The sequence below is a fragment of the Scyliorhinus torazame genome, chromosome 1 (assembly GCF_047496885.1).
Source record: "Scyliorhinus torazame isolate Kashiwa2021f chromosome 1, sScyTor2.1, whole genome shotgun sequence".
Taxonomy (NCBI): Eukaryota; Metazoa; Chordata; class Chondrichthyes; order Carcharhiniformes; family Scyliorhinidae; genus Scyliorhinus; species Scyliorhinus torazame.
The window spans coordinates 275,441,496-275,729,853 of NC_092707.1; the positions used below are offsets into that span (position 1 = coordinate 275,441,496).

A 288,358-nucleotide genomic window follows, 5' to 3' on the forward strand; every position below is an offset into this window, starting at 1 on the left:
GCCTCCCATCCATTGACTCCATCTACACCTCCCGCTGCCTGTGGAAAGTGGGCAGCATAATCAAAGACTCCTTCCACCCGGCTTACTCACTCGTCGAACTTCTTCCATCGGGCAGGAGATACAGAAGTCTGAGAACACGCATGAACAGACTCAAAAACAGCTTCTTCCCCACTGTTGCCAGAGTCCTAAACAACCCTCTTATGAACTGACCGCATTAACACTACACCCCTGTCTGCTTCATCCAATGCCGGTGCTTATGTAGTTACATTGTGTACCTTGTGTTGCCCTATTATGTATTTTCTTTTCTGTATTTTCTTTTATTTCCTTTTCTTTTCATGTACTTAATGACCTGTTGAGCTGCTCGCAGAAAAATACTTTTCACTGTACCTTGGTACACGTGACAATAAACAAATCCAATCCAATCCAAAATGTCACACACATACAATGAATTGTCAGGACCTGGAAATGATCCCTCTTTTGGTGGCCTGAGCCAAAAACAAAAATTGTACCCATGATGCATAGATTTGCTTCTGCAATTTCTGCCCCTGAATGTGCAACTGTGCATTCCCAAAAAGCAATCAAATGGAAGTTGGAATGGGACTCTTCCTGGGGCTGCTTTCGTGTACCTCCTAATGGTTGCACATGGGATACCACTGACAAGCTTCTAAGACGCGGTGAGCCTGCCTATTTTCTTTTTTATAAATGTTTTTCTATTGGGTTTTTGAACAAAGTATATTTACAGTTATGTGCACAGAATAAAATATATATATATATATATATATATATATAAGAGAAGAAAACTAAACTAATAAAAAAAACTGATAGGATATTGTGCACTAGTTCAACAACAGCAACTCTGTACAGTTAGTAATATTTTTTACACATATGTAGGCACCTGTTTGTGGGGCGGGGGGGGGGGGGTTACTGGGGAGGTGCATATACATTTGAGTGCCGGAGAAATAATTACAATAGTTATGTCCAATACAGAGAGGGCAATACGAGCATGGATTTGGTGTTATTTGCTTCTCCCGGACGGTTTTCACTGCCGTTGTCGCCTCGCGTTCACCTCCGCTTTGGCCATTCGTCCCGTGTTTCCCTTGCTCTCTGTTCTTGTGTTTGCCAAGTTTGTTATCTTGTGCTCTCCTTCCGGCTATGATTCCTTTGCCTCCCCCTTTTCCTCACCTTTCTTCTCTCTTAGTTTTAGCTGCCCTCCCCGGTCCATTCCTCCCTCTCACACTTTGGCTACTTTCACCTGATTATTGGGCCTGCCTATTTTCTTGGTGAGGGATTGCAGATGGTGCAGAGCAGGGATTTTCAAACTCGGGGCCGCGACTCACCCACGGGTCCCAGGTGGCTGTCGGGAGGGTCGCGACATTCCCGATCGCGAGAGAAGCGTCCAACGGCCACAATGGGCTTTTAAGAATGCTGGCCGCGACTGGCCTTTAAATACAAACAATGGAGTCTTTTTGCCAGAAGCGATTGCAGAGAGCAAGTCACTAGCGTGGCACGTACACTGACGCCATGTGCCCTGTACGTCTGAGATTTGGCCGTAATATTATGAAAGAGAGATGCCTCCATTTGTAGCTGCCTGCAAGCAAACAACAGGACTGTGTGAAGAACTGAAGATGGGTCATTATGTAATAATTAAGAGAGGGCCAGAGTCACAAACAGGCCAGAAACTCACAACTGAATCTGCTGGAGAGAGGTTCACAGGAGAGTCCAGGGAAGGACAAAGCTGCGCTGGTGTAAGCTTTATGCAGAGCTCGAGGGCTTTGGATGAACACCCAACAAAAGAAAAAACTGACGTCGGGTACAAAGTAGTCAAAAAATAATTTATTGAGGTGTGGCTTTCTTAATTCATAGATTATCATAGAATTTACAGTGCAGAAGGAGGCCATTCGGCCCATCGAGTCTGCACCGGCTCTTGGAAAGAGCACCCTAGCCAAGTTCAGCACCTCCACCCTATCCCCATAACCCAGTAACCCCACCCAACACTAAGGGCAATTTTGGACACGAAGGGCAATTTATCATGACCAATCCACCTAACCCGCACATCTTTGGACTGTGGGAGGAAACCGGAGCACCCGGAGGAAACCCACGCACACACGGGGAGGATGTGTAGACTCCGCACAGACAGTGACCCAAGCCGGAATCGAACCTGGGACCCTGGAGCTGTGAAGCAATTGTGCTATCCACAATGCTACCGTGCTGCCCCACGTGCTGCCCCAATTGTGGCAATGATAATCAGGATGCAAAGCCCATGTGTGTCATATGCAGGGAGGTACTGGTAAATTAAAGTTTAAACCCCTCAAAATGTCAAAGGCATGACGAGTTTGAGGACAAACCTCTTGACTTTTTCAAAGGATGCAGCAAGAACTTAAATTGTCAGCTGAAGTCCTTCGCAGAAATGTAGCATTGAATGACAAAGCAAGTGCGATTGTGAGGATCAAGCAGGTTCACCTGTTGCATTAAAGGTAAGAAACAATGGTGGTCCACGCAGATCAGCCCGTGTGGGTCGCGAAGAGCAGCTTTCCTGGGTTGCGAAGGACAACCGGCATTGGCCGTGAAAGTCGGCCAGCTTGGGTCCCGAAGGTTAGCCAATTGGTAAAAGTGGGTCCTGGGGGGAAAAAAAGTTTGAAAAACACTGGTGCAGAGAGATTACAAAGGGTAAAGCTAGATTTTGTTTAATGAGAGGTCATTATATTTTAATGAAGAATTTATCCTAAGGAATGTTTTATGTAGTGAATACCAGGATCAGAAACAATGTAAGAGTAGTTTTAAAATAAAAATGTATGAAATGAGCATTTGATGCAATTGCCAACTGGAATGGTTAAATTGAAGGACTACGGGTTTGATCTGCTTTCTTAGATTCAGTTTGATCAAAATCCTTTGACAACACCTCCAGTATGTTTTTAGTCCAAATTGCAATTTCTATAATTGACAGGTTGTAGATATTGGGTATAAAATGCAATTTTCAACAAGCTGAGGCTTGATCAACCTGTTTGTCGGCACATTATAATAGAAGTCGCAATGTTCATTGAACCAGGACATACCATATGAACAGTAGTTTAACGTATGAAAAGTGTTTGATCATTTCAATCATTTTTGAAGGGGTAACCAAAAATATAGGTGAGGGCAGTGCAGTCTACATGGACGTTAGCAAGGCCTTTGTCAAGGTACCGCATGGTAGGTTGTTGCAAAAAGTTAAATCTCACGGAATCCAGGGTGAGGTAGCCAATTGGATACAAAATTGGCTTGGCGACCGAGGTTGTGGAGGGTTGTTTTTAAATTGGATGCCTGTGACCAGCGGTGCGCCTCAGGGATCGGTGCTGCGTCCACTGTTATTTGTTATATATGTTAATGATTTGGATGAGAATGTAGGAGGCATGGTTAGTAAGTTTGCAGATGACACCAAGATTGGTGGCATAGTGGATTGTGAAGAAGGTTATGTAAGATTGCAACAGGATCTTGACCAATTGGACTCGTGGGCCGATGAATGGCAGATGGAGTTTAATTTGGATAAATGTGAGGTGATGCATTTTGGTAGATCAAATCAGGGCAGGACCTATTCAGTTAATGGTGGAGAGTTGGGGAGAGTTACAGAACAAAGAGATCTAGGGGTACAGGTTCATAGCTCTTTGAAGGTGGAGTCGCAGGTGGACAGGGTGGTGAAGAAGGCATTCAGCATGTTAGGTTTTTATTAGTCAGAATATTGAATACAGGAATTGGGACGTCTTGTTGAAGTTGTACAAGATATTGGCAAGACCACAAATGGAATACTTTGTTAATTTCTGGTCACCCTATTATAGAAAGGATATTGTTAAACTAGGAAGAGTGCAGAAGAGATTTACAAGGATGCTACCAGGACTTGATGGTCTGAGTTATAAGGAGAGGTTAGATAGGCTGGGACTTTTTTCCCTGGAGGGTAGGAGGCTTAGGGGTGATCTTCTAGAGGTCTAGAAAATAATGAGGAGCATAGATAAGGTAGATAGTCAACATCTTTTCCCAAGGTAGAGGAATCTAGAACTAGAGGGCATAGGTTTAAGGTGAGAGGGGAGAGATACAAAAGAGACCAGGGGGGAATTGTTTCACACATAGGATGGTGAGCATCTGGAACGAGCTGCCAGAGGCAGTGTTAGAGGCGGGTACAATTTTTTTTCTTTAAAAAACAGTTACATGGGCAGGGAGGGTATAGAGGGATATGGGCCGCCAAATTCGGGCAAGTGGGACTAGCTTAGTGATAGAAACTGGGCGGCATGGACAGGTTTGGCCGAAGGGCCTGTTTCCATGCTGTAAACATCTATGACTCTATGTTCTGAATTTCTCAAGATTCTAAGGCCTGGATTTTCACGAGTCATGGAGACACTGGGAACTTTTCAAAAATGGCGGGCGGAAGATGGATCTCGAAGTCCTGCCCCCATATCCAACAGATTCTAATTTTGCCAGTGGGAGGAGGGTGTGGGATTTGACTCCCAAATGTGGGATTCCTGAACTCAGCAGGGCAACTTGATCTCAGTGAATTATCATTCCTTAAATTTGTTGAACTCCTTTTCTGTGTGAACTAAGCTCAACCAAAGTGGGCGTAGGGATACTACAGTTGATTTCACTGTTTTTATATGAGGGAGAGGAAAAGGTATCTAGTAATCTCCATTGGAAATGCGCATGATTGGATGTATGTGAGCGTTGATTTAGATTCTGTTGTGATGATCCTTGAAGTTGAACAACCCATTGACACTCCCTGTTGAGGCTCATGCATTATGGAATCTGAAAGAGTTAAGGGAGACCACTCACCATAATTGATATTCCAGCTAGAATTCAATGCTTTCAGAAAGGGGCTGAGCATAAAGAAATAGGTAACTATAATAATGCGTGGCAAAATTTCCAAATTGAAGCATTATCCTAATTTCTTAACGTGTCTTATATAGTCTTTTTGATGTCGGAAAAGATTAAATTAATTTTATACTGGTGATGAAATTAAATCTCCTATTTAGAGCCTTAGAGGTGACCAGGATGTGTCTGTGATCAAGCTGGCTCCAAAATGGCATGTCTTGTCATGGTCGTTTGGAACAAAGTCAATCATCCATGAGGCAGATTCAGTAACTTGATATCTGAGCCCATCAGGCCTTCAGTACTAAAGGATTTGTTGATGAATGACCAGCCAGCTTGGATAATTGATAAGACTTGAAGGAGCAAACCTAGGAAGGACTGGGATTCTCATCATTTGGCTCTAGATGACTGTAAACCAATGCCATAATTAGTAAGTTTGTCTAGCTAGACAAGTGCTCTGTGCTGGTGCATACCACACATACCAGTACAACGCAAAAGAAAAGCATTGATTAATCAAATGTGTTCTATTTAAAAAACAATCTTGTAGTCTAAACTGTTTATTTAATCTGAGCAGCACAGTTTTAGCTGGTTAAACTCTAGCTTTTGCACACAGGGAGCACCTAATAACTACCGTGATCCAGATGCACATGGCAAGGGTTGCAAATGTAAAAGTTCAATATGGAGTTCAAGCTAAGTGATTCCTACCTAAAAATAAACTGGTTAGAGTGTTCTCTACGTGGTGCAGCAGAAGTATGATCTCTGTCTGAAATATAGTAACTTGACAAAAGTTAACTTGATAAAGGAAGTAGACGTGTACTGGTAATGGCATTATTTACAAATTAGTAACAATTAGTCTGCTTAGAGTGCCTAATTGTTACCAGTGATGCAGTAGAGCCATTCTAAATTGTGATGAATGCCAGAAATGTTTGAATTCTTATTAACATATTCTGAAAAGTTTTAAAGAGGAAAGAACTTATTCATATAGTGCCCATCACATCTTTAGGGCATCCAAAGTGAGTTGGTTTTGAAGGGTCCTAACATTTATTATGTGAACAGCTCAATACCACAATTAATAAAATAGGCAAAGCTTTGATCGTGTTGGGTGATTGATAAAGGTTGGCCCAGGACACACAGCTCTCGACTCTTTTAATAATTCCACGGTAGCACAATGGTCAGCAGAATTGCTTCACAGCGGCAGTGACCCGGGTTTGATTCCCAGCTTGGGTCACTGAGTGTGCGGAGTCTGCACGTTCTCCCCGTGTCTGCGTGGGTTTCCTCCCACAAGTCCTGAAAGACTTGCTTGTTAGGTGAATTGGATATTCTGAACTCTTCTTCAGTGTACCCTACCAGGCGTCTGAGTGTGGCGACTAGGGGATTTTCACAATAACCTCATTTCAGTATTAATGTAAGCCGACTTGTGACACTAATAAAGATTATTATTATTACGTGATCTTTCAAGTTCATATGAACCATCAAGGTGTGGCCTTGGTTTAACATTTCAACAGAAAGACTGCAAAATCAGAGTGCTCCCTCTGCGGCACTGAACTATCAACCCAAAATCTGATCTGATGTTGTGAAGAAGGACTGAAACCCAAAATCCTTTGACTCGTACATGAAAGTGCTACCAGTGAGCCAAATTGGAACTTGGTGTTTAATATAGTTTAATTAAGATTTGGTTTGCAGTTTCTTTTTACAAGCTGTTTTCTATTTTCACTTAGGTTGGCTGTCCTGGTGCGTGAATGAGATCATAGTAATTTACTTAACTATCGTTGAAGATTAAGCAAGATATATTTCTATTGCAGTGATGCCCTCAAAGAAATTTGTCCTTAAGGTAAAGCTAATTAAATATTCCTTAAATTATATTTTTCATGTATAATTTTGAATTGTGAATGACTGTTCTCTAAAATCACTGCTGTGAGTCGAGACTGCTTAGTTTGTAAGAAGCAGGGAAGAGGGAATTGTTGACTGTCGTGTTGGGTGTTCCGATACACAAACGAACCAACACAGTTGTAGATGGTACAACTCTGTTTTATTATTCTATACAATAACAACTGTTCACTTCTGGCTGTGGTTCGTACTTCACCAGTTAACCTGTGGACCCAGCCCTAGCACTATCTTAGAGAGGCACTCAGCACATGGTGTATGTCTGAGTGGCACGCTGTGAGCTCTGTGCTCTGAGCTATCCCCTGGTAGAATGAGCGGGAACTGTGGTGTTCCCTGTTTTATGGTGTGTGTGCTCTCACTGGTAAATGGCTGTGATGTTGTGTGTGTGTTGATTGGTCCGTCTACCTGTCCATCAGTGTGTGTGTGTGATTGCACCATGATATGTTAATATGGATATCATGACATCCCCCCTTTTCACAAGGATATGTGCCTACATGGTAATAAATATTGGTGTGTACTGAGTGGCTGAGTATGTGTGTGCAATATTTACAACATGTACATGAGGCTAAACTATATACAGAGGAAGGTGTCAGGTGCAACAGAGCAACGAGGTTGTACCACAAACAAAACAAGTGCAATCATCAACTATCGAAAGAGAACTCCTGGAACAACAAAAAAAAAGAAACACGTTAACATTATTGCACAACAATTCAGTGAGTCCAATGTGCAAACAGGCTCATAAGTCCAGTCTAGTAGGTGGGCGACGAATCCGGATTAACGCTGTGCACTGGCATCGGCTGGTGGGTCCTACTTGGGGACATCCAATTTCTGTCTATTACCGCAACGCGGAAGGGTTCCCGGTCGTCGGTATCACTGGTCTGTACGTCGTCAGGGTATGACTCGATGTATGGAGGCTGAATGGCCCGCACGTCCCTGCGAGGCTGCCGGAATTGCGGAGCATTGGCAATTTGAGCTGGTCGACAGCAGGCAGCGTAATGGCCCATCCTGCCACAGTGGAGGCATTGTCGAGTTTTGGCTGGACATTGCCGCTTTAAGTGTGCGGATCCACAGTTGCCGCACGTCGTGATGTCATGGCGTTCGTTGCGCCACCGCGCATGCGCGGTGCGGTCCTGCGTAGAGCGCGCCTGCGCATCCCGTCCCTCTGCGTCGACGTCCCCTGTTTTGGCGCGTACAAGCGAGGGAGGCCTCGGAAAGCGTGCGATGTGGCCGCCCTCGTCCGGGCCACGGGCCGGGAGGAACCTGATCGACTGGACCCGCTCGGCCTCGTAGAACCCCTGTGATGCTGGAGACTTCTGGAGGAGACCGAAACGGATCATCCCCTCGGCACTTCTGGCTGAAGTGTAGCCACTTAAAATGGCCAACTCCTGATTCAAAATGGCGAACGGCAAAGGCTGATGGCAAAGTCAGCCAACAAGACAAAAACCAGCAGCTGCAGGTTGGCTGTGTATTTACCTCTGGAAAGGCCAGACAAGATCGACACCAGCAACCATCAGCATAACAAAACAACAGCCGTCTGCATACTAATAAGCAGTCCCCGGGAACAATAAGCAACATTTAGACACACAAAGCAAAACCAGACTCTTCGGCGCCAGCAGCAGCCTACACAAAAGGAGGTGAACGAGCACCTCAAGACCGCCCATCGATCAGGGAACCGCTTCAGCATTGGAGAAAATCGGACCAAGCGATTGGGACAAAGTCCAATCACTTGGGACCAGGTACAGGGTCTGCCCCGAAAGGCGGGAAGCCCCTGGGGACTATAAGAATTGAGCCCCAAGTTCAAATCGCTCTCTTCACTCTTCGGCAGCTCCTCTTCAGCTCTTTTTCCTGCCCGGGTCACCCAGCAACAACGAACCAACATTGACCGTGACCGGAGCAGTGAAGATCGAACCCGTAAGACTTAATTCAACGCTCGCTACGAGATAGGCGCTCCTAGCTACCAATCTGTACCAACTTCGAATCCCGCAGGCTCAGAACCCGAACGAAAGGCCATTTGTTCCCCTGACCTGGTGGGCCAGTTCCAAGTTAAGTATAGGCCTGATAGTTGTAGAAGTAGCTTAGACGTAGAATTTGTGCATGAGTAGCGATTACTGTGTATGATAAATGTGCTTTGATTTAAATCTTACCAATCGGTGTATTGGATTATTGATCATTACTCGGACTTGAACCACGTGGCGGTATCATAAAGATACCTGGCGACTCAAGAGCAAAGGTAATAAAACAGAGCAATTGAACTAAGGCAAAATTAGCAACATTATTTGGCGACATCCTGGCGGGACCCGATCTAGAAGTGGAAAACCACTCCGGGAGAACCCAGAATTTGAATTAGAGATCCAATTGGAAACAGAAAACCACAAGTGTTCAAGCAGTTCTGATCAATACTCATAATTTGGAAGTGTGTGTATGCAGGCAGGGCGATAAGGTAAAACTGATAGATTTTTTGTTGCGACAAAACTGTCGGAAGTTTGTATTTCGGAATGTAGTGAAAGCCACACCCGCATTTACAGCACCGCCTTAATATCCCTGTCCCAAATTTGAAGAGCAGCATTCGGATTAATACCCCTGTCCCAAATTTGAAGAGCAGCATTCGGATGAATGAGGGAAAGAACAGCCCCCCACCCAAGTCACAGGAGTGTTACAACTGCGGACAATTGGGACACTTCGCAAGAGAGTGCAATGCCCCTAAAAAAACCACAGAGAGCCCAGCAGACGGGCACTCTGAGTAAGAAAAAAGACAGAGCCCATTCATAGCGTTAGCGCCCGTTCAGATCAGACGGACTTGACTGGAACGGACTGACGGTGTACAGGCTCCCCCAGTTGGGTCTGCGACACCCTTTGGGATAGGTCCGGACGACCGGAAGTTGCAGCGAAAATTCGGGGACAGCCCATCGAATTTCTCTGGGACACAGGAGGGTCCCGCACCACAATAAATTCCTCCACCATGTTCCAAAAAGACACGCGGCCCACTACAGCCACCATCACCCTCAGCGGCTTTACAGGCCACTCACAGCAGGGACACATCACAGCCCCTGTACTCATTCAAATCAGCACCATCACCACCAAGCGCCCTGTGGATTTAGCTGACCTGCCCCACACAGCAGAATACATTCTGGGAATCGATTTTATGAATTCCCATAAGCTTTCATTCGATCCAGTCAACCAGTGTGTCTGGAAGATGGCAAAATCCGCAAGAGCCCCCGCAACGCTCAACATAGGAGAGTACGCGAACACAATTAGCGCAGTAGGCGAATTTTGGTTCAACCCGACCACGCTTAGTACGGACAAGCAGGTTAGGGCAGTTCTGCAAAAGAACAGGGCAGCATTCGCGACCCACAAGCACGACTGTGGATGGATGACTGGCTCCGTATAAATAACAGGACCTGACCCTAGACCCCAAAAACAGTATGGATTTCCCCAAGAGGCAGAGGGAGAAATCTCCACGGTAATAGAAAGCTTATTAGAGCAGGGCGTACTTAGATCAGTAGCCTCCACTTATAATGCCCCCATTTGGCCAGTGAGAAAGCCCGATGGATCATGGCGACTGACCATTGATTACCGGGAACTCAACAAAATCACCCCCGCAGCAGCCCCCACAGTAGCAACAAGTCCTGAGACCATGCTCAAGCAGGGACTCAATTCCCGATTCTTTACGGTTTTGGACGTCAGTAATGGATTCTGGTCCATTCCATTGGCAAAGGCGTGCCAGTACAAATTTGCCTTCACCTTTAAAGCACAGCAGTACACGTGGACATGCCTGCCACAAGGCTTCTACAACTCCCCCTCCATTTTCAACCGACAGCTGGCAAATGGTTTAGCCAAATTCTCTCGCCCCGAATGTCTGGTACAGTATGTAGACGACCTACTACTGCAGACAGACAACAAGGAAGAGCACATTGAGCTTCTGTCTGAACTCTTGGAACTCTTACACTCAATCGGTTGTAAAGTCAACCCCAAAAAGACCCAGATTTTGGAAGAAAAGGTGATATATTTGGGAACAATTATCACGCATGGTAAACACGAGATCGAGCATAAAAGGATTGACTCGATTGCTAAATTGCCCCTTCCCCAGAACGTTTCAGCCCTCCGGTCGTTTTTAGGACTGGTTGGCTAGTGCCGAAACCACATTGACGGTTTCGCCAGCGAGGCAGCACCCCTCTCAGACCTCCTAAAGAAAGGAGCCCCCTGGGAATGGCTTCCGCAGCATGCGGATGCTGTGGATTCTTTAAAACAGGCACTCATAGCAGCCCCCGCACTACAAGTTCCAGACCCGCTTTTCCCTTACGCCATAGAGGTAGCGACCACAGACCGCACCCTTTCGGCCATGCTCCTCCAGGAACGGCACGACCAGTTAAGGCCCGTAGCTTACGCCTCCAGAATTTTAGATGCTCTGGAGCAGGGATTTTCTGCCTGTGAGAGGCAACTGCTCGCAGTATTTTGGGCAGTGCAGTATTTTTCATATATTACCGGACTGAACCCCATCACAATTCTCACCGAACACACCCCCACCCAACTTTTACTGGACGGACGACTCAAGGACGGTACAGTAAGGCAGATTAGAGCAGCGAGATGGACCCTTCTCTTGCAGGGACGGGACATCACTGTGAAAAGGACAACAACGCACAACTTTTTAGCCGACAACTTACAGTACCCCGGAACCCCCCATGAATGTGAAATTATCTCTCCACACCACAACACAGGCCCCTTTATCGCTAAACCCCCCCCCAGAAAGATAGGTAGTTCAAACCAGAGCCACCAGCACACAGACACGTGTTAGCCCATAAAGATCTATGTGGATGGATCTTCCACAGTCTTGGATGGGAAGCGCATAACAGGTTGCGGTATATATGTTGAGGACGTGCAGGGACGCGCCCTTGAGGAAATATCGTTAAAACTTCCAGGCCACTTAGGCGCACAGGCAGCAGATCTCGCGGCCATCGCATATATAGTGGAACACCCAGATTCCTTCACCAGCCCAGCAGACATATACTCGGACAACCTCTATGTCTGCAACAGCCTCACGGAATTTCTGCCCCTGTGGAAAGCAAGAGGATTTGTTTCTGCAGACGGAAAACCCCTCCCCTCAGCCCCATTGCTCCGTCACATTTTAGAGCGAGCCCAGAACAGGACTTTTGGGATAATCAAGGTTCGTAGTCACCATCGTTCTTCCCTCTCTGGAAATGTGAAAGCCGACGCACTGGCCAAAGCAGGTTCCAGGCATGGATATTTTTGGACACCCCCCGAAAGCGCACCAGTGAGTGCAGTTCAGGTCTCACAGACAAAGATCAAGATCTAGTGGGAGCCCAGAAGCAGGACAGCAATCTCAGGGAGATTGTAAAAGGAAAATATCCAGCACCCTATGAGAAGTTCAAAAATGCACTGACCACACATGACGGTGCGGTGTTAAAAGACACCCTTTATGTGGTTCCTGAACAGGACAGGAATCAATTGATTTGTTTGTTCCATGACGGTCATGGATATCAGGGAATCGATCCCACTACAGCCCATCTCAAGCAGCTTTGTTGGTGGCCGAATTTAAAGGAAGATGTGAACCATTACATCGAGAATTGTCTTATCTGTGCCCAGAATAATCCGGACAGATATGCCAAAAAGGCTCAACTGAGCCACACCCGACCCGTTAATGGACCCTGGACTAACCTCCAGATCGATTTTATAGGACCATTACCCCCTTGCAGGAATGGCTATAAATATGTACTTGTGGTAATTGACACATTTACGAAATGGGTGGAAGCATTCCCAGCCCGCACAAACACTGCAAAAACCACAGCCAAGATTTTGACCCACCACATCTTTACGAGATGGGGACTCCCCCGCAGCATTGAATCATAACAAGGTTCCCATTTTACGGGACGTGTCATGCAGAATGTCCTCACGATATTTGGCATCACCCTAAAATCCACCCTGAGAAAAATGGTCCAGCAAAACAACACCACTTGGGACTCAGTCCTCTCTTTTGCGCTGATGTTTTTGCGTAATACAATTTCTACTTCCACAGGTTACACCCCACACACTCAAGACCGGACGCCCCATGAAAGGCACAGAATATTTGTTAGGTTTAGACTTGACCAGCCCTGAAGTGACGGCCCACACACACGAGAAAGCAGTAGGGCAATTAGTTGAAAATGTTAAAATGGCTCAGCTAGCAGCCGCAGTAAAATTGGGCACCAGAAAGAAACCGAGCAAGGCTTGTTTCGACAAGACAGTGCATGCGACTGAGTACAGTATAGGACAGCAAGTTATGCTCTCTGTATATAATCCCAGCACATTCCTGTCACCAAAATACTCTGATCCGTACTCCATTGCGGACAAAGTAAGCCCTTCCGTATATAAAATAAAGTACCCCAACGGTAAGACTGCGTGGTTCCATATAAACCAGCTGAAGGCATATGAGACACAGTCGAACCACACACACCACGTCATGCTTGACGCAGCACACCACACCCCGCCCACAGCCAACGTAACCCTACCATCCCCCAACACGTCCAGCCCAGCAACGGACTCGACCTCGACTCCACCCCCTAAATATACACTCTGCCCCGGAACGCCCACAGACTGCAGCAGCAGAGACAGCGACTGTGACTCGGATGATAGCCACAGCACGTCTCCCTACTACCCCCATGCAACAGGACCCACACCCAGCGATTCCGACTACGATCCAAGTGATCCCTTCATGATCACTTTCCTAAATAAACCCCACCACCAACCACCGAACTACACTGACGACCCCGATTCTGTCCCCACACAACGAGACACCAACTATTGGCACCGAAATAACTCGTTCCGACTCGTCCGCAACGACGAGAGCGACCCCACCTCACACCATGCAGCCCTTTCAGCCCTGATACACTCAAGAGTTTGGCACCCGGGAGAAGATCACGACCTTGGGTCTGACTCCCAAACCGAGAACCCCTTTGCGACCCTGTTCGCAACCGAGAACTGATGTGTCCAGATGATGTTTTAAAAGGAACTGCTTGGGAGAAGTGGTGTCCTTTCTGATGGAACCTGCCGCATGTTTTATGTTGTTTGTAAGTTTGTTAAATGTTTTATGTCAGACAGGGAAAAAAAATTTCACCGCCCCACGCCTTATCGGCCGAAACCTCTGAGGACTTGCCCACAGAAACTCACTATTGCCAGACACTAGTTCAGCGGAACTAGCTTGTCTGCAGAGACTTGTTCAGGTACCAGACGCCCGTTCATAACTGCCCTTCTGGTTCGAAGGAAAGGACCACTACGGCAGCCCCACCACGATGACTACATTTCTTGCCCGTTCTTGTCGGTTGCTCAGGCAGTGGAGAAACGGCTTGGGACCCGCCCTGCCTGGGAACCCCCACTCTGGTCATCTAAGCTTGAGTAGGGGAGACACGGCGTTGGTAGCCGTCCTACCCGGGGACCCCATCCAACTTTTACCCGTCGCAGCCCATACGCACCTCATTTTGGAAATTTTCATTCAAAAAGTTTTGTTTTGTTTCAGTTAACCCTTAGGTTGCCAACAACATGCTATTTACATCCTGAAACATTTGGGTGGTAAATTGCGCAGTCTGCGAGACGGTTTGCACTGGGTTCATTATTTAGAAGTGTGTCTTGTCCTAAAATTCGGTTTTTGAAAAAAAAAATGAGGGAGTCACACATAGTGACCAATTATAAAGGGAGTAATTGGCACTAAAGGACAGACAGACTATCGTACGAGATGTTAAACAAAGATAGTTACAGACACTATGCTTGTTTCCACAGAACTCCAGAAGCTCCAGGACCGGAGAAGAAAAGGAAAGAGAAGAGCCATGAGGACTTCCTCCACATGGATCATCCTCATAATAATGGACATTTGGTTGCGAGTGAACGTGAACCCCATGACTTCAAGCCCCCCAGCCATTAATGTTTCACTTCCCCACAGTACCCAGAGCCCAGTCACCAGCGACACCACATCATCTTGGTGTGCCAGGTTTATAACCTGGTACTCTCTCTCATATGTAATAGAAACCTGACTAGTATTAGCGATACTCTGCTGCATCGTGCAGACTATGCTTCTAAGAAAATGGAGAAGGAGAGCCTACCGCGCTCGAACCCCGGTATGTAGGATCAGATCCCCTATTTTCGGATACGACCAGACCCCCCGACCCCCACGATCTATAAGAAAGAGCATTCACTTGCGTTTTATTGTAAATAAAGAAATGTAAAGAACTGTTCATGAGCAAATTGTACGATCCTGAGCTTGACTGCCAAGCCAGGAAAAATGTTTATAAACTGCTATGATTTTGTTTATATGGTTGAGGAAGTTAGGATAATGAAATGTTTAAGTGAGTGTAGTGTATCAAGAACAGTTAGAGGTTCCCAGTTTATTGTTTTGTTATGCATGTCCCTGTTTGACATAGCGCCCTTAGAATTGTCAGTTAAAATTTTTTTGCATAGCTATGGTCAGTGCAGAGGCCATGAAGGAAGTGCCCCCCCCCCCCCCCCCCCCCCCAGGCCAGGGAATGGAAAGCAACATAGTTATGTGATCCTTCACGCTTTGCGTTAGGATCACAAGGAGGGTATGTAGCCACTTAAAATGGCCAACTCCTGATTCAAAATGGTGAACGGCAAAGGCTGATGGGAAAGTCAGCCAACAAGACAAAAAACCAGCAGCTGCAGGTTTACTGTGTATTTACCTCTGGAAAAGCCAGACACTATCAATACCAGCAACCATCAGCATAACAAAACAACAGCCATCTGCATACTAATGAGTAGTCCCCGGGAACAATAAGCAACATTTAGACACACAAAGCAAAACCAGACTCTTCAATGCCAGCAGGAGCCTACACAAAGGGGGGTGAACGAGCACCTCAAAGACCGCCCATCGATCAGGGAACCGCTCCAGCATTGGAGAAAATCGATCCAAGCGATTGGGACAAAGTCCAATCACTTGGGACCAGGTACAGGGTCTGCCCCGAAAGGCGGGAAGCCCCTGGGGACTACAAGAATTGAGCCCCAAGTTCAAATCGCTCTCTTCACTCTTCAGCAGCTCCTCTTCAGCTCTTTTTCCTGCCCGGGTCACCCAGCAACAATTAACCAACATTGACCGTGACCGAAGCAGTGAAGATCAAACCCATAAGTCTTAATTCAACGCTCGCTACGAGATAGGTGCTCCTAGCTACCAATCTGTACCAACTTTGAATCCCGCAGGCTCAGAACCCGAACGAAAGGCCATTTGTTTCCCTGACCTGGTGGGCCAGTTCCAAGTTAAGTATAGGCCTGTTAGTTGTAGAAGTAGCTTAGATGTAGAATTTGTGCATGAGTAGCGATTACTGTGTATAATAAATGTGCTTTGATTTAAATCTTACTAACCGGTGTATTGGATTAATGATCATTACTTGGACTTGAACCTCGTGGCGGTATCATAAAGATACCTGGTGACTCGAGCAAAGGTAATAAAACAAAGCAATTGAACTAAGGCAAAGTTAGCAACAGAAGGTTGTTGAAAATTCTCAGCCTTGCTTTGACCCTGGTTGTCTGACGCTGGTTAGTTAAGTGCCTGGCAGTTTGCGCGGTGCATCTTGGAGATAGTACACATTGCTGCTGCTGTGTGTCAGTGCTGGAGAGAGTGAATGTTTAAGGTGGTGAATGGGGTGCCAATCAAATGGGCTCCTTTTGTATTGCATGGTATGAACTTTCTTGAGTAATGTTGGAGCTGCACTCATCCAGGCAAGTATTCTATAATACTCCTGCCTCACTTAGCCCAGATGAATGAACCCCTCAAACATGTTTTATGACAGGATCAGGTGTGGTGCTGGACTAAGCATCAGTAGCAGTCATTCAAACAAATCAAAACAATGTTAACATCCTCAGAGCTACTAGCTCACTCTGACCCTGAATTTCCCATGCTTGTGGTTGCTGATGCATCTGTAACAGGACTGGGAGCAGTGTTATTCCAGGTCCAAAGTGATTGCAAACTAATTCCTGTTTACTATGCTTCCAGGTCATTCACTGAGATTGAGCAGCATTGTGCTGTTATTTAAAAAGAAGCCCTTACTGTCACTAGGGCATGTGAGAAGTTCTCTGATTATGTGCTGAGTCTGCAAAATTAAAATTAAATAAAAGTTTAAAATTACGACCAATCATAAATCATTTGTACTCTTGTTGAACACAAAAGAAATTGGAAAGATGCCACCCAGGATTCAGCGATACTGACTTGGTCCCTTGTAATGCAACGCTACTATGGAGTATGTTTAGGGTAAATATCAGACTATGGCTGATGCACTGTCCAGGATATCAACCACATACCCAGCACAGGAAGATAAAGCCTTCATAGCAGGAGTTGAAGCCTTCACAGCCTTGACTACCAAATACTTGCCGGCAGCAAACCAGAAGTGCGTGAATTTCATAAGGTAGAAAGGCAAGAAAAAGAGTGCATCCAGATTTGTACGTACACCCTGGATGAATGGCCACAGTACATTCCAAGTTTTGAGGCAATATTTTAAATGGCGTCACCACTTCAGTGTCAGAGATGTCCTTTTGGTATGTGATGTGAGAGAGATGGTACCATAATCTGCCAGGAAGTTCTCCACAACATCTACCTTGCTTTAACCAAGTGTCAAGCCACAGCACAGCAGTCAGTATGGTGGCTTGGAATTTCACCTACACCATTCACAAGCAGGAACACAAAGAGCAACTACTGCCCTCCACCTTCCCATCAAGGCCTTGGGAACACCTTGGCATGGAGTTGTTTGACTATAATGGGAAAATGTTTCTTAGAGATGATTATTCCTGCTGGATAGAGGTGCAATAGCTTACATGGCCTCACCTCTGAAGCTGTTATTGAGTTCTTGAAGAAAATGTTCTCTGCAAATGGCATTCCAGACATTTTTATCTCTGATAATGGAGCACAATTTGGCAACAAGTGTTTCTAATCCTTTGCAGAATCATATGGAATTGTGCATGCCACAAGCTCCACAAAATACCCTCAGTCTAACAGAGAAGTTGAATGAGGAGTATTACCATAGAACTTACAGTGCAGAAGGAGGCCATTCAGCCCATCGAGTCTGCCCCATCGCCTCCACCCTAGCCCCCTTTATCTCCGTAACCCGACCTAACCTTTTCGCGTAAGGGCAATTTAGAATGACCAATCCATCTAACCTGCACATCTTTGGACTGTGAGAGGAAACCGGAGGCACATGGAGGAAATCCACGCAGACAAGGGGAGAATGTGCAGACTCCGCACAGACAGTGACCCAAGCCGGTAATCGAACCTGGGACCCGGAGCTGTGAAGCAACTGTGCTAACCACTATGCTACCGTTGTGCCGTACAAAAATAACCACTATGCTACCGTGCTGCCCTATAAATGCGCTATAGAAATAAAAATAGAAAATACTGGCAATCGAAGCAGGTCTGACGACATCTGTGGAGAGAGAAGAGAGCAAAAGTCTGGATGACTGTCAAAGCTGGAGAGAACTGGTAATAGGGTCATTCACTGAGATTGAGCAGCACTGTGCAATTGGGGGGGGGAACGTTGTGCGTTGGGGCTGGATAGGGGCCAGCGATAGGTGGAGATTGACAAAGAATTTGAGACAGAAGATAAAAGGAATGTAAATGAGGGTGATTTAAGGCTAAGAAGGGTGCTGATAGTGGCACATAAGAGATTAGAATGTGTGAATGGAAGACAAAGGCGAGCAGTGTGTCAAAGGACACCTAGGAACAGGGAACGGATGACCCAAGTGATGTCACTCTCCGAGTGTGAAGCATCTCAAGAGAGTAGTTCCAGATGTGTCTTGGTTTTATTTAACCTTTTTAAATAGCCTGTAAATAAATGCTATTGAACGAAACATCATTGCCTCCAGCAAGATCTCTTCTAAACGAAGGAGCCAACAAATCCTGAGATAAACCCACACTAACAGAATTATTGTGATGAAAATTCTCGTATTAATGATGACGGTTCACACAAAATGTAATACTTGTCAAGCATGCAAGAAATTAATCGTTCCCAGTGTTGCCAGTTATCCAACTGCAGCCATCTACAAAAGTCTCCGATGGAAAGTGGTGAATCAGGTATATATCCACAAAAATAGTTAATCAAAATTCTACATTGTGCAACAAGTAACTGAAACAGTACCTAATTTATGCAGAGCCACAGTCGGACTACACTAAAACAAACCTTGACATGAGCATAAACAAACATTATATTAGTCTTTGTTGTTGAGTTTGACAATTTTGCCAGAGTAGATAAATGAAGAAACAGAAAAATTATAAAGTGTAGATTACTTCAAGTTATTTGTGTTTTATTCACTTTCAATTGTTTCTATCTTAGTAACCAGTCCAGAGAGATCTTTAGTTTCATGTAATGACTGTGTGAAGATTTGCATTTGTGTGATTGTCTTTCTGAACTTAGCCATCGAAAGGACAACTAGTGTGTGCCTTCCATACTTCATTGCCTGGAGTCCTGGACCTGAGTGTCACTGATTTGCTAATAAACCATAACTTTAGGGCACCCGCCTCACCCCACTTCGGGGAAGTTATGACTCAACATATTCATCACTCACAATTGCCCAATTGATTTTCTTCAGTTCAATTTCTTGTCATTTTCTTTCTGAAATTCCCTGTGTATCACAGTCCTCTTTATTATACGTCTTATCAGGCAACAAGTGCATACGTCATGCTGGATTTGCTCTACAGTACATTGTCTTTCAATTAGTCTCGATTTAAATTCCACTGCTGTAACTGTGTTGGTCTTTGAAGGTACTCCTTAAGTGGGTGTTTCGTAGGGCTGGTGTTCTTTGGAAATTACCTGGTGTTGCCATTGAGATTGCTAAAAACAGGGGTTTCTGTATTTAGGATTTTTTAGTTAAGAACTTGTACGGTACTTAATATCAGATCAATATTTAATTCAGTAATTTACATGGGGAGGCGGTGGTGTAGTGATATTGTCACTTGACTAGTTCACCAGAAACCCAGGGTAATGTTCTGGGGACTCTGGTTAGAATCCCACCACTGCAGATGGTGAAATGAATAAAAATCTTAAAAGTCTAATGATGACCATGAAACCATTGTCGATTGTTGTAAACACTCATCTGGTTCCTACAGGCCGATATCCCAGTTGAATGTAGATGCCAAATTGCTGGCCAAAATTTTGTCCTCCAGGATTGAGGATTGTGTTCCGGACGTTATTGGGGAGGACCAGACGGGGTTTGTTAAGGCTAGGCAGTTGGTGGCCAATGTAAGAAGGTTGTTAAACGTGAACATGATGCCCCCAGAAGGTAGGGAGGTGGAGGTAGTGATCGCAATGGATGCAGAAAAGGCTTTTGATCGGGTAGAATGGGATTATCTGTGGGAGGTACGGGGTCGGTTCGGATGTGGGCGGGGCTTTATTGGCTAGGTCAGGTTGCTGTATCAGGCTCCTGTGGCAAGTGTACGGACAAATAGGACAACATCGGACTATTTTAGACTGTACCGGGGGACGAGACAGGGATGCTCCCTCTCCCCACTGTTAATCGCGCTAGCTATAGAGCCGTTGGCAATTGCTCTGTGAGCCTCAAGGGGCTGGTCCGGGGTGGGGGGGGGGGAGCACAGAGTCTCGCTCTATGCAGACGACCTGCTTCTATATGTATTGGACCCAATAGAGGGGATGGAAGAAATCATGAGGATTCTAGGGGAATTTGGCCGGTTTTCGGGGTATAAGCTAAATATGGGGAAAAGTGAGATGTTTGTGGTCCGGGTTAAGGGACAGGAGAGGCGATTGGGGGTGCTGCCGTTTAGGTTAGTAGGGGGAAGCTTTAGGTACCTATGCATTCAAATGGCGCAGGAATGGGACCGGCTGCATAAATTAAATCTGGCCCGACTAGTAGACCAAATGATGGACGATTTTCGGAGATGGGACGCGCTTCCGTTGTCACTGGCTGGGAGGGTGCAGACGGTGAAAATGACGGTCCTCCCAAGATTCCTGTTTGTATTTCAGTGTCTCCCCATCTTTATTCCACAATTCTTTTTTAAACGGGTCAACAAAGTGATCACTGGACTTCCGGTGGCGGCTATGAAGGAGTAAGTTGCACATTTGGTGGCTCCCGCTCTGGTCGGACTTTTGGACTTTTCCCCCCGACTTTTTTCCGGTTTTAAGCTGTAAAGTCGAAGGCTGAGGCAATTGGGCACCGTTTCCATGTATTGGTGTAAGGAGAAAAGAACCAGAAGTGCACGTAAAGGCAGAAATAGACAGATAGGCAAGAGCTGTGCTGAAGCTGCAGCAGGCGACAGCATAGCCGAGGACCGGACCTCTGGTGTGTCAGCCCAGTGATCAACGGAGCAGTTGATGCAGGTCATCCAGGACGGCTTTGCCAAGCAGAAATGGTACTGCCTCGACCCGATTAAAGAGTCGATTGATTGGCTGGAGCACAGATTGGACGCCCAGGATCGGGCGATCCAGAAGGTTGAGAAGGCACTGGCTGAGCAGGAGGAGCATCAAACTGCTGTGGAGCTGGAGGTGGGGATGCTGCGGGACCAGCAGAAAAGGCTTCTCGAGAAGTTGGAGGACCTAGACAATAGGTCCTGCCGGCAGAACTTAAGAATTGTCGGGCTCCCGGAGGGGCCTGAGGGAGCTGATGCTGGGGCATACATAGCAGGGTTTGTTTGAAAAGCTGCTGGATGAGGGGACATTCTCCCGACCCTTGGAGGTGGACAGGGCGTACAGAGCGCTTGTGAGGAAGCCGCGAACGGGGGACCTTCTGAGGGCAATAGTGGTGAGATTCCACAGGTTCCTAGACAAGGAATGTATTCTTCAATGGGCTAAGCAAACGCGGAGCTGTAAATGGGACAACAGTATCCTGCGGATATACCAGGACCTGACTGTGGAGGTGGCTAGGAAAAGGGCAGGCTTCAACCAAGTTAAGTCAATTTTCTTCAAGAAACAGGTGAGTTTGGACTGCTGTATCCGGCTCGTCTCTCGGTCACATATGAGGACCAGCATCATTATTTTGAGTCACCCGAAGATGCGCTGGACTTCGCAAAAAGAAAAGGACTGGTGGTGGGCTGAGAACTCTCGAACTTTGATGCAACTTGTTGGCTCATATTGTTTTTTGTTTTTTTTCTCTTCTGTTTTTGAGTTCTGTTTAAGAAGGGGGGTAAAAAATATTTTGGTTTTCGGGCTTTCTTTTCGGTGAATGTTGGCAATGCCTTTTTCTTTGATGTGCACTTTTGTGGGACGGAGACATGCTTGTTTGCGTTTCGGTGTTTTTTCTTTTCAGCTGGGTGATTGTGTGGCGATCATTAGATGAGGGAATTTGTTTGAGGGGGGGTGGGGAGGGGAGTGAGGGAACAATAGGTGAGAGACTTTTGGGGGCGGGGCGATATATTATGGTTAGTGAGAAGCTGGAGGGGATGAAGGTAGTGCTGGTGAATGTGTATGCGCATAATTGGGATGAAGGAGTTCTTCTACTCCCACGTGCATAAGGCATACTCTCGGATCGATTTCTTTGTTTTGGGTAGGGGCTTGCTGGCAGGGGTGGTGGACACGGGGTACTCGGCGATCACAATCTCGGACCATGCTCCACACTGGGTTGACCTGCAGGTTAGTAAAGATAGCAATCAGCGCCCGCAATGGAGGTTAGATGTAGGGCTATTGGCGGATGAAGCGGTGTGCGAGAGGTTGAGGAAATGCATACAAAATTACCTGCAGGTAAATGATACGTGGGAGGTCTCAGCAGCGGTGGTCTGGGAAGTGCTGAAGGCAGTGGTGCGAAGAGAGCTGGTCTCGACCCGGGCTCACAGGGATAGGACGGACAGGGCAGAGACGGACCGACTGGTAAAAGAGATTCTACAAGTCGACAGTAGGTATGCGGAGACTCCAGAGATAGGGCTTTTAAGGGAACGGCGGACGCTACAGACGGAGTTCAGCTTGTTAACCAAAGGGAGGGCAGTGGAACAGCTCAGAAAGGCGAGGGGGGCGATCTACGAGCATGGTGAGAAGGCTAGCAGGATGCTTGCACAGCAGCTCAGAAAGAGGGAGGCGGCTAGAGAAATAGGGAAAGTTATTGACGGGGATGGGAACTTAGTTGGGGATTTGGCAGGGGTGAGTAAGGCGTTCGGGGATTTCTACGGCAGGCTGTACAGGTCGGGGCCGGAGGGGATGAGGCACTTCCTGGAGGGGCTGACTTTCCCGAAGGTGGACGGGGAGCTGGTAGAAGTTCTCCGGGACCGGTGCTGATGGAGGTGTTTAATGAGGCAAGGGAAAGAGTGGTTCTGCCCCAGACGATGTCACAGGCCACAATTTCGCTTATCTTGAAATGGGACAAGAACCCGGAGCTATGTGGGTCTTACAGGCTGATTTCCCTGTTGAACGTAGACGCCAAACTGTTGGCCAAAATTGTGGCCTCCAGGATTGAGGATTGTGTAATGAACATCACTGTGGAAGATCAGACGGTGTTCGTTAAGGGCAGGCAGCTGGTGGCCAATGTAAGAAGGCTGTTAAACGTGATCATGATGCCCCCGGAATGTAGGGAGGGGGGGGGTAGTGGTCGCGAGGGATGCGGAAAAAGCTTTTGACCGGGTTGAGTGGGATTATTTATGGGAGGTTCTGTGGCGGTTCGGATTTGGGAAGGGCTTTATTGACTGGGTCAGGTTGCTGTACCAGGCTCCTGTGGCAAGTGTACGGACGAACAGGACGCCTTCGGACTATTTTAGACTGCACCAGGGGACGAGACAGGGATGCCCTCTCTCCCCACTGCTGTTTGCGCTGGCTATAGAGCTGCTGGCAATTGCTCTGAGGGCCTCAAGGGGCTGGTCCAGGGGGGGAGCACAGAGTCTCGCTTATGCGGATGACCTGCTTCTGTATGTTTCAGATCCAGTTGAGGGGATGGAAGAAATCATGGGAATTTTAGGGGAATTCGGCCGGTTTTCAGCGTACAAGCTTAATATGGGGAAGAGCGAGATGTTTGCGGTCCAGGCGAGGGGTCAGGAGAGGCGATTGGGGGAACTGCCGTTTAGATTGGTAGGGAACAGTTTCAGGTACCTAGGTATTCAGGTTGCGTGGGATTGGGACCGGCTACATAAATTGAACTTGGCCCGGTTGGTGGATCAGATGAAAGATGATTTCCGGAGATGGGATGCACTCCTGGTGTCTCTAGCTGGGAGAGTCCAAACGGTGAAAATGGCGGTCGTCCCGAGATTCCTGTTTATATTCCAATGTCTCCCCATCTTCATTCCGCGGTCCTTTTTTAAGCGGGTTAATAAAGTTATTGCGGGCTTTGTATGGGTACCTGGGGGGGGGGGGGGGGGGGGGAGTCGGCATGGGTGCGTATGGAGGCGGCTTCTTGCAAGGGTACAAGTTTGGGTGCGCTGGTAACTGCGCCTCTTCCGTTCCCGCCGGCGCAGTACTCCACCAGCCCTGTGGTGGTGGTGGCCTTGAGAATCTGGGGGCAATGGAGGAGATATGTGGGAGCAGTGGGAGCATCGGTCTGGTCCCCAATGTGCGATAATCACTGGTTTGCCCCAGGGAGGATGGACGGGGGCTTCCGAATATGGCGGAGAGCGGGTATTGAGAGGATGGGTGACTTGTTTATAGAGGGGAGCTTTCCGAGTATGAGGGCGCTGGAGGAGAAGTTTGCATTGGTGGGGGGGGAATGAATTTCGTTATCTGCAGGTGCGGGACTTTCTGCGTAGACCGGTATCAACCTTCCTTCTCCTGCCGCTAAGGGGGATTCAAGACAGGTAGTTTACAGAGGATGGATAGGTGAGGGGAGCGTTTCTGACATTTACAAGGAACTTATGGGATCAGAGGAGACACAGACCGAGGAGCTGAAGCGAAAGTGGGAGGAAGAGCTGGGGGAGAGATAGAGGAGGGCCTTTGGGCAGATGCGTTGAGTAGAGTCAACGCGACCGTATCTTGTGCCAGACTCAGCCTGATTCAATTCAAGGTCGTTCACCGGGCCCACATGACAGTGGCCCGGATGAGCAGATACTTTGGGGTGGAAGACAGGTGCGCAAAGTGTGCGGGAGGACCAGCGTACCATGTCCACATGTTCTGGGCATGTCCAAAGCTGAGGGGATTTTGGCAGGGGTTTGCTGACGTCATGTCCAAGGTATTAAAAACAAGGGTGTCATTGAGTCCAGAGGTGGCGAATTTTGGAGTGTCGCAGGATCCGAGAATCCAGGAGGAGAAAGAGGCAGACGTTCTGGCCTTTGCTTCCCTGGTAGCCCGGAGGCGGATATTACTAGCATGGAGGGACTCGAGGCCCCTGAAGTCGGAGACCTGGCTATCGGACATGGCTAGCTTTCTCTGTTTGGAGAAAATTACGTTTGCCTTGAGAGGGGTCACTGTTAGGGCTCGCCCAGAGGTAGCAACCATTCACCGACTTCTTCGCAGAGAATTAATCGTCAGCAGAGGCGGCTGTGGGGGGGGGGGGGGGGGGGGGGGGGGGGGGTAGGTTAGCAACGATTAGGGGTTTAATTAATGGTGAGATCTGTTGGGGAGGGAGGTGGTATTTGCACTATGTTTATATTTTCATGTACATTGTTTATATTGCTGCTGTTACAATGCCAAAGAAATACCTCAATAAAATGTTTATTAAAAAAAACCAAAGTGATCACTGGCTTCATTTGGGCGGGCAAGACCCCCGCGAGTAAGGAAGGTAATGCTTGAGCGCAGTTGTGGAGAGGACGGGCTGGTGCTGCCAAATTTTAGTAACTATTACTGGGCGTGAATATCGCCATGATCAGGAAGTGGGTGGTGGGGGAGGGGTCGGCATGGGAGCGTATGGATGCGGCTTCATGCAAGGGCACCAGTCTGGGGCCGTTGGTAACTGCTCCTCTGCCGTTCCCGCCGGCACGATACTCCACCAGCCCCGAGTTGGTGGCGGCCCTGAGAGTCTGGGGGCAATGGAGGAGAGGGAGCATCGGTCTGGTCCCCAATCTGTAATAATCACCAGTTTGCCCCGGGAAGTATGGATGGGGGGCTCCAGATATGGCGGAGAGCAGGGATTGAGAGGATGGTGGATATGGTGGATATATTTATAGAGGGGAGCTTTCCGAGTATGAGGGCGCTGGAGGAGAAGTTTGGGTTGGCGAGGAGAAACAAATTCAGGTATTTGCAGGTGCGGGACTTCTACGTAAACAGGTGTCAACCTTCCCGCTCCTACCGCTAAGGGGGATTCAGGACAGGGTATTTTCCAGAGGGTGGGTAGGAGAAGGGAGATCTCACCATTAATTAAACCCCTAATCGTTGCTAACCCTACCCCCCCCCCCCCCCCCCCCCCCAGCCGCCTCTGCTGACGATTAATTCTCTGCGAAGAAGTCGGTTCCATTTACAAGGAACTTATGGGGTCGGAGGAGACGCAGACCGAGGCGCTGAAGCGCAAGTGTGAGGAGGAGCTGGGAGGAGAGATAGAGGATGGTCTATTGGCGGACGCATTGAGTAGAGTCAACGTGTCGGCAACATGTGCCAGGCTCAGCCTGATACAATTCAAGGTCGTTCATCGGGCTCACATGACAGTGGCCCAGATGAGCAGATTCTTTGGGGTGGAAGACAGGTGTGCAAAATGTGCGAGAGGACCAGCAAACCATGTCCACATGTTCTGGGCATGTCCGAAGCTTAGGGGATTTTGGCAGGGGTTTGCAGATGTTATGTCCACTGTGTTAAAAACAAGGATGGCATTGAGTCCAGAGGTGGTGATATTCGCGGTATCGGAAACCCGGGAATCCAGGAGGAGATAGAGGCAGACATTCTAGCCTTTGCTTCCCTGGTAGCCCGGAGACGGATACTATTAGCTTGGAGGGACTCAAAGCCCGTGAAGTCGGAGACCTGGCTATCGGACATGGCTAGCTTTCTCTGTTTGGAGAAAATCCAGTTCGCTTTGAGAGGGTCACTGTTAGGGTTCGCCCGGAGGTGGCAACCGTTCGTCGACTTCTTCGCAGAAAATAACTCATCAGCAGAAGGGGGGCGGGGGTTAGTTTAGCTTGGAGTAGGGGTTTAATAAAGGTGCGACCTGTAAGGAAGGGAGACAGCTTTTGCACTATGTTTATAGTTTCATGTATATTGTTTATTTTGTTGTTGTTACAATACCAAAAATACCTCTAGAAAATGTTTATTTTTAAAAAAAATTTTAACCTCATCCGGTTCACTAATGTCCTTTAGGGAAGGAAATCTGCCATTCATACCTGGTCTGCCCAACATGTGACTCCAGACCAACAGCAATCTGGTTGACTCTTAATTGCCACCTGAAGGACAATTAGGGATGGGCAATAAATGTTGGCCGAGCCAGCGATGCCCATGAAAGAAAAAAATAATAATAATAAACTAAAGACTATGGGCACGATTTAATGGAAAGGTTTTGAAGTGTGTTAGCGAACGGGAACTGCCGCGAGTTTCCTGACGCTCGGCCCAGCGAGGCCATCACTGGTATCAAACTTTAATTGGCCAACTTAACGAGGCCCCACGGGCTTCACATCGGAAATGATGGTCCCGCCTGTTAATTCACCGGGACCCTGCCCACCAGCTCCCCGCTAACCAGGTGGAGCAGTACTTAAACCAATCCTGCAGTCCAACCCCACACAGCTCGCAGCCATGCCACCGAGGAGACCAGCCCCAGGATTCGGGGATGCCGACCTCGGCAGACTGTTGGACATGGTCAAAATCAGACGGGAGGCCCTGTGCCCCCGAGGGTCTTGGTTAGTCAGCAATATGGCAGCCAATGCCGCCTTGGAAGCAGTGGCAGCAGCCGTCAGCCCTTGGAGCATCACCAGGAAGACTGGAACCCAGATAAGAGGATCAATGGTCTCCACCGGGCTGCATGGATGGGTTGGCACCAGCACCGTCCCCGCACAGCACCATCCCATGTCCCAGCCCACCCATATCCAGCAGTGCCGCCCACGCCCCCTCTCAATACTCCCAACCACCCTCTCATACTCCCCACCTCCCCAACCATACTAATTGATTGATTTATTGTTACATGTACCGAAGTACAGGGAAACGTATTTTTCTGCGGCCAAGGGAACAGTCGTACACAGTAGACAAAAAGAACAATCGACAAAGTACATCGACAAATAATTAATTGGTTACAGTCCGGAACAAGGGCCAAACGAAGAAAAGACAACATAAGCAAGAGCAGCTTAGGGCATCGTGAATAGTGTCGTATTGGGAACAGATCAATCTGAGGGAGAGTCATTGAGGAGTCTAGTAACTGTAGCAAAGAAGCTGTTCCTGTGTCTGGATGTGCGTGTGGGTCTTCAGACGTCTTATCTGCTGCCTGATGGAAGGGTCTGAAAGAGAGCAAAGCCTGGGTGCGAGTGTCTCTGACAATGCTGTCTGCTTTCCTGAGGCAGCGGGAGGTGTAGACAGAATCAATGGGAGGGTGGCAAGCTTGTTGGATTGGATTGCATTTGTTTATTGTCATGTGTACTGAGGTACAGTGAAAAGTATTTTTCTTCATGCAGCTCAAACCGATCATTTAGTACATGAAAAGAACATACGTAATGGACAACACAAGGTACATAATGTAAATACATAGACACAGGCATCGGGTGAAGCATACAGCAGTGTAGTATTAATCAGACCAGTCCATAAGAGGGTCATTTAGGAGTCTGGTAACAGCGGGGAAGAAACTGTTTTTGAATATGTTCGTGCGTGTTCTCAGACTTCTGTACCTTCTGCCCGATGGAAGAAGTTGGAAGAGTGAGTGAGCCGGGTGGGAGGAATCTTTGATTATGCTGCCCGATTTCCCAAAGGCAATGGGAGGTGTAGATAGAGTCAGTGGTTGGGAGGCAGGTTTGTGTGATGGACTGGGATGTGTTCACGACTCTATAGTTTCTTACATCTTGGGCCGAGCAGTTGCCATACCAGGCTGTGATGCAGCCAGATAGGATGCTTTCTATAGTGCACCTGTAAAAGTTGGTAAGAGTCAATGTGGGCATGCCGAATTTCCTTAGTTTCCTGAGGAAGTAAAGGCGCTGTTCTGCTTTCTTGGTCTTGGCTTCGACGTGGGTGCACCAGGACAGATTTTTGGTGATGTGCACACCTAGGAATTTGAAGCTGTCAACCATCTCCACCTCACCCCGTTGATGCAGTCAGGGGTGTGCACAACACTTTGCTTCCTGAAGTCAATGACCCGCTCTTTAGTTTTGCTGGCATTGAGGGAGAGATTGTTGTTGTTACACCACTTCACTAGGTTCTCCATCTCCCTCCTGTATTTTGACTCGTCGTTCGAGATCCGACCCACTACGGTTGGGTCGTCAGCAAATTTGTAGATGGAGTTGGAGCCAAATTTTGCCACGCAGTCGTGTGTGTATAGGGAGTATAGTAGGGGGTTAAGTACACAGCCTTGCGGGGCCCCGGTATTGAGGACTATTGTGGACTATGTTGGGCTAAGTTCACCACACTCTGCAGTTTTTTACGACCTTGGGTCGGATGAAGCCAGATAGGATGCTCTCTATGGTACAACTAGAAGTTTGAGAGAGTCAATGCAGACATGCCGAATTTCTTTAGCTTCCATAGGCAGTAGAGACATTGATAGGCTTTCTTGACGACTATACTTTTAGGGATCATTGCTACAGTTTTTGACTTGAGAAATGTGTTCTAAAATGGTCGATAGGCTTTCTTGACTGTTGCATCAACGTGAGTGGACCAGGACAGACTGTTGGTGATGGTGACCCCCAGGAACTTAAAACTATCGACCCTCGCCACTTCGGAGCCATTGATGTAGTGGGGGGCGCGTGGCTACTACTCTTCCTGAAGTCGATGATCCATTGCTTGGTTTTGCTGACATTTAGAAAGAGGTTGTTTTCAGTACATCATGCAGCCAAGTGATCTATCTTCTGTAGTCTGACTCGTCGTTGTTTGAGATACAACCCACCACAGTCATCCCACCACAGTCATATCATCCGTAAACTTACAGATCGAATTGGAGTTAAATTTTGCCACACAGTCGTTTGTGTATAGGGAGTACAGTAGAGGACTGAGCACACATCCTTACGGGGCCCCGGTGTTGAGAACTATTGTGGAGGAGGTGCTGTTACCTATCCTGACAGATTGTGGTCTGTTGGTGAGGAAGTCAAGAATCCAGCTACAGAGGGAAGGGTCCAAGATTGCAGAATTTGGTTATTAGTCTTATCGGGATAATGGTGTTGAAGGCGGCGCTGTAGTCCATGAACAACACTCTGACGTAGGTGTCCTTGTTGTCGAGGTGTTGAGTGTTGATTGTAGAGCCAGGGAGAAAGCATCTGCTGTGAACCGGTTGCGGTGATAGGCAAACTACAATGGATCGAGACCGTCTGGGAGATTGGCGTTGATCCATCTCACGACTAGCCGCTCGAAGAATTTCATGGTAACAGATGTCAGGGCCACCGATCGGTAGTCATTGAGGCACGCTACCTTGTTCTTCTTTGGTACTGGTATTATGGTGGTCTTCTTGAAGGAACCGCGGAGCAGAGAATTGAGGTGTTGAACATGTCTGCTAGTGCACTCGCCAGCTGGCCTGCCCAGGATCTGAGTGCTCGCCCAGGGACTCCGTCGGGACCCGTTGCTTTCCACGGGTTCACTTTCAGGGTGGCAGCTCTTACCTCTGAGGCTGTAATAGTGGGTATGGGTGTGTCCAGGGCTGTTAGGGCGAGTGGCACTGATGTATTGCCCTATCTTCCCCCGCAATGAATGATGCATGCAGCTCACAATGCCCCCTCTGTGTCCCCGAAGGAGAAGTTGGCTTATATCAGATGGGAGAGGGCCCAGATGAGTGGCATGGTGTTGGCTATCAGAGTCCTCACCCCCTACAAGTAACGAGTTCTGGAGGTTGCGGGGGTGGCCGAGGACAGATCTGTCACCGACGCAGAGGTTGACATACAGCGCAGAGGTGAGGTTCCACCGGTCTCCACCCAGATGACCTGTCACATTTTGTTAATGCCATACAGAATGAAGCATCCCTCCCACTGACCACAAGTCCATTCTCCTGCAGGATCCTCATCTGACGGTGGGGAGCTCAGAAGAGACCACCATATTCGTGGCAGTCACCCCCACCCTCCACACCAGTGCAGAGACTCACACCTCGGTGGACAGGCATCTGAGGCACATCCTGGTGAGCACCACACAGTTGCCGATGCAATCAGGTGGAGGTAGGAATGCCCAGCAAGACACCAATCGGCTGGGATCCAGTCAGATGCTGGACCTTTGAACTTGGTTTACCTGGAGCTGATCCAGACGCTCGTTTACTGCGGTGATATTCAGAGGCGGATGTCAGCGACTCTCCAGCACGTCCATAGCCGATTGGAGGAGTCCCAGAGGCTACGGGTGGAGGAGATGGCGGCGGCAATGCGTGCCACCGAGGCCAAAACTCCTAGGCTGGTGACCGCAGTGGAGAACCTGGTGCACGACTTTGGCAGCATGAGTGGAGGTTTGACTCAGTCAGTGACGGTCATGGCTGTGCGCCTCGACAGCATGTCCCAGTCGCTGAGGGAACGTGTCACAGATGGGCATTACCGGGGCGCTCAGGCGCATTTCCCAGTCCCTAAGGGGTATTGCCGAGTGCATCAAAACTGTGCTGCAGATATTGGGCAGTTACCAGGGTTGGCAGAGCCAGATGACGCAGGGGCAGCCGGGATTTGATCCAGCTGTCCCATAGTCCCGAGGTGAACCCCAGGGCACAATGACACCGATCGGGAGGATGAGGCGCTGGGTGCCAACCTGGAGCAACCCTACGGAGCGCCGACGGTGGCCACCATCTCTCCTGAGATCCACTCCCCTAACAATAACACATCTCGGAGTCCGCACCCGGAACAGGGTGGCATCGCAGGGCATGTGCCGCCGACAAGTGGGCTGGGGCCTTCTGGCCCCAAGTCCCCAGAGGACACCTGCCAGGGGCATCAAAGGCCAGGGTTGACCGCAGGGGCCACGATGTATTGGGTCCTCGCTTTGGTCACCGGCCTCCGTACTGGCGTCATTAGCCAGGTCCTCAGCAGCTATTCCATCTCCCTCAGGAGCCAACTGGCCACCCTGGGCTGGTCCTTGAACAGGTAGGGATGTCCGTCTGCCTCGGAACGTAGCTGTTGTGCACATTTCCTGGGGAGCGTGCACACACATTCATTATCTTCATGTGGTTGTCACACATGAGCTGGTGTTTAGGGAATGGAACCCCTTCCTGTTGATGTAGGGCACTCTCTGACACCCCGGTTCAAGCAAGGTGACGTGTGTCAACAACTACCCCATGGACCTGGAGCATCCTGGCGATGGCAGAGAATCCTGCTGCCCGGGCATCCTGTTGGGTTGGTCCATGTCAAAAGTTTATATAGTTCGCTGCCCGAGCAAACTGCATCCGTGACCTCACGGATGCTCTTGTGGGCTGTAGCTTATGAGATGCCACATAAGTCCACGCATGAGCCCTGGAATGATCCGAAGGCGTAGAGGTTCAGGGCTGGGGTGACCTTGACAGCCACCAGGAACGGGTGGCGTCCTGCTGCACGTGGTGCCAAGTTCGCAAGGACATGGCATAAGTGCCATACCATCCTCTTGTTGAGGCGGAGCATCCTGCGGTATGTTCTGTCTGTCATTTTGTTCGAAAGACCAGTGATGCCTGTAAACCTTGTGCCATTGCCAGCCTTCCCCTCTGGTCCCCCCTGGCCTGATGGACAGCCGGGTTCTCAGGGTGGGGGCGGGGTGCCGCACATGGGCCGCTGCCTCCAGCCTCTGTTGACGCTGCTGCTTCGCCTTCTCTGGCATCTGACCGCCTGGCCTGCCAGCAGCACCATGTGTAAATCTGTAAGGAATTGGAGAGGGTGTGAGACTGACAACCAGCGGTGTCTTCCACTCCGGGACCCTCCATTCCCCCATTAATGCCCCCCTCCCCTCCACATCTCCGACCATCAGACATGACCATGCACCCCCGACGGTTCTTGGTCGCCAGACCACAGACTCTGTACCCCAGACACCTGCACGTAATGTTACCTGGACCGGCGCTGGTCCCCTCTCCGATGCACACACCCACCCCCTGGTCCCGGAAATGTTCTCGGTTCTGGGGCCCAGCCCCTGTGTGTCCGGATGTTGGCCGATGTGTCCAGGGTGTTGCCTCCCGCAGTGTTCAGGCACAGTATCCTGTCATCATGGTCTGATTGGGATGCTAGGCAATAATTCCCACATGCTACATGGCACCCCTACCTACGGGAATTCACTTGGGAGCCGTGAAGTGCTCACTTAACTACAGTTGACCGTTCCCAATTAGCAATAGCCTTCAGCCACATGGCCAGAGGTCTCTGCGGTCAGTGGGACTTTATGGGTGGTCGGTGGGGCAGACATGCAGGGGCTGGGGTTGGCCCCAGAACGGGGGCATATGATCCAGGGGTGGCAGGGTCGACTCCCCGGCTGAGACACTCATCCCTTCCCTCTCAGGCCGTGGTGGGCATCCTCCCAACCCCACCTCCGAGCACCATGGCAGCAACCCAAGTGTCCCTGGGCTCATTGCTTGGGAGCGAAGATGGCTACTCCCCTCCTCTGATCCCAACAGCAGCCCTTTCGCCAGCTTCACGTTTTTAAAAATATATATCGCCTGCGTGACCACTTGCTAAGATCACGGGAGGCCGTTAGATAGGGGGTTACTCTCGTTAATTGGATGGAGATTGGCTTTAAGTGGTGATTATTGGTTTCTCACCACGCCACAGGGATGTTGCCAACGGGAAAGGGCCGGTTAGATTGCAAACCGATCAGCACCAGTGGGGTTCTCATTTTTGGCCTCTCCCACATTCTAATGGCCTCGCGTACTCTCGCTTTAGCACAACGCGGCCATTAAATTGCCACCTATATGTATATTTTCAAGGGGTAGCAATTGCCACTTATTCTGTTTGCCCATTGAATATTGTTGACAAATCAGTCTGTTGTACCTTGCTCTGAATCTCGAGTGAAGGTCCATTATATGCAGTTATTTTCATTTGATGCAGATATATCTTCTGATGTTTGATAAATCTTTTCCTCGCATCAATCTCGGCGGGTGTGTTTGTCATGAAAACAAAGCCTGATTGTCTACGCTTAAAGCAGGCACTACAACCCATACGTCTACCTGAAATGAATGAAAAATGAAAATCGCTTATTGTCACAAGTAGGCTTCAAATGAAGTTACTGTGAAAAGCCCCTAGTCGCCACATTCCGGCGCCTGTTCGGGGAGGCTGGTACGGGAATTGAACCATGCTGCTGGCCTGCCTTGGCCTGCTTTCAACGCCAGCGATTTAGCCCTGTGCTAAACCAGCCCCAGTTTAAACCTTCAACAGTTTAAAACATTAACATACCAGGATTACTGCCTCTGTTTACTGTCAAGTGATCCTCTTGCTAGAAAGTGTGCACGGATGTTCATAGGGAAAGAATTAGACTCAGTTATGACATCCCACAACTTACTAACTCATTCATCTGTCTTGGCTCGCAAATCAAAATTGGTCATTCGGCCAAGATTCTGGAAGACAGCCATCATCCATGGAACCCTAAACATCTGTCACCTACTTTCTGAAAAGGGAAAGGGTTTTGGGGAGAAACACTTCCTACATCTACCCTTTCCTTTTAAAATTGGTGTTTTGCCTAGCTAGTTTTTGAATGTACTTTTATTCTTTACTGAGATCAAATCATGATTTCCTTGTCCTTGTTTGGGATTCTATGAAATAATGAATATAATGTGGTTGAGATTGTAAATACTGTAAACCAGAAGAGGGAGCACTTGAGCTATATTTATTTATGTTCTGTAGGCAAAATTCCTTCTGCAAAAATATGTAATGGAATTTTCATTTTAGAAGAATTTGACATTTGTATAGCACCTCTTACTGTCAATATATTTTGTTTTTATTTCTTGAAAAGTAAACACATGCAAGATTCCGTTCAACTGCAATCACTGATAAACGTTCACCCAACGTATTTAAATTTGAACAGATAAAACTGTGTGGTGCGTGTAAACCCGCAGTCCAAGAATAATGTACATTACTGCAGTTCTCTGCAACAGACATTCCTAATTATGTTCAATCACTGTCCACTTAGATCAGTCATCAGCCGTACCAAGGTCTGGGGTAACTAGGAGTATTATATCAAAATTATATTCCATTTTATTTTAAACTTGTACACAAAATCCATAGCAAAACTAATCTCATCTTTTTTTTTTGAACGTTGCATGGAAATAAACAAATTTCATTATATTTGATCATTCTGTTGTTTATTAAATATTCCTGATCAAAGCAGTGGTGATCGAAGTGTCACTTGGGCTTATTCAATGTAGTTTGTTAACATAATCAACTTTTGCCCCACTCTTAGAGTGGTTTTGCACTTCCGTTTGTCCAGTCATTGCTGTCAGTTAGTGTTCACTTCTGTTCATCAGCAGAAGTAAGTGATGATTGACAGCAATGATTGAGCAGCCAGAAGCAGAATACCTCTGTGGGTGGGACAAAAAATGATTAATAGACTTGTGTTCACACTACCTTTCACTTCAAAAGTATTTTGCAATCAGTTCCAAGCTCTGAAGTTGGCCAAAGTCCACTATTTGAAGATCACTGAAGTACCTGACACTCTGCTCACAGTAATGTTAGCTTGGTTCACTTGGCAGCAGTCACACCTCTGATTCAGATTGTTGTGGTTTAAAGTTCCACACCTGGACTTGAGTGGACATTCTAGGCTGAAATTCAGCGCACTACTAAAGGAGTGCTGTACTCCTGATGAGAAATTACACCAATGTATATTTTTACCTGTTCCGGTAGATGTTATAGATTCCACGATACTGGTTGAAGAAGCGCTGGGAATTCACTCAACCAGCATACCAAAAAAACAACTGTTTATTCATCTCACTGCTGGTGTAACATGACTGTAGTATCTACATATTTAATAAGTTGTTAAACTTCAAGAAGTAATTAATTGTGTTAAGTACTTTGAGACATTTCAATGCTGTGCTATGTAAATATAAGTGTTCAATTGCAACTCCCTTCTGATGGAATGATTGAGAGATTAGTGCCATATACCATTACTGTTGTAACAGTTTACTTTATTTTGCATTGAAAGTCACCATAGGCTGCTCTCCCCTTTTTGAGAGTGAGCTGACTGGTGGATTTAACCTGAGGACCACCACACCTCTGGCAAGGGGCAAGGTTGAGAAGGCTTCATGGATAACCTCAGTTGGTATGGGAATTGAACCGTCGCTCTGCATCATGAACCAGCTGTCCAGCTAACCAATCCCCAATTCATTTTGCATCAGTGGAAAAATGAATTCACCATCTATACATATAGGTTTTCTGATTACCATTATCATACTGCAATGGAAGTAATACAATTATAAAGATTTTTGATATGAGGTTGGGAGGCCACTACTGGCTACTCCTTTCTCCCCCTTCACATGTAAACAATTATGGGGGGCACGGTTCAGGTTCCCCATCACCCCATTTTCTAATTTCCAGGCTTTTAATGTTTTTTTCCAATTAAGAGGCAATTTTAGCGTGGCCAATCCACCTACCCTGCACATCGTTGGGTTGTGGGGGTGAATCCACGCAGACATGGGAGAATGTGTAAACTCCACACGGATAGTGACCCGGGGCCAGGATCAAATCTGGGTCCTCGGCGCTGTGAGACAGTGAAGGCCATCTATGTTGAGAATGTCCTGGAAAGTGGCAATAAAAGTTTTCAAGTCCTCTGTCACCATGAAGAGCGAGGGGACTTTCCTAGCAGTCTTTTCCGATTAGCCTGAAAACATTTATCTGCTTATGGCTTTGATCAAGGTTGAATAATCAGTGGGAAGCTTTATCTAATAGGTGATTCTGTCTCTTTAAATTCTTTCATTGCCTGTTCTTGGGCTGCAGCATGGTTTAGATGTTTTACCCTTGCGCAGCTCCCCTTCTTAATGGCAGAAAACCTGCCTGGTATATGCAAAAGGATGATCCTCAAACCAGAAAAATAGTTTTAAGCCTAGTGAATCCAGTCAGAAACCCCACCCCACTGCAACTCTCTCCCAAAGGGAGGAATCCTAGGATTGATGTGATCTTGTGTGTAGTGGAAATGATATAATATTTGCATTGTTCGGAAAATCACTTTTTTCACATAGTTTCATAGAATTTACAGTGCAGAAGGAGGCCATTCGGCCCATCGTATCTGCACCGGCTCTTGGAAAGAGCATCCTACCCAAGATCAACACCTCATCCCATCCTCATAACCCTGTAACCCCATCCAATACTAAGGGCAATTTATCATGGCCAATCCACCTAACCTGCACATCTTTGGACTGTGGGAGGAAACCGGAGCACCCGGAGGAAACCCACGCACACACGGGGAGGATGTGCAGACTCCGCACAGACAGTGACCCAAGCCGGGAATCGAACCTGGGACCCTGGAGCTATGAAGCAATTGTGCTATCCACAATGCTACCGTGCTGCCCCATACATGCCACATACGTTGCTGCCTCAAAGCATCTTGCCCTTTAGGCAGAAGGATGGGATGGTCTCTGAACAACCCATTGGTAAGATGTAATATTGTGTGTTAAAAGAATGTTCCTACCAGTTTTGTTACTCCCCCCATACTCTGATGAGAAGCACTTCCCCAGTTAACAACCTGGATTAGAATTGAGGAACCTCTCCAGTGAGGTTAAATGAGCTCATGTAGTAATTAAGCCTGGATTTAAATTTTTTAGCTCCATAGATTGATGATCTAAAGAGTTAGCATGTCACATCAGTTAAGAATTTAACACTTAGTTGGATCTATTAAAACCAAAATTCCGAGTATCTTTCTAGAAAGGAAAATGTTATTTTAGTTCCTTAACCTAAAATATTCTATTTTGAATCACAACATTTTACAGCAATGAAGGAGGCTACATGGTTTTGTTAAATTAATCACAATATTGTCATAATGTCACATATTATGTACTCATGGTAGTTTTCTAACTGATTAATTTCAATGCAATAGCATTGTGGTACTCTGCTGACATTTTCTGCAGGTGAGTTGATGAGACCACAACTGCAGGTTCTGACCATTTCTCACACGGTGGAGTAATCAAAGCCACAAGGCAATATATTTTCCAAATGCAACATTTGTAACTAAAACTCAAAAATATCAGCAAACTGGAATATTTTATTTAAACATAGATCTGATTTTAAATTTGTGCTCATGGAAACCCTTGGGTTTCAGAATTTGAATCATTGTATATTGGTTGTTTATTGGGCTGTCTCCTGTTTCTCATCTAGAATCTATCTCTCAACAACATTGACTCCCAGTTTTGAAACCCTCCACTTAAAAATCCTTAGACTACTTCTCTTCCTATGAGCCTTCCTATCTCTTTTTTACATTTTTCCTTGGGATGTGGACACTGCTGTCAAATCCAACATTTATGATCCATTCCTATTTGCCCTTGAGAAGGTGGTGGTGAGCCACCTTCTTGAACCACTGCAGTTCATTTAGTGTAGGTGCGCCCACCGTACTATTAGGAAGGGAGTTCCAGGATTTTGAACTAGTGATAGTGAAGGGGCTGTTATATAGTTCCAAGCCAAAATGGCATATGGTTTGGAAGGAAACCTGTTGGTGATGGCGTTCCCATGCACTTACTATCCTTGTCCCACTAGAACTAGGTGGTGGACTTCATGGGTTTAGAAGGTGCTGTTGAAGGAGCCTTGGTGAGTTGCAGTGCATCTTTTAGATGGTACAGAGTGCTGCTATTGTGTGACAGCTGTGGAAGGAGTGGATATTTTCGATGATAGATGGGGTGCCAATCAAGCGGAATGCTTTGTCCTGGATGGTGTTGAGCTTCTTGAGTATTCTTAAAGCTGTACTGATCCAGGCAAGTGGACAATCCAGCACCACAATCCTGATTTGTGCTTTGCATATAGTTTTGGGGAGTCAGGGGGTGAGTTACCCACAGAATTCCCAGCCTCTGACCTGCTCTTCCAGCCACAGTATTTATCTGGTCAACAGTAACCCCCAGATGTTGAAAGTGGGGGTGTCAGTGATGGCAGTGCAATTGAATATCAAGGGGAGATGGTTGTTGCCTGGCACTTAACAAGCTTTTGATCATCCCAACTAGTATATTTTCCGTTCAGCATCTATTTCTGTGTGGGCTTTAGATATTATGCAAATGTTTGTGTCCTTCTATGTAAACAGTGCCATATAGGTTTTTCTAACTGATGTCAATTGTGTACCCTTCAATAAATGGATCTTTTCAATAATTTCACTGGCTTCTAAAATTAAAGGTTGTTAGTCTGAGCATTCACATACGGTAACCATTTTGCTTGTGACATACATTAATTCATATTGGTTTATGGGCTTGAAACCTACACTTTTTTTGCAGCACATGTTACTTGCAAAAGGAATTAGTTAACCGGTGTGGGATAACCAAAATGCAATTAACATCAACGGGCGGACAATGCAACAGTTAGAATTGGAATATTATTTCTCACTTTTGGATTTGAGACCAGAACCTTTTTTTAATAACTGAGTGTACGATATATCTGAAGCTGAAGAATATTAACACAGCACAAGTGCTGTAATACAACTAGTGATGCCATTGAGTAGTTTGATTTTGAGAACTTCTGAAGGTAGATATGTTTTACATTTTGAAGTGGATTTAACAGGAACCATTCAAGAAATTGAAATTTCTAACGTCACAACATATTTAGTCTGGATAGAGCTACGATATTCAAAGTGTTACACACAGACTTAATGGAAAAGTCTATATACAGTAAGGCCTGATAAGAACAAAAATGTGCTGAAATGTGTTTTAACTAAGGTTATATGAAGTGCAGAATGTTGAATTATGTAATTACATTTGTATATTACATGTTCACAAATCCAGACTGCACACCTCCAGGTCTGACGGTGGTCATCGAGAGATGATCTCCTTTTCATTTCCCATGAAAAACTGGGGTGGTTGTAAATTAAAGGGTTATTGTGACTTATGTAATCTGTATGTTTAGAATTTAGCTTACAATGTGCATTAATTAATTCAGAGATGCAGACACTTCATCCAATGAGGCAATATATCTGAAACCTGCATTAAACGTTATGATTCACAGCTGTGCTGTGTTTGCATATTTTTGTACAGTAAAGAAAGATTTGCATTTATATTTTTAAATTCATTTATGGGATTTGGGCATCGCTGGCTGGACCAGCATTTATTGCCCATCCCTAAGGGCATCTTTGAGTCAGCCACATTGCTATGGATCTAGAGACACATATAAGGATGACAGATTTCCTTCCCTAAAGAACATTAGTGAACCAGGTGGGATTTTAGAACAATCGACAGTGGGTTTTACAGTGGTAATTTTTAATTCCAGATTTTAATTGAATTCAAATTTCACCTTCTATCATGGTAGGACTTGGACAAAGCATTACCCTGAATTAGTAGTCCAGTGTCAATAACATTACGCCACTTTCTCCCCTATATTGCATTCTTCATGGTCTCATAGCATCCCAAAGTCCTCTACAGCCAGTGAAGTACTTAGAACAAGTTGTTTGGTATTATTGCTGAAAAAGAGACATGTTGTTGAAACTTTTCATCTTGAACCCAGCTGAAGGTAAGTGCTGTTAGATACGATCTGCCAGTCGTTGGGACATGTGGCCGACAAACATCCTTGTTGGTTTCCACAAGAAACATGTCTTCAATGGAATGACACCTAACCTCCTGCCACTTGCATATTTCTGAAGCATAGATTAAATGTTTGCTTTTTCAATCCATAGCTGCAAGCAGGAATTTCCTTACACACCTAATGGGCTCCATCAAATTTATCTTTGAACTGGAGCAGTCAAATGACCTCCCTTTTCTCAATATTGATAATTCTGCCAATCGGTCCTCTACTACTGTAACTGCAAGTCTACCTTCGCTGGTCGATTATATGCATTGGGATTCCTACAATTCCATGCACTACAGGATTGGTCTTATTGGCAAACTCTTGAATAGGGCCTGAGCCATTTGCTCACCATGTAACTTGGAGCGTCACGGTAGCACAGTGGTTAGCATTGTTGTTTCACAGCGCCAGGGACCCGGGTTCAATTCCCAGCTTGGATCACTGTCTGTGCAGAGTCTGCACATTCTCCCCTTGTCTGCGTCGGTTTCCTCCAGGTGCTCGATTTCCTTCGGCAAGTCCAGAAAGATGTGCTTGTGAGGTGAATTGGACATTTTGAATTCTCCCTCAGCGCACCCGAACAGGTGCCGTTGTGTGGCGACGAGGGGATTTTCACAGTAACTTCATTGTAGTGTTAATGTAAGCCTACTTGCGACACTAATAAAGATTATTGTTCACTTAATGCTGAAATAGGGCATATCAAAGCCATCCTATGGGATAATGGCTACCCTCATCAAATCATCACTCACTGTGTGTTGCACAAACTCATAAATGAGCCTAAGGGCAGCATTTTTAGTCCTGAAAAGTGCCCAGTCTATCTCTGATTAGGGTGCCTCAAAGGTTAGACTGTTATGTAGAGCCTGTAATGGTCGGATTATTTTATGAGGAAAGGCTGGACTGGCTAGTCTTGTATCCACTCTAATTTAGAAAAGTAAGAGGCGACTTGATTGAAACATACAAGATCCGGAAGGGACTTGTCAGCACAGATGTGGAAATGCTTCTACTTGTGGGACAATCTAATAGTACCCATTTAAGACGGCGATGAGGATTTTCTTTCTCTGAGGGTTATGAGACTTTGGAATTCTCTTCCTCAAAAGGTGGTTGAGGCAGAGTCTTTGAGTCTCTTTAACACAGGAGTAGATAGATTATTGATAGGTAAGGGGATGAAAGCTTATTGGGGGTAGGCAGGAGTATGAAGTTGAGGTTAAAATTAGATCAGCATGATCTTATTGAATGGCGGAGCAGGCTCAAGAGGCCGAATGACCTACTCTTGCGTCTAATTCATAGGATCATAACATAGTCATTTCATGTTGCTAGTATGCAGTGTCAACATGTGTGGTATTCTCCAACAGCAGGATGCTGCCATCAAGCCAAAAATACATTCTGCCTATCACACAGACAAGTAATATGGTGTATGAATTTCGGTGCCACTGTGATGCCAGGTATGCAGGCCACATGTCCCAATGCCAAACGGCACATCCGTCCGGCAGTTTGCAATCAGCCTGTGCCTGCAAAACGCAAAACATAGTGTCCAACATTATATCCGATTTTGTGAGCATACAGCATTTTCTAAACAATCCCGATCATGCTAAGAATTACATTGACAACCAATTTAAGATTATCAGTTGGGCTTGCATTTTGGCTCATTTACACATGCTAGAAGCTGTATAAACATGGCTCTGTCCTTTGCAGACAGAAGGAACATGTCCTTGCATTACTCCTTTTTCAACTAAACAAAAACTTGGTAGACAGCCATTCTCTAGTTCATACCCCAAGGCAATGCCGTGACAAGTCATAGTCAACCTGCCTGGATTGAATTTGAATAAAAGCTTGGCAATAACTGTTAATTGGTGCATTCTTCATGGCAACACCTCGACCAAACAAAGTCCACTTGCCAACCAATCAGTACTCCCTTCTCATGCAGTGTAACTTGTTTTTCTCTTTACAATTGGTATTCTTGCAAACTGTCCTGATGAGTGCAAGACAAAATACTTGGACAACATGGCTCTTTCTTCAATACTTTTGAACTGTAGTAATTGTTATAATGTAGGAAATGCACCAGCCAATTTTCCAGCAAGCTCAAACAAATAACAATATTCTGGGGGTCACCGTTGACCAGAAATTTAACTGGACCAGCCGTATAAATACTGTGACTACGAGGGCAGGTCAGAGTTTGTGGATTCTGTGGCGAGTAACTCACCACCTCATTCCTCAAAGCCTGACCACCATCTACAAGGCAGAACTCAGGATGTGATGGAACATTCTCCACTTTCTGGATGCAAAAAGTTCCAACAACATTCAAGAAGATCAACATTATCCAGTATAAAGCAACCTGCTTGATTGTCACCCTATCCAACTCCTTAAGCATTTAATCCCTTCCCCAGCAGATAATCTTAGCAGTCAGTACCATCTGTGGAGCACAATGCAGCAACTGCCAAATCTCCTTCGACAACACCTTCCAAATCCATGACGTTTAACATTTAGAACAGTGCTTCCCAAACATTTCCCATTGTGACGCCATTTTAATGCTTGAAAATTGGTATGATCCCAGATTGACAGAGTGTAGGATGGACATTTGTTGGGGAGTGATAGGGAGTTGTTGAGCAGGGGCAAATTGTGTTGTCCATGATAGTTTTGAAGACTCAGGCCCCGGAGCAAAGAATCATGCATGTGTGTAATGGAGCATCAACTTGGCCAAACAGAGTGATGAACAAAATAGCCAATTAGGGCACTGTAAGAATGACCAATCAAGGCAGCAAAAATCTGTCTCATTGACAAATTATTTGGAGGAAAAGGATTCACATCTTGATCAAATTCTACACTCAACAGTCGCCATTGCTGCCTCAGATCTCATGACCCCAAGTGATCGGTCACGACTCACTGCTTGGGAACGCCTGACCTAGAAGGACATGTGCAGCAGCCTGTCACCTACAAGTTAACTCCAAATCACATACCTTCCTGACTTGGAACTATATCGTTGTTCCTTCACTTGCTGGATCAAAATCCTGGGACCCCCTTCCCTAACATTATTTGGGTGTACCTATTTCTTTTGGTCTGCTAAGGTTCAAGAAAGTGGCACACCACCACCTTTTCAAGGGCAATTAGGAACGGGCAACCAGTTAACAGCCTTACCCGCAACACTCTTATTCCATGAAAGTATAAAAGGACACATTATAGAGGATGAGCTATCTATTAGATTCGAAAAAAACATTTAAGGGCCGGCACTGTGGCGCGATGGTTAGCGCTGCAGTCTCACAGCGCCGTGATCCTGGGTTCGATCCCCGCTCCGGTTCACCGTCCGTGTGGAGTTTGCACATTCTCCCCTGTCTGTGTGGGTTTCACCCCCACAAACCCAAAGATGTGCTGGTTAGGTGGATTGACCACGCTAAATTGCCCCTTAATTGTAAAACAATAATTGGGTACTCTAAATTTATTTTAAAAACTAAGAAAAAAACATTTAATGAGTGATTATAGATTTTCATCATCGCAGTTGCAGTTGTAAAAGTGAGTAAATTGCTATGAAATATGTGTTGTAATTTGTAAACTGGGACTATACCTCTGTAGTTCTGTTTATATGGATCTGGTTTTGGTTAATGCTGTTTCATTCAATATGTACATTATACAAAATGGTTATGGTTTCTGTAAGACCTCTGACAATGTGGCAGCTAAAATCCTGTAAGTTGATAGTAGTGTCAAAGGGCACAGTGGTGCTGAGCAATGCATTCATTTCTACTGTGTTTCATTATACTACAAAAACATAGGGCAGTGGGAAACTAAGGAGGAGATAAGAGATGGTGGAAAGATGTCTGAGAGCCGTGAGTGATGTTGAACAGAGCTAGTGTGACAAAAAATGAAAAGAACTTTGTATTAATACAACAATATTAATTTGTTTTGATAGGTTCAAATATAAATATGGGAATAGTTTGAATTGGATTACTAAATTTAATTTTTTTTTTAAGAGTAGCCAATTATTTTTTCTTTTTCCAACTAAGGGGCAATTTAGCGAGGCCAATCCACCTAACCAGCACATCTTTGGGTTGTGGGGCTGAAACCCACGCAGACATGGGGAGAATGTGGAAACTCCACATGGACAGTGACCCAGGGCCGGGATTCGAACCCGGGTCCTCAGTGCCGCAGTCACAGTGCTAACCACTGTGCCGCATGCCACCTTTGGATTACTAAATATAAGATGCAGAATAAAATTCCATTTAATGACAGCATCTTTTTTAGGCTAGTTTTAATTATATAGCATAGCCAACGATCTTAAAGGACATTTGTAGTGTTTTCTGATTAGAATTGAAGTAATGCAAGTACTTAAAGAAACATTCATAATTCTCAACAAATGTACATTATCTCGAGGAATAAAAACTCTATAAAGTGGTCCAACTGTGGCTGACCAGAGAAGTTCAAGATAGCATTAGATTAAAAGAAACTGAAGATGTTGTCAAAAAGAATTGCAAGCCTGAAGATTGGTATGATTTTAGAAATTGCAAATATGACCAATGCATTGATAAAGAGATTGAAAACAAAGTAAGAGAAAACCAACGATACATGTAAAAACAGATTGTGAGAGCTTCTACAAGAATGTGAAAATGAAGAGAATAACAAAAGCAAATGTGAGTCCCTTAAAGGCAGAGGTAGAAATATAATCGGTAATAAGGAAATGGCAGAGATGTTAAACAAATATTTTATATTTGTCTTCGTAATAGAATACACAAACATATAGGTAATAAAGGATATAAATGGTTAATGAATTGGCAATAAAGTGTCAGATGGAGTATAATGTGGTGAAATGTGAAATGATCCACTTGGGTAAGAATGGGTGACAAGAGGATCTAGGGGCAGTAACTACCATCTTGAAGAACGAGAGAGGAGCATCGGGGCCACTCACAGCGAGAGGCCAATGCCACCCCCATGAGCAAATGAGGCCCACATTGCGTTTTATGAATCTCAGGGAGAGAGGTCCTTTGGGAAGGAAATTAGAGAACAGTAGGAGTATGTGTGCATGTATGTCTTAGGCCCGTACAGCAGAGCCTGGTTTCCAGTTGTAATAGCATGGTCCCTTTTAAAGGACGATCATTCACAGGTCACATGACCCGCCTATGGGGATGGAGCGCACAAACCTGAATCTATCGCGGACCCGGGTAATGGGCGATCGACAGAGGAAGTTTGGGAGTTGTGGGAACTACTGTCTGTGTTGATATGTGATATAAAGTTCTTCATTTGTTAAATAAAATCACTATTGTGATTTAACACTGTCGCATCGTATTGCCTCACTCTGCAACACCAGTCGTCTTGGACCACCTTGCCATTGGAACAAGGCCTTGCTTCATCGACCCTGTGTGGTAGCTGGTGTGCAACGGCCAGGTCACATTAAAATAATTCATGCACAGGCATCTCACCTCCTATCACATGAAATTTGGGACATGGAATGTCAGGGTCTTACATGGGCAACCCCATCAGTGACAGACCGGAGTGGGATACTGCTATCATTGCCAGGTATTTTAACGTTGCCATTAAAAACAAACTAGCTGGCCATTTCAGAGACTTGTGGGATAAATGAACGCATCATGATCCTTCTGCTCACCCCAGCCCAGGACCATTATGCTACAGTCCTCAGCGCATACGCCCCAACACTGGAAGCTACAGATGAGTCCAAAGAAGAATTTTACTCCAGCCTTGAACAATCCTCAGCTTGATTCCCAGTTCCAGGGCTGGAAAGAACAGAGATCTCTGGAGAGGGCATATGGAAATCCAACACCAATGGTGCCCTCCTGACAAAATGTGCCCTTGTCATAACCAACACCATGTTCTGTCAGAAAGGCAAGTACAAGGCCTCAGGGCAACGCCCTCATTCCAAGCACTGGCACCCCGACATTATCCGAGTGAGGGACGACAAGGACATATGTATCACACGCGCCATGACAGGAACCTATGACTGCTGGATGGACCATTGTCTAATCCACTCTGTGATCAACATCAATGTAGCCCCAAAGCAGTGGGGGCAACAGAAGCAATGCTACAGGAAAATCAACACAGGCATTTAAATGACACTGATAATATAGCCCTATTCATTCAGCACCTGACTGCCAACGTGATGATGCCTGGTGACCCAGAGACACATTTCTGGTCCACTTCCATAATCAGCACTTGTGAACAGGCGATTGGTCACGCAACCAGGAAACACAACATGTGATTTGCTGAGAATGACCAGGAGATCCAGAGCTGATAAGCTGCAAGCGCACGGCTTTTCTGAACCTGAAGCAGCATCACAATTTGAGCAAGAAAGCAGCTGTCAGGATAGCTGAAGGCTAGGGTATAGAAAAAAACCTGCGACCTAAAGAAGAGATGGTGGGTGGAGAAAACGCAGGAGATCCAGCAGTTAGCTGATCACCATGACATGCAAGCCTTCTTTAGTACAGTCAAGACCACTTATGGCCCAAGCACCCAGGGCCCCAGCCCACTGCTGGCCAAGAATGGAGACATGCTTATCAAGAACAGTGAGACAGTCAGTGCTCGCTGAACAGGGCACCTCGAAGACCTCCTTAACAGAGGCTCTGTCCAACGCGAGTGTCCTTGACTCCATCACGCAGCATGCTACCCACCACCATCTCAGCAAAACCCAACCTGACACTAAGTAGAAAAGGCCATCCGACAGCTAAAGAACAAGGCATCTGGAACAGATGGACTGCTGAAGTACTAAAACATGGTGGAGAAGCATTATTGATGCTTCCCTCATTTCCCTTATCTGGAAGGAGTAGAACATGCCAGGAGATCTCAATGTCTTAATCTTCAAAAATTAGCACAATGGGCTAAACTGCTGGCTTTCAATGCAGAACAAGGCAGCAGTGTGGGTTCAATTCCCGTACCGGCCTCCCCGAACAAACGCTGGAATGTGGCGACTAGGGGCTTTTCACAGTAACTTCATTGACACCTACTTGTGACAGTAAGCAATCATTATATTATTATTATAAAAAGGTGACAAGTCCAACTGCAGTAACTACAGAGGAATTTCTCTTCTCAGCTACAGTGAATATCATTGCAAGAGTCCTCCTTAATCACCTTCTCTCTGTGACTGAAGAGCTCCTCCCAATGTGATACCGCCCATTAAGGAACACAACAGACATGATTTTCACTGTGTGGTAAGTACAAGAGAAATGCAGGGAACAACACCAACCCTTGTACATGAACCTTTTTGACCTCACAAAGGCCTTCGACACTGTCCGTTTCGGCAGCCACAAAATCTATTTTTAAAAAATATTTTATTGGGGTTATTTTCAAATATATAGGGAACAGAAACAGGCAAACAACAGCAACAGTTAACCATGCACAAGGTGGCGCAGTGGTTAGCACTGCTGCCTCACGGCCACGAGGACCCGGGTTCGATCCCGGCCCCGGGTCACTATCCGTGTGGAGTTTGCACATTCCCCCTTATTCCCCTCTTATGGTGAACTTGATTTTTTTCTAGGTGGAGGAACTCTGTCAAGTCACTCACCCATGCCCGGCTTTCGGTGGCTCCGAGTCTCGCCGGCACAAAGATCCGCCTCCCGGCAATCAGGGAGGCAAAGGCTACCACATCAGCCTCTCTCCCCACCTGCACTCCCAGATTCTCCGATACCCCAAATATCGCAAACCATGGGCTCGGTGCCACCTCCACTCACAGGATCTTCGACATTACATTTGCATACTCTTTCCAGAACCTCTCCAACTTCGGATATGCCCAAAACATATGGACATGGTTCACTGGACTCCCTGCACACCGCCCACACCTATCCTCCACCCCTAGAAAAATCCGACTCATCCTAGACCCCATTGTATGAGCCCAAAGCACCACGTTAAACTGCACGAGACTCCGTCTTGCACACGACAAAGATGAACTTATCCTCTGCAATCAAAGAGAAAATGCTGGAAAATCTCAGAAGGCCTGGCAGCATCTGTAGGGAGAGAAAAGAGGTAACGTTTCGAGTCCAGATGACCCTTTGTCAAAGCTCTTGCGATGATATTCACTGTAGCTGAGAAGAGAAATTCCTCTGTAGTTACTGCAGTTGGACTTGTCACCTTTTTTTAAAATTAAGGCATTTCTGAGAATATCTGGCATGTTCTCCTTCCAGATAAGGGAAATGAATGAAGCATCAATAGTGCTTCTCCACCATGTCTAGCTTTGACAAAAGGTCATCTGGAAACGAAACATCAGCTCTTTTCTCTCCCTACAGATGCTGCCAGACCTGCTGAGATTTTCAGGCATTTTCTCTTTGGTTTCAGATTCCAGCATCTGCCTTATTTTGCTTTTATCCTCTGCAATGCCGCACTCCACGTCCCAGCTTGCATCACACCTCCCAACTCCTCTTCCCACTTGTGCTGGACCTCCTCCACCGGAGCGCCCTCCCTCTCCATCAGCTCCCCATATATATCTGACACTTTGCCCTCTCCTATCTCATCCTCGGACAAAAGCTTGTCCTGTAGCGCTAGAGGTGGCAGCTGCGGGAACAAACCCAACGTCTTCCTCAAGAAGTCCCTCAGCTGCAGGCACCTGAACATATTCCCCTTCGGCAGCAAATACACCTCCTCAAGCTCCTCCAATTCAGCAAACGTACCCCCACAAACAGGTCCCGAAAATACTCAATACCCAATCACCTCCACCCCTGAAACCTCGCATCCAGCGCCGCCGGAACATAAGAACATAATAAGAACATAAGAACTAGGAGCAGGAGTAGGCCATCTGGCCCCTAGAGCCTGCTCCACCATTCAATGAGATCATGGCTGATCTTTTGTGGACTCAGCTCCACTTTCCGGCCCGAACACCATAATCCTTAATCCCTTTATTCTTCAAAAAACTCTCTATCTTTATCTTAAAAACATTTAATGAATGAGCCTCTACTGCTTCACTGGGCAAGGAATTCCATAGATTCACAACCCTTTGGGTGAAGAAGTTCCTCCTAAACTCAGTCCTAAATCTACTTCCCCTTATTTTGAGGCTATGCCCCCTAGTTCTGCTTTCACCCGCCAGTGGAAACAACCTGCCCGCATCTATCCTATCTATTCCCTTCATAATCTTATATGTTTCTATAAGATCCCCCCTCATCCTTCTAAATTCCAACGAGTACAGTCCCAGTCTACTCAACCTCTCCTCGTAATCCAACCCCTTCAGCTCTGGGATTAACCTAGTGAATCTCCTCTGCACACCCTCCAGTGCCAGTACATCCTTTCTCAAGTAAGGAGACCAAAACTGAACACAATACTCCAGGTGTGGCCTCACTAACACCTTATACAATTGCAGCAGAACCTCCCTAGTCTTAAACTCCATCCCTCTAGCAATGAAGGACAAAATTCCATTTGCCTTCTTAATCACCTGTTGCACCTGAAAACCAACTTTTTGCGACTCATGCACTAGCACACCCAGGTCTCTCTGCACAGCAGCATGTTTTAATATTTTATCATTTAAATAATAATCCCTTTTGCTGTTATTCCTACCAAAATGGATAACCTCACATTTGTCAACATTGTATTCCATCTGCCAGACCCTAGCCCATTCACTTAGCTTATCCAAATCCCTCTGCAGACTTCCAGTATCCTCTGCATTTTTTGCTTTACCACTTATCTTAGTGTCGTCTGCAAACTTGGACACATTGCCCTTGGTCCCCAACTCCAAATCATCTATGTAAATTGTGAACAGTTGTGGGCCCAACACTGATCCCTGAGGGACACCACTAGCTACTGATTGCCAACCAGAGAAACACCCATTAATCCCCACTCTTTGCTTTCTATTAATTAACCAATCCTCTAACCATGCTACTACTTTCCCCTTAATGCCATGCATCTTTATCTTATGCAACAACCTTTTGTGGACAGGAACAAACCTGTGGCTGCACAAATAGGCGCCCCCAGGGACATGCCTTCCATCCTACAGTACTGCGACATTGATTCCACACCATCAACGCTGATACCACCACCAGGCTCATGGAGTACCTGACCGCTGGAAATGGGAGAGGTGCCAACAATAGCGCCCTCAGACTTGTCCCTTTACACAAAGCCTCCTCCATCTGTCTCCACGCGGACCTCTCCTCCACCGCTCACTTCTGCACCATAGCTATGTTTGCTGCCCAATAATAAGTCTGCAGATTCGGCAACCCCCCACCTGCCTATCCCTTTCCAGAAACACCCTCCTGGTCTGGGGAACCTTAGCCCCCCACACAAACCCCAGTATCATCTTATTCATCCTACTAAAAATTGACTTGGGCACGAAAATCGGGAGTTTCTGAAACACGAACAAAATCTTCGGGAGCACCGTCTGGACCCTTCCAACCAATGACAAAGGCAACATATCCCACCTCCTAAAGTCCTCCTTCATTCCCTCCACCAGTTTTGCCAGATTCAACTAGTGCAGCTGGGCCCAGCTCTGCACCACATGTATCCCAAGATACCGAAAGCCCGTCCCTACCAACCAAAACAGCAATGCTGTCCCTGGGCATTAATTGGGAGTACCTCACTTTTCCCCATATTGAGCTTATACCCTGAAAAAAGACTGAACTCCCCCACTGCCCCAAAATGTTGTCACCATCCTTCGCCTGCTCCTTGATGACATGCAAGCCGTGCTCCTGACCAATGGATCCACCACAGACCCAATTCACGTTTGGACTTGGATCAAGCAAAGCTGTGTCATAAAATTGTTACCCTTCTCGATCTTCCTTGCTGCAATGCTCCATCTCACCCTGTGCATGATCCCCACTGGAATGGTTCGAAATTACAGAACAAACGGGTATCTGTTTAACTTCCATTGCCGGCAGGCCGGATCCAAGGTTGTCTTGTCCTCTGTCATTGAACTACAGTACGCAGACTCGGAGGCCGAACTCCAAACCATCGTCAATATTTCACCAAGGCGTATGAGAGAATGGACACTACACATTAGTAATACAAAAGCCCTCGACCAACCTGCCCCCACCACACAGTACTGTCCCATCTGTCCGCTACCAATGAGGTCTTGGATAAGGTGGACCCCTTTCCATACCTTGGGAGCCTATTGTCAACAAGAACAGACATCGATGACGAGGTTCAACCTTGAGTGTGCCAGTGCAACCTTCAGTCACCTGAGGAAGAGTGTGTTTGAAGGCTAGGACCTCAGGCCTGGCACTAAGTTCATGGTCATAAAGCAGTAGTGACACCCACCCACTTCAATAGCTCAGAGACGTGGACCATGTACACCAGCCACCTCAAATTCCTGGAGAAGTACCACCAATGGTGCCTCCGCAAACTCCTGCAAATGTATTGGCAGGATAGGTGCACCAATATCAGTGTTTGCAGTCCTCCAATATCTACAGTAACCCCAGCATTGAAGTATTGACGGTGCTCTATCAGCCCCGCTGGATAGGACACATCGTTCGCTTGCCTGACAAGAAACTTTCGAAACAAGTGGGCCACTCAGGCTTCAACATAGCAAGTAAGCCCCAGTAGGGCAAAGAAAACCTTTAAGTATGCCCTCAAAGCCTCCCTGAAAAAGTGTAACGTCACCTGACACCTGGGACTCCCTGGCTGAACACCGCCCAAAATGGAGAAAAGGGAGCTGAAAACCTTGCGTTTCATCACCAAGAGCAAGCTGAAGCTAAGCATCAACAGCGAAGGGAAGGTGTGGCAACCTGGGCACCCCACCCACCTACCCCTCTGACCCACCTGTGACAGACTAGGTCCTGCATTGGACCATTCTGTTGCCTGAGAACACATTTTTAGTGTGGAAGCAAGTCACACTCTATTTTGAGGGACAGCCTAAAAATAAGAAGGTAAGTAGAATAGAAAGCAGAATACTTGACATTCCTTTTTTAAAAATAAATTTAGAGTGCCCAATTAATATTTTCCAATAAAGGGGCAATTTAGCGTGGCCATTTCACCTACCCTGCACATCTTTTGGGTTGTGGGGGTGAAACCCACGCAAACACGGGGAGAATGTGCAAACTCCACACAGACAGTGACCCAGACCCAGAGCCGAGATCGAACCTGGGACCTCGGTGCCGTGAGGCAGCAGTGCTAACCACTGCACCTCCGTGCTGCCCTATACTTGACATTCCTGACCTGTTTGCAAGCCGTTAGCATGTTTGACCACACCATCTGTCCCTTCTTTGTTCATGAGTCTCTCATTCTGCCCACTTAACTTTATTCCTATTAAATGCTGACCACCCAACTTACATTCCTGGCCCCCATCTTAGCTGATAAACAGTTCGCTGCTCTTCAAATCTTCAGTTATCACTCTTTTGCTAACAAAGCACTGCACCATCTCCTACTTCTCTTTCCTCTCTAAAGACCTTGAATATGCTATTATCTCCCAAATTCATGACTATTTTTCCTGATAGTCCATGTTTGAATCCCTCCAAATATGTTTCCACCCTGCCACAATACAACTCTTACAAAAGCCAGAAATGACACCCTCTACAACTCAACCAGGGGAAAATAACCCACTTTATCTTCTTGACCTGTCTGCAGCCTTTGACATGATTGACCACACCATCCTCCTCAGACACCTCTTCCCTGTCATCCAGTGGTGTGGGACTGCTCTTATCTGATTTCATTCTTATCTGGAGTTAATGGCTAGAACATCACATGCAGTGGCTACTCTTTCTGGTCCCACACTATTACCTCTGGAGTCAATCCTTGGCTACCTCCTATTTCTCTTTCACATGCTGCTCCTCAGTGGCTTCATTCAAAAACACAGCACCAGGTGCCACATTTATGCGGGCAACACCCAGCTCTATCCGACCACCACCTCTCTCGACCTTTCTATTTTTTCTAAGTTGTCAGACTGCTTGCCCAACGTCCAGCAGTGAGCGAGAATACAATTCCTCCCTCTTGATATTGGGAAGACTGAAGCCATTGTCTTTTATCCCTACCACAGACTGTTCCCTATCCATCAAATCCAATCCCCTCCCTACCAACAGGGTGAGGCTGAACTAGACTGTTTATAACTTTGTTGTTGTATTAGACCCGAAAGATGTGCTTCTGATCATATATCCATGCCATCACCAAGTCCGTCTAATTCTACCTCCATAACATACCCAGAGGTCATCCAAACGCTGTTGCCTTTTCCCTAACCCGCACCAAGAACCGTTCATTCATCACTCACATCTGAGTTTGCTACATTGGCACTGGTGATACCACATCTCATCCTCATTTTCAAATCCTTCCATGGCCTTGCCTCTCCCTTTCTCTGCAACCTCCTTCAGTCCTGCACCTCTTTGATATCTCTGCACTCCACAAAATCTGGTCTTTTGTGCATTTCTCCATTGGCAACTGCTTTCAGCTGCCGGTGTGCTAAATTCTGGAATTTCCTGTCTAAACCTCTCCACCTCTCTCGTCCTTTAAATTGTTCCTTAAAATGTACCTCTTTATCAAGCTTTTGGTCATGTGTATATGCATTGAACAGAGAATGATGGAAAAACTCAGCAGGTCTGGCAGCATCAGTAGTGGGAGAAAACAGAGTTAACGTTTTGAGTCTATCTGACTCTTTGTTCTGATGTAATTTTTGTTCTTTCTAATACTTCAAAATAATTACCATTGCAACCTTTTATGTCATGTGGAAGTGGTGAATGCTCTGTAGGGGAAGTGCCATCATTGGAAAAATTTAAAAACCGATTGTCTCTCACATTTCCTAGAACATGATCCAAGCCTTGTTTGGTTCATGCCGAATGTGGAAAATGCCTTCTATCCAAGAATGCTCTACAAGCTAGGTAATCTTTCCTTTTAACTACTGAACATTCCATAGCATGGATAATAAGTTCTGCTCATGTTTACCTACCCATGCAGATGGACTTGACAGCTGTCTGAGGGTTACTTTTTAACATTCACGTGGAGAATGTAAAATATAACTTGGAATATGAGCTACAACTGGCCTGGCTTGCTTGCTACAGTATAATAGCTACATTCTGTACAGGCTTAACTGAATCCAGTTTATTCTTGCTGCCCTTGAGGTAGCTCCCAAGTTAGATTTTCTGAAGATTTTATTTTAAACTGGCCTGTTGTAAGTTAAATATCAGGAAGTTAGGATTAAGGAGAGAAACTTGGACACTTCACTGTGGGTCCGGGGAATGCATGTGTCACACAAAAGGACTTCTGGCATAAACCATCATTGAATGGTTACAGCACAGAAGGAGATCATTTGACCCATCGTCTGTCTCCAATTTCTTTTTGAAATTGAAATACAAATGAATCTGCTTCCACCATGCTCGCAAGCATTGCATGCCAGATTATAAATGGCTATGTAAAAACAAATTTTTTTTTTTGCTCATGCCACCGTGGGCTTTTTTGCCATTGTTGCTAACTTTTGGTTGGTTCAATTGGCTCTGTTTTATAACCTTGCTCTAGAGTCGCCAGGTATCTTTATGATACCGCCACGAGGTTCAAGTTCGAGTAATGATCAATAACTCAATACACCGATTAGTAAGATTCAAATCAAAGCACATTTATTATACACAGTAAGTCGCTACTCATGCATAAACTCTACTTTCTAAGCTATTTCTAGCACTAACAGGCCAATACTTAGCTTCGGACTGGCCCACCAGGTCAGGGGAACAAATGGCCTTTTGTTCGGGTTCTGAGTCTGCGGGATTCAATAGCTGGTATGGACTGGTAGCTAGGAGCGCCTATCTCGTAGCGAGCGTTGACTGGAAACTTGCGTTCTTTGGAGGCAGCTGGACAGGTCACTGTCAAGGGTTGGTTCGCGTTGCTGAGTGACCCTGTCAAGAAGGACAATTTGAACTTGGGGGCTTTACTTTATAGTCCCCAGGGGCTTCCCGCCTTTCGGGGCGGACCCCGTACCTGGTTTCAAGTGATTGGACTTTGTTCCAATCGCTTGGTTCGATTTCTCCAATACTGGAGCGGTTCCCTGATCGATGCGTGGTCTTTAGGTGTCCGTTAACCTCTTTTGTGTTGGCTCCTGCTGGCGCCGAGGAGTCTGGCTTGGCCTTGTTGATCTCAAATGTTTCGATTGTTCCCGGGGATCGCTCATTAGTATGTAGATGGCCGCTACATTATTATGCAGATGGCTGCTTGTATCGATGCTGTCTGGGCTTTTGCAGAGTCTAATACACAGTAACTTGCACCTGCTAGTTTTTGCCTGTGTTGGCTGAATTTCCCTTCAGCCTTTGCTGTTCTCCATTTTACGTCAGGAATTGGCCAACCCAGGTGGCTACACCATTCATCCTTAAATCGGTGTCCTCTTGTTTTTGACCCTTCCACCATTGGGAACTGTTTCTCTCTATCGGCCAAATCCAGATCGCTCATGATTTTGAACACCTCCAACATACCTCCTCTCAATCTTCTCTTCTCTAAGGACAGCAGCTCCAGCTTCTCCAACGACCTATCTATGCAACTGGAAAGGAGGCTGCTTTGTCTTGGATGGTGTCAAGCTTCTTGAGTGTTGGTGGAGCTGCACTCATCCAGGCAAGAGGAGATAATTTCATCACATTTCTAATTTGTGCCTTGTAGATTGTGGACAGGCTTTTGGAACCAGGAGCTGTGTTACTCACCAAAGGATTCCCAACTGCTGACCTGTTCTTGTAGCCACAGTAATTGTGTCCAGTTCAGTTTCTGGTCAATGGTAACCTCCACAATGTTGATAATGGGGGATTCAGCGATGGTAATGCCATTAAATGTCAATGGGTGATGGTTAGATTCTGTCTTGTTAGAGATGGTCATTGCATGGCACTTCTGTGGCGCATATGTAGTGGGTGCCTGGAACTCGCTACCGGAGGAGGTGGTGGAAACAGGGACGATAGTGACATTTAAGGGGCATCTTGACAAATACATGAATAGGATGGGAATAGAGGGATACGGACCCAGGAAGTGTAGAAGATTGTAGTTTAGTCGGCAGCATGGTCGGCTCGGGCTTGGAGGGCCGAAGGGCCTGTTCCTGTGCTGTACTTTTCTTTGTTCTTTTGTTATCTGTAACATGCACTTGTCAGCTCAAACCTGGATATTGTCCAGGTCTTGCTGTCTTTGTACATGAGCTGCTTCAATATCTGTGGAGTCATGAATGGTGCTGAACATTGTGGAATCATCAGCAGACATCCCCATTTCTAGCCTAATGATGGAAGGAAGGTCATTGATGAAGCAGCTAAAGGTGATTGATTTTTGCTGCTCTCGTTTCTTTTTTCTCTTCTGCTCTGAGCTTTCTATATTCAGTATGGCATGGTTCCCACTTGTATTATCCACCTGACATCTGTTAAACGTACTCATTTTCTGCTTCTCCCAACTTCTATCCCTTTCAGCATCCAGAAAACTTGGTTTTATTTGTCCTACCTTATTTCATCTTCGGATTGTACCTCGATTGTACTTGAAGTATTTTCTCTTTAAATGCAGCCCATTATTGTATTCGTTTTGTCTGCCAATCTTTGGATTTACCTGGGCCAGAGCCGTTCTTTTTTCATTTACTTTGGCCTATCCCCAATTAATAATTTTGTCTGGATTGTTCTTCACTTTCTTTATTGGAACAAAAACACACAGGTGTAGAAAATTCTCAAAAACACATCCTCCCCTCTGCCCTTTGCAATATTTCTAATTAAAAAGACCCAGGAAGCCGAGTGGTAGGGTGAACACTGGTTTATTCACCGTCATGATAACCTACTCTAAGGCAGTAGATACACACACAGTTGGGACAACCAACATGCCGGTCCCTGTCCAGGCTGGCCTTTATATTACATTATCGAGTTTGATGCATTTCTGTAGAGAGAATGGATTGAAGAATTTGGTGAGGAGTGTTGGCGGACTTGGCAGTTGGACAAGATGATGGTTTTCTCCTCTGCTTAAAGAATCTTTCATTTTGAGTTGGTTGTTGACCATTTTTATTTCAAGGTATCTGAAGCGCAAACCTTTTTTTTTTTAAATCCACTCCGATCTGGATTTAATCGAAAGTTACTGACGCATATTTATTTTTACATTTAGTGGGATTGGTAATATTTTGCTCCGCAGCTAAAATTCAATCCGGCTACATTCAAAGAGATTCATTTACATCCTCTTGTCCTTAAATTATTGTAAAGAACAGTTAAAGAGTGCAGTTCTAAAAGATTATACAGAAATATTGCAGCACAAAGGGAAGTACCAACTTAGTAGTAAATAATGCCACTGTGATCATTATGGACAAAAAGGTTTAAAGCAGCTTTGAAATGTGAGATTCAACAATTTAAGATTGAATTTCAGTGGATGAAAGTAATTGAATACAGTGGCATTGTGTTATATTCTTGTCTTAGAGAACGGCAAGTCCTTTAGCTGCATTTGTGCCAGCCTAAACTTACACCAAATTGCATTACAAAATGAATAAATTAGAATCAGGCATCCACAGTGTTAACTGAATTTATATCCATACTTTGTATATTTTATATGAAAGAGAAAAATAAACACATTCAAAGGTTTGCTGAAGCTTTCTGATCGATGTAGCAAATACTCAAATGTTAAACTATTTGGAATTAAATTTGCCTTCAGTATACTCTTGTGAACTGGGGCCCCTTAAAACAAACATACGTCCTGATTTAATCTAGATATCTAGATGATGACCATCCTAGGCCTAATGTTGAAAGTATCATAGCAATGGCAAAAAAATCTGATACTAATTTCTTCTATCTGCAAGGCATGTGCCTTGCAACAATCAGTAACTTTTCCTTTTGTTTTGCAGTGTGGGAACTTTGCAGTTCTGGTGGATCTTCATATTTTGCCTCGAGGAACAAGTAAAGACACCAGCTGGTTTACTGAACAACACAAGGAGGTACAACAAATCTACTTTCTACTTCAAAAAAAAGCAGATAGCCGCAGGGAAAGAACAACTACAATGATGTATTTATATCTGGGGCATTGTTAGGAAGGTGGTATTATGAGTTACACCTGAATTTCCAACAATTCTTATGATATTTGAAGCCTGTGATATGTTTTATTTCATTGGATCCCTCAATACTTCCTTTTTTATTGATTATAATATTTTGGCAAACTATAAAATTAACTTGCAGGATCTAACACATCTGATTCAGCCAATAAGGTTGTTTAAATAATTGATCTACCTACACAAAATGAACTATATAATGAAAATCTTGGCCCAAACCTTGCTAGGGAGAGACATTAAGTGCTAGGACTGTTTAACTTATTTGTGCGCATTTAGGCTGGAACGTTTCCCCACACAGTTCCTGGAAATGCTAACTAATAAGGATGCAATAGGGCATCTCGGACCTTGGTGAACAATAGGGTAAACAAATTATCTCCTTAATCAATGGGCACGATCTACTGGACACTTGAGGGGACACTCCCATGGTGCGTTCAGAAGGGGGATGTCGGGGGTCACTTTCGGGCTCCAGAGATCGGGCCGCATTTTCGACCTCTCGTTACACTGGGGATTCTGGCATGTGGAGTTCCCAGTGTCCAAACATGGCTGTGTGCAGCCTCGACCATTTGTTCCCTGCTGAGGGCTTTTATACAATCCGAGTTGTGTTGTATAGCCATGTGTTTCTCGGTGTTGCGAATGTCTGGAAACATGTAACTAAACGCGCTCGCATTAGGACTTTGTTATCAATTAGTTGAATCACGCACCAAGTGTCGTTTGATGGCGGGGGGGCACTTGCCGGCAGAGCCGACGAGAAACTCCCTGCAAAACACGCCACAAATGAACTTGGAAATTTTTGTGTTACATTCCACCCAATGAGATTTCAGAATTGAGAAATAAAACCAAGGAAGGACTGAGAGGCGCTTGAACTAGATTGGGTGAATTCAGATGGCAAGAGAAATAAAGAGAAGGAAAGAATGATTGGATTAAAAGATGAAAGGAGACAAAGAAAAAGTAAGAAAAGATAACTAAAACTTAAAAATTGAGCATTAAAAAAAATCCCCCAGAACAAGTTATAAACTGAAGAAGAGTCACAGCACTTTTAATTGTTTGCTTTCCTGGCAACAGAGGTTGATTGGCAGTCATTAACAATTATTAGGTTATTGTTCCCTCTAAATTTTATTTTTTCTAAGCCATCTAGGGCAATAAATACTGGCCTAGCCAACGATGCCCACATCTCATGAATGAATAAAAAAAGCTTTGTGGGTGTGTGCCCGTACAGCAATCCAGAATATGCAACACGGAACAAACATGCTGCGCACAGCCATGTATCCTTTAATATGTGTGCATGGGTGGCCACGTGGCAATCTTAAAGGCACTGTTCAGTGCACCAAAAAGACTGCCCAGAGCAAAGAAATATTAGAGGGACCATTAATCCTTTGTTAATTGCAAGACTTGGCTTACTGAGAAATTAATGTGCAAATACAGTTAAGCCATAACATTCAGGTGGAGGTTACAACGGGTGCAAATTGACCAGCAACTTGTGGTTCCCAATTCACAAGGTACCTTTTTGTTGATCAATTGCTGGTCAATTTGTGAATGAATAATTGCATGCGCGTTTAGATGTCATTATTATTTTTCAGAAAAATCTGGCCCCCTTTTTAAGTTAACTTCTTTACCCAGAGACTTCTTTACCCAGAGAATGATGAGAATGGGGGAGTCACTATCACAGAGAGTGGTTGAGCTGAATAGTGTCGATGCTTTTGAGGGGAATTGGATTAATGGTAGCACAGTGGTTAGCACAGTTTGTCACAGCTCCAGGGTCCCAGGTTTGATTCCCGGCTTGGGTCACTGCGCAAAGTCTGCACGTTCTCCCCGTGTTTGCGTGGGTTTCCTCTAGGTGCTCTGGTTTCCTCCCACAGTCCAGAGATGTGCAAATTAGGTGGATTGACCATGCTAAATTGCCCATCGTGTCCAAAAACGTTAGGTAGGGTTACTGGATTACGGGAATAGGGTGGAGGTGTGGACTTTGGTAGGGTGCTCTTTCCAAGGGTTAGTGCAGACTCGATGGGCCGAATGGCCTCCTGCACTGTAAATTCTACGGTTCTATGAAGATCCTTCCAACATGCCGAAAGCAGGTGGTAAGAGTGGGAGAGACTTCTGGTCAGCCGTGCTTGATGGCGACAGGCTAACAACCTGTTCCAGGAAAAAAATTGCTATTGGGAACAGATGAAAGTCTGCCTTGTGCACCACTAGGTGCATGAAGTAAAACAGCAATCATGGTGTAATGATTATGTTACTGGACTAGTAACCCAGGGACTTGGAGACAATTTGAATTCAATTTTACAATTTATTTAAGTTGTAAGCTGGGATGACCGTGCAACTCTCTGATTCTTGTAAAAACCCGACTCGTGGATCCACTGTGTGAGTCCAGTCCCATACCGATGTGATTCACTCACTACCTTCTGAAGTGGCCCGCAAGCCACTTAGTTAAATCAGACTGTTACTAGACATTCAAGAACGTTCAGCATCACTTTCTCAATGCAACTAGGGATGGATAATGAATATTGGTTTTACCAGCACACCCACCACCCATGAATGAATAATAAAAATAAATCCTTTCAGTCTGGCCAGTCACTCTGCTGAAGTTTTGTTGTGTATTCATTCTTGTTTTAATATTGCAAATTCAAAATGACATTGGAATCGGTCATAGTGACTCTTATATGAACCCTGCTTAGTGGTGTGAAGTTGATAACTTGCACTAGGGTATTGTGGTTAATAGTTTAGAATTAAAGCAGTTATTTTAAGGCTTCAGCCTCAATATGAAGCATGCCACCTCTCAATTTCTGACCGTGTTTCTTGTACTTCTCCTCATACTGTAGAACCTGGTGTATAGCTGTATATCTCAATATTGTTTAGTCAGGCCATTAAGCCTTGAAATATGATTGATGAACCATTTCCATCTCAGTCTTGCTCCCTATAGACTTGAGAATCTCTGTATTTACAGTATGTGCCTATATATAAGCAATTCTGTCGCTGACTTACAATTGAGCAACTGGTGTCTATTTTCCTGTGGGTGGAGAGGTGACTGTTTTCCCGTGGGTGGCACTGAAATAGTTCCAAGATTATACATCTAACAGAAATAGGACATTGAAGTCTCAGGTGAAGATTTTTAATTGCCTTCATTCCGATACGGAACCTAACGAATCGTGTGCTTGCAGAGCCGATTGAAATTGAAGAAATAGGGCCCGGGATATCATGAAGTATTTAAACATTAGGATGAAAATTTGAATTTGATGCGTTTGGGAACTGGGGGCAAATGTAGGTCAGCTCTGACAGGTATGATAAATGATTGGGATTGGTGTTAGATAATATTCAATCAGCCAAATTTTGGATGAGTTGAGATTTATAGAATGTGGGGCATGTGGATATCAACCAAGTGAGCATTGAAATCGTCAAGTCTGGAAGGGACAAAGGCATAAATGGGGATCTGGTGTCAGCATATGGCTGAAGAAGTAGGGGCCAAGGATAGATCTTTGGGGTAGTGGTGCATGACGAGAAGTGAAGCCATTGAGAGATTTGCTCTGACTATGATCAGAGTAATGGTCAAACAAAGCAGGTGCAGTCCCACAATGCTGGAGAATGGAGTAGAGGCATTTGAGTTAGATGATATAGTTGACTATGTCAAAGATTGTAGACAGTAAGAAGTATTACAACACCAGGTTAAAGTCCAACAGGTTTGTTTAGAATCACCAAAGTCAAGTTATAGGGGGACCCCCACCCATGGCTTGAAATTCTCAGTGACAATAGAAACATAGAATTTACAGTGCAGAAGGAGGCCATTCGGCTCATCAAGTCTGCACCGGCTCTTGGAAAGAGCACCCTACCCAAGCCCACACCACCCTATCCCCATAACCCAGTAACCCCATTCAACCAACACTAAGGGCAATTTTGGACACGAACGGCAATTTAGCATGGCCAATCCACCTAACCTGCACATCTTTGGACTGTGGGAGGATACCGGAGCACCCAGAGGAAACCCACGCGCACACGGGGAGAACGTGCAGACTCCACACAGACAGTGACCCAGCCGGGAATCGAACCTGGGACCTTGGAGCTGTAAAGCAATTGTGCTAACCACTATGTTACCGTGCTGCCCCTATCTCTTATGGGAGCAGAAAAGAAGAGTATTTAAGCGCAGGCTTTTGATACATAGGGCTGAACTTTGTGGATGGAAAGCACTCCGCTCAACTCGGCTCTGATTGGCAGTGGGGAAGTCCCGCCTTGGAGAGCTATCAGGCATCTGTGCTGCAGTGCCCAGGAGAGGGACTGTAGTTCTCTCCCTGGAATAAGTCTCAGGACCGTTCCTAAGGTAGGCCCCAGAGACGAGAGGGTGGGAGCCCTGGGGGACTGGGGGGAGATAGGGGAAAGGGCAGGTTTCCCATCTCACTGAAATTATCAACGTCAGGACGGACGATACCCCAGGGGGAATACCGTCTAAACAATTTTACTACCCCCCCCCCCCACTTCCCCAGACTCAGAACCACCAATGGGAAACACACAATTCTGCCTGTAGAGTTATAAGGAAGCCAGAGAATTAAAAACAAATGTATTAGGCAACCATGCTCATGAGGGTACACAGTGAGGCAGAAGATGCATTTTTAGGCTGCAGGTAAAACAGGATATGAGATGGATTAAGACTGCAATCCTTGAGCACTGAGTGTAATGAACAAAGGAGTGCTACACAAATAACAATACTGCAAAGAAAGGTTAAAGATTAGATAATTTACCTTGGCTACTCTGGTTGCATGCTTAAACTTTCTTGCATTGCAAAGGAGCCCTGATGGTTAAGGCGGTGGTACCCATTTCTCCAGCCTGTTCCTCCTAATCTACATGTCCTTTACAAAGACATGCAGATCAGATTTGTTAAAATTCATTACTCTTCTGTTTAATTTGTCTGGCATACTCTTTGCCCAGGTTGCCTGCATACTGCGCAGCTGCCATTACCTCTGAAGAATAAGGAAGTTTTATTTATTTATTTATTTTATTTAGAGTACCCGATGCATTTTTTCCAATTAAGCGACAATTTAGCATGGCCAATTCACCTATCCTGCACATCTTTTTTGGGTTGTGTGGGTGAGACCCACGCTGACACTGGAAGAATGTGCAAACTCCACACGAACAGTGACCCGGGTCCTTGGCGCTGTGAAAGTGTTATATAGAAACATAGAATTTACAGTGCAGAAGGAGGCCATTCGACCCATCGAGTCTGCACCAGCCCTTGGAAAAAGCTTCCTACTTAAGTCCACATCTCCACCGTATCCCCTTAACCCAGTAAACACACCTAACCTTTTTGGACACTTAAGGTGTCACTTAGCATGGTTAATCCACCTAACCTGCACATCTTTGGAGGAAATGGGAGCACCCAGAGGAAACCCACGCAGACACGGGGAGAACGTGCAGACTCCGCACAGACAGTGACCCAAACTGGGAATCGAACCCAGGTCCCTGTGCTAACCACTGTGCTTCCGTGCCGCCCATCTTGAATGAAATCAGGCCTGTACAGCTCGATTGGGTCATTGCCATCTGTTGCATGTTCCATTGCTTGGTTGTACAAAGAGACCAAATCCAAGTGGACAAGGAATATCCAGAATCAATACTAATTATCTTCAGTATCCATTCTTTGCTGTGTTTCTATTTTATTATGTGCAATCAAAATGACAATCTTAGCGTGGGGTACAAATCAAATGCAAATAATTTACTACTTTAATTTGTGTCATATGTGTGCGAAATTCTCACTTCAAAGTAATTGTATTGTAACCTTGCAGCTGATACTTCAACAGCTGAGGCCATAGTGATTGGCTCGTTTGTTGGGACATTCATTGTGACTTGACTAAAGATGCTGAATTGGTGAGGCACAACATTACCCTGAGAGTCAGAAGCCACATCTGCACCTACTCTAGACACACTGCTACTGGGGCAGAATGCTAGGTGGTAATGAGGTCTGAATTCCTGCCTCGGGTTCCCCCCAAGTCAGTTATCCAGCATATCGAAGCTGGAAGATGTTTGATTTTTGATTTGAGTCCAAGGCCTCTTTTGCAGCAGTCGTAACATTTTACCACTGTGCTTTGAACCTGTACCACAAAGAGCTCTGTTACTAATGTTACCATCAGCTCCAGATAAGGTTCCCCAAAAGTTGTTGACCTGGGTGATATCCCTTGGTTTGTCACCATCTAGCTGGGATACTCCCCAGATTGTTACAAACCCAGTTGAGGAGGGATGATTGTCTCTGTGTCTTTATTCAACCCACCCTTTTTTGGTAGCAACAAAGTTTAATCTAACAAGGTTCCGTTTCCCTTAGATACCTTTTCCAGACCCAATAGTCATGTTTAAAAAGGGATGTTCATAAAGTACAGCTTGTTGCTATTGGTTTTTTTATCATCTTCATGTTGAACCTCCGCGTGCCTACTTGCTCAGCGTCAGCTGTGGCTGGACCAGGATTTCTTGAGTTAAGATAGAGTAAGTTTATTAACTGCTAAAAAGGTAAGAAGAAATGGTAAAACACACATATCTACATTAATATGAATTAGAAGTAAGAACTGAGTCCAGTAGTAACTAAATATAAATAAATGGTGATACAGAACAGTCCATGAGTTGCGAGGAATAGATGACGTGTGCAGCTGTTACAAATTGATTCTAGTATCGTTGACTTCTGCAGGCAAGTAGTTGATTCTTCAGGTCATGTGTTCTGTGGTTTAGTCGAGAGATTTTGATTGTTTTTTTCTAGCTGTGATGCCTTTTTGCTGGCTGGTTGACTTCTACATTCAGAGAGAGTTTTATATATTCTTGCAAATGGTGGTCATTTCCTTTCTCCAGGGACACTGCTTCTGGTGCTGACATGCCTTTGGTGTGGAAAACTTCCAGTTGCTTTACCTTGCAGCACACATATGCCGACAGGCAAACAATCCCTGGGCAACACTCAGCTAGCTTTTAACCTCCTTATTTGTATATTCCAACTGGACCCAGAATACACTGGTCGGTCTAGGCAAAACACCCAGTGTCTTCAAAGTGGGCTGGCAATTCACTGGAAATGATAATCAATCAGTCTTTGGATGCTTTTAGAAGAAGTACCTTGCCTAGAAAGACAGGGAGGGGTTCCATTGTCCCTGAGAGAAACACCCTGCTGCCATCCCTGTCGGTGGCTAACCATACATTCTCAGTCACCTTTGGGGTTTGTGTCCTTTTTGAAATATAAAACTCAGATCTTTTTGAATTTCAATATTTCTGTGTAAAATTCCATGATCTTTTTTCCGTCCATCATCATAACACTAACATATTATACACTGTTTATTTATGACTGCAGATCTGGCTATGGACTGTTCCATATGTCTGACCAGACCTTGCAGGATATTTTGAACAAGCATACGTACAATCTCCTTTTATAAGCAGCCTTATGTGAGTGCAATCTCCGGGTATTGCGGCAGAGGCAAAACCATGGTGGTTCTTTGGGATATCTGTATATTTCTGAAGCTTGGACACACTGACTGTTAGACACCCTAAGCTTTACTGGGTGGGATTCTCCGACCCCCCGCCGGGTCGGAGAATCGCCGGGGATTGGCGTGAATCCTGCCCCCGCCGTCCTCCAAATTCTCCGGACCCCCAAAAATCGGCCCGCCGTGAGTCGTGCCGGACTCCGCCATTCTCCAAGGTATGTCCCGGGGCTGCCCGAATTCTCCGGCCCACGATGGCCCGAAGTCCCGCCCGTCTTTTGCCGGTCCTGCCAGCGTAAATTGGAGTAGGTCCCTTACCGGCGGGACCTGGCGGCGCGGGCGGCCTCCGGGGTTCTTGGGGGGGGGGGTGCGGGGGGATCTGGCCCCAGGAGGTGCCCCCATGGTGGCCTGGCCCGCTATCGGGGCCCACCGATCCGCGGGCGGGCCTGTGCCGTGGGGGTACTCTATCCTTCCGCACCGGAGGCTGTACCGGTCCGCCATTCCTGTTGCGGAAGCGAAGCCCTCTGCGCATGCGCGGGGATGACGCCAGCACATGCTGGCACTCTCGCGCATGCGCCAACTCTCACCGGCTGGCGGAGGCCCTTCGGCGCCAGTTGGCGTGGCGCCAAGCCCCTTTCCCGCCGGCCTGGAGGTTCCCCTCCAAGTGACCCACCATCCTGACTTGGAAATATATTACCGTTCCTTCTCTGTCGCTGGGTCAAAATCCTGGAACTCCCTTCCTAACAGCACTGTGGGTGTACCGACATGTCAAGGACTGCAGGGGTTCAAGACTGCAGCTCACCATCACCTGAAGGGCAACAAGGGATGGCCAATAAATGCTGGCCTAACCAGTGATGCCCACATCCTGTAAATGAATTTTTTACAAAATTAAATCACAAAATCACCTTTTGACTATGAGGGTATATTTTGCTGCTTAGTGGTGTAGTGGTAATGTTACTACACTAGTAATGCAGAGGCCCAGGCTAAATCTGGTTTACTAATGTCCTTTAGAGAAGGAAATCTGCTGTCCTTATGTGGTCTGGCCCACATGTAACTAAAGACCCACAGCAATGTGATTGACTCTGGAATGGCCTAGCAATCCACTCAGCTGTCTCAAATCACTACAAAGTCTAAAAGAGATTAAACCAGACGGGCCACCCAGCATCGACCGAGGCACTTGAAACTCCAATGGCAAACCCTGCAAAGTTCTCCTTAATAACATCTGGGGACTTATGCCAAAATTGGGACTAGTCCTACAGGCTAGTCAAGCAATAGCCTAGCATGGTCAAACTCCTGGTATCATACATTACAATGTCCCAGACAACATCACATCTTTGGTATGCCATGGCCCATCAGCAGGGCGGACCCACTAGAGTTTGCAGCACAGGGGCATACAGTCAGGAGGAAATTCCCCTGGAGTCCTCAACATGGGCAAGGCAACCTCCTACTAATTATGACCTACCACTCACCCCCCCCCCCCCCCACACACCTCACCCTCCTTCAGCTGATGAATCAGTACTCCTCCATGCTCAATACCAATTGGAAAAAACACTGAGGGTGCAAGGTACAGAATGTACTCAATGGCCATTACCAGGAGTTGCTTGGTAGCACCACTACTGATCATGCTGAACAAGTCCCAAAGGACATAGCTGATAGAGAGGTTGCGAGAGAACCAACAAGAGGGGAAAATCTTGTTGACATAATCCTCAACAATGAACCTATCACAGATTCCACGGTGACAGTATTGGTCGGAGTGATCACCGCACTGTCCTTGTGGAGACAAAGTCCTGCCATCACCTTGAGGATACCCTCCATTGTGCATTGTGTTGTGTGGCACTACCACTGTGCTAGATGGGATACATTTCAAACAGATCTAGCAACTCAAAACCAGGTGATGTGGGGCAGCAGCAGAATTGTATTCAACCATAATCTGTAACCTCATGGTCTGGCTTACCTCTCACTCTATCATCACCATCATGGGGGCGGATGAACCCTGGTTCAATGAAGAGTGCAGGAGGACATGTCAGGAGCTGCATCAGACATACCTAAAAATGATGTTTCAACCTGGAGAAGCTGCAACACTTGACTACTTATATGCCAAACAGCAAAAGCAGCATGTGATAGATGAAGTTAAGTGATTTCCACAGCTAATGGATCAGATCTAAGCTCTGCAGTCCTGTCACATCCAGTTGTGAATGGTGATGGACAATTAAACAACTAATTCCACAAATATCCTCATCCTCAGTAATGGGGGGCACCTAGCACATTAGTGCAAAAGATAAGGCTGACGCATTTGCATCCATCTCGGCCTTTTCCTGAGGTCCCCATCATCACAAATACCAGATACTGAAGCCGTGTTCCAAAACTAGCCACTTCCCCTAGCCAAGCTGCTCTAGTAAAGCTATAACATTGGCATCTATCCGGCAATGTGGAAAATTGCCCGTGTATGTCCTGTCTCGAAAAAAATGGATAAATCCAACCCAACCATTCATTATTGCACCATGAATCTAAGCAAGAGAAGATGTTGTTGACACTGCTATGAAATGGCACTTACTCAGCAATAACCTGTTTAGTGACACACAATTTTGGTTCTGCCTGAGCCACTCAACTCCTGACCTCATTACAGCCTTGGTCCAAATATGGACAAAAGAGCTGAACTCCAGAGAGGTAAGAGTGACTGCTCTTGACATCAAGGCAAGAGTTGGCCGAGTGTAGCATCAAAGGGCTCTTGCAAAACTGAAGTTAAATGGGAAAAGTGGGGAACTACACTGGTTGGAGTCATACCTAGCACCAAGGAAAATGGTTGTGGTTGTTGAAGGTCAATCATCTGTCCGGGACATCACTACAGGAGTTCCTCAGACTAATGTCCTAGGCCCAACCACCTTCAGCTGCTTTATCAATGACCTTCTTTCCTTCATAAGATCAGAAATTGGGATGGTTGCTGATGATTGAATGATGTTAAGCACCATTTGTGACTCTTCAGATACTGAAGCAGTCCATGTCCATATGCAGCAAGACCTGTACAAATATTGAGGCTTGGGCGGAAAAGGAGCAAGTAACATTCATGCCACACTAGTGGCAGGTAATGACCATCTCAAACAAGAGAGAATCTAACCATCTGCTCTTGCCATTTAATGACATTACCCGAATCCCCCACCATCAACATCCTAGAGATTATCATTGACCAGAAACTGAAGTGGACCAGCAATATTAATACTGTGGCTACAAGAGCAGATCAGAGACTGGGAATTCTGGAGCGAATAACTCACCTGACTCCCCAAAGCCTGTCCACCATCTATAAGGCATGAGTAAGGAGTGTGATGGATTACTTCACACTTGCCTGCACAAGTGCTGTTCCAACAGCATTCAAGAAGTTGAACATTAACCAGAACAAAGCAGCCAGCTCCTTTGATTAGGACCCCACCCACCACCCTAAATATTCACTCCCTCCACCACCAACTCTCAGTGGCAGCAGTGACCACCATTTACAAGATGTTCTGCAGCAACTTGCTAAGGACCTTTGACAGCACCTTACAAATCTGCAACCTCTATCATCTAAAAGGACGAGGCCAACAGATGTATGGAAACACCACCACCTGCAAGTTCCCCTCCAAGCCATACACCGTTGTGACTTGGGACTTCACTGTTGCTGGGTCAAAATCCTGGAAAACCCTTTCTTTTTTTTAATAAATATTTTATTGAAAATTTTTGGTCAACCAACACAGTACATCGTGCATCCTTTACACAATACTATAACAACACAAATAACAATGACCTATTTTATAAACAGAAAATGAATAAATAATAAATAACAAAAATGAAAACTAACCCTAATTGGCAACTGCCTTATCACAAGTAACACTCTCCAAAAATATAATTTAACAGTCCAATATATAATTATCTGTAGCAACGATCGATACATATTATACAGTATATATTAACAACCCTGAGAGTCCTTCTGGTTCCTCCCCCCCCCCCCCCGATCCTGGGCTGCTGCTGCTGCCTTCTTTTTTCCATTCCATCTATCTGTCTGCGAGGTATTCGACGAACGGTTGCCACCGCCTGGTGAACCCTTGAGCCGAGCCCCTTAGGACAAACTTAATCCGCTCTAGCTTTATAAACCCTGCCATGTCATTTATCCAGGTCTCCACCCCCGGGGGCTTGGCTTCTTTCCACATTAGCAATATCCTACGCCGGGCTACTAGGGACGCAAAGGCCAAAACATCGGCCTCTCTCGCCTCCTGCACTCCCAGCTCTTGTGCAACCCCAAATATAGCCAACCCCCAGCTTGATTCGACCCGGACCCCCACTACCTTTGAAAGCACCTTTGTCACCCCCATCCAAAACCCCTGTAGTGCCGGGCATGACCAAAACATATGGGTATGATTCGCTGGGCTTCTCGAGCACCTCGCACACCTATCCTCCACCCCAAAAAATTTACTGAGCCGTGCTCCAGTCATATGCGCCCTGTGTAATACCTGAAACTGAATCAGGCTTAGCCTGGCACACGAGGACGACAAGTTTACCCTACTTAGGGCATCTGCCCACAGCCCCTCCTCGATCTCCTCCCCCAGCTCTTCTTCCCATTTCCCTTTTAGTTCATCTACCATAGTCTCCCCTTCGTCCCTCATTTCCCTATATATATCCGACACCTTACTATCCCCCACCCATGTCTTTGAGATCACTCTGTCCTGCACCTCTTGTGTCGAGAGCTGCGGGAATTCCCTCACCTGTTGCCTCGCAAAAGCCCTCAGTTGCATATACCTGAATGCATTCCCTTGGGGCAACCCATATTTCTCGGTCAGCGCTCCCAGACTCGCGAACTTCCCATCCACAAACAGATCTTTCAGTTGCGTTATTCCTGCTCTTTGCCACATTCCATATCCCCCATCCATTCCCCCCGGGGCAAACTTATGGTTGTTTCTTATCGGGGACCCCCCCCAAGGCTCCAGTCTTTCCCCTATGCCGTCTCCACTGTCCCCAAATCTTCAGTGTAGCCACCACCACCGGGCTTGTGTAGTTCCTCGGTGAGAACGGCAATGGGGCTGTCACCATAGCCTGTAGGCTAGTCCCCCTACAGGACGCCCTCTCTAATCTCTTCCACGCCGCTACCTCCTCCTCTCCCATCCACTTACTCACCATTGAAATATTAGCGGCCCAATAATACTCACTTAGGCTCGGTAGTGCCAGCCCCCCCTATCCCTGCTACGCTGTAAGAATCCCTTCCTCACTCTCGGGGTCTTCCCGGCCCACACAAAACCCATGATGCTCTTTTCGATCCTTTTTAAAAAAGCCTTCGTGATCACCAGCGGGAGGCACCGAAACACAAAGAGGAATCTCGGGAGGACCACCATCTTAACCGCCTGCACCCTCCCTGCCAGTGACAGGGATACCATATCCCATCTCTTGAAATCCTCCTCCATTTGTTCCACCAACCGCGTTAAATTTAACCTATGCAATGTGCCCCAATTCTTGGCTATCTGGATCCCCAGGTAACGAAAGTCCCTTGTTACCTTCCTCAACGGTAGGTCCTCTATTTCTCTACTCTGCTCCCCTGGATGCACCACAAACAACTCACTTTTCCCCATGTTCAATTTATACCCTGAAAAATCCCCAAACTCCCCAAGTATCCGCATTATTTCTGGCATCCCCTCCGCCGGGTCTGCCACATATAGTAACAAATCGTCCGCATACAAAGATACCCGGTGCTCTTCTCCTCCCCTAAGTACTCCCCTCCACTTCTTGGAACCCCTCAACGCTATCGCCAGGGGCTCAATCGCCAGTGCAAACAATAATGGGGACAGAGGGCATCCCTGCCTTGTCCCTCTATGGAGCCGAAAATATGCAGATCCCCGTCCATTCGTGACCACGCTCGCCATCGGGGCCCTATACAACAGCTGCACCCATCTAACATACCCCTCTCCAAAACCAAATCTCCTCAACACCTCCCACAAATAATCCCACTCCACTCTATCAAATGCTTTCTCGGCATCCATCGCCACTACTATCTCCGTTTCCCCCTCTGGTGGGGGCATCATCATTACCCCTAACAGCCTCCGTATATTCGTGTTCAGCTGTCTCCCCTTCACAAACCCAGTTTGGTCCTCGTGGACCACCCCCGGGACACATTCCTCTATTCTCATTGCCATTACCTTGGCCAGGATCTTGGCATCTACATTTAGGAGGGAAATGGGTCTATAGGACCTGCATTGTAGCGGGTCCTTTTACTTCTTTTTCAGGGTATAAATTGAACATGGGGAAAAGTGAGTTCTTTGTGGTGCATCCAGGGGAGCAGAGTAGAGAAATAGAGGACCTACCGTTGAGGAAGGTAACAAGGGACTTTCGTTACCTGGGGATCCAGATAGCCACATATAGTAACAAAGTAACAAACATAGCGATATCGTTGCTTCAGACATAGTCGGGGGCAGTTGTCCCCTTTCCTTTGCCTCATTAAACGTCCTCGTCAATACCGGGGCGAGCAAGTCCACATATTTTCTATAGAATTCGACTGGGAATCCATCTGGTCCCGGGGCCTTTCCCGCCTGCATGCTCCTAATTCCTTTCACCACTTCTTATACCTCGATCTGTGCTCCCAGACCCACCCTTTCTTGCTCTTCCACCTTGGGAAATTCCAGTCGATCCAAAAAGCCCATCATTCTCTCCCTCCCGTCCGGGGGTTGAGCTTCATATAATTTTTTATAAAATGCCTTGTACACTCCATTCACTCTCTCCGCTCCCCGCTCCATCTGTCCTTCCTCATCCCTCACTCCCCCTATTTCCCTCGCTGCTCCCCTTTTCCTCAATTGGTGTGCCAGCAACTTGCTCGCCTTCTCCCCATATTCGTACTGTACACCCTGTGCCTTCCTCCATTGTGCCTCTGCAGTGCCCGTAGTCAGCAAGTCAAATTCTACATGTAGCCGTTGCCTTTCCCTGTACAGTCCCTCCTCCGGTGCTTCCGCATATTGTCTGTCCACCCTCAAAAGTTCTTGCAGCAATCGCTCCCGTTCCTTACTCTCCTGCTTCGCTTTATGTGCCCTTATTGATATCAGCTCCCCTCTAACCACCGCCTTCAGCGCCTCCCAGACCACTCCCACCTGGACCTCCCCATTATCATTGAGTTCCAAGTACTTTTCAATGCACCCCCTCACCCTTAGACACCCCCCCTCATCTGCCATTAGTCCCATGTCCATTCTCCAGGGTGGGCGCCCTCCTGTTTCCTCCCCTATCTCCAAGTCTACCCAGTGTGGAGCGTGATCCGAAATGGCTATAGCCGTATACTCCGTTCCCCTCACCTTCGGGATCAACGCCCTTCCCAGCACAAAAAAGTCTATTCGCGAGTAGACTTTATGGACATAGGAGAAAAACGAGAACTCCTTACTCCTAGGTCTGCTAAATCTCCACGGGTCTACACCTCCCATCTGCTCCATAAAATCTTTAAGTACCTTGGCTGCTGCCGGCCTCCTTCCAGTCCTGGACTTCGACCTATCCAGCCCTGGTTCCAACACCGTATTAAAATCTCCCCCCATTATCAGCTTTCCCATCTCTAGGTCCGGAATGCGTCCTAGCATCCGCCTCATAAAATTGGCATCATCCCAGTTCGGGGCATATACGTTTACCAAAACCACCGTCTCCCACTGTAGTTTGCCACTCACCATCACGTATCTGCCCCCGTTATCCGCCACTATAGTCTTTGCCTCGAACATTACCCGCTTCCCCACTAATATAGCCACCCCCCTGTTTTTCGCATCTAGCCCCGAATGGAGCACCTGTCCCACCCATCCTTTGCGTAGCCTAACCTGGTCTATCAGTTTCAGGTGCATTTCCTGTAACATAACCACATCTGCCTTAAGTTTCTTAAGGTGCGCGAGTACCCGTGCCCTCTTTATCGGCCCGTTCAGCCCTCTCACGTTCCACGTGATCAGCCGGGTTGGGGGGCTTCCTACCTCCCCCCCTTGTCGATTAGCCATCCCCTTTTTCCAGCTCCTCACCCGGTTCCCACGCAGCTGTATCTCCCCCAGGCGGTGCCCCCCCGCCCATCCCCTCCCATACCAGCTCCCCCCTCTCCCCAGCAGCAGCAACCCAGTAATTCCCCCCTCCCACCCCCCCCCCCCCCCGCTAGATCCCCCGCTAGCGTAATTACTCCCCCCATGTTGCTCCCAGAAGTCAGCAAACTCTGGCCGACCTCGGCTTCCCCCCGTGACCTCGGCTCGCACCGTGCGACGCCCCCTCCTTCCTGCTTCTCTATTCCCGCCATGATTATCATAGCGCGGGAACCAAGCCCGCGCTTCTCCCTTGGCCCCGCCCCCAATGGCCAACGCCTCATCTCCTCCACCTCCCCTCCTCCCCCATCACCACCTGTGGAAGAGAGAAAAGTTACCACATCGCAGGATTAGTACATAAAACTCCTCTTTCCCCCCTTTTTAACCCCCCTCTTCGCCCCCCACATTCGCCCCACCACTTTGTTCAAACGTTCTTTTTAATAACCCGCTCATTCCAGTTTTGCTTCCACAATAAAAGTCCACGCTTCATCCGCCATCTCAAAGTAGTGGTGCCTTCCTCGATATGTGACCCACGGTCTTGCCGGTTGCAGCATTCCAAATTTTATCTTCTTTTTATGAAGCACCGCCTTGGCCCGATTAAAGCTCGCCCTCCTTCTCGCCACCTCTGCACTCCAGTCTTGATAAACGCGGATCACCGCGTTCTCCCATTTACTGCTCCGAGTTTTCTTTGCCCATCTAAGGACCATTTCTCTATCCTTAAAACGGAGGAATCTCACCACTATGGCTCTAGGAATTTCTCCTGCTCTCGGTCCTCGCGCCATCACTCGGTATGCTCCCTCCACCTCCAACGGACCCGCCGGGGCCTCCGCTCCCATTAACGTGTGCAGCATCGTGCTCACATATGCCCCGACGTCCGCTCCCTCCACACATTCAGGAAGACCAAGAATCCTCAGGTTGTTCCTCCTTGCATTGTTCTCCAGTGCCTCCAACTTTTCCACACATCGTTTCTGATGTGCCTCATGCATCTCCGTCTTCACCACCAGGCCCTGTATGTCGTCCTTATTCTCGGCTGCCTTTGCCTTCACGACCCGAAGCTCCCGCTCCTGGGTCTTTTGTTCCTCCTTTAGCCCTTCGATCGCCTGTAGTATCGGGGCCAACAGCTCTTTCTTCATTTCCTTTTTGAGCTCTTCCACACAGCATTTCAAGAACTCTTGTTGTTCAGGGCCCCATGTTAAACTGCCACCTTCCGACGCCATCTTGGTTTTTGCTTGCCTTCCTTGCCGCTGTTCTAAAGGATCCACTGCAATCCGGCCACTTTCTCCTCCTTTTTCCATCCGTATCCAGGGGGGATTCCCTTCTGGTTTACCGCACAGTGTTTTTAGCCGTCAAAATTGCCGTTGGGGCTCCTATCAAGAGCCCAAAAGTACGTTTCACCGGGAGCTGCCGAAACGTGCGACTCAGCTGGTCATCGCCGCACCCGGAAGTCTCTGGAAAACCCTTTCTAACAGAACCGTGGATGTTCCTATTCTACATTAATTTCACCAGATTCAAGAAGGCAGCTCATCATCTTTTTCTCAAGGGTAATTAGGGATGGCAATAGATGCTGGCATAGCCAGTCACGCTCACATCCCATTAACAAATAGATAAAAGTGAAGGTCTTTGGTACATTTAACTGCATTTTAGGTTTACATTAGCTGCTTTCTTTCATGTTTCTCATTCCCACTGGTTTCTGGAAACTGCATTTATCCTGTCTGCCATTTATTCCCATCCTGCTAGACCTACTGGGAGAGTTCCTTTAAAGCTTCTTACCATTCTGCCATACTATCCAATACTGCTGTTAGCAATGCTTCCACTGTCTCATTGTCAAAATAGCTTTGGTGAGTTCTAGATATTTGTCAATTTACAACACTTACGAGGTAAACTCCTTGCCTGGTCTCTCTGCAATTGCAAGTTTAAATGCCTTCTTAATATAGTTTCCAACTGTTTAGCCTTGCTATGGTTTCTGCAGCTTTAATGATGACTCTGCTGTGCTGAAAATAGCAGTATTGGGTTAATGGCCAGCAATAAATTCTCCCAGAAACTTTTAATGAGCCACAGTTAACTATGGGGTATCACACCAACATCAATCTTGTAATGATCATGCTAATCATATGACAGACATGATCACGATTCATTAACATATATTTATAGATTATATACCAGTAAAATGCCATATTTTGTTAAATTGAATAAAAATGGGAAAATTTCAACCGTGATAGTACTTAATTGAACGTGAACGTTTTAGAATTCTTGTGAGAAACATGATGAGCTTTATAAATGCAAGGGCAGAATTCTCCATCCTGGAGACTAAGTGTGGTGGCAGATGGGAAAGTCGGCATGATTCCCACTGGGTGGTGGGTTGGATTAGTCTGCGCAATTTTCTTTTCCGCTCATTAATTATGCGTCAACGAGGAGTTCAGTTAATCTCGTGATGGGGTGACCAAGGATTTGTCACCCCACCATTACGTCATGAGGTTGAAGATTCTGGCACCAGATTTAAATGACACCTGCACCGACATTAATTCACCTCAAGCCAGATGAATTGGTTCATTCTGCTTATCAGTGGTGCCCAAAAGAGCAAAACTCTCCGCTCTACGGTTTAGTGAGGCATATCTGGGGATCCTCCTCCAGGCCGTCCAGGAAAGGCAGGAGCTACTCTTTCCTTGGGATGGGAGCAGGAAGTCTCCCCACCTGGCCATGCCAGCCTGGGGGGATAGTGCTAGGGAAAGCAACACCAATGGCCAACAAAAATTGTCCGCCCTATAGTGCAGAAAAAGAAGTAATGCTCTGATGCGTTCTATCAGATTAATTGAAACTTCTATTGACTCCAAAATTTCCACTCAATAAGGCATCAGACAGTCTAACGGTTAGAGTTTCCAGGGATGTCATACACTACCAGCAGATTGGACAACAGCACTGAATTTCTGCCAGTCACTCTAAATTCACCATCTCTTTACGATCCTACGCAAACGATGTCTTAATCCCTAACTGGGGATCTTCTGAACTGAACTTAATAGTGCTCACAGTTAATCCGTCTGTTTATGTGAGACAAGATCTCCCACAGGAAGGGGAGAGAATGAAGACCGGAAGGAAGACCCAGAGCTGAGGACACTTCCCTTCTATGATGACAGGTGGCAGAGCTCACTGGAGAGGATATGGATCGCTCCTGCACAAAAGGTGAAATCGACCTCCCCCAACAAACTGATGAGGGTGCATCGAATATACATTGGCCACATACAGACAGTGACATTGAAAGATCTATAATATTGGAGCCTGCCTGCTCAATCACTAATCATCTTTTATATCTATTCCAGCTAACAGCAAGAAAAGGCTGAGGAAGAACTCCAGGAAGTGCCTCAGGCCCAGTCCCTAGATCACCTCAAATGAGGTTGCAGAGCAGATGAAGACCCGTCACTGCATTCACTGCACCCTCCACCAACATAGATATACACACCTCTGTGGGACCTCGCTCCAGAGTGGGCTCGGGCTCACAATCTGGTGATCACCCCACTGATACATGGCCACAGCAGGCCGAGGCACTGGCAGCCAAGGTCTCAGACACTCAAAGGACTGCTGGAGACCAGGTCTCTGCAACCTCTGATGACAAGCCTCTGGAATCGGCCCTGAGAGAAATGGTGGTGAGCCAGAATTGTCAGAGGCCATCAGCAGACTGGAATGAAGGATGGATGGGTCCATTCACATTCTGTGTGACGTTGTGTCTTCAGCTTGTAAGCTCAATGAGGTCTCCATGGGAAGGGTGGTGGCTGCCCTTGAGATCCATGCCCAGCAGTTTCTGCCAGTTTTACGCACATACCTGGACACCATCGCTCTAGCCATGGGTACATTCCAGCATTGGCTAGGCGAAAGAAGATCGGTCACCTTGAGGGAGGGGCCCTTGGGCACCCAAAGGGAGCGCCAGGACACTCCCAAGAGTATCCTGCTGCTTCAAATCCCCTTTGCCTATGACCCCGTAAACCCCAGCAAGTAAGCTGAGCAGGGTGGTCCTGCCATAGAGCAGGAGACCATGCAGGCTGGGGCCTTTCAGGCCTAGGGCCCCAGAAGACACCCACCAAAGTCATCATCAGACAACAAGACATAGCAGTCAGCAAGCTGTCATCATCTTTCCTGTGGATGCCAGGGCTGCACCTTGATCTAGCGGTAGAGTTAGCAAAATTCTGAGGTTTTGGTTGTATGAAGATGGCACAGTGGTTAGCACTGTTGTCCCACAGCGGGGTTCAATTCCGGCCTTGGGGGTTTGCACTTTCTCCCCGTGTCTGTGTGGGTTTCCTCCCACAGTCCAAAGATGTGCAGATTAGGTGGATTGACTGTGATAAATTGCCCGTTAGTGTCCAAGGATATGCAGGTTAGGTGGGGTTACGGGATAGGGCGGCTGAGTGGGCCTGGACAGGGTGCTCTTTCAGAAGGTTGGTGCAGACCTGATAGGCCATATGGTCTCCTTCTGCACTATAGGAATTCTATGATTCTATTCTACGCCACAGGTATTCATTCACTGTATATTATCTTCATTATTGCCAATATAGTTTGTATTTATCCCTCTCCAAGTCTCATGTATTCGATGGCTAATCAGTGTGATGTAAGGTCCCTCGTTCATTCAAGGTTCCAAACGAACACCCGCACAATTATCTGGATCCTCAGTTCCATTAAGTCTCACTCAATCTCATCACAGTGAATCGCCTTTAGTTCCACTTCTGCGACATGAGCAAAGGCACTTCAGATGTGAAAATGAAAGCTAGACAATACACATATGTGACCCTTTGATCTCAGGCAGACATTATCTGGCCTCATGAGACTTGCCCGTCAAAGTTAGTGATTATCCTGATTCTGCCACGCTAAAGTCTGTAATTTGTGGGTGTAACAAATATTTGTTCCAACCAATGTTAAAATCTTTTCGCTCAAATGTACTTTACAAAGGGGTTTATTTTATGACTGAGTTTTGGGGGAAAGTAGTATTCCTCATCATAACCTTTCATGCCTCCCTACGGCATGTTTTTATCTCCACATTTAAAGCTGAACGGTATTCTTTTCTAAGTTCCCACTTTTCCCCATACATAAGGCTGAACAATTGAGGTAGGTTGCACTAGGTAATATTAAAAGTGTTTGCTGGAGACATACGAGTGAGTGATGTCAAAAGTGTACGCTCATCCTGATGAAGCCATCTACTTACCTGTGAGGATCTTGTATTGCTCCTGAACGGCTGCCTAGCAGTGCTTCACGGAATCCTTCTGTAAAGGTACAATATGCAGTATTGGCCTTTGTGAGATGGACAATGTCAAGGACTGTAATGCTATGAAAGCAACGCCTCAGCTCATCTGAGTGCGCGGCAGAATCTATGAAGAGGAAAAGTTTCATTGGTTGCTGTGTCAATACTGACTGGGCCATATCTCTCCCAAATGCCAAGACAATGCAGGAGGTAGACTTGGCAGGCTTCCGGCAAACACAGGGGTGTGTGTGTTTGGAAATAATCAGACTATGGACTTGCTGAGCTACTCTCTTTGAGGACGATGCAAACATAAGCAGGCATTGTCAAAGTTGGGGGTGCGACCCCACGGAAGGGTCGGGGGCGGGTGTCAGGAGGGTCGCGGAGCCGTCTGCCGCGGCGCTCCCAATCGCGCGAATCCACGCGCAACAATCGCCTTTTAATAATGACGGCTGCAAGCGGCCTTCAAAATGGCCACGAACATATTAAAACAATGCGCCGCACTGCGCATGCGTGCGGGCATGTATGCGCAGTGCGGCCGCATTTTTTTATTATGATCGCAGCCTTTTTTTCACAAGTTTGGGGGAGTTATTTGATAAAATTTTACAGGAAAAAAATGCAGAAACTGAAAATGTTTTCATCCTCTAGAAGTTGGAGGTTCACCATATTTCACCTAAACATTACAAGGTGAGAGAAAATGGTGGGTCCCGAAGTCAGCCGGGTTGGGTCCCGAAGGTTGGCTGGTTGGTAAAAGTGGGTCCCCGGAAAAAAAGTTTGAAAAAACTGCTGTAGTGTAACAGGTCACTGTGTCCTGATATCTGAAGTCATATTGGAACTCAGTAACAAGGTGAGGCCTCTGCATTATTCATCTATGAGTGCAGGCATTTGAAGAGATGGTGCTGTCTGGCCGTAACTCCCTTTTCAGACACTCAGGTGCTAACCATTGATGAATGTTCTTCCTGTTCATGCTGCCTTGCCAAGTTGCTGTCATACTGACATGAGTGCATCGATGCATACATTGGCATTTCAGCAGCTTAAAGGATGCCATGGCCACTGACTTGTTGACGCCATGGTTGATGGGACTTCACTATGTGTAGTACTTAAGGAGGTGTGTTAATGGGGTGCTGATCACATTTCACAGCGGCCACATGTTTTCTAGGCTACTGCATCTGCCAAGGATGACTCCCATCGTTGGGGATGATGATGACTTATGTTACTTCAGTGACCATTATGAGATTGATGACGTTCCCTGATATGTTGACACTAATAATGAAGGTTTGTTAGGGCGGCACAGTGGTTAGCACTGCTGCCTTGTGGCGCTGAGTACTCTGGTTCGATCCCAGCCCTGGGTCATTTGCACATTCTCCACGTGTCTGCATGGGTCTCACCCCCACAACCCAAAGATGTGCAGGGTAGGTGGATTGGCCATGCTAAATTGCCCCTTAATTCAAAAAAGGATAATGATGGTTTGTTGTTCCTCTGCATCGAAGCCTGAAGAGAACTTTATGGAAACTTGTCTTCACCTTATTTCTCTTGAAACCTTGTAGCTATGAGGTAACTATAGGCACACCTGTGCTGTGCCTATGCAATTACATCCTCATGTTGCTCGTCTGAATCATTGCTCTTTACAGATTCATAACATTCCAAGTCCTCGTTCAATTTGATTTGATTTGATTTATTATTGTCACATGTATTAGTATACAGTGAAAAGTATTGTTTCTTGCATGCTGTACAAACAATGCAGACCGTACATATGGAAGGAAGGAGAGACTGCAGAATATAATGTTACAGTTATAGCAAGGTGTAGATAAAGATCAACTTAATACAAGGTAGGTCCATTGAAAAGTCTGATGGCAGTAGGGAAGAAGCTGTTCTTGAGTCGGTTGGCACGTGACCTCAAACTTTATATATTTTTCCAGATGGAAGAAGGTGGAAGAGAGTATGTCCGGGGTGCGTGGGGTCCTCAATTATGCTGGCTGCCTTTCTGAGGCAGCGGGAAGTATAGATAGAGTCAATGGATGGGAGGCTGATTTGCGTGATGGACTGGGCGACATTCACAACCTTTTGTAGTTTCCTGCGGTCTTGGGCAGAGCATGCTTCATACCAAGCTGTGATACAACCAGAAAGAATGCTTTCTATTGTGCATCTGTAGAAGTTGGTGAGGGTCGTAGCTGACATGCCAAATTTCCATAGTCTTCTGAGAAAGTAGAGTCGTTTGTGGGCTTTCTTAACTATAGTGTCGTTATGGGGGGACCAGGACAGGCTGTTGGTGATCTTTACGCCTAAAAACTTGAAGCTCTCGACCCGTTACAATCTCATTCCTGTACTCTGTCTCGTCATTGTTTGAAATCCGACCCAATACGGTGGTGTCATCAGCAAATTTGAAAATCGAGTTGAAGGGGAATTTGGCCACACAGTCATAGGTGTATAAGGAGTATAGTAGGGGGCCCAGGACACAGCCTTTTGGGGCATCAGTGTTGAGGATTATCGTGGAGGAGGTGTTATTGCCTATCTTTACTGATTGTGGCCTCTGGGTTAGAAAGTTCAGGATCCAGTCACAGAGGAAGGAGCCGAGGCCAAGGCCACGGAGTTTGGAGATGAGTTTTGTAGGAATGATGGTGTTAAAGGCTGAGCTGTAGTCGATAAATAGGAGTCTGACATAGGTGTCTTTGTTATCTAGGTGTTCCAGGGTAGAGTGCAGGGCCATGGAGATGGCGTCTGCTGTGGACCTGTTGCAGCGGTAGGCGAACTGTGGTGGATCAAGGCAATCCGGGAGGCTGGAGTTGATTCGTGCCATGACTAACCTTTCGAAGCACTTCATAATGATGGATGTCAGAGCCACTGGACGATAGTCATTAAGGCACGCTGCTTGACATTTTTTTGATACAGCGATGATGGTCGTCTTCTTGAAGCAGATAGGGACCTCGGATTGGTGTAAAGAGAGGTTGAAGATGTCTGCGAATACCCCCGCCAGCTGATCCGCACAAGACCTGAGTGCTCGTCCGGGTACCCCATCCAGGCCAGTGGCTTTCCATGGGTTGACCTTTGAGAAGGCTGCTCTGAGGTCTGCAGTGGTGATCTCAGATACAAGTTAATCCGCGGCTTCTGGGGTGGAGGGCCGCTCTCGCTGACCTCTTGCTCAAAGCGGGCATAGAATGCATTGAGCTCATCAGGGAGGGGTGCATTGGAGCCGACGATTTTACATGCCTTCATCTTGTAGCTCGTTATGTCTTGCAGACCTTGCCATAGACGGCGGGGATCCGTGTGGCTAGCCTGGGACTCGAGCTTGGTCCGGTACTGTCTTTTGGCATCTTTGATGGATTTCTTTAGATCATATCTGACTTTCTAGTATAGGTCAGGATCGCCTGACTTGAACGCCTCAGACCTAGACTTCAGAAAGCAGTGGATATCCCTGTTCATCCGGGTTTCCGGTTGGGAAAAACGTGGATTTGCTTCTTTGGCACACAGTCTTCTACATACTTACTAATGAAGTCAGTTACTGTCATGGCGTACTCGTCCAGGCTGGTCGCAGAGGTTTTAAATACTGACCAGTCCACTGACTCTCAGCAGTCCCGTAGGAGATCATCCGATTCCTCAGACCAACAATGAACGACTTTCTTTGACGCATTCTCCCGCTTCAGTTTTTGCTTATAAGCCGGGAGAAGGAGCACAGCCTTGTGGTCAGATTTGCCAAAGTGTGGGAGGGCGATAGAGCGGTAGGCATGTTTGATATTTGTGTAGCAGTGGTCCAGGATGTTTGGGCCTCTGGTGGAACAGGTGACGTGTTGGTGGTAACTTGGTAGTACGCTCTTGAGCTTGGCCTGATTGAAGTCCCCAGCTACAATGAACAATCCATGTCTCCCTCTGGCATCACTTCCGCACTTTCCAGAGCTAGGTTGTGCAGGGCACAGCAAACAACGATGTTGCAAGATACTGTCTGCGTTGAGAATTGGAGGGCCCTGCCTGACTGGTCAAAACATGTAAACGCATCTTTATGAGGCCAGTAGTCTGCTCTGTGAAAGACAGTTGTGGCTGATTGTGCAGCAATCTCCCTTCAAATGCACTCAGTGGCCGACGAATGGGCACCATTAGCAATGTCACAGAGGGGCCAACCCTCTTAAGTGGTGAATTCCTTCAAATATCTTTGTCACCTGGGAGTGACCCAAAATGTGCGAGTTGAGAGCTCCCTGGATACAGAGCACAAACATCCTGGATCTGTTTTCTGTGCGCACAGATGGATATACAGAGAGTGAAATCCTTTTCGATTAATGAATCTCACAGGCTGCTGCCAATGTGCCCTCAAGGCCATGCGTGCAGTCGATGGTGACCTGCACTTGCAAGAAGCCATAGATCACAGCTAATCCCACAGCTCTGGCAGCCTGGCTTGCTTCAACCACACATAGTGGAACATAATGATAAGCTTTACTGAAAAAGGAGGCATCGCCTCCTTTCTGCATTTGTGTGTCACTGATTGTGAGATTCTGCAAAGATCCCCAGTAAAGCCCTGGAAGGACAAGCTGGCAAAAATGTTCAGTGCGTCAGTAACCTTCAGAATAACCTTCAGAGCATCCTACATTGGATGCCCACTGAGTCCATGCAGCATATGTTCCTCATGGAAAATGTGGCAAATATGAGCTGTCACATCCCTAGACAAACAAAAGCATCTGCGGCACTGTCTTTCCCTCGTCTGCATGTATGAGCTGTGTCAATTCGGACCCTTTGTTGCACCAAAGGTCTGTGGATTTAGTCCCTCGTCGTCAGCATTTGGGTCTTCCTGGGGCCCCGCTGGCTCTTATTCCTCAGGATGACAGCCTTCCCTGATGGCCCTACTTCTCCTCATCCTAATCAATGCTACAAAGATGGCAGCGTTGCCTATAGTCTGCATTCTCCACGCCTGCTTGTATCTGTGATACAATTGAGCAATCACTGGTAGTTCCTGTTAAATATTCTCCCTCCATGCACGAGATAAGAATGCAGTCTCTAGCCTTTGACTTGCCCTATGTCTGTACATGGCATAGCAAGCTCACCCTTACAGGATAAGCTCATCCTGGAGAAAGACAGGTGGCTGAGTTAACATAGAACATAGAACAATACAGCGCAGTACAGGCCCTTCGGCCCACAATGTTGCACCGAAACAAAAGCCATCTAACCTACACTATGCCATTATTATCCATATGTTTATCCAATAAACTTTTAAATGCCCTCAATGTTGGCGAGTTCACTACTGTAGCAGGTAGGGCATTCCACGGCCTCACTACTCTTTGCGTAAAGAACCTACCTCTGACCTCTGTCCTATATCTATTACCCCTCAGTTTAAAGTTATGTCCCCTCGTGCCAGCCATATCCATCCGCGGGAGAAGGCTCTCACTGTCCACCCTATCCAACCCCCTGATCATTTTGTATGCCTCTATTAAGTCTCCTCTTAACCTTCTTCTCTCCAACGAAAACAACCTCAAGTCCATCAGCCTTTCCTCATAAGATTTTCCCTCCATACCAGGCAACATCCTGGTAAATCTCCTCTGCACCCGCTCCAAAGCCTCCACGTCCTTCCTATAATGCGGTGACCAGAACTGTACGCAATACTCCAAATGCGGCCGTACCAGAGTTCTGTACAGCTGCAACATGACCTCCCGACTCCGGAACTCAATCCCTCTACCAATAAAGGCCAACACTCCATAGGCCTTCTTCACAACCCTATCAACCTGGGTGGCAACTTTCAGGGATCTATGTACATGGACACCTAGATCCCTCTGCTCATCCACACTTTCAAGAACTTTACCATTAGCCAAATATTCCGCATTCCTGTTATTCCTTCCAAAGTGAATCACCTCACACTTCTCTACATTAAACTCCATTTGCCACCTCTCAGCCCAGCTCTGCAGCTTATCTATATCCCTCTGTAACCTGCTACATCCTTCCACACTGTCGACAACACCACCGACTTTAGTAGCGTCTGCAAATTTACTCACCCACCCTTCTGCGCCTTCCTCTAGGTCATTGATAAAAATGACAAACAGCAACGGCCCCAGAACAGATCCTTGTGGTACTCCACTTGTGACTGTACTCCATTCTGAACATTTCCCATCAACCACCACCCTCTGTCTTCTTTCAGCTAGCCAATTTCTGATCCACATCTCTAAATCACCCTCAATCCCCAGCCTCCGTATTTTTTGCAATAGCCTACCGTGGGGAACCTTATCAAACGCTTTGCTGAAATCCATATACACCACATCAACTGCTCTACCCTCGTCTACCTGTTCAGTCACCTTCTCAAAGAACTCAATAAGGTTTGTGAGGCATGACCTACCCTTCACAAAGCCATGCTGACTATCCCTGATCATATTATTCCTATCTAGATGATTATAAATCTTGTCTCTTATAATCCCCTCCAAGACTTTACCCACTACAGACGTGAGGCTCACCGGTCTATAGTTGCCGGGGTTGTCTCTGCTTCCCTTTTTGAACAAAGGGACCACATTTGCTGTCCTCCAGTCCTCTGGCACTATTCCTGTAGCCAATGATGACATAAAAATCAAAGCCAAAGGTCCAGCAATCTCTTCCCTGGCCTCCCAGAGAATCCTAGGATAAATCCCATCAGGTCCCGGGGACTTATCTATTTTCAGCCTGTCCAGAATTGCCAACACCTCTTCCCTACGTACCTCAATGCCATCTATTCTATTAGCCTGGGGCTCAGCATTCTCCTCCACAACATTATCTTTTTCCTGAGTGAATACTGACGAAAAATATTCATTTAGTATCTCGCCTATCTCTTCAGACTCCACACACAATTTCCCATCCCTGTCCTTGACTGGTCCTCTTTCCCTAGTCATTCGCTTATTCCTGACATACCTATAGAAAGCTTTTGGGTTTTCCTTGATCCTTCCTGCCAAATACTTCTCATGTCCCCTCCTTGCTCGTCTTAGCTCTCTCTTTAGATCCTTCCTCGCTACCTTGTAACTATCCATCGCCCCAACCGAAACTTCACACTTCATCTTCACATAGGCCTCCTTCTTCCTCTTAACAAGAGATTCCACTTCCTTGGTAAACCACGGTTCCCTCGCTCGACGCCTTCCTCCCTGTCTGACCGGTACATACTTATCAAGAACACGCAATAGCTGATCCTTGATCAAGCCCCACTTATCCAGTGTGCCCAACACTTGCAGCCTACTTCTCCGCCTTATCCCCCCCAAGTCACGTCTAATGGCATCATAATTGCCCTTCCCCCAGCTATAACTCTTGCCCTGTGGTGTATACTTATCCCTTTCCATCATTAACGTAAACAAAGCTCATCCTGGAGAAAGACAGGTGGCTGAGTTTTACCTGAAGACATGACTGCCCATTTACAATGAGGGTCTAATTAGGGTCCTGTGACCCTCCACCAGGCTTCTGGCATTTGTCCTCCAGAGACCATGACAATACTATTGATATCCAATCCTTGCATTTATGACAGAACATATGGTGCTTTAAAGCCTTGTCTGGGAACATGGAGGCTGTTAGGGTCCATGGTGCCTCTATGCAGCAGATATGGCCCTTGATTCTCATGCCTCTTCAAGGATCAGCTGCCATTTAAGACAATATGCACTGCAGCATCTAAACTTAATGGATTCTCATCTAATTGTGAAGCATTAGCAAAAGAGCCATGCTCGCTCATTGTGCATTAAGCCCTGGAGATCAGCACTCAGCTGAATCCTGCTCTTCATGATTTGAGCAGGACATTAATAGGATGCCCCTTCATTTGGCCAAAAGTCGGCATGGTGAACTCCTCCCACACACCCATACACCTCTTCCAAATCAATTTTTTTTGGTAGCTTCTTTTTCAAACTGCATGATTCTCAGCCGATATCAAAAATTGTGCTGCTGACTTTTGTCCATGAGATCAGGTTCCAGTCTTCCCTATAACCCACTAAATTCCTCTTATCCTCCTCCATACCCATTGACACCTAATTCCACTTGCTCCTGGCAATATCCAACTTTCCCTGTTACCTTTGACCACATCATTGTCCATGTGGACATTCCTGTTATCCCCTTGAGCTATTTAATGTTGGTGCCTCATGTTCTTTGTTGACCTGACCCCTCCTTCTTAAGGCCACATGCACTCTTACTTTTTGGGACCCCCCCTATGACTTCTTAATTACCAACTTTCAGGATCCTTCTGCCTCACAATACCATGACTCGAACCCCCAGGATCAAATTCATTGGGTGACTGACCATGCCTTGCGTATCACACTATGTACGACTGTCACTATACAAAGAGGCATCCCCCATTTAAGATCAGGACAATAACATGCATACCATCCAGAACCCTCTAACAGTGTTTTTCAAACATTTTTCCCCAGGACCTACTTTTACCCACTGGTTGACCTTGGGAATCCACGCAGTGTGGGGAACATTTAGTAGTTTTGGCTTTGTATTCGCACTTGCCAAACTTTCATTTACATTTGGAAGGCATCTATTTCTTCACAGTGCCGAAAGCAATCATTATCATTTCCTTGCAATTTGAGGTTTGGTTCATTTAGAATTGGAAAGATATCTGCAAGATAAGATATAATTAAAACTCGCATTTGCCAGCACTTCCCTGCGTATAACACACCTGGGCTTTGCGTCCTGATTTTGATTTGGCACAATTAACAAAGCCATACCTCAAGAAATCATCTTTATACTGCTTTATTCCCGATTTCAATATCTTCTTGGGCTGTTCACCAGAGGCCTGGAGCTCTCTACACAGCTCACACGAGCACTGCTTTGTCCTGCCATGGACTCATCTGAGAATCTCTCTCCAGCAGAATTAGTTGTGAAATCCTGGCCTGTTTGTGTCTCTGGTCCTCTCTTCCTTATGACAAAGTGATCCATCTTCAGTTCTTCACAGTCCTGTTGCTTGCTTGCTCATAGCACGAAAATGGAGGAATCTTTCCTCCGTAATTTCGCGCCAAAAGTACAGACATACAGGGCGCGTGACATCAGTGTACGTGCCGGGAGCATGACCTGCACTCTGCCGCCGCTTCTGGAGGGAAAACGGCATTGTTTGCATTTAAAACCCAGTAGCAGCCAGCATTCTCGACATAAAAGTCAGTTGCGGCTGTCATTCTGAAAAGCCGGTCATGGCCATTGGGCAGTTCCTCCGCCATCGGGAACGCCGTGACCATCCTAACAACTGCCTGTGACCCACCCGCGGGTCAGGACACACAGTTTGAAAAACGCCGCAGTAACATGGCCCATGCATCCCCAGGACAGTATCTTCAATTTACCCGGGTCAATGTGGCCTCAGTCCCAGGATGGTCTCTGCCTCCTCCTTGGACAGTCTTTCACTACCCCACTCTGTTCCTTGACCACCAATTAGCCTTCTCCTGAATCCCGTCTCCACTCTGTTTCTCCCCAACCCATGTCCTCCCTCTGTCTCCCCCAGATGTCGCTAACCTCCAATGTTCTTCCCCATCCTCTGCCACCAGCACCACCCAGTCCTGCCTCCATGTCACCCATGTCCAGCCTTGGTGAAGATTATACTCGAGGCACCCGTTATCTCATCGATGCTTTGAAAGGCAGATAAAAGCCGTGTCTACTGACTTCCAAGTCGTGAATTAAGTGAAGCTCACCTGGTGCGCGCTATTTATGTACTGTCATGAAACAGGTCCTTTTAATTATCTACTGGCAGAGGGGGAACATAATTCCAGCTACTTGACCTTTAATAAGCATTCATGAGATGCAAATGAAATATAGTTCCTTTATCCTACCGTAGCAAAATTATAAATTACTTTCCTGCTGGTGGGAAACTGACTTTTTCTAATATGTCAAATTTAATGCACCTGCCTGCCATGATTCCTGAACTGGCGGGAGTGGAAAGTTCTTTTCTGTTATTTTGCCTTTCATTATTTCACGTCTTTCTTCCTCTTCCCTTCCTAAAAGTGAAAATTCCACCCTAAGTTCTTTTCTGTTATTTTACCTCTTATTATTTCACAACTTTCTTCCTCTTCCCGTGCTGTGCAGTATTTTTAAACGATTAAATAAAAACTTGCAAGTCCTGCAAATGAACAAATTGAGAGAAAGATATGAACCAGTGCTGAATATTTAAACCTGCTTATCTTCATGTTAAATATCATGGTTCTGAAATTTGTCGATTGATGACACTTGTCCAACATTTACCACATGCTTTACTTAAATAACCATTAAGCTATCTTATAATTGGCAAGTAAATTACACCAGTGTTAACCTGGCAAATAGAGTCTAAACCCACAGATGCTGTTACTCCATGAAACATGTAGATAAGAAGTTTGAATAAAATGTTTTTAATTTCTGTGCTTAGTGACACTTCAAAGTTATTGCCATTGCAGAGTTACAGACACCCTCTTCCTTATTTCAAGGTTGTTTCCAGATTAAGAGATCTATGCAAAGGACCAAGGTCCATTGTACAGGACATTGCCAAAGACTAAAAGCCAAGAAAGGATGTAATCTGGAAAGTCAAATTGGAATTTGTCAAGCATGTGTTTTAAAGTCTGAAGATCGTACTAAGAAGGGAAGACAGGGGGAGGTAAAGAGTTCCACAGTTTTGACGTTCCGGGGAAAAATAAATGCAAATAGGAGATAGAAGTTACATTATGTCTCTATGACAATGCAAGAAGCAGAATGTGTTAGGCAGCATGTTCCCAGTTTAGGAAGAGTGATAATAAGGTTCAGAGTAGCACTGACCATAGTAGGGTCAAAACAGTAGAGGCTAAAAAGATTGCAAGACCAGAGCGATTTTGATAACTAATGTTCTACTATATTTGGTAGTGTTACCAAGCATATAAAAAAGCTGGCATGTGCTGTCCCAAAGTGCACAGCATGGTATGTTTTACCTTGCGGCTTGCTGAGCCCAATCACTGCAGAAACACCGTGTCCATGGAGATGCAACAAAGTTTTAATATTTCTCGATCTGCAGATTTTTGAAGTGGAAGGAAAATATTACGAATGGTAGTACAAATGCCCTAGCAAATCCAAAATCTGTAGCTTTTGGAAGAGAAAGCTCAAAAGTTTTGCAGAAGGTATATTGAAAATAACTGACTGACCTGCTGCTAGAGATGATGCATAATGCACTTTAGGTAACTAAACTGAAATTGTATGTTTTTTAATAATGGATTGGAAAAGGTTGAGGAAGAGAGAAAGAAAGCAAAGGAAGGAATGTAGCATCTTTCATGGCTTCAGAACATCCTAAAATATTTAACAGCCAATGAAATATTTTTGAAATTTGGTCACAATTATAGGGAATACAGCCAACTTGCACACAGCAAGCTGCCATAAAGAAGGTAAATGACTAGGAAATCAGATGTTGATTGAGGAAAAAATACCGAGGACGATTCCCCTGCTCTTTTGTAATCACCTGTAAAAGCAGACGAGCACCAACTTCTCATCTAGTACAGCGCTGCACTAGCACTATGCTGGAGCCGCATAGCCCATCGAACCTGCTATTCAGTACGATCATGGCTGATCTTGGGCTTCAAATCCACTTTCTAGCCCACTCCCTGCAATACTAAGTCCCTGAAAGATCAAAAATCTCCCCATTTCAGCCTTAAATATATTCAATGATAGAACATCTGCGATACTTTGAGGAAGAGAAATCCAAAGATTCACAATCCTTTGAGTGAAGACATTTCGCCTTGTCTCAGCCCTAAATGATCAGCTCCTTATCCCTAGTCTGTGTCCATGTGTTCCAGGTTTCCCAGCCAGCAGAAACAATAACTTAGGGTAGAATTCTCCATTTCGTAATCTTAAGTGTATTGATGGGTGGTCCTGGCAGCTCCATTCCCGCTGGCTGAAATGGTATGAATTTGTGCCTAATTTCATGCTTGCGGCCTAATTAATTATGCGTTGGCAATATCTCTCTGAATCACCTGGCAGGTTGGGAGGTTGTGTGTTTCAGTGAAACAAAAATGTTATTTTTAAAAAACTTTTTTTTGCTTCAAGAAATGTTTGTGGAAGTGTATCTTGAGGTATTTTGTGCTGAATGGTTTGTTTTCTTTTTCACTTTGCACAAAGGGCCTTCTTGATCAGGTTCTCTGTAAAATCTTTTTTTTTGATAAACATTTTATTGAGGTATTTTTGGCATTGTAACAACAACAAAATAAACAATGTACATGAAACTATAAACATAGTGCAAAAGCCGTCTCCCTTCCTTACAGGTCCCACCTTTATTAACCCCCTACTCTAAGCTAAACTAACCACACCCCTCCCCCTTCTGCTAACGATTAATTTTCCACGAAGAAGTCGACGAACGGTTGCCACCTCCGGGCGAACCCTAACAGTGACCCTCTCCAGACGAACTTGATTTTCTCCAAACAGAGAAAGCTAGCCATGTCCGATAGCCAGGTCTCCGACTTCGGGGGCTTTGGGTCCCTCCAAGCTAATAGTATCCGTCTCCGGGCTACCAGGGAAGCAAAGGCTAGAAAGGCATGAGATTTACCAGAATGTTGCCTGGTATGGAGGGCATTAGCTATGAGGAGCGGTTGAATAAACTCGGTTTGTTCTCACTGGAACGAAGGAGGTTGAGGGGGCGACCTGATAGAGGTCTACAAAGTTATGAGGGGCATAGACAGAGTGGATAGTCAAAGGCTTTTCCCCGGGGTAGAGGGGTCAATTACTAGGGGGCATAGGTTTAAGGTGAGAGGGGCAAGGTTTAGAGTAGATGTACGAGGCATGTTTTTTACGCAGAGGGTAGTGGGTGCCTGGAACTTGCTGCCGGAGGAGGTGGTGGAAGCAGGGAACCTCCTGGATTCCCGGGTCTTCCAACACCCCAAAAATTGCCACCTCTGGACTCAGTGCCACCCTTGCTTTTAACACCGTGGACATGACATCTGCAAACCCATGCCAAAATCCCCGAAGCTTCGGACATATCCAGAACATGTGGGCATGGCTCGCTGGTCCTCACGCACAGAATCTGCTCATCCGGGCCACTGTCATGTGAGCCCGATGAACGACCTTGAATTGTATCAGGCTAAGCCTGGCACATGTTGCGGACCCGTTGACTCTACTCAACGCGTCCGTCCATAGACCATCCTCTATCTCTCCTCCCAGCTCCTCCCACTTGCGCTTGGGCTCCTCGGTCTGCGTCTCCTCTGATCCCATAAGTTCCTTGTAAATGTCAAATGCTCCCTTCTCCTACCCACCCTCTGGAAACTACCCTGTCCTGAATCCCCCTTCGCGGTAGGAGCGGGAAGGTTGACACCTGTTTACGTAGGAAGTCCCGCACCTGCAGAGTTTCCCCTCGCCAACCCAAACTTCTCCTCCAGCGCCCTCATACTCTGAAAGCTCCCCTCTATAAACATGTCCCCCATCCTCTCAATCCCTGCTCTCCACCATATCCGGAACCCCCCATCCATACTTCTCGGGGCAAACCAGTGATTATTACAGATTGGGGACCAGTTCGATGCTCCCTCTATTCCCACATGTCTCCTCAATTGTCCCCAGACTCTCAGGGCCGCCACCACCACGGGGCTGGTGTAGTACCGTCCCGGTGGGAACGGCAGAGGCGCAGTTACCAACGCCCCCAGACTGGTGCCCTTGCATGAAGCCGCCTCCATATGCTCCCATGCCGACCCCTCCCCCACCACCCACTACCTGATCATGGCTATATTTGCCGCCCAGTAATAGTTACTAAAATTTGGCAGCGCCAGCCCGCCCGCTCCACGACTCCACTCAAGCATTACCTTCCTTACTCGCGGGGTCTTGCCCGCCCAAACGAAGCCAGTGATCACTTTGTTGACCCGTTTAAAAAAGGACCGCGGAATAAGGATGTGGAGACACTGAAATACAAACAGAAATCTCGGGAGGACCGGCATCTTTACCGTCTGCACCCTCCCAGCCAGTGACACCGGAAGTGCGTCCTATCTCCGAAAATCGTCCTTCGTTTGGTCTACTAGTCGGGCCAGATTTAATTTATGCAGTCGGTCCCATTCCCGTGCCACTTGAATGCCTAGGTCCCTAAAGCTTCCCCCTACTAATCTAAACGGCAGCTCCCCCAATCGCCTCTCCTGTCCCCTCGCCTGGACCGCAAACATCTCGCTTTTCCCCATATTTAGCTTATACCCCGAAAACCGGCCAAATTCCCCTAGAATCCTCATGATTTCTTCCATACCCTCTATTGGGTCCGATACATTCAGAAGCAGGACGTCTGCATATAGTGAGACTCTGCCCCCCCCCCCCCTCCGGCCAGCTCCTTGAGGCCCTCAGAGCGATTGCCAACGGCTCTATAGCTACCGTGAACAACAGTGGCGAGAGGGGCCATTCCTGTCTCGTCCCCTGGTGCAGCCTAAAATAGTCCGATGTTGTCCTATTCGTCCGTACACTTGCCACAGGAGCCTGATACAGCAACCTGACCCAGTCAATAAAGACCCGCCCAAATCTGAACCGTCCCAGTACCTCCCACAGATAAACCCATTCTACCCGATCAAAAACCTTTTGTGCATCCATTGCGATCACTACCTCCACCTCCCTACCTTCCGGGGGCATCATGATCACGTTTAACAACCTTCTTACATTGGCCACTAACTGCCTACACTTAACAAACCCTGTCTGGTCTTCCCCAATAATGTCCGGAACACAATCCTCAATCCTGGAGGACAAACCTTTGGCCAGCAATTTGGCATCCACATTCAACATTGATATCGGCCTGTAGGATCCACGCAGCTCCGGGTTCTTGTCCCGCTTCAGAATCAGCGAAATCGTGGCCTGTGACATCGTCGGGGGCAGCACCCCTCTTCCCCTTGCCTCATTGAACATCCTCATCAACACCAGCTCCAATATCCCAGAGAGCGTTTTATAAAACTCCACTGGGTACCCATCCGGCCCCGGGGCTTTACCTGACTGCATGGCCTCCAGACCCTCCACTATCTCTTCCAACCCGATTGGAGCCCCCAGCCCTTCTACCAGCTTCGCGTCCACCTTTGGGAAATTCAGCCCCTCCAAGAAGTGCCTCATCCCATCCGGCCCCGTAGGGGGTTCCGACCTGTACAGCCTACTGTAGAAATCCATAAACGCCTTATTCACCCCTGCTGAATCTCCAACCGGGTTCCCATCTCCGACATTTACTTTCCCTATCTCCCTGGCTGCCTCCCTCGTTCTAAGCTGCTGTGCAAGCATTCTGCTGGACTTCTCTCCATGCTCATAGATCGCCCCGCTCGCCTTTCTCAGCTGCTCCACCGCCCTCCCTGTGGTTAACAAGCCGAACTCCGCCTGTAACCTCCGCTGTTCCCTTAGAAGCCCTGCCTCTGGGGTCTCCGCATACCTCCTATCGATCTGTAGTATCTCCTTTACCAGTCGGTCCGTCTCTGCCCTGTCCACCTTCTCCCTATGGGCCCGTATCGAGATCAGCTCCCCTCTGACCACTGCCTTCAGTGTATTCCAGACCACCGCTGCTGAAATTTCCCCCGTGTCATTGACCTGCAGGTAGTTCTGAATGCATTTCCTCAGCCGCTCGCACACCCCTTTGTCAGCTAAAAGTCCCACATCTAACCTCCATTGCAGGCGTTGGTTACTGTCACTACTAACCTGCAGGTCAACCCAGTGCGGAGCATGGTCTGAGATTGTGATCGCCGAGTACCCCGTGTCCACAACCCCTGCCAGTAAGGCTCTGCTCAAAATAAAGAAATCAATCCGGGAGTACACTTTATGCACGTGTGAGTAGAAGGAGAACTCCTCACCCTCGGCTGCCCAAATCTTCATGGATCCCCCCCCCCCCCCCCATCTGCCCCATGAGCCCTTTTAGTTCCTTTGCCATTGCTGGCACCCTGCCCATTTTCGAGCTTGACCGGTCCAAGCCAGGGTCAATAACTGTGTTGAAGACCCTCCCATGACCAACCTGTGCGAGTCCAGGTCCGGTATCTTCCCCAGCATCCTCTTTATAAACTCCACATCATCCCAATTTGGCGCATAAACATTTACTAATACCACCTGCACCCCCCCACCCCCCCCCAGTTTCCCACTGACCATAATGTATCGACCACCCACATCCGAAAATATTCTACCCGCCTCAAACACTACTCGCTTATTGATCAGGATCGTGACCCCTCTAATCTTTGAGTCTAGTCCCGAGTGAAAGACCTGACTGACCCAGCCTTTCCTCAATCTAATCTGGTCAGTTACTCTAAAGTGCGTCTCCTGCAACATTACCACGTCCGCCTTCAGTCCCCTAAGATGCACGAACACACGTGCCCTCTTGACCGGCCCATTTAACCCTTGAACATTCCAGGTGATCAGCCATTCGCCGATCAGCCATCCCCTTTTTTGGGCCCACCTGCAGCCCATGCTCCGCGCCTGCACTGGTCCGCCCCCAGCAGCCTCCGCCCCCAACCTTCTCTCTGTCCCTTAGCCCAAGTCCCTCCCTCGTCAGCAGAACATTTACCCCCCCTCCACCCCCTAGTAACAACACTCTGTAACCCCTCTAATAAACCGAACATATGCACCCCCCCACCCCCCCACTGCGCTTCCGTGAGCTAGCCCGCCCAGCTAGCTAGGTGGCCCCCATCCCTGGCGCTGGATAGTCTCCCACCTATTGTTCCCTCCCCACCCTCCCCTCCGCTCATACAAACATACTCGAACATCAAACAATCCCCATGCAATTGCCCGACAAAAACACCAAGATCTAAACAAGCACACCTCCATCCCCCAACAGTGCAAATGAAACCCTTAACTCACTCAGCTCTACCGCTGGTCCCAAATCAATTCAAAAGGCATTACAAACAGCTTCCACATAACGAAAAACGAGAAGCTTATTTTTTTTAAAAAGAACAGAAATGAAACCAAGAACGTTGCAGCAAAGTTCAAAAGTTCTCAGTCCACCACCAGTCCTTTACTTTTTGCGAAGTCCAGCCCGTCCTCAGGCGACTCCAAATTAAAGTGCTGTTCCTTATGTGTGACCCAGAGACGGGCTGGATACAACAGTCTGAACCTCGCCTTTTTCTTAAAAAGGATCGACCTAATCTGGTTGAAGCCTGCTCTTCTCCTGGCCACCTCCACACTCAGGTCTTGGTAAACCTGCAGGATACTGTTGGCCCACTTACAGCTCCATGTCTGCTTGGCCCACTGTAGAAATGCGCTCCTTATCCAAGTACCTGTAGAATCTCACCAACATTGCCCTCGGGGCGGGGGGGGGGGGGGTCTCCCATGGGAAATGTCCCCTTCCCCAGCAGCTTCTAAAACATACCCAGCGTTCGCTCTTTCGGACTCCTCCAGGAGCCCAATGATTCTCAAGTTCTGCCAGCGGGACCTATTCTCTAGATCTCCACCTTCTCCAGGAGCTTCTTCTGCTGGTCTCTCAGCATCCCCACCTCCAACTCCACCGCAGCTTGATGTTCCTCCTGCTCAGCCAGCGCCTTCTCTACTTTCTGCATCGCCCGATCTTGGACGTCCAATCTAAGCTCCAGCCGCTCAATTGACTCTTTTATCGGGTCCAAACAGTCCTGTTTCTGCTTAGCAAAGCCTTCCAGAATAACTTGCATCAGCTGCTCCGTTGACCGCTGGGTCGACAAACCAGAGGTCCGGTCCTCCGCCATGCTGTCTCCTGCTGCAGCTTCAGCCCAAGCCTTCTCTGTCTTTCTGTTTCTGCCTTTACGAGCACGTCTAGTCCTTCTCTCCATGCACCGATGTGGGAATTCAGTAAACAATTTCCTCTGTCATCAGTTTTACAATTCAAGTCCGGTAGAAAATCGGGGGAAAAGGTCCAAAAGTCCGACCAGAGCGGGAGCCACCAAATGTGTGACTTACTCCTTCATAGCCGCCATCGGAAGTCTCTGGGATCATATTTAAACACCAGTCCAACTCACTCATCACTTTCTCCAACCAACCTTTTGCCAGGAGATTGTTCAAGATGGCATCCAGCCAGAAGCAAAAGGCCAACTCCCTAAAGAAGGCAGCACCCCACTTCAGACACCAGGCCCTTGATGCCATGATTAGAGGAGTCCGGTCACAGGGGCACATCCTGTACCTGGAGGATGGCTCCAGGAAGCACCAGGACATCACCTCACTGGGCTGGGAGGTTGTCGCCCCGGAGGGCAGTGCCACTGGTAACTGCATCCGAAATGCAATGCAGAGCAGGAAGCGGATAAATGGTCTCATCTGCTCCGCCAAGGTAAGTCATCCTTCAACTCCCTCCCAATATCAAGCTCTCATCATGGCATCATGTACTCAACCGTCTACTCCCTACAGGGACCTCGCACATCCATTAGTGAGGGCACATATTAACACTCTTTCCCTCATGGACACTTGACATCACCACCATCCAAAAACTGTCATGTTATTCTTATTCCATCCTCTGGCCCTTCTCGAATCACCTTTATACAGGCTGAACTGGCATGAAACAAGCGCAAGCGATCCCAAACCAGGGGAAGAACGGCAGAAAACCTCGCCCTGACTGAATTCGAAGAGGCTGCAGCTGACCTTGGACAGGGATTGGTCCTGTGGGGAAGGGAAATTGGCCTTCTCCAACAACCTAGTATGGACCTCAGTTCTATCACTTCATCAAATCCTGAGAATCAAAGTGAATCAAATGTACACTGAAAAATCTAGGGTATTTTTACAGTAACTTCATTGCAGTGTTAATGTAAGCCTACTTGTGACACAAATAAAGATTATTATTATTACTGAAACTCTCTTTTCATTTTGGTAGGCACGAGCAGATCGCGACCATTCAGGCAGCTGAGCAGCAGCCTGAGCCCGTACAAGGAAGAGGGGGCTCATGAAGATCTGTCCCAGTACCTTCCACCAGCACGGAGACACATATCTTGTGGGGCATAGCTCTAGATTAGACTTAGGGTCACTTCTGGAGAACACCTCTCTGAAATGTCCTTGCAGTAATCGGAGGCAGGGACAGTCCAGGTCTCTGGCAATTGGAAGGCTGCTGGAGACTACTCACACGCTCAGTCGTAGTCAGACACTGAGACTGTAGAAGCAAATCTATAGTTAAATATTGCAGATGTAATGGCAGGCAGCAGAACATCAAGCTGAGTTTCAAGAGTCACTCAGCAGACTATGGTCCGTCCACATTCTGTCAGATGTCATGTTTTTGACATGCTAGCGCCTCAAATCCACCATGGGAAGGTTGGCGACCATCGTGGAGGCCTTGGTTCGGCAGATCTTGCAGATTTATGCTCAGCCCTGCATTCCATGGCCACGCACTCTGTTGGCGACATGGGGATGAGGCACCATGATCTCCCTCCAGGTGCCCCATCTACAGAAGTCAGGTCAGGGCCCTCTGGCACCCACAGGGAGAAGAAGCGTCAGCTGGATACCTCAGGTCTCTGCACTCAGGACACTCCAAGGGTGCATAGCCACTCCGAGTACTCCATACCTGTGCCCGCATCCCCTCCAGCGCAGGCCGCCGTGGGCACCTCTGGCCCTGAGTGGGAGACCTTTATCAGGCTGGGGCCCTCCAGTGCTCGGGCCACCTGAGGACTTCCGTCAAGGTCTTTATAGGCAATAGGGGTATCCGTCAGCAGGCTGCCTCCACCTCTGCTGCAGATGTTGGGGCCGAGCCAAGGTGTAGTGGTAGACTTAGGAATGTTTAATAAAAAATTGATGCCCCTGCTAGTTCACAGGTGTGCTATCAGTGTAATTAAATTGCACTTATTGAAATTCATTGGCTGGATATGTGAATGTTCTGCTCAACTGAAGGTGTTGTGATTTTGTACTTTAGAATCCTTTTATCTTGAGGTTTCGTCATTCTCTGACTGATGTGGCAGTGTCCCATTATAAGATGAACGTCCATGTGATAGCTTCAGTGCAACTAGTCTCCTGATTCTTGTGTGTTGTCAGAGAGATGTGTTTAAATCTTTGTTAGGTGTGTATAATGGAAAAGCTTTGAACCCTTATTCCTCAAGGGACAGCAATGGTTGAGAGAAGCTCATCAGCAATGATACTGTAGCGGCATAGAATTCCTACAGTGCAGAAGGAGGCCATACAGCCCATCGAGTCTGCACTGACCCTCTGAAAGTACACCCTACCTAGGCCCCCTCCCTCAACCTCATGAGGTCAGAACACGCATGTGTGAATGCAGGATTTGTTCTCTCCGCAATAGTTCAGATATCTCCTGAGATGAGAAGGGATGGCTTGGAGCGCTAGGGGAGATGTGTTCAAATGACCTCACGTACCTTAACTCCTCCTGGAACCTGTCAGTCAGCTGTTAAAGTATCACGCATGTCTCTCACATCTTCCTTCCTCCATGGCATCAGCGTGCTTTTAATGTCCTTCAGCAGCCCCATGGGCTTCCTGGACTTGCATCTTCATCTTCTGATGAGCTCTCATTCTCCTGCAGTTCACCCTCTGGCAAGGGCTCACTTCTTTGCATTGCCATATTGTGAAGGGCACAGCATGCTGTGATCATGCGGGAAATTCTCTCTGGTGTGTATTGCAGAGAGCCACCTGAGCAGTCCATGCATCTGGAGCACATCTTCAGAAATCTTATGGTCGGCTCCATAAGGGAGCGGGTGGAGCTTTGAACAGCATTGTACCCCTCTTCAGCATGGGTTTGAAGACGCACAGGAATCATCAGCCACTGTTTAAGTATCCCCCAACAATGATTCCTGCGGACGTTCTGGCCGTTTGAAAATCCCAGACACCTTGGAGTGACTGAGGATGCAAGAGTCACGACATCTCCCAGGGGTAATGTGCACACACATGTGGGATGTGCTTGTGATGATCACACACTAGTTTCACATTGATGGAATGGTGTCCCTTCAGTTTATAAACATTAGGAACTGCCAGAGAGCCCATACAGCCACATGGATTGCAGTCTATTGTACCCTGTACTCTTGGGAAACTTGAGATGGCTGCAAAGCTGGTGAATCTTTGAGCAAGTCTATCCTTGTCCAAGGCAAACCCAACATAATAATGGGTCTTCCTGTAATGACCACTGCTGACCTCCTTGCAGTGCGATGTTGCGGACTGAGATGCTGCTGCACAGGTCCCCTGTTCCCGGGAAAGACTCAGAGCAAAGAAATTAAGTACTGCCGTCACCTTCAAAGCCACTGGTAGGGGTAAGTGTCCAACCCCACCTGGCTTTAAGTCTTCATGAAGAATGTGGCATATGTGATGTACAAGGTCTCCGGACAATCGCAGGCATGTCTGGCACTGTCTCACTCATTTGTAAGTAGGAGACTCTTCGACAATAAAGCCTCGGACAGGCGAATCTACCACCGCTGCCTGGATCTCTCCTCCTCACCCGCCTGTCCATGCTCAGACTCCCCTTTGCAATGTTTCTGCTGGAGCTGCGCATGGCAACACCTGTCCCTCTTTTGCCTCCTCCATTGAATGGGGACTCTGAGAAATACAGCATTGAGCTCTGGATCCATTAATCCTTCTCTCTGAAAGTAAACATTGAAGGCTACAATTGTTAAAGATTGAAGAAAGAAGCTTGATTGAGACCTACGGGAAATGTGGGGATCCACAGCTTTGAGTGCCATGATTGCATGATGCAGCCTTAACCCCTGAGACTCTAGGACACACATACAATTGAGCAACATTACATTCCAGAGATAATGGGCGGGATTCTCCATTAGCTGATGCCACAATCGGGAAATACGATTGGGCGGAGAATAGCTCCCGACACCAAAATCGCAGCAGGCGCCAATTTGATGGCAAATCGCGATTCTCCATCACCTCAAACTGTCAATACGTATCACTCCGCACATACAGTAGGCACCGTTTGCATATCACTTGTGGGCCTGACCTTGTACTCTCCAGGGCCTCTGCGATTCTCCGCCTCCGATGGGCCGAGTTCCCGATGGCGCGGTTCACTTGTGATTTTAAAAATCGTGAAACAGGCGTGGCTGCTGAGGGAGAGAGGGGGTACGGAAGGACTCCAACATCGCCATACTTTGCTCACAGTTGTGCCACTGGCCGTGGGGCTTCTGCCAGGGCCATGGGGTGTAGCAGGAAGTGGCCAGGAGGTAGGCTGTGGGGTCGCGGTGGGCGTGCATGGAGCACCATTGCTACAGCCAGCAAGGCAGCCATGCAGCTGCGCATACCGCTAACAGCCCACTTTGAACCTGGTACCATGGGTCTTATAGGTGTCCCCCCAGGGCACCCCCCTATGTGCCCTCTGGCCCCAGATGACCCATGAGCTGTATGGGCGTGCTCCAGCACAAACAGTGCCATCCTTTTGGCTGGGATAAGTGTGTGTAGGGAGTGTAATGTGTATGTGCGGCTGCAGCTTGTCAGCCTCCCGAGTGTCGATCATGGACCCAGCGGATCCCGCACCGTTTTTCATTGGAATCAATTATGTTCCACGCGGCACCGGTGCTAGCCCATCAACGGTAGCGGAATCGGTTCAGGTGCGGCGCCGGTTTTTCTGTCAAAAAAGTCCACGGATTCTGCATTGGCGTCAGCACTTGGTCGCAGAATCAGAGAATCCCGCCCATGATATCTGGAGGGTGATAATGTGTGAATGATGTGATTAAACCTAAAGTAGCGTTGCACGCCATTCTTTGAGGTGACATATCAATGACCTTTTCAGTTGCTTATGGTCAATGAGTGGAATCAGTTTGGCCAGTGATGAATGGCTTTCATTGTTAGCCTTTACAGCGTGGCCACCATGGGGCAGCATGGTAGCAGAATGGGTAGCACTGTTGCTTCACAGCTCCAGGGTCCCAGGTTCGATTCCCGGCTTGGATCACTCTGTGGAGTCTGCACGTTCTCCCCGTGCCAACGTGGGTTTCCTCCGGGCGCTCCGGTTTCCTCCCACAAGTCCCGAAAGAATGTGCTGTTAGGTAATTTGTACATTCTGAATTCTCCTTCTGTGTACCCGAACTGGCACCGGTGGCGACTAGGGGCTTTTCATAGTAACTTCATTGTAGTGTTAAATGTAAGCCTACTTTTGACAATAAAGATTACTTTACTTTACTTTACCACTGGATTCGTTGAGTACTTTGCCGGCGCCAACAGAAGTGACACTGTTACCAATTCCCCCAAACTTGTCTCCCTAAATAAATCTGACTCCATCTGAACATGGCGAGCCTCCAAGTCCCTGCACCACCCCAGTACCTTCTCCGTGTTCGCTGCCCAATAATAATACAGTAAATCTGCCAATGCTAAGCCCCCTGCCTGTCTCTCCCTCTGAAGCACTCCCCTCCAAATCCCCAGGACCTTACCCACCCAAATAAAACCGGAAATAAGCAGTTTGACAAACCGGAATAACAACTTGCACAGGAACACTGGGAGACACTGAACTAAAAATAGAAATCTTGGCAAGATGTACATCTTAACCGATTGGACACAGCCCGCCAACGATAACGGGAGACTATCCCACCTCTGCAAGTCCGCCTTTGCTCTACCCATCAAGCTTGTATCAACCTCTGAATCTCTCCCAATCCGCTGCCACCTGGAGCCCTAGGTATCGAAAACTAGTCCAACCAAAACGACAATTCCCACCCCAAATCCGGCTCCCCACCCTGATGCACCAACCACAAAATATTCACTCTTCCCTATGTTCAACTTGTAACCGGAGAAGGCCCCAAAGCGATGCAAAATATCCAAAATATTCCCAGTGGACGACCCCGGGTCCCTAACGTACAGCAACAAATCGTCAGCATATAACACCACCCTATGTTCCACCTCGCCTCTAATGATCCCACTCCACGCATTTGAGGCCCTCAACCCAATGGCCAACAGCTCAATTGCCAACGCAAACAACAAGGGAGACATTGGACAACCCTGCCTCTTACTCCAATACAACTGAAAAGACCCGGAGCTCATGGTGTTAGTAAAAACACTAACGAAAGGAGCCGCATACAGAAACTGCACATATGACACAAACCAAGAAGCAAATCCAAACGTGTCCCAATATCACGAAAAGATACCCCCACTCCACCTGGTCAAATGCCTCCTCCGAGTCCAATGATCTCTGAACTAGCCTGGCCACAGGGTTAAAGCACCACATTCAGCAATCACCACACATTCGATGACAACCTACTCCCGCCGGCATTACAAACCCCGGCTGATCCTCCCCTACTACCTCCAGGAGGCAAGGCCAATAACTTGAATGCCAATACCTTGACCTATAACTTGGCATTCAAGTTTAACAGGGAGATCAACTGATATGACCCACACTCTGTGGAGTCCTTGTCCTTCTTCCGTGGCAGCAATATGGTTGCCTGTCCCTGGAAGGGTGCCCCATGCAAAGGGGTCCCTGAACATGCCCAGCAACAATGGACCCAACTGATCCGAAAACTTCTTATAAAATTCCACTGGGAACCCATCCAGCCCCGTTGCTTTCCCTCCCTTAATATGCTTCAATGCTGCCTGAATCTTCTCCAGACACGATGGCATCTCCAGATTCTGCAACTCCTCCCCACCTTCTGGAAACTCCAGACTCCCAGAAACTCTGCAATCCCTTCTTCTTCCTTTGCCGGCTCCGACCTATACCACAATGGCATCTCCAGATTCTCCTACAACTCCTCCCCACCTTCGGGAAACTCCAGACTCCCAGAATCTCTGCCATCCCTTCTTTGTCCTTCGGCGGCTCCGACCTATACAACCTCTTATATAAGGCCCGAAACACTCCATTCACCTTCTCTTTGGCAGAGACCATCCTACCCTCCAAATCTCTAAGCTAAACAGTCTCCCTGTCCGCCTCCTGCCGCCTAAACTGATGTGCCAGGAGACGACTGGCCTTCTCCCCATACTCATACACTGCCCTTTCACCCGCCTCAATTGCCGCACGCGCTATCTGTGGACAGAAATGCAGTTTTTTCCGGCACACAAAAGCTCTGGGGTCGGGTCCCTCACATACCTCCAATCCATCCTTAGAATCTCATCCACCAGGGCGGCACGGTGCCGCAATGGTTAGCACTGCTGCCTCACAGCGCTGAGGTCCCACATTCGATCCCGGCCCCGGGTCACTGTTCGTGTGAAGTTTGCACATTATCCCCTTGTCTGCGTGGGTCTCACTCCCACAACCCAAAGATGCCCAAGGTAGGTGAATTGGCCACGGTAAATTGCCCCTTAATTGGGCACTCTAAATTTATATTTAAAAAAAACAAAAGAAAACAAATCTCATCCACCAGCTTCTGTCGCACCTCCTCACCTCCGCGTCCACTTGTGCCTTAAATGCCATGATCTCCCTGATCACCACCTTCAACGCCTCTCACAAAATTGAGGGTGAAACCTCCCCTTTATCATTATTTTCCACATATTCACGTATGGCCCTTGAATATATTCTCTTTAATATAAGTCCAGGCTTGGGAGACAGGATGCTCTCTTGTCTAGGTTTGGGATTCTGCAAGGATGAGGGTTGAGCTTCGTCCTGTTATTACTGTTGGAAGTTTCAAGAACTCGGCGAACTAGCAAATTGTGTGACCTCTGGCAGCCATTTTTTTTGGCCCACCAAAGTCAATTTTATTTAAATAAGCAGAAAGTAAGGTTTGATTAAACAACTTTATGATCTCTTTCATATCCTAGGGACTTGACATATGCTTTATTTCCTTTCAAAGAGTATAAAGTCACAAGAGCTTTTAGGTGTGAAAGAGTTTTAAAACAACACTAAGATTGGTACACTAATATGGCTAAAGAGTTCCCAGTCATAGTTATGTTGCTATGGGAGGCGTTGAATGAAGCGCAGAATGGGAAGTGAAAAATGGCTGATGTTATCCTTTGTTTGTGTGAGTGGGTTCAGAGCATTCTTCCACACATCCAACTGCAGATTATACATGGTTTTGGAAGACCAAAGGAAAATAAAAATAGAATAAAGAAGCACTAGATTACTCAGATGGTAGCAAAGATTTCACATGTTTGCATATACCTAGAAGGAATAATGTGATGCGACCATCAATTCACACGAGATGATTAGTAGAAGTGAACAGTGGTTTTAATAAGCTAGATCTGTGCCTGCCTGCAACTGCTCTGTACTGAGTGCCGCCTACAGGCTGCAGGTTTATATACTGCCCCTGGCGGGGCGGAGCCCACAGGGGCATCAACATAGTACAGTACAATACAGTGGTGAATTGCAGTAGCAATACGTTCACCACATTCACCCCCTGTTAAAAATTGAAGTCCGGCGGGGGTGAAATGGGCTCACATATCGAGTCTGTCCGGAACCTTAATCGTTCTCTGTGATCGCATCAGCTCCGGCTTCGCTGCGGGCACGGGTGTTGGACTCGTTGACCCCGGGAGTGTGTCGTCTGGAGCTTCATCACGGTGTGTTGGCGATGGTGGAAGGTGGGGTGTAGGGGTGGGGGCTGTGTTCAGAATCTCCAGGGGGGAAGCTGGTAGCCCACCTTGAGGGATTTGGTCGGTGGTGATAGGCGGTGTGGGGGGGGGGGGGGGGGGGGGGGGTGGCGTGTTGGTGATGGTCACTGGGGAACCGGCGGGTGCCAGATCCTGGAGGGAGACTGTATCCTGTCGTCCGTCGCGGAGCGCCACGTAGGCATACTGAGGTTTGGCATGTAGGAGCTGGACCCTCTCGACCAGGGGGTCGGACTTATGGCTCCTCACGTGCTTCCGGAGGAGGACAGGCCCCGGTGTTGTCAGCCAGGACGGAAGCGAGACCCCGGAGATGGACTTCCTGGGGAAGACAAATAAATAGACGATCGTGAGGGGTCTCGTTTGTGGCTGTGCAGAGGAGCGCCCGAATGGAGTGAGCATGTTGGGGAGGACCTCCTGCTAGCGGAAAACCGTGAGACATCTAGACCGTAGGGCCAGAAGGACGGCCTTCCATACCTTCGCGTTCTCCCTCTCCACCTGTCCGTTTCCCCGGGGGGTTGTAGTTGGTAGTCCTGCTCGAGGCAATGCCCTTACCGAGCAGGTACTGACGCAGCTCATCGCTCATAAAAGAGGAGCCCCAGTCACTGTGGACGTAAGTGTGGAAACGGAACAGGGTGAAGATGCTATGCAGGGCCTTAATGACAGTGGCTGCGGTCATGTTGGGACATGGGACGGTGAAGGGGAAACGGGAGTACTCGTCAACGATGTTGAGAAAGTACACGTTGCGGTCAGTGGAGGGAAGGAACCCTTTGAAATCGACGCTGAGGTGCTCAAAGGGGTGGAATGCCTTCACCAGGTGGGCCTTATCTAACCGATAGAAGTGCGACTTGCACTCCGCGCAGACTTGGCAGTCCCTGGTCATGATGCTGACCTCCTCGGTGGAGTAGGGCAGGTTGCGGGCCTTGATGAAGTGGAGAAGCCAGGTGACTCCCCGGGTGACAGAGGTCATTGTGGATGGCCTGAAGTCGGTCATCTTGCGCGCTGGTGCATGTGCCGCGGGACAGGGCATCTGGGGGCTCATTGAGCTTCCCAGGACGATACACGATATTGTAATTATAGTTGGAGAATTTGATTCTCCACCTCAAGATCTTATCATTCTTGATCTTGCCCCGCTGTGTGTTAAATATAAAGGCTACCGACCGTTGGTCGGTGACGAGGGTGAACCTCCTACCGGCCAGGTAGGGCCTCCAATGTTGCACAGCTTCCACAATGGCTTGAGCTTCCTTTTCGACAGAGGAGTGTCGAATCCCGGAGGCGTTGAGGGTACGGGAAAAGAAGGCCACGGGCCTGTCTTCCTGGTTAAGGGTAGCGGCCAGGGTGACGTCTGACGCATCGCTCTCCACCTGGAAGGGGATGGACTTGTCCATCGCGTGCATCACGGCCTTGGTAATGTCTGCCTTGATGCGGCTGAAGGCCAGGCGGGCCTCAGTCGTCAGGGGAAAGATGGTGGCTTTGATAAGTGGGTGGGCTTTTTCCGCATAGTTGGGGACCCACTGGGCATAATATGAGAAGAACTCCGGGCATCTCTTCAGGGCCTTGGGGCAGTGGGGAAGGGGGAGTTGCAGGAGGGGGTGCATGTGGTCGGGGTCGGGCCCTAGGACTCCGTTTTCCACGACATAGCCGAGATTGGCTAGTCGGGTTGTGCGGAAAACGCATTTCTCCTTGTAGGTGAGATCGAGAGCTTGGGCAGTTTGGAGGAACTTCTGAAGGTTAGCATCGTGGTCCTGCTTATCATGGCCGCAGATGGTGACATTATCCAAGTACGGGTACGTGGCCCGCAGCCTGTGCTGGTCAACCATTCGGTCCATCGTTCTTTGGAAGACCGAGACCCCATTGGTGACGCCGAAGGGGACCCTGAGGTAGTGGAAGAGGCGGCCGTCTGCCTCAAAGGCAGTGTAATGGCGGTCTTCCGGGCGGATCGGAAGCTGGTAGTATGCGGACTTCAGATCTACCGTGGAGAAAACCCGTGCAATCTGATTAACCATATCCGCAATGCGGGGAAGAGGGTACGCATCGAGTTGCGTGTAACGATTTATGGTCTGACTGTAGTCTACAACCATCCGGTTCTTTTCCCCGGTCCTGACGACCACCACTTGGGCTCTCCAGGGGCTAATACTGGCCTCGATGAACCCCTCCCTCAAGAGCCGCTAGACCTCCGACTTGATAAAAGTCCTGTCCTGGGCACTGTGCTGCCTGCTCCTGGTGGCGACGGGTTTACAGTCGGAGGTGAGGTTTGCGAAGAGCGAGGGAGAGGCGACCTTAAGGGTCGCGAGGCTACATATGGTGAGAGAGGGTAGGGGTCCGCCGAACTTCAGGGTCAGGCTTCTGAGGTTGCACTGGAAATCCAGTCCTAACAAGAGAGGAGCGCAGAGATGGGGAAGGACATAGAGTTTAAAATTGGCGTACTCGGCGCCCTGTATCGCGAGGTTCGCGACACAGTACCCCCGGATTTGCACTGAATGTGATCCGGAAGCAAGGGAGATTGTTTGAAACGCGGGGGAAATCTGGAGGGAGCAGCGCCTTACCGTGTCCGGATGGATGAAGCTCTCCGTGCTCCTGGAGTCGAACAGACAGGACGTTTCTTGCCCATCGACCCGGACGGTCATCGTGGAGTTCTTGAGGTGCTTGGGCCGTGACTGGTTGAGAGTGACCGCGCCGAGCTGCGGGTAGCCGGCGTGGTCGGTGGTAGCGAGGAGGTCCCAAGATGGCGGCCCCCGTCGGTCGCACGTGTCGGGCAGCGTTGAAGATGGCGGCCCCCATGAGTCGCACATGGCGGGCAGGGTTCAAGATGGCGGCCCCCATGAGTCGCACATGTCAGGTGGAATTAAAGATGGCGGCCCCCACGGATAGCATGAGGCGGATGTCGTGTCAGAAGGGGGTATTACCGGCAGGCACGCAGCCATGCTGCGGGCCTGAGAGCCTGTGAGTCGGGCCTGCGATTTTGGAACTTTGTGTCAGGCCAAGCAGACTTTGGCAAAATGTCCTTTCTTGCTGCAGGTCGCGTTCCAAGCTGGGCAACACTGCCTGGGGTGCTGGTTCTGACCGCAGAAATAGCAAGACAGCCCCCCGGGTTGGGCGGGCAGCCACGCAGCACAGGGCTGGGACACCCTCGGGTCGGGTGATGGCCGCGCCCCCGGCGCCCACGAGGAAATCGCGTGTTCAGACGGGAAAGCATGTAGGCTCTGGAAGGCTACCTCTAACGAGGTGGATAGTTAGAACATAGAACATTACAGCGCAGTACAGGCTCTTCGGCCCTCGATGATGCGCCGACCTGTGAAACCACTCTAAAGCCCATCTACACTATTCCCTTATCGTCCATATGTCTATCCAATGACCATTTGAATGCCCTTAGTGTTGGCGAGTCCACTACTGTTGCAGCCAGGGCATTCCACGCCCTTACTACTAAGAGTTTTACTGTCTCTTCTAGGTCGAGGGCGCCCTTTTCGAGCAGGCGCTGTCTGACATAGCTGGACCGGACTCCAGCCACATAGGTGTCCCGGATGGCGAGGTCCATGTGCTGCGAGGCCGTGACGTCCTTGTAGTTACAGTTCCGAGCGAGTACCCTCAGGTCGCGTAGATATTCCTCCAGCAATTGCCCTGGGCATGTGGTGAGGAGATGCCGCGCGAACACTTCGTTCACCGGCCTCACGTAATGTCTTTTCAGGATCGCGACTGCTTCTGTGTATGTTGTCGCGTCCTCGATTAGTAAAACGATTCTGTGGCTCACCCGGGCGTTGAGGAAACTCAGCTTGTGTGCCTCGGCGACGGCGGGCGAGGAGGAGGAGGTGAGGTAGGCCTCAAAGCAGCGGAGCCAATGTGAGAAGATTCCTTTGGCTTCAGCTGCCTGTGGGTCGGGTTCCAGCCGATCAGGTTTGAGGGCGGCTTCCATTCCGACATCTTAGCTTATTAAATTGATGCGACCATCAATTCACACGAGACGATTAATAGAAGTGAACAGTGGTTTTAATAAGCTAGATCTGTGCCTGTCTGCGACTGCTCGGTACTGAGTGCCGCCTACAGGCTGCAGGTTTATATACCGCCCCCGACAGGGTGGAGCCATAGGCGGAGCCCACAGGGGCATCAACATGGTACAGTACAATACAGGGGTGAATTGCAGTAGCAATACATTCACCACATAATGCATATCTGGTATTTGGGCATCAATATCAGCAGACTTAACAGGATTTCTGGTCTCCTTGCCTGAATTCTGTACACTTAGTTCCTCGCCAGGGGCATAAGGTCAGAAAATCGACCATGTTGTTTCTGTTTGGCTGAAAGACTTTTTAAAAAGGAATCTGTGACTCAGTGTAATTTTAAATGCTTTTTTGTATGGAAAAATTAATATAAATTGAGAACAAAAGTGTTTGGATAATTTCAAAATGAAGTCATATTCTTTTTATTATCTGCAGGAAATTAGTGCACTTGTAAAGGAAGATGTTGATTTCAGGGTCAAACAGTTTGTTGAAGCGAAAAAACAGCGTGGTCACACGCAACCTAAATCAAGCAAAGAACTGACACCCAGTAACCCGCTGTGTATCAAAGGTGAGAAACTCTTTATTTATGTGTATACTGACGAGAATAAAATCACTATGGAAATGAGGGCTGAACCTTAAACTATTTTGTCAAGTTATGAATCATCACCACAAAATTACTGTAAACCCATTAAAATGCACATAACATAAAAAGTAAAACAAATTATGTAGTAACCTAAATTTGGATGAAACAATATTATTCAGTGGCCAATCAAGGGATCTAGTTATGAGTTGGGCATGATTAGGAGGTAAATAATCCCGGTTACAACAAAAACTACTTGTATTTTTATAGCGCCTTTAATATAATAAAACTAAGGTCCTTAACAGGAGCATTGTCAAACCAGTTTTGACACCAATTGGGGACAGTTGAACAAAGCTTGGTCAGAGAGGTAGGTTCTAAGAAATAGCTTTTTAAAAAAATATTTTTAAAATTCTCCTTTTTCACATTTTCTCCCAGCTTTATACCCAACAATAAACAATAATCAGTAACGAATGTAATGTCAATCCCCATATCAATAACAACGATCCCATCCTCCCACCAAACCCCCAAACATTAGCCTGCATGTTAATATAAACAAATGACAAAGAGGAATCAGGAATCACCCATAGTCACTATTAACACATGCAGTCCCCCTCCCCCCAACCCTCCCAGCCCCCAACCCCCCTAATGTTTGTTGTGATCCAATTCTCAAAAGTTCATAATGAATAACGCCCATGAATTGTAGAATCCCTCCATCCTTCCCCTCAGTTCAAATTTGACCTTCTCAAGCGTCAGGAATTCCAGCAGGTTCCCCCCGCCATGCCAGGGCACAGGGTCTCCACCCTAACTGGATCCACCTTTGGGCGATCAACGAGGCAAAGACTACAACACGCACCCGCACCCGTTTCCAACCCCGGCTGGTCCGACACCCCGAATATGGCCTCCTGAGGACTCGGGTCCAGTTTCACATGCACCACTTTAGAGATTACCTTAATCACCTCCTTCCAGTAATCCTCCAGCTTTGCACAGGACCAAAACATATGAACGGGGTTTGCTGCCCCCCCCCCCCCCCCCCCCCCCCGCAACATTCGCATACATCTTCTACCCCCTCAAAGAGCCGGCTCATCCTCGCCCTTGTAAGGTGCACTCTATACACCACCTTCAAGCTGTATCAGCCCCACCCTCACACACGAGGTGAATGCATTCACCCTCCGGAGCACCTCACACCAGAACCCCTCCTCCATACCCTCTCCCAACTCTTCCTCCCACTTTGCCTTGATCCCTTCTAGCCGCGCCTTCTCCTCCAAAATAGCCCCTAAACACCGATACGACCCACTTCTCCAGTCCCCCTGTCGTCAGCGCCTCCTCCAGCAATGTGGAAGCCGGCTCTACTGGGAAGCTCTGTATTTCCTTTCTGGCAAAGTCTCGATCCTGCATGTATCTAAATATTTCCCCCTGCCCCAGCCTATACTTCGCTCCCAGCTCCTTCAATCCCGCAAAACGACCCCCAAGAAACAAATCTTTTAGTGTCCTAATTTCTTTCTCCCCATATGAAAGAGGTAATTTCTCTGAAAAATGCCTTTGGCAGGAAAATTGGCAAGCATTGAAAAATAAACAGGAGCCGCAGCAGCATGTTCATTTTAACCGCCTGTACCCGACTTGCCAGTGACAGAGGGACCCGCCAGTGACTAGAAATGTTGTACCTACGGAGCCCCCTCCCCAATCTCAAGCAACCTGCACCCCCAGGCATCTAAAGTGAGTCCCTGCCTTACGGAATGGCAACCCTCCCATCCCTGCCCCACCCCTGGCCGAGACACCACAAAATATTCACTCTTGTCTAGAATTAATTTGTACCCTGAGAAAGACCCAAACACCCGAAGCAACGCCAGTATCCTACCTATTGTCATGTGAGAGTACCTTTAAGTCATGGGGGTTTATAAAATAGCTGTAATGAATGTACCTTGAAGAAATGGGTGTTTATCAGTGATGTCAGAGTGTGGGTGGAGGTGGGCTGTCGGTCTGCTTTTACTTTCACTTTGTGCTTGCAGCTACAGGGTTGGTTTAGTTATGTTTTAGATTTGGAGAAGCTGCAGTCACAGCAAGATGTGTATGAATCTCTGCAAGCTTATGAATGTTCATTTGGTGAATTCAAAGTGGTAGTGAAGTTAAACCTAATGTCTTTCTGTAAAAAGGGTTATTTTTGTCTTATGGATGTTGCAAGGAAAGATTAAGAGTTACTTGGAGAGTATTGTATTCTTTGGGGAATTTGTTGGTGTTGATAGTTGTTAAGATGTTTACTGTGGGTTTATAAAGTGTTAACTGGTTTCATGAATAAACATTGTTTTAATTTAAAAGTACTGTAGATTTCTGTTGCATCACATCTGCAGGGTGGACCCGTGTGCTCCCCATCACCACAATCTATTAAAAGTTGTGGGTCAGGTGAACTCCATGATACACTTCGGGGTTCTCTAAACCCTGGCTCATGACATTATTGACACACTTGGTTCCGACACGTATAATAACAAGTCATCGGCATATAAGGACACCCTATGCTCTATCCCCCCGCCCCCCGCACTAACCCTTTCCATACCCCCAAACTTCTTAATGCGATGGCCAGTGGCTCAATCGCGAGTGCAAACAGCAGGGGGGGGGACATAGGACATCCCTGCCCAGTCCCACGGTGGAGAGAAAAGTATTCTGAGCTAATGTTATTTGTGCCGACACTGGCCCTCTGCTCCTTATATAATAGCTTTACCCAGTCCACAAATCTGGGTCCAATTCCAAACCGCTCTAGAACTGCCATCAAGTACCCCCATTCTACCCGGTCAAATGCTTTCTCTCGTCCAATGCCACAACCACCTCTGTTTCCTTCCCCTCCGCCGGTACCATAACAACGTTCAAAAGCCTCTTAATGTTTGAAAAGGGCTGCCTCCCTCTCACAAACCCCGTCTGATCTTTACCTATCACCTTCGGGAGGCACTCCTCTAGCCTACCTGCCACTTACTACTTTGTCAATATCTTTGCGTCCACGTTTAAAAGTGATATGGGCCTTTACGACCCACACTCCGTCGGAGCCTTATCTTTCTTAAGTAACAGGGAAATCAATGCGTCTCCTGCTCCACTATCGCCCCCTCTAATGTAGCCCTGTTCCCCCTCCCTTAACCTCGGGTTCTCCAGCCCATCTAGAAATTCCTGCATCTCCCGGCTTCCCTCAGGTGGCTCTGACCTGTACAACCTCTCATAGAATTCCTTAAAGATCTGGAGCTACCACCAACTTCCCTGCCCTGTTCCGCACCTGGACAATTTCCCTTGCCGCAGCCTCCCTACGGAGCTGACCCGAAAGCATACGGCCCGCCTTCTCTCCATGCTCGTAAACTGCCCCCCTTGCTCGCCTCAATTGACGTACCGCCTTCCTGGTAGATAGTGGGTCAATGCTCGCCTGGAGTTCCTTCCTCTTTTCCAACTGCGCTGGGTCCCTATCTTCTGCATACCTCCTGTCTACCCCCAACATCTCATCTATTACCCTCTGACATTCCAACCTCTCCTCTTTGTCTAGCCTAGCCTTGAACGAGATCACCTCACCCCTCACCACCACCTTTAAAGCCTCCCAAACACCTTTGACACCTCACCCGTGCAGTTAAAACCTACATATTCCTCGATTACTTTTTCAATTTTGGCACAGAACCCTTGGTCCCCCAACAGTCCCATATCTAACTTCCACCCTGGTCTCTGTACCATCCCCTTCTCCAGTACCATATCCAGCCAATGCGGAGCATGATCTGATATTGCAATTTCCGAGTACTCGACCCTTTAACCCCAACCAGCAGCGCCTTCCCCCACCATGAAAAAGCCAATCCGTGAGTACACCTCATGGACTGCTGAGAAAAAAAGAGTGTTCCCGCTCCCTCGGATCCAGAAACCTCCATGGGTCCACCTCTCCCATTTCCACCATTAGCCCAGCCAGCGAGTGACTAGCGAGTGCAGCCGTGACCTGTCCAATTTGGGCTCCTGCACCAAGTTCCAGTCCCCCCCCCCCCCCCACTATCAGTTCGTGTGTGTCCAAGTCAGGGATGGCCCTACACACCTTCTTCGCGAATTCCACATCGTCCCAATTGGGACCATATACACTTACCAGCGCCACTAGCCTCCCCTCCAGCGCCCCTGTCACCATCACGGTTCTAAGAAATATCTTAAAGAAGGAGAGGAAGGGCTAGAAAGACAGATGTTTAGAAAGGGAATTTCAAAGCTTAGGGCTGAGGCTGTTGAAAGTACAGCTGCCAACTCCCGTTGTTGCCCTCTTGCTGTCTCGTCCCGGCTCGAAAAATTGTTCCATATAATGTTCGTAAGTATTTGGGGTAGGTTAATTATAATATATTCAAATATTAAGCACCCTACTGCAAAACACAATGTAATGAACACACTTTTTTTCTGCTGAAATGCACTCACCGTTCAACCAATCTGATATCTATTTGCCACAGATACATTGCTAAATGGGATGGTTTTGGTCTTGAGGAGCAGTGTTTATTCAGAATGATAACGGTCCTAGAAGATACAGTATTTATTTCAATATAAAATACAAGTTCATAGCTTCCACATTCTCCCCGTGTGTGCGTGGGTTTCCTCTGGCTGCCCGGTTTCCTCCCACAGTGCAAAGATGTGCAGGTTAGGTGAGTTGGTCATGCTAAATTGCACCCTTAGTGGCCAAAGGTGTACAGGTTAGGTGCAGTTACGGGGATTAGGCAGGGAGTGGGTAGGTGCTCTTTCAGAGGGTCGGTGCAGACTCGATGAGCCAAATGGCCTCCTTCTGTACTGTGGGGATTCTATTAAAAATAAGGATACAAGTTTAAAAAATGGGTGCACATATATATTGATGACGCTCAGTTCTACCACTCCTTCACCGTCTCTGGTTTGTCATCCTCTCCAGTTATGGATTTGCAGAAATTTTCTCTGTTTAACTATTGGGAACACTGAAGTCAGTGGCTTACTTCCCCACCACAAACTTTATTCCCTAGTCAACCATTCCATTGTCTTCCCTGGTCATTGTTTTGAGTGTGAACTAGGTTGTTGGCAATCTCAATGCCCTATTTGACCCGAAGACAAATCTCTCTACCCCATATCCTACACTTTACCATGACTACATGTTTTCATCTGTGTAATATTGTTAATCTCCGCTCTGCTGCAGCTCATCTGTTGCTGAAACCATATCCATTCCTTTGTTTATCCAGACTCCGCTCTTCCAACGTTTTCCTGGCCCACTCAGCTTCCACTACCATTGTAAACTTGAGCACGTTCAAATATCTGTCACATGTACCCAATCTTCCACCAGTTCAGTTCACTCACTATTTCTGTGCTCACTCACCAACATTATGTCTTGATCCAGCACACCTCAATTTTCAAATTTTCATCATTGTGTTCAAATCCTTGGCCTTTCCTCTTGCGGTCTCTGTAATCTCCTTCAGTCCTACACTTCTCTAAGAACTCTGCGCATGCACAACTCTGGCCCCTTGGCTATCCCTGACTTTCATTGCTTCACCATTGGCGGGCAGATATAGCGTCAGCTGGCTATAACCTAAGCTCTGGAATTCCTCCTGAACGCATCTGCCTCTCTCACCTTCTTTAAGGCCCTCCTTAAAATCTAACCGAGTCATAGTGTCATACAGTACAAAAGAGGCCCACAAAGTCTGCACTGGCAAAACTACACTAATCCCACTTTCCAGCACTTAGTCCATAGCTTGAATGTTATGACATTTCAAGTGCTCATCCACATACATTGTAAAGGTTGTGCCCCCCCCCCCTCCCCAAATCTCTGGGTGAAAAATCCTTTCCTCAAATTCCCTCTAACCGCCTGCCTCTACCCTTAAAGTTATGCCCCCTTATTATTGATCCTTCAACTAAGGGAACAGCTGCTTCCTATCCACCTACCTCATAATCTGCTAAAATCCACCTTCCTGTCCATATCCCTCATAATCTTATATACCTCAATCAGGACCCCCTCAGCCTTCTCTGCTCTGAAGAAAACAACCTGAGCCTATCCAGCCTCTCTTCATAGCTCAAATGCTCCATCCAAGGCAACATCCTGGTGAATCTCCTCTGCACCCTCTCCAGTCCAATCAGATCCTTCCTTTGGTGAGGTGACCAGATCTGCACATAGTACTCCAGCTGAAGCCTAACCACAGTCTTGTATAGCTCCAACATAAACTTCCTGCTTTTATAATCTATGCCATGACTGATAATGGCAAGGGTCCCATAAGTCTTCTTTACTACCCAGTTAACCTGTTCTACCACCTTCAGAGATCTGTGGACAAGGACTCCCAAGATTCCTTGGTTTCTCTGAGCATCCCAAATGACCTGGAAGCCCTTGTCTTGTTACCCCTTCCAAAGTGCATCACTCATACTTTAAGGGTTAAATTCTATCTGACCAACCTGTCTATATCTTCCTAAAATCCTTTTTTTTTAATTTAGAAGTACCCAATTTTTTTTTCCAATTAAGGGGCAATTTAGCGTGGCCAATCCACCTATCTTGCACATCTTGGGGTTATGGATAGGGGTGAAACCCACGCAGACACGGGGAGAATGTGCAAACTCCACATGGACAGTGACTCGGGGCCGGGATCGAACCCGGGCCCTTGGCGCCGTGAGGCAACAGTGCTAACCACTGCGCCGCGTGCAAAAAAGGACCTAGCACTAATGCCTGTGGTATGCCACTGGACACTGCCCTCCAGTCACACAGCCTTCTACCACCACCCTCTGTCTCCTTCCACTAAGTCAGTTTTGGATCCAACTTACCAAGTGAGCCTGGATCCCATGTGCTTTTACTTTCTTTATCATTCTCCCATGTGGGACCTTGCCAAAGACTCTGCTAAAATCCACATCAACCACATCAACTGCACTACCCTTATCTACACACCCAATCACCACCTCGAAAAATTCAATCAAAATTGTCAAGCATGACCTCCCTCTGGCAAAAACTTGCTGACTCCCTGATCAAACCTTGCCTCTCCAATTGGAGATTGATTTTCCCCTTCAGAACTTCCTCCAATAGTTTCTCTATCACTGATGTGAGATTCACTGGTCTGTAATTCCCTGGTTTATCTCTACCACTATTCTTGAAAAGTGGAACCATATTAGCTGTCCTCCAATCCTATGGCACTCCCTCCTGTGGCCAGAAAAGAATTAAAAATTTGGGTCAAAGCTCCTGGGCGGGATTGTCCAATCCCGCGGCAGAGTGTCCACGCCTTTGTAAACGCCGTTTTACGACGGCGTGAACGGACCATTCCCACGACTAATTCTGGCCCCTCCAGGCCAGCACGGCGCTGGAGCGGTTCGCGCCGCTCCAGATCCTGGCAGGAACTGTGCGCCGTGGGATCCGCGCATGCGTAGTCGCGCCGGCGCCAACGAGGACATGCACAGTGGCACCGGCGCCAACGCGCGCATGCGCAGTGGCCTCCTTTAACGCGCTGGCCCCGACGCAACATGGCGCAGGACTACAGGGGCCGGCGCGTAGGAAAGGAGGCCCCCAGCCACCGAGGCCGGCCCGCCAGTTGGTGGGCCCCGATCGCAGGCCAGGCCACATCGGCGGCCCCTCCAGGGTCGGACTCTCTCTTCCCCCCTCCCCCCAAAGGTCGCCACCTGATCCTTACACGCCAAGGTCCCGCCAGCCCAGAGCAGGTTAGAACAGCGCAGGCGGGACTCGGCTCTTTTCGTTCGGCCGCGCGGCCCATACGGGCCGGAGAATCGGTGGGCCGGCCACGACTGGCGCCGCGCCAACCACGCGTGTTGGCGTCGGGGCGGCGTGGCGCGATACGCGCGGCCCACCGGCGATTCTCCGACCTGGCGCAGGGTTGGAGAATCCCGTCCCCTGTAATTTCCTCCTTTGCCTCCCACAGCAACCTGGGTTATAACTCATCCGGACATGGGGATTTGAGCCCTCAAAAACCTCCAATACCTCCTCGCTCCCTGTGTCAAATTGTTCAAGAACCTCATTCCTTCTGAATTCTGTACCTATATCCTCCCCACCAAGTGAAGACAGATGTGAAGTACCAGTTTAACACCGTACCAATGTTGTCCATGCACAGATTGTCCCTAATGGGCCCTACCCTTTCCCTTTATCCACTTCCCCTTTATGTACTTGCAAAATATCTTGGGCTTCTCCCTAATCTTTCCCATTTGTGCTTTTTCATGCCCCTTCGTTGCTCTCCTAATTGTTTTTTTAAGTTCTCCCCTGCACTTTCTGTACTCCACTAAGGCCTGCGCTGATTTGCTCCCTTTGTACCTGCAAAAAACTTCACTTTTCTTTCTTATCCAGTCCTGGATATTCCTAAACATCCAGGGTTCTTTGGGCTTGTTGCTCCTGCATTTCACCCTAACATTTTGGGCCCTGTACTCTCCCCATTTCCTTTATGAGCGCCCCCCAGTGCTCTGCTGAAGATTTTCCCGCAAGAAGCTGTTCCCAGTCTGTTTTGCCAAATTCTGCCTTATTTTAATAGAATATGCCTTCCTTCAATCCAAAACCATTTTTTGCAAATTATCTTTTTCATTTTCCATAACAAACTTAAATCGTACTGTCTTGTGGTCGCTATCGCTAAAATACTCCCCATTGCCACCTCGAACACCTGGCTTTGTTCCCCAGAATCTGATCCCGCACTGCGCCGTCCCTTGTTGGACCTTCTGCACATTGACGTAAAACCCTCTCCTGAATACATTTCAAGAAATCCTCCCCCTCTAAACCCTCACGGCATCCCTTTCCTGATTTATCCAAATCCCTTAACATATTACCCTATTATTAGTTTTACACACCTCTATCTGCTCCTCTATTGCCTGCTAATTGTTTGGGGGCATATAATACATTCCCAGCAATGTGACTGCCCATGTTATTCCTTAACTCTACCCACAAAGGCTCATTTGAAGACCTTTCCAAGATATTGTCCCTCCTTACTGCAATAACTGATTCCTTAATTAATAATGTGACACCACCTCCTCTTTATACCCTTACCTATCGCGCCTGAAGATCCTATACCCCAGGATGTTGAGCTGCCAGTCGTACCCCTCCCTCAGCCACATCTCTGGGATGGAAACAATATCACAATTCCATGTGTCAATCCACGCCCTTAACTCATCAGTCTTACCTGTAATGCTCCTAGCATTAAAGTACAGGTCATCCAACTTTGTCTTACACCTTTGGAACTCAACATGGCTAAACTCCTTCTGTCTTGGTTCCTTTGCTATAGTATGCTGTGTCGCTATTGTACTAATGCTCTGTGTCCCCTACCCTTGCAAACTAGTTTAAACTCCTCATAACAGCACCAGCAAACCCACCCGCAAGGATGTTGGTCCCATTCTGGTTCAGTTGTGGTTCAGGTGTGCTCCAAAACCCAGACCTCAAATTTCTGCAGTTGGGAGCACTTCCTGCACATGTGGTCACCTAGGGTGCCGGTAGGGTCCATGACAAGTCACACATTCCACTCACCTGCCATGTCTTGAACTTAAATGTACTTTGTCTTACTTGTTAACTTTTCTAATTACCTTGTCTTAATAAATTCTTTCTTCAAATTGTTGCTCTCCTTTGTTGCTCAGGGTGAAAGATTGTCTGTTAACACTCCAGTAAAGTGTCTTGAAATACCCGCCAATTGTTCTTGCTATTATGAGAATAAGTGTCAATCTGGAGAGCAATCAAAGCATTTTTATTTTGCTGGATATTGGAAGATAATTGATCTGTACTTCTAAGTTATATGTTTTACAGTGTGGATATTGTTCCCTTTGGTGGTGTAACTTTAAAAAACAATTAACAAAATACGGTACAATTTTTTCTTGTTTAATAGAATTGTGGTATGTTCAATCCACCCACGCAAACTTACTCTAGATCAGGAATTGACATGGGTGGCCCACTTTTTTAACTGCTGTGTCTGTTCAGACATGACTAATTTGCAACAGGGCCAAGACGCAACAGGAGCTTACACAATGCAAAAGTGAAAATCATCAGCTTTGCACTGTTCAAGAAGCTCAGGCACCCCATGACATCAGAGTTGCTGTGCGTTCCTCACGGCATCCCTTTCCTGAGATTACTGACACTGATTAATCCATATGTGTTCTATTGCTTTACTGTCGTGACAATTATGACATTGCCAAAGTATCTGGTCTCAAATTAGCATTTGAAATTTTAATGTAGATATTTCAGTGGTGATAAAGGTCTGATGTGGTCATGTGAGTATAGTTTTCATAAATTACTTCTGAGCTTTGCAAAGGAAGATACCACTTGACTACTTTTTCCCTAATCTGACAGTCTCTACTATTCTTTGATGTGATTGATTGCCGCACAGGTTATGTTATTTTTCTTTTTGTAGTTTGTTCACACCCTAATTCCCAGAATTTACTGAAAAGGGTGCAGTCATGTAACACTGCCTGTCTAACTATGTCTGGTGACTTCATGTTAAATGGAAAATATTTTGTTCCCTAATGTATCTTGTCAGTAATGCACATTAGCCTCATTTAAATATATTTACAGGACTAGCCAGTGAAGCTATTATTTATTAGTTTCTGAATGAACAGCAAGAAGATTAAAGTTTTTTTAAAAGATGAAATTCCTCTATTGAGAATGAGGTACTAAAATACTGACTGAATTCTATTAAAATATTATCATTTGTATTGAAATCAAAAATTCAGAGATCCGGTTAATTTTTGATTGAGATCACAATTCCATTCAGATTTAGCTGAGGTTGGACAATCAGGAATTCCAAATAGCAATACTGTTTAATGTAGATGAATTTGCTATAAAAAATGTTTTTTTTACATAGATGTGATGTAGCTGTCCAAGATAGGAGAAATTTATGAAAGGAATGAAGAAAGCAATAAAGATAGAAGGACAAAAATATATTATTGCTTGTGTAAAACGTCTAGGCAACACTAAATGAGACCATTTGCAGGTTACCAAAAATGTCACCATCCGTATGTTTAAGGTTTATGGGACAACGTGTGAGTTTGGTTATGAACTGGCAGTCAGTCATATAATTAACTAGGAGGAAGATACTATAATCTGGATTAATCCAGATTATTGTTCATTTCCAGATTCAGTATAGATTAGGATTGATTTTGGTTTTAATTTTTTTCAATATCACAATTTGTAAGTAGTGAATCAAAAGGGGTATGCATGATAAACACATTCCTCCTTGCTGTGTACAAGACACATTTTTGATTTTCTTTTGTCACCTTTGATGAATGGAGCCAGCTATGCATATATAACTGAGAGTGATTAGAGTTTCAGTAAGGCAGTGAGTTTTCTCAAACAATTTTCAGGATAAAATGTATTCTACTGTACCTGTTCAGTGTCTATATGTGTGTCAAAATATCCCCATCTCCACAGGAGTAGTGATTACTTTTCATTGCTATTTATGTTTGTGTGAGAGAGTAACAGGAGTTAGTGGTTTCCTTGAGATTGACAATGGGGGAATGAGGGCAATACTGCATGCAAGAGAATGCGTCAGATGTGGTCGGACTAGTTATTGGAATCTGGAAGCAGACGAGTAAAGGTTTGCTGCAGCAGTTCTAATGAAAGGAAGAAAAATACTTTGATTAAGTAATTGATAGTGATGGGGTGTCCCTGCTGAATTACCTTGTGTTCTAAGTCTTTTTCATAGTATATGATAGCTGTGTCCACTGTTCATTGGACTGTTGGAGATGTGGTAAGACCTAACTGCCACGGGGCATTCAACCAGCACAGACTCAGCTTCAACTGCTACTTGATCTGCTTTTACTGATGCTCACTTTGCAAGTAAAAACAAAGAAATAGAAAGTTATCTAAGCCGTTAGTCATTCTTTTTCGACATAATTTGTTTTTTTAGTATAATCTTACATTGTTTTGTTCCTTTCCCTGGTGTGACCCAAGACGGGCTGGTGTTGCAGTTACCCTTACTTCTACCACTGAAAAGATTTAAGCCACTGAGGGACTAAAGAGGGACAAGAGCGAAGGAAGGTCAACAAGAGTTACAGCTAGCTACGTGATCTTTGGGTTTTAAAGGTTCTATCTGTAAATTATGTGGTTCACATTTGTACCCATATTGTCTTAGCAGAAATACTTGCTTTTGGGTGGACAGCAGAGAATAAAAGATCCATGCACTTCAAGACTTCTGATTTCTAATTCCCTTCCAGTGTGCGCTCCTTTTAGAATTCTCTCAAATTTTACCCATCTTGTCAGAAAGTCTGGGTTAATCTTTGGGATTGGAGAAACTTTTACAGGCCAAAGATTTCAGTGCCTCGCTTCCTTTGCCTGGGGAGGTTGTGGAAGCAGATACATTAACGGCGTTCAAAAGGCATCTCGACATGGATAGGCTGGGTATAGAAGGATACGGCACAAGGAAGTGCTGAGGGTTTTGGCCAAGGGTAGTATCATGACCCCTACAGGCTTGGAGGGCCGAAGGGCCAAGTTCCTGTGCTGTTTTATTCTTTGTAAAGTGTCATGCATGTAATTTGAAATATGCAAATTAATTTGTCCTTTCCCTTTCCATTTTAACCAATCAACCCATCTTTTCATTTTTTAGTAGATGGACCGAGGAGTTGAATATAACTGTAAAATAAACTTCCCAAAATATATTTTTTTTCTGGTTCCCAAACCTAACAAAAAAATTGTGGTGTTAATACAAAATGAGTGTGTCGATGTGAGTGGGTTGGAGAAAGCTGTAAACCTTGCTGAGAAATTTGTTTTTTAAAGAAGTCTTGCATTTATATTTTGCCTTGACAGTGCTTAGAATTATTACAAGTTTAACTCCATTTAAAACTTTTTAATGCAGTTGTAAACGTAACTCTTTTGCACACAAGTGAAGTCTATTTTCTACATGTCATTGTCAGTAAAATTCAGACCAATGAAATAATTACTTATTTGGTTTATACAATCTGGTTTGTAGCGAGGTAATGTTAGAAAATTTTAAAAGTGCAAGAGAGATTTTTCGAACTTCTTTGCATAGATCACATAGGATTTGTGTTTTCCAACTTATTCAGAAGGTTGTGAATTGAAACTTCAAGCCACAAATCATAGAATCATGGAATTTACAGTTCGGCCCATCGAGGCTGCATCAGCCCTTGGAAAGAGCGCCCTACTTAAGCCCTCACCTCCACCCTATCCCAGTAACCCCATCTAACCTTTTTGGACATTAAGGGCAATTTAGCATGGCCAATCCACCTAACTTGCACATATTTGGACTGTGGGAGGAAAACGGAGCAGCTGGAGGAAACACACGCAGTCACGGTGAGAACGTGCAGACTCCGCACAGGTAGTGACCCAAGCTGGGAATCGAACCTGGTATCCTGGAGCTGTGAAGCAACAGTGCTAACCACTGTGCTACCTTCCCAACGGTAATGCTGGCTAACAGTGTAGCACTGAGGGAGAATTGCATTATTGGAAATGCTGTTTAAGTGCATCTGCTTCTTAAGTACTATTATTGGAAGGCAGCTCTTGGTGTCTTGGTCAACATTCCTTCCTCAAGCAATACCACCAAATAGAATAACAAGATATAGAACATAGAATTTACAGTGCAGAAGGAGGCCATTCGGCCCATCGAGTCTGCACCGGCTCTTGGAAAGAGCACCCTACCCAAGCCCACACCACCCTATCCCCATAACCCAGTAACCCCACCCACCACTAAGGGCAATTTTGGACACTAAGGGCAATTTATCATGGCCAATCCACCTAACCTAACCTAAAAGATAACTGATCATTTTTTAAATGTGCTGCTTTTGGAATTTTTCTGGATGCTATTGGTTGCCATGTTTGCCAGTGCAGCAACAGTGATTGTACTTTACTGCATTGAGGGAATTTTGAAATGCTACATCAATACGATTTTCTTCTTTCTCATTTGTCTCCGTTTGTCTTTCTTCTGTCCTTCTTGCTTTGTTTTTACTCTTTTCTATCAAACAGCCAAAGAAACAGTTTCCCTGATCTCTAAGACGACAATATAGCAGCATTTCAGGATACCTAAGCTTACAGTCTGCATCAGTCAACTGTAATTCCTCATATTCCAAAGCTCTTAGCAAGAAAGTACACAACAAATGTACAGTACGCATAAGTGACTGGGCATCGAAAAAGCCCTCCTATTGTAAGGGAAGTATTTGCAGTCTGCTTCAATTTAATTAATTTCCAATCTTGAACCAGCAACAATTTGAAGAGAAGGCGACGCCAATTAGAATGTAGACTGAGGAAGAGTTGGAAAATGGCCTACCTGGGTTCAGCAGTGAGACTTAGGCCCCCATGTGTTAAGTTCCATTATTTGCCAGTCGTGGTTCAGTTTAGTTTATTCGGCCAGCATTAAGAGTCAACCATTTTGAGTGGGTCCGGAGTCGCATGTATGCCAGACTGGGTAAGGGCTGCAGATTTTCTTCCCTGAAGGACATTAGTGAACCAAGTGGGTTTTTATGTCAATCAACAATGGTCATCTTTAGACTTTTAATCCCAGATTTTTTACTTTTTGAATTCAAATTTCATCATCTGCCATGGCGGAATTTGAACCCGGGTCCCTAGAGAATGACTCTGGGTCTTTGGGATTACTAGTCCAGCGACAATATCACTATATTATTGCCTCCCCGTAGTTAGGTTCTTGTGTATGCAAGTCCCAAGCCAAGGCAGTGCTGATCGAGTGCTGCTCTGTTGGATGTGCCATCTTTTAGATGAGATGTTAAAATGAGGGCCCGTCTGCCCTCTCAGGTTAATGTAAAATAACCCATGGTGTTATTTTGAAGAAGAGCGAATCAATCAATGTTACAAAAACAGATAATTTTTTTTTCTTTTTTTAAAATCTGGATCATTATTGCATTGTTATTTATGGGAACCAACTGTGTGCTAATTTGCTGCCGTCTTTCCTACATAATAAAAGTGGCTACACTTCAAAAGTACTTCATTGGTGTAAAGCACTTTGGGACTTCTGGTTATGAAAGGCAAGATATTAATGCAACTCTTTTCTTCCATTTTTTTCTGTTTAAAGTACCAGGCTCTGGTGAGAAATTTGTTTAAAATATAATTTGGGGAGGCATAGCTGGGGCATTATTGGATAGTTTACTTTGTTTTAATTCATTCCTAGAGGTGGTTGCCACTATGATCATCTTCAATGTACCATTAGGCACCCTGGCATTGTAAGTAATTAGAGAAATTGTGAAATTTTGGGAAACATGCTAGATTGCTCAAGAAGAATTGGGGCCACGAGGATGGACATCTGGGAACAGAGTGGAATCAGAAAGCATTGAACAATGTAAAGATGTGATCATGGCAGTAGGGAAGGACTCCAAATGGCTTTAATTTAGGGGCTTATGTTGCTAACGTACCAATACGCCTGAGGCAAAAAAGGTTTTCTAGGGATTCAGTGCACTGGAGTGAAGTCTGGGGAACAATAAGGATTTTGTTTCCGATTTAATTCTTTTCTTGTGGGCTTGTTATGTTAAAGATTTTCTTTTCACCTTTTCATCTTGAGCTTGAGTCCACTTTCATACTATTTCACTTGTGAAGTCTTGCAGTTTTAAACAAACTGTAAGAGATTAGCACATGAGTCAATCATCTAGAAGAAATTTACTGAGAAGTTTGGTTATGGGTAAGTACAAAACAAAAAATATTGTGTGCAATATCATTCTGTTATTTACTATTCTCGTTTTACTCCGGCATTTTAGGGGGACAAGCCCATCATACCATGTAATGAGCAATATATCATACAGCTACTACAGTGAAACTATATTTTTAAAGCTACAAAATCTACATGTTATATAAGCGGAGGTGAACCTAGTTTCTCTGCAGGCTACAGAACAAAGCTGTAGAGGGCCTCACAGCGCCAAGGACCCTGGTTTGACCCCGGGTCACTGTCCGTGTGGAGTTTGCACATTCTCCCCGTGTCTGCCTGGGTCTCACCCCCACAACCCAAAAAGATGTGCTGATCGGTGAATTGGCCATGCTAAATTGTCCCTTAATTAGAAAAAGAAAATTGGGTACTTAAAATTTTTTTTAAAATTCTTTAAAAAGCCCCCCCTCTTGCTGATCAACCATCACTCTTCTTAGGCCAGCCTCCAGCTCACGTCCCACATATCCTCAGGCCCACCCTTGGGCGCCCAGCGTCCTCGACCTCCAATTTGTCTCCCAATGCCAGTCCCTGCCCTGTCAGCCGGCTAATCCCACCCCCACTAACAAAACAACAATCCCAACCCCCCATATCAAACTATTCACCTGCTCGCCCCCCGTTATTTTTCATTGTTGGGGAATATTTGAATCTTGCAAAGGAATTTTGTGTATTCCAAATGTTTACCATTCACGTTTTCTGCTTTTGTTTTTAAGTGTATGAAACTCCAAATGTGACACTCAAAGTGTTGATGGGTGCGATCTTCCCAAAATGGAACAAAGTTCCGAAGTGAGCGCGTTTAGCAGCGTGTTTCCCGAACCTCGCAGTTTCTTTTTTTTTATATCTTTCTTATTTATTTTGAAAAGGCCAAATGCATCTTTCCATCACATCTCAAAACAGTATCATATACAATATATTTACAAGTCCTCAATTCAGGTTCGGCAATAGCAGATCCAAAGTAATACAATTTTTTTTTTAAAGTTCAAAATTACAAAACACACAAATCTGTTTTATGTGCTTGAGAATATACATTAGTGAAGATCTTGAATGACACTGAAGTATTTCCAGAATTGATGCGAAATTAAAAAATTAAAACAATTTAAAAAACTTAAAAGGCACTGTTGAATATTTTTGGACTTTTGTTGCATTCTGGTTTCAGTGACTTTGTTACAATCAGAACAAGTGTACAGTGGAGATACTAACCCTCGCAGTTTCAAGAAACACGTGGCTATTCAACGTGCCTCGCTTTGAATAAGGGGCCTAAACTGGGAACGCGCGGCCGAGGCAGCACATAGTCCCGTACTTTACAACGGGGAGCTCTGCTCGCCGGAACTCCCCGTTATAGCAAGAGGTCAAATGGCATCCCGATCTCCAAGGCCCCCCCCAAAACAAAATGACCTCCGCCTAGTCCAAACACAACATGAGAGGGTCCCCCGCATTCCACAACACTCACAGGCAACCCCCCCTCCAGATCGTGCGTGTGCAAAAGAAATGCCAGCTTGGCATGCTAGCAGTGCCCTTGCCAGCTGTAAGTGCCAGGCTGGCACATAGGTGGCACTGCCAGGGTGCCAGACTGATCAGGTGGCCAAGCAGTGCCAGGGCACCACCCTGCCCAAATGGTATGCAGTTGGGGTCCTCCGATCCTCTTGGAGACCCCCATGAGTGCCGTTCCATCTGGTTTCCACTGGTGGGGACCAGTACCAAACGGCGCTAGCCTGAGGTCCCCGAGGCGAAGGGATTGAATTCCAAAGCCTCAGTTACCTTGGGAATCTGCACATTAAAGAAAGGCTTACTGCCTCGCTCTAATATGCAGATTTGCCAAAAACTGATCCCGTTCATTGTGGATGGGATTTCCCTTGCAACGTCTTGTGAGATTGCGTTGAGTCTCGCGAGACGTTGCGAGCAGGGTAGATCCCTGGAGCGGGATCTCCCGGCTTTCACCGGCCACGCTGTGTCGAGCTGCTTTTCTGCCGCAGCATAGCCTGAAAATCGCGCCCAATGACCCATGCTCTTATTTTATATTAAATATGTATTACATCACTTTTTCGAGGCAGTGATGTGTCTTTTGAGTACAGATTCATGTGTGACAATGACCAGTTTAATACAGGGTACCCTGGACAACATTGATCATGTTTTTAGTCAGAGGGTGGACTCTCAGTCCACATAAGGACAGTGAGTGGGCTCTTGATGGTGGGCCAATTAGAGGCCATCCAGATTCAAAGCAGGATATCATAGCAGTTTAGTGAGAAAGAGAGCATTTCAAAATGGAGGCACTCTATCCTGTCTGCCTGCCTGTCTGTCTCTCTCTCTCTCTTTCGAGTTGCTTTAAAAATTATAAACTAGGAAATGGCCTTTGTCGTTACTGTGAGAGCTGCCTATGGCTGTTGTTGACCCCAGACAGGCAAGATGGGTCTCTAATCAGGTATGTTACCAGGAGGCCACCTCCAGGAAATTGAACTGGCTCCACCACCTCTGGGAATCTGAAGTCTAACTGGAAAATTCCAGTTAGACCCTGTTAACAGGTCTTAATAGGCCTGAATTGGTTTAATTAACGATCTGCTGAACGTGGGTGGGCAGTCCTGCTGCTCCCCATTCTGCCTCCAGGAAAATGGACAGTGGAGAGGGGGGACTGGTGGATGGAGCCAGGGAACCAGTGCGTGAGCTGACAGCGCTGGGGCTAAAAATCAAGCCCCTGTTTTGGCTGAGATTGGTTCTCGCAACGCAGACCAAGAATCAAAATAGAGTGTACAAATTAGTCACTGTCCAATTTTGGGCAGAAAGGGGATGATGTACCGCAATGTATATTCAAACCAGGCATCCCAAGGCAAACCCAAAATAGGGCCTCAGGCCTCAATTAAATAATGTAGCCTAATTGAAGATGTCCATCACTGCATCTCATGTAGCTTGTCCTTCTGCATGAATGAATTATGCTCGCTTCTCTGGCAGCGGCCTCCATTAAGTGCCAGGGCAATGGGGAGAACCAAGGAAGAGAAGCTGATAGTCCTCAGTGTGCTGTGGAGCCAGGAGAGGAACTCCTCCCTCACCTTCTTCTCCTGCTCCTCTGCCTCTTCCTCCCAGTTCTATTTCAAAAATTAAAAACATTTTTACTTGCCTTTATATCTGTCGTAGCTTACTGCTGCATCGCCCTAAATAAATTGTGAGTGGAGCGGGCCCCTTGCAGCCCATTTCCGGGAGAGATCATTAAAATAGCATTAGATTATTTGCATATACTAAAGAAAGGCCTAACAACTGATTTAGGCATCTGCCCAGAAATATGAAATATGGCCTATCCATCTTTTGGGCGTCCTTGGGCCATGGGACGTTGACCTACAAGAATAGTCCTTGTTGCACCTGTTTTGCGCCTATAAAAAGAGCGCAACTATGGGTGCCACTGGCTCTAATTTCTATAGCCAAGTGTCAAACTGCATATTTCATTGAACCATCAGAAAGCAATCAATACCGTTATTAACCAAATATTGATCCAACTACTTTTAACGTATTTATTCAACATAAGATGATAAGAATCTATGTTTTGTTGGCAAAAATACTTCTAAACTAGAATGGTATGTGTCATGTTCATTTCAAAACAAACCCAAGTTTTACCAGAAGTCCCAATTGATGCTTGTTGTCTACAGAATATCGTTTGCACAAACTGAATATTTGTAATTTTATGTACATTAGTCTTTGAATGGAAGCCATTTTCCAATGGACACTGATGAAACCGTGGCTAAACTCTGGGGTCATTTAAGTGATTGAGATGACAAGTTATTATTTACAGATGTACAACATTACAGCTTAAATCTTTCTCATTGTCACACATGTTTCTAATACTGAAGAAAGATTAAAAACATGAGCAAAACCTGTAGTGTTGGCCAACTTCAACCATCTAGTTGTCGCTAGGCCAGTTTCGACCATTTAGTTGTCATTTAAAGGATACCTAGCCAATTGTATGCCAGCACATTCTGTATCCATGACAAAGAATCACAGACCTGAAACACTGGAAGTGATTACACTGGTAATCTCTCCAGATGTCCACAGGCTGTTTGAGGTGGTTTTATCAAAGCACATCTGCTTAATTTCTAGAATAACTTACTTATCCGACTATATAAACTCTGCCTTCATACATAATTTTAATTATCGTACATAAATTGATAAACTCAGCTTAAGATACCCTTCTTGTTTTGCACTGCCATTATACCTTATTCTTGCTTACATAAGAATTTAATTACCTTTGGAGTAAATATGGGTCGTCCTTTGTAACAAAAACCTATGGGTATGCTTAATATACAGCTAATAGGTTTTCAACTTGCAAGATAAGTTATGTAATTGTGATGGAAAGATTATTAAAAGTTTAAGAATAAAATGATTAAACTTCCCAAATAAAACAGCAAACATTCCTTAAATTTAAATTTCTTGAAGTTATGAACTGTTTATTGGAAGACAATGTGCCTTCTTTAGTCTGAGACGCAGTTCAGAGAAAATGCTGCTGGTGTTAGTGGTAGAGTTATGCAGGTGCCAGATTCCGCTGGGACAGGAACACCTGCCAGGCTGCTCCAGATAACTCAGCAGCTTTGAGGCATTTTCCCAGGCTCCCAAATGAATGGTCACTAATAGCCGTGGGAGAGGGCTTCCAGTGTCGCATAGTGTACCACATTCTCCACTTGGCAGTGTTATGTAGCTGAAGTCTGTTTGGCTGTGATTGCAATTTTTTTCAAGACTGAAGAAATATGCAGCTAAGGTTTTTCTTTTAAAATTTTCATCTTGAACAATTCTTAAGTTTAGTAAGCAATAACAATAACAACATGATCTAATTTTAAGATGGTAACTTTGAAATACAAGTAACTGCAGTATCTCCTAAAATGGTGTAACTTGATTACAGTCAGCGTATCAGATAATGCACTGCTGGAGAAAGGCTGAAGGTAGCTGCCAAAAATGACTAAAAGTAATTGCACATCATTCTGCAGTTGGTGAAGTTATTTTGAAAGTTTACATGACTTGAAATGCTCAGACATAGTTGACCACTTCCCAGATTCAAGCGGAGACATGTAGCTGTGCTATCTCCTGGGAAATAAAGATATTCACTGAAAACAGCATTTGCAAAACTCAGTGTGGTCAGCAATCTCATGTTATGTGGTTTAGAACTGATTTCACAAATATATTCAAAAGCCTTGTTTACTGATTGATTATTGTAATTAATAAGGTTATTAACTATGTATAGTTATTAATTCAATACTCATTTAAATAGATAGTTTATTTTCTATTGAATTGGATATAGCTTTTCCTCTTACTTTGTATTTTGTTGACAAAGCTTTATGGAGTAAGAAGATGTGCATTATTGACATATAATAAAAGTCAAGAATTCTTTGCCAAAGTTATATCTAGTGTGCTTTGTTCGCTGTGTGATGATCCTGATGTGCCTGCCATGATTTTAGTTTGGTCCCTCCTTTTTCTTAAATTATTGTCTTAAACTGTTTCATTGGCTCATTGCTGTTAGTCAGATGGATAACAGAGGAAAGAAATTAAGTTTGTAGATGGACTTGTGGGAGTTCAACTTTAAGTCTTCAGGCAAAAGGTATTGATTACCTATTGAGGAAAATATCTCATTGATTGATACAGGTTCAAACTGGGATGACTGATTGGTACAAGTTTTTTAAAAAATCTTGTTCTCTCAGAATCCATTTGAAGAGGATGAAGTTCTAACAATGCCTTGGGGCGCCAACTCCTTAAATCTCCAAGGTTCTCATATGAATGAACCGCTCGGGGGACAAGCTAATAGAATCTGGTCACTATAATAACTTCTCCCTTACAGCAGACTGGCTTGACAAGGTGGCTAGACTTAACTCCGATTTCTTCTCTCAATGGGATCAATCTTAATTGCCATTGTAAGTTTTAGATTAGAGAGGACATTAAAATCCCCATTCTCACATATATTACCTCATTAAATTGAAAGTGAGAGAGTGGATTTATGGCATAATAAGTCATGCATTTTAAAATATGCACCTCCTTTTCTCTTGACCAATTTTCTCTTCTTGTATTTCCACTGTTACCAAGCACCTAAATGTCCTCCAGGACACAACTGCAGTGGACTGCAGCACGGACTGCAAGAAGGCAGCATACCATCGCCTTCTGAAGGACAATTAGAGGTGGCCAATAAATGCTGGCCTAGCTACCGACTCCCACATCCCATGAATCAATAGAAAAAAATCCAACTCACCTTGATCAGTTGTATGTTTGTGGGGACTGTACTGTTTTCCATTAAGATTCTTTGAGAAGCCCATATAGATACAGGCAAAATTCCATAATATCAAAATATCAATGTCAATCTAAGCTGGGATTTGAACTTTTGTCCTACATTGGGTTGCTCAACACTCGTGCTCTGGCGACACGATGGCACAATGGGTGGCACGGTGGCACAGTAGTTAGCATTTCTGCCTCACAGCTCTAGGGAGCCGTGTTCAATTCCGAACCAGAGTGACTGCCTTTGTGGAATTTGCACCTTCTCCGAGAGTCTGCTTTGGTTTCCTCCTGGTGCTCCGGTTTCCTCCCACAGTCCAAAGATGTGCAGGTTAGGTGGATTGGCCATGCTCAATTGCCCCTTAGTGTCCAACGATTGGGTGGGGTCACGGGTTTGCTGCGGAGTGGTCCTAGGGAGGGTCGATGACTTAATAGGGCGAATGGCCTCCTTCTACACTCGGGATTCTATGATTCTATGAATTAAAACCATTTTTCAATGATTAATGTGTATTACTGTAAAAATGTGCAGTAAATATCAAATTTTGATTTTTCCAAATCTTATGCCTGCATGTTTCCTGTCTACAAAGTCTTTCTTCCCCTGTCGACTTTTCACAGAATTAATTATGTCCGCATTTGTAATGAACACTGCCCATGTCACACTGCAATGACACCTCCCACCATTAATGATGCTGCAGTACCTTAGTTTGAGTCTCCAAGTTCCTTACTTTACCTCATCTTCAATCTTAGCGACACGTGGGACAACCTATTTCTTCTACTGAATTTTCACTCTGGTCTGTGTCTGCAATTTTTATGCTGACTGTTCATTTGTCTCATCTACAACTCCCTACCAGGAGCACTGAATGGATGAATTAGAAAAATCACTTTCCACTAGATATGAGTACTCTGCTGGTTGTTAACCTTGTATCCGAGGTTTTATTCTGATCTCCTGCTCACTGTGGCTATGTTTTTAATAAATTTAAAGCACCCAATTCTTTTTTTTCCAATTAATGGGCAATTTAGCGTGGTCAATCCACCTATCCTGCACATCTTTGGGTTGTGGGGTTGAGACCCATGCAGAAACAGAGAGAATGTGCAAACTCCACACGGACAATGCCCCGAGGCCAAGATCAATCCCGGGTCCTCGGCGCCGTAAGGCAGCAGTGCTGCCCCTCACTGTGGCTATGTTGAAATGGATAATACCTCCCTCATTGGATACAAGTTTCCCACTGGATGTCTGATATTGAGACATTGGGTGTGATCTTACAGCCTTGTTACACTCGCGCTCAAGCGAAACAAGGCCTATGAATAACGGGAGAAGCCAAAAATGGAAACCGCGCCAGGCGCCAAACAGTTTGCGATGCAACCACCATGCTCCCCTAGGCAAAATCAGAATCTCGCTATAGCGAGGCGAGAAACTAATTATCACCACTTAAGCCCCATTTCCATACAATTAACAAGAGCCACCCCTTATCCAATGGTCTCCCGTCATTCAGACGCTTCCCCAGCAAGTGCCCATGCTGGTGCCGATTTGTACTCCTTTTTAAAAACGTGAACCTGGCAAATGGTCATCTGTGGGGAGCTGAGAAGGTGAGTAGCCATCTTTATTCACAGGGAAAGAGCCCGGGGATGCTGGGCTTGCTGCCCCTGTGCTCAGTGAGGGATGGGGGGACCCTCTGCAGGGCTGGTCCGCCATAGGATGGTGGTGTTGGGGGGGGGGGGGGGGGGGTGGAGGGGGCAACTGCTTGCTGCACCACCATGCCAACCCCTGGATCAAGTGTACCAGTTCCGGGGCAACCCTTGTCCCTGCCCGTCTGGCCCACCAACCACCCATGACTCCTACCGACTGCTGAGGCCTCTGGCTGCCCTGCTGAAGGCTATAGCCTCTAGGGAATTGGCAATCGTGGTTAAGTGAGCACTGCACACAACCCAAGTGTATTCCTGTGTGTGGGCAGGCCATGCAGCATATGGAAGTCATTGTTGAGCATCCCAATCAGACCACGATGCCTGGACATTGTGCCAGAATACTGCAGGAGGCAACACCACACACGCAACAGCCAACATCCGAACACCCAGGGGATGGTACACAGCCCCGGGAGACATTTCCACAGCTGGAGGGTGAGTGGGCGCCACGGGGAGTGGACCAACACCCGGTCCGGTTGATGTTGTGAGCAGGTGTAGGATGTACAGGGTTTGGAGCCCGGTGAAGGGGACCCGCTGCGGCCGGGTGTGCGTGGGCAGGGCGCTCTGGGTAGGAGCAAGACGGGGGGTGGGATGAGTGGGGAATGGAAGGTCCGATGTGGGAGCCACTCCTGATTGTCAGTCTAACACCCTCTCCCAATTCTTCACCGATATTGAATGCTATGGCAGGGTTGTTGGACGCAGAGGTAGCTTTAGCGGTGCTGGTGCTACGTGGTGCGGCCAGATGTCGGAGAAGGCGGCGGCAGCGTCTGCAGATGCTTGAGGCAGCGGCCCACATGCCGGACCCCACCCCTCAGGCTAGGGAGGGACCCACAAGGGGGAGTCCTGCGACGGCGCAGGGTGTACAGGCGTCGCTGGCCGTTTGTACAGACGACGGACAGGGTGTGTCACAAGAGGCTCCGTCTCAACAAGGAGACAGTGCGGCACCTGTGCCATATCCTCGCAGACTTGGTACCACGTGGAGGAGGAGTACACCCGCACCCGGTGGCCATCAAGGTCACTGCAACCCTGAACTTTAATGCCACGGGATCATTCCAGGGCTCGAGTGGAGACCTGTGCGGTATCTCACAGCCCACAAGTGCATCCGGAAGGTCATGAATGCCCTGTATGCCTGGTCGGAAGACTACATCGTTTTTGACATGGACCAAGTCCAACAGGATGCACGGGCAGCATGTTTCTCCGCCATCACCGGGATGCCCTAGGTCCAGGGAGTCGTGATTAATAAGGGGATCGGGGGTTATGGGGAGAAGGCAGGAGAATGGGGATGCGAAAATATCAGCCATGATTGAATGGCGGAGCAGACTTGATGGGCCAAGCGGCCTAATTCTGCTCCTATGTCTTATGTTGCCCTACGCTCACCGGGCCATCTGAGAGTGCCTTATGTTAACCGAAAGGGGTTCCACTCCCTCAACATACTGCTCGTCTGCAACCGCCAGAGGAAGATAATGCACGTGTGTGCATGCTTCCCAGGGAGTGTACACAACAGTTACACCTTGGGGCAGTCGGTCATCCCTGCCCTCTTCGAGCAGCCCCCCATGATAGCCAGTTGGCTCTTGGGGGATGAGGGATATCCGCTGAGAACCTGGCTAATGACGCCAGTACAGAGGCCGGAGGCCGGAAACCGAAGCGGAGACCCACTACAACGAGGCCCATGCAGCCACCAAGGGTGTCATTGAGCGGTGCATCGGACCCCTCAAGATGCGATTCCGGTGCCTCCACTGCTCCAGTGGTGGACTCCTGTACACTGCCCAGAGGGCCGCCCACTTTGCTGTGGTCTGCTGTGTCCTCCACAACCTCACACAACAGCGGGGCGACGGGCTGGAGGTTGGCAACGAGGAACATTGGCCACCTCCGAGGAGGGGGATGAGGCTGATGAGGACGCGCTGGACCAGCTGGGCCTGGAGGACGAGGCAGGGGAGGAGCTTGAAGCCCAGCCGCCCGCAGGGCCAGGGAGGCCCTCATACTCATCCGATTCACTTAGTATGCGGCCTGGCGCATTGTCGCAACTTTACCCACCCGCCAACCCCATTTCCCACCCTCCCAGGGTATGTGTCACATCACTCCAGGCTGCTGGGACTGTGTCGGCACTGTCCGCGGGTCACTGTTGAGGGCGGGGCGGGGGTTGGGGTGGGGGGTGGGGGGGGGGTGATGATAACCAGCAGAGAGCTGTGCACTGGTGCTCCTCAATCTATGCCATAGTCTGACCCCTGCCTGTCTGCTGAGTGCTCGCTCACACCCATCACCTGCACGTGGTGATGCATTGCAGAAGAAGGTGACAGAGGCATGCTGCTGGATGTGCACAAGGGTGTTTATTGTTCAATATAGGTCCACACTCTACCGATGGTGTAGACCCCCACCCTCTCACCTCCTACCTACCCTGTCCCTCCTCCTCCTCAATGTGCTTTGCCCTCCTACTGTACCACCACGTCCAGGTGTCTCCCCAGGATGCACATCCGTGGTGGAGGCAGCCAGCTGCTTACCTCGCCCCGTGGCCTTCGATGTCCCTGGAGGCTGTCCCCTGGCGGAGGCCCCAGCTCACCTGTTGACAGAACATGCAAAGGCGTGCTGCCCTGTCCTGTGTGCTGACTCCGAGACGTGGCCTCATCAGAGGGGTGGAACTCGGGAGAGCTGGTGCCCACCGTCGCCACTCCATGGGGCGGGCCTGGGTTGGCATTCAGCGCCCCCTCCTCCCGGTCGGTGCCCATAGGGCCCTGTGGTTCACCTTGGGACAGAGGGGCAGCTGGTTCGAGCCCGACTGCCCCTGCATCATCTAGCTCTGCAAGCCCTGGTGGTTCCCCATGGTCCGCATCATTGGGTCAACGCCCTCAGCAATGCTTCTCAGTTACTGGGGCATGTTCTGCAATGCCTCGGCAATGCCCACTTGCGACTGGGACAAGCTTCGCAGCGCCTCGGCCATGCCCATCTGATTGCGGGACATGTCCTGCAGAACCTCATAAAGGTCGACCTGGTACTGGGTGACATCCCTAGTGAAGCAAGACATACTGCCGAGACCTTCAGCCATGACCGTTACCAACTGCGCGATGCTACTAATGGTGCCGACGTTGTGCACCAGGATCTCCACTGCGCTCGCCACCTGAGCAATGTTGGCCTCGGTGTCACTCATTGCCGCCCATCTCCTGTACCCATGGCCTCTGGGACTATGGATCCGCTGGCATGACGCTGACATCTCCCTCTGAACGTCCCAGCTGCTCCCTATTGTCTCCATCAGCTGCCGGTAACCCTGTTCCAAAGGCTCAACATCAAGCTGGGACCCAGCTGGGTCCAGGGATCCAACAGACCTCCAACTGCTGTCTCGCCTGGAGGTTCCTGCCTCCACCAGATGTGCATCATCAGCAGTGCGGTGCTCACCAGATTGTGCACCAGAAGCCTGACTACAAACATTTCCCACCGAGCTGTGTGTATCTGCACTGCTGGAAGGTGGGGATGACAGCTGTGCCACAACTATAACAGTTGCATCCTCGGAGCTCTCCTCTGAGGTGTTCGCCTTGGAGTCAGGAGAGGGTGCCGCCCAGGATGGGCCGGCGGCGTCGGCTGGTGGACCTGCGGGAGAATGGACATGTGCTCAGTGGGAGGGATGGGTCAGTCAGTAAGGCAATCGCTAGTCACGTTTGACAAGTGCTCCGGGTGGAGCACAGTTCTTCCTCATCTCTGCGGCAACTGCCAGCCTCCGCGTTGGTGACTGATCTGTCCTCGGCCACACCAGTCACATCCAGGGCCCGCTCCTCGAAGGAGGTGAGGATTCTCAAGTCCGGCACCCCAATGCCAGTCTGGGCCCTTTACTGGCAATTATTCATAGAATTTCATAGAATTTACAGTGCAGAAGGAGGCCATTTGGCCCATCGAGTCTACACCAGCTCTTGGGAAGAGCACCCTACCCAACCGCACACCTCCACCCTATCCCCATAACCTAACAGTAAGGGCAATTTTCGACACGAAGGGGCAATTTAGCATGGCCAATCCACCTAACCTGCATATCTTTGGACTGCGGGAGGAAACCGGAGCACCCGGAGGAAACCCACACAGACACGGGGAGAATGTGCAGACTCCGCACAGGCAGTGATCCAAGTCAGGAATCGAACCTGGGACTCTGGAGCTGTGAAGCAATTGTGCTAACCACTATGCTACCGTGCTGCCCTTGGGAGAGCTATTCCTGAGAAGACACAGAGAGGGCATCGTTAGCCTCACACATGGTTCACCGTTATGCGGGCGGGGTGGGGGGGGGGGGGGAGCGTATGTCAACGAAGGATTGGGGTGGAGGGAGGGTTGAAGGGGTGGGTGGAGGGAGTGCTGTAGGGGGATGGAGGTATAGTTGGGGGTCGCCTGGGGGATTCTCCCTTGGGGGGGTTGGGAGGGGACATTGTTGTCTACTCACTCTGGGACACCGCTAAGTAGCACAGTGGTTAGCACTGTTGCTTCACAGCTCCAGGGTCCCATGCTCGATTCCTGACTTAGATCACTGTCTGTGCGGAGTCTGCACATTCTCCCCGTGTCTGCGTGAGTTTCCTCTGGGTTCTCCAGTTTTCCTCCCACAGTCCAAAGAGTGCAGCTTAAGTGGATTGGCCATGCTAAATTGCCCTTAGTGTCCAAAAAGGTCAGATGGGGTTACTGGGTTTCGGGGATAGGGTAGAGTTGTGGGCTTGGATAGGGTGCTCTTGCTAAGGTCCGCTGCAGACTCAATTGGTTGAATGGCCTCCTGCACTGTGGATTTTATGATTCACTCGTGCTGCCCGGTGTAGATTGTTGACCTTCTTCCGACACTGGAGGTCAGTCCTCCTGGACACACTGCCCAAGCTGACAGCTGCCGCCACCTCGTCCCAGGCAGCATTGGCTGCCATGTGGCACATCCTCCAGGATGCTCGGAGGAACAGGGCATCCCTCCTGGCCTCCACCGCGCCCAGGAGCCTCCCAGGTCAGCATCCCCGAATCTTGGGGCTGGTCTCCTCGACACCATTGTTGTGAGCTGGCTGGGGCTGCCCGAGCAAATGCAGCCTAAGTGCTGCTCGACCTTGTTAGCGGGGGGGGTGCTGGCGAGTGCGGTCCCGGCGAATCACCTGACGAGTGGCATTTGGGCCGAGAAGCCCGTGAGGCCTCATTAAGTGGACCGATTTGAATAGTGTTGCGTCCTCGCTGGGTCAGGAGCCGGGAAACTCTGACAATTCCCGCTTGCTAGCACACTTAGAAATTTTTTGGGAGAATTGCGCCCATTGTTTCTGCTTCCCAGAGCTCTTTGGCTTATACTGCATAGAGACTCCAGTGCTCTGACCAAAGCTCCTTCTCTACCTCCTCAGTTGCTGTAGATTTTGTAATTTGACCATAAAGAACATGTAAAATCAAAGTTAAGGCAAAATATCTGACGTTAAAATTGGAACTCAATTCCATTGATTCTCATCAAATTACCCCTACAACTCTTACCCCTGCCGCATCCCACTCACGCCCTCGAACTCGTTCCCTTGAAGATTATACTTTGTCTTTTGACACCCCATGTGCAATGCCATAGGTGGTTAACTGGTACAAAACAACTTGTATTTATATGATACTTTTAATATAGAAAAACATCCAATGAAAGTGTAATCAGACAATAAAATTACAACTTCCGGTGGTGGCCATGGTGTGAGTGGTCACACACAGGACAGCTCCTGCTTGAAGGCTCTTTTTACCCGACACTGGGTGGAATTTTGATGAATAGGAGTAGGTGAAGGTTGGAGGAGTAGTTTCCCCTGGGAGTGGTATGTTTGCTGGTTACCAAACCCGTCAAAAGACAGTGAGAAATCAGGCTAAAGAGTTGGAAGAGGCCTGTGGTGCAGCAGCAGCCAATGCAAGCATGTCTGCGGGGGAAGAGCTGATGCAAGCTGGAAGGCCCCAGCTGGAGCAGTTGATAGGTTTTATTAAGGAGGAATTCCGGCAGCAGAGGAAGGAAATGCAGGAGGATGGCTCGAAGGCCATCGAAGGAGCTGTGGCACCCCTAAAGAGTTCATTGGAACGGGTGAAGAAATGTTTGGAAGTGTAGGGGTCGCAGATTCGGGAGATCAAAGGAGTGATTTTGGACCACAGCAATCGTGTGGTTGCTCCGGAAGTGGAGGTGGGGCTCCTCGGGGATCTCTGTACAATGTTGAGGGCAAAGGTAGGGGAGCAGGAGAACACCCCGAGAAGACAGAACCTGTGAATAGTAGGCCTGCCTGAAAGAGTGGAAGGTATGAGTGCCACGAGGTACGTCTCGAAGATGCTAGTGGGTCTGGTGGCGGAAAGGGTACTGGATAAAGCCCCTGAATTGGACCAAGTGCATAGATCCCTGAAGCAGAAGCCTAGATCTGGGGAGCCGCTGGGGGCGGTAATCATGAGACTCCACAAGTTTGTGGAGAAAGAGAAGATTGGGCCAGGGAGAAGCGTACTTGCAACTGGGAGGGGAATAAGGTCCGAATTTATCAGGACATCGAGCCAAGTTGGCGAAGCGGCTGGCAGGCTTTAACAAGGCCAAGGCAGTGCTGTACCGCGGCAGATCAGGTTTGGGGTGCTGTACCCGGCGAAATTATAGGTGATGTTCGGAAGCCGCGAGTATTATTCTGAGACCCCAGAAGCGGCTGAAGACTTCATTAAGGAGCATAAACTGGGGGAGAACTGAGCGGATGATGCTTGGGAACCAGGGTGCTGGCACTTTGTAATGGTTGGGAGCGTGTTTGAAGTGGGGGTAGGGATTGGGGGATTTTTGTCTTTTTTTGGAGGGTGGAGGCTTGCTGTTTACTGTTGGGATTGTAAGGGTGAAAAGATAATGTGGGGATGGATATTCCCATCCCCTCTCCTGTTTTATCGGACTATTTGTGCTTAACATTTGTTTGTTTGCTTTTGGAGAAGGCTGCCTGGAGTTCAGGAGAAGTCCTTGTTTGGGTGGAGGAGGGTAAGGTCAGCAGGGAGCCTTCCTCCTTAAGCTGAGGGGTGGGGTGTTGGGGAGGTCAGAGGGAGGTGCCTTTGGGCAGGGGCTGCCGCCCTAGCAGGTAATGCTGGTGAACGGAGATGAGATGGTGGGGGAGAAGGCCGAGAGGGGTGGCCGGGGGTAGGAGGGGGCGTGGAGGTTGTTGTGACATGACAGGTGGTGAGAGATGACATGGTCAGGGGCAGAGAAGGGGCCATCTGGGATGGGCTAGGTATACGGTGGAATTAAGGGGGTGGGTGTTAAGTGGGGAAGGTGACGGACGGTAGAGGGGATTGGAGGCGCAAGCCTCCGGTAAGGCTGGTAACGTGGAACGTTTAGGGATTGAATGGGCCGGTTAAAAGGTCACGGGTGTTCGCGAACCTCAGGAGCTTGAAAGCGGGATGGTCTTTCTGCAGGAGATGCACCTCCATGTGAAGGACTAGGTTAGGTTAAGGAAGGGGTAGGTTGGGCAGGTTTTCCACTCGGGATTTGATTCAAAAACGAGGGGAGTGGCGGTTTTAACAAGCAGCAAAATGGGATTTGTGAGTGTGAATGAGGTGAGGGGTCCAGGTGGGAGATATGTGATTGTGAGTGGGGGTTTGGAAGGGGCATCGGTGGTGTTGGTAAATGTGTATGTCCCAAATTAGGATGATGTCGATTTTATGAGGGGGTTACTGGCAGCGACCCCAGATTTGGCCACGGACCAGTTGATCATGGGAGGCGATTTTAACATTGTCCTAGAGCCAAGGGTAGATAGGTTGAGCCCAGGTCGATGTGTAGGATACGAATGGCAAGGGAGCTGGGGGGGTTTATGGAGAGGATAGGTATGGTGGATCCATGGCACTTTCAGAACCCAGGGTGAAGGGAGTATTCCTTATTTTCATACGCCTATAAGGTGTATTTGAGGATTGATTACTTTGTAGTGAGTCGGGGGATTTTGGTTGGGGTGGAGGGGGCAGAGTATGCGGGGATAGTTATCTCGGACCATGCGCCCCACTGGCTGGAGATTCGGTTTAGATCGGGAAGAGAGCAGAGGCCGGGATGGAGGTTTGACTCGGGGTTGTTGGTGGATGGAGGTTTTTGTTATAAGGTGCGGGTGGCGATTAATGAGTATGTGGAGTCGAATCAGAATGTTGAGGTGTTGCCGGCCATTTTCTGGTAAGCACTGAACGCAGTGGTCCGGAGGGAAATTATTTTGTTTAAGGCACGTGCAAATAGGGAAAGGAGGGAGGAACATGACTGTCTAGTGAGCGAGATAGTGGAGGTGGACAGGGAATATTCGAGGATTCCCACCACGGAGAGATTGGCGAGGAGGAAAAAGTTGCAGGGGCAGTTTGACAGGTTGACAACGGGGGGGGGGGGGGGGGGGGGGTTGGATTGGATTGGATTGGATTTGTTTATTGTCACGTGTACCGAGGTACAGTGAAAAGTATTTTTCTGCGAGCACCTCAACAGATCATTAAGTACATGGGAAGGAAAGGGAATAAAAGAAAATACATGATAGGGCAACACAAGGTATACCATGTAACTACATAAGCACCGGCATCGGATGAAGCATACAGGGGTGTAGTGTTAATGAGTTCAGTCCATAAGAGGGTCATTTAGGAGTGGTAACAACGGGGAAGAAGCTGTTTTTGAGTCTGTTCATGCGTGTTCTCAGACTCCTGTATCTCCTGCCCGATGGAAGAAGTTGGAAGAGTGCATAAGCCGGGTGGGGAGGGGTCTTTGATTATGCTGCCCGCTTTCCACAGGCAGCGGGAGGTGTAAATGGAGTCAATGGATGGGAGGCAGGTTCGTGTGATGGACTGGGCGGTGTTCACGACTCTCGGAAGTTTCTTGCGGTCCTGGGCCAAGCAGTTGCCATACCAGGCTGTGATGCTGCCAGATAGGATGCTTTCTATGGTGCATCTGTAAAAGTTGGTACGGGTTAATGTGGACATGCCAAATTTCCTTAGTTTCCTGAGGAAGTAGAGGTGCTGTTATTTCTTGGCGGCAGCGTCAACGTGGGTGGACCAGGAGATGATTTTTGGAGATGTGCACCCCTAGGAATTTGAAACTGCTAACCATCTCCACCTCGGCCCCGTTGATGCTGACAGGGGTGTGTACAGTATTTTGCTTCCTGAAGTCAATGACCAGCTCTTTAGTTTTGCTGGCATTGAGGGAGAGATTGTTGTCGCTACACCACTCCACTAGGTTCTCTATCTCCCTCCTGTATTCTGAGTCGTCATTATTCGAGATCCGGCTCACTATAATCGTATCGTCAGCAAACTTGGAGATGGAGTTGGAACCAAATTTTGCCACGCAGTTGTGTGTGTACAGGGAGTAGAGTAGGGGGCTAAGTACGCAGCCTTGTGGGACCCCGGTATTGAGGACTATTGTGGAGGAGGAGTTGTTATTTATTCTTACTGATTGTGGTCTGTTGGTCAGCAAATCGAGGATCCAGTTGCAGAGTGAGGAGCCAAGTTCTAGGTTTTGGAGCTTTGATATGAGCTTGGCTGGGATTATGGAGTCGAAGGCGGAGCTGTAGTCAATAAATAGGAGCCTGATGTAGGAGTCCTTGTTGTCGAGATGCTCTAGGGATGGGTGTAGGGCCAGCGAAATGGCGTCAGCTGTGGACCGGTTGCGACGGTATGCAAATTGCAGTGGATCAAGGTGTTCTGGGAGTATGGAGGTGTTGCGCTTCACGATCAACCTCTTGAAGCACTTCATTACGACTGAAGTCAGGGCCACCGGACGGTAGTCATTGAGGCACGTTGCCTGGTTCTTCTTTGGCACCGGTATAATGGTGGTCTTCTTGAAGCAGGTGGGGACCTCGGAGTGGAGTAGGGACAAGTTAAAGATGTCCGCGAATACCTCTGCCAGCTAGTCCGTGCAGGCTCTGAGTGCACGACCAGGGATCCCGTCCAGGCCCGTCGCCTTGGGGCGGGGGGGGGGGGGGGGGGGGTGGCGGCGGGGGGGGGGGGCAACTGCGTAGGGCAAGAGTGGTGCGATATGAGTGTGGGGAGAAGGCGAGCCGCATGCTGGCGCACCAGCTGCAGAGGCAGGCCGCTTCCAGGGAAATATTGAAGAAATGGGCTGGGGATGTGGTGTCAGAGCCAGGAAAGATAAACGAGGTGTTGAGGGAGTACTGCCAGGGACTTTACGGGGCGGACCAGGGGGGACAGGAGGGGGACATGGGGTGGTTTCTGGACAAGCTTAAATTTCTCCAGGTGGGGGAAGCAAAGAGGCAGGCGTTGGAGGAGCCCCTGGGGCTGAGGGAGGTGCTAGATAGTATTAGGTGTAAGAAGTCAGGGAAGCCCCATGGGCCGGATGGATACCTGGCGGAATTTTGTATGGAATATATGATGGACCTGGCACCATATCTGTTGTGGGGCGTTTAACGAAGTACAAGAAAAGGGGAAGATACCAGGGATGATGATGCAGGCAGTAATCACACTAATCCCGAAAAAGGGGAAGGATCAGGTGGACTGTGGGTCCTAAAGGCCCATATCACTATTGAAAACGGATGCGAAAGCATTGGCTAAGTTGTTGGAGGGGAGGATGGAGGATTGTGTCCGGGAGTGGTTGCAGAAGATCAAACAGGCTTTGCGAAGGGCAGGGAGCTCGCAAGTAATATAAGACGGCTGTTGAATGTGGTGGTGAATCCGTTGGGGGCTCTGGTACCGGAGGTGGTGGTGTCCAAGGATGCAGAGAAAGTTTTTGAGCGGGTGGAGTGGCGGTACTTGTTCGAGGTTTTGGATTTGGGCCGAGATTTGTGGTAATGGTGCGGTTGCTGTATGTGGCATCAAGGGCGAGTGTGAGGAAGGGTACGCCAGTCTGGAGGAGCTAATGGAGAGGGTAGAGCTGCAATGGGGGAGTGAGTTCAGGTATCTGCAGGTTAGGGACTTTGTGCGTAAGGTCTGGAGGGGGTTCCCTAGGTTGCCGGGATACACCCTGCTGGAGCAACTGCTGCTTCCTGATGTGGAAGTTGAGGGAAGAATTGGGGATATATACAAGTGGCTGGGGGAGCAGGGAGGCAAGCGGGTGGTGAAGGTCAAGGAGAAATGGGAAGCGGAGTTGGGAGAGGAGATCAATTGGTGAGTATGGAGTGAGGCACTGCATAGTGTAAACGGGACCTCTTGTGCAAGGCTGAGCCTGATACAGTTTAAGATGGTGCACAGGGTGCAAATGAGTGGGTTCTTTCAGGGGTTGGCAGATGAGTGTGGGAGGTGTGGGTGGGGGCCAGTGAATCACATGCACATGTTTTGGGGTTGTGAAAAATTGGGAAGGTTCTGGGCTGGGGTGTTCGCGGTTGTAGCCAGGATAGTGGAGGAGGACGTAGACCCGGAACCTTTGGTGGTGATATTTGGCGTTTCAGAGAAGCTGGAGCTCATGGAGAGGAGGAAGGCCGATGTTGTGGCCTTCGCCTCTCTGATTGCACGATGGCGAATTTTACTGGAGAAGCGGTCGGCATCGCCACTGGGGGATAGCAGCTTGGTTGGGTGACCTGTACAACTTCCTGCGGTTGGGGAAGATAAAGTATGAGTTAAGGAGCTCTGCAGGGGGGTTTGAGAAAAGGTGGGAGATGTTTGTGACCTTGCTTGAGGAGCTGTTCGTCGCAGGGGGGGGGGGGGGGGCGGGGGAGGGGGGTGAAGAAGGGGTGAAAAGGGGAGAAGAATCTCCATAGTTGATTGCTGGGAAGTATGTTTCCTGCTTATTAGCTGTAACCTGTTTTGATACATGTTTGTGATAAAATATATATATTTTTTAAATGATAAAAGAGATGATGGGATGTGACTAAAAACTTTGTCTGAAAGGTTGGTTTTAAGGACAGTAATAATGTGGAGATGCCTGCATTGGACTGGGGTGAGCACAGTAAGAAGTCTTACAACACCAAGTTAAAGTCCAACAGGTTTGTTTCGAATCACTAGCGTAGTCTGTTTTGTTTTGGATAGAAGGTAGGTGCGCAGACAGTAGCGGAGGAGTCTCAAACTTTGCAACAGGTTTGAGGTGCTCACACCATGTTTGGACGAAAGTAAGGTCTGCAAGATGGATGAGCAGGCCATGGCACCATGGTATAGGAGGCCATTCAAGCGGGAAGAGCAAACCGGAAGGTAGTAGTAATAGGGGCCAGTTTAGTGAGGGCGATTGACACTATTGTTTGCAGCAAAAGGCGAGAGTCCAGACCGCTGTGTTGCCTGCCAGTGCCATGGTTCGGAATATTCGGCTGGAGTGGAACTTACAGTGGGAGGAGGAAGATCCATTTTTTTGTGGTACATGTAAGTACCAATGACATAGGCAGGACAAGGAAAGAAGCGCTAGGTACCACATTAAGAAATAGCACCTCGTGAGCTTCATGCAAATTGGCAAATACGGGAAATTAATGGGTGGCTCGAAGACTTGCGTGGGTAAAGTGGGTTACGGTTCGTAGGTCACTGGCATCAGTAATGAACAAAGTGGGGGCCATACTGTTGGGACTGTCTACATCTGGACTGTGGTGAGACCAATGTTAATGTTCTAGCAAACCCCATAACTAGAAAAGCAGAGAGGGCTTTAAACTAAACAAGGGGGGGGGGGGTAAGGGATCAACATGGGTAGATAAAACAAATCATGGGGTAGAATCAAGGTAGGGGAATAAAATAGTAACATTGGAAATGAGGGTGGGAGAATGTCAGGGACAGAAAGAAAAAACCTGAAAATACACTAACAGCCGAGGCTAGATTTACCAAGATAGGATTGCAAGGAATTGGGTCCTGAATATTATGGAGTATATGGTATTCAGGAAGAAGAGGAAGCAAGGTAAAAGTGGAAGAGTTGCACTGTTAATTAAGTGTGGCATTGGTGCAAAGTTAGAGATAACATTGTTTCAGGAGATAAGGATATAGAATTGGTTTAAGCAGTGATGAGGAATAATCGTGAGGAAAGGGTGTTAGTGAGAGTGGACTAAAGACCCCCTAGCTGTAACCACAATGTAGGACAAAGTATACAAAAATAAATATTGGGGGCTTGTGATAAAGGGGCGGCAATACTCATGGATGATTTTAATCTACATATAAAGTGAAGAAATCGGATTGTCAGTAGTAGCCTGAATGAGGGGTTCATAGAATGTTTTTGAGATAGTTTCTTACAGCAGCACATTCTGAAACCAACTAGGACGAGGTTATGTTAGAGTTGATAATGTGACAGGATTAAATAATGATCTCAGAATAAAGGCACCGTAGGTAGCAGTGATCACAATATGATTGAATTTTAGTTCCAGTTTGTAAGGGAGAAGAGTGCGTCTAAGACAACTTTGTGGACATGAAAGCTGAGCTAGCTGAAGTGAATTGACATATGAGGCTAGAGGATAGATCATAGAATTTTTACAGTTCAGAAGAAGGCCATTTGGCCCATCGAATCTGCACCAACCTTCCTAAAGATCACCCTACCCAGGCCCCCTTCCCTTCTCCCATAACTCCGTAACCTACCTAACCTGCACATCTTTGGACTGGGAGGAAACCAGAGCACCTGGAGGAAACCCACACAGACACGGGAGAAAGTGCAAACTCCACGCAGTCGCCCAAGGCTAGAATTGAACCCAGGTCCCTGGCATTGTGAGACAGCAGTGCTAACCACTATGCCACCTTCAGTATCAAACTTAAGGACAAAGTGTAGAAATTGTGCAAAGATGAGTGGCAGGTCTGATGATTGGTCAGAATATAAAGAACGGCAGGGAATGACTAAAAGGTTCATCAGGAGAAAGAAATTAGATCATGAGGTGAAGCTAACTAGAAATGTAAAACAGATATAAGAGTTTCTTCAGGTATTTAAAAATGAAGAGAGTAGGTAACTTGAGTGTTGGTCCTCTAGAGAGTGACAATGGGGAGTAAATAGTAGATAAAAAGGAAATTGTGCATGAAATGAACACATATTTTGGATACAGAAATCATTCCAATAATATCTGCAAATCTGGAGGTGGAAGGGAGAGAAGAACTTGATGAATTTGCAATCACTAGGGATGCCTTACTGAGCAAACTGATGGAGCTGTGGACTAAAAGTCTCCGGGTGCTGACGGAGTTCATCCTAGGGTCTTACAAGAGGTGGCTAATGAAGTAGTAGATGGGTTGGTGTTCGTTTTCCAAAATGCTCTAGATTCTGGAAAGGATCCAAATATGACATCTCCCTCCCTTTCAAGAAGGGAGGGATGCCGAAAACAGGAAACTAGTGAATTTGACATCTGTCGTGGGAAAGGTGTTCAGAATCAATCGTTAGGGAGGTTATAGTTGGCCACTTAGAAAAACTCATGGTAATCAGGAAGAATCAGCATGACTTTGTGAAAGGGAATCAATTTATTGGACTTCTTTGATGGAGTAACGTGCATTGTGGATAAAGGGAAATCTGTAGACATATATTGTACTTGGATTTCCGGAAGGCATTTGATCAGGTGCCATATCAAAGGTTATTGCGTAAAATAAATCTCATGGTGTAGTGGGTAACATATTAGCATGGATAGAAGATTGGCTGGACTGGCAGAAAACAGAGAGTATGCATAAATGGGTCTTTTTCTGATTGGCAGGATGTGAAGAGTGGAATCCCACAGGGGTCTGAGCTGGTGCCTCAACTTTTTACAATTCATATCAATTACTTAGCTGAGGGGAGTGAAGGCAGAGGTAAATTTTCAGATGACACAAAGATAGGTAGGAAAATATGTTGTGAAGATGACATAAGACAGGGGCAATTGGATATAGATAGGTTTAGTGAGTGTGCAAAAAAGTCTGGCAGATGGAGTATAATGTGGGAAAGTGTGCAGTTGGTTCACTTTGGCAGGAAGAATAAAAACGCAGAGTATTACTTAAACAGAACAATTGCAGATTTCCGAGATGCAAAGTGATCTAGGTGTTCTAGTCCATGAGTCACAAAATGTTAGTAGGCAGGTACTGCAAGTAATTGAGAAGGCTAATTGAATGCTATGCTTTATTAAAGATGTTATACTTCAGTTATACACAGCATTGGTGAGACCACATCTTGAATACTGAGAGCAGTTTTGGTCTCCTTATTTATGGAAGGATGTAAATGGATGGGAGATGGTTCAGAGGAGGTTTACTAGATTGATATCTGGAACAAGTGGGCTGTCTTATGAGGAAAGGCTGGGATTTGTTTCCACTGGAGATTACAAGAGTGAGGGGTGATTTGATTGACGTATATAAGATCCTGAATGATCTCGACAAAGTAGAAGTGGAAAGGATGTTTCCTCTTGTGGGTAAGTCCAGAACTAGCGGACACTATTTTAAAATTATGGGTCGCCCTTCTACGTCAGAGATTAGGAGAATTTTTTTCTCTGTGGTTTGTGCAACTTTGGAACTCTGCCCACGGCAGTGGAGGTGGGGGTCATTGAATAATTTTAAGATGCAAGTAGATGGATTCTTAGGCAATGGAATCAGAGTAAATGGGAATGTGGAATTCAAAACACAAACAGATATGCCATGATCTTATTGAATGGCGAAGCAAGCTTGGAGCTGAATGGCCTACTTCTCCTGTTTTGCATTGTGTTAGCACTGTTGCTTCACAGCGCCAAGGACCCGGGTTCGATTCCCGGCTGGGTCACTGTCTGTGCGGAGTCTGCACGTTTTCCCCGTGTCTGCGTGGGTTTCCTCCAGGCGCTCCGTTTTTCTCCCACAAATCCCGAAAGGCGTGTTTGTTAGGTGAATTGGACATTCTGAATTCTTCCTCAGTGTACCGGAACAGGCGACTAGGGGATTTTCACAGTATCTTCATTGCAGTGTTAATGTAAACCTACTTGTGACACTAATAAAGATTATTATTTGTATGCACCAATGATGTACAAATTTAAGGTATATGTAATCTAGTTAAAATATATGTAGAGTTTTAAAATGATGCACATTTTTTCAAATTGAGAAATTTTACATTTTTCCCAAGGAACTGCCTTTGAATAATGACTTCACCTCATCTTTTGTCACTCTGTGCACCTAATCATTTGCACACACACCAAAGGTGTTAAGGGTTCAGCACATTAAATGCAGCTATTCAAAATTCTATTCACAAAATGAGTTAGTGCAGTATTTTATGCAATAGGTTAGCATGACAACCTGTATTAGAATTTTGGCTTCTACACCCCTGGTTGTCTGTCACAGCTGAGACTAGTTACTCTTTGGATAGACTGCAGGATATGTACCCTTTTAAATAGACTATACTATTGCACTTTGTATGGGAGAAAAATAATATTTTCCACGTATGTCTTCAATTTGCACCAAGTGCAACAACAATGGCAATAATACTGGAGTATTCTACACCCTGTACAATTCCGTTGTCATTGCCAGAGAAGACTACCTCTGATTATGGACCCCACAATTCCTGGGCCTGGGAGGACGAGCTAGTGCTTGCAGGAATGAGGAGGCACTATCAGGAATTGAGTACAATTGAAATAAAGTGAGCTTGGGAAATAACATCCCCACCAGAAAACCCGCTATTTCCATTTGCAACCAGCTAAAACTTTCTCTGAATGTTGCAGGCATCATAGAAATGGGAATCTGATCCTGGTTTTCCGAAACAGCACAATGTCCATTCAAAAATAGCAAAGAGAGAAAACAGCATTCATTTAACTATCTACGATTTAACTAACCTTTCCATTGGAGCAACATAATGCCAATCTGATATTCCTTTTTTTTAATATAAATTTAGAGTACCCAATTCATTTTTTCCAATTAAGGGGCAATTTAGCGTGTTCAATCCACATCTTTGCACATCTGCACATCTTTGGGTTGTGGGGGCGAAACCCACGCAAACACGGGGAGAATGTGCAAACTCCACACGGACAGTGACCCAGAGCCGGGATTGAACCTGGGACCTCGGAGCCGTGAGGCTGCAGTGCTACCACTGCGCCACCATGCAGCCCCCAATCTGATATTCTTGATGGGTGAATATGCAGGGGCTGGCATGGGGACCTGCTCCCTTTTTTAATTCAACCCACCCCAGGATTTAACCATGGTGGTAGGGAAGCATCTAGAAATGATAACCCAGGACAAAATTAATGTTCACTTGGACAAATGTGGGTTAATTAAGGAAAGCTAGAACATATTTGTTAAGGGAAAATCCTGCTTAACCAACTTGCTTGAGTATTTTGATGAGGTAACAGAGAGGATTGATGAGGATAATGCTGTTGATGTGATGTTATGTACATGGACTTCTAAAGGAGATTTGATACAGTACAGCACAACAAACTTGTGAGCAAAGTTTGAGTCATGGAATAAAAGGGACAGTAGCAACAGCAAAACGAAATTGGCTGAGTGACAGGAAATTGAGACAGCTTCTCATGGACTTCCCCAGGGTTGGTGTTCGGAACCCTGCTCTTACTGATCTAGAATAATGACCTTGGTGTACAGGGCAGAATTTCAAAATTTGTGGATGTCACAAAACTTGGATGTGTTGTCTACTGTGTGAAGGATAGTGTTAGAACTTATAAAGACAGATCTATGAAATGGGTGAGCAAATGAAATTTAATGTAGAGATTCATTCTGATAGAAAAAACTTGGAGAGACAATATAAAAACAGGGTACAATTCAAAAGGGGGTGCAGGAGCATAGGGACCTGGGTGTGTACATGCATGAATCAAGGTAGCAGAACAAGTTGAGAGAGAGGTTAATAATACATACTAGGTTTTATCATTAGTGGCATAGAGTGTTAAACTCGTACAAAACACTGGTTTGGCCACAACTGGACTATTGCATCCAGTTCTGAGCACCACACTTCAGGAAAGATGCGAAGGCTTTAGAGACAGTGTGAAAAGATTCACTCAAATGATTCTAGAGATAGATTGGAGAAGTTGGGACTGTTTTCCTTGGCGAGCAGAAGGTTGAGAGGCGATCTGATAGAGGTATTCAAAATTGTGAGGGGTTTGGACAAACTAGATAGGGGGAAGCTGTTCCCATTGGTGGAAGGATTGAGAACCAGAGGACACAGATATATGGTAATTGGCAAAAGAAGCTATAGTGACATCAGAAAACAAAATTTGCGCAGCAAGTAAATCTGGAATGTTGTGCCTGAGAGTGTGGTCGAGGCAGGTTCAATATAGGCTTTCAAGAGGGAATTGGATTATTATTTGAAAAGGAAGAATGTGCAGGGCTACAGGGAGGTAGGGGAGCGGCAGTAGGTGAATTGTTCCTTCATAGTGAGCACCGACCTGACTGAATGATCTCCTTCTGTGCTGTAACCATTCTATTAGTCTTTTCTGTGATTTAAGGCAGGATTAATGCTGCGGCAGAGTGCAACCAGAAATGCTGCTGTACCACAATTCTGGCAGAACATGTGTCAAGGAATTTCAGGCCCGTAATATTTATACAGTACATTGGTGAAATTGAATAGCATAAATTGAGATTTTTCATTGTGTAATTTCCCTTTAGATTAATCCAGAGAAGAGGAACAATTTCAATAGCCGTATTTATGCTCATCATGCCAGGATACAGTCTCTGAAAGGCTGCACCTCATTCACAGGAGGCTCGGCAACCCCGACAGCCTTAGCCAATCAAAGACAACCGATGCCCAGTTCTCCAGTTTGTACTGCATTATAGCCAATTAGAAGAAGCAGAGCAACACCTTTATGTAGTAGAAAAGGACATATGATCCAGCCACATGATAATCTAGGAACATTGTAAACAAATGAAGTAGGTCTGAAGGGCATATCATGGCAGCAGTTGGTTATATGAGATGCGTTCAAATTTTGTTTTCTGCAGTGCATTAATTTTCACATTTATTTTGCAGGGCAAAATTTTCGTCTTGCCACTTATTTTATGAAGAGACATACAAACTTGAGATGTGTCACACAACAGCAGAATTGTGGTATGTACATATTTAGGAATGATAAAAAGTTAATCACATTTTAATAGGAAAATATTTATTACTTGAATTTTACATGCCCATAAGCTACTGAATAAATTGAAAATGCTAAGTATATTTAAAATGAATAAGGCAGGTATATGGAGTATGGAGTTAGGTCATAGATAAGCTATGACCTCATTGAATGGCGGGACAGGCTTGAGGGGCTGAATAGTGTTCTACTGAACATATTTACTCTATTCTTCATTCTTAAAGTGCATTTGGTTGGATTTTCTTTTCTGCACTGTGTTGTAGAAGGAAAAATAAGTAGTCCAAGAGTGGAGAATATGACAAGAGAGGATAACCAATGATGTGCCAACACTGTGGTCACATCACTGACAGACATCCTAAAGTGGTTCCATTGGAAACAGGAAATCACATTCAGACTGGGCTAGGAACTGCCTCAGAGTCACCCAACACCACAAATCCATATTATAAATTGGAAATCTGCCATTAATGATTGCATAAAACCATTGAGGAGCCCTGCAAGACAGATTTGGGTGGAATCCCAACATATGGCTGAAGTTTTAAGTGACTACTTTGTATCACTCTTTGGTACTGAAGATGACGCCAAGTTAATAATGCTGCAATATATACAGATGATGCTAAAATTGTATGTGTAAAAGTGACTGTGGAAACTTAAAACAAGCAGAACTACGTTATACTGGCTGATATGTGCTGGCTCATATATGCAGTAATCGCCAAAATCCACGATTGTTTCCACCTACAGGGAAGAGACCTGTTGATGTCTACATTTAAAAAAGGACAATGAGTCAGCACTCGGACACTGCATGTCTGTTAACTTAAGTTGTCGGCAATTTGTTAGAAGGAATTATTGGAGATGCTTTATGTAGAGAAGGGGTTATTAGGAAATTGCAAGCGTGGTTGCTGCAAAAAGGAGTCTTACCAATTTGGATTTTTGAGGAGATTACGAAGTTGATAGATAATGAAAGCCTGGTTAACATATTGTATAAAAAAGCCTTTGATAATATGCAGCACAAAGGCTTCTAAGTAAGATTGTATGTTGGGAGATTTGCTGTGAGATCTCTGGTTGGTTAGTGAGTTGGTTGTACCTGCATAAGGGAGTTAATAAAAGTCGCAGTTTTCCATTAGGCCTGGTCATAGTAGAGTCCTGCAGGAATTGGTTTTAGCACTGTTCACAATCTTTATTATTGATTTGGATGCTAGCATCAGAAAATTGCTGAAATTTGGATGATTAAGAAACATGCAGAGGGGCGGCACGGTGGCGCAGTGGTTAACACTACTGCCCTACGGCGTCGAAGACCCGGGTTCATTCCCGGCCCCGGGTCACTGATCGTGTGGATTTTGCACATTCTCCCCATGTATGCGTGGGTCTCATCCCCACAGCCAAAAGATGTGCAGACTTGGTAGATTGGCCACTCTAAATTACCCCATAATTGGAAAAAAGAAAAAAAAAGAATTGGGTACTCTAAATTTAAAATGAAGAAAAAAAAAGAAACATGCAGAAGTTATGACCTTTGAGTGGATGGAGACACAATAGAAGAATGTGTGTGCGTGTGTTCTCTCCACCACCGCACCACCCACCCCCCCACACCCCCCCCCCCGGCCGATATATCTGTTTCTGTATGGTTAAATGCATTATGAGCCATTTTGGGGTGGGAAATTCCAAGTTTGTACACACCATATAGGATTGCACAATCAAAGCTGCTGAGTGGTAGAAGAACCTGGGAGTTGTGGTTCACAAGTCTTTTAAGGTCACTGGCTAGTGCTGGGAGAATGTTGTGGAAAATTATTAGGATTCTTGTAAAAGATCTCACCCCCACAACCCAAAGATTTGCAGGGTAGGTGGATGGGCCACACTAAATTGCACCTTAATTGGAAAAAAAATTAAAAGTATCTTTAAAAGATCTTGATCAAACTGATCTAGAGCACTGTATCCAATTTTGAATCTTTCATGGATTTCGCATTTATCAAAGTCCTGGAAAAGGTTAAGAAGACGATCATTTGATCAGTGGCTAATTTAAGGACCTTAGTTATCAGGACAGACTTGGGGAGCTGTGCCTTATTATTTTGTAATAGACTTTGAGAGGAATATGAATAATGACTATAAATTAATGGAGAGATTAGATTCTGTCCTCATGGATAGGTTATTTAACTTAGAAAAGAAAGGGACACCTATGAGAAATCAATAAAAGTTAGCTTCGGAGGTAGAAATAGGTGTTCTGTGTGCATGAGTGTTGCAAGTGTTCAAAAGGGGACTGAGGTGGAAGGCATCTTGATTTATGGATGATAGATGAGTTAACAAAGCCCAGTCCTGATGCTTGCTTGATAACCATTGGAATTTGGAGAGTAATTTATTGCATCTCCCAACCAACGTCCCAGCCCTCCCCCTAAATTGGCCTCTGGTTTCTTTGCATCTCCCTGGAGATTGCATAACCTTAACTGGAGTGGAAAGGGTGGCTGACGAGTGTGGGATTGGTGGCTGGTGAGTATGTTGTGATGTGACAAGCTTGGTGGACCAGTTAGTCCTTTCCTGTCCTTTTTCGTACATCCTTATTTCCCTATCTGATTCTGTGGCTCCAGAGTGGTGTTCAGGCCACCATACCACCCACTGTTTGCAGTATAGTTGTTTTGGTCATTGCAAGGTTGCCTTGCATCAAACAAAATATCAAAACAATTATTAAAGGTTGAAAATCGCTTATCCGCAATGCTTGGGACCGAGTGTGTATCGGATTTCAGAATTTTTTGAATTTCGGAATATACTGTGCATGTGCGGCAGTGCGCATTGGGAACTACGCATGTGCGAAACATTAGTAACTGCCCATGTGCGGTGTGTGTTGGGAACTGCGCATGTGCGGCATGCGTTGGGAACTGCACACTGCCCGGGAACCTTGTGGGATTTCCCACTTGTTATGTCACATCACCGCTCAAAAAAAAGTGCAGAATTTGACATTTTTCGGAATTTTGGATGAGAGACGCTCAACCTGTACACTTACATTATTCCGTGTTTTTTTTTTAAGAGGAATATTTTAAACATTAGGAAATCACCAGACTACCTTGGTGTATAAGTTGTATTTAGTTTGAGTCTTAATTGCAAGAGTCTGAGAACCAACTAACTATGATTACTATGCACATATTAAGCAGCATAATCAGACTACATATTTAAATGATATTAAAACCTTTGTTATCTGGTATGCTTGGGGTACCAAAATGCCCGTTAACAGTACTTTGCAGGGGTACTGCTGCCTCACGGCACCGAGGACCCAAGTTCGATCCCTGTGTAGAGTTTGCACATTCTCCCCGTGTTTGCGTGGGTCTCACCCCCACAACACAAAGATGTGCAGGGTAGGTGGATTGGCCATGCTAAATTGCCCTTTAATTGGAAAAAAATAATTGAGTACTTTAAATTTGTTTTTGAAAAGAAAACCCAGTACTTTGCATATAAGACATTGCATGCAAGACAATGTGCAGTATATCTTTGCTCAGGCACAATAACCAAAACTGACTGAATAATTTAATAATTTCAATGTAAAGCCTGCAAGCAACTTTACATTGAAGGTTTACAATCTATTATTATTATTACTTTTTAAATAATAATGCATTATCTGAGCACCGAAAGTGATTGGCTTATAAAAAATATTGATCTGGCAGACATTCCAGTTACTAGATAATACTGGTCGGTAGAATGCTGGATAACACAAAGTTTACTGTTCAAGGATTAGTGTTTAAATTAATTCATATGGTAACATTTGCTTCAGATTTCTAGTTAAAATTATATTAGCCTCTGAATGTTTCCTGGTCTATTAGCAGATAGATGTGTAACTTGCTCATATAAAGTCACTCTGGCCACTATTTAACAGGAGGCATTAGCATAGAACATAGAACATAGAAAATACAGCACAGAACAGGCCCTTCGGCCCACGATGTTGTGCCGAACCTTTGTCCTAGATTAATCATAGATTATCATTGAATTTACAGTGCAGAAGGAGGCCATTCGGCCCTTTGAGTCTGCACCGGCTCTTGGAAAGAGCACCATACCCAAACTCAACACCTCCACCCAACACCAAGGGCAATTTGGACATTAAGGGCAATTTATCATTGGCCAATTCACCTAACCCGCACATCTTTGGACTGTGGGAGGAAACCGGAGCACCCGGAGGAAACCCACGCAGACACGGGGAGGACGTGCAGACCCCGCACAGACAATGACCCAAGCCGGAATCGAACCTGGGACCATGGAGCTGTGAAGCAATTGCGCTATCCACAATGCTACCGTGCTGCCCTTAAGAACAAATAAATCTACACTATATCATTTTACCGTCATCCATGTACCTATCCAATAGCTGCTTGAAGGCCCCTAATGTTTCCGACTCAACTACTTCCACAGGCAGTGCATTCCATGCCCCCACTACTCTCTGGGTAAAGTACCTACCTCTGATATCCCTCCTATATCTTCCACCTTTCACCTTAAATTTATGTCCCCTTGTAATGGTTTGTTCCACCCGGGGAAAAAGTCTCTGACTGTCTACTCTATCTATTCCCCTGATCATCTTATAAACCTCTATCAAGTCGCCCCTCATCCTTCTCCGCTCTAATGAGAAAAGGCCTAGCACCCTCAACCTTTCCTCGTAAGACCTACTCTCCATTCCAGGCAACATCCTGGTAAATCTTCTTTGCACCTTTTCCAGAGCTTCCACATACTTCCTAAAATGAGGCGACCAGAACTGTACACAGTACTCCAAATGTGGCCTTACCAAAGTTTTGTACAGCTGCATCATCACCTCACGGCTCTTAAATTCAATCCCTCTGTTAATGAACGCGAGCACACCATAGGCCTTCTTCACAGCTCTATCCACTTGAGTGGCAACTTTCAAAGATGTATGAACATAGACCCCAAGATCTCTCTGCTCCTCCACATTGCCAAGAACTCTACCGTTAACCCTATATTCCGCATTCATATTTGTCCTTCCAAAATGGACAACCTCACACTTTTCAGGGTTAAACTCCATCTGCCACTTCTCAGCCCACATCTGCATCCTATCTATGTCTCTTTGCAGCCGACAACAGCCCTCCTTACTATCCACAACTCCACCAATCTTCGTATCGTCTGCAAATTTACTGACCCACCCTTCAACTCCCTCATCCAAGTCATTAATGAAAATCACAAACAGCAGAGGACCCAGAACTGATCCCTGCGGTACGCCACTGGTAACTGGGATCCAGGCTGAATATTTGCCATCCACCACCACTCTCTGACTTCTATCGGTTAGCCAGTTCGTTATCCAACTGGCCAAATTTCCCACTATCCCATGCCTCCTTACTTTCTGCATAAGCCTACCATGGGGAACTTTATCAAATGCCTTACTAAAATCCATGTACACTACATCCACTGCTTTACCTTCATCCACATGCTTGGTCACCTCCTCAAAGAATTCAATAAGATTTGTAAGGCAAGACCTACCCCTCACAAATCCGTGCTGACTATCCCTAATCAAGCAGTGTCTTTCCAGATGCTCAGAAATCCTATCCTTCAGTACCCTTTCCATTACTTTGCCTACCACCGAAGTAAGACTAACTGGCCTGTAATTCCCAGGGTTATCCCTAGTTCCTTTTTTGAACAGGGGCACGACATATTTAAAAGAAATGAGTTAACACCTCTGTTAAAAATAACAGACAGAGAAATGTCACATCATTGCGTAAAACATTCATCTTCTAATGTCCCTGGTGGTAATTTCTAGACTATGGGTGTGATCTAGCGGCTGCGCCCGAACCGGAGCGCTTCAAGGCCAGGAGATGCCCGGAGAAGCCTCCCACCGACCTCCCGGCAGCCAGTACACCTCGCGAAATCACCCTAGACTTCACGAGGTATCGCAATCAAGATCCCGCCCAACAATGGGCATGCCCAAGCCTTGCATGCCTAAGTCAGTTTTAAACCCACCTAGACACGGTCACCCGGGATCTACCGGCCTCTTGCAATCTAATGGCCTCCTCAGGGAGTCCCCAGCCGGGTGCCGTTCAGTACTGCTCCACACAAATGTGGACCAGGTGGAATGGCACCCAGGGAGGCCCCTGAATGGTCAGGAATAGGGCAGGGTGGCTTCCTGCCCCTCCCCTGCAAGGTGGACACCGTGGCACTGCCAGGCTGGCACCACGGCACTGTCAAAGTGCCCGGTGGCACTGCAAATTTGGCAAGAGTTCTGCCAGGGTGACAGTGCCAGAGTGCCCGGCTGCCAAGAGTCAGTACCTGGATGAGCCATGCCCATGAAAGCAGGGTAGGGGGGCAGAGTGGGTATGAAGGGACCCCTCTGGATGGTAAGGGGAAGTGAAGGGTGGGGGTCCTGGAAGGGAGAGCCAAAAAGGGGAAGGCCTGAAAAGGGGGGCCCTCAGCAACCCTATGTGTCGTCACCCGGAGTGGGGGGGGGGGGGGGGGTAAATGTTCATGCGTGTGGGGGTGACATTGCCCTTGAGTGGGGAGTATGGTGGACCCACAAGCCCTCTTAGAGATCGGGGCACCCTTTCAAAGTAGTACCCTGGTCTCTGAGAAGCCGGTCTGGCCAGCGTGTTCAGCCCCCCAGTGATGAAAATAATTCTAAAGTGTGGGCTTGGGACTTCCAGTGGTGGCCATGGAGAGTGTGGTCGCACACAGGGCGTCTCCTGCTTGAAGGCGTTGGCTTTGGCCCTTTTTACCCAAGGTTTGATGTAGTTTCGGCAGAAAAGGGGTGCGGGGAGTGTAGGGGGAGAGGTTCTCCCCTGGATGGGCATGTTTACCAAACTTGGCAGAAGACTGTGAAAGACCTGGCAAAAGAATTGGACGATGCTCATGGCGCAGTGCCTAAGGACGATGATGGCGGACATTAGTGGGGAGTGGAAGCTTCCGGTGAGAATTGTGATGTGGAATGTCTGCAGGCTAAATGGGCCGGTTAAACGGTCCCAGGTGCTCGCACAGCTGAAGTATTTGAGAACGGAGGTGATTTTCTTGCAAGAGATGAGGTTGAGGAAGGGATGGGTGGGGCAAGTGTTTTACTTGGGGTTTCATTTGAAGTCGAAGGGGGTTGCCATCTTCCTGAGCAAGAAAGCAGTGTTTACGGGGGCCAGGGAGGTGCGGAACCCGGGAGAAGGTTTGTGAAAGTGAGTGGGGTACCAGTGAGGACGCCAGTGGTTTTGATTAATGTGTACGCACCTAATTGGGATGATGCCAGATTTGTGAAAAGGTTATTAGGAGTGATTCCGGATTCGGACTCTCACGAGCTGATCATGGTGTGAGGGAGGAGGAGGGGGGGGGGGGGGGGGGGGGGGGGGGCGGGGGGGGGGGGGGGCGGGGGAGGGGGGGGGGGCGGGGGGGGGGGGGGGGGGGGGGCGGGGGGGGGGGGGGGCGGGGGGGGGGGCGGAATTCAGTTGTGTAATGGAACTGAGGTTGGTTAAGTCGAGCCCTAAGTCTATACATAGATACATAGAAGGCAGGAGCAGGAGGAGGCCTTTTGTCCCTTCAAGCCTGCGATCATGGCTGATCATCCAACTCAATAGCCCAATCCTGCTTTCACATCATAGCCTTTGATTCCATTCTCCCCAAGTCCTATATCTAGCCACCTCTTGAATATATTCAATGTTTTAGCATCAACTACTTCCTGTGGTAATGAATTCACAGGCTCAACACTCTTTGGGTGAAGAAATGTCTCCTCATCACCTCAACCAAAATGGTTTACCCTGAATCCTCAGACTGTGACCCCTGGTTTGGGGCACACCCATCATTGGGAGCATCTTCCCTGCATCTACCCTGTCTAGTCCTGTTAGAATTTTATAAGTCTCAACGAGATCCCTTCTCATCCTTCTGAACTCCAACGAGAACCATCTTAACCTCGTCAATCTCTCCTCATATGTCAGTCCCACCATCTCTGGAATCAGTTTGGTAAACCTTCGCTGCACTCCCTCGAGAGCAAGAACATCCTTCCTCAGAAAAGGAGACACAATATTCGAGGTGTGGCCTCACCAAGGCCCTATATTATTGCAGCAACACATCCCCGCTTCTGTACTGGAAACCTCTCACAATGAAGGCCAACACACCAAAAGCCTTCTTTACCGTCTGCTGCACCTGTATGCTTACCTTCAGCGACTGGTGCACAAGGACAGACACCCAGGTCCCGCTGCACACTCCCCTCTCCCAATTTACAACCATTCAGGTAGTAATCTGCCTTCCTGTTTTTGCTTCCAAAGTGAATAACCTCACACTTATCCAAATTATACTGCATCTGCCGTTGATTTGCCCAGTCGCCCAACCTGTCCAGATCATGCTGTAGGATCTCTGCATCCTCGTCACAGTTGAGCCTCCCACCCAACTTGGTATCATCTGTAAACCTTGAGATGTTACATTTTGTTCCCTCATCCAAATCATTAATATATATTGTGAATAGCTGGGGTCCTAGCACCGATCCCTGTGACACCCCACTAGTTACTGCCTGCCAATTTGAAAAGGACCCATTAATTCCTACTCTTAATTTCCTCTCTGCCAACCAGTTTTCTATCCCCCTCAATACACTTCCCCTGATCCCATGCTCTTTAATTTTGCACAATAATCTCTTATGCGGGTCTTTGTCAAAGTCTTCTGAAAGTCCAAATATACCACATTGACTAGCTCCCCCTTGTCAACTGTACTGGTTACATCTTCAAAGAATTCCAACAGATTTGTCAAGCATGATTTCCCCTTCATAAATCCATGCTGACTCTGACTGACCCTGCCACTGCTTTCTAAATGTTCCGCTATAAAGTCCTTGATATTGGATTCAAGAATTTTCCCCACTGCCGATATTAGCCTTAGTGGTCTATAATTCCCTGCTTTCTCTCTACCTCCCTTTTTGAATATTGGAGTGACATTAGCTACCCTCCAATCTACAGGGACTGTTCCAGAGTCTATAGAATCCCAGAAGATGACCACCAATGCATCCACTATTTCCAGAGCCACCTCCTTAAACACTCTGGGATGCAGATTATCAAGCCCTGGGGATTTATCCGCCTTCAATCCCATCAATTTTCCCAGCACCATTTCTCTACTAATATTGATCTCCCTCAGTTCTTCCCCCTCACTAAATCTTTCATTCTCCAACATTTCTGGTATCTGATTTGTGTCCTCTTTTGTGAAGACAGAACCAGTATGTATTCAATTGCTCAGCCACTTCTTTGTCCCTTATTATGCATTCCCCTGTTTCTGTCTGTAGGGGACCTACATTTGTCTTTACCAATCTCTTTCTCTTCACATATCAATGGAAACTTAGTGTTAGTCTTTATGTTCCCTAAGAGCTTACTTTCGTACTGTATTGTCCCCTTCTTAATCAATCCTTTTGTCCTTCTTTGCTGAATTCTAAACTGCTCCCAATTCACAGAACTATTATTTTTCTTGGCCAATCTGTATGCTTCTTCCTTGGATCGGATACTATTTCCAATTTCCTTTGTAAGCCATGGATTGGCCCTCTTACCCATTTTGCTTTTGTGCCAGATAGGAATGAACAGTTGCTGCAGTTCCCCATGTGTTCCTTGAATGTTTGCCATTGCCTATCTACTGTCATCCCTTTACAGAACTCTCCCCAATCTATCAAAGCCAACTCACACCTCGTATCTTCATGGTTTCCTTTATTAAGATTCAGCACCCTAGTCTCCGAATCAATTACTTCACTCTCCATCTTGATAAAAAATTCTATCATGTTATGGTCGCTCACCCCAAGGGGTCTCGCACAGCCAGATTGGCAATGATTCCCTTCTCATTACACAGTACTTAGTCTAAGATAGCCTGCTCTCTAGTTGGTTCCTCCACATATTGGTCAAGAAAACCATCCAGTATACACTCCAGGAAATTTGATTTGCCCAATCTATGTGAAGATTAAAATCACCCATGATCACCGATATTCCCTTATTACATGCATCTCTAATATTGTGTTTAACATCATCACTGCATTTGGGGGCCTATATATGACACCCACTTTTTGTCCCTTGGTATTTCTCAACTCTACCCATACAGACTCCACATTGTCAGAGCTAATATCTTTTCTCGCTATTGTGTTAATTTCTGCTTTAACCAGCAATGCCATGCCACCACCTTTTCTTTTATGCCTGTCCTTCCTAAATACTGAATACCCTGGGACATTTAGTTCCCATCCCTGCAGCCATGTCTCCGTAATCCCAATTATATCATATCCATTTATATCTATCTGCGCGATTAGCTCATCCACTTTATTGCAAATGCTCCATGCATTAAGGCATAGAGCCTTTATGTTTGTCTTTTTCACATTGTTTGTCTTGCCCCCAATATTTTTCCCTTTTGCCCTGTTTGAATTTTGCCCTTGGTTTCTCCACCTATCACTTTTCCTATTCTCTTTTCTACTTTTTGTTTTTGTCCTTGCTCCCTCTTTCTCTGACTCCTTGCATAGGTTCCCATCCCCCTGGCATATTAGTTTAAACCCTCCCCCCAACCGCTCTAGCAAATAGCCAGGTGTAATCCGTCCAGTTTGTACATGCCCCACCTCCCCCAGAACTGGTCCCAAATGCCCCACGAATCTGAAATCCTCTCCCTGTCACCATCTCTTCAGTTACGTATTCATCCAATATACCCTGTCATTTCTCCTCTGACTAGCACGTGGCACCTGTAGTAATCCTGAGATTACTACCTTTGAGGTCCGACTTCTTAACTTCCTTCCTAGTTCCCTGTATTCTGCTTTTAGGACCTCATCCCATTTTTAACCTATGTCATTTGTACCGATGTGTACCACGACCACTGGCTGTTCACCCTCCCCCTCCAGTCCTGTACCCGCTCCAAGACATCCTTGACCCTAGCACCAGGGAGGCAACTTACCATCCTGGAGTCTTGTTTGTGGCCACAGAAACGCCTGTCTATTCCCCTTACAATTGAGTCCCCTATAACTATTGCACTGGCACACTTAATACTCCTCCCCTCTGCAGCAGAACCAACCATGGTGCCACGAGTTTGGCTGTTGCTGTTTTCCCCTGAGAGGCCATTCCCCTCAACCGTATCCATAAGACATAGGAGCAGAATTAGGCCACTCGGCCCATTGAGTCTGCTCCGCCATTCAATCATGGCTGATATTTTTCTCATCCCCATTGTCCTGCCTTCTCCCCATAACCCCTGATCCCCCTTTTAATCAAGAACCTATCTATCTCCGTCTTAAAGACACTCAGTGATTTGGCCTCCACAGCCTTCTGCAGAAAAGAGTTCCACAGATTCACCACCCTCTGGCTAAAGAAATTCCTCCTCATCTCTGTTTTAAAGGATCGTCCCTTTAGTCTGAGATTGTGTCCTCTGTTCTAGTTTTTCCTACAAATGGAAACATCCTCTCCACATCCACTCAATCCAAGCCTCGCAGTATCCTGTAAGTTTCAATAAGATCCCCCCATATCTTCTAAACTCCAACGAGTACAGACCCAGAGTCCTCAACCCTTCCTCAGACGACAAGCTCTTCATTCCAGGGATCATTCTTGTGAACCTCTTGACCCTTTCCAAGGCCAGCACATCCTTCCTTAGATGCGGGGTCCAAAACTGCTCACAATACTCCAAATCGGGTCTGACCAGAGCCTTATACAGCCTCAAAAGTACATCCCTGTCCGTGTATTCCAGCCCTCTCAACATGAATGCTAACATTGCATTTGCCTTCCTTTTTTTTAATAAACATTTTATTGAGGTATTTTTGGTTTTACAACAATGACAGAATAAACAATATACATAAGTCTATAAACATAGTGCAAAAAGCCTGCTCCTCCCTTACAGGTCCCACCTTTATTAATCTCCTACTCTAAGCTAAACTAATCCCCCCCTCCCCCCCCCACCCCCCATTCTGCTGACGATTAATTTTCTGCAAAGAAATTGACGAACGGTTGCCACCTTCGGGCGAACCCTAACAGTGACCCTCCCAAGGCAAACTTGATTTTCTCCAAACAGAGAAAGCTAGCCATGTCCGATAGCCAGGTCTCTGACTTCGGGGGCTTTGAGTCCCTCCAAGCTAATAATATCCGTCTCCGGGCTACCAGGGAAGCAAGGCCAGAACGTCTGCCTCTTTCTCCTTCTGGATTCCCGGATCTTCCGACACCCCGAAAATCGTCACTGTGGTGATATGCATCAATGTTAGGTACACAAGGTGTTAATGTAGATACACTAGAACTAAATAAACACTAGAGGGAGCACCAGAGACATCATGACACACACACATTCAACCAATAGGTCAGTAAGATAGGACACGACCAATGGGCAGTCAAGGCACACCCAGAGGTGACACTACCACAAGGGGGCTACCCATATAAAAGGACAGGGCACACATGCTCTTTCTCCTTCCATAGGCGACACTCAGAGAGACAGGGACAGATCAGGAAAGCATCACACCAACTGCATGGATTAGAGCAGACTGGTTAGTTGGATATAGTTACTGTAGTTAGATTAGCAAGAGAGTCGAACTCAAGTAAGAGAATTGTTAATGGTTCAATAAATCTTATATTGAACCAACGCCTTCGTTTGGTGTATACTTGATCAGTTAATTGCATTGTGTGCAATTCGTGTTACTCCAAGGTGAAGAACACGACATAATACCAGGAGTGCTTGTTAATCCCTATAGTTCAACTAAACAAATTCGTGACTACCAGCAACAGCACCCAGGCAAGATGTTCCACAGCAGCTCAGGTACCACGGCAATCTCAGTGAAAACTGGCGTGCGTTCAGGTAGAGATTCGAGATCTACCTGGTAGCTCTGACCTAGATGGTGTGGCGGTGGCAGAGAAAATAAAGCTTCTGCTCACTATCGCGGGTGCAACGCAGCAGAAATCTTCCAGACCTTCAAGTACTCCAAAGGGCAAGAAAAGAGAGACTTCCAGACAGTCCTGGAAATGTTTCAAGAATACTGCGAGGACAACACAAGAGAGAACGGTAAAAGATGCGCCAATACTCACCACGAGGCGAAGGTAGGCCTGCAAATGCAGGACAATGTAACAGCACAGCTCCTAACACTAATTGTGCAACCAGCCGCAGACGATGCAAGTCTACTACGCCCAAGTGAACAACAGAAAGACCATGACAGTCCACCCACATTATTTGAGCCACCAGAAGAAGACTCTGACAGTCTACCCAGCTCAAGTGAACGAGAAAAGCAAGCAGCAGATACCATCACAAAAACATGGCAGAAGACAAACAAGCCAGATATATGAAAATGAAAGCATTTAATGAACGTTTGTTGCTGGAGTTGGATGCTCGACAGCAAGAGCTGGATATATTAAACACGAAGAAGGAAACCCTGGGGGCTGAGATAGCACATTCCCAGGTGAAGCAAGAAGCTGTGGTGCTGTATGAAAAGCTGCATGAGCTGGAACCTCACCGCAGTCAGATGGTTGCAGAGGATAAGAGGAGGGGATCGCCACAGGAGGAGAGGGAGCGGCTCCTAAAACAGGTTACAGAAGACAATCACAGTGAGACTACTGGTGACTCCGGTGACACCACGTTAATTCACACCTCATCCGCTCGAGCCTCTCCACAAGCAAATGCAGTCCTGAATGAAATGACTCCAGATGGGGAGAATTGACAAGCCAAAGCTGATTCACGTAAGCCGGACATGAGCGCCGCGGACTCAGTGACGGCATGCTCAAGGAAACAGCAGATTCCACAAAGGACGCTGACACGAGTAACTGTGTGAAGGACGCGTATTATCCACAGTGTGGTCCTTGAGCGCAGCAAACATGACAACAAAACCAACCAACACAACAACACAACCTATGAAAACCACATCAAAGACAGTAATAAGAAGCGTACCAAAGGCAACAACGTCCACAACAAGCATGTCAATAACGAAGAAAACAACAACAATGGAACTACGACTGGTACAACATGGTACAACTCTGCCAATGCAGGACACTGTTACTGCTCAGCTCAGTGCAATGACATACCGTGGCAGGACGACACAGATTGCGTACATCGCTACCGCAAGCACGAAAGAAAAACAGAGTCCAAATCAGACAACAAAGTGATTTGATCACTTCTTGGTTCCTTAAGCACAGGGACACTGACGGCGTTCACAAGGACTTGCCACCATCAACATCACCACTTCACCAACAAAACAAGAAAGCCACTCGACCATATTAATTCATGAACTTTGGACTCATACATATTATTTGGTATTGTATAATCATCACTGTCATCATGATTTGTACATGTCATCACTTATCTACCTATTTTGTTCAATTTTCTTTTACACTGTACAGAAAATATGTAACACGAAAAAAGGGGGGATGTGGTGATATGCATCACTGTAGGTACACAAGGGGTTAATGTAAATCACTAGAACTAAATAAACACTAGAGGGAGCACCAGAGACATCATGACACACACATTCAACCAATAGGTCAGTAAGATAGGACACGACCAATGGGCAGTCAAGACACACACAGAGGTGACACTACCACAAGGGGGCTACCCATATAAAAGGACAGGGCACACATGCTCTTTCTTTCCATAGGCGACACTCAGAGAGACAGGAACAGATCAGGAAAGCATCACACCCACCGCATGGATTAGAGCAGACTGGTTAGTTAGATATAGTTACTGTAGTTAGATTAGCAAGAGAGTCGAACTCAAGTAGGAGAATTGTTAACAGTTCAATAAATCTTATATTGAACCAACACCTTCGTTTGGTGTATACTTGATCAGTTAAGTGCATCGTGTGCAATCCGTGTTACCCCAGGGTGAACAACATCACAGTCACCTCCGGACTCGATGCCACCCTTGTTTTTAACACCGTGGACATGACGTCTGCAAACCCCTGCCAGAAGCCCCTAAGCTTTGGGCATGTCCAAAACATGTGGACATGGTTCGCTGCCCCCCCCCCCCCTCCCCGCACACCTTGTACACCTATCTCCTACACCAAAGAACCAGCTCATCTGGGCCACTGTCATGTGAGCCCGGTGAACGACCTTGAAGTGTATCAGGCTGAGCCTGGCACATGTTGTGGACGCGTTGACTCTACTCAACGCATCCTCTATCTCTCCTCCCAACTCCTCCTCCCACTTGCGCTTCAAATCCTCAGTCTGCGTGTCCTCTGACCCCATGAGCTCCTTATAGATGTCGGAGACCTTCCCTTCTCCCAACCACACTCTGGAAACTACCCTATCCTGAATCCTCCTTGGTGGTAGGAGCGGGAAGGGTGAGACCTGTCTACGTAGGAAGTCCCGCACCTGCAGGTACCTGAATTTGTTTCCCTCGCCAATCCAAAATTCTACTCCAGTTCCCTCAAGCTAGGAAAGCTCCCCTCTATAAACATATCCCTCATTCTCTCAATCCCTGCCCTCTGCCATCTCTGAAACCTCCCGTCCATCCTTCCCGGGGCAAACCGGTGGTTATTACAGATTGGAGACCACATTGATGCTCCCTCCGCTCCCCCATGCCTCCTCCATTGCTCCCAGACTCTCAGGGCTGGTGGAGTACCGTGATGGTGGGAACGGCAGAGGCGCCGTTATCAATGCCCCCAAACTGGTGCCCTTACATGAAGCCGCCTCCATACGCTCCCATGCCGACCCTCCCCCCACCGCCCACTTCCTGATCATGGCTACATTCGCCGCCCAATAATAGTTACTGAAGTTTGGCAGCGCCAGCCTGCCGTCTCCCCGGCTCTACTCAAGCATCCCCTTTATTACTCACGGGGTCTTGCCCACCCATACAAAGTCACTGATAACTTTGTTAACCCGTTAAAAAAATTCTGCGGAATAAAGATGGGGAGACACTGGAACACAAACAGGAGTCACGGAAGGATCGTCACCTTCACTGTCTGGACCCTCCCAGCTAATGACAACGGGAGCGCGTCCGACCTCCGCAAATCGGCCTTCATTTGGTCTACCAGACGGGCCAGATTAAGTTTGTGCAGCCGTTCCCATTCCCGCGCCACTTGGATGCCTAGATACCTAAAACTTCCCCCTACCACTCTAAACGACAGTCGCTTCTCCTGTCCCCTTGCCTGGATTGCAACATCTCACTTTTCCCCATATTCCCCCAGAATCCTCATGATTTCTTCCATCCCCCTTCACTGGGTCCAATACATACAGGAGCAGGTCGTCTGCGTAAAGCGAGACTCTGTGTTCCACTCCCTCCCCGGGCCAACCCCTTGAGGCTCTCAGCGCAATTGCCAGCAGCTCTACAGCTAGCGCGAACAACAGTAGGGAGAGGGGGGGCACCCCGTCTCGTCCCCCGATGTAGCTTAAAATAGTCCGATGTCGTCCTATTTGTACGCTCGCCACAGGAGCATAATACAGCAACCTGACCCAGTCAATAAAGCCCCACAAATATTCCCATTCTACTCGATCAAAAGCCTTCTCTGCGTCCATTGCGACCACTACCTCCACCTCCCTACCTTCTGGGGGCATCATGATCGCATTTAGCAACCTTCTTACATTGGACACCAACTGCCTTCCCTTAACGAACCCCGTCTGGTCCTCCCCAATCACGTCCGGAACACAGTCTTCAATCCTAGAGGACAACATTTTGGCCAATAGTTTGGCGTCCACATTCAATAGGGACATCGGCCTATAGGACCCACACAGCTCCGGATCCTTATCCCGCTTCAGGATCAGCAAGATCGTGGCCTGTGACATCGTCGGGGGAAGCACCCCTCTCTCCCTTGCCTCATTGAATGTCCTCATCAACAGCGGTCCCAATATCCCAGAGAACTTTTTATAGAACTCCGCTGGGTACCCATCCGGCCCCGGGGCTTTACCCGACTGCATGGCCTTCTGCCCCTCCGCTATCTCTTCGATCCCGATCGGGGCCCCCAGCCCTTCTACCAGCTCCCCGTCCACCTTCGTGAAATTCAGCCCCCCTAGGAAGTGCCTCATCCCCTCTGGCCCCGTTGGGGGTTCCGACCCATACAACCTACTATAAAACTCCTTAAACGCCTTATTCACCCCTGCTGAGTCTCCCACCAGGTTCCCGTTTCCATTCTTTACTTTCCCTATCTCCCTGGCTGCCTCCCTCTTTCTAAGCTGCTATGCAAGCATTCTGCTGGTCTTCTCTCCATGCTCATAAATCGCCCCCCCTCGCCTTTCTCAGCTGCTCTACCGCCCTTCCTGTGGTTAACAAGCTGAACTCTGCCTGTAGCCTCCGCCGTTCCCTTAGAAGCCCTGCCTCTGGGATCTCCGCATACCTCCTGTCGACCTGTAGTATCTCCTTTACCAGTCGGTCCGTCTCTGTCCTGTCTACCTTCTCCATGTGGGCCCGTATCGAGATCAGCTCCCCTCTAACCACCGCCTTCAATGCCTCCCAGACCACCGCTGCCGAGATTTCCCCCCTGTCATTGACCTCCAGGTAATTCTGAATACATTTCCTCAACCGCCCGCACACCTCCTCGTCCGCTAAAAGCCCCACGTCTAACCTCCAGTGCGGACGCTGATTACTGTCTTTACTGACCTGTAGGTTAACCCAGTGCAGGGCATGATCTGAGATTGAGATCGCCGAGTACCCCGTGTCCACCACCCCCGTCCGTAGAGCCCTGTCCAGAATAAAGAAATCAATCCGGGAGTACATTTTATCCATGTGTGAGTAGAAGGAGAACTCCTTTACTCTTGGCTGCCCAAATCTCCATGGGTCCATCCCCCCCCCCCATCTGTTCCATGAACCGTTTTAGCTCCTTAGCAATTGCTGTCACCCTGACCGATTTTGAGTTTGACTGGTCTAAACCAGGGTCAATAACTGTATTGAAGTCCCCTCCCATGACCAGCTTATGCAAATCCAGGTCCGGTATCTTCCCCAGCATCCTCTTCATAAACTCCACATCGTCCCAGTTTGGCACGTATACATTTACTAGTACCACCTGCACCCCCTCCAATTTCCCACTGACCATAATGTACCGACCTCCCCCATCCAAAACTATTCTTCCCGCCTCAAACACCACTCGCTTGTTGATCTGGATCGCGACCCCTCTGGTCTTCGAATTCAGTCCCGAGTGAAAAACCTGTCCGACCCAACCTTTCCTTAACCTAATCTGGCCAGCTACTCTAAGGTGCGTCTCCTGCAGCATTACCACGTCCGCCTTCAGACCTCTCAAATGCGCGAACACGCATGCCCTCTTGACCGGCCCATTGAGCCCTTTTACATTCCAGGTGATCAGTCTAGTTGGGGGGCTCATCGCCCGCCTCCCCCCTTTCGCCGATCTGCCATCCCCTCTCTTGGGCCAGTTGCCAGCCCACGCCTCCACCGGATCGCCCCCAGGCAGCCTCCGCCTCCGACCTCCTCTCTGTCCCTCAGCAAAAGTCCCTCCCTTGTCAGCAGAACATTTCCCCCTCTCCCCCTAGTAACAGCACAAAATAAATCAACCCCTTTCATAAGCCTAACATCTGCTCACTCCCCACTATGCTTCCGTAAGCTAGCCCGCCCAGCTGGCTTGGTGGCCCTCGCCCCTAGCGCCAGACATTCTCCCACCTATTGTTCCCTCCCCACCCTCCACCCCCACTGCTCATACATACATATTCAAATGAAAAACAGTCCCAACACAATTGTCTGACAGAGATTTTAAAAAAACCAAGTTGAACACAAAAAAAAGGATCAAGCAAAAGATCCAGCATCTGAACAAACACACCTCCGTTCCCCAACAGTGCAAATGCAAACTTTACCTGACTCAGCTCTGCAACTGGCCCCAGATCCATGCAGCAGGCATTACAAATAATGTTTGAAGAAACAAGAAACATTTTTTTTGAAAAAACATTAACGTTACAGCAAAATTCAAAGTTCTCAGTCCAACACCAGTCCTTTCCTTTTTGCGAAGTCCAGCGCTTCCTCAGGCGACTCGAAATAGAAATGTTGTTCCTCATATGTGATCCAGAGACGGGCCGGATACAACAGCCCGAACTTGGGCTTTTTCTTGAAAAGGGTCGACCTGATCTGGTTAAACCCCGCTTTTCTCCTGGCCATCTCTGCACTCAGGTCTTGGTAGATCCGCAGGATACTGTTATCCCATTTGCAGCTCCGTGTCTGCTTGGCCCGTTGTAAAACGCGCTCCTTATCCAGATATCTGTGGAATCTCACCACCATTGCCTTCGGGGGGTCTCCAATTTGCGGCTTCCTTGCGAGCGCTCTGTGAGCCCTGTCCACCTCCAAGGGTCGAGGAAATGCCCCATCCCCCAGCAGCTTCTCGAACATGGCCACTATGTATGCTCCAGCGTCCGCTCCTTCGGATCCCTCCGGGAGCCCAATGATCCTCAAGCTCTGCCGACGGGACCTGTTCTCTAGGTCCCCCATCTTCTCCAGGAGCCTTTTCTGCTGGTCTCTCAGCATCCCCACCTCGAACTCCACCGCTGTTTGATGTTCCTCCTGGTCAGCCAGCGCCTTCTCTACTTTCTGGATCGCCCGATCTTGGGCATCCAATCTAAGTTCCAGCCGCGCAATTGCCTCTTTAATCGGGTTGAAGCAGTCCTGCTTCTGCTTGCCGAAGCCCTCCTGGATGACTTGCATCAACTGCTCCGTTGACCGCTGGGTCGACAAGCTTGACGTCCGGTCCTCCGCCATGCTTCCTCCCGGTGCAGCTTCAGCCCAAGTCTTCTCTGTCCTTCTGTTTCTGCCTTTGCGAGCACTCCTAGTCCTCCTCCATGCACCGATGTGGGAATTCAGTTCACAATTGCCTCTGTCATCAATTTTGCATTTGCCTTCCTAACTGCTGACTGAACCTGCACATTAACCTTAAGAGAATCGTGAACAAGGACTCCCCAAGTCCCTTTGTGATTCTGATTTCCTCATTTAGAAAATAGTCTATGCCTCCATTCTTCCTTCCAAAGTGCATAACCTCACACTTTTCCACATTGTATTTCATCTGCCACTTCACTGCTCACTATCCTAGCCTGTCCAAATCCTTCTGCAGCCCCCTTGCTTCCTCAATACTACCTGTCCCTCTACAGATCTTTGTAAACTTAGCAACAGTGTCTTCAGTTCCTTCTTCCAGATCATTAATGAAAATTGTGAAAATTTGTGGTCCCAACACAGGCCCCTGAGGTACACCACTAGTCCTCGGCTGCCATCCTGAAAAAGACCCCTTTATCCCACTCTCTGCCTTCTGCCAGTCAGCCAATCCTCTATCCATGCCAGGATCTTACCCTTAACACCATGGGCTCTTAACTTATTTAACAGTCTCCCATGCGGCACCTTGTCAAAGGCCTTCTGGAAATCTAAATACATCACGTCCACTGGTTCTCCTTTGCCTCATTTCCTTGTTACCTCCGCAAAGAACACTAACAGATGTCAGACATGACCTCCCTTTGACAAAGCCGTGCTGACTCAGTCCTATTTTATCATGCACTTCCAAGTACTCCGCGATCTCATCTTTAATAATGACCGAAGTCAGGCTAACCGGCCTATAATATATCCAAAACGGTATTTCTGTTCTGCAGGGGAATCACCACAGGGGATTCTTGCTCTACCTACCTAGCTCTCTTGCTCTGACTGGTGGTCACCTATTCCCTTCCTGCCTGCGAAGTATGAGCCTGCTGTGTGACCACCTCTCTATACAGGGAGGTGGAGGATGGCGCGAGAGCTGGGAGGGTTTACGGAGAAGATGGTATGGTAGATACGTAGAGGTTTGGCACCCGGGAGAGAGGGAGTACTCCTTCTTGCATATGTATCGGGTGATTTCTTTGTAGTGAGCCAGACGGTGCTGGTAGGGGCGGAGTATGCAGGAATAGTGTTTTCGGACCACGTCCCGCATTGGTTAGATGTGAGACTTTGTTCGGGACAGGCGCAGGGGGCGGGGTGGAGGTTGGATTTGGCTTTTGGCTGATAAGGAGTTCTGTGTGTGGGAAGGTGATAGTGGCGATTAAGAACTGTGTTGAGCTTAATCAGAATGGGGAGGTGTCGACGGCTACATTTTGGGGGAAATTATTTTGTTCAAGGCCCATAGGGATAGGATGAAGAGGGAGGAGCACCAGCAGTTATTGGATGAGACAGTGGAGGTGGACAGGAGGAGGTATTCAGCAGCCCCCACGAAGGAGCTGTTGGCAGAGAGAAAGCAGTTGCGCAGGGAAAGTTTGAACAGTTGACGGGAAGGGCAGTGGTTCAGCTGCGGTGGGCAAGGGGGGGTGCAGTATGAGTATGGGGAGAAGGCGAATCATATGTTGATTTACCAGCTGTGGGGCAGCGTAGAGGGAAATTCTTCAGGTGAGATTAGAGGGGTGGGGGGCGATGTGGTGTCGGATCTGGAAAGGATATATGATGTGTTTAAAGCCATCCAAGAGGGGTTATCAAGGACCGAGCCGGTGGGGGAGGTGGTGGATATGGGGCGGTTTCTGAATGGGCTCAATTTCCCGGAGTTGGAGGTGGGGAAGTGGCAGGTGCTGGAATTTTTTTTCTATAAATTTAGAGTACCCAATTACTTTTTTCCAATTAAGGGGAAATTAACGTGGCCAATCGACCTACCCTACACAAATTTGGGTTGTGGGGGTGAGACCCACACAGACATGGAGAATGTGCAAACCCCACACACCGAGTGACCCAGGGCTGGGATTGAACCCGGGTCCTCGGCGCCGTGAGGCAGCAATGCTAACCACTATGCTACGTGCCACCCCGTGGCAAGCTCTGGATGAGGCATTGGGGCTAAAGGAGGGAATGGAGTGTATCAGTAAGATGCAGGTGGGGAAGTCGCTGGGGCCAGATGGCTTCCGTCCGAAATGTTATAAGCAGTTCACGGCGGAGCTGTTCCCTCACCTGTTGGGCATATTTAGTGAGGTGTTGGAAAAGAGGGAGTTGCCAGCTACGTTGGCGTGGACGTTTATTTCATTGATCCCGAAAAAGGTGAAGGACCCATTTCACTGCTGAATACGGACGTGACAGTCCTGGCAAAGGTGTTACCATGTAGGCTGGAGGGTGATGTACTGGAGGTGGTTTCTGAGGACCAAATAGATTTTATGAAGGGGAGGCAGCTCTCTAGTAATATTAGGAGGTTGTTGAATATAATTATGACTCCATCAGGAGGGCGAGTGCCAGAGGTGATATTGTCCATGGACGCAGAGAGGGCATTTGACTGGATAGAGTGGAGGTATTTGTTTGAGATTTTGGGTAGGTTTGGGTTTGGACCAAGGTTTGTGGTGTGGGTCCGATTGCTGTATGCGCCCCCCATGGCAAGTGTGCAAACAAATGAGACGAGCTTGGAGTATTTTGGGTTGTATAGGAGGACGAGGCAGGTGTGCCCATTGTCGCCGTTGTTATTCGCATTGGCAATTGTGTCCTTGGCAATGGCCTTCCGGGTTTCGGCTGAGTGACGGGGGGGTTGTGATGGGGGGCAGGGGGCACCAGTATCGCTGTATGTGAACGACTTGTTTGTGTCGGATCCGTTGGCGAGTATGAGTAGAATCATGGGTTTGTTGGAGATATTTGGGGTCTTTTCAGGCTACAAATGAAACGTAGGAAAAAGCAAAGTGTTCTCGGTGAATGCTGCGGGGTGGGGGGCGAACCTGGGGCCCTGCCATTAAGGTAGTACGGGAGCGGTTTCGGTATCTGGGGATTCAGGTAATGCATGAGTGGGCCACAATGCATAGGTGGAACCTGACTGGGTGGTGGAGGAGGTCAAGGGGATCTTAAGAGATGGGATATGTTGCACTTGTCATTGGTGGGGTTGATGCAGGTGGTGAAGATGAACGTGCTGTCAAGGTTTCCGTTTGTGTTTCAGCCCCTCCCCATTTTTGTCTCCAAAACCTTTTTCCAGAGAGTGGATGGGCTAATCTCGAAATTTGTGTGAGCAGAGAATGTGCCGAGGGCGAAGAGGGCTCTGTTGCAAAGGCAGGGAGGAAGGTTGGCACTCCAGAACCTGATGCATTACTAGTGGGCAGCGAATGTGGAGAAGGTGAGGCAATGGTGTGGCGATGGCCCCATTGCTACTGGCTCCAAGGAAGTATACGGGGGAATATGTTGGTGAATTTGACTATTAAGAACCGGAATCAGTTGAGGAGGCACTTTAAGTTGGACCACATGTCATAAAATCATAGAATTTACAGTGCAGAAGGAGGCCATTCAGCCCATCGCGTCTGTGCCGGCCCTTGGAAAGAGCACACTACCCAAGCCCACACCTCCACCCTATGCCCGTAACCCAGTATCCCAACACAACCTTTTTGGACACTAAGGGCAATTTATCATGACCAATCCACCTAACCTGCACATCTTTGGACTGTGGGAGGAAACCGGAGCACCCGGAGGAAACCCACACAGACACGGGGAGAACATGAAAACTCTGCACAGACAGTGACCCAAGCCGGGAACCGAACCTGGGACCCTGGAGCTGTGAAGCAACTGTGCTAACCATCGTGCTACCGTGCTGCCCCATCGGGAATCACAGATTTGGTGGAGGGAGGAAGGGTTGGTGTGGGTCAGGAATCTGGGGCGATATTCTCCCCCAACGGCGCGATGTCCGCCGACTGGCGCCAAACATGGCGCCAATCAGACGGGCATCGCGCCGGCCCAAAGGTGCGGAATGCTCCGCATCTTTGGCGGCCTAGCCCCAACATTGAGGGGCTAGGCCGACGCCGGAGGGATTTCCGCCCCGCCAGCTGGCGGAAATGGCGTTTGTTGCCCCGCCAGCTGGTGCGGAAATGCGGCGCATGCGCGGGAGCGTCAACGGCCGCTGACAGTTTCCCGGCGCATGCGCGAGAGCGTCAGCGGCCGCTGTCAGTTTCCCGCGCATGCGCAGTGGGGAGAGTCTCTTCCGCCTCCGCCATGGTGGAGGCCGTGGCGGAGGCGGAAGGGAAAGAGTGCCCCCACGGCACAGGCCCGCCCGCGGATCGGTGGGCCCCGATCGCGGGACAGGCCACCGTGGGGGCACCCCCCAGGGTCAGATCGCCCCGCCCCCCCCCCCCCCCCCCCCCCCCCCCCCCCAGGACCCCGGAGCCCGCCCACGCCGCCTGGTCCCGCCGGTAAATACCAGGTTTGATTTACGCCGGCGGGACAGGCAATTTCTGGGCGGGACTACGGCCCATCCGGGCCGGAGAATCCAGCGGGGGGTCCCGCCAACCGCCGCGGCCCGATTCCCGCCCCCGCCCAATCTCCGGTACCGGAGACTTCAGTAGAATTGATGTTGCAGATTTTGTTTGGAATAAAATATCTTTTTTAAAATAAAATTGTGGGCTTGACCGGGGTGAAAGTCCCCAGGCCAAAAAAGTGACTAAGTTTGATTAGATAACGGTGGGGAACTCGCCAACAGGCCCAGCGGAAAACTCCCAGCAAAAAGTTGTTAAACTTTTTCTGACCTGCCCACTCTATGAAGATTGTAAGTTTGAATGACCTTCAAGGGTTAATGTTAAAAATGTATTAAATATCTGTAAATAGAGCGTGAAATCTTTATTCATTGTTTTTATCAGAGTGAATACCTGAGAACAATTAAGATTATATTTTATAATGTGCCAAAATGAAGGCATGATGCTGTACTGTAATACTTAACAGATGGGTAGCTGGTAATGATCTGTAGTCAAGTTATTAGTAGCACCATTACACTCAGTCAGGATTGAATTAGTATCAAATATAATGACAAACTGAAATAAAACATTTGAATTTCTAAAAATGTTTATTTGAAATTTTAAGCAATCGTAACTGAAAAGCATTTTTAACATTATCATTAATTTTCTTTCTGTTAATTTATGAAGCAAAAAAAAAAATCCTCATTCACATCTGGCACTTGTGACAGGAGGTACTTAAGTTGATAATGTGCTCAAAGTCTCTTTAAAACATTTTTGATATTACACCCATTTTCCCTTGGAACCAGTGTAGCTTTGCTAATTTTCTTGCAATAACCCCTTTTGGCCTACTTAAACTTCCTTTTGTAACTTTCCTATAAATATATTTATTCTGGGTTTTATTTTAAGTATTTGCTTCATTAGTATTCCATGTTTCTTTTTCTGTTTCAAATTTTATATGATCACCCGCTTCAATCATGGAACCTCAGCTTTCTATATATTCCCTTTGTTCCTTACTAGAATATACTTAATTTGTACTTTTCCTGTCTCCTGTTCTAACTATTTTTAATTGTTGATGTACATTGTTATTTCCAATTTGTTCTTTTGTCTAAATGTGTATTACATCATATATAAGGATCAGTGTGTATGTGTGTGTAGATGTTATGTATAGATATATATGTATTAAATATCAAATATAGTTTTATATAAAATATGCATATAAAAATATATGGATACTTGCTTTTTTAAGTCAAGTATTCTTGTCCTCATTCTTTTTTTCCTTTTCTGTTCTTGACAAAATCTATCTTTATTGTCCCTGTTTCATAAATGTTCCATGTTCTTCGGTAATCAAAAATGCTTCCCTCTTGGAGTAACAGCATATTGATTGAGATAACAATTCTGGACAGGCAGCAAAAAAAAACTTTTTTACTACAAACATTTTTCCTAACAAAATTTACTTTTGATTAATTAGAATCGCCTCTTTTTTATTTTATTGAATTCTACATTAAATTTGTGTCAGAAACATTCAAAGTAAAGCTAAAGACCACTCTACTACCTCGGGCTGATCTTAAGAAAGTTAGAGTAGATTGCTCCAGTTAAGCCTGAATACTCAGAACAATTCTCTATCTTTTACCAGATGTTGCTGTCTGGACTTTACAGCCAAAAATGATCTGCAGTTAGCTGGGTCTGTACTGACTCTGGGCTGGCAGGCCATCCTCATTCTCCCTTGCACTAGTAGGTCAGACTCCCACACTATTATGTTAAATATATTGAATGAACAAGAAACTAAAATGACTTATCTTTAGGAACTTCCTCATTCTTCAAACTAACCTTCATATACCAAGGTGAATGCCCGCTATCCCTTTTGTAATTGATTGTATATATTTATACTACGTTCCATGTTCTGCTTTCTGTGGGGGAACATTGATTCATCAGTACTTTCACACAGCAGAATGGATGCTTTCATTGGTATTATAAAAAATTTTAATGGGAATATATTCACATCTGAAGATAGAAAAAAAGATCTCCTTTCTCCCTTGTTTCCTTCCCGTAAATCAGTGTTATCTTTGAAAGGATTCAAAGGCCTGGATTATCCCATCCTCTGGAATGGGTTTGAAATTTTGAAGTCTTCTATCAATTGTTTAATGCCTGGGTTGTGTGGGATGAGGAGGAAGGTGTAGGGCAGGCAAATTCAAAAGTATGTGGAAGTATCAGAAAATTCCTACCAACAATGCTGTTCTATCCAGAAAATTTGTTGGCTTTGAATGACTTGTGCAACAGCAATTACTTGCGATTATATATGCTTTTAATGTAGCATTTTGCCCCAAAGCACTTTGCGTAGTGTTATAAAGCAAAATTTGACAAAACACATGAAAGAGATATTCAATTTTGGTTAAAGGGGTAGGGAATACACAAAAGGCAAGAATTGGAGGAACGCAGGGGTCTTGGGGTGGATGGGACGTGGGGAAAGTGTGATGTGGGCAGTTCTAGGTCTGGAGGAGATTACAGAGATAGTGAGAAGATGAGACTAGATATTGTGAAGCTTTTGAGGAGAGGTAATGAAGAGCAACATTTATTTTTGATAGCTCTTGTCAATGCCCTAGTTCTGTAAAGATTATTCTTCCCTTTCCTCCCCTTCCCCCTTCTTTCCTATTGCATTTCCATGCGATCATAGCATTGCTTCCCTTGCACCTGATATTGCCTAATTCCAAATGTGTTTTCAGTGTCGAAAGTTGTTTCTGCCAAACTAAGACTCAGGAACCCGAGCCTACATTTTATAAACAAATTTACTTTAATGCCCGCGTAAGAAAAACTCTTTAGTCATATCCTACATTTGAAGAACAGAGCTTTATATTTAAATTGTTAAAAATCAGCCTTGTTGTGGTCTTTGTGTGGATTTGAAATATTTAAAACACACTGATGACTATAAAATCAATGGCAGAAAACTTTCATAATTTGAAATACATGCTAGATTATTTTGGGAATAATTTATAGGAGGTAATCTAAATGATTTTTAAACGTTGATTATATTTCATTATTTATGGCTGAATGGAAAAGTTATTTACTAATTCATCTTAGTATGATACTTTTTCATCTTTTCTTAAAATTTAGCATTGCCAATCCCGCTTCTTATTGTTTCGTGCAAATGTTGTCTTAAAACATCATGTGAAAAGTTCAATCTTTTCCTTTTTAGGACTTTACATATTCCCTGATCGCTTTGTCGTTTGTATAACTCCATGCGAAACTGGTCCAATAAATGGAATGGCTGAGGAAACGATTACTGTATGTATTTTTGATAACATTTATGAATTATGAGACTGGTTTGTCAAACCTCATTATAATGGATGAATATTTTGTTACTTTCACAACAATCCACTAACATTTGAGCTTTTAAAACAAGCTGCACTCTTTTTAACAAGGTTCAGTTGGAGTATATATTGGAAAGATTTGAGGGCAGCACGGTGGCGTAGTGGTTAGCACTGCTGCCTTATGGCGCCGAGGTCCCAGGTTCGATCCCGGCTCTGGGTCACTGTCCGTGTGGAATTTGCACACTCTCCCCGTGTCTACGTGAGTTTCGCCCCACAACCCAAAGATGTGCAGGCTAGGTGGATTGGCCACACTAAATTGCCCCTTAATTGGAAAAAATGAATTGACTACTCTAAATTTATTTTAAAATTTCAAAAGCAATATTGGGAAAATTTTGCATAGCTCAGTTCCCATGTAGAGACTTGATAAATTTGAATGTAGTGCTATAATGCTACAAGGCTGCTTTCTACAACCGATGTTCCCACCATGGCTGCAAACTGGGAACAGAGTCTTGTAAAATTTCTTCCCTTACGTATCTTTTGTGGGTGAAAAGAATGTATGTAGAATTCAGGTTTATTGGAATGGGAAAGATGAATGATTTTAAATCTGGGTTTAAATCAAAATAATGTTATTCCAGGTATATTTTGATTTTTTAATGCTTTTTACTTTAAGCTATATCTATGTAGAAAAATGTTCTTGCATCCTGTTTTGTAGTTTGACAAAAGAAAGGCTATGTGGGTATATTAGTAGCAGCTAGATTAGCAGGTAACAAATAGTGAGGTGTAAAACTGATCTAATTAACAACTCCTTGCTGATCCTCTTGTGTGAAGAGCTGCTTGTCCTACACTTCATATTTGCTCTATTTATAACTTTGAAACAGGAAGTTAGAATGACCTGCGTGATCTGAAGGCAAAAGAATGTTATGTATTGAATAGAGACAGCTGCCTCCGTTTATTCGTGACACATGTAATATTTGATACATGAAAGTTGTTCCACCCTCTTTCCATAATGTAAGTGGCAGTGCATATTTCACAAAAGTCACCAAAGCTTTATCAAAGTTAATTCCCTTGCAATTTATATAAAATCCGAAAACACTTCAATTTGAACAAGTTGGAAATTTATAGGGATTAAATAAATGAAAAGGCAAAGTTATTCATGAATCTTTATGTATACAATAGAGGTGCATATTTTAAGTAATGGATCATTTAAATGAAAATGTTTACTTCTGTGTTCATATTACATTATTTTGGAGGTAGCAGTGGCAGCTGTTGGTAATATTTATTGCCTGTGAAGCATAATATAGAAGTGTTCTGATATTAAGTGGATATTCATTTTGTAATTAGTTAAATTTCACCATAGTAATGAACAAAAAAGTATGTCATCTTTCAATATACATTGAAGTTCTGTGCCTCAACAGTAAATCTGTACGAGTAAATGTCTTGATAGAATAAAATAATCTGGGATTAATACTTCAAAATGTATTTAATTTACAGAGACGTTATTTATGCCAAGCCTTGTTTAAAAATGTTAGCTTTATATTAATTAGCCAAATCATAATCGGTGTACTTTCTGAACTGTGTGACAAATGCAAAGTTCACTTGTATGCAATAGTTGAAAGTGGTTCTTTGAAAGATGAAGAAGTAGGCCCTACAGCTGATGTAATGTAATCTGGTCACACAAATGTAGCTTTTTAAGCAATAGATAGATTGCATTGACGGTGGTTATCACCAGTTGTTCTGCACTATTTGAATTATCTCCCTCAAAATAGTCATCAGATGATGTATCACATGCCCCGCAATCACTGCTCATATTTCTGTTTGCAAGCAACACATTATATACTTACAGACCTATTTAGTGTAATCAGAAATGTTACTTAAAAAATTTATTTGGGGTGGCTTGCTCCCAAATGTCTGTGTTTTGCTCCATTCTACACTGTTCTAGGCTGCTTGTTAATGTATCACAACAGATTTGTGCAATATGTTACAATGAAAATGGGGTGATTGTGAAAACTGCACCACTGGACTAGCTTGGCTCTAAGACAGTGGGCCTAGTAGTGGAATGAGCAGGGGAGTTTATTTTAAAATATCAGTGATAACTATAACATTAACAATTACATTGCTATCTCTCTCTAACTTCAAAAGCCCCCTCAAGACGTACATGAGTTTCCTCCGGATGCTCCTGTTTCCTCCCACAGTCCAAAGATATGCAGGTTAGGTGGATTGGCCATGATAAATTGCCCCTTAGTGTCCAAAGGTTGCTGGGTTACGTGGATAGGGTGGAGGGTTGGGCTTAAGTAGGGTGCTCTTTTCAAGGGCTGGTGCTGACTCGATGGGCCGAATGCCTTCTGCACTGTGGGAATTCTATGATTGTCAGTTTTGTCAGATCTCCTTTTTTCTCCTTTACTTTCTGGTTTGAGTTCGCCATATCCCAATCAAGCACTTTGGAATGTTTAATAAAATGAAACATTTAAATGAATCAGTATAAGCTGCCATCAGAATAGCAATTTTAAGAATGGTGCAAAAATGTATAACAAAAATTAACCTATATTCCATGTTCTTTTGTTCTTTATTTTGCCACAATTTTCTTTGTCAGTTGTCTCTCCCCTTTTCTAGAAAGTGGGGATTCCTTGCTGGGGATTTTCATAAATATCAGTTGCCACTTGGTACCTTGCCCAAATGGCCATTGTTCCTTTGAGAACTTGTGCAGTGAGTAGCAGTTGGCTATTGAACTATGGTGCCATCAGAGTTTAGCCTAATTCTGTCCTCAACTAATGTTCACAGATGCCAATTTTAGCTGTTCCTCTTTCTGTTTGGCTCTTGCATCTCACATTACTTGACCAAGAGATAAGGCAAGCAAATGGATTCCAGGTCTCTACCAATGCTGCAATTGTGTGAACAGTGCAGATGTTTTCCATTGATAATTTGTCTACACACTTCACGCAGGTATTCTTTTGATGCTCCATGTAAAGCTGGGAAATTGTTGTGTAGATAATTTATGAAAAGTCTGTGACCTGTCAGCTTTTGATGACTTTCATTAATAGAAGGCGATTCACATTTGATTGTGTATCTACAATTTTGGTCGACAACTTAGAAAGGCCAGATATGGGACTTCCGGTGACAGCGGGCGGGAGGCAGCTGCACAATGGAGGGCTCCCGTTCGGGAACGGCATTTTCGGGGCTTTAAGCCTGGTCCCAGGGTCCACGGAGGCGGCATAAGCAGGGAGAAGGCACAGAGGAGGCACAGTAAAGGAAAATGTCGAGGGTGAGCAAATAAACGGCCGTAAAAAAAACAGCTGAAGGTCTGCCGGGGAGTGGAAAGGTCACCGTGGGGTCACCAAGGAAAATGGAGGCTGGAGCACCAGGGGAGGCCACATTGCTTACAGCTGAAGAAATAACTAAGGTGATGGCTGCGGAATTCGAAAGGCAGTTTACAAAATACATGGAGACAATGAGGAAGGAGATGAGGGAGGTTTTGAGTATGCTGGTGGAGGAGGCGATGGCGAGTGCAGAGGCGGAGGTGCGGGAGCAAGGGGAGGCGCTGAAGGAAGTGGAGGAGACATTATTGCAGCATGGTGATCAACTTACCTCGATGGGGAAGGAGATGCGGAAGGTGATGGAGATTAACAAGGATCTACGAGGAAAAATGGAAGACCTGGAAAACAGATCCACGCGACAGAATTTGAGGATTGTGGGGCTGCCCGAAGGAGTTGAAGGACCGAGGCCGACTGATTTTTGCCGCGATGCTGGCGAAACATTTGGGGGAGGGGAGGTGTAGCCACCTAAATTGGCCAACCCTCGATTTAAAATGGCGAACGGCAAAGGCTGATGGGAAAGTCAGCCAACAAGACAGAAACCAGCGGCTGCAGGTTTGCTGTGTATTTACCTCTACAAAAACCAGACAACATCGATACCAGCGGCTATCAGCATAACAAAGTAGCAGCCATCTGCATACTGATGAGCAATTCCCAGGAACAATAAGTAACATTTTGGACACACAAAGCAAAGCCAGACTCCTCGGCGCCAGCAGGAGCCAACACAAAGGAGGTGAACGAGCACCTCGAGATCGTCCATCGATCAGGGAACCGCTCCAGTAATTGAGAAAATCGAACCAAGCGATTGGGACAAAGTCCAATCACTTGGGACCAGGTACAGGGTCCGCCCCGAAAGGCGGGAAGCCCCTGGGGACTATAAGAGTTGAGCCCCAAGTTCAAATCACTCTCTCTTCTTCCTGCCCGGGTCACCCAGCAACATGAACCAACATTGACCGTGACCGGTGCAGTGATCGTCGACTGACGTAAGTCTTAATTCAACGCTCGCTACGGGATAGCCGCTCCTAGCTACCAATCCATACCAACTTCGAATCCCGCAGACTCAGAACCCGAACGAAAGGCCATTTGTTCCCCTGACCTGGTGGGCCAGTCCGAAGTTAAGTATAGGCCTGTTAGGTATAGAAGTAGCTTAGACGTAGAATTTGTGCATGAGTAGCGATTACTGTGTATAATAAATGTGCTTTGATTTAAATCTTACTAATCGGTGTATTGGGTTATTGATCATTACTCGGACTTGAACCTCGTGGCTGTATCATAAAAATACCTGGCGACTCGAGAGCAAAGGTAATAAAACAGAGCAATTGAACCAAGGAGATAATCAGCAACAGAGGATCCCTCCCGATATGAACTGGATCGGGCTCATCGGTCGTGGAGGCCTGTACCAAAGGCGAGTGAGCCGCCAAGGGTAGTGACTCTGTGCTTCCGTAGGTACAGTGTGAAGGAGAAGGTCCTGTGCTGGGCCAAGCAGAAGCGGGTGGTGCAGTGGGCTGGTGCTGGCATACGTGTATACCAGGACTTTACGGTGGAGCTGGCGAGGAGGCAGGCTGCCTTCAACCGGGTGAAGAGGGCACTGTACATTAGCACGGTGCAGTGCGGCATTGTATATCCAGCGAAGCTGAGGGTGACTTACAAGCTCAAGGACTTTTATTTTGGAACGGCGGAAGCAGCGGAGGAGTTTGCGAAGGCAGAAGGACTGTGGCAGAACTGAGAAATTGAGAAATGGCCATGTGTCGATGTAACCTCATGACTGTATTTTCTTCTTTTTTGTTTCACTGCATGCGGGTGTATGGGCTAAAGGAACCAATGTTGTATATATTTGGACAAGGGAAGTGATGAGACTTTCACTCAAAATGAGGGCTCTTTGGGGTGTAGGTGGATATGCGGGGTTTGTGTGCTAAAAGGGGATTTCTGGGCTTTCCTATGGCTGGGAAAGGGACCTGGGTGGGGGCCTCCACGCTGGCCGGTTTAAGTCAGCCAGTGAACGGGAGTGAGGTGGGGGAAAGGGGCTGCGGCCATCGGAGCCTGGCAGAACAGGGTCTGAGTGGTCTAGCTGGGGTGGAAAGTTGGGAAGGAACTGAGGTTGGGGGGAGGAGTTTTACAAGAGGCAGTAGACTGGAGGAGTTGGAGAGAGGGGGGGGGGGGTGTTTACAACTCTTGGGTATCATGTACGGCACTCTTTCAGAGGTTGGATGGTGTTGAGTGTAGGGCGGGGGGGGGGGGGGGGGGAGTGGAGGTGGACTCTATAGTTTAATGGTGACCATGGGCGGTCCCGGACTCCTTTTTCTTTTTCTCCTTTGTTTTTTGTTTCCACCGTGAGAGGGTTTGTTTTATTGGATGCATATATTGACAGGTGGGCCGTTATTTGGGGTGGTGGGAGGATGGGATCGTTGTTATTGTTAAGGGGATTGATTTTGTATTTGTTACCATTTACTGTCTGTGGGTGGGATGTAAATTTTGAAGGAAAATGTGAAAATGGAGAATAAAAACATTTTTTTAAAAAGAAAGGCCAGATATTCCATTTTGTTTGCTGGATCTTGTTATACAAAAAGCACTACCAGTATTTTGAACCATGTTTGATCGTAGACTATCAGCCAAAATATATTTTGGTGGAATTCTCCCTTGATCCACATGCTTATCTTGAGTCATGTGAGTGTTGAATGTCTCTTTGGGATGAACCATTAGCAACAAGCCTCTTTAATCAATGGCTGCTTGAGGGGCAGAACTATCAGGTCTGTTAACTGGAGTTCTACACTTCCTTTCTTACACTTTGAATCCTTTAAAAAACAACTTATGATTAAGCCAGTGTTTCTGAGAACAGACAAAACCACAATGATGTTTTATTTGAACAAGCAAAGCAGAATGTGTTTGCTATTACTCTGAGCTTAGTCAGAGCATTTTTAAATGGTCCCTGGTGAGGAACAGTTGTGGTTGTGGACAGCCATCTTTCAGAGAAGTAACAAGTAACAGTAAGCTGAATTTGCTGAATGATGTTATGGCAAGTTTCCTCCAGGTGGATAATCTCGCCTATCTCTTGTGTCGTCTCTTGCCGTCATCTGCTCTCTTTTATTCTACAGAAGTTCAAACAATCTATTGTGAAAAATCAGATTGCTGATTCATGACCTGGGTGGCTATGGCTTTCAGAGCATTCACCTGATTATCCTTTGCAACTTCTCTGGTTAAAAATCCATCCAGACTACCAGTGATAGCGACAAGGCTTTATGTACAACTTCCAGACTTTGTGCAGCTTCTTATCTAGAGTGTACTGTTACCAAAATGTGTGTCCAAGATTTAAGAAAACGTCCATAAGCAGAGCTGGCGTTGAACTGGGGTTTCTCATTGCATTTTTAGGCAGTGAATGTTTCTGATTTGCATGGAAGCAGCCCAGTTATAAACATTTTGGGGTGAGCCTGGACATGAATCTGAAGGTGGTGAAGAGTCAGCGAAGTGATCACTCTGTGTCATTACATGTTTGCATAAAGCCTGAGCCAAATTCAGCACTGCGCATCATCTCGACTTAACAGCGAGATTTGGGGGCTGGGGTGACGGGGGATTGTTTGGTGTCTGGAAGCAACTCCCTGGAGACAGTTGCTGCTGACATTGCCCACAGTCCTCTGGTGAGGGAAACAAAGTTGAGCAGATGAACAATGGCTGCCAGAAGAGCAAAAAGTGAAATCCAGCTTGATCTGCATTTAATCCACTATAAAACTGATCAAACTTTAGGAGCAAAGGGATCATATAAACCTTGCTAGATCTTGAGTTAGTCATACTGCTTTCCAGATTTCTGCTCTTAAAAAAAAAAGGAAACCTGTTGAACATTACATAATCACTTATTCCACTTATCATGATATCATTTCCTGTGCAAGGGCAATAATAATTTTCAATATTGTTAGTGTTGAATTCACCAACTTTACTGGCAAATTACTTGTGTTTTCTTTCCTAATGATTATACATTTTCGTGTCTATGTTATCCGATATGGTGCACCAATGAACATGTCTTGCTGTACCAATTTTGTTTCCCTAAAGGTGGAACTCAATCATGCATGTGTATATTTGTGTTTTTTCCTCCATGTGAAAAACTCTCGGAGACTAAATTGGGCATTTCTTTGTACTATGCAAACCAATTAAGAATGGATATAGTATTGGATATGCACTCACACACTTCTCATTAAAAATGCACAGTATGCCTTTTTGGTAAAGTGGTCACACACTACTTACTTTTTATCTATCACTGAAAATCACATTGTCCTCTTTTTTTACCAACATTGAAATTAAAAAAGAAAATGCGCATTCAAATCCAATTTTATCTGTAGGCACATTAAAAAAGCATATAAAATTAAACTAATCACTATTGTGAATTCCCTTTGTGTGTCTCTCTTCCTTGCGCCTTTACCTATCCCATTGTTCCTGTGACATTCTTCTCCGGTGATTGGAGCTTGCATGGTGAAGGCTGACCTTCAATTGAGGAGACTGCAGATGGCTTTGGAGTTGGCCTCGAGCAGCTCTGGGCCTAGAGGGCCCAGCTTCAGACTGTCATCTTAGCCTGGGCTACAGATGTCTGGGATGTTTGTCAGGCTGGCTGACAGACAGCAACAAGGGTATTGCCAAAAATGATGGGGTGAGAGCAGGAATTATGACATCCTGAGAGAGGACAGCATGTTTCTGCTCCATAGAATCACTGCCACTTTTCCAGGGTAGTGCCTTAATATTCCTGCTGATCTGTTGGAAAACAGATTGATGGACTCCTATGCCCTGGAAGGGTGATATTCAGAACCACGATGGGTGCAGCCTGAGCTTGCAGCATTCACAGCTTTGAGGGAAGCTGCTTGTGCCGCAATAGAAACTTTGATATCAGCCATCGGCTGGAGCATCGTGGCAATTCTCCAGAAGGGTACTGATGGAGTCTATCCTTTCCAGCATAGAAAGGTGGTCACCTCCAAGCTCTCCACAAATCCCTGCACCATGTTGGTATTGGACACACTGAACAGGCTTTCTGGTAGGTTTTCGTGTACATGAAGCATTTGGTTGTGCACTAACATCTGTGCTTCTGTAGTCTGAGCCACCAAAGTCTTTGTGTGACTCCTCTGCAGCAAATCTAGGGTGAAGCCTTCCCACCTAACCACACACCCCTCCCCAAATTCCCAGCAAGGTGACACATGTGCCATTCTTTCTCCCCTCCCAGGCTCCTGTATACTTGTGCCTGGTGTCTCACCACGTGCAAATTCCGCCTCTCTCCTAGCCTCTAAAATATACACCATGTCAGCCACTGAGATGGTAACCTCCAGTGCAAGATAGAGTGATGGTGTCTCTTGATCTTCATATTGTCTTGTTCTCCTTCCTCCTCTGATAAGGAAAGTCCAAGCTCGGTTATCTGAAAGGAAAAAGCGACATGATTTAGTTTGTGGTGAGGGGTGAGGAGAAGTGAAAAGTGTGTGCTTACACCATCAGCAGCTTGCAAGTTAGAAGAGATTGGGGGATGATGGAAAAGTAGAAAGAGAAGAAAAGGTATTGGTATGCGAATAATCTCATAATTGATTCCTCCATTGCCAACCATCCTATCAATGCCCCTTCTCATGATGGCCTGCATCGTCTCCTGCACAGGGATTAAGCCATGTAAGTGTACTACTTGCCCTCCTCAAGTGTGCTATTTCCTGTTGTACACCAACTTGTCCTGCAAGAGCAAAATATGTGAGTGTTCTGCAATATTTTTGAATGACAAAGCTGTCATGGTTGAATAAATGTGTATGTGACGTGTGGCTGCAAGGGTAAATTTAGTAAACTAAACAATGAATTATGCAGTTGGTACGATATGCCATTTGAAGAATGCTCATCCCGATGGTTCGTGTCCAGTCATCCATTGCATCCATGTTCTGGGAGCTACACTCCTGCCTCTGACCTCCACCCCAACTTCTTCCCACTATTTCCTCAGCGTATGTCTTAAGGGTCTCCTGTCTCAATATCTTGTACCAAGGCATCCAGTCCATTGTCAGAAAACCTTGATGCGGGCAGCACGGTGGCACAGTGGTTAGCACTGGAACTGCGGCGCTGAGGACCCGGGTTCGAATCCCGGCCTTGGGTCACTGTCCGTGTGGAATTTACACATTCTCCCCATGTCTGCGTGGGTTTCACCCCCACAACCCAAAGACGTGCAGGTTAGGTGGATTGGCCACGCTAAACTGCCCCTTAATTGGGAAAAAAAATAATTGGGTACTCTAAATTTAAAAAAAAAAGAAAACCTTGCAAGTTGAGCCACCTTTTTTTTAAAATTCAAATTAACTTTCTGACATCACAAGGCACTGAATGCATTTTTTCTTTACAAGGTGTAGGTAGGCTGCCTTTAAATAGAATTCCTACATAGAATTTCTATAGTGCAGAAGGAGGACATTCGGCCCATTGAATCTGCACCAACTGTAGCATGAGCTAATCATTTCTTTAAAGTATTTTTATTACGGTTTTGCCGAGTTTTTCATAATAAAACAGTAGTAACAGTAATAACAAAACAAACTAGAGTGAACATTAACATAGTGCAAAAAGAGAATATACAATAACAATGAAATAGACATTACCCCACGCGACTCAGTCTTCCCACACCATCCCAATGAAGCACTCCCCCACCCCCTCCTCTACGGATTGCTGCTGCTGCTGACATTTTAATTTTCCCTGAAAAAGTCGACGAACGGCTGCCACCTCCGAGAGAACCCTAGCGTAGACCCTCTTAAGGCAAACTTTATTTTCTCGAGGCTGAGAAACCCAGCCATGTCGTTAACCCAAGTCTCTACACTCGGGGGCTTCGAGTCCCTCCACATTAATAAAATCCTTCTCCGGGCTACTAGGGAGGCAAAGGAGAAGACGTCGGCCTCTTTCGCCCCCTGATCACCCGGGTCTTCTGACACTCCAAAGATCGCTATCTCTGGACTCGGCACCACCCATGTGTTGAGCACCTTGGATATTGCCCTCGCGAACCCTTGCCAGAATTCTCTAAGCTCCGGGCATGCCCAAAACATGTGGATATGGTTTGCAGGGCTGCCCTTGCACCTCATACAACTGTCTTCTACCCCCAAAAACTTGCTCATTCTCACTGCCGTCATGTGTGCCCGGTGGACCACCTTAAATTGAATTAGACTGAGCCTGGCACATGATGAGGAGGAATTAACCCAGCCCAGGACCTCTGCCCACAGACCCGCTTCCAACTCCTCACCTAGCTCTTCCTCCCACTTGCCCTTGAACTCCTCCACCGGGGATTCCTCTGCCTCCTGTAGTTTCTGGTAGATATCCGACACCTTCCCCTCCCCCACCCAGGTGCCGGAGACCACCTTGTCCTGTATCTTCAGTGGCGGCAGCGTTGGAAAGGCCACTACCTGTTTTTTCAGGAAGGCTTGTACTTGCAGATATTTAAAGGCGTTTCCTGCTGGCAGCAGATTAAATTTGTCCTCTAGCGCCTTCAAACTGGGAAAGCTTCCGTCTATGAACAGATCTCCCATCCTTCTGATGCCTGCCCTCTGCCAGCTCTGAAACCCACCATCCATCCTACCCGGGACAAACTTGTGGTTGGTACATATCGGGGTCCAGACCGACGCTCCCTCCACCTTCTTGTACCTCCTCCACTGTCCCCAGATCCGCAGTGTCGCCACCACCACCGGACTTGTGGAGTAACAGGTCGACGAGAACGGCAAAGGAGCTCCCAGACTAATACCTTTACATGACGCCGCCTCCAGCTGCTCCCACGCCCCCACACCCCCATTGCCCACTTCCTAATCATACCACCACCGGACTTGTGGTGTAACGGGTCGACGAGAACGGCAAAGGAGCCGTTATCAAAGCTTCCAGACTGGTACCTTTACATGACGCCGCCTCCAGCTGCTCCCACGCCGCGACCCCCCCCCCCCGCCCACTTCTTAATCATAGCTATATTGGCCGCCCAGTAGTAGTTGCGAAAGCTCGGCAGCGCCAACCCCCCCCCCCCCCCCCCGACTGCACTCCAACAGCGATCTCCTTACTCGCGGGGTCTTATTCGCCCACACAAAGCCCGAAAAGCTTACAAAAGGCCTTAGGGATAAAGATCGGGAGGCCCTGAAAGACAAACAAAAATCTGGGGAGGACAGTCATTTTCACGGTCTGCACCCTCCCTGCCAGTGACAGCGGGAGCATGTCCCACCTTTTAAAGTCCCCTTCCATTTGCTCCACCAACGGGGTCAGGTTGAGCCTGTGCAGGGCATCCCATTTCCTGGCCACCTGTATACCCAGGTAACGAAAACTTTTCTCTACCATCCTGAGCGGCAGCTCTTTCAGTCTCTCCTCCTGCCTCTTGGCCTGGATCACAAACAACTCGCTCTTTCCCATGTTCAGTTTGTACGCTGAAAAACTACCTAAATCCCTCAGGATCCGCAGAACGTCTCCCATCCCCTCCACAGGGTCCGAAATGTACAGGAGCAAATCATCCGCGTATAACGAGACCCGATGTTCCACACCCCCCCCCCCCCCCCCCCCCCCCCGAACCAGTCCCCGTCAGTTCCTCGAGTGCCATAGCTAGCGGTTCTATAGCTAGGGCAAATAGTAACGGGGAGAGGGGACACCCCTGCCTCGTTCCCCGGTGAAGCTCGAAGTACCCCTACCTCAGCCAGTTTGTACATACACTTGCTACTGGCGCCTGCTCCAGCAATTTCACCCAGCCAATAAAGCCCTCACCAAACCCGAACGTCCCCAGCGTTTCCCACAGGTACTCCCACTCCACCCGGTCAAAGGCTTTCTCTGCGTCCATCGCTGTTACCACCTCCGCCTCCCCTCCCTCTGAGGGCATCATAATAATATTCAAAAGTCTCTGGACATTGGTATTGAGTTGTCTGCCTTTCACAAACCCAGTCTGGTCTTCCTCTATCACCCCTGGGACGCAATCCTCAATTCTTGTGGCCAGAATCTTAGCTAGCAATTTGGCATCCACGTTTAAAAGTGAAATCGGCCTGTATGACCCGCAATGTTCCGGGTCCTTCCCTCGTTTAAGAATGAGTGAGATCAAGGCCTGTGACATTGTTGGAGGGAGGGTTCCTTTCTCTCTAGCCTCACTTTCCCTGTGGTCAGCAGTTCAAACTACGCCTGCAGACTCCGCCGCTCCCTCAGTAGCCCCGCCTCGGGGGCCTCCGCGTATCTCCTGTCCACTCGGAGTATCTCCTCCAACAGTCTCTCCCTCTCTGCTCTTTCTCTCTTTTCCCTATGGGATAAAATTGAGATGAGCTCCCCTCTGATAACTGCCTTCAGAGCCTCCCAGACCGTTGCCGCTGCTACCTCACCCGTATTGTTTGTTTCCAGGTAATCCTGGATGTTCCTGCTAATCCGCCCGCAAACCTCTACATCTGCCAGCAGCCCCACATCCAGTCTCCAGAGTGGGCGCTGCCCTCTCTCCTCACTAAGCAGCAGGTCCACCCAGTGCAGGGCATGGTCTGAGACTGTGATTGCTGAGTATTCTGTCCCCGCCACCTTTGGGATTGACGCCCTGCTCAAGACAAAGAAGTCTATGCGGGAATAAACCTTATGAACGTGGGAAAAAAAAGAGAACTCCTTCACTCTCGGCCGTGCGAACCTCCAGGGATCCATACCCCACCATCTGCTCCAAAAAACCCTTCAGTTCCTTAGCCACTGCCGGTCGCTTCCCTGTCCTGGACTTCAACCGGTCCAGCTCGGGGTCAACGACTGTGTTAAAGTCTCCCCCCATGATCAGGTTGTGTGATTCTAAGTCCGGGATTTTGCCCAGCATGCGTCTCATAAATTTCACATCATCCCAATTCGGAGCGTAGACGTTCACAAACACCACCCACACCCCCTCCCACTTTCCACTCACCATTATATACCTGCCCCCCTTATCTGCCACAATTCTCCCAGCCTCGAATGCCACACCCTTACTGATCAGAATTGCTACCCCCCTGGTCTTCGAAACCAGCCTTGAATGGAACACCTGGCCGACCCATCCCTTTCTCAATCTCGGATGATCTGCGAGCTCTGCCTTTAACCCCTTTAGGTGCGTGAACACGCATGCTCTTTTGACCGGCCCATTCAAACCCCTCACATTCCACCTGATCAGCCTGGACGGGGGGCTAACTCCCCGCGCCCCGCCAACTAGCCATCGCCCTTTTTTGGCCAACCTCGAGCCCGCGCCCTTCGCTTCCTCGAGCGCCCCCACAGGGAGCCCCCGACCCTCAATTGGTACCCCGAAATTGATACCTCCTCTGTCAGCAAAGCGGCATTCACCCCCCCCCCCCCCCCCCCAACAGCCCCACGACCCAAAACCCCCCGCCACGCACCACTTGCTCACCCCCCACTACGCTCCCTAGAGTCAGCTGACCCATGCTGACCCCGGCAGCTCCCGCCCCTGGTGCCGATCAGACTGTCGCCTCATTGTCCGGACCCCTCTCCCCACGTGAATAAGCCAATTAAACTACCTCTCCAGCCCCAGTGAGTAAATAGTAATACAAAACGAAAAATAAACAGATGGCACTAACATTGCCCCGTGAGGAGACACTTGTTGAACCAAGGCTCCAACTTCCCGAAAGATCGCACTAAGTACAGGGCCCCTCCCCCCTCCGTATCTCAACTTTGCTGAAAACACTGCACCCTCCAGCCACCACCACAGCCCTTGCACGCACCCAGAAGCGATGAAATCTCACCGCCATGGCCCTCGGCGGTTCATTCGCCTTGGGCTTCCTTGCGAGGGCTCTGTGTACCCCATTCAGCTCCAGGGGTCGAGGGAATACCCCCGTCCCTATCAGCGTCTCCAGCATCTTGGACACAAATGCTCCCGCATCCGACCCCTCCACATCTTCGGGGAGGCCCACAATTCTCAAGTTCTGTCTCCTGGACCTATTTTCTAGGTCTTCCAGCCTCTCCTGCCACTTCTTGTGGGGGTCATCCTGCGCTTCCACCTTAAAGGCCAATACGACCAATTCGCCCTCATGGTCGGACAGCTTTTTCTCCATCTCCTTCATCGCTTTCCCTTGTGTCGCCTGAGTTGCGATCATTTGGTCTATTGATGCCTTCATCGGGGCCAGCATGTCCTTTTTAAAATCAGCAAAGCAGCCCCTAAGGAACTCCTGTTGCTCCTGTGACCACTGCGCCCATGCACCCTGGTCTATACCGGCCGCCATGTTGTGCCTCGGCGTCCGCTGCGCACGCTTTGTCTGTTGGGATTTAAACACTTCACCCGGCCACTCCTGGTCCAGCTATCTATACAACAGAGAGGGAATCCTTTTGGCAGTGTTCGCTTCACCAATCTGCCCCAAAATGTCCGTGAAAACGCCTGAAAAAAGGTCCTAGAGTCCGTTCCAGACGGGAGTTGCCGAATGCACGACCTATTCCTCCATGGCTGCCACCAGATGTCAGCATGAGCTAATCATGACATCAGGCCTCCTCTTGATGCATGCAGTCAGTGAACAGTATGGATTCTCCTGATTGCTCTTAGCAATCACAAAAATCGGCAAGCAGCAAAAATGCAACATTATGCATGCAGCGGAATGAACATGTGCAGGTTAATCATGCATTGTGATCCCCATGCCTGTGTTCAGTCATATCCAGTTCAAGCCCCTATCATGTTCCATAGTTGAAAAATAACCAGTGATGGTCACTGGATGCTGTATATTAAGTAACCACAGTGGCTCCTAATATGCAAAGACCGTTCGAGGGAACAGGGTCATACTCCTTGTCTGATATGTCAATTGAAAGAATAGGGGTTTGGCAGGGTAGACACTCAGAGGTTGCTTTCTCTAGAACATGACGCCACAGACTGAGGATATGGGTCGATCACTTAAGACTGAGAAGAGAACATTCTTTATTCAAAGGGTTGTGAATCTTTTGTGTTCTCTACCCCAGAGAGCTGTGGATACTCCAATGTTGAGTGTACTTAAGACTGAGATAGAGTTTTGAAGTTGCAGGGAATCAAGGGATATGGAAAGCTTGTGGGAAAGCAGAGGTGAGGCAGCAGGTCAGCCATGATGGTATTGAATGGTGGAGCCGGCTCGAAGGGCCTTATGGTCTGTTGCTGCTCCAATTTCTTCTGTTCTTATGTCCTTGTACCTCTTTCTGACACCTTTAGAGACCTGTACTGAAAACAAAGTGCAATGCTGGGTTGAAGATTCCCTTTAAGCATTTATTTTTATTTAAAAAATAAAAGAATAAAACATTGCTGTAAGTTTGTTTGAAAACTCTTCATAACATTTAACGGTTGTTCCATTATCCTAATGTAAGAATTGATATGGCTATTAATTGACATTAAATAATATGTCTTTTTGCTGTGTCAACTCTGAAATTCACAGGTTAATGCTGTGACATGTCTTGGCTTGCTCTGCATGACTGTTAAACCCCTCTTTTTTTGTTAATGCAACCTGTCTTCTATTTGGCTGAGTGTATTATCCCCATGTTTCTGCCTTAGTAGAATGTGCTGTCTTTTTGCGGTATTAAGGAAGATGTGCAGGTTAGGTGGAGTTAGGGGCTGACGGGGATAGGGTGGGGGCCTGGGTACAGAGCATTTTAAGAGGACCGGTGCAGAGCTGATGGGCTGAATGGCCTCCTTCTGCACTGTATGAATTTCCATGAGTCTTGTAGCCTTCCAGGGGCGCCACGGTGGTGCAGTGGTCACACTGCTGCCTCACAGCACCGATGACCCGGGTTCAATCCCAGTCCCGCGTGCTGTCCATGTGGAGTTTGCACATTCTCCCCATTATCGCGTGGGTCTCACCCCCACAAACCAAAGATGTGCAGGGCATGTGGATTGGCCATGCTAAATTGCCCCTTAATTGGTGGGGGGGGGGGGGGGGGGGGGGGGATAAATTGGTTACTTTAAATTGTAAAAAAAGTTTGGTAGCCTTCTATAATTCAGGTTTGTTCCTTAGTTTTATGAATAGAAATTAGAATAATTGAAGGATAGGCAAACAGGCTGCCCTTTCCTAATAGGCCGTTGGAAATATATCATTATTAATTTGTTGGTGAACCTATGCTTTAGCCAGTTTTGGGATCTAAATTTCCAGTCACAGGTTATAACAGGGTGGAAAATCTAGTTCTATAATTCTTACTGTGGAATGTCTGGATCAACAGCATCCGATGAAGAACACCACACTGCACGGGGCTGAATGCGAGGTTTAGGGGGTGGTGGCAGGCAGGGATTGAGCGCTTCTGAGACTTGTTTTTAGGGGGCAAATTTGCAGGCTGGAGGAAGTGTGCAGGCTGGAGGAAGTGTATGAGTTGCCCAGGGGGAATGACTTTAGGTATCTGCAGGTTTGGGATTTTTTAAGGAGAGAGGTGCCGTCTTTTCCTGGTGTTTCAGGACAAGGTGCTGTTGAAGGACGAAATAGGGAGGGGGAAGGTGTCTTAAGGAGTTGATGGGAGTGGGAAGGAGCTCTGGTGGGAGCTATTAAGCGTAAATGGGAGGAGGAGCTGGGAGGGGAGGTGGGGGCCAAGATGTGGGCGGTGGGTGAACACGTCCTCATCATGTGCGAGGCTAAGTCTCATCCAGTTTAAAGTGGTGCATAGGGATCATACGACAGTGGCGGGAGTGTAGTTGGGTGACCTGGCAGAATTCTTGAGGCTGGAGAAGTTCAAGTTCACTCTGAGGGGGTCCGCAGAGGGGTTCATCTGGAAGTGGAAGCAGTTTATCGATTTCTTCAAGGAGGATTGAGGGGTCAGCTAAGGGGGGGTTTGGGAGGGGCAAGCGTGTCAAAATGGAGATGGCGATGTGTGTTGGGGGGTTGATGTTAGATGGGTGTTGTTGTTCATTGAATTGTTCTGTTGTTCTTCTGATTTGTGTGTGTATATGTGCAACTGCCTTGAATAAAATATTTTTCCCAAAAAAAAATGCCACGTTGCAAATCTACCAAGTCTATGTCTTCAGTGTACTCCTCTACAGTAGTGAGATCTGGACAACATATGCTAGCAGGGGAAAAGGCTGAACAGTTTTCACCTTTGTTTTCTCAGAGGTATGATTGGCATGTCTTCATGGGTCAAGGACATCAATTGAGAAGTCCTGGAGCATGCTAATTCTGTCAGCATTCACTTATCACTAAGTTGATGGTGTCTGCAATGGCTCGGCTACATTCTTTGAATGGATGGCAGCCATATACCCAAGACCATCCATACAGTGACATGACCGCTGGGTCATGGCCTGCTGGATGTCCGTACCTATGCTTCATGGACACCTGTACACAAGATATAAAGACAGCAGACATCGGCACATACAGCTGTGAGACAGTTGCCAACAGCTGGGACATCTGGAAGCGGACTGGGTGGGGCATTGGAAGAGGCGGGGACTAATGGAACGCTCGGCTGGCTGAGAAGAGGGCCAGAGAAAATAGGACTGCGAACTCTGCACCTTCTCAGCCTTCTATCTTCATCTGCAGCAAGTGAGGCAGACACTGCCATACCAGAGTGGGGCTCCTGAGCGCCATCAGGCGATGCTTAACACAGAGTTAACCACAAAGGCGCAGACTATCGTCTCATGAGACCAAAGACTGCCGGAGAATAAATCCTACTGTGGAAAAATTCTAATTATTTTGAAGTTACTAATAAGTTTGCCAGTTGAGCAGAATACCCTACATTGTAAGCCCTGAGACCACTCATATATATCTGAACCCTTGGTTTATGATACTCTCTGCATATGTTATAGGCATGATACTCTCTTCGTATGTTATAGGTTGAACTCAATAACTGTTTGTTAATTTTGGCTGGAAAGTTGCCAGTGGAATTTGCAGGCAAGGTTTTTTCCTTGGTTTTAGTTACGTTGACATGATTTTGCTTAAAGCCACTGAAGCAATTTTTTTTTTAAAATTCTAATTAAGGGGCAATTTAGTGTGGCCTTTCCACCTATCCTGAACATCTTTGGGTTGTGGGGGTGAGACCCATGCAGACATAGAACATACAGTGCAGGCCATTCGGCCCATCGAGTCTGCACCGACCCACTTAAGGCCTCACTTCCACCCTATCCCCGTAACCCAATAACTCCTAACCTTTTTGGTCACTAAGGGAAATTTATCATGGCTAATCCACCTAACCTGCCCGTCTTTGGACTGTGAGAGGAAACCGGAGCACCCGGAGGAAACCCACGCAGACACGGGGAGAACATGCAGACTCCGCACAGACAGTGACCCAGCAGGGAATCGAACCTGGGACCCTGGCGCTGTGAAGCCACAGTGCTATCCAGTTGTGCTACCGTGCTGCCCAAATGGAGAGAATGTGCAAACTCCACACGGACTGTGACCCGGGGCCAGGATCAAACCCGGATCCAAGGCGCCATGTGGCAGCAGTGCTAGCCAGAGCGCCACCGTGCTGCCCCACTGGACTGTGACCCGGGGCCAGGATCAAACCCGGATCCAAGGCGCCATGTGGCAGCAGTGCTAGCCAGAGCGCCACCGTGCTGCCCCACTGGACTGTGACCCGGGGCCAGGATCGAACCCGGATCCAAGGCGTCGTGTGGCAGCAGTGCTAGCCAGAGCGCCACCGTGCTGCCCCACTGGACTGTGACCCGGGGCCAGGATCGAACCCGGATCCAAGGCGTCGTGAGGCAGCAGTGCTAGCCAGAGCGCCACCGTGCTGCCCCCACTGAAGCAATTTTAACTAATTCTGTTGTGTGAAGATTTTGTCAAGAAATGAAGTGGTTTATAAAGATATTTGTGCTGTAGTTTGTGCTATCATAAAGGACAGCTGGCGCAAGTGACATTAATGGATTTGGCATTAGTGGATGACTTTAATTACTGTATTATAGAATCATAGAATCTACAGTGCAGAAGGAGGCCATTTGGCCCATCGAGTCTGCACCGGCCCTTGGAAAGAGCACCCTACCTAAGCCCACACATCCACCCTATCCTAGTAACCCCACCTAACCTTTTTGGAAACTAAGGGCAATTTAGCATGGCCAATCCACCTACCCTGCACATCTTCGGACTGTGGGATAAACCAGAGCACCTGGAGGAAACCCATGCAGACACACGGAGAAAATGCAAACTCAGCACAGACAGTGACCCAAGCCGGGAATCGAACCTGGACCCTGGAGCTGTGAAGCAACTGTGCTAACCATTGTGCTACCGTTTCCCCAAGAGTCTTTCAGCATTTTAGAGCAAGAATTGCCTTTTTTCAGTTTCTTCTATAAATTGTAAAACTATAGATCTAGCTGGGATGTAAGCAACATTCAAGATTCTTACAAAATATTTCTTATAATATTAAATAGAAGTTGCTGTGATGGAGAAATATATGGTCTAAAAATAGCTCCTAACCGCTGAATTATCAGATCTAATATTAACCACAGATTGCAATATTTTTATCATCGGAAGTTAAAACTTGGTTATTTTAAGCACAACAATGCATTCCTTTTGATCAACAAACATCTGGGGCTATCATTGTGTCCCGTTTCTTGTTTTTTGAAAGCTGCTTAATCGATGCTTACAGGAAGAATTGCTGCGTGAGATTTAGTTTACCATAACAAAAGTTTCTAAAAGAGTTTATGGTGTTCTAGTTGAAGCAGTTGCAAAGATTCTGACTTCATTTATACCACCCCTATTCTAAATAGAGACTAATTAAGTTTGAGAACATTGAGGAAAATCACAAGAAATACATCCGTATTAGCTCAGTGATTGCTTGGACTTACATTCTGTGTCATGTCCTTTGGCTTTCCTTACAACAGCTTCCCTTTGTGGCTTATTTCCAGCCTGAGGGAGTTTACATAATTCTTTCAGTAGAATTTTCAGCAGTTCCCACAGTGTCTTTCAGTATCGAGGGCTGACTCATACTTGAGTCTTTTAATTGAACAATTCTGCATCTATTTTGTGTGTTCGTTTCATGTTTTGTTTTGTTTTAAAACTACTCTGGGGAATGGGGGAGAGAGAAATACTCACTTATGACCTGCCCAACTGTGATCACTTGTTTTAAGAACTCGTGTTTGTTAACACTTTCAGGACTGCAAAAGCAATTCTACACAAAAATAACCTGCCACAAGATTTATTGTTAATTCCAGGATTACTAGGAGTGAAGAAATAGTGCTGTGCATTCTTTCATTTATAATATTTAGTATCAACAATGTATAGGAAACACAATTTTCATTTTCTAAATAAGAAATATGTTTTGGTAGGCAAACTCTGGAAAATAGAGGTTGTGAATTAGAATTACCATTTTCATGAAAGTGTGGGGAGGTTTTGGTAAACATATTTTGTATCAGTGCAGTTGTTACATTCTGCGTATGGTATCATACATAGAAAGATACAGGGCTAGATAGTATGACAAACAGTATATTATAATGTGTTATGTTTTCACAACCAGTGACCCATTGCACGACAGGCAAACAATAAACTTTGATGTGTTTTGCTGACTTGGTTGCACCGTATATTTGCTATATTGGTTATGCCATGCATATCCTAAGAACTGCTATCACCTTTGTAATATTTAAATGTTATTAAGTTTTCAGTAATTAAGTATGGGTACACTCTTCTCTGAACGCACAGTGATACTTGACAGCAATGTGGCGAGATATGCATTGTTTCTTTGTTGTGTTGCTATGTGGTTCTTTTTTGGCCCTGTAAGATATGCTGTCGCTCTGGTCAGGCCATTACCACATACACTACTAATAGAATCAATGTTTCCTCCATTTTGCAGGAGGGATCCTACATTAATGGAGCATGAACTGTCTCAATCCACTTCTGAATGGGCACAGATTGGCAGCACAAACCTTTTCCTAATTTGATGCTAATTGGCATTAAATTAACTATTTCAATAAGGGACCTTATACACCATATATGGTGTTATAGTTTTGGAATGTTCTTTTGTAATTGAGATTGAGGCAGAGTGGACATGCCTAACTTTGTTCTGCATAAATCCAGTGATTTATCACAGTATATTTACCCAAACATCAAACAAAATGTGTGTAAAATTTTGAGAAGATGTGTTGAAAGTTAAAACTTTAGTTACTGTTAAATGTGTAATGGTGCCTTCGAAGATACCTGAATAGAATTGGTTTTAAATCTGCTCCTAACAATAAACTTGCTTGTTAAATTGTTTCTTTTCAAATAATAGGAAAGTGAACATTGGGGTCAGCTGCATTGTTGTACTGTATCAGCTGGAGCTGTGGTGTGGCATGCAGCCAAATAAAGCTGATTCAGAACAGTAGAACGGTGCATTACAGCTGATACTTAAACTTGATCCCAGCTCTCAGTTTATTTTATTAACTATCTATAAAAATGCACTTTCACAGATGTCATTAGTGAACACAAAAGGTAGTTATTAATAAGAATTGCCTCATGGATGTAGCTCGCTCCCAAAATGTCTGCCTAGGAGCCTTTCTCATCATGGGTTGATTCCCCACTCTGAGTCCCGATTGGTCATCCATGCCAGGTGATCCTTACTTTGCTATGTTGCCCTTAAAGGGACAATCATCGCACTATTTCAAAAGATGAAATGCAAAGAATGAGCTGATTGAATAAATAATCCCTATTAAAGTCATTATGTTGGCTTTCCAAAAGGACAAAAGTGTGTTTCAGGAATGATTGTCTTCTACTCTATGTTTGTTGATAACACCAGATTCTAAAATACAAGCTCCAAAATGTTATTTCATGAGCTTTAGCTATATCTAACCTGGAAGTGCTCAATGCTGACAATGGGTGATCCAAATGGAAAGTCTTCCATTTTCCAGTTAGTGGTAATATCCTTCCTCTTGATGAGTGCATCAAGAAATAATACAGAATAAGAAAATTTGTATGTAAGCGTACCTACCTTTAATGAGATACTGCATTTTTTTAACAGGGTGCTGAGCGTGGAGCCTCAGAGTACTTTGCTGGGGATTCAGAAATGAAAGGGCTTTGTGATATCTCTATTTCAATACAGAAGAAGAAAGAAGCTTTGAGACACATGTATGTATTACTACATAATTAGACTGAAGCGTTTACTCCCTATCTATAATATGAAAAGTCTTAAATCTGACTGTGTTACAGACTTTACTAAACGGAAAGTTGCATTTATGCAACTTTTGAAGAGCGTTATTAACTGCTATTTTAGAGTTCCAGCCCGCCAGTGGTAGGCATTGTTGGGGGTAGGATGGGAACATTTGGAGAGCAGACAAAAGTCAATTGAAGCTACTGGCGGGACTGGAAAACCCTGGCCAGTAAAATACAAACATATGCTGACCTCTCGCTAGCAGGCACATCTTAGGCCTCAACTTTATGCCTTGGTAAAAGTTTATTGGAGTATAACTTTTCTTCCTTCCTGCATCTCATAATGTATCAGTGTAAACTTTTATATATATTTTTCCATCACTCCACCGAGCCTTAACATTTTATACAGATAATACAATGGTGTTCGTCAATCTCATTGACTATTTCATTCCTTGAGAGATGATACTTAAACCATAACAACTATTTTTTAAGCACTTTTAACATAGACAATTGTCCAAAAGCATTTCACAGGCATAATCAGAAAAAAAGATACCATCTAAAGGAGATACTGGGAGGGGTAATTAAAATATTGATCAAATAGATGGGGTTTTAAGGAAGGTCTTGGAGGAGGAGAGTGTGGTGGTGGAGTTTCCGAACAATCCAGTATTAGACAAAAATAAACTGAGTAGTAGATTGCAACCCTTCTATTACTCACCTGGAGTAACCATGGTTACAAAATACATATGCCCATTTAACAGGGGATTAATTGGAAATGTGTTTTGTCCATTGTGGTGCTGGGCGTTAATGGTAACGTAGACTTTGATTGTGCCTCTGTGAAATGCTTTGGAAATTAGTGGTTGGAGTATTCTTGAACATGTGCAGAAATTCCTTTAAAGTCCTCTTGCCATTATTCCTGATGCATATGATCATTTACAAACTGAAGAAGAAGAAGTAGTCATCCTGCTGGTTTCTCGCTTCCCAAACATTTCCAGACGAAGCTCTAAATTTATATATCCTTCATTTGCACCAGTGACTGCTATAGATCATAGGTCACTATCTTTGAAGGGTTATTTTTGACTCTAATCTCAGTTGCAAGTGAGAAAGTTATACATTCTAATGGAAAAGGTACCATTATATTATCTAGATTGAATTTAGAATAGTGATTAATTAGTGCGTCATGTTTTGACATTTTTGATACATTTTTCTTCATGGAAAGGATGCAGATATGAGTAATGCCAAAGTGTTGATTTAGATTGTTTTCCAATGTTTGAAATCCTCCTCCACATGAACCTGCTAGTTAATTATATATTAATTAACCAGACCTGAACTTAATTTCTTATGCTGATTGTGGATCATGAGGAAATCATTATCTGAGGCATTGACACCATGGTAGGTTAGAATGTTCTGTCCTGTTGAGTTTTGCACAAAACTATTTTCAATTGAGATATCAGGCTTAATTAGCTGCTCTTTAAGCCAACTCCCAGACAAGAGGAGGGGCAGGGCACCAAGCCTCAACTTTCTGTAGATGTGGAAGACGAAGAGGACAAAAACTCGTTGAGAGGTCGGTTGATAAAGTCTGCTAAGAGAGACCAAGCAAGTTACCTGAAGCAGTCATTTTCAAACTCACCCCGCGGACGTGGAGTGATCAGTCGTGGCATCCCAATCGCGGGAATAAGTGGCCAATGGCCGTGACCGACTTATAAAAATGCCAACCACAACCGCTTTCAAGGATGCCGGCTGTCCCACGCATGCGTGCCCCCCTTAGACAGATATACTGTTACGCAGGCTGGGAGCCCAGTGGGGCAGACCACCTCTACTGTACATCAACGCGCTGTCCCAGTAGCAGATTTTTATTTTTAAATCAATGGAGTCATCCCACCTGGAGCAGCAGGAGAGAGCAGGTCACGCGACCAGTGCATTGACGTCATGTGCTCTGGGCGCGAAAGTACTGAGGAGAGCTTTCTCCGTTTTGTAGCTGCCAGCAACAGGACTATGTGAAGAACTGAAGGTGGATTTTTTTGGACTAAGGAAGAGAGGACCAGAGTCACAAACAGGCCAGGATCTCACAAGTGAATCTGCTGGAGAGAGTTTTGCAGTGTCCTCAGCAGGACAAAGCAGTACTGGTGTAAGCTCCAGGTCCTCTGATGAACAACCCATACAGAAATGTAACATCGAATGACAAAGCTAGTGAGATCATGAGGACCAAACAGATAAGCAAAATGGTGGGTCGCGAAAGTCGGCCGGAGTGGGTGGTCGGCCAGCGTGGGTCCCGAAGGTCAGCCGGTTGGTAAAAATGTGTGTCCAGAAAAGAAGTTTGAAAACACTGACCTAAAGAAAAGGGTCTTTTGCACTTCTTCGTCTAATTTTTAAAAAAATTTAGAGTGCCCAATTAATTTTTTTTTCCCAATTAAGGGGCAATTTAGCGTGGCCAATCCACCTAACCTTCACATCTTTGGGTTGTGGGGGTGAAACCCATGCAGACACGGGGAGAATGTGCAAACTCCACATGGACAGTGACCCAGGGCCGGGATTCGAACCCAGGTCCTCAGCGCTGTAGGCAGCAATGCTAACATGGTGCCACGTGCTGCCCCTTCTTAGTCTAATTTAACATTGAAAAATGAAAATGAAATGAAAATCGCTTATTGTCACAAGTAGGCTTCAACGAAGTTACTGTGAAAAGCCCCTAGTCGCCACATTCCGGTGCCTGTTCGGGGAGGCTGGTACGGGAATTGAACCGTGCTGCTGGCCTGCGTTGGTCTGCTTTAAAAGCCAGCGATTTAGCCCAGTGTACTAAACCAGCCCCTGGGCAGTCTTCAAGGAGGAACCAGCATCAGGGAAGCAAAGTGAGCCCCTGATGGATTGCTATGGCACATGTGGCACCGCACAGCCCCCACTGAACCCCCCCTCCCCACCCGCAATCTAATTATGCTTCTTGTTGTATATCTTACAGGATCACCTGGCGACGTGGCGGGCCCGTCAAGCATCCCCATCCCCAATCCCAAGACTTATCCAGTGGCGAGGCGGAACATGTTGCGTCACGAGCCCCCCGCTTCAGCCCTGTGACACCCCGGGGGCATTGCTTTCATCAACATCTTCCACCCATCCCAGAGACCCTCACCTCAGTTGGGCATGTTCGTGAAGAGGCTCCTGGGACACTATCTGTTGCACACCACACACATGCTTTGGTTCATCAGGTGGAGGTAGGAACCCCCGAAGGGGAGGACGGTCGGAGGGCGACCCAACCCCAGGGACTAGCTGCCGTCCAGATGGGTCTTGGGGTTCTGGAAATAGCAGTCCCATCAATGCTGGCGATGCAGTCAGAGAACCAGGGACTACATGAGTGGTTGTCCGCAACCATCCAGCGCCAGCAGGTGCAGTTGGAGGAGTCCAACCGCCTGCAGGGACAGGTGGTGGTGGCGACAATGCGTGCCACCCAGGCCAACACCGCATGGGTGGCATCCACAGTGGAGCCATTGGGGGAGAGGGTATCGGCAATGGGTCAAGATGTTCAAGGCCTGGGCACTCTGTGTGGGCGGAAGCCGAGGCACAGAACAGGGCAGCCCTGTCAGAGGCAGCCATGTACCACGGCCACCTGGACATTGCAGTTGCTCTCCAGAGCTTCCTCCAGTCACAATGGGCCATGGCTGCAGGCACGACGGTGTTGGCCTGGCTCTGGTTGACCTGAGCCAGTCACAGAGGGACCTGGTATGATCACTGAGTGACGTGGCACAGTCCCAAAGGAACATGGTACAGTCCCTGTGCTCCATGGCCGCGAGCATTGAGACGCTGGTCGACATGAGAGCTGGCCTCCAGGACTGGCAGCTCCAGGTGACGGGGGAGCCCCCGGAGCTTGCTCTGGCTGCACCCCATTTGAGGAGTAGCCCAGGGGCCATCGGGCACCCTGAGGGAGGAGGAGGTGCTGTGGACCATCCGGTTACTCCTGCAAGGAACATGCCGGAACACCGCAACACCTCTGAATACCCCCCTCCTGTCCCTGGCATATCTGATGGGCAGCGGGCAGAGATTGGTGACAGCATGCCACCTGGGACACCCGAATGACGGCCCGGTCGCTCCAGGAGTTGGCCACTAAAGGGGACCTAGGTCACAGGGCGGGATTTGTAGCAGGCCGCCTCCATTCCTGATGTACCGCTGGGGAACCACTTTGATGGAGCATTAGAGCCCGTAAGGCCAGAAAGCTAAACACCATTTAAGTTGGCACGGATGAAGCGGATAGGACAATATTAGGGTCTAAGGCACAGAGTAATCACAATAAATACCCAGTACACTAACATTCTCACTGGCCTCGGAGCTCTGTCTGCCGGATATGAGGGATGGGTTGGGCTGGGATTGTGTGCCGGGTGGGGGAGGTGGGAGACCGCTGGTGGGGGGAGCTGATGTCGAAGGTGGGCACAAGCCAGGGCCCCCAGAGCAGCCATCACGCAGCGCCCGGGCCCCAGTGTCTCCCACACCATGGGGTATGGGGGGTGCAGAGAGGAATGAGGGGGAGTGGGACAGGATGGTAGGAGTGCCAGTGGCTAGGCCCCATAAATGGTGAACCTGGAGGCGATTAGATTGTTCTGTGCGCGATGGCCGAAGCGCCACATGTTGTGCAGCCTCCTATAGCTGCCCTGGCCCCATGCCCTGCCCATCTAGGCCTCCTCTGCATCCTCCTTGCGAGACAAGGACTGCCATTTGTCTTCCTCCTCCAGCACGTCGCCCCTCTGCTACGCGATATTGTGGAGGACGCAGCAGGCCACCACGATGTATGAGATTCTCCTACTGGAGGGCCCCTACAGAGCGCTCTCGGCACCTGAATCACATCTTGAGCACACCGATGTACTGCTTGATCACACCACTGGTCGTTGCATGGACATCATTGTAGCGGTTCTCTAATGTGGCCTTCAGATAGGCGTCGTCAGTCACAACTGCAGTGGATAACCCCCCTCGCCCAGGGGCCAACCCTTCGCCCGGGGGTGTCGGGAACTGTCGAGTGTGCCGGGATGAAGGCGTCAAGTATTGGGTGCAGACATGCATGATGTGCATCTCGAGGTCTCACACCAGCTCCACGTTCACAGAGTGGAGCCCCTTTCAGTTCGTGATGACCACCCCCTCATACAGTGGCGCTCATAGGAGGACATGCGTTCTGTCGATCACCCCTGGACCTGGGGCATCCCGGCGATGGCAGCAAATCCCATTGCCCGGGCAACCTGGTGGACTCAGTCCATGCTCAGATGGAGTCTTCGGATCCGGCAGATCTTTGAATGACTGGCACTGCCGATATACACGAGGTGTGATGCGCGTCTCCTTCCCACCTCCTCAGCCTGTTGGGCAGTCATCTCTTCATCCTCACTGGCTGGCCCCTGTTCCTCTGGGGAAACCTCTGGTTCTGCAGGGCCCTCTCTGAGCAGCTCCTGCTCGTAAGCCTCAGTGCGTCCACCAAGGCTGCGACGGCTAGGATGATGGCAACCTTGCCTGATTCGATACCGAAATCCATTGTCTGTAGGGGGTAAAGTGGTGGGTACCCCCATGCCCAATCAGGCCCAACGGGCTACACGATGGACTTGGCCGGCATTGTAGCCCCTGTCGCCTCCCACTCACACCCAGCCGTTCCCCCTGGCACTATGCCCTCCGCACCACACCCCTGGCCCCGGCACCCGTACCTGCCGGCAGGGTTACGTGTGGTTGGCCTTGCGCTTGCTAGCTGTACGCTCTGCGGCCCCTGTCCAGCACCCTCCTATGGGATCTACTGTGGGTGTCCTCCTTGGGGGAGGCCACATGATGCCCCACCAGCAGGGTGACGCCTGGTTATGGGGGGGCACCCATTCGGCTGGTGTTGCTCTCTGCAACGACAGCCCTCTGTGGGCAGTCAGTGGGGTGCGCAGCAAGATGGCTGCCTTGCAGGCCATAGCAATGGCGGCCTGTGCCTGGACACCCAATCCTAGGGGGGGGCACCCCAACCCCACGGACCATCCCCTGATCGCCCCTTGCTACTCCTCTCCGGCCCTGACAGAATCTCCCCCCGCCCCCGCCCCACAGACAGTGGCAACACCAACAGTTTTACGGTAATGGTAATTCTTCCTGGCGGAGGCGGAGTATTGTTGGAGGCTCCGAGAATACCGGGGCAGGCCCGTTAATGATATGCCACGGCATTTACTGTACAATTTGCATGGCCACACTGACGTGCGACATAGAACTCATTCATGCCACTGTCAAGGGGCCAGAGCATGGCATTCCATTTGGCAACCAGCGACGGCCACGATTTCTGGCTGATGCGCAATTCTCCGTCCAGTTGTGTTTCCCGATTCTGCCCTTGGCCGATGGAGAATCCCGACCTCTGTCTTTGGTTCTGATCACATGGCAGTCCTTTTATCTCATTTATCAGGGTATACTGTTGCAAATTGCACAGTACAAGCAAACTCTTAAACATGAGATTTAGAAATGCCCAGCACACTAAAGAATATATTTGGTAAAACCGTAAACCTGTCATGATCTGCTTCCTCAGCGGCCATAAGTTTGACAAATTCTGTAATGGCATTTTCACACGTGCAAAGTATCCACTTATCAAACTGACCTGCTACCAAAATCCTAGCATCTTGTTTATCATGTTAAGTGAACAGAGTGTAGTTAGAGGTAGTAGTAATCATTGAATTCCTACAGTGCAGAAGGAGGCCCATTGAATCTGCACGGCCCTATGAAAGAGCACTCAACTAGGCCCACTCACGCCCCCCCCCCCCAATCCTTCCAATCTCACCCAACGTCCGCATCCTTGGACACTAAGTGGCAATTTAGTATGGCCAACCACCTAACCTGCATATATTTGGACTGTGGGAGGAAGCAGGAGCACCTGGAGGAACGCTGCAGATACGGGGACATGATGTGCAAACTCCACATCATCACCCAAGGCTGGAATTGAACCCAGGTCTCTGGTGTTGGTGATGCAGCAGTGCTAGCCACTGTGCCACCCATAATAGTAATGGGAATCAATATTGCATTAAATTTAACAGGTAGTTGCTGAGAATAGAAGACTTGAAGAAACTGTTGGTGTATTATTGTACAGTCTCTGATTTCCTTCAACCAAAAAATAAGTTGGTGGTTTTCTGTAGCTACAGAAACCCAGTATTACATTCTTGACCATCTCTCTTCCCTTTAAAATGATTGCCACTTCCACCTTTAAAAAAAGCTACAATCTAAATCAGATTCTTCCAATGTCACAGCACTGGCTGCCCTGGTCAAAGCATGAATGATGTCATCTGTGATATTGACTGTGGTGAGTTTCCCCTCTTTATCTTCCTCAATCTTTTCACAATGTTGAACAATGTAGATCACTGTTCTTCTCCACCATTGTCCAGTTTCAGGGGCGAGATTCTCCGACCCCCCGCCGGGTCGGAGAATCGCCGGGGGCTGGCGTGAATCCCGCCCCCGCCGGTTGCCGAAGTCTCCGGCACCTGAGATTCGGCGGGGGCGGGAATTGCGCCGCGCCGGTTGACGGGCCCCCCCTCTCGATTCTCCGGCCCGGATGGGCCGAAGTCCCGCTGCTAAAATGCCTGTCCCGCCGGCGTAAATTAAACCACCTACCTTACCGGCGGGACAAGGCGGCGCGGGCGGGCTCCAGGGTCCTTGGGGGGGGGGGGGGGGGGGGGCGTGGGGCGATCTGGCCCCGGGGGTGCCCCCACGGTGGCCTGGCCCGTGATCGGGGCCCACCGATCCGCGGGCGGGCCTGTGCCGTGGGGGCACTCTTTCCCTTCCGCCTTCGCCACGGTCTCCACCATGGCGGAGGCGGAAGAGACTCCCTCCACTGCGCATGTGTGGGAAGCTGTCAGCGGCCGCACACGCTCCTGCGCATGCGCCGCCCGGAGATGTCATTTCCGTGCCAGCTGGCGGGGCACCAAAGGCCTTTTCCGCCAGCTGGCGGGGCGGAAATTCGTCCGGCGCCGACCTAGCCCCTCAAGGTTGGGGCTCGGCCCCCAAAGATGCGGAGCATTCCGCACCTTTGGGGCGGCGCGATTCCCGTCTGATTTGCGCCGTTTTGGGCGCCAGTCGGCGGACATCGCGCCTTTTCCGGAGAATTTCGCCCCAGATCCTCGTTGGACCCATTCCTCTATCTGGATGCAGTCAATGTATAGCTTATGGGCGCGATTCTCCGATGCCGCACCGGTTGGGAGAATCGACTGGCGTGCCGTTTTTCCACGCAACGCCGGTCCGACGCCCTCCTGCGATTCACCCAAGTGGCGAGATCGGCCCCGTCGAGTTCTGCGCGGCTCAGGCCGGAGAATAGCCCGAGACACCCAAAATGGCGATTCTCCGGCCCGAATGGGCCGAAGTCCCGACGGCCCTCTGCTCGTGAACATTTAGAACATTTAGCACAGGAGAACCCCCTCCAGTTCTCATACGCTAACGTTGGTTGTGAGCTGTCTTGTCCTGGTGAGTGGGTGGGTGGGTGGGTGGGTGGGGGGGGGGGGGGGGGTTGGAAAAAGCCTCACAATTAGGCGGGTATCATCAGAGCGTGCAGATATAAGCTATATTGATGCGGGGTGAGGAGACAGTTGAGCCACGCCATGGCATCTATCCAGGGGGGGTCCCAGTGCTCATGTGGGTCGAGTACAACGTTGTGCACCCTGAACCTCCCCACCCACCCCACTTTCCCCCCACCTCGTGCACGGGAGGGGAGGGGAGGGTGGATGTGACCCGGAGGCACCCTCACGGCACTTACCCTGGCAGCCCGAGTGAGGTCGTGCAGCTTCTTCCGACATTGTTCCCTGGACCGGGGGATGTGCCCCACAGCACTCACAGCGGTGCCAACCGCACCTCACCGTGGACGGCTGGCGATGCCCACGTCTTGGGCAGAGGGTGGCCCTTCGGCTTTCAACCTCATCGAGGAGGGTGTCCAGGTCCGTGTCCCGGAACCTTGGTGTGGCTCGTCGGGGCTCAGCCATCTCGCCTCCTTCCCCTCCTCCTGGGTCCTTCCATGCGCGGATCGCGCCATTTATGGCGCAGCGCCCGTCATTCGGGCGTCGCGCACTTACGACGCTGCTTTCGCGCCACGCCACCCCGAGTTCCTCACGGCTCCGCTCCTCGCCCATTTTCGGGCCCTGAATCGATCGAGATCGGGGCCGTTTCGCGCCGTCGTGAAACTCTATGGCGTTCACGACGGCGTGGGCACTTAGTTGCGGGAGCGGAGAATCGCGCCCTATAATTCCTTCTCATTCCTCCCTTGCACTGTCACCTCAGGAGTCCCTGAAGAAATTCTTTGGCCCCTCCTTTTCCTTATCTATATACTATCCTATAGTGACAGCATCCATAAGTGTGGAGTTAGCTTCCATAATTATGTTGATGCTATCCAGTTGGACCTCTCAAAACATTTTCACTCAATCTTGTGACCACATCTGTGCTATTAAACTTCCCATTTAAAATCTAGTCTTGGGTGAGCCACGATTTCCTGGAGTACAAACAACAAAATAACTGAAGTCATGGTTTGCGATGCTTGTCACAAACTCAGCTGGGGTTCAAAAGAATTATCGGCGATCTGATTAAAATATGTAAGATCCTGAGGGGGCTTGACAGAGTAAATGCTTAGAGGATGTTTCCCCGGTGCTGGGAGAATTTAGAACTGGGACGCAGTTTTAAAGATATTTCCCATTTAAGATGGAGATAACGATTGTTAGATTTTGGCATTCTCTTCCACAGAGAGCAGTGAAGGCTGGGTCATTGAATATATTCAAGGCAGAGTGAGACAGATATTTGATCTACTAGGGAGTCAAAGGTTATGGGGGGGTAAGCAGGAAAGTGAAGTCTACAATCAGATCTGCCGGAGCAGTTCAATGGGCCAGATAGCTGACTCCTGGTCCTATTTCTTAGTTCATGTGAATCCATCCATATTTGGGCACTCGTGGTTCAGTAAGACTATACTGTACATTGGCCTTCTGCTTGAGCCTGAGCTTCAAACTGCACATTTACCACACTGTTTATTTCTTCCAATATAACATTATTCACCTTTGCCTCTATCTTATCGCTCTAACATTGAAACCCTTTTCCATTGTATTACAATCTCCATACGCAATTACTCCAATGTTCTCCTTGCTGGTGTCCTTTCCTCCACATTCCATAAATTCCAACTTATCCAACATATATTTATTTGTATCCTGCCCAGAACAAAACCATGCTTGTCCCTATCCCAATACATTAAATTTAAAATCATCATCCCTGCCCTCAAATCCTTCCGTGGCATCCTTCACCCCCACTACTACCAGCCTCTTCAGCCATCCTCCCCCCTCTGTCTCCTTTGGTTTCTGAATCTGGCTATCTGATCTTCCTACCCTGCCACTTAGGTCTCAGAACTTTCAGCTGCCTAGGCCCTGACCTTCACAGAACTCACCTTTACTGCCAAGCCTCTAATTATCTTCCCTAATTTCTCTCCCAATTCATTCAGTGTTCTGTTCCTCTTGTTACTCCTTTGTGAAGTGCCTTGGGACATTTTCTATGTTAAAGGCATTATTTAAATGCTTTTTATTGTTGCATTGCGATTGCTGAATTTCTAGGCTACAACACGAGCAGGTGAAGCCTGATAGGCTCAACTGAAATAAACGAAACAGGGAAAAAGCTTCTCCCACAAATTGCATTTTGAGATCTTGAGCAAATTAAATATCAGGGTTTTAAAAAAAATCTTTACCAGAATCAGCCGTAAGCACTTCTTAACACAACATTCTGTTGCTGCTTGTCAAGTATTCAGTGTTAAAAATATTGGAATTTCCAATTATTGCCACAGAATATAGACTTAAAGCATTTTCTTTTAATGTGTTGGCTGTTTAAACAAGCAGTATGTTAATAGAAGAATTCTTTTAGGTTCATTTCAAAAACAAGCTTTTTCTTGTTAGCCCCCCAAAATGTACTTCCTGCTTTTGCTTTTTTACTTAATATAAAATTTATGCGAAACGAGTATTAGTTTTCACAGCTGGAAACATCTGAACTATGTGCAACAGAATTAATTAAGATTGACATTTGAATAACTTTGGGGGCTTTTCACAAGTACGGAATACTTAAATGAATGTTTTTCATCTGAGTGACAATGAACATCTTAATTCTTTCTGGACCTTTCATTTTTTCAGTGTGAAGAAGACTTGTCACACAAAAATGGGAAACTATAACAAATCCGAAACTAAGAACTGTTTGCCAAAGGTATTGCATGCTGTGATAGAAGATGAGCAGGATGTAGCCCAATCTGCTGCAGGTTTCAGGCATGAGATTCAGGATATAAATACTGGAAGAACAGAAGATTGTATGAACTCTGTTCAAAGCAAGCTATTACTTCCTGTCATAAAACTGGAAAAATATATTAATGAGATACAGCCAGTTCAAGAGAACTGCCAACAACAACCTCAAGCGATTGAACAGCTGAAGACAGGTTTGAAAAGCACAGTAGGCAGCAGTGAGTCAGCACTGCAGGATGCTAAACAAAATGAAGTAAACACAAAATTACAAACAAAGCCAAGGAGAGGCTCCAGTCAGAACGGAACAGATAGTGCCAAGAAGCTAGTTTCAGGGGAGACTCCAGCATCCCTCCGTGAGGTTACAATGGGAATGAATTCCCCTGAGTCTTTAAGAGAATCATCTGTGAGAAAAAAGTTTTTCAAACATAATTCCAATTGTAAAAGGTCAGTCAAAGGTAAACCCAACAGTTTTGGCCTCACAAAAGAGGATGGATGTGGGTCCTTGTTTTCTGTAGGCAGTTCTCCCCAAGACTTTTGCGACATGGATAAATGTAAAAAGAGACGACTAACAACACGAACCAAACTGACAAAAAGGTCAGAGAATGCATCCCCAAGTCTTTCTGGTTCTGAACCTATGAATTCAGCAACAAGTACAGCATCGGTAGAAGTTGGGTCTGAGGCAGAAAATATGCCAAGAAAATCGAGACTTCGACAGCCAAAAAAGGCTGGAACTTTCAGGAATTAACAAGTTGTTACATGACAATCACTAATCATGTAGTGCATAAATAAGAAGTCATTTATCAAAGCACATCACTATTGTAATGTCGAGATGCCAGCAGTCATGGATATTCCAAACTTGTACTTTAATATTAAATTTAATCCTAATGGATAACTTGCTCTGAATTTCAATGTAATTCTCTCTTTATAACCTTGAGTGGCAATAAGAGAGTTTAAGTTCTTTGTATTTTCCGTTCTGGCTAATTTGATACAAATACCATTAATAACTATTTACAAGTAATGGATTTCAACAAATATGTTTTTAATTTGATTTGAAAATCATTCTTTCCTGTCTTAGTAATCTTTGTATAATTTCCATTTGTAAGCCTATTGTTCCATCTTGTATTTCACAATAAAGATTAAATAGATCTGTAACTGTTTATGTTTTTGTTTGGTTTTCACTTGAGAGATAAATGGCTTTTCACTTGAGAGATAAATGGCTATCTATTAATATTGGTTTTAGTGTCTTGGTGGTCTGATAAAGATTTGTGCAATTACATTTATTAGTGATTAATTACAGTAATAAAAAAATTAAAATTGGACAGGACTATAGATGGTTAAAGCCACAGTGACATGAATAAATATTTGCCGAAACAATCTAGTTTTTCACTTTCCCAATTTTGGCTATACATATGTTACTTGATAATTTATTCATTTTGCTTGGAGATTTAGCCTCATATTGATCATGTATTTATCCCTGGTAAATTGGGAAAATGGGTTAATTACTGCCTTGAGGCAAATTAAGCTGATTTCATATTGTTTTGATGATGTCACTGAAATAATTGCTTTTTTCACCAATTTGCCCTTAAAGGTGCAGTTTCCCAAATATAGGTGGACTTCGTGATGACTAAACACACCAGATGCCGATGTTGACAGCAATCTCATCTCCCTTTGTAGGGAAGGGTGCCATTCAGACTAGGAAGCCCTTTTCTTGCATTTGTGCTAAAATGATGGACTAAAATGGGGAGGCGGTGGGCATAGTGGTATTGTGGCTGTACTAGTAACCCAGAAATCCGGGATAATGATCTGGGGACTCGGGTTCGAATCCCACCACAGCAAGTGATGTAATTTAAACTCAATAAAATATCTGGAATTAAAAGTCTGATGAAGACCATGTAAAAACTCATCTGGTTCACTAATGTCCCTTAGGGGACCTTCCTTACCTGGTCTGGCCAACGTATGACTCCAGACCCACAACAATGTGGTTGAATCTTAAATGCCTTCTGAAATGGCCTAGCAAACCAAGTTGTTTACAACCGCTACAAAAATACAAAAAAGAAATGAAATCAGATGGACCACCCGGCACCAGAAACGACAATGGCAAACACAACTCTGCTGACCCTGCAAAATCCTCCTTACTAATATCTGGCGGCTTGTGCAATAGACTAGTTAAGCAACAGCTTGACATAGCCATACTCACAGAATCATACCTTCCAGACAATGTCCCATATGCCACTATCACCATTCCTGGGTATGTCCTGTCTCACTGCCAGGATAGACCCAGCAGAGGTGGCAGCACAGTGGTATACAGTCAGGAGGGAGTTGCCCTGGGAGTCCTCAACATCAACTCTGGACCCCATGAAGTTGGATGGCTTCAGGTTAAACATGGCAAGGATACTTCACGCTGCTTACCACATATCAGCCACCATCAGCTGATGAATCAGTACTCCTCCATGTTGAACACCATTTGGAGGAAGCACTGAGGGTGGCAAGTGCGCAGAACATGCTCAAGGTGGGGACTTAAATGTTCATCACCAAGAATGGCTCGGTAGTACCACCACAGACCGAGCTGGCTGGGTCAGAAAGGACGTAGAAGCTAGACTGGGATTGCAGCAGGTGGTGAGGGAAAAACATACTTGACCTCCATGACAGTATCGGTAGAAGTGACCACCGCACAGTCCTTGAGGAGACAAAATCCCGTCTTCACATTGAGGATATTCTCCATCATGATGTGTGGCACTACCATCTGCTAAATGGGATAGACTTTGAACAGATCTAGCAACTCAAGACAGGGCATCCATGAGGCGCTGTAGGCCATCAGCAGCAGAATTGTATTCAACAACAATCTGCAACCTCATGGCCCGGCGTATCCCCCACTCTACCATTACCACCAAGCCAGGGGATCAACCCTGATTCAATGAAGTGTGCAGCGAGCATGCCAGGAGCAACATCACCGAAAAATGAGGTGTCAACCTGGTGAAGCTACAACATTCAGCCATTACATTGGTGGATAATTAACCAACTCACTGGAGGAGGAGGCTCCACAAATATCCCCATCTTCAATGATGGAGGAGCCCAGCATCTACCCAGCAATGTGGAAAATTTCCCAGGTGTTTCCTGTACACAAGAAACAGGACAAATCCAACCCAGCCAAATTACTGCCCTCTCAATCGACTCTCCATCAGCAATGTGATGGACAGAGTCATCAATAGTGCTATCAAGCGGCACTTACTCAGCAATAACCTGCTCACGGATGCTCAGTTTGGGTTCCGTCAGGGTCACTCAGCTCCTGACCTCATTTCAGCCTTGGTTCAAACATGGACAAAAGAGCTGAATGCCAGAGGCGAGTGTTATGTCCCTTGTATTGTTCTCCAAGATAGCCCAAATCGTAGTGTTTACAAAGAATATAGAGCTAAATGTTTAAACCAAAGCTAGTTTATTATACACTACTTGAAATGGTTCACACACTCTACTGAGTAACAGCTAACAAAATAATAGTATTGAATAGTATAGTAATTAATTATCTCTCACTAAAGCTACACTCTAACTCAACCTCACATATCATTAGAGTGAGGTGAGAGTGACTGCCCTTGATATCAAGGCAGCATTTGACAGAATATAGCATCAAGGTCTCCTAACTAAACTGGAGTCAATGAGAATTGGGGGAAAACTATCCGCTGGTTGGACTCGTACCTGGCATAAAGGAAGATGGTGTGGTGGTTGGAGGTCAATCATCTCAGCTCCCAGACATCACTGCAGGAGTTCCTCAGGGTAGTGACCTCGGCCCAACCACCTTCAGCTGCTTCATCAATGAACTTATTTTCCATCATTATGTCAGAAGTGGAGAAGTTTGCAGATAACTGCACAATGTTCAGCACCATTCGTGACTCCTCGGATAATGAAGCAGTCGATGTCCAAATGCAGCAAGACCTGGACAATATCCAGGCTTGGGCTGACAAGTGGCAAGTTACATTCGCACCACACAAGTGCCAGGCAATGACCATCTCCTACAAGAGAGGATCGGACCATCGCCCCTTGACATTCAATCCCCTTGACATTCAATGACATTACCAACACTGAATCCCCCACAGTCAACATCCTGGAGGTTACCATTGATCAGAAACTGAACTAGACTAGCTATATTAATACTGTGGCTACCAAGGCAGGTCAAAGGCTAGGAATCCTATGCGAATAGGATAAATGCAGCTCCAACAACACTCAGGAAGCTTGACACTATTCAGGGCCAACCAGCCCACTTGATTGGTACCCTTTCCACAAACTTCCAAACCCTCTACCACCAACAAACAATGGCAGCAGTGTGTGCCATCTACAAGATGCCCTCCAGGAACTCACCAAGGTTCCTTAGACAGCACCTTCCAAGCCCACTACCATCTAGGAGGACAAGAGCAGCAGATACCTGGGATCCCCACCAGCTGGAGGTTCTCCTCCAAGTCACTCATCATCCGGACTTGGAAATATGTGGCCGTTCCTTCACTGTCTCTGGGGCAACATCCTGGAACTCTCTTCCTAACAGCACAGTGGGTATACCTACATCTCAAGGACTGCAGTGGTTCAAGATGGCAACTCACCACCACCTTTTGAAGGGCAATAAATGCTGGCCTAACCAGTGACACCCACATACCGCAAAATTAATTTTTTTTAAATTACTCGAAAAAGCTTCCAAGTTCTCATTTATATATAAGTTGAGGAGGTAATCTGTAGTCAACCCATTATATATGTCTAAAAGGATAATCAGATTCACAAACAGATAGTTGGGGTAATCTAAAGTCACCCCATATATACGTCTAAAAAGATAATCAGATTCACAAAAAGATAGTTAAGGTAATCTAAAGTCAACTCTGGCTGAGGAATACTGTTAGCTGTTACTCAGTAGAGTGTGTGAACCATTTCAAGTAATGTATAATAAACTAGCTTTGGTTTAAACATTTAGCTCTATGTTCTGTGTAAACACTACGATTTTGGCTATCTTGGAGAACAATACAAGGAACATAACACTCACCTCTGGCAATTGAGAATGATTATCTTTTTAGACTTAGCATGATTGTAGACAAGAATAAGCCATTTTTTGTCTTAGCTATATTTTTGATTAATCTTCACCCACCTTTTATTTGGTTTTCAGTGGTAACAATATTTATTTTACGTCAAATTGTTTCTGCAATGACGTCTCTAAATGCTTGGAATGCAGTAAATCTAATGCTGATGCTGTTTCTCCAACAACGACTTGCATTTACATAACACCTTTATCATCTCGTTCAGTGTCCCAAAATGCTTCAGAAGATCATTATCTGACAAAATTTGACACTCAGTCATACTGAAATATGAGAATTGATGACCAAAGGTTTGACCAAGCAGATGAATTGAGGAGGAGGGAGATGTTTAGATTTTTAGGGATAAGATTTATGAGCTTAGGCCGAGGCAATTGAAGACATGGCTGCCAATGATAGGTTAAAATCGGGAATGTTTGAGGAAATGCGAGATTGGAGTTGGGGGCTGTTTGGTCTTGGTGGTAATAAATGGTGGTGGTGGTAGTATTAAAGAAGGTTACAGACATAGGTAGGGGCAAGGTGATGGGAGGGATTTCAAAACTAGGATTTTAAAATTACAACATTGCCAGTCCAAGAGCTAATGTAGGTCACTGAGCACAGGGATAATTGGTTAGCTCGATGTGATGTGAATTAGGATGCAGGCTGCAATGTTTTGAATGAGTTTATTTATGTAAGATGGGAAACCAGCCAGAAGAGCATTGGAATAGTCAAGTCTGGAGGTAACAAAGGCATGGTTTTAAACTGAGGTAGCGTTAGAGGAGGGCAATGTGATGGAGTGGAAATAGGGTCAGCAGCTCATCTCGGACACTGTCACTCGTGATGTGCAGAAAATGTATCTAACAAAAACATACAACAAAAAAAATCAGACATGTCTTCCAAGATCAAGGGTCCTCCATCATCAAGGGTCATTCATAATAATGTGGGCAAAATTTCAGTAGAAAAGAAATCTGTCAAAATGGATTCTACTTTGAGGTCTGCAGCTGTTGAGGCCACATCTGTTATACAACGGCAAGCATATTAAAAATTTGTCAAGGAAAGTACTGCTTCAGGCTTTAATTTGACCACAGTAGAATTGTATTCATAGAAATTAGAACATAGAAGGAGGCTATGTATCTCTGCCAACTGAAACTGTACAAAGCCATTTCACCAACTCTTCTCTAACATTTTATATATTTTTTCAGCTACTTCCCTAATTCTCTTTTCAATTAAGTTATAGTCTATACCTAAATATAACCCCTTGTGGTAATGCATTCTACATTCTAATAGCCTCTACAAGTTGAGGGAAAAGGCCTTCAAACGCACCTTAAGTCCATGTCCCCATGCTCCTCATTCATCAACCACAAAATATGCTCACAAAGCCCAATTGCCCACTTTCTGCCCGATGGTCATCTTTCTGTCCAGGCAGCTATAGTCCCTTTACTGCTCTGTTTCTTAATTCTTTGCAACAAGTCTCTTGCATCAGTGTTTTTCAAACTTTTTTGCCCGGGACCCATTTTTACCAACCAGCCATCCTTCGGGACCCACGCTGGCCGACCCTCGCAACCCATTATCACTTACCTTTAATGTGACAGGTGAGCCTGCTTGGTCCTCATGATTTCACAAGCTTTGTCATTCAATGTTACATTTCTGATAATGACTTCAGCTGATGATTTAAGATCTCACTACACCGTTGAAAAAAAGTAGAAGTTTGCCCTCTAACTGTCTTGAAGTTTTGAGGGTTTTAAACTTTCATTTGCCAGTGCTTCCCTGCATATAACACACATGATCTTTAAACCCATACCTCAAGTAATCATCTTTATGCTGCTTTGTTCCTGTTTTCAGCTTCTTCTTCATGGACCAGAGGCCCTAGAGTTCACACCAGCACTGCAGGCAGCTGCAAAATGGAGGAATCTCTCACACCCAGAACTCGTGACTTCAGTGTACAGGGAGAGTGACCTACTCTCTGCCAACGCTCCAGGCAGGAAGACTCCAACAGCTTAAAAAAATCTGCTCCTGGGTCAGCACGCTGACGTCAGGAGAAGAGGATCTGCCCGCTGGGCTCCGGCCCTGCTCACTGCTGAGGGGGCACGCATGCGTGGCATTCTGAAAGCCAGTCACAGCCAGCATTTTTCAAAGCCGGTCGCGTCATTGGGCACTTCATTCTGCGATTGGGAATGCAGTGACACATGGCCCCATTATCCGCCCGTGACTCACCCGTGGGTCGCATTGCTAGGTTTGAAAATGACTGTCTTATTAAACATCTTATTAAATCTGAAAACCTATGTATACAGCATCCGTCACATTGACTCGGTTTCATTTCTTTTTTTAAAAAAGCATCTATTTTGACTGTCCCACGATTAGCCCATCCCTTTTCCCAAGGGTTCACTAATTTTGTCTTATAGTCTGAAAAGGATTGGACATGAATACTGGTGGCAGTAACTGATCCAGCTCAGTTTTGTTGGTATGTAACTTGGGAAGTTTAGCAGTTCATTTAAAGTATCTGCCTGGAAAAGAAATGCTCCAGTCTGGATCTTCTGTTATTCCAAGAACATCAAACATCTGGCATCTACTTAATGGATCAGGTTTGTAACATGGGAGATGTATTCATTTGTATACACAACTGCTGCTAAGCTGGTCCAGTGCATTGACCCACCGCCCATGTCCTACATGAATGAGGTCCAAATATCCAATTGCTCTTTCCACAATATGTCACATTATTTGTTTGCATACCTCTCTATTTTGGTGTTATTGGCCCAGAGACATAATGACAAGTTAGTTGGCTCTTGAAATGAATGTAATTACAACTTCAGGTGCTTCCACAGACTTTTTCCATTAACTTCTTAATATTATGGGAACACTTTACTAACCAATAAGAGAATTGTCAAAGGAATAATTGTCTATTTAAGTTAGTTTGAATTGGACCCAGGTTGCCTATACTTCTTGGTCCCGATTTATAAGCAAACTAGACAAATTATTTGCATCATTTCCTTCCAGTGCTAGCATACTAGATTTGGTTCTAAGAAAAAAAATCCGCTCAGACAATATTGTTTCTGTTCTCAGCTTGAGCTTGAGAATTATTTTTAGTAGTTTGAGCTGTGACTCATCTGCAAAAATTATAAATTTTGCCAAGTAAGGATTTCATAAGGCAAAAGGCATATTTACAGTTAGTTGCTTTTGGTATGTTCTCATGAATTTCACATCTGCATTGTTCATACTCTGTGCAACGTTTGCAAAGGAACTCCAAAATTGAACCCTAAGAACTTGAGCTGAAAGAACTTGAAAATGTTGTGTTGATTTATTTTGTGCCAAAACAGCGATGTAACTCACCTCATTCTCTCCTCTCTCTCTCCCTCCCTCCTCCCTCCTCCCCCCCCCCCCCCCCCCCAGAAAGACTGGATAGATGATTGTGGTTTGATGTATTTGCCAATTCCCCTTAGTTGACTAAATTGGCTTTAAGTGATTATAAAATCACGTGACCTTAACAATAAGAGATTCAGCACAATTGTTCAGGTTCTCGGTTTACTTTTCTATCTGACTGCTTCAGCAAAGTGATATCAGCGAAGAAAAAAAATTCTGGAGTCACCTCATACTTCAGTCATGGATGCCATTACATATCCTGTGAAAAACTACGCTGATGTCTCCATTTCTGGGGATAATTCATAGATTATCATAGAATTTACAGTGCAGACACTCGACATGCACAGCTATCTTGATTGCAATTACTCCCACCTAGCTTCCTGTAAGGACTCTGTTCAATTTCCGTCTACATTGTCGTGTTATGTACTCTGCGATAACACGGGCTGCAACTGGATGCAGCTTTAACCAAAAGATACTCCAGACCTTGAAGTTAGTTCAATCTGATTTATTGAACCAGTAGCACAGTTAGCACAGTTCTCTATGAGTTCGACTCTGCTAACCTAAGTGTGGTTACTCTGTCTGACTGAACCAGACTAGCTCTTAGCCATGTGCTGGAGGTGTGATACTGTACATACACCCTGACTCACTCTGTAGATGTTCATCAGTGGAGAGAGCTGGAGTGTGAGTGCCTTGTGCCTTTTATAGTGAGATACCAACCCGGAGTGTCCTGCATGCTCATTGGTCATGTCCTGTTCTCTGTGTTCATTAGCTGCCTGTATATCATCTGCATGTCTGCATATCATGATATCTCCCCCTTTTTTTAATGTTTTGTTGGCACATGGGAACATACTTACATGTGGTGGCATACATTAACATATTTACAAACGGTGGCATATGTGAATGTATTTACATGTGAAGACAGCTGTCTGGTATGTTCTGTTTTCTCACATTAAACAAAAATAAATGTTCATAAGTCCAGTCTCTGGGGCTTGTGCGTTGACCGCCGGAGAGGTGGTGGTGAGGATGGTGGCGCCTTGACAGGCGGGATGGAAGCCTGACTGGTGGCCTCGTAGTTCGAGGTATCAGGAGGTGGCAAAACAACGGACGGAAATGGAGAAGAAAGCGGTTGCGGGCAGGCAACTTTGCGCAGTGCCCGTCCCACAACAGAACCATCAGCCATACGTACAACATACGAGCGGGGCGCAGGCTGTCGAACAACGACAGCTGGAGCAAACCAGCCACCATCAGGTATCTTGATCCTGTCAGTGTCTGCCAGGGATAACATGGGCAAATTGGTGGCATGAGCATCATAGCCCTGCTTTTGCTGGTTTTGGAGCTGCTGCACCTTCTGCAGCACCGGGAGGTGATCCAAGTTGGGCAAGTGTATGGCTGGAAGTGTCGTCCGCAGGTCCCTGTTCATCAGGAGTTGAGCCGGCGGCATGCCAGTGGACAATGGGGTCGCCCTGTACGCAAGCAGCGCGAGGTAGATGTCAGAAACAGAATCCGCAGCCTTGCAGATGAGCTGTTTCACACTGTGCACCCCTTTTTCAACCTTCCCATTGGACTGCGGATAATGTGGGCTGGAAATGACATGTTTGAAATGGTATGACTTGGCAAACAGACCACTCATGGCTGTTGAAGCACGGGCCATTGTCACTCATGACAGTGAGTGGGATACCATGCCTGGAGGACGTCTCCTTCCAGGCCTTGATGACGGTCCGAGATGTGAGGTCTGAGAGCTTCACGACTTCAGGGTAATTGGAGAAATAGTCAATAATCAACACGTAGTCACGACCATTCGCACGAAAGAGGTCGATGCCAACCTTGGGCCACGGGAAGGTCTCGGTTTCATGCTGCTGGAGTGTCTCCTTGCTCTGCGCTGGCTGGAAGCGTTGACAGGTCGCACAGTTGAGGACCATGTTCGAGATGTCCTGGCTAATACCGAGTCAGTAGACGGCTTGCCTGGCTCTGCGTCTGCACTTCGACGCCCAGGTGTCCCTCATGGATTTGGTGGACACCAAGCTCTGGAGGCTGAATGGAAAGACAATCCGGTCCAGCTTGAGGAGGATACCATCAATCACCGTCAGGTCGTCCTTTACATTGTAAAATTGAGGGCATTGCCTTTTCTGCCAGCCATTGGCAAGGTGGTGCATGACACGCTGCAAGAGGGGGTCTTTGGCTGTCTCCTCGAAGATACAAACCACTGTCTCATCAGACGCCGGGAGGGTGCTAGCACACAGCTGCACCTGTGATTCAATCTGCCGGATGATTTCCAGCGGTTCACTAGGCAATGTGATGGAGCGGGACAATGCATCAGCAATGATGAGCTCCTTGCCAGGCGCGTACACTAAGTCAAAGTCGTACCTTCTGAGTTTGAGGAGGATGCGCTGCAACCGAGGCGTCATGTCGTTCAGGTCCTTGTGGATGACGTGGACCAGAGGCCTATGATCCGTCTCAACAGTGAATGTCAGCAGGCCGTAGACATAGTCGTGAAACTTGAGAATGCCAGTGAGAAGACCCTATTCTCTATTTGCGCATACCGTGTTTCGGTGGGCGTCATGGCCCTCGATGTGTCGGCTACCGGTGCCCAGGATGAAGTATCATCACGTTGAAGCAGCACCACACCGATGCCATCCTGGCTCGCATCTGTCGTGATCTTTGTCTCCCTGTCTGGGTCGCAAAATGCCAAGACGTGTGCAGTGGTGAGCTTGGCTTTTAGCTCCAACCACTCTGCCTGATGTGCTGCCTTCCACTCAAAGGCAGTGGACTTTTTTACCAGGTTTCGTAGGGCCGTGGTGTGTGAGGCCAAGTTTGGGATGAACTTGCCCAGAAAATTGACCCTGCCCATGAAGCGCAGCACCGCCTTCTTGGCTTTAGGGATCTTCATGGCTTCGATGGCCTTGACCTTGTCTGTGTCCGGGCGCACGCCCTGCTGAGAGATCTGGTTACCTAGGAATGTGAGTGTTGACATGCCAAAACAACATTTGGACCTGTTCAGCTTCAGGCCATTGGCATGGACACGGCGGAATACCTGCTGGAGACGGGAAACATGCTCTTCAGGGGTCGTGGATCATATGATGATGTTGTCCATGTACATACGAACCCCTTCAATGCCCTCCATCATCTGCTCCATGATGCATTGGAAGATCTCCGATGTCAAGACAATGCCAAACGGCATGCTATTATAGCAGTATCTGCCAAACGTTGTGTTGAATGTGCAGAGCCTTCTGCAGGACTCATCCAGCTAAATTTGCCAAAATCCATGTGACGCATCTAACTTGGTGAAAAAATGTGCGTGTGCCATCTCACTGGTGAGTTCCTCCCACTTCAGGGTGGGGTTGTGTTCACGCATTATATTCTTATTGAGATCCTTGGGATCAATGCAGATGCTCACGTCTCCCGAAGGCTTTCTAACACATACCATCAAGCTGACCCAGTCAGTCGGTTCGGTTACCTTGGAAATGATTTCCTGTTGCTGAAGATCCTTGAGCTGTGCCTTCAGGCGCTCTCTCAGCGGAGCCGGGACCCGGCGTGGTGCGTGGATCACTGGCTTGGCATCAGGTCGTAGCAGAATATCGATATGGCAGCGTGCCCATTCCGTCGTACACATCCGGATACTGAGCAAGGATGTCGTCAATGCCGGCCTGAAGATCCACATTGGAGGATGTCGTTGTGTAAACCTGCTGCACGAGGTTCAGCTGCTTGCAGGCCTGCGCGCCAAGTAGGGATGCCCTGTCTGGCTTGACAATTTCAAAACTTAACCGTGCATGGGTGCTCCGGTTGGAGACGAGTAGATGGCAGGATCCCAGTGCCGTGATGGCATTTCCGTTGTAGTCCAGGAGCCTGCAGGCTGCTGGAAGGACCTTGGGGGGCTTCTTGATGCGTTTGAAATCTGCCTGTGAGAGGAGGTTGGCAGAAGCACCTGTGTCCAGCTTAAACTGGATGGAGCAGTGGTTGACCTGCTCCTGGTTGCCGCACTATAGGAAGGATGTGGAATCACTGGAAAGGGTGCAGAGGAGATTTACCAGAATGTTGCCTGGTATGGAGGGAAGATCTTATGAGGAAAGGCTGAGGGACTTGAGGCTGTTTTCGTTAGAGAGAAGGTTAAGAGGTGACTTAATTGAGGCATACAAGATGATCAGAGGATTGGATAGGGTGGACATCGAGAGCCTTTTTCCTCGGATGGTGATGTCTAGCACGAGAGGACATAGCTTTAAATTGAGGCGAGATAGATATAGGACAGATGTCAGAGGTAGGTTCTTTACAGAGTAGTGAGGGTGTAGAATGCCCTGCCTGCAACAGTAGTGGACTCACCAGCACTAAGGGCATTCAAATGGTCATTGGATAGACATATGGACGATAAGGGAATAGTGTAGATGGGCTTTAGAGTGGTTTCACAGGTCGACGCAACATCGAGGGCCGAAGGGCCTGTACTGCACTGTAATGTTCTATGACCTGCATCACCGCACGCCATTCGTCCGCAGAATCCACAGTGAGGATGGATTGAATTTGTGATGAGTTGGATGGGGCATATTCACATTTAGGAATGATGCCCACACAGTAGGCGGAGTCCAGGCATTCTTCCTCTGGATCCGTTGTGCTGCCAGGATCAGAATCCTATAATCGTTGTTGCACACTCTGAACGCGCCGTCGTCGGAATTGGGAGCGCTGGCCCCTGACTGGTGGTGCAGACCTGCAGTTAAACATTGCATGCCTTTTGCAGGGCAGTGTTTCTTTCCGCTTTCATCAATGCGGAGGCGCTGCATCCGGGAGATGGCCTGCACACTGCCTCGTGGGAGGCAAGTTTCTCATTTTCAGCCGATTTGTACTGGGCATAGCGATTTTTGGCGTGCTCATGCATTGTGCATGTTTGAATCACGACTGGCAGGGTCATATGCTTGATTTTCAGTAGCTGCTCTGAGGATCAGAGTGAACTCCAAAAACGATTTGGTCTCTGATCATGGAGTCAGCAATATCACCAAAGTTGCAGGACAGCGCTAGCAAGCGGAGGTTTGTTAAGAAGGAATTGAAAGATTCATCTTTATCTTGTAGACGCTGTTTGAATTTCATTGGTGTCCACTTCAGTGACTGTCAAACTTGTCCAGGATGATCTGAAACTTTGTCTTGTCCTGTCCTTCGGTGAAGTGAAAAGAGTTGAAGAGTTTGATGGCCCGCTGTTGAGAGGAGAAGCGCGATCTTCCTTGCATCAGACGCACCCACGAGGTCTGAAGCTTCGATGTACAGCATAAACTTTTGCTTGAATGTCCGCCAGTTGGCACTGAGATTGCCGGAGGTCCTAAGCTGGTGATCTTCTCCATGGTACCGGGATACATTTGCTGGTCGTCACGGAACGGACTGAGGTAAACCACCTAGATTAAGCAGTCTCCTGGTAGCATGTCGTGTTATGTACTCTGGGATAACACAGGCTGCAACTGGATGCAGCTTTAACCAAAAGATACTCCAGACCTTGAAAGTTAGTTCAATCTGATTTATTGAACCAGTAGCACAGTTCTCGGAGTTCGACTCTCTGCTAACCTAAGTGAGGTTACTCTGTCTGACTGAACCAGACTAGCTCTTAGCCACATGCTGGAGGTGTGATACTGTACATATACCCTGACTCACTCTGTAGATGTTCATCAGTGGAAAGAGGCGGAGTGTCCTGCCTGCTCAGTGTTCATTAGCTACCTGTCTGTATATCATTATCTGCATGTCTGCATATCATGACATACATTACATCAATTTTGATGATGCCACCTTCTATATCAATTCTTCTGTTATGTCTACAGAATAAAGATTTCTTTGTGCCATTATTTCTAGGCTCTTGGCCCCACTTTCTATACCAATTCTTCCAGCATGTCTTCAGAACAAATATTTCCCCGTGCCATTATTTCTGTGGTCCAGATCCTGGACCATTTCATTTTCTGCACTTCTGCTCTCACTCCTGCCCCTCCATCCCAGAACCACAATAAAATTGCCTTTGTGCTCAATTTTTCACTTCACCAGCCACCACATTCAACAGGTCATCCTCTGCCATCTCAAGCCTGATTCCACCATCAAACACATCTTCGTCTCTCCCCTTCCAGCATTCTGACGGGACAGTTTGACACCCTAGTCCACTACTCGATCATCCCAACACCCCTTCCCTTCTTAATGTGCCTTCCTATGGAAGCTCATTCTCAACCCAAGGGCCCCAAACATTCCCACCAGTTGAAACAGCAACTTGCTCGTACTTGCAATTTAGTATGCTGTATTCACTGTTCATGATGTGATCTTTTCTACATTAGGGAGACCAAATACAGATTGGGTGACAGCTTTGCAGAGCACCTCCATCCACTCTGCAAATGCGATCACAGGCTTCCAGTCGCCTGTAATTTTAATTCTCTTTCCCACTTGTACTCTGCACTCTGTCCTCAGCCTGTTCCATTAAAGCTCAATGTAAGTGTGAGGAGCAGCAATTTCTCTTTCATTTAGGCACTTTACCACCTACTGATTCAACATTTAAGGCCAGCAATTTCAGATTATAACTCTTATCGATGTTGTGTGTCTTAGTTTAGGTCGTCCTTGGTCAGGATCGATAGAGACCGCTGGAGGCAAAGTTGTTGATAAATTTTGCCTTTTATTAGCTACTTCTTCGAAAAAAAAAAATTTTTTTTTAAAATATATATATATATATATAAGACGAGGCTTCACACAGAATCATCCCTCAATATGCTCCATTTGTCACATGACTGTACATCACTGATGATATAGACTGTTCATATACTTACATTAACCCTTTACACTACAATAACCTCTGCCCCCATTTTTTGTACAACAGCTGTTGGTGATAGTTCTGCCATTTACACCCTTTGTTTCTTTACTTGCCTCATTATCCCATCTTTTGCCTTGCGCCATCATCTTTTTTGTCATTTAGTCTCCCGTCTTCGGTAGCATTGTGGATAGCACAATTGCTTCACAGCTCCAAGGTCCCAGGTTCGATTCCGGCTTGGGTCCGTGCGGAGTCTGCACGTCCTCCCAGTGTCTGCGTGGGTTTCCTCCGGGTGCTCCGGTTTCCTCCCACAGTCCAAAGATGTGCAGGTTAGGTGAATTGGCCAATGATAAATTGCCCTTAATGTCCAAAATTGCCCTTGGTGTTGGGTGGAGGTGTTGAGTTTGGGTAGGGTGCTCTTTCCGAGAGCCGGTGCAGACTCAAAGGGCCGAATGGCCTCCTTCTGCACTGTAAATTCAATGATAATCTATGATTAATCTAGGACAAAGGTTCGGCACAACATCGTGGGCCGAAGGGCCTGTTCTGTGCTGTATTTTCTATGTTCTATGTTCTATGTCTTCCACCCTAGCACCCTTCTCTTTTATTCCTCGTGCCCTCTTCACCCATCCCTGCCTCTACCGACTTGAAACATGTTGCATATCTATTTTTTCAGTTCTGACAAAGGGTCATCAACCGGAAACATTCACTCTTTCTCTCCCCAGATGCTGCTGAGTATTCTCAACCCTTTTTGTTTTTTCACGACAGTTCCGACTTGAAGCAGAAAAACCCATCCCTCTTAATTTGTAGACCCTTGCATCCAAGAATGCTTTTGTAAAGTATTGTGAAATTATTTTAGTAGACCAAAGGTTCTGATAATCAAAACTTGTAGTGATATATAAAGCATATATTTAAACACTTGAAAAGAACTTATTACATACTACACACGTGTTTGGACTATTTATTTAAATATGGCATTATACTAGATTCTGTTCTAATTATCCAGTGGGTAAAACAAGCATTTGGCCCAACTGCCAAACTGGTGTTTAACACCACATAAGCCTTCTTCCAATATCAACAACCTCTTTCCACACTGCCCACAGGAACATGGAATGAAGCATGAACAACCACCTTAGGACTCAAGAGATGCAAATGATATCAATGAGCTTGAACAGACAAATGGAAAACTTAACTTTTCAAATTGGTACTTACCATTGCTGACAAATGCAATGATTGCATGCAGCAATGTGCTGACAGCTGGATATGATTCTTGTATTGAGGACATTGCAGAAACTGTGAAACAGCTTTATCCCAAAGCTGTATTTTCAGCATTCTGGCACGAAGCGGTCAAAGCACTGAGCAAAATAACGTGTGAATCTATCAGCAGAAAATGCAGCCAGTTAATTCTGCAATTTGTAACAATAAATTTCCTTTAATAAAGAATAATATTTTTTCTGTAATAATTTGAAGATTTAGGAGTCAAATCACTTCAGCCATCCAACATGTGAGCATTTGGGAGGCTTTGGTAATCATAACGAGTAGATATAAATAGCTCCAACCAGAGATGTGATTAATGGGTCTGAATGTACTGTCAGTAGTCAGGGTTCTACGTACAAAGTATGTTCTGTTGGCTGTCATTAAACATGTATTACAATTTAGCTCCACACTGTAGTTCAATGCTGCTTGAATTTCTTGAACTTTGGCATGTTTCCATTGAGTTTTAACACCTTGTTAATGTAGCCAGTTAAAATGGCTAACTCCCGATTTAGAATGGCCAACTCAGATTTAAAATGGCGAACGGAAAAGGCTGATGGGAAAATCAGCCAACAGGACTCAAACAAGCAGCTGCAGGTAAAACTGTATTCGCCTCTGGGGAGGCCAGACAGAATCAATACCTGCAGCCATCAGCATAACACACCAGTCATCTGAATAAGCAATCTCCGGGAACAATGTGCAACAAATTAGACACACAAAGCCAACCCAGTCGGTGCCAGCAGGAGCCTACACAAAGAGAGGTGAACGACCACCCCAAAACCGCCCATCGATCAAGGAATCGCTCCAGCATTGGAGAATATCGAACCAAGTGATTGGGACGGAACCAGGTACAGGGTCCGCCCCGAAAGGCGGGAAGCCCCTCGGGACTAGAAGGATAGAGTCCAAGTTCAAATCAGCCCCTCTCTCCAGCCTTCCGCTCCCCTCTGCACTCTTCGACACCCTTCTGCAACAACCGCTCAAATCGCAAGTCTTACTTCAACGCTCGCTACGAGATAGGCGCTCCTAGCTATCGACCTGTACCAGCTTTGAATCCCGCAGGCTCAGAACCCATACGAAAGACCATTCGTTTCCCTGACCTGGTGGGCCATTCCCAAAGTTAAGTATTGGCCTGTTAGTTGTAGGAAATAGCTTAGAAGTAGAATTTATGCATGAGTATTGATTACTGTATATATTAAATGTGCGTTGATTTAACTCTTACTAAGCGGTGTGTTGGATTATTGATCATTACTCGGACTTGAACCACGTGGTGGTATGAGAAAGATACCTGGCCACTCAAGAGCAAAGGTGATAGATCAAGAGCAAAGGTGATAGAACAAGAGCAATTAAACTAAGGCTAAAACAAGCAACATTTTGTGAAGTTTCCATTTTGTATTATGTTTTAAAAAATAACAATCTGGTTTGATTGTTGATTCACATATGTTGTGATTTATAGTTTCTCATTTTTTGGTGGCAATTGCCTTTTGGGGGTAATCTTTACCCAGATTGGGACTATTTTAAATTTGAGCATTAGGTATTGGGTGCAGACAACGATGGGCTTCTTGGTGCTGTAAAATGCTTACGAGAACTGGACTTAGAAAAGCACATCTTTCGGGACTCGTGGGAAGAAACCGGAGCACCATGCAGACAGGAGAAAGTGCAGACTTCACACAGACAGTGACCCAAGCCAGGAATCGAACCCAGGTCCCTCGACCTGTGAAGCAACAGTGCTAACCACTGTGCTACCATGCTGCCTTTAATGCCGTTTAATACAGCTAGATTGGTATTATCCAGCCTTGGTTTCAGAACCAATCGCCATGTATGACATTGTTGCTGTGGGAAAATCAGTTCCGACTTGCAACATTTTGATTTACAATGTGGTTTTCAGGAACCAATTGTGTTATAGGTCAAAGGACTGCCTGTACAATGGTTAGCACTGTCACTTCACAGCGCCAGGGTCCCAGGTTTGATTCCCGGCTTGAGTGCGGAGTCTGCACGTTCTCCCGGTGTCTGCATGGGTTTCCTCCGGGTGTACCGGTTTCCTCCCACTAGTCCCGAAAGACGTGCTGTTAGGTCATTTGGATATTCTGAATTCTCCCTCTGTGTACCCGAACAGGTGTTGGAATGTGGCAAGTGGGGGCTTTTCACAGTAACTCCATTGCAGTGTTAATGTAAGCCTACTTGTGACAATAAATATTATTAAAGAGTCTTATTCAATTTAAAGTATTTTAGTTACATTAGGTTAAACAGCGAAATAAAACTGCTCCTGTTATTTGGTGGCATAATATTGTCACTTTGGAGTTCAAAGAGGCTGAGAAGGGGAGTAAATATTTTAAAAACTTACTGTAGGGAGTTTCCAGCCGAATCTAGTCGGAGTGAGGACAGAGTGACTTAAATTGTTTGCGCGGGCCCATAACAGCTGATTGCTGTTATCATGCGGGGCGCAGTGGTTGCTGGTTAAGTGTTTTATTTTTAACCTGTATTCAAGTTGGGCAGTTTCTAAACCCTAGACACTACACTTGTAGGTCCCCCACCCTTCCACCTCCTTCAACCTAAGGGATAGAGCGAATAACACATAAGCTCTTTCTTTTTTTAATCTAGAGAGGATGGCAGGGAAGGTAGTGCAGTGTTCCTCCTGCAGAATGTTTGAGGTGAGGGACGCAGTCAGTGTCCCTGCTGATTTCATCTGTGGGAAGTGCACCCATCGCCAGCTCCTCAGAAACCGCGTTAGGGAGCTGGAGCAACTTCGGATCATTCGGGAGGCAGAGGTGGTTATAGATAGAAGCTTCAGGGATGTAGTTACTCCAAAGAATAAAGATAGATGGGTGACGGTGAGAGGGGCTGGGAGGAAGTAGTAGTACAGTGATCCCCTGTGATCGTTCCCCTGAGTAACAAGTATACCGCTTTGGATACTGTTTTGGGTGGGGGGGGGGGGGGGGGGGGAAAAGAGAGAGAAAGAGAGACTTACTGGGGGTAAGCCATGGGGTACAGGTCTCTGGCACAGTGTCTGTCCCTGTTGCTCAGAAGGGAAGGGGGGGGGAAGAGGAGTAGAGCATGAGTCATTGGAGACTCCATAGTTAGGGGGATAGATAGGAGATTCTGTGGGAACGAGAGAGACATGTGCTTGGTCTGTTGCCTCCCAGGTGCCAGGGTCCGTGATGTCTCGGATCGTGTTTTCGGGATCCTTAAGGGGGAGGGGGAGCAGCCCCAAGTCGTGGTCCACATAGGTACCAATGACATAGGTAGGAAAAGGGATTGGGATGTAAGGCAGGAATTCAGGGAGCTAGGGTGGAAACTTAGATCTAGGACAAACAGAGTTATTATCTCCGGGTGTTACCCGTGCCACGTGCTAGCGAGACGAGGAATAGGGAGAGAGAGGAGTTGAACACGTGGCTACAGGGATGGTGCAGGAGGGAGGGTTTCAGATTTCTGGATAATTGGGGCCCATTCTGGGGTCGGTGGGACCTCTACAAACGGGATGGTCTACACCTGGACCAGAGGGGTACCAATATCCTGGGGGGGGAAATTTGCTAATGCTCTTCGGGAGGGTTTAAACTAGTTCAGCAGGGGATTGGGAACCTGAATTGTAGCTCCAGTATGCAGGAGGTTGAGAGTAGTGAGTCATGAGTAAGGTTTCAAAGTTGCAGGAGTGTACCGGCAGGCAGGAAGGAAGGTGGTTTAAAGTGTGTCTTCAATGCCAAGAGCATCCGGAATAAGATGGGTGAACTTGTGGCATGGATTGGTACCTGGGACTTCGATGTTGTGGCCATTTCGGAGACATGGATAGAGCAGGGACAGGAATGGTTGTTGCAGGTGCTAGGGTTTAGATATTTCAGTAAGTTCAGGGAAGGTGTTAAAACAGGGGGAGGGGTGGCATTGTTAGTCAAGGACAGCATTACGGTGGCAGAAAGGACATTTGATGAGGACTCGTCTACTGAGGTAGTATGGGCTGAGGTTAGAAACAGGAAAGGAGAGGTCACCCTGTTAGATAGGTCTCTGAAAAGTTCCAGAGATGTAGAGGAAAAGATTGCAAAGATGATTCTGGATAGGAGCGAAAGCAACAGGGTAGTTATTATGGGGGACTTTAACTTTCCAAATATTGACTGGAAACGCTATAGTTAGAGTACTTTAAATGGGTCCGTTTTTGTCCAATGTGTGCAGGAGGGTTTCCTGACACAGTATGTAGATAGGTCAACGAGAGGAGAGGCCATATTGGATTTGGTACTGGGTAATGAACCAGGACAGGTGTTAGGAGGTTGGTGAGTACTTTGGTGATAGTGACCACAATTCGATTACGTTTACTTTAGTGATGGAAAGGGATAGGTATATCGGGGGAAAGGCAATTATGATGCATGAGGCAAGACTTAGGATGCATCGGATGGAGAGGAAAACTGCAGGGGATGGGCACAATGGAAATGTGGAGTTTGTTCAAGAAGCAGCTACTACGTGTCCTTGATAAATATGTACCTGTCAGGGAGGGAGGAAGTGGTCGAGCGAGGGAACCGTGGTTTACTAAAGCAGTCGAAACACTTGTCAAGAGGAAGAAGGAGGCTTATGTAAAGATGAGACATGAAGGTTCAGTTAGGGCGCTCGAGAGTTACAAATTAGCTAGGAAGGACCTAAAGAGAGAGCTAAGAGGAGACATGAGAAGTCTTTAGCTGGTAGGATCAAGGATAACCCTAAAGCTTTCTGTAGATAGGTCAGGAATAAAAGAATGACTAGGGTAAGAGTAGAGCCAGTCAAGGACAGAAGTGGGAAGTTGTGTGTGGAGTCCGAGGAGATAGGAGAGGTGCTAAATGAATATTTTTCATCAGTATTCACACAGGAAAAAGACAATGTTGTCGAGGAGAATACGGAGATTCAGGCTACTAGACGAGAAGGGCTTGAGGTTCATAAGGAGGTGTTAGCAATTCTGGAAAGTGTGAAAATAGATAAGTCCCCTGGGCCGGATGGGATTTATCCTTGGATTCTCTGGGAAGCTAGGGAGGAGATTGCCAAGCCTTTGATCTTTAAGTCATCTTTGTCTACAGGAATAGTGCCGGAAGACTGGAGGATAGCAAATGTTGTCCCCTTGTTCAAGGGGAGTAGAGACAACCCCGGTAACCATAGACCAGTGAGCCTTACTTCTGTTGTGGGCAAAGTCTTGGAAAGGTTTATAAGAGATAGGATGTATAATCATCTGGAAAGGAATAATTTGATTAGAGATAGTCAACACAGTTTTGTGAAGGGTAGGTCATGCCTCACAAACCTTAGAGTTCTTTGAGAAGGTGACCAAACAGGTGGATGAGGGCAAAGCAGTTGATGCGGTGTATATGGATTTCAGTAAAGCGTTTGATAAGGTTCCCCATGGTAGGCTACTGCAGAAAATACAGAGGCATGGGATTCAGGGTCATTTAGCAGTTTGGATCAGAAATTGGCTAGCTGGAAGACAAAGGGCGGTGGTTGATGGGAAATGTTCAGACTGGAGTCCAGATCCTAGTGGTGTACCACAAGGATCTGTTTTGGGGCCACGGCTGTTTGTCATTTTTATAAATGACCTGGAGGAGGGCGTAGAAGGATGAGTGAGTAAATTTGCAGATGACACTAAAGTAGGTGGAGTTGTGGACAGTGCAGAAGGATGTTACAAGTTACAGAGGGACATAGATCAGCTGCAGCACTGGGCTGAGGGGTGGCAAATGGAGTTTAATGCAGAAAAGTGAGAGATGATTCATTTTGGAAGGAATAACAGGAAGACAGAGTACTGGGTTCATGGTAAGATTCTTGGCAGTGTGGATGAGCAGAGAGATCGGAGTGTCCATGTACATAGATCCCTGAAAGTTGCCACCCAGGTTGAGAGGGTTGTTAAGAAGGTGTATGGTGTGTTAGCTTTTATTGGTAGAGGGATTAAGTTTCAGAGCCATGAGGTCATGTTGCAGCTGTACAAAACTCTGGTGCGGCCGCATTGGGAGTATTGCATGCAATTCTGGTCGCCGCATTAGAGGAAGGATGTGGAAGTATTGGAAAGGGTGCAGTGGGGATTTACCAGAATGTTGCCTGGTATGGAGGGAAGATCTTATGAGGAAAGGCTGAGGGACTTGAGGCTGTTTTCATTAGAGAGGTTAAGAGGTGACTTAATTGAGGCATACAAGATGATCAGAGGATTGGATAGGGTGGACAGTGAGAGCCTTTTTCCTCGGATGGTGATGTCTAGCACGAGGGGACATAGCTTTAAATTGAGGGGAGATAGCTTTAAATTGAGGGGAGATAGTTATAAGACAGATGTCAGAGGTAGGTTCTTTACTCAGAGAGTAGTAAGGGCGTGGAATGCCCTGCCTGCAACAGTAGTGGACTCGCCAACACTAAGGGCATTCAAATGGTCATTGGATAGACATATGGACGATAAGGGAATAGTGTAGATGGGCTTCAGAGTGGTTTCACAGGTCGGCGCAACATCGAGGGCCGAAGGGCCTGTACTGCGCTGTAATGTTCTATGTTCTAATCCACCTAACCTGCACATCTTTGGATTGCGAGAGGACAACAGCAGAGCACCCCGCATGCAGTCACGGGGAGAAAGTGCAAACTCCACACAGTTACCCGAGGCCAATTGAACCCAGGTCCCTGGTGCTGAGGGGCAGCAGGGCTAACCACTGTGCCAACATGCAACCAAGACCCAGAAGTCTGGCTTGAAACTACTGGTAGTCTCATTCTAGTGGAGGTAGATTCGATCATAGTTGGACCAGATTCTCTTAGAGCAGCACAGACACGATGGGCCAAATGGCCTTCTTCGGCACCGTAACCATTGTCTTGTAGTTTCAAGTGTTATATTAATTTTCCTCACCTGTGATTGCAGAGCTCAGGTGTGTACATTATTGATTTTAACGACTCCTGGTTCAGCATACTAAGAGTCATTGAAGGCACTATTTGAACAAGTAGTTAAGGATCTAATTGGTTGAATTTGTGGTGCTTAATGCTGTTTTAATAAAAAAATTGTATTGATTATTAATCTGGCACAACCCATTGTTTGTACAATCATTTATTTGTAGCATGTTTAGGCGGAACTGGGCAAATTCACATACTGGTTCATTTGGCTTATTGTAAATGTGCATAGATAATTGACTGCAGTTTTGCAGCCTCCCTTCCATTAGACAATGAACAATTGGAGTGATAGGAATGTATCTAGAACCAATAGCTTTGAATTGTAGGAAACAACTTGAGTTGAATTAGTCTTCATTGGAAAAAGAATACTGGAGACATGATCCAGGTTTCTAAAGTATTCAGAGAAATTGATAGTACGTGTAAACAAGTTATTTAACTTGAAATGCGTGCGCAGAACTAATGGTGCAAATGTAAAATTAACACACCTTAGGCAATGCTTGAGCTAGAAAGGATATATTTCATGATACTGGTGGATTCTGGAATAAATCACAGCTAAACCTGTCAATTTGGAGCTGGTTGAATATTTGGTTAAGAGCAGGGGCGAAGATTACATTGAGAAATTCACAAATGATTTGTGAAACAATGGTTTCTAATCAGTACAGGATAAACAAAGCGGTATGGATAGCTACATAGACCATCTGCAGTCTGACTTGATTTTCCTCAGGAGATTCAACAGGTAAAATGTAATCTACAATAGATCAGATTTTACATGCTATGTGAAAGGAACAAGCTTGATTGATCGAATAGCCTTTTCTCATTCTAGTCTTCCTTATACTCTCCGAAATCAGGGAAATCAAGCTTGCACATCAGGCAAAACGGAAGGATCTGGGTTCAATTCCAGCCTTGGGTGACTGTGGAGTTTGCAATTTCCCAGTGTCTGAGTGGGTTTCCTCTCAGGTGTTCCAGTTTCCTCCCACAGTCCAAAGACATGCAGGTTAGGTGGGGTCACTGGGATAGGGCAGGGGAGTTGGTCTAGGTAGGGTGCTCTTTCAGAGGGTCGGTGCAGACTTGATGGCCGAATGGCCTCCTTCTGCACTGTAGCAATTCTATGGTTCTAATTGTGATACTCTATTCAGGGAGCCTATCTTAACTCAAGCATAGACCAGGAATTGGGCTGGAGCACAGTAGATCCAATTCTGTACCGTGCTCACGTCCACCAAGGCAGCAACAGGAGCTTACAATTTCCACAGCTAAAGTCTCAAGAGTCCTAGCAGGGTAATTTCTCAAGGGCAATCTGTACAAATAGACCATCTTTCACGTGTTGATTTGCCTCATTTGTTAAATTCAGACAATTTGAAGACACGTTTTATTCAAATTAAGACACCTCCCTCAAGAATGGCAACATTATTTGGTCAAGTCAGATACCATTTCCTCTGCCAGCAGTAGAAGCAAAAAATGACATACGAACCCAACCCATTAGCATCGCTCTTTCAGAGTGTATTTCAGTTGAAATTATTCAGATCGACTCAAAACCTATGCAACTACACCAAGTGGACTCTAATGGGCCTGCTGAAAAATTACTCAATATAAATCCTCCCAAACTATACAGGAGTGCTGAAACCAGCTGAATTCGGAATGGAAATGACGATGTCAAAAGCAGGGACGACATAAACATTATCCATCAGCCGTTAATATTAAAGTCAGGTGTTACTTATCTCATGTACAAGTGAGGAAAACATACTGTGGAGCACGTAGAATGGCTACAGCACGAGGTGGCTATTCAGCCCCTCACCAGTGTTGGCCCACTGCAAGGGTAACTCAGCTGGTCCCACTCCCTTGCCCTTTCCATGTAGCCCCTCAAATTTTGTGTCTACTTCTCCAATTCCTTTTTGAAAGCCATGGTTGAATCTCCCTCCACGCTCAGGCAGTGCATTCCAGATCCTAACCACTTGCCACATAAAGACCAGGTAGATAATAGTATCCAACAGTCTTATATGATGGAAACCAATAATGGATAGCCCAGTCAGATGTTCATAAATCATACCCAAAGTGATTCATCCACATTCAAAATCCATGCCTAAAGAAAGCATGTTCAGGCAGCAGGATGATAACAATGAGGGGCAGCACCCTAGAATCCCATTACGCACAACGAATACAGACAAACCCAACTTCAAAATGAACTAGTGTGCAAGATCGGGACGCTCAATAAAATTGATGAAATCTTCCTTTTTGTGCACGCGATACGGAGCGAGAGACACATTAGCCACAATCAGAAGCTATTCCTCGCAGGTACCCCAACTGTGCTCTTACCATCAATCTAATCGGATTCAAGGCTGCATGTGAATGTCAAATTAGTATATCAGAATATGTGGGCACAACCCAGCGGTGTAACTTATGCAATAGAGCTGGGGGAAGGATAAAAACATGGAAGGGTTTAAAAACAAGTATTTTAAAATGGAGGTGTTGCTTAACTGGAAGCCAATGTAGGTCAGCGAGCACAGGTGATGGGTGCACAGAACTTGGGGTAAATTAGGATATGGGCAGCAGGGTTTAGCTGGAGGTGGAGAGTCTGGCCAGGAGTGCATGGAAATAGTCCAGATTAGAGGTAACAATTACATGGATGAAGGCTCCAACAGATGAGCTGAGGCAGGGAATGAGTCTGGCGAGGTTACACAAATGGAAGTGAGCAATGCTTAGATGCATTAAGCAGCTTAGAGGTGAAATGAGAACCATCTCTTATAACTCATTCTTTTCTAAACTGCAAGAGTTGGAGCCCTATACCACACAAGTCTCCCTTTACACTTTACAGGCTTTTTAAAACAAAACAAGCTTGGCACCATTTAAGTATTACCTTGTCTTCCCCTAGATTAACAAATACTAAAATTTCAACCACGGCAGTGTTCTGCAGTTTGGATCCCTGCCTGGCTATCTTCATTTAAAAGTACTGCAGTTAATTACGAAAACTTTTTCTCTTGGCAAAGTGTGTTCACACACTGCCCTTTCACCTTTTGCGAACTGCATTTAATTCTGTCATTCCAGGATTGATACAAAGTCACCTCTCCTTGCTAGTTATGAGAGTCTCGTGTGAAAATCTGATGCTTAGCCTCAGTAGTCGAGGAGTATGGGATCAAGAGAATAAAACTGCCCATCGATTGCCACCAAGTTACGTATCATCACATAGGGATTATCAGAACTAGTTTTACAAATGGGGAGGGAGATTTTTTTTACAAATCACTACTGCAATAGGAATACTGAAGGATGAAATCAAGTGATTATTGGGGCAGTTGCGCTACTAATAGTTGATCTCACTGGCTGCCCCAAATACTATTCATTCCCTACACTGTTTTCCCACTGTTGTGCGTGCCCAATAAAGATTTTTACTCTGAACCTGCAGAGATAGAACTTTGTTAAGTTGAAAGTGTGAATTGAATGCTCAGGACAGCCTTCTGGCAAGTGACTCAAACCTATATGGGTTTTGAAGCATGTTAAATATCGACAAAAGTATCAGAACAATCATAGGAATAATGCAAGGCTTACCATCAGTCTTCGGGTAATCTCATTGGTCTGTAACAGTGGCCAATTGTGATACGAATAAGGTTCTGAAATGTTTAGCTTGTATTTAAATCAGTGCATTCTGTATTTCTGAGCAGGAAATTTAAAGCTTGCCCAAATTTAAATCAGCAGACATAACAGACTTTCAATGTCTAGAGTTGTAAATATATAAACTGGTGTAAGGTAGAATGAGCCAAACAACTCATAGCTGGTTGCCTCGCCAGCATTTCACTTCAGTCACTGTAGCTCGAGAAACACGAACCGTGCAATGGAAAAAGCGAATAAGATATCTAGTTTGTCTACCCATTCACATTGGCCTCCCGACATGCCAAGTGATCTGCAGATCTTGGTGGGCAGTTTGATGCAATCTCTTCCACAGTCTGGGACTCCAGGACAACAATCATCCTTTAGTTCGTCCTTCATCTTCCACTTATGGAGCAGACGGTGACATTATCACAGCCCTGTGCATATTCAGTCGAGTGCTGTCAACAGGGAGGGAGGCAGAGGCCAGGGGCCTCTGCTGTTGGGTCGGTGATAACTGCACGTGTCCCACCATTCTTTTCACCTGCACAGCAGGTTGATAGCATCTGTATGGACATTAGCTGCCGCTTCCCCAGAACCACCAGTGCGATTAAGTACATTATTTTGTTGACTCTTGTGAAAGGGAAGGTTGTTTTGCTCATGATGTTTTCCACCATATGAAACATGATAGTGAATGACCAGCAGGACAATGTGGGATGGCATCAGGAGCCACTCAGTTGGAGCAGACACTTGGTGCCCCTGATTTGTTTGGTGGTGGTTACAGGACCATGAACCAGAGCAGTATCCTGCAGCAAAACAGACTAGGGCCACGATTACAAGGCAAAGTGCTCCAGCAAGTTCGGTGAGTTTTGGAATCAGGTTCACACTGGCTTTTAACTGTTTGGGCTAGCGGTGATAAAGCGAGGCAGAGGGTGAGAGTTCTGTCCAGGGAGATGTGCAGACATTTTAGGTGGGTATTGCTCAACAGAAAACACTTATTTCCAAGCAGCATTACTATTCGGCTGGAACCCAACACAACTGTCTTCTCGGGATGAGACCGAGCTGCCAAGTTTGGAAGCAACATTCCAGAAGGTCGAGGTGGTTTGTGAACATTTTTCAAGCTTCTGTTCATGTCTTTGTCAACAGTGCTATGTCATCACTTTAGATTTGGTTTAGCGTATGTCCAGCATCAATGTTGAAAAAAGTGCACACAATCTGTGTGCACTTTTCCTGTGTCAGACCATTATTGAGCATCCATGTTCTAGTCTTAACACGTGGATAGGAACTTACAGTTGCACCTTCAGAGTGGTGGTGGGTAAGCCAGCAGTTTCGCAGCATTAAATTGTTGGAAGCTTCAGTAACTGCAGTCGATGACGATCTACCAGTTCAAAGAATATGCCAAGTAGTATCAAGGCGACAATCGAACTCACAAAAGTGGCCTCTGCTCTGAAAAGCATGAAATTATCAGCAATTATTTATTAAAATCTCTTTGTGCATCAGAATCATTGAATAACATATCGGTGAATGAGCGAAACTGTACAACTAAATAGAGGAGCTTGGCTCAAAAAGCAGTAAGCACTGGCTTTGGGGGGGGGGGGGGGGCGTAAGAAAGAGACATTTGGCATTCACAACAGGCATGTTTACACATTAAAATACTTCTTGATTATATTGCAAATTCTGTACTGATCAATAACAAGAATGAAATTTGTAGATGCATCATTTATCAGCCTCGACTATAACCTAGCTGGCTATATTCATGAAAATAACTTTTGAATTGGGTATTTTGCAAAGTATCCTAGGTAATGGACTATTGGTATGGATAAAGTATCAAATTAGATTCACCAGGATCCAAATGGAATTTTATCTTCAACTTCACTTCGAGGGCCCCAAACTGACAGTCTGGCAGAGAACATACATATGTTGCACATACAGTCTAAATTCTACCAGCATCAAGACTCCCAACAAGAAAACTTAAGGTTAAAAGGCAAATGCCTTTAACAGCACTGCCAGGACTATTCCTGTGAATCAACTGACAACTTTCATTCCTCCCATTAATGGTTTAAAATGGTTAAAGAATAGAATAAGGACACACCAATCAACCACTCAAATAAATAATGGAGATGAAACTCCTCCAGTCTTGCATAGCGACATGGCGGTGGCACTCAAAAGCATTAATGCAAAATAAAAATGTAATTTGTAAAGACGACGCAGATAGAGAAGTATAGCAAATAATTACCTCCTCCCCAAGGACCGTACAACAGCACATCAAGTCTTTATAGAAAATCTCAAAGCGATGCACCACAGGAAGAGTCCATTTGGCCCATCATACAGGTTGGTCATCTTTAGTACAAATATTATATGTGACCTCAGTTCTAAATTTTAATTCTTTTTTACACAAGATGAAGTCATTTTATTGTTGTTCCCGCTATTTCAAAGCACAAGTTGTAGTTTCTGAATCCATATGGTCATGGAGGCTGGGGAAATTAGTACAGATTTTGCCCAACATAATCAGTAGAGTTGGCCATCCAGACTAAGAGAATATTAATTAATCCCTCATTAATGTTTTTGATTACTAGAATTCACAACAGGTTGTTAAAAACGGTTCTAGTCCCCCACCCTGCCCCACCCACATGGAGTGATGGGCAAACCGAGTGATAAATTTTAAGAGCAAAAGTCTTATTTTAAGAGCAAAAATCTTCCATAAATCGAACTATTTCTGTTCAAAACTTTTTTTATTGGGATTTTCCGGAAAATGGGCACAAGAAAAAGTCACAACATACAGACATGTTACAGAGAATTAAACAGTCAGCAAGTAGTGATTATTACACAAACTGGGAGAAACTGGACAGTAAGAACTCGAAAGTAACATACAAGTTGCTTAACAAAATATTTATGAAACAGTGAACCAAATTATGGGAAGTCATCTTAAACCAGCTATTTTATACTACACAACAAAAAGCTCTTGCAGGCAGCCTGAAAGGAATACAAGACAACCTGTGATAATGCAGCTACTTGCCTACATCAAAGTGGTGCCCCCTCTGTCCAATTGGTGAAAAGATCAACAACCATCTGCAGCCCATGCTAGAGTGCGCAATTGGAGAACAGATTTGCAGAAATTTACAAAGAAAGAGTCACCAAACTGGCCAAAACTACTTAAAGCGTGTTGCTAATATCCCAGAATTTTTACTAACCAAAAGATATGTTACTGTTCGGGTTAGTTGCAGTGCACTGTACAAGTCAGTCTTTTGGATCTCAAGGTACAAAAGTACCTGTATTATCAATGTTGTTTTGCAATCTAGCCAGGAGGAAATTTCAGAACTGGATAAACGCCAAGGGGCACATCTTTAGAACTGATCGTGTAATGTTAATGTTTTATTATGGAATTATGGAAATGCATGCAAGTCTTGAAAAAGAAAGCACACAACAGTAGTGCATTGTTGTATCAAAATATTTAATAAATATTAATTTCCAAAATCTGCCAGGAGCAACACAGATGCATCATGTTCATATAACACTAATGTCACAATACACAGGAAAACATCAAGATCAAGGTTTTACCAATGAGATTACCATGTTTAAGAGCCTTTTCATTTCAGTATAGATATACTCTGCAGAAGCACTTGGATTCCCTCAGCTAAGGCAGGCAGTGTGACTCGGCATTTCTACATAGTGATCTCACTGGAAAAATCTACCATTCAAGTATTCAACAGCTAGCTTATTATTAGAATACTTTCTAAATGCAGGTATGTTATTACAAAAATCAAATCTACAAGTGGTTCAATATTATATCCAGGGTGAAAGATCAGGATTTACAAAACAATGTTGTGCTGTGCTTTTTAATTCAAATGCACTATCTATCTAGGAGATCTTCAATGTATTTTTTTTATTTTTTATTTTTTTAAGTACATGCAACCACTCACATTTCAGTTACACAAAAGTAAATAGGTTAATTTGTTCCCTTACAAGTGTATTTTGTTCGCAGTTTGCCTGCTTGTCACTCAAATGTTTTTAAACACTAAAGCAGCAAATATCAAAGCATTCTAGTCTAATGCTCTCCGCTCATCTCAAATTGATGTATATTTAAAAAAAAATCCTGGCCAAAAAAAAAAAAAAAGAGCTTGAAGTGATATAGAAATTGATCCAAAATATCTGACATTGTACAAAATAGTTCCGAGGCACAAGGCCATTGCTAGTGCTATAAAATAATCTATTCGGCATCTAAACACACCTCAAATTTGGCATGTAGGCAACATTACAAGAAACATAAAGAAACAATTCATCAAAAATAAAGGAGCCATAAGCTTACAAAGCTATCAAAAACCTTCAAATCTAAACATACATATAAATAAAGGAATGGTATTTAAGGCTCTTGATTATTTAAGTTATTAAATCAAATATACACAGTGATTAATTAAAAAAGTATTTACATTTATACAAAATCATAAACACTTGGCCTTTTTATTAAATTCTTCATCTGAACAGCAACTGCTGACATTGCCCCCCCCACCAAACAAAAGAAAAATCATCTTGGATGTTGATGATTGCTGTGGTTTCCACTGCATAGGCACTTACAAAACTAGACTTAACAAAAGTCAAAAGTCAAACCTATTATACACAACTTAAACAATACTGAGAGATCAGAGCCAGGAAAAAATAAATAAAGATTCACCATCTTAAATTAAACTGGGAGCGGGCAAACACCTACAACTGGGTTTCAGTTTGAAACGGGCATGGAATCCTAATTAGACTGCGTTTTAATTACAGAATGGTTCAGCAATGCGTTAACAGTAACTGAATTTACATCAGGGCACTTTGACTAGTTTTGCATAGAGGTGAGAGGATGCAGCCTGTGTAATCTCAACCAACCACAGCAACTATCAATGTCTCAGTGCACCTCAACTTGAACAAACGTAGGGATTCTTTGTCACTAATACCCTTTACACAAATATTACAGAACAATTTAGGAACTTGACTTTGAGCCTTTTAAGGATAGCAAAAGGCTATTAAATAGGCAACACTGCTGACTGCTATACAATGTATTCCATGTGACTCAAGCTCTGTGCACTTTCCAAGTCTCTGTTATCTTGTTTATTTGTCCAATTCGGATTCTTTGTAGGAGTGCCTTGCGCCAGCTTTTCATCTCTGTCTACCAGCGTGTATGCAGGCTGTTTGGAAAACCTTGTCTTTTGCTGGTGCTTGTCCACATCCACTTCTTCTAGCTCTGAGTTATGCGTCCTTATTTTGGCAATTTTCGAATTTTTGTTTTCGTAGTCTTTGCTGGCTGAACTATTCATTCCGTGCTTGTCGATGGGATTTTTTATTTGATGTAGCTGCTCTCGGACATTATTTGTCGTGTCGTCAGATGCTGTGGGAGTAGGACTGCTGCGTTTTCTCCGACGGCGTATCCACCAGAAAAACAGCATTACAAAGCAACAAATCCAAACGACTGTGATCACGGAGCTCAGCAAGGGGACCAGGAAATCTACAATGAGAAAGAACACAGTGAAAATAGCACAACAGCAGTGAAGGGAAGCTCCCAAAGCCGTCGCTGAAGATGCCCGAGCCAAGCAGTGCCCACAGAAACCAAAACTGATCGCGTAGTCACCGAGCTGGTGCGTCTCAACCACAGTGATGACTGGATTGCTGCAATTAAAACATCAGTCCCTGGAGTCTGCACTTCGCATCATGAGCCAGTGACCTCCACAGACACATGTCTGTGAATGCCAAACTATACTTTGTAGAATCGAGAGGGGATGCACTTTCCAGAAGAGTGGGAGAGAAATTTCAATAGAGAATAAAGGTATAGTTTCCTAAACCTTGTGTGCCTCTACAACAGAGGACTGTGCAATGAGAAATAATGTTCCGGCACTAGTCACCCTTAATGTCAGTTATAGAAAGCATTTTATTTTGGACAGATGGTGGTTGAGGGTGGGACAGGCAGGGAGAAAGAAAACAAAATCAGTGTATGTGGTCCGGCCGCTTGTGCATTTATCTGTATACAGACCCACATTTGCTGATTTTCCTGGTTGACGTTGGACCATGTTATCTGGTACTAAGGTGGGTTGTCTGGGAAAGGACAGCAGCACCCAACTCCAACCTAAAACAGGTCAGTGGGTTTCATAGTAATCTCAGGCTGACATCACTGTTTTATCGGTCCCTATCCTCACAGGAAAATGCTTCAAACAATAACCTGAGCTTCAGAGCTGTCTTTTTCTTAAATTCCGACTTGCATCAGGCCTTACCTGGCTTGAGCGGTTCATGCATTGTTTGGACTCTGACATCCGCAACTGCTCCAAGGAGTGTGTTGTTTCCATCAGGTTTACTAATGACGTCCATAATCTTTTCAGTTATATCTTTGATTGGATTCTTTCCCTGGACAGAATTTTCCACTGACTGCAGAGCGGGAGGTAGCAAGGGTTTAAAAAAATTATATTATTGAAAAGAGACATGTTGATAAATCTTTTCACTCATAAGGACAACTGCAAGAATGCCAAATTTCAAAAATCAAAACAATTTATACTAGAGGAAGAAAAAGTGCTGATTGTTTGACAGGTCAACTCAGATTGTCAGAGGCTTTGCCGTGGAGAAAGCAATGAATGGGGAGCTATAGACTCCTCAAGCTCTCTGATAATTCAAAAATGATGCAAGGCTCAAACATATTCCTTTCATGAGCAGAGCATTGTGCATGAATGTATGTGGCTTTTTTTGAAAGTTTACAAGAGCCACCCGGGTTTGGCTGATAACTAGATTTGTTATTGTACAGCGCACTCCAGGTTGTTCCGCACGTGCAGCCCAATCACTTGCAACAGTAGAGGTTTTGGTTTGGATTTTGCAAGGACGGGCTTAAAGAAAGTATTTTCCAAACTGACCTTATCGACACCAGGTCTGTTTGCAACTTTAATACATTTAAATGCAGAGAGATACTTACTATTGCCACGTTAATCTCATTAGCAGCAGAGTGGGTTTTTTCACAGATGAGATAAAGCGAATATTCCACCGAAAGGTTGCGCAAAATCTGCAGATGCCTCAGTTCTGCGCAGATTTGTTCAGTCGTAACACCCTAAAAGAAAACAAATCAAATTAAGATAATACCAGGTAAATCTTTCAATACAGCCAAAATAGAAACAGGGATTCGAAACAGTCACTAACATTACAATTGCTCCCTGGAATACAAGGAATTATCTAATGATACAGGTGACCATGAAACTACTGGATTGGCCTTAAAAACCTGGTTCCTGAATCTTTAGGGCAGGAAATCTGCCATCCTTACCCAGCCTGGCCGACATAAAAGAGTTTAGACCAATATCAATATGGTGGATTCTCAACTGCCCTTTGAAATGGCCTAATGAGCCATTTCAGTTGTATTCAAGGCAACAGCTCTTCACCACTGAGGACAGTTAGAGGCACCCACATCACATGAAACAAAGTATCTACTTTCACATACCGGTCGAAGCATCTCCTTGTTAATAGCAAGAGTGATCTTGGCACAAGTACTGTCAAGGTAATCCACGTTAGGCTGACATCTGGTTTTTGTTGGGCGAGTAGATGAGCATTCACCCAGGCCCACACATGGAGGAACAAAGCAGTGGCCTTCCTGAATAGGGATGCAGGTTTGCCATGCTGGACAACCACCATGGCCTTTCCCGTCAACTCTGCAAGATTTAGGCCCGCACCACATCTACAAGACAGAATTGATTCAATTCATTATAGACAGAGACTATTCTCATCAAAGCATTCCTCAAAAATAATTTCTGGATCTTGGGTGCAGTTTTAGAACAGGCTTCTCAAAAAACCCTATAAAAAAAACATCCTGCCAATTGCGGGGTAAAGATGTACATAAAATACTCATCAATTGATTAATCTAGGACAAAGGTTCGGCACAACATCGTGGGCCAAAGGGCCTGTTCTGTGCTGTATTTTCTATGTTAATGCAACAGAATAGATCACCACTTCTTTTCACAGAATGGTTACAGCGCCGAATGAGGCCATTCTGACCATCATGTCAGTGCTGGCTCTCTGAAAGGAGCAGTTCTCCTAGCGCCACCTGGGCCTTTCCTCCACAGTTCCACAAGCATTTTCTTTTCACATAATAATCCCCAATTTTTTAAAAATTGTTTTTATTATTAAAGCCTCAGTTCAACCTGTCACCACCACAACTGGGGCAGTGCCTTCCAGTTCCTAACCGGACATTGGGTGAAAAGGTTTTCCCTCATGTCATCATCACTTCTTTTGCCAATTGCCTCAAACCTGTGCTCTCCACCAATGGGGACAGTTTCTCTCCATTGGCTCTGTCCTCGCGTGATTTTAAAAACCTCAATCAAACCTCTCAAACCTTCCCTTCAAGCTGAACAGTCCCAATGTCTCCAATCTATCTAGATAACTGAAGTTCCTCATCCCCGGGAGCCATTCCCGTGAATTTGTTCCGCACCCTCTAAATGCCTATACATTTTTCCGAAAGTGTGGTGCGGCCCAGAACTGGATGTAATACTCGTTAAGGCCAAACTAGTGTTTTATACCATTTTAACATAAAAAGTGCTTTGTTTGTGTATTTTATATCTCTATTAATAAAGCCTAGGAAGCTCTATGCTTTATTAGTCACGGTCACACCATCAATGATTTATGCACATATATATGCTTAGGTCTCTGCTCCTGCAACCCACTTTATTTTACATCTGTATTCTTCCTACCAAAATGCATCATTTCACTCTTCCCTGCATTAGATTTCATCGGCCAGTCTGTCCATTCCGCTAACCTAGGTCGTTCTGAAGTTCTGCACTCTCCTCCCTGCAGTTGGCAATATCCTAGCTAAATTCCATACTGGAGCATACATTTTCTTGCTCAATCTTATTGACACAAGATCAATCATCCAAAATATAATTCCCCACACACCAGTTACTGATTCCTATTTCAGACAAGCTAATTGGGGTTGGGAGGAGAGAAGAAACGGGGAAGAGTGTAAACGAGCAAAGCCAGTCGCTTGTGGAAAGATGATAGATCATTCAACCATACTTTCACAACTCCCACCAAGGAGGCAATTAAATGATCCTTCATTAGGATGGTTGGAAAGCTGGTGCAGTGGTTAACACTGCTGCCTCTCGGCATCGAGGTCCCAGGTTCGATCCCTGCCCATGTGGAGTTTGCATTCTCCCAATGTTTGTGTGGGTTTCGCCCCCACAACCCAAATATGTGCAGGGTAGGTGGGTTGGCCACACTAAATTGTCCCTCAATTGGTAAAAAAGAGAATTGGACATTTTAAATTTATTTTAAAAAAGGATGGATGGAAAGCAGAAAGGCAAATAGGCAAATTCATGGATGTTTGAAATTCCGCTATCTAAAAAGTGCAAAAACAATTCTCCGCTAACCATTACTAGCTTGAATGTGCAAAATGTGGGGAGACAGTTTGTAAAATATGGTTAGACTGTAAAGGTAAATCCCCATCACCAGCTTGGTTTAAATAAGATCCATGGATCCTGCAACCATCACATTTATTTTACTCTTTGTTAATAGTCCTTTGATGTTCCTCTTTGACCAGCATGCTGTGGGCCAGCATCCCTTTTCATGTTGCTAAAGTCACTCCTTCATCCCAACCAGGGGCTGGTTTAGTACACTCGGCTAAATCGCTGGCTTTTAAAGCAGACCAAGGCAGGCCAGCAGCACGGTTCAATTCCCGTAACAGCCTCCTCGAACAGGCACCGGAAATGTGGCGACTAGGGGCTTTTCACAGTAACTTCATTTGAAGCCTACTGTGACAATAAGCGATTTTCATTTCATTCATGAGTGCAAGATGAAAAGCTTCAGTAACATGTCTTTCTTTACAGCAATATTCAATTATTTATTTGTATTTTAGAAAATAACTTCTATTTTCACAGATTTGAGTGCAGTGTTGCACTGATCATACCTTTGTGCACGTAACTCTGCCGTTATGACACTGGCATCCATTGCAATCTTCTTCCCATTTAGCTCCATGCGATGCAACACTATCTTTCAGGATGCAAGCTCTCCCTGTAACTGTATGTGGACAGAGATTAACATTAAAACTACATCTTTATCACAGGGCGGGAAAAAACAGCCTTGAAAACTGACATTTTGCAGAGTAGAATTCGGAACTCCCAGTGCCTCAACAGTCAAAACCATATCATGAACAATGTTAAAATCATTCTGATGTGCAAGGAAGCTAGTTATGTTTAAACCCTTTTCCTGTAAATGCAACAGGCAAGAGTAAAATATATATATTGTACAAAGAAATTAGACAATGGGCTAAGAAAAGGCCATTCAGCCCCTCTAACCTGTTCTGCCATGAAGATCATGGGAGAAAGTGAATTTGAGGCCAAAGATCAGTCATGATGAGTACTAAATAACAGAGCAAGCTCAATGAGCCAAATGGCCTCCTCCTTCCTGCTCTTATTTCATCTGATCAGTCCCTCCATCCCCCGCCTTGCTTCTGTAACCCTCAAAATCCTCTTAATTTGTTTTATTAAATCTTATCCATAAAGTTACAAAGCCAATGCAGAGTGGACAGGGCAAACCCTTAATCAATCTAATTGCTTGTTCCAAAAAACAATTCAATTGAAGCCAATTCATGGTCTCCACAAGAGAGACATACAAATCCAAGCTGACAGGAAAAGGCATTGCACCTCATCTTGGACTTCATCTGACGCGTGGTCTTAGTCAAAAGGCCAAGAAGCATGACTTTCAATATCCTTTTTTTTTTTTAAAATAAATTTAGAGTAGCCAATTATTTTTTTTTCCAAGGGGCAATTTAGCATGGCCAATCCACCTACCCTGCATATCTTTGCGTTGTTGGGGCGAGACCCACGCAGACACGGGGAGTGTGCGCAAATTCCACGTGGACAGTGACCCCGGACCGGATCGAACCTGGGACCTCAGCGCAGTGAGGCAGCAGTGCTAACCACTGCGCTCACCATGCCGCCCGACCCTCGATATCCTTACCCGGAAACCCCCCCTCAGTTTTGAAACATTCCATTAGCACCCCCAGCCTCAGTAGCTAGTAGAAGAGGAGAGTTCTAGATCTCCACTAGCCTTTGAACCAAGTGCTTCACCCCATGAAGGGCCGAGCTCTCATTTTAATGTATGCACCCATGTTCTGGGTCTCTATCTACCCTGGCAAATCATTTAATCATCGTAAACACTTCTAATCAGAACACCCCTTAATCGTATCTACATTTAAGGGATACATCCAATATATTTAAATCCAGTGTGCTTGGAAAACAGGTTTTACCTTCTTGACATCGGAGGCCACTGCGGCCTGGAGGGCAAATACATCGATAGCCATTGATTTCGTCCACACATGTAGCCCCGTAAGCACAAGGTGAAGACTGACACTCATTAATATCTGAAAAGGTAATTGTTTCACAAATGAGACCAAGGTACTTCACCGTTCTGACCTGAAGCGTCAACACCATTTCTCTCTCCACAGATGTTGACTGACCTGCTGAGCTTTTCCAGCGTTTTTCATCATAACTTAAAAAAACAGTGCTGCTCAATTGTCAGTCTCACTTAGAAGCTTAAAATCTCACATTTGGTTGGAATCTCTCACTTTATCGTAAGAGATCAGCCAGACATCAGAGGGATGCACTCAAAAATCATCGAAAGACTGCTGCCTTTGCATCAAATTAATAGTTTTATAAACCTGTGATGGTCTCGACTACAAGTAACTGGCTGGTATGCCAACCAGCAGAAAATGTGGGGCAGACAGAAATCAGCCAGTTTCAAAGAGCAATATTTGGTTTCAAATCTTTCCTCCTGCTCCTCCTGAAGGTGATGACTTGCCATCTGGGTGCATTCAATAGGAACCGTTCACCTTCTAGTGACGTGAAGCAACAGGGAAGTCAACAGTCCATTTAACTACAGTGGCATCACAACGGAGCCTTTATCTAGCAATTGTATTGCCAGAAAACTATAAAGAAAAAAAAGAACTAAAGCAGAATGAAATGGCACCAAAACAGTTTAAACATCAATTTAAACGTCCATTTTGATTAACTAGCTATTCACCAGTTTACTTTGGTGGTATCATTTTCAAATAATCAAACCAGGAGCAAAGTCCAAAATAGCCTCTGCAAACTCATGGTGACTGGCACAGCAATATGCCCAGAGTTGAGAGTTTAAGCTGCTCTGTACAGCCAGCTTTCAAGCAGGCCTGAGTAAGAGTAAAAAAGGAAATAAGCAGGGCAGAAATAGCGCAAATCATGGTGGCCAAGGTCATAATTCATTCAGGTCTGGGTTTTAGTTAAATAAAATGTTGATTACAGAAAACCAGCTCAACGGTGGCACAATAAATATAGCTTTTATTAAATTTTAAAAAGTACCAATTATTTTTTTTTCCCAATTAAGGGCCAATTTAGCATGGCCAATCCACCTACCCTGCACATCTTTGGGTTGTGGGGTTGAGACCCACGCAGACACAGGGAGAATGTGTAAACTCTCACAGACAGTGACCCAGAGCCAGGATTGAAGCCGGGTCCTCGCGCTCTGAGGCAGCAGTGCTGACCACTGCTGTTGTACAATAAACACAGTTAAACAAAATATTTTACTGACGCACATTAAGTTGCATCTGCCACCCATTTGATCATACCACTAATGCACGTCCTCCTTTATTTCCAAGGATCACTGCAGCATTTGGCAGACTGGCTATTTTCAAGATTTGAGACTTTGCTCACAGACACCAATTCACTTCCGGACATCGAGGGGAACCCAACTCAACTCTACCCGGTCTAGGAACCAACATTTCTTGTCCATACTGTTAGTCTAGGCCATCCACCGGAATCTTTCTAGAAAGGCTTAATGGAAAGTTATCCAATGCATTGAGAATCAAACTGCCCTAGGGCAGCACGGTGGCACAGTGGCTAGCACTGCTGCCTCACAGCGCTGAGGACCAGGGTTCAATCCTGGCCATGGGTTACTGTCCATGTGGAGTTTGCGCATTCTCCTGGGTCTCACCCCAACAACCCAAAAAGATATGAAGGATAGGTCATGCTAAATCGCTCCTTAATAGGTTAAAAAAAAGAATTAGGTACTCTAAAGAGAGTCCAACTGCCCACATATTGCAAGTCCTTCATCAGGAGGTTTATTGAAGAAAGTGAGCAGTAATGTGTCTTCCCTTTGAAAGTTCAATGCTGAATATTCTGCCTCACACATTTCTAAATGCTAACTCATTTTAATCTTTATGGGATAATGGACTTTTAACTTGCCTGCAGGCAACATTAGAAAAAAAAAAATGAGCCTGTAGTTAACTGCTTTATTGTCCCCTTCTTGAACCAAAAGATCTACATTGGTTAACCTCCAATACCACAATACAATTGTAATAAAATAACTAAATGGCTTTTCAGTGAATGCGATGCAAATAAAGGGGTTTTGGAGTCTAGTTCATTCAAAAACTGTTGCTCACCCGGTTTAAGGATAGCTCGCGGCTAATGCAATTAACAATTCAGTAAGCCCTAAAAAGCAAGTAGTGATGCCATATTTTAATACTTACTGATACGGCAATCCGGTCCTGCAAAACCAGGAGCACATTCACATCGATACCAGTTCTCACCGTCCACACAAGTGCCACTGTTGTAACTTAAAATTGCAAAGTTAATGTTAGAGGTGGCGGCAAAATAATCACACAAAGTAGAGAAAAGAATGCAAAAAATTATACAGTTTTTAAAAACTCTGAAACCACACTTACCATGGGTGCGGACTGCAGTCATTTGTATCTGGGGGGGGAAAAAGAGAAAAGAAAATCACAAAAAATTAAGGTTTTAATGATGAGCTGCAGAGACTTCTGTGAAACAAAATTCCCACTGTACTCACGCCCCAAGGTGGTTACTTGTTAACAGGCCTATGATTAAAGTGTAGGAAGTCATTTACGGTTTGTCAAATAGGCTGTTACTCTTCTGAATGGATTCCAGGCTTTCACCATGGACTGTGCTAAATACATCTTGACAGATGTGCGCATGGGGAGGCAGTCCTTGTAAAGCAACTAACAGGAAGAAATGAGTGAAAGCAGACATTTCACCCATCAGCCAAGAATGTTGGGAAAAAGATCACATCTGCGTTCATTTATGCAATTTGTGTCTCTCTCCCAGGCACAGGTCTAGAGCTGGGCAGTAAAATGGATTGCGATTAGATCTGGCAAGAGTCGCAGTTAAAATGCTTATTTTGCCTGCTTTCAGAAAAACAAAGCCAAGAAGGGAACATAAACATGGTGAAATTAAATTCAAGACACGGGGGCCAAAATCTGACAGAGGAGCGAACGCAGTATCTGTTCGCTGGACTTGCCTTCTTTACTGGTTTAATATTGCATATTCTGCCTGTGGAAACCCACTGAAAGTAAATGCCAACTGGTAATGGCACAGGGAGCGAAACAGGACATCAAGGAAGTGAACAGGGTAAAGTAACCAAGTATCTCCTTTGTTTCACCATCTTTTGTTCTGCCGTGGCACAGTGGTTAGCATTCAATTCTGGCCTGGGTGACTGTGGAGTTTGCACTTTCTCCCAGTGTCTGCGTGGGTTCCCTCTCAGTCCAAAGATGTGCAGATTAGGTGGGGTTACGGGGATAGGGCGGGGAGTGGGCCTAGATAGGGTGCTCTTTCGGAGAGTTGGCGCAGACTCGATGGGTAGAATGGCCTCCTTCGGCACCAACAATTCTATGGTTCTATAGATTAACAGTGCAAGGGCTGAGAAAGGGTGGGTCAAGTCAATATCAAATCGGGTACAGAAAGAAAGGAAATTAAAGATTGGGTTGAGAGAGGTGAAAAATATGCAAAACCTTCAACAGCAATTAGAGCACAAGACATAGGGGCAGAATTAAGCCACTCGGCCCATCGAGTCTGCTCTGCCATTCAATCATGGCTGATATTTTTCTCATCCCGATTCTCTTGTTTTCTCCCCATAACCATTTATTAATCAAAAACCTATCTATCTCCGTCTTAAGCACACTCAGTGATTTGGCCTTCTGCAGCAAAGAGTTCCACAGATTCACCACCCTCTGCCTGAAGAAATTCCCCCTCATCTCGGTTTTGAAGGGACGTCCCTTTAGTCGGAGATTGTGCTCTCTGGTTCTGGCTTTTCCTACAAGTGGAAACATCTTCTCCGCATCTATTCTATCCAGGCCTTCCAATTAAAAACCAAAGAAATGAGACTCCTCACTCTTTTAATTTTCAGTGGCACAGGGTTTAATTTGGAAGCACTCGTCATACTGATAGTATTGTGCAAAGTCCAAAATGGACAAGGCTTTGTGGTGAGTTTGTTTGAACCCACTGCACAAGTAAAGCATCCTCACATCATTCACTCCATTCGAAGGTTGGTGGGGGTGGGCAGACAACAAGCAAGAACCATTAGTTTCATGAATATTGTAACAACAAATTGTGGTCAAAGGAATAGGAGTTAGACCATTTAGCCCCTCAAATCCGCTCCGCTATTCAATAAGCTCATTGCTAATCTCTGAACTAACTCTATATACCCACCTCAACCAGCAGCTATTAAAAAGGGATAAGTGGCAAACAAAAATTCTCAAACTTAACATAGAGGGCAGCACAGTGGCTAGCACTGCTGTCTCATGGTGCCAAGGACCCAGGTCCGATCCTGGCCCCGGGTCACTGTCTGTGGGTTTGCACATTCTCCCCATGACTGAAAGATTTGCAGGATAGGTGGATTGGCCATGTTAAATTGCCCCTTCTTGGAAAAAAATAAGTGGGTACTCTTTATTTTATTAAACATTTTACATCAACTGTTCCAGCATCAATTACCAATTATAGAACAGCACTGCATGTACGTGTTTCCTAATTTCACTCCTGAAAAGGTTTCTAGGCAATGTCCCTTATTTAGAGACTCCCCAACCAGAGGAAATAAAATCTTGAAACTTTTCCAATCGAATCAGACGGAGAAGTTGGCCATTCGGACCCTCAAACCGGTTCTGCCATTCAATAAGATTATGCTTGATCTGTTTGAGTTTGCTTCACAACAATCTACCTACCGCTGCCCACACGACCCTCAAAAGAAAATTTATTGTGTCCTAAAAGGGCGTCACCTAATTTTAAACAGGGCCCCCTAGTTCTAGACTGACCCACAAGAGGAAATATATTTTCCGCATCTAACTTGTCGAGTCCGTTAAAGACTGTATAAAACAAATCAAGTCACCCCTCACGCTGCTAAATTAGAGCAGAAACAAGCCTCCCTAAAATCACTCCTTACAGACTAGATTGCAGCGAATAAAATCTCTTCAATTTAACCCTTGGGTGTCCAGGTATCATTCTGGCAAATCTAGGCTGCACTCCCTCCAAGGTCAATATATCTTCCTTAAGGTGTGGTGCTCAGAACTGCTCTCAGTAACCCCTGATGCAGTCTAATCAGAGCTTTGTACAAGTAAAGCAGAACTTCCTCCCCTTGTGCTCTATACATAAAGGCTAGCATTCCATTTACCTTTTATTATTTCCTCCTATACCTTTTCAGGACATTTTAATGATCTATGTACCCCACCGATCATTTGCCTGGATAAAACGCACAAGCTCAAAGAAAGTAACTTGCTGTGTGAAGCATATTGAATAGTTTTGGCAATGGGAAATGGTGTGGCTGTTCGCAAGAGTAACAAACACAGCACGGTTATAGCTCTACTACTACAGAACACTGGCACTCACTCTGCGAACACGTGAGTCCTTCCCAGCCTTCTTTGCAGACACAAGTAAAGGTATCTCCACTGACCACGCAGGTTCCACCATTCTGACAAGGATTTGGCAGACAGCTACTGTTTCTTGCTATGGGATGAGGGAAGAGGAAAAAAAAAAGATTGCAGTCTTAGCCAACGGCACGAGAAATAAATGTTTTTTTTTTTTTTTTTTTTAAATCATACAATTTACTTACCTATGTTGCAAGTGGCACCTTCCCAGCCAACAGGGCACATACACTTAAATGTATCTCCTTCATCATAACATGTCCCGCCATTGTTGCATGTGGCTTCATCACATTGACTATCCCCTGCAAAGCACCACAAGTTTAACAGTGAAAGGTTCAGTTTTCTTGTGAGAGTACCACAATGAACTTAAAACACTGAGGAATTAAGCCAAAAACACTTACTGGAATGACACGTTTTGCCTTTCCAATCATTCTTGCATTCACAATAGAAGTCATTCACCAGATCCTGACATTTGCCTCCATTCTGACATGGGTTTATGCTGCAATCATTGATATCTGCAAAATAGACATGCAAAGCCTAAACTTAACAGGTGCACAACTGACTTGCATTGCATCAGGCTGTGAGGTAGCATTATTTCATACCAAGTGAACCTGCCCATATCTTCCCGCACCCACCACACCATGCAGCCTCTCCATCCCCCACCCCCAATATCCAAGTAGCCTCCTCCAAGATCTCTGTGCTCCTCCAATTCTGGCAAATACAATGAAATTTACACATACCTACTTGCTAAAACATCTAACCTCAGGAGTACAACCAAGACTGAAGGTGTATGGATAGGTACTCCACGTGCCTTAACTTGCAGAGCTACAGAACAAATGTTGGAAAGCGGGAATAGGCTGGGAAGACTCGTATTTTTGGCCGGCACAGACATGGGCCAAGAGGCCTCTTTCTGTGCCATAGACTTTCTATGATTCTATGAAGGGAATAAAAAAGCAATGGTCCGAGGTGTGGAGCTATTTCAGATTTATTTACTGAACAGATTGCAGAAAAAAATAAGTTCTCCATCACGCGCTGAACATTGAGGTGCAAGATAATTCAGAGGCTGATCGACTTACTGATTTGGCAAAGGACCCCTTCCCATCCTTCATGACATATACACTGATAGATGTTGACTCCATCAATGCAGGTCCCACCATTTTTACAAGGATCACTCTCACAGTCATTAATGTCTGTAATGGGGAAAACGTAGAATGTCATTTCACAAAAGTAAACTTCTCGTTTTTTCAACGCTCACTATCGTCAGCGTAAAATTCTCAAGCTTGACATTTGGATCAATAACACTAAACGAGCAGTAAGCTCCTGCTAAATTCAATTGCAATCGGATCTCAGAAAATAAGAGTATAGATAAAGACTATTAAATAGCCTGACTGTTTTAATCTCCTGTTGAAACAAAGGTCGCTGCTTCAAACAAACTTGAGACAGAAAATTGATCACAAGTTTGCAAATTGCCCTCTGTTACGAAGTGTGGTCTAGCCACAAGTGAATTGTGTCAAGATCAGGGACAACTAGCTGATTATTCACAGATGCCACAAGGTCATAAGGGAAAATAAAAGCCTTGATAGTCAAGGAAATATGTCTAACCTACAGCACAGTCCAAGGTTCAAACAAAAGAGGTTCTGCTTCTCTAGTGCAAGAACGGTTATGACCTGCAGCTCAACATTTACAAAAGGAGGAACTGAAGCTAGCGGAGGTACTGCAGAGGGGAAGAGTGAAGAAAGGGGGAGAAAAGATAAAGTTATCCTCACTTTCATGACAGTAAGTGCCGGTGAATCCCTCGTTGCAGTCACAAGTGAATTTTCCTCCTGCTTGACTCTTGCACTTGCCGTGAGGTCCACAAACATTTGAGGAGATGTAGCGTATCCCAGTGGGCGTACTGTTGGACGCTACACCGACAGTGCAGCTGTCAATAACTGAAAAATACCAGGAAGCAAAATACTTTAAATGGAATTTCTCAGACCCATGTCAATGAACGCGTATGCAAACGATAACAGTAGGGCATCCAGATGCAAGTACAGCTACCGATCATTTTAAATATTTTGTGGAATTTAAGAGCAGAGTCCCAACCTTTGGAAAGCTGCCACTATTCCACATCAAACAAGGATTCTTTTTGTTGCACAAGGCAATGGGGGTAAACGAGTCGGGAACCACAAAATGCAATGTTTTAGAAACATACAGAACGCAAAAAAAAACATATGCTGTGTTGCCTGCATAACAACTGTCCGCATTTTTTTTCCCACAAGTATAAACACTTGAGGTACTTACATTTTCTTGTAAAATGTTAAAACATATCAGAACCAAGCTGGGGAATTACTGTCGAGCTCTGTGGTGGGTCTGACCTAACATTCTCCATCCACAGAACAGAATGAGAAAGCCACAGAGCAATTATTAGGCGGAACACACACAGAGCTGGTTAATGGTTAAGCCTGGGTCTGCTCCGTTGAAAATAATGTCCTCGCCATTCTGTAGGAACTGGAGACTCCCACAGCATTCTGAAAATATCCAAGGATATGCATTTTGTTTACTGTGATGACAGGACTCAGAATGATGGCCCACGAGCCATGCCGTGAACCAATAACTTTAGCCAGAAAGGCAGTGACCACTCGAAGAACTTATGCTTAGAGCTGGCATAACGTTAATTTCTTTCCGTCACCACCCCCACAGCACTCCGGATAACAAAACATTGTTTGAAGCAAGTGGCTAGGATCTACCTTCACAGGGAGTAGTTCGGCAATGGTCTTTCAAATGGGAACAATTTTTCCCTTCATAATCTTCTGGGCAGCTGCAGAAGTAATCATTGGCCAGATTAAAGCACTGCGCCCCATTCCGACATGGGTTTGGTTCACAATAATCAATGTCCAGCTGTAAAACGTAAAAAAGGAAATCGTTAAGTTTTTCTAATTTAAAGAGGCTAGGTAACATTAGACATTTGAAGAAAGACAGCGCACATTAAACCTTTACCAATCTAAATCGATAGCTAGAGTTTAATAACACTTCAGCTAGCACTGACCTATATGGTGTCTGCACGAACACCCTTAAATTTCTATTCTGCCTCCCAATTTTGCCAAACAAAAAAAAGGCTGCAGTGGTTAGAAGGACTGTTCTGTGACTCAGCTGGGTAAAGGCAACATAAAACTGAACCCGACAGACCACAAGGTCCCTGGTGTGATCTGATCCCAAGGCATGGTGAGCTAGTTAATCTGCAGCCAACAGTTTGGGCACTGCAATTAACCTTAATGACCCTGGGACTGAAGAGGGGAGGGGAAGAAAAAAAAACCACAAATCAGCCAGAGCTCCTAATCACGAGTGAGAGATTTTTTTTTGGTGTTGAGATGCACAAGGTGCTGAGCGATGACAGGATTGCCTGCTCATTCTTCTTTGTCAACCCCCAGAGCAGAGGTCTCTTGCCTAGGAGTCACACTAACATAATAAAACATATTAATACAACCACATGGGGTTCCACCAGAAAATATGTCCAGGGCTAGAGTGAAAATAAAAATAAAATCAGTTTAAAAATAAGAACCTGCATTTCTATAGCACCATTCATGGAGGCCATCAACCACTTGCAAGAAACAAATTTGCAAAGATACAGGGATAATGAAGGCGAATGGGGCTGACTGTATTACACTACAGAGCATAGACTCGATGGGCTGAATAAGAACTAGGAGCAGCAGTAAGCAAATCAGCTCCTCAAACCTGCTCCAATACGATCGTGGCTGGTCTCAGAGCCTCTGCACCTTTCTGCCTGCTCCCCATAAACCTTCATCCCGCTACTAATTTAAAAACCTATTTATCTCCTCAAATTTGTTTAGTGTTCCAACATTCATTGCGCTCTGGGTAGAGAATTCCAGATTCACGACCCTTTGAGTGAAGTAATTCCTCCTTTCGGTTTCAAATCTGCCACCCCTCAGCCTTGTCGAAGGGGGAAACATCCACTCTACATCTAACCTGTCAACCTCCTTTAGCATCTTCTATTCCTCAATTCGATCTCCTCTCAATCTTCTAAATTTCTGTCTGCTCACTCCCTCTTCAAAAGACTGGTGACATCTGCAAATTTGGCTATAGTACATTCTATCTCTGCATCCAAGTCATGAATATAGATTGTAAAGAGTTGCAGCCCCCCCCCCCCCCACCTTGGCACAACACCAGTTACAATTTGCCAACCACAAAAAGATCCATTTATCCTCACTCTCCTTTGTTGGTTAGCCAATCCTTTATCCAAGCTAATCTATTATTACCAACCCAGCGGGATCTCACCTTGTGTATTAACCTCGTGTGCGGCAGCTTATCAAATGCCTTCTGGAATTCCAGATATACTACGTCTACAGGAACCCCATTATCCACTTTGCTTGCTACATCAAAGATTTAATCAACACTATTTACCCTTCATAAAACTATGTTGACTCGGATGGATTGCATTTAGACTTTCCAAATGTCCTGTTATTACGTCCTTAATAATGGATTCCAACAATTTCCCAACGACCAACGTTAAAGTAGCTGGTCTATATTTTTCTTCTTTGTGCCAGTCTCCCTTTTTTTGAACAGGGACGCTATTAGCCTTTTTCTAATCTAATGGATCCATTCCAGTATTCAGGGATTTTGGAATATTATAACCAATGCCTTCTCTCTGCTGCCACTTGCTTCAATAAATAGCCGAGGATGGAAGCCATCAGGCCCAGGGCCTTGTCTGCCTTTAATCCTAATAATTTGCTCAGTACTCTTTCCCTATTGATGGTGATTCTTTCAAGTTCCTCCTTTTCAACAACCTCTGCACTACCTGCTACTATTGAGATGGTTCTAGTGTCCTCCCCCAGGAGTTCCCCATTGTTGACTCCCCAGTCTTGTTCTCTAAGGGACCACCGTTGACTTTAGCTACTCTTTCTTTGTATAGACTTCTAGAATCTTTTGCGTTAGATTTCATAATTTGCTCTTTTTATTTCTTTCTTGAAGTAACCCTTTGTAGGTCTTTGAAAGTTTCCCAATCCTCCAGCCTGTCACGGACCTTTGCAATATGCTACGTCGTAGTTTTCCGTGCCATATGGAGTCTCTGACCTCGGATTGTACCAAAGCATTTTGTGCCAATGAAGTACTTTTTCCTGTTAATTCATTCATGAGATGCTGGCAAGGCCAGGATTTATATCCCATCACAAATAGTCTTCGGGAAGGTGGTGGTGAGGCACCTTCTTGAATACAATGGAGTGGCTTGTTCAGCCATTTCAGGGGACAGTTAAGAGACAATCACGTGGGCAGCATGGTGGTGCAGTGGTTAGCCCTGCTGCCTCACTGCGCTGAGGTCCCAGGTTCGATCCCGGCCACAGGTCACTGTCCGTGTGGTTTGCACATTCTCCCCGTGTTTGCGCGAGTTTCACCCCCACAACCCAAAGATGTGCGGGCTAGGTGGGTTGGCCACACCAAAGTGCCCCTTAATTGGAAAAAATGAATTGGGTACTCTAAATTTATTTTTTAAAGAGACAAATCACGTGTTGGTCTGGAGTCATGTGTAGGCCAGACTATGCAAGGACAGACTTCCGTACATTCTCCCAGTGTCTGCATGAGTCTCACCCTCAACCTAAAGATGTGCAGGGTGGGTAGATTGGCCATGCTAAATTGCCCCTTAATTGAAAAAATGTTAAAGGAAAGACTTTCTTTCCCAAAGGACATACAAGTGAACCAGAGGGGTTCTGCAACAATCCAGGCATTTCATATTTTTAAATAAATTTTAGAGTACCCAATTCATTTTTTCCAATTAAGGGGCAATTTAGTGTGGCCATTGCACCTACCCTTGCACATCTTTGGGTTGTGGGGGCAAAACCCACGCAAACACGGGAAGAATGTGCAAACTCCACACGGACAGTGATCCAGAGCCGGGATCGAACCTGGGACCTTGGCGCCGTGAGGCAGCAGTGCTAACCCACTGCGCCACCGTGCTGCCCTATCCAGGCGTTTCATGATCACCATTACTGAGATTAGTACTTTCAGTCCAGATTTTTTATTTATTTGCCAATGCCAGGATCTAGTAACCCAGGTGCCTGGATTAATGTCCAGTAACATAGTCACTATGCTATTTCAACCCAGCATTTTGTCACATGATACAAAGACCACTTTCTTTGACTAAACATGGGAATTTAAAATGTACATGCTTTCATTCTAAGCCACTGGCCATTGGGCAGAAAGCCTCAAATGACTTTGAACGACAGTGCATACCAGTAAAACTGTGGCAGCCTAGTTATCCAGAGTATGCATTGCACTCAAGGCTCACCTGACAGAGGTTGCCAGAGAAACCAGCAGGGCACAGGCATTGGAATCCATCGACTTCATCCTGGCAGTGACCGCCATTGATGCAAGGGCTGCTCTCACATTCATTAATGTCTTTCTCACAGTCACGCCCAGCATAGCCAGGCAAACAGGTACAATGATAATCATTAACCAAATCCTGAAAAGAGGGGGGGAAAAATTAGTCAGGCTGGTGCAAGCACATTTAACCCTTGAAATCGTGAAGTCTTTACAGTGAGCTAAAACAAACTTTATTGTATCTGACAGTGTGGTGCAGGATGCTGAAAGGATTCCTCTCAATTCTAACTTCAAACTAGGAACGCACACTTGCCAAACTGCAATGAGTTGTGGATTTAGTGCAAAATCTATCCAAGTGTTCAACTTGAGCACATCACAAGAGGAGAAATAGGCCATGTGGCCCATCGAGGTTGGCCCACCATTCAGTAAGATCATGGCAGATCGGACTGTGGCTTCAACTACACCCGTCTGTCACCTCCATAACTATAGACACCCTCGTAGATCAAAAACCTGTCACCAGCTTTGAGCTAGGCCTTGGACAACCCAGCCTCTACAACACGCAGTCAAAGAGAATTCCAAACTCGGAATGACTGAAGAAATTCCTCCTCACCTGCATCGAAACAGTAGTTCCCTTATTTTTAAACTGTGCCCCCTAGTTCGAAATATAGTCACAAGAGGAAAAAGCCACTCGCCATCTACTCTTGTGAGCAAACCGGAATGATATTTAATGGAATCCCTGCTATTTGAAAAAATACTTTTCACATAAAAAGCAGATACGCACCTTGCAAGTTCCCCCATTTTGGCATTGCCCGTGACAGTCATTCACATCTGTGAATAAAACGGAAACTTTTAAAAAGAATCTCTTTTTTAAAATAAATTTAGAATACCCAATTCACTTTTTTCCCCCCCAATTAAGAGGCAATTTAGTGTGGCCAATCCACCTACCATGCGTATCTTTGGGTTGTGGGGGTGAGACCCACGCAGACAGGGCAAATGTGCAAACTCCACCCGGTCAGTGGCCTAGAGCTGGGATCGAACCCTCAGCGCCGTGAGGCAGCAGTGTTAACCACTGCGCCACCGTGCCGCCCCTTTTAAAATTAAACTCAAAACCACTCTTGCACCTAGAGAAAACAATCACATTTGCTGCTTGCTTTTAGGCATCAGATTGTGCTGGGTCTAACACCAGGCAGGCAACCCCTTTTGAAAGTATAGTGACGAAAACTTCAGCTTTGGCTGGTTTCTTAATGTTATCATAAAGTGGCTACATTATGGTTCAATGACTGATAAAATTGTACTATATGCACACCGATTCTTCAACTCCCCTTTGAGAACTTGCCCTGCCCTGTCATATCATTGCCGAACGATACATTTTAGTGCCAATCATTCGGAAAGCAGATTTGAGCATTACAAACAGCATACTTTCAGATCCAAAAACAATCCCTCCCCCTCACACCCACTTTAAAATACTAACCCAAATCGCAATTTTTGCCACTCCACCCAGGCATGCAATCACAGTAGTAGTCACCAATCAGGTTTCGACAGGACTTTGCATTTGCACAAGGTTTTCCCTCACATTCATTGGCATCTGGGACAAGAAAAGATTTAAAAAATAGATATCAAGACAGTGTGAATATAGCTGTTTGGGACAGTTGAGCAGATTCTCAGCACCAAAGCGGTGAGAACATGTTATAATAAGGCTATGATTAGCCACTATGTTTTACGCATAGCGATTGCAAATCCCAAGGCTCCCATTGCAACCCAAGTTGGCAACGTATCCTTTTTCTCAGCAAAGTCGTTGTACAAAGCACAGACGCTTCATCACAAGGTGATGACAAAAACCCCAAACCAGTGTTTGTCATGTACTAGTCTTGGATCTTGCTCACTGACAAGTCATAGAATTTAGTGAAGGAGGCCATTTGGCCCATCGGGTCTGCACTGGCCCGTGGAAAGAACACCCTAATAAGTCCACGCCTCCACTCTATCCCTGTAACCCAGTAATCCCACCCAACCTTTTTGGGACAGTTAAGGGGCAATTTAGCATGGCCAATCCACCCAAGTCAATGGGCATTCTAGGGGAACTCTCAAATCACAACCAACCCAACACTGCCTGCACAGGGAGAAGGGAAATGGAGAAAGAAATTCAACTGCCACCTAAAAGGCAAGATGCGGTTTAGACCCGATTCGCTGACACAAGCCCAGATACTAACCAATAGTGAGAAAGGCAGGATTAAACAATATTTTTAAAAAGGAGTTAATCAAGCATTTTCAAAGTCCAGTGAGACACTGCTTGCCCCCCGTTGTAGTCAGACAGATTAAATGATTGCCGAAGGAATGCGGCCAGACCCATTCTTTCAGAGATCATCCCCGTTCTAAATCCAGCTGCAAGTCCTCTAGGGCTTGAGAAAACACTGACAGAGCTGAGAAAGGTGTGATGTCTTTCCCACAGGAACAAATACTGTGCATGCTTCCCATTCAAGAGATTTTCACCACCACCATGTATGACATCCAAGAACGATAGCCAAAGACAGGGCATTTAAAACAAAACAAGAGCAACACTACACGTTAAAATAACAGCTTGCTGTGTTAAAAACTTTAATATTTAAAAGCAAAGTTACCTAATTGGCACTTTTTGCCCATCCACTGTTGTGGGCAAAGACATTTAAACCCATCGACCATATCCTGGCATGTACCACCATGGGCACAGGGGTTTGGAGCACAGTCGTTGATATCTACACAAATAAAAGAACGACAAAGGAAATTGTGAAATACCTAGGAAATTCCACAATTGTATTCGAGTTTGGTGTTTGCTTGGAATTAGTCAACCACCCGTCCCCCACTTTATCTTACTTCTAAATTCATTTACTTGTGTGCCCCGATACTAAAACAAACAGTTACACTGATTTTAAACTGCAAAGTCAGAAGAATAGCCTGCGTGCCTTTTTCTTTTTGCTTCTCCTGTGCCTTTTTGCGTACAGCAATATCAGTCAGTAGCATCAGGATACTCACCAACACTGCAAGTCGGGCCAGTCCAGCCAGGAGTGCACAGGCACTCGAACCCCAGAGCGGTTTCAGAACAGCTTCCCCCATGATGACAGGGATCAGAGATGCAAGCATGCTCAGCTGGAGTGCAAAGGATATACCAATAAGTAAATCCGCATTCTATTTCAATTCCTTTCAGATCATAACCCACGCCCAACCATTCCTGTCTCTGGTTCTCTCTCTTTCTCTCCCTCTTTTTCTTGGTTGAGATACATATCCCACGTTCTCTTTTTTTTTTTTTTTTTTAAATTTGGGAGTACCCAATTCTTTTTTTTCTCCTGCAATTAAGGGGCAATTTAGCGTGGCCAATCCACCTACCCTACACATCTTTTTGGGTTGTGGGGTGAGACCCACGCAGACCGGGGGAGGATGTGCAAACTCCACTCAGATTGTGACCCAGGGCCGGGATCGAACCCGGGACCTCACCATTGTGAGGCAGCAGTGCTAACCACTAGCTGTAGGAATAGAGCCCTAAGCATGTGTTTCAAATTCTGAGAAATAGTTTTCAATTTATAAAGAAAAAAGCCTTTTCCAACTGGATCTATAGACACTCAAAGATCAAAATTATGTAAAAGGCTCTGCGTTGTTAAAGTGGGCTGATCTATTTACTGGAACCCGGTTAACCGGGACAGGATGTTAAAACCTCTAAAAACCAAATACCACAGCAGGCCCTAAATATTTGATCTCAGCAAGCATTTGCAAGCCTGTAACAATTGGTAATATAGCCATTAGCAAAAATGATACATCACAAAGAGGCAGATAAATAGTTCGACAGAGGACAAATTCACTTCACATCAGACTAGCCAACTTGATAATTTGCTTAGTGTTTCCTCCATTGTATGTGAAATCTGAAGGGAACTCAAAAGGTTTACAGAACTGCAAGGGTATGTCTGGAGTTATACACAATACCACCAAAACACCAAACAAGGCCTCGGAATTTCCCTCCAAGCATGGATATTTCTTCCAATTTTCATAAATATCTGATCCTTTAGTGGCAACACACCTTTAACCACTCATCCCTTTTCACAATGCTCTCCCCATCCCCTTCCTGGAATCGGAACAGTACAGCCAGCACAGGAGGTCATTCGACCCACCCAGGCAGCGCCAGCTCATGAAGAGAATTCAGTTAGAACCACACTCCCGCTTCTCCATTCAACTTCTCCCACCTTTTAAGCATTTATCCAACTCCATTTTTCCAAAGCAGCTACTGAATATGTAACCACCACCACCGCATTCCAAATCAAAGCCACTCATCGCAACAATAGACTTTCTTTCCTCTCTTCTCCTCCCCCCCCCCACCCTCCCTCCCAACACTATGGCACCCCCCCCCCCCCACACCCTCCCTCCCAACACTATGGCACAAGAACCAGAGGGACCAATCATCTTCCTTGGAAATGGAGCGTTCAGCCATGGCTCAGTTAGTGACACTCTTGCTTCTGGGTTCAACTCCCACTTCAGGACTTGAACACATACGCATAAAAAGTGACGGCAATATTGAGCAGCGCTGTAGGAGGTGCTGATTTTCAGGTGAATGGAGTCTTCCTGGAGTCCTGGCCAATATATACTCCTTAATCAACATCACAAAAACAGATGATCGGGCCATCACATTGCTATTTCTGGGAGCTTGCTGTGTATAAATTGGCTGCCACGTTTCCAACATTACAACTGCGATTACTTCAAAAGTACTTCCGGGACTATCAATAGTTGTGAAAGGCACTATATAAATGCAAGTCTTTCCATTAGATTCTTCTCTGGACTACATGATAACCAACTAGACCATCAGAAGCGACTATGCCAGATATTACAGAAGAGCTTTTAAAGGAGAGCATGATAAAGTGAGTTAGAACTCACTGCCACAAAGAGCAGTTTGAGGCGAAGAGAATGATTGCCTTCGAAGGGAAGTTAAACAGACACTCGAGGGAGATGCGGGAGGAAGCTTACGAGGGACATAACATGCAAATACTTTGCAAGTCAGCAAGCTGTCCTGAACACTCACCTATTTCGCAGTTTTGCCCAGAATAGCCATCGGAGCAAGTACATTGGTATTTGTCTGGCCCAGTGTTGCTGCAGGTGCCACTATTCAAACAAGGCTGGTGCGTTCCACAGTAATTTAAATCTGAAACGAATGGACATGGAGGTGTCTCATTAGAAAATAACTGGTTTGCAATTACAGCACAGACAAAACTGTAGATGCTGGAAATATTACATTAAAAAAACCACCGGAAACGGATAAGTCAGAGGGAAAGGTTGATTTGTGGTGGAACTTTGTCGATGCTCCAAACATTAATCGTTCATTTTCAAGTAGTTGACTCAACTGGTGTAAAAGATTATTTTGTTTAAAAGTGACTCCCTAGTAATTAATTCAAAGCAGTTTACTTTTATTTAAGGAAATCTTGCATCCTCACAAACGGGTTACAAAAACAAGTTTTGTTTTGAGTTTACTCAACTCAATTGTACCCATCTTACAATAGAATGGTAACACATTTAAATATACAAAACCCACATTCTCCCATATGCATTTCAGAACATTAGCAACTCACCAATGTATCTATGGAGCTTAGCATACCTTTGTTACACAGCTGACCACCCCAGTTGGTTTCACAGAGACACTGCCATGGTTCGGTGCAAGTACCATGGACACATCCTGGGTGAGGAATGCACTTATCGCAGTACAACCCCTGCCAGCCATATTGGCACCTGTAAACATGCAAAACAGTTATATTTTAAAATTACAGAACCAAACAATCAGTCAATTTTTCTGCAGAACAAAGTTTCTGAAAAGGTATTTCTTTTCCTTTCTTTCTTTATTGATTTCTTGTAAACAAACATTAAGGCAGAATTTCCATGTTCTGAAGCCAGCTTTCACACAAAAGAGCAACTGTTCAGTGAGACACAGCATGACTGTACCAAGTACAATCTCATCCTATTTTCAAACCCAGCATAACTCGAGTCAGAAAGGGCAAGTGTGTGTCATATTCTTCCTACAACATCAGATTCAGCTCCTACCCCGAATCATAAGACTCGCCAAATAACATTCCAGTCACCTTGATCTTTATTTTAAAAGATGCCTCAACCACACCATCTTCACCTTCATCAAAACTTCAACCAGACAAAAAGCAAAAACCGCTCTTGCTGCTCAGAAATGACCAACATTCAGCCACTTCCTGTGACCCCAAAGCGATTGCTGGAAAACAATTTAGTTCTAACGCTGATCCCTCCAACAGTTAAGGTTAAATGATCAGCTCGTTGTATTTTGGTAGCTGTCTTTCATTTCATTCCTCTTTTTTTCCCAGACACTTGACATTCCCTTCCTCGGTATTCTTTTCCCAGCGCAGTGAGGGGGGGTGCAGGGCTGGTGGGGAAGGAGTTTTAAGTAACTTCTAATCAGCACACAGTTACACCTAAATGCCCCGATACAAGTTTAACATTACAAGCCTCGACAGTAAAAGGCAGTTAAAGCTGCAGCAAGCACACACTAAGAATAGTAAATCACAGTTAAGATCCACATAGTTGACTTATGGAGGTTACATGCAAAGCAACAAGAGTAAAAAAAGTGCCACACCGACCAGGAATCTTTATAAGCTCTCGCAGACTGTTGGAATCTAAAAGCAAGTCTCATCTCCCATGTTATTTCCCTAGGGTCCATAACAGAAAAGAAGTCTCCCAATTGTCCATAATTTTATCCATTTAGACCAAACCGGGGTGGTTTGGGGGGGGGGGGGGGGAGAAGAAACAGAGGAAGGATAATTCTTAAAATCAGAATGTTTTTTTAAAAAAGGTGCCACAGACATTTAAATAAGGGTGTCTACCAACAGTCTGTTAATTCACTGGTGTTTTAAAAGCTAAACTAATGGGAAACAAGAGATCTGGAAATAGAGAGTAGACATGAAATCAACTGAGAGAAGGCAACTAATCCAAAGCTGCAAATAAATCAAAAAATAAAGCTGCCCAAGTTAAATAAGGTTTTCTGCCTTGCCACTGAAAATCAAAATAATTCTGAATGGGTCATTATAGGGATTTTAAAAAAACAAATCCATCTGTTAACTTTCAGTAGCAAACTTTTACAAAAAATTCTAATTAAAGCAAGCATGAATGTACAGACTTAAAATGAGCTGCAGGCTATTAAATTTTTACCAGTCTCAAATTGTTAACTCTCTTAAACCCCCCCCATTTTACAGAACCAGCTAAACATCTTAGGAGGGAGAGTCATTGTGTATATTAAAAATAAAAGATTTGCAATATTTTAAAAGGTCAGTGGCCCGTATAATCTAGGACTAACTCACTGCATCAATGAAAGTGATTTATTTATAAAATGGAGAGGAGGAGGACGATAGGGGAAGGAGGGGCTATTGCTTCAAGCCAAACTTGCGCTATTCAATCCAGCGACTACTTTGTCTCAAATTAAAAACAAGCCAAGGGAAGTGAATAGACTTCCAAAAAGGAAAATAACCCAGCATTAGGTATTAATCCAGAACAGGCCCCGCCACAAAGAATTGCCCTGTTTGTAATATACTTCTGCAAGTTCTCATGGGAAATTCTCAACAATTTCCACTGGATTTGCACAGATGAGCAATCTTGGCCTACCCCAGCAGAATCGGAGACGAGGTTAACACAGCAGAGGCAGTGAACCACTCAAGCACAAACTAAACGTTTTTAATTATTAGGTGGCTTCACCAGTAATTGTATTAAAATGGAACCAGAGAAACAAAACCTTTTAGACACATTATAAAAATAAAAATACTCCCAGCCAGATCAGTATTAAAGTGCTATATGTGGGCATCAATTTAAAAAAAAAAGACATTTCAAGCCACTCAGCTCTGTAATCCAAAAATTATTGAGCGCAGGGCCTAGGTTCCTCCGAATGCCTTTGCTCTCCCCTAGCCTAGAGATAGGTCAGCCAGCTGTGGCAAGAAACGAGGAAGCCATTGTAAAAAGCCACAAATGTGCAGTCGAGAGCTGCACAGCTATGCAAATTAACTGTGGGAACACTGCACCTTAAGTAAATAATCAGCAGTACATGCCCAGACAATGAGTGGGAGGTGAGCTGGTTTGGGAAGGGGGGGGGGAAAAGAGAAGAAAAAGGGAGGCCCATACCTAGAAACAAAGCTGGCCGTATTGGTTCAATTGCTGTAATCCCTGCTCGGCATGTTTATTCTGGTGACATCAGCACAAATTTATACCCAGCCATTCTGATACACATCTCAACATCTGCTCTCGCCCATTTCATCAACAAGAGTTCTGACCTGATGTAGCCAGCAATTAGCAAAAGAGGGGAATTGCAATAAATTTAATTTAGACCCAGATCTGGTCAGTTAACCTTCATCCAATTAAAAGGCTGCTGTGCACACGTCAAGAGGTATTTGCACATCAGAAGAGGCAGGTATAACTCCCAGAATATTGAGTCTCTGGAGAACGGGATTCTCGCAGGAGAAAAATTAAACAGACGACATGTCTTTTTAAGCAATTTGCACAACCATACATCATTACATGTTTTGGAAATGGCAAGCAAGTTAACTGAAGTGTTTTATCCCACTCCCAACAAGCACTCCTCCCCCAGCTCGTCCTCCCCTCAATCTCCCCAGCACAAGCCTTTTAACATCAGCACTACACAAAAAAAAAATAAAAAATTCCCAGCTTCCTAAACTTAACCTACAACCGCAGTCACATTCGCAAATAAGCAGCTACACTAAACCATTTTTTTTGTGGGGGGTGGGGCAGGATTATGCATTCATCAGTTGCTGAGATGCCACCATTAACCTCTCAACAACTCAAGTGCAGCAAAGAGGAGCAGAGGCCGCTTTGACTAATCCCATTTTAAAGAATGCTTTACTTCAGCTTATAAAGTTAGTGTTCATGCACTGGCGGGGGGAGGGGTCTGTGTGGGAAACAAAGGAAAACAGAGGCCAGACCAGGAAAGAGGACAGACATGGGGCCAAATTTAACTGGCTAACTTCAGCAATGATCGGTGAGCACCATGTCTATTGCAAGCAACATAGCACAAAGTCAGTGGCAACAGTCCAGTCAGGGCCGCCTTCGAAATCAGGAGCACAAACCATTAGCATATCCTGGAATTGGCAGACACCTGCATTTATTACCTCTCAAATAAAAAATTTGGCAGTTTCTCCAAAACCATCACCGAATTGCACAAAATAATTTTTTTTTTTTTAAAAAACAAACTTCTCGATTGAATCCATGAGTATCACAAAGCTCAGGACATTGTTGGCTTGTGAAAAATCTGTCGAGTGACGATGAAACAGAACATTTAATAAACGTCAAATCTTTACACTGAGGGTAGTGGTTAGCACTGTTGCTTCATGGTGCTGAGGACCCGGGTTTGATCCCAGCCCCAGGTCACTGTCCATGTTGAGTTTGCACAATTTCCCCATGTTTGCGTGTGTCTCACCCCCACAATCCAAAAAGATGTGCAGGTTAGGTGGATTGGCCACGCTAAATCGCCCCTTAATTGGAAAAAGAATTTGGGGGGGGGGGGGGGGGGGGGGAGAAAGAGAGAAATCTTTACACTCACATTCCTTGTAGGATTTGGGAGTGAAACCTTTGAAGCCCATTCTTTGCCCCGTTTTAAGGTTCAGGCAGAGAAGCAATGGGTTAAACAGCCACATTGTGTTGTATCATTCTACACAAGTCACACCTCCCAAGTAAAAATTGGACCCCAGGGAGCAGAACCGGCAGAAACTTAAAATTAACAGGTCGGGGAGATAAAATCAGACAAAACGTTACTCAGGGACAGATACATGTTAATAAAAGTTAATAAAAGTTAAAACATCGGGTGCAAAAATAGTGTACCCAGCTTTTGTGCTTTTTGGGGGGGGGGGGGGGGGGGAGGCAGGTAAAGACAGCTGAATTTAAGTTGTCAGTTCTGATTTATTAGAAAGAACGTGCTCTGCAGCTTCCCTATCCTCAGTATGTTACTAAATTTTTTTACTGCCATTAAGCAATTTTTGAGATGCAATCACTGATGCTTTTGTTGGGTAAACACGCAGTCAATTTGCTTAAAACAAGGTTCTAGCTTAAGACAACGGTGTTGGTTTGGGAAACTAACACGAGTCAGAACACTGGTAAAACTTGGTCCTGTTTAAATAAAAAAGGTACTTTCAAAAAGGACTAGATTTGTGGACCAAAATCCTAGAGTGAGGCATGAACCCACAATTCCTGGCTTGAAGAGTGTAACGTTACTGAGCCAAGTGTTACATCAACTAAAATATTATTGTTAGTTCATTTTTCCCTCAAAAGGACAAGGACAATTTAGTGTGGTCAATCTCACCTGCCGTGCAAACTCCACGTGGGCAGTGACCCGAGGCCGGGATCTATCCCCCCCACCCCCCATTAACGTGAAATTAGCATTGCTTCCAGTAGAGCGCTTTAAGCAGCAGCTTTAAGCAGCAAAGTCAGAAGGCCTAGAATTGAGAAACCCAGGAGCGCTCAGGAGACTACAGGCGGGAAAAAAAAATCTTAAGGAGCCCAGCAAGATCCGCCAAAGATTTACATCAGCTTCTGTTTCAGTTCAGCCAAGTGCCAGTCATGAGGGTGAAATCTGAGTGCTTATCCCTCAATCACCAACACCAAAAAACCCCACTCTGGTGGTGATCCATCTTTGGGAGCTTGCTGTGCAGAAATTAGCTGGAGTGTTTCTGACATTCCCACACAGTGACAACGTTTCACTGGAGTGTTTGCTGGTTGAGAGGGGTGCCAAAGAAATGTAATAAGTCTTTCTTTTTTCCCCACAAAGCACAGAGTTTCCATACATCGAGGTTACTTTTTCCCCTCCCCATGCCCAATCACGCTCACATTTACAGGAAACACCCAGGGTTTTCAGAGGGGCAAGAGTGTTTACCTGCAATCCCCAGGTACTTTGCAAGAGCCATGCTTAGGGTTGCAACCCTGACGGCAGATCGCTGGAAAGGAAGAGAAGAATATTACAATTTAACAAATAAAGTCCTCACCAATAAACCAAACAACTAATCACCTGAATGCGGTTTAACCTCCAGCAGTATTCTATCAACTCAACCCTGAGAGAGGGGGAGGGCGGCGGAGGGGGGGGGTGAAAGAAAGCAAGAGCGAGTCGGGGAGAAAGAGAGGACAAAGAGCGCGGGGGGGGGGGGGGGGGGAGAGAAGGAGTGCGCGTGGGTTACGAAAGGCAAAAGACCAACCTTTGTTGCAGTCATGTCCCATCCAGCCTTCCAAACAGGTCTTGTTGCCATTGTGATCGCAGGTATAGTGCCCAAAAAAATCATCCCTCGGCCTGCAAAACTTATTACATCCAAAGCCGTAGTAGTGCTCGTCACACATCACCCTAATCTGGTACTCAAAGTGGGCGACCGCCCCGTTATGTCGCAGGGTTTGCCACTGGTGGCTGGGGTTGATCATCCCAGAGTAGACAGCCTTCTCTATAGTGTCGCCCGGGCCTATGGTCAAAAACAGAATTAGGCTCAAAAGGCGTATCTATGGGAATGCTTTGAAAATAATCAGCAAACCAAACTCATCCAAAATTACCCCAACTCGCAAGGCCACGAGGCTGAATTATACCACCCCATGCTCTTATGCCAGACCCTTGCTCTTCCGAATCCAGAGCTAGAACAGTTCCTGCTGTATGCATTTCAGTTTCATTTGAACAGGCTGCTGCACAGAATGCTAATGTCTGTATCCTTATACCAGTACTGGCGTGGACAAGACAGGCTTCCCTCTGCCATAAATTCAAGCGTCTACATTATTTACAGAACATTCACTGCTACGGTTCCTTGCAGCTGGTAAAAAATGCAACGTCAGCATTCACCCTGTTCTTCCCCCACTGAGAAACCAAACTTCTGCTCATTCAGGGCTGACCAGGTTTTCTCAAATTAACACCAAGTTTAATGTTGGGTGACATATATGCTCTACCTTACAACCGATTGACAGCAATAACACATCTGCAAACACTGGAAATTACACCTCCTGCGTGGCAGACTTCTTGTCCTCTTAAGAAAGGCTTTCACATGGTGGTCAGAATCTGTGCGGTACATTGCCTCTCAGATGTTATCTATTATTAGCGGTCATTTCTGGCTTCAAAAACAACGGCTCTTAATTATGCCGCCAAAATAATATTTCACATCAAGCTGGCAAATGGAAAGGTTCTGTGGCATTTGACAGTGCCTTTCCAGTCCGACAACAACCCAACTTAATGCTTCCTTTAAACCTGCTGCTGGCAGCACTTGGCTGCAGAGTGGAGATTTATCATAAAATATCCAGAATACCTGCACACGCTTTCTAAAGGACGGCATCATCGAACTGTGCTTCCCTAATCCATGTCAATTATGGTAGAAATCAACCAGCTTCTTGGTGCTGGAGAGGCCACACAACCAAGTAAACTATTGATCATCCCAGCAGAGTGCATACAAGAGCCAAATTATGAAATAGCAGCTTGAATCTTGTTGAAAAGGAACATATCACCAAAGCTTTTTGAATTGCACTCATCAGGCAAATGGCAAGAATTACAAATTTCAAACTAGCAAAACAATACACAGGGACCCATTCGCTGCAAAAAGGAACATGTTCAGGTCTTGCACCTTTTTTTGAATTACCCGGGATCTTGGGGAGCCTATAGTTTCCCATTGGTTGGCAAGTTGGCCGATAGCCGTAGAGAAAACAACACCTTTTGCCTCTGTATAAATTGTTGCGATCATTTGAAATTTGGTATTCTTGAATTTGTCCTGACGAGTGCAAGATGAAGATTCAACATCTTTCAGAAAAAAAGAAATGTCATTTTAATGTAATTTACTAATGCTATGGGAAATTTTAACCATAGTCTTAGTAGTGGCTTAAAAGACTTTTGTAAGACAACATATTTCAGTGCAGGAAGTGAAGCAACTGCGACATTATAGAATTGTATTAACAAGCACAACAAGACCAGTTATGCAGGGTAAATGGGAGCATCTGCTTTACAAAGTGGGGCTCCGTGCAAAATACTTTGGCAGTATAACATGTTAAAACAACCGCTCATGCGTAAGACCCATAACGTTAGCAGGCCGAGTTCAATTGAAACCCAACAGGATGACTGCGGCAAACCGTTATAAGCCTAACCTTTTTTCAACAGTTTTAGAACCATAGAATCCCAACAGTGCAGAGGCAGTCATTCGGCAGAGTCTGCACCAACAAGCGGGCGGCGTGATGGTGCAGTGGTTCGATCCCCACCCCGGGTCACTGTCTGCGTGGAGTTTTCACATTCTCCCTGTGCTTGCGTGCGTCTCACCCCCACAACCCAAAGATGTGCAGGGTAGGTGGATTGGCCACGCTAAATTGCCCCTTAATTGGAAGAATTGGGTACTCTATTTTTTCTTCAAGTCTGTATCGACCCTCCAAAAGAACAGCCTACTCACTCCCCCGCCCTCACCCGATAATCCCACATAACCTTTGGACACCAAGGTATTTGTGCATTAATAACTGGCACGTGGTTTTATTTTACAAATTTAAGAGTACCCAATTATCTTTTTCCAATTAAGGGGCAATTTAGCATGGCCAATCTACCTAACCTGCACATCTTTGGGTTGTGGGGGTGAAACCCACGCAGACACGGGGAGAATTTGCAAACTCCACAGAATGACCCAGGGCCAGGATCGAACCTGGGACCTCAAGCGCCGTGCCGCCCACGTCCTGGTTACCTGCCAAAAAGTGGAATTTGTCTAACCAAAAATATCAGTCCAAACAAAAATGTCACCCAACTAATTTCTTCAATGAATAAGCCACGAAGCCCTTGCTCACAGGTCTGAATGTTATATGCATGTTATATTGTGCATCTTCATTCAGTTCCCACGACACTTTATTAAAACAATTCCAGATAACTAATCTGCAACAGTCAACCCTCAAAACAACGATAAGGCAGCGCATTAAAAATATACATGATCACCCAGGCCAGGCAAACTGCACCAAGGAATGTCACGTCACCCCTCCCAGGTAGACTTGAGAAAAAAAAAGGCAAAGGATTAATTTCAAATTTGAATAAGCAGTTTATTAAAGGATGTGGCAGCAAAGTTATTTCCTAATCTTAAGAACAATTGGACATTCCAAAAGATACCCACCTGTGTAAAACATAATAAGGGACTTTATTTTGCCCATGGTATTGCAAAAAAATGAAGTTATTCAAAAATACAGCTGTTAAATAAACAGAAGGCAGATTTCCTGTGAATTAACTGTGTTCATTTTGTGCAATAAATTGAGAAACCGATAGCTCTGCACTTTTAGACCAGAAACCATTAGTTAACTTCAAACAACGAGAAAATAGATGCGTTCGAAGAGATAATATGCAGGAATGTGCAGCACCAGCCCATTCTGTGCATTAACGTACACGTTCAACACAAAGAAGCTTTTTGAAGCCCAGGTCCACCATTTAAAAAAAACTAGATTTGGCACCCAGCAACCACATTTATAAGACAGTGACACATCCCACTCTTCACTGCTTCCTGCCAATCAACACTCCCAACTTGACTGGCATAGCAACGTGAACAACACCCCAACCTCCAAGCCAAAGCCGTGGTAACGCTCACTAGCGTTCAATCTAGATGACCCACAAAGGAATTCATGCTCGAATCTAGACATATTAAACCTCATCTCTAGCTTTTAAACTAGTCCTCTTAATGGACCAACTAGGTTTGTCAGTTCCTAGACCATCTCGCGGAGCCTTAGATGAAGATCGGACAGCAGCAGCAGCAACCCGGGAGGGGGGGTTTCTCTGGGGGGCATTTGAGCAAGAAAACACATGAATGATCCGGAAACTGACATGTACAGGAAGAATCCAATGTACAAAGTTTTGTATCTTATTGACTTGCCATGTTCATGTCTTGCCACGCAAGTTCTTTTTCTTTTTTTTGTTACCGGGGGGGGGGGGGGGGTTTGTTTGTAAGGTGGAAAATATTGTTATTGAAAAATTCTTAATAAAAACATTTAAAAAAACAACTAGGTTTGTCAGAATTCTACATCGCCAAGCCTGAAGTGAGGGTTACGCTCATTTTACAGGGAAAAATTTACCAACCGCAGACCATTGCTCCAAGTGCAAAAAATATCAACTTTGGTTTAGCCAGGCGGTACGTGGCACAGTGGTAGCACTGCTGCCTATGGCGCCGAGGCCCGGGTTTGAATCCCGGCCCTGGGTCACTGTCAGTGTGGAATTTGCACATTCTCCCCGTGTCTGCGCAGGTTTCACCCCCACAACCCAAAGGTGTGTAGGTTAGGTGGATTGGCCACGCTGAATTGTCCCTCAATTGGAAAAATAACTAAATAATTGGGTACTCTTTAAAAAAAAAAAAAAAAAAATTTAATTTTCAAAAAAAAAAACTCTGGTTTAGCCAAGTATAGCAGGAATAGATTTGTTGCCTTTCCACCAACCATTTCCCCCTCCCCAACCAGACAGTCCCTTCACCTCCCCACTCCCAAATTTCTTCATGCAACAGGAAAACTATAGTACAAAAATCTTAATTTTCATGGCGCTGAGGACTCAGGTTCGATTCCTGCCCTGGGTCACTGTCCGTGTGGTGCACATTCTCCCAGTGTCTGCGTGGGTCTCACCCCACAACCCAAAAAGACATGCAGGATAGGTAAACTGGCCACACTAAATTGCCCTTTAATTGGAAAAGTAAAGAATTGGATACTCTGGAAATTAACTTTCTTTAAATCTAAGTTTTAATAAAGAATTCATGGCAGATGGAAGTATGATTACATCTCGAGCAAATGGATGATTTGCTCTGCCGAATCTCAGGCTTTATTTGAGGCGGAATAACAAGCCTCTGCCTTATATCACCCGTTATGTCTGGACTTTTAGGTAGACTGGAGAAGCTGGGCAATCTCTTCACGAGAACGTTAACTGGAAGGGCAACATGGGTGTTCCAAAGAGGGTAAGTAGGGAAAAAATGTCTCCCATTTGGAAGAGAAACCAATTCAAGATGATTGGCAAGAGGAGGAAAACATTCAAGCGGTAAGTGCACAGAATCTGGAGTGCACTGCCCGAGAGGGAGGGGGGAGGCCGGTTCAATCACAACTTTCATAGATAAGCACCTGAAGAGGGAACATTTGCAGGGTGAAGAGGAAAAGTGTGGCGTTCTGGGGCTAGCCAAGTAGCTCTTGCAGAGAACCAGCATGGATATGATGGGCCAGACAGCCTCCTACTTTGCTGTAACCATTCTATGATTCATTAGCTCCTGATAGGGTTGGGCTGTCTTTTTAAGTCACATTTAACATGGGGCTGGAGAAACGGAGGACAGTTCAACAAACTGCAGTTTAATATACTAATATTAATCTAGTTTCTCTGCATCTACAGCAGGCACATTTATTTCAATTTTCACATACTTTACAAATATATACACTTCAGAGAATCCAGAAGTAAACTAGGTAAAGACTTGCTATGGACAGTTGAGAATTTTGCCATTGCTGGAGGGAATGCACGCCTCACATACATTACAGGGTTATGATATACAGTTGTGCATTATTCCTGCTGCTCAACGCCACTTGGGTCTCTGCATGACCCAAACACCTGCCATCACCCATCAGCTGTGCAAAACCATTCTCATAGCCAAGTAAGGCATGTTCCTCCCTGCTTACTGCCCCCTCCCCCACAGCCCACCTGTCAGTGCACAAACCAACAGTGGGAATGGGAGAAAAAATGCCCACAGACAAGACTGCACCAGCAAGACTACACCATCGCTTTTAGGTTAATACCATGGGGATAAAACACCAGAGCAAGGCCAGGAGGGGCAAACTAAGACTTTACTGGGGTGATGGGAGTGGGAGAAAAATCTAAACTGTGCAATAACAATTGGGTAACAAACTGTTGCACAAAATCTCACCTCCAAACCTGTACAAGAGATGTGAAATTGCCTCATCCATACAGCCTCTTCACTTCCAAACTGAGCCCTTCCTGGTTTAATTTAAAACAACATGATGCAACACTGTCTTTTACTAAGCAGTGCACTGCTATTTATACTGCACACAAATCTGTAACCCAAGTTGACTCGAACACTTACTGGTGTCATTATTGTAGTCACAGGCTTCCACAATCAAAGTGTAGGACCTCTGCAAGACAAAAGGAAAGTGCCAGACATTACAATCAAAAAGCATGAAAGCAACATTCTTTCAAAAGACACCCATTCAAAAAAAAAAAATACCTGCACGACCCTCACATTTGTCTACTTGCTGAGCCAAGCAAATAGCGATTAAAAATCTAGCACAATGTTTTTTTGAGGTAGCAATTTTTTTTTTTTTTTTTTTATAAATGTATTTGCCTTTAAATGAATAGGTTCTCATCACCCTTTTATTACCCCCCACCCTCTACAAGTTAACTTGATCTTGCAGTTCCACTTGTCTTCCTTCCCACCACCCTCAAATATTTTACATTTAGCAAGATTTAAACTTAAGAAGTTGTCAATTTCCGTAACACAATAGATGTCGAGTGTGCCCTTTTTTCCCCTGCCCTTGCTGCTGTTGTAAGTGAAGAACATTGAGGTGGAAGAGTTAAACCCAGCAACACAATCCCAGGGGTTTACTTTATTTCAGCACCCCTTTCAAAACGCTTTGGCTGTCTTAGGCCATCACTGCTCCCACAAGTATCAAGTGACAGAGGGCAGATCCTATGAATCTCAGCAGAAGAAAAGGAACATTTTCCTGTCTGCACAACAAAAGCTGGTGCGAAAAACCATCCGGGAACAAAACGCACCTACTCACCACTTCTACAGGCAGCATTGCTGGAACTCTTACAACACTATCAGCATTGAAGAATCATTAGATAATACAGTCTTGCCAGACTACTAAATCACTCCTTCAAATTTTATTAAAAGCAAACACGTTTTATAATGGTAACCAATTGCAGCAACCTTAATTCTGTACTAGTTTATATAAAAGAAACTGATTCAGGTTATTTCATACAGTTTTGCAAGGGAAGGGTCAGCAGTTTTTTTTTTAAAAAGAGCTTTATTCCTCCCCCCCCCCCCCCCCCACCCCCGTTTAGCAAACTGCTTTAACTTCCTAACTAGGATCAAAGTAACTACACAAAGTTCAAAATGCTGACACTAGTTCAAAACAACAACACAACCTTGACAGCGAATGGAATATCCAAATTTTACATTTAAAAAAAACAAGGCGTGATAGACAACATTTTTGGACGGAGGCTTAATTACATGTCATATTCAAAGCCAAGTGAAACTGAAGTTTCGCTCACTGATAACTGTGGGAAAAAGCCTTAAACATGACCAAAAGCAGGCAAGTCCAGACAAGTACCTCACGCCTCAATTTAAAGACACACAACCTGTAACTTCTGATGATAGGATTGCCTAATTGCAACTAAAAAAACCTGATTACGCATGGGAAGCAATGTGAAATTGGACGGGGGGGGGGGGTTGCTTTGAGCGCATAGTAACAAAGTATGCACCAATTAAACCCCACGGTAAACAACTAAGTCAACGCATGCTCAGCTTGGCATCCAGGTTCAGCATTGTGATTAATGGCGAATGGGCAAAGATCATGAAGTTAAGCACCACAGAGTGGCCAAGTGCTTCATCTGAAATCACAGAATTCAACACCACAGATAACTTGCATTGATATAGTGCCTTTAAAAACATAGCAAAATGTCCTAAATATTTCACAGGAACGCAATCAAACAAAAAAAAAAAGACACTGAGCCGTAGAAAGAAATATTCGGGCAATGACCAAATGCTTGGTCAAAGACCTTGTTTAAAAGTAACCTGGGGGGTACACAGGACATACGCGAGGTCAGAATTGGAAGATTGGAAGAGTACAAAGTTCTTGAGGGTTGTAGGGCTGGAGGAGGCGAGAGATGGTGAGGGGGTGGAGGAAGAAATGGGAATTTTAAGATTGAGCCACAGTAGAGGTGCAAGGGATGAAAAGGACTTGGTGCAAAGATACAGGATGTGCTCAAATTAACAAAGTGGAAGATGGGAGGCTAAATGCAAGTACGGCGGAATAGTCACATCTAGAGATGACAGACATGGAGAAGGGTTTCAGCAGAGCTGAATGAGGTTGCATCAAGTTCTCAAAACATTACAGGCGGCCTTGATGAATGATCAGAGGTTACATGCAGCACCAAGTTTGTGAACCAGGGAGAGGGATGGACTCTGATTTGGGCCAAGACAAACAGATTGATTAAAATTGGACATGGCAGAATTCAAAAATGGAGTCAGTAACGTGGACCATTGCCACGGAGAATAAGTTGGCACCAAGCTTGCTCCACAGTCTGGAGGGATATTGCGCATCTGGAACCAAAAGGCAAGGCAATTAAGTCACAGTGTTTCCGGACTCAATCGTAAGCCATGCTGCAAAGTGTGCAGGCACATGAGCATCAGTTAAAACCCTGAGCAGGCTCAACTGCAAAATGCCCACTGCTGCCGTCAATTTGACACAGCCAACACTCAACCGTCTTTGCTGTGGGACTGAAGAATAAGCCGCCAACTAACCAGAGTCTCATCTTACGCTAATTCAAGAAGGACAGAATTTCTAAATAAATAAATTTGTCACCATTCCATTCACTTAAATGGCAGAATAGCTCCACATTCTACTTCAAAATTACAATCCAGGAGCAACCAGTCCAAGTCAAAAATAAATTCCAAATGCAGTTAAAGTGAATCTTCCAAGTTGCATTACTAGGTGTAAGAATAAGAGTTCCTAGCCAAGCCCACACACAAATGGTTCACTGTGGACAGACTAACTTGGTCACACTTTAATAGTCAGTATTAAAACACACAAAGTAGGCTTTTCCCATTAAAATTTTCCCCAGATGATTCACGATCAGGTTATCACTACTGGATAGATATCAGTATGCCGTTTATTTTTCCCATGCTCAGTCTTGACCTACGCTCATCACTGAATTAATGGACAGCTCAAGAAACAGTGCAGTTATTCAAACCAATATATCCCACACAAAGAAACTATTCTGTCCATCATTATAATTACTCAGTGCGGAGGAACCACTTACACCCCCCTCCCATTAACCAATAAAAATGTTAACTCCTGGGGTGTGGGTGGGGGCTGGGGAAGTGGAGAATTGTGACACCAAGCTACCTTTGCTCAAAATTAGATACTGTCTCCATAAAAGAGATGTTCAAATGATGACCATAAATTCAGCCCTTTAGAGGCAATAAGGTGTTTCCAGTCCTTTTGGAAAACGGAAGATGCAACATTCAGCAATTAGAATATTTTCAAAGACTCTTATTTGTGGCTTTGCTGGAAGTTGGTGCCTCATCTCTCTCCCAACACAAACAGAAAACAGTTTCACAATCTTAATGCAAATGTGCCTCAAACCCCCAAAATTGAAACATCATTGTGCATTTGAACACTGTTACTAAAGCTCACCGAGATTGGGAGAAAATACATGTTCAATAAATTTAATGTACTACAGGCAAACAAAGTTCCATCCGCAGCACATGACAATCGGTGGCATTACGAGTATTTGCCCTTTGTCAGAAAGCTATTTAAAAGGATAGGGTCTGAATTATCACTGTTAAAACCAAGTATGATCACTTCAACTTTTCTATCACTGGCCCAATAAGATGTTCTATTAGCAGGCGGGGAGGGAGGGGGCCACGGGAGGGAGGGAGGGGGCCACGGGAGGGAGGGAGGGGGCCACGGGAGGGAGGGAGGGGGCCACGGGAGGGAGGGTGGGGGGCACGGGAGGGAGGGTGGGGGGCACGGGAGGGAGGGTGGGGGGCACGGGAGGGAGGGTGGGGGGCACGGGAGGGAGGGTGGGGGGCACGGGAGGGAGGGTGGGGGGCACGGGAGGGAGGGTGGGGGGCACGGGAGGGAGGGTGGGGGGCACGGGAGGGAGGGTGGGGGGCACGGGAGGGAGGGTGGGGGGCACGGGAGGGAGGGTGGGGGGCACGGGAGGGAGGGTGGGGGGCACGGGAGGGAGGGTGGGGGGCACGGGAGGGAGGGTGGGGGGCACGGGAGGGAGGGGTGGGGGGCACGGGAGGGAGGGTGGGGGGCACGGGAGGGAGGGTGGGGGGCACGGGAGGGAGGGTGGGGGGCACGGGAGGGAGGGGTGGGGGGCACGGGAGGGAGGGTGGGGGGCACGGGAGGGAGGGTGGGGGGCACGGGAGGGAGGGTGGGGGGCACGGGAGGGAGGGTGGGGGGCACGGGAGGGAGGGTGGGGGGCACGGGAGGGAGGGTGGGGGGCACGGGAGGGAGGGTGGGGGGCACGGAGGGAGGGTGGGGGGCACGGGAGGGAGGGTGGGGGCACGGGAGGGAGGGTGGGGGGCACGGGAGGGAGGGTGGGGGCACGGGAGGGAGGGTGGGGGGCACGGGAGGGAGGGTGGGGGGCACGGGAGGGAGGGTGGGGGGCACGGGAGGGAGGGTGGGGGGCACGGGAGGGAGGGTGGGGGGCACGGGAGGGAGGGTGGGGGCACGGGAGGGAGGGTGGGGGGCACGGGAGGGAGGGTGGGGGGCACGGAGGGAGGGTGGGGGGCACGGGAGGGAGGGTGGGGGGCACGGGAGGGAGGGTGGGGGGCACGGGAGGGAGGGTGGGGGGCACGGGAGGGAGGGTGGGGGGCACGGGAGGGAGGGTGGGGGCACGGGAGGGAGGGTGGGGGGCACGGGAGGGAGGGTGGGGGGCACGGGAGGGAGGGTGGGGGGCACGGGAGGGAGGGTGGGGGGCACGGGAGGGAGGGTGGGGGCACGGGAGGGAGGGTGGGGGGCACGGGAGGGAGGGGTGGGGGGCACGGGAGGGAGGGTGGGGGGCACGGGAGGGAGGGTGGGGGGCACGGGAGGGAGGGTGGGGGGCACGGGAGGGAGGGTGGGGGGCACGGGAGGGAGGGTGGGGGGCACGGGAGGGAGGGTGGGGGGCACGGGAGGGAGGGTGGGGGGCACGGGAGGGAGGGTGGGGGGCACGGGAGGGAGGGTGGGGGGCACGGAGGGAGGGTGGGGGGCACGGGAGGGAGGGTGGGGGGCACGGGAGGGAGGGTGGGGGGCACGGGAGGGAGGGTGGGGGGCACGGGAGGGAGGGTGGGGGGCACGGGAGGGAGGGTGGGGGGCACGGGAGGGAGGGTGGGGGGCACGGGAGGGAGGGTGGGGGGCACGGGAGGGAGGGTGGGGGGCACGGGAGGGAGGGTGGGGGGCACGGAGGGAGGGTGGGGGGCACGGGAGGGAGGGTGGGGGGCACGGGAGGGAGGGTGGGGGGCACGGGAGGGAGGGTGGGGGCACGGGAGGGAGGGTGGGGGGCACGGGAGGGAGGGTGGGGGGCACGGGAGGGAGGGTGGGGGGCACGGGAGGGAGGGTGGGGGGCACGGGAGGGAGGGTGGGGGGCACGGGAGGAGGGTGGGGGGCACGGGAGGGAGGGTGGGGGGCACGGGAGGGAGGGTGGGGGGCACGGGAGGGAGGGTGGGGGGCACGGGAGGGAGGGTGGGGGCACGGGAGGGAGGGTGGGGGGCACGGGAGGGAGGGTGGGGGGCACGGGAGGGAGGGTGGGGGGCACGGGAGGGAGGGTGGGGGCACGGGAGGGAGGGTGGGGGGCACGGGAGGGAGGGTGGGGGGCACGGGAGGGAGGGTGGGGGGCACGGGAGGGAGGGTGGGGGGCACGGGAGGGAGGGTGGGGGGCACGGGAGGGAGGGTGGGGGCACGGGAGGGAGGGTGGGGGGCACGGGAGGAGGGTGGGGGCACGGAGGGAGGGTGGGGGGCACGGGAGGGAGGGTGGGGGGCACGGGAGGGAGGGTGGGGGGCACGGGAGGGAGGGTGGGGGGCACGGGAGGGAGGGTGGGGGGCACGGGAGGGAGGGTGGGGGGCACGGGAGGGAGGGTGGGGGGCACGGGAGGGAGGGTGGGGGGCACGGGAGGGAGGGTGGGGGGCACGGGAGGGAGGGTGGGGGGCACGGGAGGGAGGGTGGGGGGCACGGGAGGGAGGGTGGGGGGCACGGGAGGGAGGGTGGGGGGCACGGGAGGGAGGGTGGGGGGCACGGGAGGGAGGGTGGGGGGCACGGGAGGGAGGGTGGGGGCACGGGAGGGAGGGTGGGGGGCACGGGAGGGAGGGTGGGGGGCACGGGAGGGAGGGTGGGGGGCACGGGAGGGAGGGTGGGGGGCACGGGAGGGAGGGTGGGGGGCACGGGAGGGAGGGTGGGGGGCACGGGAGGGAGGGTGGGGGGCACGGGAGGGAGGGTGGGGGGCACGGGAGGGAGGGGTGGGGGCACGGGAGGGAGGGTGGGGGGCACGGGAGGGAGGGTGGGGGGCCGTGGAGGGAGGGTGGGGGGCCGTGGAGGGAGGGTGGGGGGCCGTGGAGGGAGGGTGGGGGGGCCGTGGAGGGAGGGTGGGGGGCCGTGGAGGGAGGGTGGGGGGCCGTGGAGGGAGGGTGGGGGGCCGTGGAGGGAGGGTGGGGGGCCGTGGAGGGAGGGTGGGGGCCGTGGAGGGAGGGTGGGGGGCCGTGGAGGGAGGGTGGGGGGCCGTGGAGGGAGGGTGGGGGGCCGTGGAGGGAGGGTGGGGGGCCGTGGAGGGAGGGTGGGGGGCCGTGGAGGGAGGGTGGGGGGCCGTGGAGGGAGGGTGGGGGGCCGTGGAGGGAGGGTGGGGGGCCGTGGAGGGAGGGTGGGGGGCCGTGGAGGGAGGGTGGGGGGCCGTGGAGGGAGGGTGGGGGGCCGTGGAGGGAGGGTGGGGGGCCGTGGAGGGAGGGTGGGGGGCCGTGGAGGGAGGGTGGGGGGCCGTGGAGGGAGGGTGGGGGGCCGTGGAGGGAGGGTGGGGGGCCGTGGAGGGAGGGTGGGGGGCCGTGGAGGGAGGGTGGGGGGCCCGTGGAGGGAGGGTGGGGGGCCACGGGAGGGAGGGTGGGGGGCCACGGGAGGGAGGGTGGGGGGCCACGGGAGGGAGGGTGGGGGGCCACGGGAGGGAGGGTGGGGGGCCACGGGAGGGAGGGTGGGGGGCCACGGGAGGGAGGGTGGGGGGCACGGGAGGGAGGGTGGGGGGCACGGGAGGGAGGGTGGGGGGCACGGGAGGGAGGGTGGGGGCACGGGAGGGAGGGTGGGGGCACGGGAGGGAGGGTGGGGGGCACGGGAGGGAGGGTGGGGGGCACGGGAGGGAGGGTGGGGGGCACGGGAGGGGAGGGTGGGGGGCACGGGAGGGAGGGTGGGGGGCACGGGAGGGAGGGTGGGGGGCACGGGAGGGAGGGTGGGGGCACGGGAGGGAGGGTGGGGGGCACGGGAGGGAGGGTGGGGGGCACGGGAGGGAGGGTGGGGGGCACGGGAGGGAGGGTGGGGGGCACGGGAGGGAGGGTGGGGGGCACGGGAGGGAGGGTGGGGGCACGGGAGGGAGGGTGGGGGGCACGGGAGGGAGGGTGGGGGGCACGGGAGGGAGGGTGGGGGGCACGGGAGGGAGGGTGGGGGGCACGGGAGGGAGGGTGGGGGGCACGGGAGGGAGGGTGGGGGGCACGGAGGGAGGGTGGGGGGCACGGGAGGGAGGGTGGGGGGCACGGGAGGAGGGTGGGGGCACGGGAGGGAGGGAGGGGGCACGGGAGGGAGGGAGGGGGGCACGGGAGGGAGGGAGGGGGCACGGGAGGGAGGGAGGGGGGCACGGGAGGGAGGGTGGCGGGGCACGGGAGGGAGGGTGGCCGGGGGCACGGGAGGGAGGGTGGCCGGGGGCACGGGAGGGAGGGTGGCCGGGGGCAAGGGAGGGAGGGTGGCCGGGGGCAAGGGAGGGAGGGTGGCGGGGCAAGGGAGGGAGGGTGGCCGGGGCAAGGGAGGGAGGGGGCCGGGGGCAGGGAGGGAGGGTGGCCGGGGGCAAGGGAGGGAGGGTGGCCGGGGGCAAGGGAGGGAGGGTGGCCGGGGGCAAGGGAGGGAGGGTGGCCGGGGCAAGGGAGGGAGGGTGGCCGGGGGCAAGGGAGGGAGGGTGGCCGGGGGCAAGGGAGGGAGGGTGGCCGGGGGCAAGGGAGGGAGGGTGGCCGGGGGCAAGGGAGGGAGGGTGGCCGGGGGCAAGGGAGGGAGGGTGGCCGGGGGCAAGGGAGGGAGGGTGGCCGGGGGCAAGGGAGGGAGGGTGGCCGGGGGCAAGGGAGGGAGGGTGGCCGGGGGCAAGGGAGGGAGGGTGGCCGGGGGCAAGGGAGGGAGGGTGGCCGGGGGCAAGGGAGGGAGGGTGGCCGGGGGCAAGGGAGGGAGGGTGGCCGGGGGCAAGGGAGGGAGGGTGGCCGGGGGCAAGGGAGGGAGGGTGGCCGGGGGCAAGGGAGGGAGGGTGGCCGGGGGCAAGGGAGGGAGGGTGGCGGGGCAAGGGAGGAGGGTGGCCGGGGGCAAGGGAGGGAGGGTGGCCGGGGGCAAGGGAGGGAGGGTGGCCGGGGGCAAGGGAGGGAGGGTGGCCGGGGCAAGGGAGGGAGGGTGGCCGGGGGCAAGGGAGGGAGGGTGGCCGGGGCAAGGGAGGGAGGGTGGCCGGGGCAAGGGAGGGAGGGTGGCGGGGGGCAAGGGAGGGAGGGTGGCCGGGGGCAAGGGAGGGAGGGTGGCGGGGCAAGGGAGGGAGGGTGGCGGGGGCAAGGGAGGGAGGGTGGCCGGGGGCAAGGGAGGGAGGGTGGCCGGGGGGCAAGGGAGGGAGGGTGGCCGGGGGCAAGGGAGGGAGGGTGGCCGGGGGCAAGGGAGGGGAGGGTGGCCGGGGGCAAGGGAGGGAGGGTGGCCGGGGCAAGGGAGGGAGGGTGGCCGGGGGCAAGGGAGGGAGGGTGGCCGGGGGCAAGGGAGGGAGGGTGGCCGGGGGCAAGGGAGGGAGGGTGGCCGGGGCAAGGGAGGGAGGGTGGCCGGGGGCAAGGGAGGGAGGGTGGCCGGGGGCAAGGGAGGGAGGGTGGCCGGGGGCAAGGGAGGGAGGGTGGCCGGGGGCAAGGGAGGGAGGGTGGCCGGGGCAAGGGAGGGAGGGTGGCCGGGGGCAAGGGAGGAGGGTGGCCGGGGGCAAGGGAGGGAGGGTGGCCGGGGGCAAGGGAGGGAGGGTGGCCGGGGGCAAGGGAGGGAGGGTGGCCGGGGGCAAGGGAGGGAGGGTGGCCGGGGGCAAGGGAGGGAGGGTGGCCGGGGGCAAGGGAGGGAGGGTGGCCGGGGCAAGGGAGGGAGGGTGGCCGGGGGCAAGGGAGGGAGGGTGGCCGGGGGCAAGGGAGGGAGGGTGGCCGGGGGCAAGGGAGGGAGGGTGGCCG

At 46.7% G+C, this 288,358-nt stretch overlaps 2 protein-coding genes across 2 annotated transcripts in view; one reads left to right on the plus strand and one right to left on the minus strand.

Annotated features, from left to right (window-relative positions):
• Positions 1-2,287: 2,287 nt before the first annotated feature.
• slx4ip (SLX4 interacting protein) lies at positions 2,288-213,561 on the plus strand. The gene is given in 9 exon segments (XM_072506403.1): positions 2,288-2,474; positions 6,546-6,658; positions 57,876-57,965; positions 109,381-109,513; positions 151,655-151,732; positions 178,884-178,972; positions 201,078-201,184; positions 212,308-213,127; positions 213,129-213,561. Coding segments are annotated over 8 exon segments (1,395 nt in total). The 5' UTR covers positions 2,288-2,474; positions 6,546-6,631; the 3' UTR covers positions 213,180-213,561.
• A 28,384-nt stretch (positions 213,562-241,945) lies between these two features.
• Positions 241,946-288,358, minus strand: part of jag1b (jagged canonical Notch ligand 1b) — a 63,253-nt gene continuing 16,840 nt past the window's right edge. Inside the window, exons 3-26 of the mRNA XM_072506427.1 lie at positions 279,256-279,304; positions 273,421-273,675; positions 273,105-273,165; positions 267,819-267,949; positions 267,249-267,368; positions 265,220-265,333; positions 264,829-264,942; positions 263,685-263,798; positions 262,995-263,041; positions 262,182-262,355; positions 258,634-258,784; positions 257,671-257,835; positions 256,981-257,094; positions 256,306-256,419; positions 256,093-256,206; positions 255,870-255,986; positions 252,920-252,947; positions 252,725-252,810; positions 250,472-250,585; positions 249,131-249,240; positions 246,677-246,910; positions 246,161-246,292; positions 245,475-245,625; positions 241,946-244,714 (exon numbers count right to left, since the gene is read on the minus strand). Coding sequence (XP_072362528.1) covers positions 244,260-244,714; positions 245,475-245,625; positions 246,161-246,292; positions 246,677-246,910; positions 249,131-249,240; positions 250,472-250,585; positions 252,725-252,810; positions 252,920-252,947; positions 255,870-255,986; positions 256,093-256,206; positions 256,306-256,419; positions 256,981-257,094; positions 257,671-257,835; positions 258,634-258,784; positions 262,182-262,355; positions 262,995-263,041; positions 263,685-263,798; positions 264,829-264,942; positions 265,220-265,333; positions 267,249-267,368; positions 267,819-267,949; positions 273,105-273,165; positions 273,421-273,675; positions 279,256-279,304 — 3,264 coding nt within the window. The 3' untranslated portion in view covers positions 241,946-244,259. The remainder of the gene's footprint in view (positions 244,715-245,474; positions 245,626-246,160; positions 246,293-246,676; positions 246,911-249,130; positions 249,241-250,471; positions 250,586-252,724; positions 252,811-252,919; positions 252,948-255,869; positions 255,987-256,092; positions 256,207-256,305; positions 256,420-256,980; positions 257,095-257,670; positions 257,836-258,633; positions 258,785-262,181; positions 262,356-262,994; positions 263,042-263,684; positions 263,799-264,828; positions 264,943-265,219; positions 265,334-267,248; positions 267,369-267,818; positions 267,950-273,104; positions 273,166-273,420; positions 273,676-279,255; positions 279,305-288,358) is intronic.